General features: G+C 50.9%; 1 protein-coding gene and 1 long non-coding RNA gene across 4 annotated transcripts; both read left to right on the top strand.

Annotated features, from left to right (window-relative positions):
- Positions 1-45,664: 45,664 nt before the first annotated feature.
- Positions 45,665-268,340, top strand: Grik3 (glutamate ionotropic receptor kainate type subunit 3). 2 transcript variants are annotated; one of them, XM_052718078.1, is made up of 16 exons: positions 45,665-45,887; positions 183,204-183,380; positions 191,794-192,051; positions 198,943-199,124; positions 201,707-201,760; positions 208,644-208,817; positions 209,366-209,509; positions 214,228-214,335; positions 217,639-217,752; positions 226,357-226,560; positions 240,506-240,729; positions 245,560-245,678; positions 247,952-248,169; positions 258,899-259,121; positions 259,564-259,814; positions 262,181-268,340. In XM_052718078.1, exons 1-16 carry the CDS (start codon positions 45,773-45,775, stop codon positions 262,373-262,375), a joined length of 2,760 nt encoding a protein of 919 aa, XP_052574038.1. In that variant the 5' UTR covers positions 45,665-45,772; the 3' UTR covers positions 262,376-268,340. The 2 variants fall into 2 exon arrangements, with proteins under 2 accessions (XP_052574038.1, XP_052574039.1); XM_052718079.1 differs by lacking the exon at positions 45,665-45,887 and adding an exon at positions 48,164-48,377.
- LOC128097506 (uncharacterized) lies at positions 55,667-68,647 on the top strand. 2 transcript variants are annotated; one of them, XR_008213880.1, is made up of 3 exons: positions 55,667-58,909; positions 65,640-65,749; positions 68,389-68,647. It is a non-coding gene; the product is annotated as an uncharacterized LOC128097506 (long non-coding RNA). The 2 variants fall into 2 exon arrangements; XR_008213879.1 differs by lacking the exon at positions 55,667-58,909 and having other exon boundaries at positions 64,458-65,749.
- Positions 268,341-286,157: the final 17,817 nt, after the last annotated feature.

Genomic DNA, 286,157 nt, shown 5'->3' with positions numbered 1-286,157 from the left:
AGAAAGGCCCCATCATGTCGCTCTCAGGGGAAACATACCTGCTCCTTCTAAATACATGGTGTCTCCGAGGCACTGGATGCTTTTCATCACCGGCTATCAGCACTCGTTTTTTATTGGCACATAAAAGGGCTTCCTGTAAAACATATTAAAGCTTCCAATTCAGAATGAAAGGTACTTGATGGAAAATCTCTCCACACATAGGAGCCACAGTCAGAGTGGGGTTGCTGGCATGGTCCCCGCACGGAAGGGACAGAGTCCAAGACTGCGTGACCTGAACACCACCCCTCCAATGAATGGGGTTGGGAGAGGCAGAGCGTGACTGGACCCTACAGAACTCTAAACTTCTCCTGGGCCAAGGACAGTGAAGTGGGTTCCCACATCTGCCTGGGGGATCCGGAGTGAGCCCCAGGCAAGCATGCTCCTCAGCTCCCAGGTGCCTGCTTTATTATTTGTTTTGAACAATTGAACTCAGATGATTGAGTAGAAAACTGTTATTATCTTCATGCACAAACAAATGAGGAAATATTAGGGAGTAGAACACAAAGAGTATCAAAGGTGTGTGTTTGAGATGAGAACTCAAGATTTCAGAGACACTGCTTGACGTCTGCTAACAGGCCCCTCTAGCAGAGGCTGTTCGACAGGAGGGTTTGAGCAGCGTGGATGCTGGATCTAAGCCCTAGTTCTCCAGTGAGGCATTCAAAATCCTTTACTACCTGACTACTCCATTTCTAGGGTGAAAAGGCCACCTGCCTGGCATTCGTGCTCCTTGCATACAGACTTGGAGGCTGCTGGCCCCACCGTGGTGCCTCTTGCACCCATACTGAGGGGACTTAGTGCAAAGCAGACCATTAGCAGCGCTCAGTCAAATCAGAGGAGAGTTTGTGAACATCTTGCCTAGCTGTGAGCTCCATGCCGGCCCAGTCCAGGGAAACCTCTTCATACCCTCCCCGTGCTCAACCCTTCACCTCCTTTTCTTCTACTCATTCCTTTAACCGGGAACCAGACACACCTTCTCTGTGAACAGCCTCTCCCAGTTCCCCCAGCAGAATTCATCCCTCCTCTCTGGTGCCTCCACATCTCCATCTCTCCTCCAAGATGGGCCTTCTTTTCTGGCTGCATTTCAGTCTCCTTCATTCAGAAGGGATCTCTCTGAAGCAGGGACCTGACCTGTGTATGTTTGTGTTGTTGGTCCTTAGCACTTAATAGCTGGTTGACTTGGACATGTGAGATGGAGATAGGAAGTAAGAGGAGTTTGAATCCTATCTACCTGTGGCTGTGGCTATAACAAGAGACTAGCGCCTGGGCCATTTAGTCAGTCAGTGTCAACTGGGTTTTGGTTACAGGATGCCAGCGTCTGCTTGGCATCAGGTGAGGGCCTCCTTGTGGTACCATAGCATGGCAGAGTGGAGGACATGAAGAGACAAAACAGGGGAACCAGCTCAGATTTCTTCCATCTTTGGATGAAGCCACTAATGCCAGTTGGGCATGTTAGTAGAATGCTTGCTTGTCTAAGGCCCTGGGTTCAGTCTCCAGGAGAGCATAAACCAGGCACAGTAGTGAACATCTATAATCCCAGTATTTAGAAGGTGGATGTAGGAAGGTCAGAAGTTCAGGCCCAGCCTGGGCTACATGAGACCTTGTCTCAAGGAAGAAAGGAAGGAAAGAAGGTCTAATACTATCATGAAGATCCCCCTCTCATAACTTCATTTTGTCCTAAGTAGCGCCCAGAGGCCCCTGTCTCCAAATACTATTAGCATATGATTCAGGGATTAAGTTTGCAGTGCATGAACTTTGAGGGACCACATACAAACTATGAGAGCTCTGGTCTGCAGCTTAGTGGTACAGTGATAACGACAGAGCTTGGGGATTTGAACCTGAAGCTGCAGAGAGGTACAGGGCAAATATACCACAGGAGCCACCTGGGGGAGGGAGGTTCAAAGCAGGCAGAGTTTTGAATCTCTCTCTCTCTCTCTCTCTCTCTCTCTCTCTCTCTCTCTCTCTCTCTGTGTGTGTGTGTGTGTGTGTGTGTGTGTGTGTGCATACATTCAGGTGCATGCACTCATAAGCACACATGGGGAAGCCAGAAGAGGACATTGGGTGTCTTCCTCTACCAATCTCCACTTATGCCCTTGAGACAGTGTCTCTTAGTGAACCTAGCCTTTATGCCAGTGCTGAGGATTTGAACTTAAGTCCTCATGCCTGTGCCACAAGTGCGGTTACCCACTGAGCCACCTCCCAGCTTGAACCCCTCCCCCCTTTTCATCTTAAAGGTGTACATGCGCTTTGTGTTCTAGCCGTTGACGTTGCTATGCTTGTTTACATGTAACATGACAGCACTTGGTGCGGGTCTGTGATAAAATCCGTGTCTGGAGTCACAAGTGCTGTGTGGTGACAGAGGCTGTCTGGCTTCTAGCTCCCTCTCAGATCACAGATCACTGTCTCCCCACAGATCCTCCCTGCATGCTTTAAGACCCACACCAGCTTGGTCTTCCCTGGGTGGATTCAGCTTGCCGGGAGCCAAGTGCCAGGCCTAGAAGCTTCACAAAGGGCAGACTGCATGACTTTCCATCTCTGTGTCCCTGACCGTGTGAGAGCTGCCACAGCTCACTCGGTGGATTGATCACAGGGGCCATAGTCACAGACTAGAGTGTCTGGGGGTCAGCAGTGGGCAGCTTAAGCAGCAGCATTACCACCAGACACCTCATTGTCCTGCCTACAAGGGCAGCAACACTAAGGCCACTATTCTGGTCTCAGTTCTCTGGTGACCTAGAGGCCACTCTGAGCTTCCATAGGAGAGCGGATATGAGCCAGTGATACATGTGGCTTGGAATGGAGAGTTTCAGGCCCCCAGTCCTCTCCTTTGAGTGTCTGGACTGCTAGGTCCCTGAACATCTTCTCTATTTCCAGCCTGCCCAGAGCATAGCCCCTGAACCAGCAGCCGCAGAGAGGGGTCCCACTCAGACTCACTCATGGCTACCAGATTGCCAGCTGATTCAAAGGTGAGAACCAGCCCTGTGTGCCCGGACCTCAGCTAAGCTCTCCAACAGTGCTGCCTCAGACCTGCTCGGTTCCCTGGGAAGCTCTAGAACAGTGGTTCTCAACTTTGTGGGATGCGATCCTCAAGCCCAATGGAAAACACAGATATTTACATTGTGATTCATAACAGTAACAAAATTATAGTTATGAAGTAGCAATGAAATGATAGTATGGTTGGGGGTCACCACAGCATGAGGAACTGTATTAAAGGGTCAGCACTAGGAAGGTTGAGAACTAGTACCCTAGAGACTGAAGATGACACTCTAAAACCAAAGATCTAACTTTGGCACAGACAGCATGTCCACGGGGTCCCATGTCCATGGGCATGGCCTCCAGGTATACTATGATAGCATAGGACAGTTCACAATTTTCAGGAGGTCTCATTCACGTTGGTCCTGCTCAGAACAGTACCATAAACAGCCTGTGACCTCAGAGAGCACACAGCATGCAGAGGCTCCATCCACAGAAGGTGAGGCTCTGAACACATACACTGCTGGCCTGGCTGCCAGCTGATGAGGCAGACTCTATTCCCAGGAAGGAGAACCCAGTCTCAAAGAAAACTGGCTTTCCCAGCATTACCTGGAGAAAGTAGCAGTAATGTCTAAACTGGAGCCCAGAGCTCCTGTCACAGAGCCCAGTACCCCTCTCTCCCACGCAGTCTGCCTTTGGATGTGGCTGGCCTAACTGGGGACCCTGTGGCAAGGTCCAGCATCATGAAATGTCAAGTGTTAGGGACCCAAGGTGAACTGGTGGCATGGTGCAAGGTTAGGGCTGCAGGAGCTGGACGAGACTTCTGCACTGGAAGACCATGTTCAGGGACAGTGATTTCCACGTTAACCGTATGCCAGGCACTCCTCCAAGAGCTCTGTGTGTCAGTTTATTTGATCCTGGTACCTCATTACTATTATTGTACCCATTTTACAGACAAAGAAACTAAAGCATGGAATAGTTAAGCAACTTGTCTAGGGTCGAACAGCCAGGAAGCATAGGAACTGAGGGTTTAAACATGGGTCTTCTGTCTATAGAACAAGTCTTCACTTCCTTTTGTGTTTGTTAGTGTACACAGGGGTAGTGGTGCATAAGTGTATGCGTGCTCGTGGAGGCTTGGGGTCAATGCTTGGAGTCTTTCTCAATCAGTCTCCACCCTATATTCATTTATTTATTTTGAGGCAGGGTCTCTCGGTCTCTCACTGAACATGTAGTTTACCAATTTGGCTAGACCAGCTGACCAGAGAGCCCTCTTTCTTTGCCTCCCCGGCTCCTCCCCGGCTGTTGTGCCTGGGTTCCAGCCATTGAATTCAGGTCTTCATGCATTTTGTAAGTAGAGGCTTTACTGCTTACAAACTGAGGGTCTCTCCAGTCCCCGGAGCTGCCTCTTTTCTTCATTATATCTGCTTGTGCCTACAGGTCCGAAGCCTCCAGACCACTTAGGAAACAGAACATTCCTCCTCAGGTCCCATTTTAGACATGTAAATCAGAAACTCTGGGGCTGGGGCTCAACAGTCGGTGGTTTTGAGATTCCTCAAGGGGTCATGTGGAATGTTAAAGCTTGAAAACCACCCTATCACCCCGTTAGAAGGATCCATGAAGATGTTTCTGAAAGTCTCAGCACAGCCTTCACAAGATGTTAGCTTTGCTGTGACCAGCCTTCTTCTCAAGAGGGAGAAGGATGCCCACTTCCTTGGTAAAGTGCCCTACTGGCAAAATGATGGTGGTGACGGTGGTGATGATGGTGGTGATGATGGTGATGATGATGGTGATGGTGGTGATGCTGCTGCTGCTGCTGCTGGTGATGATGGTGATGATGATGGTGATGTGGTGATGCTGCTGTGGTGATGCTGCTGGTGGTGGTGGTGGTGGTGGTGGTGGTGATGGTGATGATTATGGTGATGATGTTAAATAAAACCTGACAGGAGAGATCTTAACAAAACCTACCTGATCTTCCTAAGAGAATGTAGCTGCCAGGAAGGGTCATGGTCCATTTCTGCACTGGAATGGCCCTATAGCCTCTTCCATGGCCCCATCATAGAAGGTCCTTATTTTAACTCACTGACCTGATGGCTGGCTTCAGAGCTGGACCTGACCCCACCCTCCTCTCAGATGCCCCTGTCTGCCCACATGGCCTTCTCACCAGCTCTTAGCCTCCAGTGCATGCTCAGGAGTCACCGAAACCTCTCCAGTAGGACTGGCTAGGCCCTCCTGTCACTGCAAGTCACTGTTGGTGGTAAGCAGCCTCCCCTTTCCCTGGGCTGGGTACATAATTGGCCTGGTGTTCCCCAGCAGTCTCTGGGGAATTGCTTCTGTCAGGGGCATAACAAGCTTATCTGTTAGCCTGAGTTATGTCACCGTGTGCTCCGCGTAAATCTGACCGCCTTCCTGACGCGCTGGGCCTGGATGGATTTGTGAATAATTTCACCACCACAATTATTTTACAATTTTGAATCTTCCCTGGCAACTTAATGCATAGTTTGCTGGGAGAAGCTGCATAAATCAGGATTTCAAACAAAGGCTCTTCATCCAGACCAGGGACTCCCTACTCACTCCCAGGAGGAAAGCTGGGGAAATCAGCGAGCAGTGGATGCAGAGTTGGGCTTCTGTCCTCAGCCCCCAGTGCAGGACCTCAGCTCAGGGCTGGCTCCCGCCTGGAGTTTTTTGCAAGACCTTCCCAGGCAGCCTTTTTTCTTTATTTTGGACTTAGAGAGATGGAAGTGAGGGATGGTGGTGATGTCTTCTCCTTTCCTGCCTGTAGAACTACTCTCCTCTACAACTTCCGGAATCCCAGGAAGGCAGAGTCCACCACCGAGGGGCAAAGAAAGGTATGAGACTTCGTCCACCTGTCGATCCAAGCAGCTCTCTCTCTATTTCAAAGGTCCTGCTTCTGCTGGTGTAAAAGGTTGTGCTACTAACGAAATTCTAGAAACCTGGCCTCTTCTAACCCTGTGACTTGGGGCTTAGGCATTTCAAAGTGACTGATGATTGATTGAGGTGCTGAGTCATTTTGCTACAAGCCTGTGAGTTAGAAATGTGGGTTTGGGAGTAGAACCCCCAATCCAGCTTCATTTGTTAGCTGGCTTGTGTGTAACTGTAAGCTAAAGCTACTTAACCCTGTTAAATGGGACCTGTTCTGTGTGGTAAAGGATGTAATACACGAAGTGCCCATCACGGCATCTGGCACATAATATACACTCAGTGTATCGGTGAACTTGAGCTAATGTCATTAACTGCTAAGCCACAGGGATGAACAGGGCGGACCGTCCTGTAACAGACTCTGACTATAGGAAAAAGAGAAACCAAAATGAATGGAACACCCTTTGCCTGCCAGGGCTTTGCCATTTTGCCTTTATAGCACGTGGGGAGGGTGGATGAGGTGTGTGCAGGGACCAGGAAGGGGGGGAGGGGGAGCTTCCAATCTGCCTTGTGCTGGAATGGAAGCTGCAGGAGTGGCAGAGTGAGTGACCTTGAAGCCTCCCATCATGGGCCTGGCCCGCCTTCCCCATATCAGGCACCTGCTGGCAGGAGCCTCCTCAACCATCGTAGCCGAAAGGACTCTGCAGGCTTGCAGGCTCTCAACCCAGCTATTAGCAGCTCTTTAAGCCACGTTATCTGTTTGCTCCCAGAATGTCTCATTAGCAGGCTTTATTTAGGCTTTGCTGGCCTGACCAAGCTTGCATCCACAGCCTTCTACGCCTGTTTATTAGCCATGCCTTTGCCTGCTTGGGTTTTGTTTTGCTTTTGAAGCTTCTGCTAGTGCTGAAAGGTTTCCAAGGCTTCGCAGGGGTAGGCATGGGGAGTCCAGGAGTGGGGGTGGCACTGCTCTCCGCTTTCAGAGTCTAGAAGAAGAAGCCATTCTTCCTTTGGACATGGGAAAGGCATTCATTCATTCATTCATTCATTCCAATACTCATTTATTCTTATTTAATAAGGGTTCTTCAAGGCTCTGTCTACCCAGAAACTACAGTGGCAATAAAGTGGAAAGATTTCTTCCTTCTTGGAGCTCAGAATCCAGCAGGAGAACCCTTGCTTACTGAGCTGTAGGAAAGGTATGGGTACTAGCTACTCATGGGAGCACTTTGCTAGCACCTGATCCAGATCAGGACACAGTCCCTGTGGGGTCTGATGAAGGAGTGTACCTAAGACAGGAACAGGTCCTACATGACTGAAGCCCCTGCTTAGCCCACACTGGCCAGTCCTTTTCACTGCCATGTGGTTTCCAACCCAGCCTGCCCATAGCTACCCCGTACCTCTTCCTCGTTGGTGATACAGACATGGCCAGGTAGGGTACTGGTCCCTTTTGCTGTCACTGAGTGTTATTTGTCCGGGTCAGGTTTTCTTTCCGGGAGTCTATTCAAGACCTGGGACAGAAATGAACAGAGCATAACTTTCCATTTATAATCCACATGTATGTGTGCATATACACACACGCATGTGCAGGTGCCTACTTCACGCGCCTGCACATAGGCTTATGCAAACAGGTAGGCAGGCATGCAGAAAGACATATTTACCCACTAATAGGTGCCTGAAAACACACACACATACACACACACACACACACACACACACACACACACACACACAGAATGAAGTCATAGAGTCAAGACATGGAGGATGGTGGGAGAGTGGAAAGGAGACAAAGTCCCTAAATCATGGAGCTTAGTTCTGAGGAGACAAGGAAGAAATTTAACAACAACAACAAAATAAATACACAGCATCAAACGGAAAGGTTGCATTGTGGGAAATCAACAGGACTCTATGAAAAATAATAGCGGGGCGTATGTACTTGGATGTCAGATGAGGAGGCGAACAGCAGGGACGGTTTCAAGCATGGGGCACAGTCATGCGGAAGCCCAGAGGGGGAAAACATGTGACACATTCAAGGGCTGAAAGATGGAAGCCGGTGTTCCTAGGGAAGACAGCCCCTCCACGGAGGAGACTCAACGCTCACACAAGCGAGCAGGCCAAGCGCACACAGAGGCATGGACTTTCACAGTGCACCTGTGTGAACAGGCACACGCAAGCGCATACATGTGGGGAGAGCAAAGACAAATACACACCTCAGGAGAATACAGTGACGTGGGACCGCTGCCTAGACACACAAATCAGTGTCTGAACACAGACACCCTTTTCCCTCGGGGACACGGATACCACGTAAGTGTACTCTCCCTCTGCATGGATCTGTCCCCCCTCCCCCAGGTGGCATTCACTCGTGTGTACACATGATACATGCAGGGAAAATGAAAGCTTCTGAAAGCTTGAAGATCCCTGAGCTGGAGATCATTGAAGTCAATGGCTGTTAAGTAGCTAATCCCTCATTCAGGTCTCTGAACATTTAGGGGCATAATCCTCGGCCTCCTTCATTGCTGGTGGCTTTCAAAGGATTCCAGAGGGTAAGGACGAACGACAGGAGATTGGAGTCTTGTTAGGGCCCTTGCCAGCATTAAGCCTCCTCTGACAGCGGTTTCTGCTCCCCTGGGCTGCGGGCAGCCGCAGATCTCTGGCTGTGGAGGGATCTTTGCTCCATAATCCGTTTTCTTTTGCTTTTCTTTGGAGATTAGACATGTTTCCCACTGGCCGTTACAGCCTGCCTGAGCTGCCTGGGGCCTGGAGGGCCTGTCCTCAGTCAGAGGGGGATTCTTGAAGAGCTGGGCAGCTGTCTGCACTGGGTGGGCAAGGAACGTCTGGGGACCCCCCACCCCCACCCCTCGCTCTCTAAGGAGATGTGGACTAACCAAAGGGAGGAGAGATTTTGTAAAAGTAAAGAAAGACTTAAAATAGAAACCAAATGAGCATCAGCTGAGCCTCTCACAAAGTTTTGAGATCTATTTTGCCATCTGTAAGATGGGCCTGACGGCACTCTAGCTCTTAATTCCATGGGCAGCTTGGAAGGAAATGAGAAAGCCACTCTCTGGCCTCTTCCTAGGACTACGGAGGCCTCTGGGAGCCCCTTCTACCTGCTTTACCGTCGTTCTTCTCCTTCCCGCCCTCTCTAGCACTAAGGTCCCGTCATCACCAACAATGACAGTACGCCACTCTTTTTTTTGAGGCCCCCACCTTTGCTCTCCAAGGAATGCCCAGCCCATGCTTGCTGGCAGGGAAAACTGCTTCCGGCTTATCACGACCCACCACAAGGTGTTGCCTCCTCCCTGGAGTCCACCGGGATCAGCTCTGGTTACAGGACATTCCCCGCCCCCCCGCCCCTCCCCCCCCCTGTTGTCCTGGCTCCTTGCTGGTGCCCACTGAAACTGCTTCCTCTTCATTGCTAGTGTGCCTACAGCTGCTCCTGCCCCATTTAGAGCCCCTTTGAAGAACAGGAGCTTGAAACCATCCCCCACCACCACCCCACACTCCCCACACCCTCTGTATTCTGAAGAACTCTGAGCAGCAGAGCCTGACAAAGCATGCTGAAGAGGTGAGGCCCTATCCATTCCAAAAACGACAACTTATTTGTTTACAGTACTGGAGACTGAACCCAGGGCCTCTCAGTGGCCAGGCAAGCTCAGTACTGCTGAGCTAAATGACTAACCCTCTTTTTACTTTTTATCTTAAGACACCAAGTTGCTTAGGCTGTCCTTGAACTCACTCTAGCCCAAGCAGGCCTGAACTTGCAATTCTCCTACTATGGTTTTCCCAATGGCTGAAATTACAGACCCACCCCCCAGCAAGCCCAGCTCAGGCAACCTATGTTGAAAGCCAGACATGGAATTTCTCTTTCCAGAAGGGTTCCTTTGTCCAGAGAAGCAGCTTTAAAGGCTTTGAAGCAGAAGGTGATACCTACCGTGGTCCTCCTGGCTCTGTTCATGGTTAGAATAAGCTAGAAGGCCAAAGGAAAAAAATAAAGTGAATTGTTTGTAAAATGGAGTGGAGGGCTTGGTATTTCAGAGTCAGTACTGATTTGATTTTATATCTGTATTAATACATATATAATATGTAATATGTTAATTATTAATACATATAATATACACATATATAATTAATATACATATATAATGTGTATTATACATATGTATGTATAATACATATAATATGTACTATAATATATTAAATATATAGTTTATTTATTGGGAGTAGAGTAAATGTACCTGCGCTGTTGCATATGTGTAGAAGTCAGAGTATAACTTTCAGAGTCTCCCCCTCTATCATGTGTAACCTGGGAATTAAAGTCACATCATCAGGTTTGGTGGCACATTCCCCTCCCTACCCACTGAGCCATCTCTCCAGCCTCGGAAGGGAACCCTCAAGATTACATTTTCCACACTAGCCTCAGCCTGGTGGCCACAAGGCAATGCCTCTCTCAACCCTCGGACTTTGGTAAAGCTGGATTTGTGTGAACTGTCTGGTTGATGACACTTTTGGGAACCAAGAGCAGCAGCATGCAGTGGAGTGAGCTAGGAGGAACAGGTGCAAGTTGCACCCAAGCCCAGCAGGAGGCCGGAAGGGGAGACCTCCAGGAACTGGCAGGAACCCAGGAGCAGGACCTACCCAAGAATCAGCAGGGTGATGGATCACAGCGACATGGTGGGATCCCAGGCCCGCGGTAGGAGTGTGGTAGGAAGATGTGCACGAGAATTTCCTGAGGTCGGACACCACGAGGGATGACCAGTCATATTGACTCTGTAGCTAAGGGGAGGGGGGCACTTCTCAGGAGACTCCTGGCGGATCCCAGAGTGAGACAGTCCACAGGGACTGGTCCATACCTGTTCCCTGGCCAAAGCGGGGCAGAAGCTTCATTGAGGTCGTTCTGACCCCTGTGGGGGGCCACTGCCGCAGCCCCTTTGCCTCAGCCCCTCCTGACTGCTGAGGACCCACAAAGCACACAGGGGGCTCCAAACATGCCTATCACTCCTGCCCCTGGGGAGGCCTCACGGAGTTCACTCCACCGGCAGCCATTCAGCATGTCTATTAAATTAGATTGAGCAATTACCCTGAGTTTCGAGGCAGAATGATGGAGGGGGAGGCAGGCATGGCAGGAAAGAGGGTATAACGGGAGGCTCTAGTCACCACGCAAAGCCTTACACGGCTCACCCTGACAGCAAAGCCATGCCCCCCAACACCGGACTGCCCTGCCTCCCCTGAGTGCTGAGGGAGTGGACTGAACCAAACCTGGGGTTCTGTGCCCCTCAGTGACTCAGGATGAGCTGGGAGAGAGCTCTCAGATGAAGGAGGGTGAGGAAACCCTGAAAGGGCTAGAGCTGGAGGAGTTGGTACTGGCTGGTCTGCAAGGACGGCGGAGAGTGGGCACACCACACGGGAGAGCTTAGGAGTACTCCCCGGAGCCTGCATCCCCAGGGAAGGGAGCAAAACTCATTTCTTCGTTAGTTCAGCAGGTATTTATTAGGAAGCTGCCAGGAGCCAGTGTGCCTGGTCTTCGAGGGAGAGTTCCTGCAGAGCAATTAGGTCGGAAAGCAGATGTCAAGACAAAGCTCAGAGCCCTGAATGTGAACTTGAAGCCCCAAGTTCAAGTGCTTTTATTTCCTCTTAATCAAGAGAAGTCGGAGGAAGCATCCTTGACTTGACAGGAAGGTGGGGACAGGGAGAGGAGCCAAAGGTGGAAATAGGAAATGAACTTGGAAGTGTCAGCAACGGCCTGACTAATGAGTCTTCGGTGCCAACCCAGTGGCTCCGCCTGTGCCTGAGGGCTGGCACCAGCCACCTCTGCAGACAGTGATGGAGGCTTTTTGCACTCCGACCAACTGAGCGGGGCTGTGTGTGTGGTAAGGGTGCTGAGCAAAGACAACTGAAGGGGACTGAGAGGCTGAGGGGCCCGAGTCGTGCCTTGTATGGGGGTTGCCAAATGAAGCCAGGATTTGCATGCAATGGGGGTGGGGGTGGGGTCTGGGCCAGTGTCTGCCAGGCACGCGGGACTAGGGGTGAAGTGGCCTGGAGACTGCTTCTACTGGTCTCCTCTGAGCATTTGGAGGGGCTCCAACATGCAGCATGGAGTTACCAGCTGAGGCCCAGCAGGCAGCACCTTGGATACGTGAGCTTTCCCCTAGCTGAGACTTGGCTCCTCTCTCCTTGCTCCAGGGGCCAGCCTCACTATGGAGCCAGGAGCCAGGTGAGTAAGTGACTAGAAAGGTCAGAGGAAAGCCAGGCTAACCAAGCAGAGACAGGCAGCCAGGGCAGAAAACACAGAGCAGCCTGGGCCTCCCCCAGGACATCCTTCAGAAGGCCCAGGGGCCAGGTACAGCCCTCCCACTGGCTTAGGCTTAGGCTAGTTGTCATGACAACATTCATTTGAGTTTAGGAAAGTGTGGTGGCAGCCAGGGAATATGGGGAGGGGGATAGAAAGGTGCCTTTTGAGGGCAGTCTGTGCTGGAGTCTAGGAACCTGAGCTGGTTCCGGTCAGGAATTCCAGGCCAAGCCAGGCAGTCACTGTTGAGGTGATAGGCAAATGAATCTAAAATGTGAAGGAAATCACAGTTTGGTCCTGGTTTTGTCCATTCAACTGGTAACAATAAAGAATCACAGTGATACCTGTGCAGAAGAGGGTGGGGAGCCAAGGTGGAGGGGACTACAAATTGGCATCACTCCCCCAAAACTCACTTCTTTACTGTCTTATAAAACCAAACAACCCAAATGCCCTGTGCCCTGGTGGCTCCTCTCCCAGATATGGATGCATAGAGACCCTGTCACCTGTGCCCCAGGGGACACATGCTCAGGGACACAGAGCAGCCATGTGCCTCACTGTCAGGGTAAACACATCTGCTCTTCACAAAAATCTGTTCTTAAACATAAAAACACGGACATCTGGAGACAGCCCAAACGGCCAACGCTGGAGGAATGGCTGGGTGAATTGTGGTAAGGCTCCCACAATAGAACCACACAGAGCAATAAAAAATGGAGGCATTGAGACCACACACAATAACCTTCATAAATCCCAGAAACGGGACGGAGCAGAAAGGGAAGTCTCCGAAGACTACAACCAAAATAAGTAATACCTAAAGATGCGCGAGTATGCTCCTGGTAAGGAGGGAGGGAGAAAAAGGAACGAAAGGAAGGGAGAGGAAATGAAGAGGGGAGGGAGGACAGGAGAAAGAAGGGAGGAGGGAGGGAGAGCAGGAGAGGGGAGGGAGGAGGGAGGGCAGGGGAGAGAAGGGAGGAGGGAGGGAGAGCAGGAGAGAGGAGAGGGAGGAGGGAGGGCAGGGGAGAGAAGGGAGGAGGGAGGGAGAGCAGGAGAGGGGAGGGAGGAGGGAAGGCAGGGGAGAGAAGGGAGAAGGGAGGGAGAGCAGGAGAGGGGAGGGAGGAGGGAGGGCAGGGGAGAGAAGGGAGGAGGGAGGGCAGGGGAGAGAGCCAGGAAGAAGAGGAGTAGGGGAGGAAGAAAACCAGGCAAGCTCCACCTAGAAGGGTCTGGAGGGAGGGCCAGTGTAAACCAGAGAGAAGCCCCAGGGGAACACGGGATCTGGCCACGCTCTAACTGGCAGGGTAGAGTCCTGGTTCCCTAGCTGTTTGTTATTAAATCAAAACAAAAATAAATAATTTTTTTAAAAGAGGGCTGTGACTGAAGATTGAACACCCCAAACAAAGCTTTTTACTAATCCAATTCTGTGGTCAGAGGTATTTTTAAAAAAAAAGTCCTTTGGGACCCCCTTAGAGGCCTCTCCGGAGGCCTTCTCCAGCCTGACTCTGTCATGGGGTGTCCTAGGCTCCACACTGCTCCTTTCCTAAAAGTCACCCCCCTCTTTCTCACACTTTCTCAGTAGCATCTATCTGTGCTCAGCTTGGAGGGGCATTTAGCAAGTGTTGACCCTCAGGGCTGGGATGCTGCTCAGTTGGCAGAGCAGTCCTCTGAAGTCACAAAGCCCCAGGTGGCATCCCAACACCACTCAGGCAAGGTGGCACATGCCTGTCATGCCAGCACTTGGGAGGTAGAAGCAGGAAGATCAGAAGTTCAAGGCCATCCTAAGCTACATGTGGCCCTGTCTCAAAATGAAAACAAAGAAACAGAACAATGTAATGGCATGAGAAGAGGGTCCCTGAGCAGAGGAGCCACACTGTCTCCTTCACTGCGGTTAACTTGTCCCCAGGCTCCAGCTCAGGGAGCCGTGGGAGATACTTAGCCCGAAAAGGAGAAGGTTGGCTGTTCCCGCATCTGGGTGTGGCCTCTGCTCCTGAGGTCTCAGCCCCTCCTAGACCCCCCCCCAACTTTCTTCACACAAGAAACTAACACTTAGAGGCTCAGAAATCATGTCAGTGCCCCTCCTACCTCCCCTGGCTGTGTCCGTAGCTCCCTGGCTCTCCACTCTGTCAAGTGTTTTGGCTAAAGAGCTGCCTGTGCCTGGCACTGGTCCAACATTTGGCAAAGGGAACCACACCCTTGTGCTTGGTGGAGAAGAGACAGAGTAAGGAGGCAGACAAGAAATAAAACCAACCTGATAAACCCCAGTGTAGCCTGTGAAGGGTTGTGCAAAAAAAGGGGGTGGCAGGTGGGGGGAGAAAGTCTGTCCAAGAACAGGGGGTGGCAGGTCGGGGGAGAAAGTCTGGGCTCAAAGCAGGTTTAAATAGAGAGGCATCAAGATGAGTCCTTGAAGAGGTAACCTGGAAAGGAGCTGAGGGAGGTGAGAATGAGTATGGGCAGAGGGGACAGCCGTGCCGTGCTGTGGTGTGTGGTGGTTCTTAGGGTTCAGAGAATGGCAAGAGACCCAGGGGAGGAGACTCGAGGACCAGGGAGGAGGAAGACACATCAGACCAGGTTTGTAAAGACCCTGAGTGACACAGGAGTCACGATGTATGCTGGGGGTGTAAGTCCCAAGGATCGAACTCCGTTCCTCAGGCTGGCATCAAGCACGCCTATCCCGAAGGGCATCTTGCTTCACTGTGCTATGGAGGAAGGCAGAGGGTAAGTGGACACGTCTGAGAGAGCAAGTGAGGACCGAGCCTTGGCAGGAGCAAACCCATACCATACCATGATAGCAGCGTGAAACCCACCTACTGCCCTCCTAGAGGTCCCGCCTCTCAATACTGTCACGTCAGGGGTGATGGCTCACTTCCTCCTGGGACTCACATGGTAGAAAGAGAGAGGTTGACTCCCACCAAGTTGTCCTCTGACCACCACATGTGCTGTGACACACATGCACACACATGTACACACACGTACAAACATGCACATACACACACATGTATACACACAATAAATAAATAAATAAATAAAATGTCATAAGAATCTCTAAAGAAACCGAACGATGTCAATCTCTTGTCTCTAGCTGGGGATTCTCAACCAGGGCGCGTGTTTGCTGAGGGGAGCCTGTGGCTTCCCTGTATCGTTCTTTGGACTATAGATGGGGCCATGCACTGTCCTACACTGGGCCTCTGTTTCCCTCTCCTGCAAAACCAGAGGTTGGAAGGATTCCAGGATAGATGAGGACATGGCTAGGCAAAGCCTGCAAAGCCGTGGCTGGTCCCTGCTGTGACGGTCACGGGCCTCCGGGCCTCCGCAGGTAGGTGTTGGCGAGGCTCAGCCAGGTTTGGACCCAGGAGCAGGGAGGGAGGTCACCACCACCCCAGTGCTCCATTGTTGTCGGGTTCCACTCAGCTCTGCCACCACCTTTGGCTCAAACATTTCCCCACAGCTGTGTGCACACTGCTCATCACCCAGCCCCTCCTCTCCTCCCTCTCTCTCTTCCTCCCTGGGCCTCTCACCTGCCTCCCCTCCCCAGACCCTGAGAGAGGTTCGCTTCTGAAGACACAGTTCTGCTTTTTTTTTTTTTTTGGCCCTGGCACCACCAGTCCAAACAAAGGCATTTGCTGCTGGGAAGGCGACAATTGTTTCCGTTCAGCAAGCGCTTGCTGCCAACACCAGTGTTTTCTCTTGGAAGCCAGCGTTTGGTTGAGAAGACAATGCCAAGCTAAATATTTTTCTCTGCATAAAAATCCCTTTAATTTTTTAATCATTTGGCAAACATCGCCTCCTCCCTCCCCTCCCCCTTCTGTTCCTGAGCTCCCTCTTGCTCTCTCTCTGCCTCTGGCTGGGTCTCTGCGACATCCAACATCTGGGCAGGAAAGAAGGTTTGGTGGGTCCTACAGATGTCCCTGGACCCACAGAGACTGGACTATGTACAAAGGAACATGCCATCTGTGTGGTAACACTGGTTTTTTTTTTTTTTTTTTTTTTTTTTTTTTTTTTTTTTTTTTTTTGGTTTTTCGAGACAGGGTTTCTCTGTGTAGCTTTGCGCCTTTCCTGGAACTCACTTGGTAGTCCAGGCTGGCCTCGAACTCACAGAGATCCGCCTGGCTCTGCCTCCCGAGTGCTGGGATTAAAGGCGTGCGCCACCACCGCCCGGCGGTAACACTGTTTTTTAAGATTTCTTATCTGAATATTGGACTGAACGATTGGGACTGTGTCTCACTCCACAGCCCAGGCTGGCCTCTCTTCACTCTCCTGCCTCAGCCTCCTGCATGCTGGGATTACAGGTGTGCATGAATGCATCAGATTTTTATACAGATATGAATTCTGACATAACCTTTCCCAGCTTTTGCCTTCTCTAATCCTCTTCAGGTCCTCTATTAAGCTCTGGTTAAGAGGTCAAGCAGAGCCGGGCAGCGGTGGCACACACCTTTAATCCCAGCACTTGGGAGGCAGAGCCAGGCAGATCTCTGTGAGTTCGAAGCCAGCCTGGTCTACAGAGCGAGATCCAGGACAGGCACCAAAACTGCACAGAGAAACCCTGTCTCCAAAAACAAAACAAAAACAAAAACAACAAAAGAGGTCAAGCAGACCTTGAGGGGACCCTGGACTGCCATCCAGGGACAGTGGACGGCAGCTCTCCATGCTCTATGGTTAATGGAAGCATCTGCCTATTCCTTCTTGACTCTGCCTTTCCTCTGAGGAAGAAGTTACCACCTGCTCCACCCAATGTCTAGAGCCTTAAGTTTCCAAGTCTCGGGCTTCATGGAAGGAGCTCCGAGCCCCGTGCTCTGGACTCCACCTCCAATGGGTCTGTGCTCCTTTCTCTCCCTGCCATTCCCCCCCCCCCCCCCGCCCCGGCTAGGCTGCCTCACTCCCAGATCTCTCTCCTCTTGTACTCTGTGGACACTCACGGCCTCTGGGACTGGTTTATCTGTGCCAAGCCTTTAATTTGTATAACACACAGATCTCCTGAGCAGAAACAAGAACCCCCAAGAGAGGGGCTGCCTGTCTGGTGCGGGACCTGTCGAATGAACTCGAATAAATAACTCAATAAACAGAAGGGAGGGGGTCAGGGAACACGTGAATAAATGGATGAGCCACCAAATGGGTGAGACCAGAAAATGAGCCCGGCCCCGGCCTGTGCCTGAGGACATAGCATTTGCACTGACATTGGAGGTGAGGCCGATAAATGTGAAATTGTGTGGAATGAGTCTCAGTGGAACACTTCACTGCAAAGGGCGGTCGTGTTTGCTCATCCTTAGTGACAGGAGCTCAACCATCCACAGAGTCCCAGTTTTGGGGACCATATAGCTGGGTTTGGCTCCTGCCTTTGTCAGTTAGTTCTTGGCTTATGTCTGAACCAGTGGCTTTGCTCCTCTGAGCCTCAGTTTTTCTGTGAGACGGTGTACACATCCTTCACGGGCATGCGCATCCTTCGTGGGTTTGCATCCTTCACGGGCATGCACACTCTTTGTGGGTTTGCATCCTTCACGGGCATGCGCACCCTTCGTGGGTTTGTAGGGACTGTGGGGAACTGACAAGATGGCACTAGTTTAATATTGGTTCTTAGGTCCATTAAGGAGAATGAGTCTTTAGGCTAGGGGAACCATGGGCTTTGGGGCTGGACAAGGCCTGGCCATGTAGTAGGCAAGGCCATCTTTAGACTCCAGGGACCATCTGTTCTTCCTTTGAGGGGACATGTAGACACTGGGGCCCCTCTAACCTCCCTGGGAACACCAGTATCCCCTGGGGTCCATCACATCCTTGTGTCCTCCATATCTGTCCTAGCTTCTGATGAGTGTCTGGTATCATGTGATCTGGGTCATGTGGGTAGATTTAGAGAAATCCTCCTGACAAGAAGGGCGAAACTTTCCAGGAAGATCCACCAGTGGGATACTGGCACAGGAGACCAATGGACTCAGTGGGTTTCAGGCATGGTGCCAACCACAACCATTGATCACTGAGAACCAGAAATCAGGCCCTACTGCAGGGCCAGGACAAAAGCAGGAAATACCTGCTGGCTGTGACCATGGCCATGTGATTTAACTAGCCTACCTCTGTCTCCCTGTCTATGTGGTCCAGTAACAGCATCTACCTGGAACACATCGAACAGTGCACAAGTGTCAGCTCTCACTGCAGCCTGGATAGCAGTCCCCACTCTCCAATTGCTCCCTTTGCAAGTGAATTTTATGACCTCACCTTATTGACCTTGAGCTTGGCCATATGACTCACTTTGGCTATGGGATATGGGTGAATGGGATAGAAAGGGGCTTTTAAGAACACCTCTGGCTGATTCTCTTCCTCCAGCCTTTAATAGAAAAGCACAGTGTGCTAAGAAATGGTGGCTTCCTCATCCTGCGACCTGGGATGAAAAGATTTGTGAGGTTCAACCACGTGCGGCCAAGTTCAGGTGAGCTGTAGCCCTCACGTCACGAGAGCAAGGGGAGAAATGTTTCTTACCAGAAGCTACACCATCACAGGACTGCTGTTGCAGCAAGCGTGGACTGGTGGACTCATGGTGGTCATTTCTCCATTTCGTAGGTGAGGAGAATGACCCTCTGAATGGCTAATGATTAAGGGGAGGACTCACAAACATCTCCCTCACTCAGCAGCTATTATGGCAGCTACCCTGCGGTGGATGCTGCAAAGGTTGAGAGCCCACTCTCAGGGGTCGTACCTCTGTACAGGAAGGCACAAAGGAAGAATAGACAAGAAAATGCCAGGCAGGCATAGAAAGGATATGAAGCAGGATGATAAGGGCCAGGTATGGAGCTCAGTTAATAGAGTGCTTGCCTAGCATGTGCGGGGCCCTCGGTTCAAACCCCAGCAATGCTTAAATCAGGCATGGTATATCCTGATTTAACAAAAAAAGTGAAGGCAGGGGGTCAGAAGTTCAAGGTCATTCTCAGCTACTTAGCGGGGTTGAGGCTAGCCTGGGCTACATGAGCTCCTGTATTAAAAAAAAAAAAGAAAAAAAGGAGGAGATAGCATGATAAGTTCATAGCTGAGAATGGGTGGAGGGGTGGTTTATAAGGAGAGGGAAAGGGTATCCAAAGATACTACATCATCATAGAGGTATGAAGGGGTGGGCAGCTGTAGGAGTCCCGAGTCCAGGACATTCAAAGGCCCAGAGGCAGGACAGAATGCAGAGACTCCCAAGAGCGTGAAGGAGCTGCATGTGGTTGGGGAGAAGTGAGAGGCAGAAAGAGGGAATGGAGGCGCACCGTGAGAAGGGCGGGGTACCGTGAGCTGTGTCTCATGTGCTCACTGCGGAGTCTGGAGTCAATGCTAAGTTCAGGGGGGAGCCGAAGCACAGGAGAAAATTGGGGCTGGTGTTTTCAAATGGCTGCTATTGTGTATGGAGAAGGGGTACAGGTGGTCAGCTGGGCAAGCTGTGCCAACACATGAGGGAGACAGTGACCCTGAATGGGGTAACCACGGTGGAACCACATACAGTAGGACCAGGGATGAATGCTATAGGCTGCTGGACATAGGGATAAGATAGAGGTAACTTGGGAAGGATGACCTTCTCGTGCCTTGGTGAGGGTACTGCAGGAACTAAGTTGGGGACAGTAGGAGCTGGTGTAAGTCTGGAACGGAGGGAGAAAGCAAGGACTCTGCACAGGACTGACTCCACAGCTTCCCAGGAGAGCTGTGAGCAGGCCATGCAAGATTTCACACCAGAGGCCAGTGAGAGGTCAGGGCTGGAGCGCAGATACTGGCACCATCAAGTAGAAATGAATTAGAAGGATGGGAGGGAGGGAGGCAGAGTAGATTCTCATGAGACTGCACAGCCTCAGGAGGAGCCAGGAGATGCCGCTGTTGAATTCCAGAGATGAAGCTTCTTGTCAAGGAAGCTCCTTTGCTGTCCATACAGCAGTCACCAACCCAGTGTGCCCGGGCACTCAGTGTGCCCGGGCACTCAGACCGAGGCTGGCCTATGCTGAGGTGAGAGGTGGCTGTAAACTTGAACCAGTTTCCAATAATTGATTGTGAAAACCAGTGTGCAAAGTGATCCCACGCACATGCTCACGTTGGTTGCAAATCAAAACAATAAAACTTCAAGTGGGATGAATCAATTTTAGGGGTCAGGCTGATTTGTCTTGTTTCTTCTATTTCTTTTTTATTTAAAAAAATCTTTCTTGAAACATAGAAACTTGTTTTCCATGGTGGTGCCCACCTGTAATTCTAGGAGACTGAGGCAGAGAGATCACTGTGAAGATCTTGTCTCCAAAAAACCCAAAACAACACCACCAAATGCCTTCACTGTCTCTGAGGCCTGAGGTGTGGCTGTGCCAGTTTTCGTGGGCAGGCGTAGGGTGCTCCTCCAAGTACTGTCACTGCTGAAGCAAAAGACAGTCTGCAGCTGTCCTCGAGACCCTCCTTCCTATGCTCCGGGGTTCCCAAGCTTCCCCAGCCAGAAGCGGGTGTCAAATGTATGAAAAGGCAGTGCTGACAGGGCCCATCTCCACCCTGGACTGGATCTGGTTTGGCTCAGAAACCATTTTCATCAGAAACTGCTCAGCCAAAGAGTGCAGGAAGGAGGGAGACATCCCCAGTACCTTGCCATGCCGCTATTCTGTCCTCTGCACCTTCTTCAAACACAAAGGCATTTGTCGCCTGGTCAAAGGAGTCATTTGGGAAGGTGTCCACAGACCACCTCTGGCCTAGTCCTGCATCGAGAGCTGATGGCTTCAACTTCAAGCTCAGAACCTCCCTGTGGGCTCCAACAACAACCACCCCTACCTTGGCAAAGAACTCAGTCCAGGAGGGAGCTCCAGGCAGTTCTTGGAAGGGGCCAACTTCTGCTGGGCCACCCACTGTCCACTGTTTTAGGACACCTAGGGAGGTAGTGCTCCAGGGGAAAGAGCCCAAACAGCCCGTTAAAGAACACAAAAAGGGTTGGTGAGAAAGGGACTCCAAGAAACAGGGTGAGAAGGAGTCCTTCAGGGCTCCCGGGAGCAGACCTAAGGGTCGCTAGGGAACAGAAGGAAGAATAATCCATCTTCGCTCTCTCCAACTTTTCCACCTCCTGGTACTGAGCAAGGAGCCAATAGCATGAGATAGATCTGCCTGCCTCCTGCCTTCTGGGCTTCTGGGCCAGTTAGCAAAATATGAAGCAAATGAACATGTAAGCCTCTATCTAATGAAATCTGACAGGCACTATGAAGGATAGGAACATGGTGGTGTGAGGTTGCCAACAGAGGTGTTGGGATGAATCTGAGAAATGAGGAAAGGCTTCCCTAAGGATGGCATTTGGGGCTGGCATCTGAAGTTCAGTTAATTGCACAGAAAGGAAATTGAATAAGACAAGCAGAATAAACAGCATGTGCAAAGGTCCTGTGGCAGAAGGGATTGATTTGTATCTATGGGCTTTAGTCCAGTCTAAGCCATGCAGAAACAGTTAGGGGGAAACATGGTAGGAGATGTACTTGGGAAGAAAGGAATGGCCAGATCAAATGAATCTGCATAGATCCAGCAAACAGAAGGGGCAGACAGAGATGGAGTTGAGACTTGGAAGCTGCAGGCTGTAAAGAACAGGAGACTAGTCCATCAATAAGGTCAGGAGCTTTGACTCATGGTTAAGGGAGTGATAGAAAATGGTTCTAAACCATCTGGCCGCATCTGGATGTAAGCACACCTGGTTGCTTCTCATCTCTCTATGTCATTTTCTGGTTCACTGAACCTCAGGCTGGGTCTATGACCCCTCTGGGCCTCAATATCCTCATCTATAAAGGAGAGATGAACTTTACCTTGTAAAGGTATTGATTAAGCAAGAGAACACCCAGGAAGGCCTTAGCAGAAGTTACTGTTGTATTATACCATGAAGTAAGGATAGGGACTAAGATGGCAGTGCTACAGCAGAGCTGAGATTTGAAGATCGGGGGCGGAGGGGGGGGCGTGTCTAGATGGTGAGAGGCTAAGCCAGTGTTGGGGAGATGACTGAAACGGGACATATTCAGGCTCCCCACCTGCCACCAAGGTCTGGGGACCTCACTTCCCATGTCTGTGCTCACCTGCTCAGCAAGTGATGGCATTGTGGTTGAGCTGGTGGCTGGTGTCTCCCCGGAGGGAGGTGGAAGCAGGGACATCCTGGGGCTCAGTGCTGGCATGTCTCTCTGTCTCAGCAGGGACCTCAACTCTGGAGCTTAACCGAAAGAAAGAAGAGCCCAGTCCTCAACGGTGTGCTTGGGGCCAGCTTCTGGGGCCTCTCCTGTGGAACCTAGTTGCTCTAGAACCTTCTAGTGGAGACTTCCAGGGAGCTGGGGAGATTGGCTGCTGCTAAGGTAGCATCAAAGGGAGTCAAGAATGAGAACAGGCTTTGTGTGTGCAGGTTCCTCAAAGTCCCAGGCTTTTAGTTTGCCTTTATTTTTTTTTTAATTGAAAAAGTGGGATTTTTGAAAAATTTATTTTATGTGCATTGGTCTGAAGGTGTCAGATCCCCTGGAAGTGGAGTTACAGAAAGTTGTGAGCTGCTATGTGGATGCTGGGAATTGAACCTGGGTCCTCTGGAAGAGCAGCCAGTGCTCTTAACTGCTGAGCCATCTCTGCAGTCCCCTGCCTTTAATTTTAAAATCACACTTATTTGTTTGTGTGTGTGTGTGTGTGTGTGTGTGTGTGTGTGTGTGTGTGTGTGTGTGTGTGTACTTATGCCATGATGCCACGTGTGATGGTCAGAGCACCACTTACAGACTCTATTCTCTCCTTCCACCATGTTGGTCCCAGGGAGTGAACTCAGATGGTCAGGATGTCGGCGAGCACCTTTATCTCCTGAGCCATCTTGCAGGCTTAGTCTCCATTTAAACATTGTTCTCATCAACTCCAAAGGCTTGAGGTTTTTGGTTACATGTGTATAAAGAAACATGAACAAAATCACTTGGGAAATTGGTGAGGTCATTAGTACACATGTAATATTTATTGGCTTTTGCTTAATTATAAAAGTAGCATATGTTCAACCTGGAAACTTGTAAAATTCAGAAAAAAAGCAAATTGAAAAAGACCCAATCATCACAGATTGCCACTGTTAAAATTAATCACGTTTATTGTGTGCTATAATGTGTTTGTGTGTGTGTGTGTGTGTGTGTGTGTGTGTGTGTGTGTGTGTGTGTGTGTGTGTATCTGAACTCTTACTAGAAAAATCTAACCAAACTTGTTGTGGTTTGGTTGTGAGCTGTCTCCCATCGAGTTATATTTTGTGTGACTGTTTCCCCAGCTAGTCTCATTACTTTGGGAACCCATGGAATCCTTAGGAGATAGAGGCCTGGCTGGGGGACACAAGTCATTGAACAGGCGTTGGAAGGCTCTACCTGGTGCCTGGTTCCTGTCTCCCTCCGTCCTGGTCTACGATGGTATGAATAGTCTTCACACCCTCCAGGCTCACCCATACCTTCTCCACCATGATGAAAACCTGAAGCTTCAGTGTTGGTCAGGTCTTATGATTGCAGCAATCCAAAAGGAAAACGCAGTCACTGGATAGGTGAGGTCTTGGGATGAAGGTCTCTCATCTGTAAAATGGGATTGTCCACAGAACTTCCTTACAGGGTTCTCTCTCTCTCTCACACACACACACACACACACACACACACACACACACACACACACACACGAAGGTTCGGGCCACTCTGCTGTCATGTGCACTAGGTGAGCAGAGGCAGAGCCGGTGGCACACCTAAGCCAGCTTGACTCTGAACTCCTTAAAGTCCCTCCCTGCTTCCTGCCCAGGTTCTGTCCGTGCCTCCCGTTTCTCTTTGCGAGTGTGTGCACTTATATTTATACTTATGCTGACGGCATCATCGGGCTGCTGAGCAGCCGGGTTCTGCTTTACTCTGCAGCGTCTCCTGTGTGCGTTGGCTCAAATCAACATACATTCTTCTAGAGCACTATTTTGAATGTCTGCATAGGATTCTGCAGTCTAGACAAGTGGCTGGTAAGCTGCTCTCAGCGTCATCTGGGAACTTGTTGGAATGCAAATTCTCAACCCTCCACTCCTACCCCGATCCTTCTCCCATCAGAGATTCTGAAGAGGGAGTCCAGGAAGCTGGGTCTTAACGAGCCCTTCTAGATGGCTGCATCTTGAGATGTTGTGTGTTCTTCATAGCTAATCTCCTGGACTTGGTGTGGGGAGACTTGTTCGCAGGTCGGGGCCATCAAGCACGAGGTAAACTAATCGTCTTTATCTATTCATATCTGTGAGGTTCCAGAAAAGGTCTTAAAATAAAGCAGGTATGGAAACCCAATCAAAACAAACACAAACATCACCAATGGGATAATTAAAAAGAAAAGCCCAAGAGGTTTTGGTTAGACTAATGGAAGTATTGTCATTCCCAGCCAGTAGGAACAGGGCTGAAGCATTGCAAGTCACCTGTGGAGACAGTTCAGGCACTGTCCTGGGAGGTTCCATGTCTCCAAGCATTTCTGTGAGTGCAGGCCTCGCGTAGCTTGGCGCTAACAGCTGAGATGTTTATTAGTGAGACAGCTGCTGTCCAGGCCCACCCATCAGGGGGAGGCCAGAGGGCTCCGGAACTGCGGAGACGAGATCAGGAGGGCACGTTGGCCACTTGCCTCCCAGCTGGCGGGCCTGCTGCGAGGGCTTGGGCAGCTCCTCATGGCGGCCCTGCCGGGCTGCATTCTCATTAGCCCAAGGCCAGTGCATGTTTTCAAAATCCTCCCAAGCCCTTCCCTGGGGCTCAGAAGACACTCCCCCCGCCCATTTGAGACCTTAAGGAGCTTGTGTCAGCTGGACCCTGCAGGGTCTCTCCTGCCACCAGCCTGTCGTGACTGCCTGCCAGTTTTAACTCACCAGCCAGCTCCCCACCCTGCCTGATGGCAATATCCTCCCCCCTCCCCCCTTTGCCCCAATCTGCCAGCCTGAGAAAAGGCGCCTCACTGAACCCAGAAAAGCACTTCCAGCTTCCGGCACATCTCAGTCTCCTTGCCTGTGAAATGGGACAATGGCCATTGTCCCCTGGAAAAGGGGAACCAACCCAGGTTGTAATGGGTCTGCTTCTATGTTACAGGATTCTAACACCATTGGTGTTTACCTTGGGAGCTGCCACTTCTGATGGACGAGGAAAGTGAAAGCGTGGGTCTTTGGGTACTTGTTAGGACTAGGAGGGTTGAAATCACAGCTCACCACTTACCGCCTGTGCGGCCTTGAACAAGATGTCTTTCTGAGTTTCTACCTGCCCATCACAAAGGACAGGACCTGGTATTTGCTTCACCAGGCCCAACGACCACATGGGCTGATGGGGTGGAACACCCAGGACAGGGAAGAACATGTAGAAGACAGAGGTTTGGTGAGCCCAGGTCTCATCAGGGGAGCTCACATGACTTTCGGGTAGGTGGAGATTCACTCAAGAACTGCCTTGTGACTATGGTGGGTGACCTACTGCTTTGGGTCTTGGCTTTGTTTGCTCAAGTGGGACTCGGGTACTGTAGCTCATCTGTGAAATGGGAGAATGGAAAGCATCTATTTATGTGAGTACAAAATCAAATCATATTCTTAAAATATGATGCTGCCTAAGAATGGTTATAACCATGTTTGCAGACGGGACAAAGGCTGAATGTGTGCTACCAGATATGGAAAAGGAAGACAGCCTGGGAGGGCGGGTGGGGCGGGGTGATGGCCTGGAGCAGGGACAGACTGCCTTTTAGTTTTGATCAGATATTCAGTCAACAGACAGAGACGAAGTACCAACTCAGCAGCTGGTCACTTCTGGCCAGTCCATCAGTCCTTTGGATTTGGGATCTGTGGAGGAGTTTACACTTGGCAGAGGAGCCTCTGTCCTGGCAGGGGAGGGGTGCACAGATTAGGGGATGCCTACAGTGGAGGTGAGAGGGGGTGGGCAACCTTCCCTGCCTTCAGGCCAGAAAGCCAGTTCCTCAGCTAAGTCTCACACCCACGGCTGTACCCGACAGCCCCTTCCCCACAACCTCCAGAAAGATAAGACCTTAAGAAATCCCAGGTTAAAAATCAGCTCCCGGATTCCATTGTAGGTTATTCAAAGGAGCAAAAGAACAAAAATCAATGTGAACCCCGTCTCCTGCTCTGAGGAGCCGTCGTATCTTGTTTGTAACCCAAAGGGATCAATAGGAGATGCTTCTTCTGTGCTGTTTTTTAAGCTCAATACGATGGATGCAATTTGGTTGACAATTATGAACAATCAGTTATCTTGTAGGCTCGCTCCCGCCGCCGCCACCGCCGCTGCCGGCTGCCTGATCGGCAATCATGAGCTATTACGGAGGTGGGGGCGGTGCCGTGGAGGGACTGGCTCCTGCCCCCTCACCAAGGATCTCTCAGAAGTGAACAGAGTTCTCCGATCAATGGAGCCACTGGGATGGAGAAGTTATGAATGCTTCGGTGCAGAGTTCTGACTCTTGGAGTTTTCAGACCCATTAGCCAGGTTGAAGGTTTATATTGATGAAATCATCTATCTCTCTGCCTTTGCAAGTTGCAAGAGGCTGAGACTCTGGGTTAGGGCTGGCAAGATCTCCAAAACCCAGGTGTCCCTGGCTGCCAATGAGACTGTGGAGAGGTGACAGCGTGTGACATAGAGAACTGAGCAGGGAGGCTGAAAAGCAGGCAGGGATTGGGGAGATGGTTCAGTGGGGGAAGAGCTTGCTATGGAAGCTTGAGGACCTGAGTTTGGATCCCCAGAACCCATGTGAAGAATGGACACAGTAGCATGTATCTCTAATCCTATAGCTGGATGGAAGGCCGAAACAGAGGATCCCTGGAAGCACCTGACTCAGCTAGCCAGGCTTTGCAGCAGCAAACAAGAGGCTGGTCTCAGACAGGGTAGAACGTGAAGATGGAGAGCTGAGGTTGTCTTCTGAGCTCCGTATGTTCACCATGGCATGTGTAGCATCTCCTGTCTTGGTCTCTGTCTCTCTCTGTCTCTGTCTCTGTCTCTCTGTCTCTGTCTCTCTCTGTCTCTGTCTCTCTCTCTCTCTCTCTCTTTCTCTCTCTCTCTCTCTCTCTCTCTCTCTCTCTCTCTCTCTCTCTCTCTCTCTGCCTGAGCTTGAGCCTGGACATCTGTTGGTAAGACATAGCACATGTGACCACCTCCTTGGGGGACTAAGCAAGGAGTCTGGCTGAACCTCAGGACCATCTGAGCAACTGGACCTTAACTGTCTTTTGGGGTCTTAGACCATTTTTGAAAAACTGATATAGGCTCAGCATCTCCCTCGAGGGTTTCTCAGGCATCCCAACACCCCAGGCTTGGCATACAATCTTAGGGGGCCTGTGAAAGCTAGGATCACAGTGTCAAGCTAAGGGGTTTGGAATCAGATAACTTTTAGTTAAGCTTTATCGCCTGGAAGCTGCGCCATCCTGGGCAACCTCCCTCAGTTCTCTGAAACTGCATTTCCTTTCTGTAATGTGGATGCGAATTGTATCCACCATTACTGAATTGCAAGATAATCTATGGGGAATGTAATCCATTTGCATAGAGTATAGTAAGTGATTAATAAACATTAGCATCGTTGTTAACATGAATAACAATGATGGGAACTAGCTTTAAGCCATGGAATATCTTTATGCTGCATTGATAAAATGAGAATACTTCTTACCATTTGTACTTACCCATTTGGTTATGCCCTGCTTGTTTACCTGGGTGCATGCTTCACAAGGCTGGGGATCAGCAGGCTGGCTTATTTCACCTCTGATTTCCAGCTCCTATCCTGGTGCTTGTCATGAGGTGGGTTCTCCATGCATATTTATCGGTGAATATCCGGATAAGTGGAAGGATAGAAGAAGAGGTTACAAGGTATTCCAGCTTCATCTCTGTCCTAGTTCCCACCTGTTCTAAAACATTCAGACCAAAACTTATGGGAGAATGGGTTTGTTTCAGCTTATCTGTTCAAGTCCATAACTTAGGAAATTCGGGGCAGGAACTTAAAGCAAACAAAAATCATGAGGAATGCAGTTTGCTTGCTCTCATACTGCCATTCTTATTCACCCCGGGACCATCTGCCCAGGGAATGGTACTGCTCATAGTGGACAGGGCTCTCTTATATCAATTAACAATCAAGAAAATCCCCCACAGACATGCCACAAGACAATCTCATCTACTGATTTCTTCTGTTGAAGTTCTCATGTGATTCTAGGTGATGTCAAATTGACAATTAACTAGGACACAAGGCAAAGTAACAACTTGCTGTGGACAGCTCCTTACAGGTGCTCAAAGGGGCAGTTAAAGGGTGGAAAGGGGGGAAATCTCTGCCTCTTGGGGCGGGGTCTGGGGAGTATCTCATCCCTTAATCAGAATCTAGGTCTCCTCTGTCAGCTCAGGACATTGTTGCTTCTAAGGACAGAATGGAGCCTCGGGTCCTTGGATACAGTCTGACCCTTTCTTTCGAGTCTTTTCAACCCTGCCCTACTTTTCTTCCCACTGAACAGTATGACCGTGTGCCCCATCCAGTCACTCAAAGCCATCTCGAGTTTAGGAAAATATCTGATTCACTCGGATCCCCTGAGATCCCACTGGATTCTATTCTTGAGGTTATTTGCATTTTAATGACCAATGATAAAAGATTTAAGTCCAAGGAGTGATGTAGGGCTGTGGAGACTGCCCCAGCCCTTGCATGGAAGCCCTTTCTGATGTTCAGAGGGAAGACCTCTGGGTAGGAAAGTATTGGGCCCCGGCTGATGTCCTGTGGGACAGGTTTGTGGGTCTTACGACTTTTTTCCCATCTCCATTGCTCACATCCACTGCTCCAAATCGCAGAACAAGACTGAGATCTCAATGTCGGGTATTAGAGAGCATTTCAGAGCCCTTCCTGGCTCTCCTTAACCTTTTCCCGCCCCTGTCCAGGCCAGCCTGGCTGGCAGCCCTGATTCTGTGTCTCTCAGAGGTGTGATAGCTACAAGGGGGAGCAGAGGTGGACCTAGAGCAGGCAGCTAAGCCAGATTGGCCTGCAGACAACCCCGCCCCTCCCTGTAGTTAGGGAGGAGCTGGGAGAGGGAGGGGCACTGAGGGCTTACATACAGTTGGGAAATGCTTTACAATCTCCTTTTAGACAGTCCCAAACCCAGGACCCCACAACTACCAAAGACTCTGAGAACATTGGGAGAGGCAGTAGAGCAGAGGGAGATGGGTCAGGAAAGAAGCCATTTCCTGGGCATCCAAGGCAGGAAATTGATCTCCCAGTGAAAATCCGACATGTTGAGCCAAAGTGGCTTATCTGTGCAGTGCTCACATGGCATGCACGGGGGCTCACATGGCATACACGGGCTAGCGTTAGCTAATGGCATAGCACCACATCTCTGGCCTGAAGACTCAGCATGACCTTTCAGCCCTCTTCTCAGGCCACCCAGTGGCTTTCCATTTGTTGTGAAAAGAGCACAGATTGACAATGGCCGGGTCTGCTGGACAGGACCACACAGACAGACATCTGTTCGTGCCTGCATGCGCAGGCATGGTGGACAGGGTCCAGACCCAATGCCCAAGTAAGACTGAACAGAAAAGGTAGCACCAAACTCAGCTGCAGATTCTTGGTGATCTGTGAGGTGCAGCCCATACCACAAGGTGCTAGAGAGCTAAGTCAGCAGCTGCCTTGGTGGTAAAGTACTTACCTCACATGCACAAGGCCCTGGGTTCAGTTTCCAGCACTTTAGACAACAATAATGAAGCAAGGTCAAGAGGCAGGAGTCAAGTGCAGTTGAGATCGAAGGACTCTTCGTGGTACTATACCTGTACACAGCATGGGCAGAATCCTCTCAAATCTCACAACAAACGCTCAGGACAGTGTTACTAGTCCGTTCTACTGATGAGAAAACTGAGGCTAGATAATTTGTTTAACATCATGTAACTGAAAGGCAAAGCCTGAGTTTAGGGCCAGGTGCAAGATTCCAGCCCAAATATCAGGCGGTACTTCCTGCTGACCTTAGATCTTCAGATGCAAAGTCAGCAACCTCACCTCTCTTTCCTACAGAGTTATTGGAGGAAAGCGGGCTACATGCCTCTCTGTAGATGGACAGACAGACAGATGGACATACAGAACTTTCTAAGCCTTAATTTTTTTTTCCTTTTCAGTCTTCGGATTAGGGATTCAGAATGTGCGAGCTGGCGGAACATTCCAGATAATCTTACCACAAAAATCTGAGCCCGACAACTTGAGAAACTTTCTTTAGCTCATGAGAAAGAGTTGAAAGGATACGTGGAGATGAAGCAGCCTGTGCCAGATTTGGCAAAGTCTAAGAAGATTTGAGGGGCGAGGATCCTGACAGCTTGTACCTTGGCCTCTCTGAGCCCTGCTCTCTCTCCCAGGAAATGAGCCCATAGCCTCTTCTGCACCCGGTCACCCTTTGTCTGGTTGGCTCTGCTCCAAGTCACCTCCCCCAGGGCCTAAACCAACACATTAACTGTGCCTTTCCCTGAGCCAGGGATCACAGAGAAAGCCCCTGAGTAGGTTCTCTGAGGATGGGAGATGATTGCTAGTTGGCTGTTGGCTTTGTATGCCAAAGAACTGGGCACCTGATGGACAGAACCATCAGGTATAGCTTACCTGGGAAGACTGAGGCATCAGACTGGCCATTTGGAATCTGCCTTCTCTCCCTGTCATCCCAGGTAATGGCAAAGCTGCAGCCATCTGCAGAGGCTGGTGGGGCATCTGGCTGGCCAGGCTGCCTCCTGCACTCCAGAACATTCCAGTTGTGGGCTCTCAGAGATGAGCACACTCCTAGTGAGACAGATGTTGAGAAACAGCAATGCAATGAAGTTGACCACTGAAATCTTTGTCCACAGCCAGGAGGCCTCTGTGAGCAGAGTACAGGGCACTGGGGAAGGGCTCAGGCAGGGGCTGGACAGGAGCCATTGGGCAAGGGCTCATCTCCTCGTGCTCAGCCCCACTTTTCCTGAAGAACTTTCTTCTCACCCTTTTTATCTGTTTACATTGTTTTTGAGATACAGTCTCTAGTAGTCCAAGCTGGTCTCCAACTCATTGTATAGCCAAAAACGGCCTTGAATTTCTGGTTCTCCTGCCTCATCTCCCAACTGGCATGCACCCCCAAGGAATTTGTAAGGAGCTAATTATCCAAACTAAGGCTTTGTGCATGTTAGGGTAAACACTCCATCAACTTTACACGCCACCTTTTGTGAGACTCCGCTCTGTCAAATGTGTGAATATATACGTATGCTGATACATGAGTGTGCCTATACTTACATGAGCCCGCTGTACGTCACACATGTATGAGTGCATGCATTTAACACTTGTGCGAGCTCATGTGTTTGTGTAAGTGCGCACTCCTAGGCCTCCTTCTGACTCCCATCCCCACCTGGGCTTCCAGGGTCAATTCTTGGCTCCTTCCCTCCAGAGTCTATGCTCTCCCCCGAGGCTCTCACTTTTGCCCACAGCTCGTCCTTTCTCCTTCAGGAGATGAAACAAACCACCCAATCAAGTATGCGTCTCCAACACAGACTTCTTCCCATGCTCTCACACCCACAGAGGATGGTCTGTACAGGTCTGAAACCTGGGAGCCCAAAACTGTCTCCTTTGGTTTTCCTAAACTCCCTGTGGACCCAATGGTGCCTACGTTGTCGAGGTCGTCGTCATTGTCACCCTTCCTGGTTCCTTCACTTTCTCATCTCCGGGAAAGGCCCGGCTCCTTCTTGTGGTCCTCTCACCAGAACCTCCCTGACTCCTGACCCATCCATTCAGTCGGGGCCAGCAAAATCATTTTTAAAACGACAAGTGTGGAGCCTGATGACACACGCCTGTAATCTCAGCTACTTGGGAGGCTGACACAGGAAAGCGGCACTTCAAGGCCTACCTGGGCAGCTTAGTAAGACATGTCTCAAGACAAGATAGATAGATAGATAGATAGATAGATAGATAGATAGATAGATAAAATAAAAAATAAAAGGAAGGCCAGGGATGTGGCTCAGTGGCATAAGGTCACTGCTTCAATCTCAATTCTAAACAACACCAAAAAAACTGGGTTATCTTATTTCCCATTCCGACCAGTTTCTGGGCTCCTGTGGCTTGCCCCAAATCTCCCTCTCTGCTGCTGGTAACCTGTGGGAGGGAGCATGACTTTCTGGGGAGACCTCCAAGAATGCCCCCGAGTGATGGAAACCCAGCACAACAACGTGGGAAAGTGCCACAAAGTGTCTTATGTAATATATATGCTATGTAAACATGTTTTATATATTGTATAAATATGCATGTGCACTGTATAAAATATGTATTTTCTTAATTTCGGTTCTTTGGTTTGAGAGAGAAGCAGTGTAGCATGTGTGTGAATTGGCGAACGTGTAAGGAAATGAGTTCTGCACGTAACAGCGTGCACAGAAAACCTGCCATTCCACTGTCTTCCACTCCTTCATTCAGCATCTACTGACACCCACTGTGTCCCGTATAGTGGCTCAAATACCGACAAAGATACGAAAGTTCTGGCCTTAAGCATTTGGCATCCAGTATAAACTTCCTCTCAAACTTTAAACCCAGAGAAAAATCCAGTAATTTCTATAGAGTCCCAACCCTCTTCTGAGTTAGAGTTCATGGGGTCATGGGGTTCATGGGGTCATGGGGTAATAGTGTACAAAAGGAAGCCTGGCTGGCCCTGGCCCTTCTCTACAGAGGGAGCTCTCCAGGATTTTTTTTTCTCCCTGGATCACCAGGCTTCACAGTCCTTTGGCAGCCTGGAAGGTTCTATAGTGTGTAAGACCTGGATAGTGCAGGTGGTGGCCCAGGTGAGGGGCAGAGAGAGGACAGAGAGGGCAGAGGGGGTAGAGGGGGTAGAGAAAGGGTCATAAAGTGTAGAGAAAAGAGCAGAGGGGGCAGAGAGAGGGACAGAGGGGACAGAGTGTGGGTGGGCAGAGAGGGGCAGAGAGGACAGAAGGGTGTCTAGGGGAGAAGAGAGGGGCAGAGAGGGGCAGAGAGGGGCAGAGGGGGCAGAGAGGGGTAGAGAAAGGCAGAGGGGCAGAGGGGGCAGAGAGAGGCAGAGGGGGCAGAGAGGGGCAGTGGAGGAGGTCCTTGCATGCAGAACTGGAAAAGCGGACTCTCATCTAGGGTGGGGATGGGAGGTGGAGGTTGATGAGACTCGTCAAACTGAAGTCTCTCCAATTCACTTTCAGGAAGGAGCTCCATTAACAGGAGCGTTTGGGGAAAAAGACAAAAACACTAATCACCATCCGAAATGTACATGCTATTTCCCATCTGGTGTGCGGAATTGGATCGTCTCGGGAGTCTCGGGGAAAATGCGGCAGATGGGCTGGGCTTGGAGCTCCTCTTCCCACAGGCAGTGGGGAAAAGAGGAAGTGGCTTGGCACAGGAAGCTGGCTGGAGTGAGGGGTGGTGGGCCTCTCACAGGGTGCCCATCTACTGTGGCCTGGGGAATCTGCCCCACCCTCTCCTCTGATGCCTGATGCCTGCAGCGGCTGTGCTGGCTGCCCCGTGGATTTGGATCCGATCTGGGAAGTGAGCTCCAGGTTTATGGAATGCAGGCTTAGTCTGCAGTGGTGTTGGGAAAAGATTCACGGGCGTCAAACACGGCTGGTGTGCTTTTCTCGCTGTGCTCCATCACTCACCATGGGTCGTAGGTGTTTGTCAGTCTCAAAGAGGTCCCAATGAGGCCACTGAGAAGTGCTCTGTGCTTGCAGGTCACTTCCTGCCTCAGACACCCTGATGAAGGACATCTTGGCGTTCTCCATAGAGAATGGAGCCTAATGATTGATAGACTCCAGCAGGAAGGAGACTCACTCTAGAGCTCCTAGCCTGCCAGGCCAAATGAAGAGCTGTCCAGGGTCCCCATGCTGTGCCACAGACTTGTGAGTGGTGTGAGGCAGGAGAGCCTCCCTGGCAGCGAGCAAGAGGCCGGACCTCTTCCAGGCAGGTAGAAAGAGAGAGAGTGGGAGGAATGAGGAGGGTGGAAAGTAATGTCTCGAGCAGGAAGGACCAGAGAGAGTGGGGGCTCCTGGGACTGTCTACTGCTAGGGTCCCATCTAGAGAGGAGGTGGCCCCTCCTATGACTCACTGATGACTTCTGTCCTATCAGACAGCAGGACACTACCAACACTCTTCCTCTCTGCTGTGACTTTCACTCTTTCTCCCCTGGGCACCCCTCCTCCAACATCTAATTAAAGGGAGGAAAGTAATTAAGAAAGGGCATGTAACATTCCCTGTAATGCTGAGCCCAGTAACACCCCCGGCCCCTCCTCCACTCCCAATCCATCAATATAACGTGCAGAACAACTCAACCCAGCACCGTGTTGTTTATTGCTTGCTAAGCTGGAAAGCACTTGAATTAACCTCCTGAATAAGTGGAGTTAGGAAAGATCCTGGCGTCTTTAAGTGGAAAGAAGATGAGAGCCAGACAGACTCCTTTAAGGGAACTGAGGATGGGGCCCCATTCACTCATTTACACCAGTGTTTTACCCAATGTCCACTATGGACCAGATCATGTGTTCACACTCAGGATACTGAGGAGATAAATTAGCATGACTTCTACAGCTGAAAACGTGTGATCCTCTGCAGTTTGAAAAATGGCAGCTCAAGCCCTGGGGAGGGAAGGGCCTGCTACATTGGAGAGGAAGAAGACACTTCCTCCATTGGATCTAAAATGAGATGGATGCATAGCCTGCTGCATTACCGCCCCCCCAGCCACACACACACACACACACACACACACACACACACACACACACACACACACACACACACACACCCTGCTCCTGGCTGGACCATGGCTCTTCACCAATCCTATCCTACAGTCCAGGCACTGTGGGGGCTGTGGACACTGGGTGATCATTGTCCTTGATCTTGAGGAGATCATGGTCAAACGGGGGAGCTAGACAGCGGCAAGGCATTCATTGTCATATAAGGAAATCCATTCCTTAATTGAGATGCCTGCAAAGCACAGGGGAAAGGCGGGGACCGACTTTGTCTGGGGAACTTGAAGAAAGGATCACAAAGGCACTGACATTGAAGCTGGAGTTTGAAGCATCAATGGCAATTCCCGGTGGAGGAGAGGGTGCAGGGAAAGCTAGGAGGAAAAGCTTGTGCAAAGGCCCAAAGGCATGAAAGGGTAGGTGGCTTGTTTGAGTAGAAGTGGGGGGGGGACGGCAGGGGGTGAGGGGGGTGGAGGACCAGTGGACACAGAGCCATGAAGATGCAGGGCAGTCTGAAAAGTGATGTGTCTGGGTAAGAGCTGGGATGATCATTGTATCTCTCTGTATTATCCATCACATGAGACTCTCAATAGGACCCACCCCAGAGGAGAATTGTGAGAACTTAAGAACTAATTTATGCTAAATGCTTAGAATTGTATCTGACATGTAGCAAGTACTCCGTGCCTATGATTACCTCTGTGTGTGTGTGTGTGTGTGTGTGTGTGTGTGTGTGTGTGTGTGTGTGTCTTGGTGCCTGACTGCAGGGCCCATGGGTGCAGTGTAAAGAGGCAGAGTAAAGCTTGCTCAACGCTGTCCAGGAATAATTGGAGGGTTAGGAGCAAGAGCACTCATCTCTCTTTCCATTTTAGAAAAGTCCCTCCAACAAGCCTTTCCTGGGCTGATCCTGAGCACGGTAGCCATTGGTGTTTGCTGGGGCCTGTCTCTTCAGCTCCCACAGCACCAGGTTGGGAGTGCTTGGTCCAATACATGGAAGCTCTGTTGCCGGGCCTGGCTCTTCAGGTGTCCTGAGAACTCCTGATGGACAGACACCCAGAGCTGTGCACAGAGTGAGTGGCCACAGAACACATACTGGGTACCCTAGCAGCAGACTGCCCCTCATTTCCCATGTGGGGCACGGACGGCGCTGCCGAAGCTTCACGGGACCCCAGGTTTCTGGACTGTCTGCATCTTCCTAAGAGAAGAAGAGAAGCTTGGTCTGCAGCTCCTACGGTCCACAGCAGCCACCCTTGGCAGGACCATCTCCATCTTCCCTTTCTTCTCCACTCACGCCGGCGTTTCCCTTGCTGGGGGCTGAGACCTGCTTGTGCGGGAGAAGCCTTGCCTCTGATGCCCAGGTCTTGGGCTTCGTTCCCTCTGCTCTTCTCTTGGACACCAAACTCCCACCCGTCTTCCTCCTGCACTGGCCTGGGCTCCAGGGGTTCCTGCTTTGCTTAGGAGCCCTAGGCTTGTCTTCTGTTGTGAGATCTCAAGTCCTCATTTGTCCCCTGCACGCAATGTCTTTGTCCTTTCCTCTGTCCCCAGGAACTCTACCCGCCTCCCTTCTGTGGTTGCCTGTGTACCTTGGCTTGCCCACATTGATCTCTTGATCACCTCAGTGACTCTCCAGTCTTCCTGTCTCCGCTCAGCGCGCCTGAACTGTGCTTTTTCCTGTGATGCTTGGAATACAAACGAATGGGAGAGGGAAGCAGCTGGGCAGGTTTGGGAAGTAAATTGTACTGTGATTGGTGTTAAAGTGCTCTCCCTTGGATGATCTGGAAACTCGCTTCTATTTTTACTCTGTGGCGTGTGTGCCGATGTGGGCATGGCCCCAAGCTTCCCAACATGGGCCTCAGGATTCTTTCTCCTTCACACCTCTGCCTTTCGGTTCCTGCCTCTGGTCAAAAGAGTAAGAATCAGCAAGCCCTTTAGCCAGGGATTCTTGACGCCCTGAGATAGGTGTCCTGAGGCTCTCTCGGGACGTCCAGCAGAAGAATGATGGCAGAAGCCATCCTGGGCCTCTGCTGTGTTCCTCTCCTCCCTGAGGCAGGGAGGGTAAGCGGCCTGATGAAAGCAAACCACTTCAGCAGGGTGGGGCAGTAGACTGTGTCAGAGTTCCCTGGATGCCTGAGGGGTGAAGAAAAGATGTCTGTTCTGTCCTCCGGCCTGGCCCCCACCTGTCCCCAAGCTCTGAGTATCCTGAGCTTAGAGGGAATGTGTGTGCACACACAAGGGGAAAGAGACTAGGCTAGCTGAGTTTACATAATGAAATGGAGCCAAGTCAGAGAAATGAGCCTGTGTACCCAACCGAACCCAGGTGGAGGGTAGATCCTGAGATTAACTGATTGGCAGAGCTCTGTTCGCTGTCACTCTGTCCTCCTGCTGCCTCAGAGATAACGGAGCTGAGCCTGGCTCCAGCAGCCCAGCCTCCTCCATCACAGTCCCAGGTTTGCCCCAGGCTCCTCTCCACTGCCTCTGCAGCTGCTTCCAGTTCTTCGGTCCCTAGAAACACCGAGGGACATCACATTAAGCAGCCTGGCCTTCTGACTGCTGTTTGGGGGATTTCCAGGCCTCCATCCTAGGGACAGGGACTTCTCTTTCTAAATGGCTCTTCTGAAATGTCCCTTCAGCTCAGAAGTCTGGCAGCTTCCCTGGGGAGGAGTAGGTCTTGGGCTGAGACAAATGGAAGGGTCAACAGTATTATGACAAAGGGATCAAGAGGAAGCCCATGTAGGCGGGACCGAAGGCTCCATATAGAGGGAGCCAGAGGAATGTCCAAAGGTGACAACCTGGTGTGGTGGCACTCGCCTTTAATCCTAGTGCTGAGGAGTTTGAGGGCAGTCTGATCTACAAACTGAGCTCCAGCTTAACAAAGGCTGTATCGTGAGACTCTGTCTCACAAACAAAACACAAGCCAGGCGGTGGTGGCGCCCGCCTTTAATCCCAGCACTCGGGAGGCAGAGCCAGGCGGATCTCTGTGAGTTCGAGGCCAGCCTGGTCTACAGGGTGAGATCCAAGACAGGCACCAAAAACCAAAAAAAAAAAAAATGGTGGTAGCAGCTGAAAGGCAAACTTGTGTGTGTGAGTGCATGTGTATGTGGTATATATATATATGTGAAAAGTATGTGTAATGTGTGTGAATGTATAATATATAATGTATGTATACTGTTTATGTAGTGTATATGTATGATATGTGAATATGTATGCATGTGTGTGTAGTGTGTATAGTGTGTGTGGTATGTATAGCATGTGTCTGTATATGTGTGTGTGTGTAGTGTGTATAGTGTGTGTGTGGTGTGGTGTGTACATACATGTAGGAGCACATACAATAATACAATAATACTGCTCTTTTTACTAAAGGTTAGAGAAGAATGCTTCACTATGGACCCTGGAATCCCACAAGTCCAAGCAGCCAGGACAGTTGACTGCCAAGTGCTGCTTGCCTTCAGAGAGTGCCGGACACAGTCCTAAGCACACTGCACATAACAACTCACGTAATCCTCCAAACGGCTCTGCAGGAAAGATCTTATTATTATTCCCGTTTTACAGATAGGAAGCAGAAGCATAGAAAACCCGTCAACAGCTGGGGATGCTCACCTAGGAAGGGACAGGGCTCGTTTGCAGCCATGCTATCGGAGTTTGTGGTTCCTTCTGTCCTGGGTGGGTAGTAGAACTTGGTAGCATGTGTATGGATGCAGTAGCATAGGCATGCATCTGCACCTGTGCGCTGTGCATGGCAAAACACAGCTCTGGGGATGGATTCTCTTTCTCACACAAGTCTGTTAGTTCCCTTTAAAGAAGTCTTGAGGGATTTCCTTCTGCCCCCATCCCCCCAGTGAGACTCGCTTTTCCCTCTCCAGACTGTCTCTACCTCTGGTCAATTCTACAAGGCTCCCTGGCCTCCTAGCAACAAACAAACAAACAAAAAACCAAGGCACATCTGCACGCAGAGGTACTTGTGTGTGGAGTGGGCATGATTCCCATCATCTGCTGTGGCTGAAATTTTGGCTGCCTTCAGTCCTATTCTGGGCACAAACCCCAAGTGTTTTCTACAGCATTCGCCCCTTGCTAGAAATCCCTTCTTTCCTGGAGCAAGGTGGGACAGAGGGTGGATGTATCACTGGGGATCTGCTATCCATGGCAGTGGTGGGGTGCACAGTCAGGCCTGCAGTCGGGCTGCAGCAGCATCTCCCTTAGCCTGCTGCCCCAGCCTCCTCCTTCTGAGTGTCCAGGGCACATGCTTCTCTCCACTGGCAGGCTGGCTGCTTGCCTCCGAGCCTGTCTTGCGGGCAGAGAAGCACCATACCTGTGTGCCAGAGAGGCACAGGTGTGCCCGCGCCACGCACACAGTGTACCACCTGCTGGAATCTTGGCGGAAGGCGAGCTTGGGATGGGATCCACGGGAGAGGCAGTCTGTGGCATAATTAAGAGGGAGCAAAACAGAAAACAAAACAATGTTTTCCTTCCTCTCTCTTTTCTACCACTTGCCCTAATTATTTTCCCACTTTCAAATTCTACATCAACTTTAATTAAGCTGGCCTCGGGCAGGGAAGTCTGGCAAACTTGGAGAAGTTCACTTGTTTATTTTCTTATCACTCGGTGATTGGATTTTCACAGTGCACTCTGTCTCCCGCCCTCTCTCTCTAAGGAGGGGTGGTGGCAGCCTCCTGCCTACAGAGGGGGCGAGGATGGCAGGTGCAGCTGAGAACTGGTTCTGCAGCTTTCCAGGAAGGTGCTTCTCCACCCAGATCTATTGTTGGCTAACTTATGCTTTAGTTCTGCCTCCTGTCCTTCTCCCGCCCCCACCCAGCCTGCCTCTGGCTTTGCCCTGCAAGCCCATGAAGTAATAGAGAATGCAATCTCTAAGCAGCGGAGACAGCACTGGACTCGGGGGTTAGAGACGTAGGTTGGAAATTCTGCTCTGTTACTTACTGGGGTGGGGAGTGGAATGTCATTCATGCACTAGTTCATTCATTTACGTGTTCATCCGTGTACATATCAACTCATTCTTCACGGCTCTCTCCCTGTCACCAGCAAAGGGAATGGCCTGCTTCCCCTCCTCACTGCAAGTTCCAGGACAGAGGTTCCTTGACTCCTCTGGGCCTGTTTCTTTGTCCCTGTGTGCTTAGGTTATTTCAAGGGCAAGAAGAGAGAGCTGCAACTGGAAGCCAGTGTGACTCCTGGCTCCGTATGGTGGCACTACGTGACCTCGCTAATGTTCCATCCATCACCAGGCACAGGCGCTGGGTCTTTCTGGACCTTCCTCATCTTTCTGAGGAGGACAGATGCTGAGACCATTCCCAGGCTAAGATGCAGACTGAATCCTGAAAGTTGCTGAATTCTATAATACAGTGGGAGGCAGGAGGACCAGGGCTCTAAAGGATGCCTTGATGGGGAGCTCAGCACATTTCTGGGGTGTCTTGGGTTGACATGGCGTCTGAGGGTCAGCCCCAAGTGACTGGGATAAGTAGCAGGCAGGTGTCTTTGCTGGGTCTGCTGGGGAAGCAGTGTGAGGGTGACAGAATGAAGGAGTGTGTGAATGGGCGATGGGACAAAGGACTAGTGAATGAGTGTGTGAGTGGACAAGTGAATGAATAAAGGAGCGGATGACTGAGGGAATGTGTGAATGAAGGAACTGGTGCATGTGTGAGAATGAATAAGGAAGCAAGTGAGAGCCCTAGTGAGCAAATAAACAAGCAAAAGCCTCATGTAAGTGGATGTCTAAGTGGATCAATGGGGGGACTGGATGAATTAATTAGGGATTGACTGTATGAATGGGTGAGGGGAGAATTTGGTAAGGGATTTTAAAAAACAATCAATGAGTGAATAACTAAGGGGATAGAAATGAATGGATGGTCTTATGAATTATTGCATGAATTATTGCATAAGTAAATTAATTAGGGACTGTGAATGATTGTTGGAGTAAGCCAACTAGTGGCTATGGTCCCCATTGCTGGAGTCAGGAGGCCAGGAGGTGCTGGTTCCTGTGGGCACTCAGTGCCTTTGCCTCATCTCACAGCAGTGGCGCCCCCTCCCCCCCACGGTGGGGCCTCTTACCCATCAGCAGCTGTTCTGTTATGTACACATATAATAAGGATCTCCGTGTATGGATATATGTGTATCATTTACTTCTCCGCCGGAACTGTGCCCTAACCATTGAAAAGCAGACATCAGTAAAATAATGTATCTCCGGTGGCTTGTCTACCTGTCTCCCTCGCCGCCGAGAAACAACTCTCAGCAGCGGGTTAAGCTGACAATAAACACAGGAATTGACTTCAGTGGGAATGAACTTGCTTGACGGTTGACAAACATCTAAGGTGATGCCCCTTTGCCTGGCTCACCACTTGCTCAGATGGCTGTTGACCAACGCTGCTTTCTCCCTTCTTGGAACAGGGGGAAGGCATAAAGACCCAGGCTGACGTGCCTGTCTCTGAGCCTATAGGTCACAGTGTCTTGCACAGGGCAGAGGAGTCTTGGCTTTTGTGGTGGGCATGCATTTGGCTCACTGAAAGGGTACTGGTAGAGTGAGGACTGGGCTTGGAGGCCTCCATCTCCCTGCCTCCTGCTTGAGTAGTCAGCAGAGATCACTTGTGGGGATGGAGGCGCGGGGGGTAGGGGTGTTGGCAGCCACCTTTTTCCAAGCCTGAACCCCTGGGGCCAGAGGGGAGAGGTATTCCTCCCCCATTCTCACTAAAGCACCGGAAGAGTGGATTGCAGAGCACAACCCCAGGAGACCCTATTCTGAGACATGGAGGGAAGGGTCTGGAGCCCCCACCCCCAGGGCAGGGTTGCGCTGCAGTGTCCAGCCCATTAGCACCTGCCGGCGAAGGAGCTGACAATAAGCAGGCTTCAGCAGAGGGCACTCAAGTCCTAGGAATCTGCACTCCGGAACTGCGCGCTCTGCTCAGTGGCTTCCCGGGGAACCGGAGTCATGAATCTCAGTAACTCGAGCCCAGGGCCTCATCACTCACCGTGATTGTGGAGGGACTGAGAGCTGAGTGGATCAGTCTAAACAAAACACGCACACAGGGGACTCATTCAAAGGAGCTAGCTTGGCCACCCCTGGGGGCTCCCCTACTTAACCACAGAAGTAGGGAGTAGGGGGAGGGACTGGAGGGCTTGGGAGCCCTGAAAGGATCACCCCCTTCTTCCAAGCCTTATCCACACCCCCACCTGTGAGGCAGTGGGAGGCATGAATCTAGCTGGCAGCGGCTTGGGCCAGCTCAGCCGTTTTAGGGGATGTTAATGAAATTCGGGAGCACTTGTCCTTTCAGACAGCAGCCCCTTTTATTTGGGAATGAAAAGCTGCATTAGTCTGAATGAGGTTTGGAGGCCTCATAAATCCAGTGCTGGCTGCCTCATGGGGGAGCGGGGAGCTGAAGCCTGGCTGGTGGATAGACTTGTTTACCAACAATTCCAAAAGCCAGGATTGGCGGCTCCCAGTCTCTAGAGATGGGGCTTGAGATCTTGCCAATCCTGCTATCTGCTGGCTTTGGTGTGGCCCGAAGAGGCACGTGAGGGAGGACTGCAGAGCTCTCTTAAGATGTGGGGAGTAAGAGCGAGCTCTCCAGTTTACTCCAGCTAAGGACTCCATTCCATTCTGCTTTCTGGCCTGCCCTCGGGCAGCCAGAGGCTCCAGGGGCTTCTGCAGGAGTCAAGAGGCTCTGGATGGAGCTATTTCTGCTCAGTCAGTCCAGGTGGTGAAGGGCACCACAGGGGCGATGCTGTCAAGTTAGCAGCCAGCTGGGTCTGTGTTCGAACCCAGGCTGGCAAACAGTGATGCCTAATAAATATTAGTGGAGGAAGGAAGGCGGAAAAGAAAGAAGCGAGGGAGAAGGGAGGAAGCTAGGCGTGTGTGTGTGTGTGTGTGTGTGTGTGTGTGTGTGTGTGCGTGTGTGTGTGTGTGTGTGTGTGTGTGTGTGTGTGTGTGTGTGTTTTGGACTTCTTAACCCCTCTGAGCTTAGGTTCTTCATCTGATGAATGGAAAAATAGCAGAGACTATCAGGGTGCATCCTGGAGAGGACTAGATGAAGTGATAGGTAAGGTTGTGAGTACTTTGCCTGGAATGCAGAGAACATGTAATAAACACAAGAATCATGGCTGTCATCAAGGGTGTTTGTCGTTGTGCCTCGAGTCTCACCCTTCCCCCATGGCAGAAAGGGATCGACGCCGCTATCAGTTTGGAGCTGTTGGATTATTATACAATGACTAGCAGTTGGTGCAAGAACAAGGGTCAGGCCCTGGGCTGGGGAGAGCAACTTCTACCCAAATCTATCCCAGGATTCCAAGGGGGGCCTGTCCAGTCCTGCCTGAGCCTCACAACCTCTGCCGCCAGGAGGCCGGAGACGAGCCTCTATCCTTAGCTAGGAAAAGCCACCTGCTTGGGGAGGCAGCTGGCTGGGCTGCCTGCTTCCTGGGGTGATGACAAGGCTTTGGTGACAGAGCCATACTCTCCCCTTTGGGACAGCTCCGATTTCCTTCTTCATCCATTTACTGTAATGGTGCTACTGCAGCTAGCTTTTAGGGAGCCTGCTCTCCCCCACCCCTTAGCTCTCCCTCCAGCTGGCCTCAGAAGTGTCCCTCCCTCCGGCCACACTTCGACCTTTCTGCTACTTCTGTTTTCCTGCCAAGCCACTTGTCCCAGCCTGCTCAAGTCCGGGGGTTTCTGCCTGCAGAACAGGCAGCCTATAGAATTAGTCAGCCTGGGGTACTGGTTGCTGCACTCCTTTCAGCCCTCTCCCTTTGTCCATCGGGGCACAAAATTATCTTCCAGAAAAAAAAAAAAAAAAAACAGCCAAGTCCTTTTGGTTCCAGGACCAACCAAACCTAGCTGTGGAGTCCGAGCGAGCGCAGGCAATGGGCTGCCTCAGTGTGTCTCCACGAAGAGGCTCCCAACTGTGTCCAGGGGTTCCTCTGCTCCGCTCCTATGCACGCCTCCACGCTGGGTCCTTGGGGCCTATCCTCTGAGATCTCCACTCCCCATGAAGAGGTGACAACTGCGGATTTGTGTTTTCCCCTGCTTCTTTGGGCAGCACTTGTTCAAAACGAGCCATTCTCGATCCAGGGAAGGCCCAAGTATGGCAAATTCGGAGGCCTCCGTATAATAGCTGATCACCTACGATGTCCGCGAACAAGGCACACAGCCTCTCTCTTTTCTTGGGCAGAGCCCAGAAACTCTTTGCTCCCAAGGCCACTGGTGCAAGTTCAGATGAGATGGAGCCTCTTCCTATTTGCCAATTGGCTATACTGCCCCAGTCACCTCCCCACACAATGCCTCGGTCCCCTGCGCCCAGATAGGGCGGGAAAGAAAAGACGGGAAAATTAACAGGCGGGTTTGGAGCGCAACACATTATCTATTTGTAAGAAAATTAAAGATTTGCTCTTCAGATGTGGGGGGCATGCTCTTACCAGACAGCTGGCAAATGGGAGAGATTGGAAGTGATTGAACAGATCAAATTATTTAAATGAGAAAAATAAATTCGCACACAGCCTAGCCGCTGCCCGGTGACAGATCCGTTTATTTATCTACTGTATCGGTACTGCTTTGTCTCTGTCAAAAAGGTCATTAAACTCGCCTAGCTGCGTAATTCGCTGCCTCCTGCTCCTGCCTCGCTCCACAGCCCTTCTCTTCCCTCGACACCCAGCGCCACTTGAAAAAAAAATTATTATTGGTAATAAACAACATTTATTTTTAACCCTTTTAAGGCTTGCTCCCTTGCGGGTCCTACTCTGTCCCAAGGAAAATCAGTTTTTCTGTATGTTTCTCAGGAGGAATCCGGGAGGGGGCTCCAGTTCCTCCCGCATAGTTGCGGAAGAGGACTGAGAAATCAGCCGGCTCCAACTCTAGCGGCCCTCGGAAGCGAAGGCTTTGGCGGTCTTTCTCCGCAGCCCTCCTACTGACGGTGCGTGGTCAAGTCTTACCTTCCACGCAGAGAGTCTGGCCTGGTCTCTCCCTCCGGGTTAGTTCCTGAAGCTCCGCACCCCCTAGCCCAGCACTGACAGTTCTCTGAATTTTATCCCCCGCCCCCCACCCTGCCCCGCAACCTCCAAGCTCAGGGCCAACCCCGCTATCCCGTGGGCTGGAGATCAGGAGGGAAACCAGCTCCGGGTCAGTCTCCTGCCGCTGCCGTCCGGCCAGCTCTGGCCTCGTGGGAGCTGAAAGGCGAGGCTCCGCAGACGGCAGGCTTCGGGTCTCGCCGCTCCCGGCGGGCGCATTTCCTCCAGCTGGTCCAGCCGCTGGGCTGTCGCCGTCTCCCGGCTTGCGGTGCCAGCTCTGCCGCTCCACGCTTGGCTCCCCGGCTCGGATCCTTGCCCTGGGGGCGGCAGGGTAGACGGGGACGTCTGAGCTGCGGAGGAGAGTCTCCATCCTCCGGGCGCCCCCCCTCCCAAACCCAGTCCAGGGTCCCCTTCCCCGCCCCCTGCGCAGGTGTGAGCGCGCGAGTGTGCACCCGGGCGAGTGTGAGTGGGAAGCGTGTGTGCGCGGGGGAGTACGCGGAGGGAGCGCGGGCGGCGGGCGGCGGGCGGCGCGGGAGGCGGGAGGCAGGGCGCGGGGGAGGGGGCTGGGAGGGAGTGTGTGCGCGCGTGCAACTCCACTCCGGGGCTTTGTGCGAGCCGGGGCGATAGCATCGGCGGCGGCTGGAGGAGGAGCGGCCGGAGACGCGTGCAAGCCCGCCCGGCAGCCGGGGCAGGTGGGAAGCCCGCGCGGGAGCCGAGCTGACACGAGCCGGAGACGCCGCAGCCGAGTCCGAGCGGAGCCCGGGCGGAGCCCAGGAGCTCTCGCTCGCGGGCGGCCCGTGGGCGGCAGCCGAGGCGGGGCGGGCGCCGGCGGGGCGGCCCCCCAGTAAGATGTGCGCAGCGCCGCGGGGCGCCCCCTACTCGCAGAGGCGCTCGGGAGCCGGGCGGCTGGGCCAGGCGGCGCCTCGGGGGCTGCTGCGCGCCCGCGCCTAGAGCTGCCGCCCCAGGGAGCCCGCCACGGCCGCGCCCCGGGCACGCTCGGTGGCGCCCAACGATGACCGCTCCCTGGCGGCGCCTCCGGAGTCTGGTTTGGGAATACTGGGCCGGGCTCCTCGTGTGCGCCTTCTGGATCCCAGACTCGCGCGGGATGCCCCACGTCATCCGGATCGGTAAGGGCTCCCCTGGAGCCGGGGGGGGGGGGGGTGTCTCTGCGCGCTCGGGTGGGGACGGGAATTGGGGTGGGGGTGCTCTGAACGTGATCCGCGAGATTGTCCCAACCTCCCTCTGGGCTGCAGGGCTTGGGTATCTGGTGGGAGCTCTTGGCGGGGAGGACAAAGTTCCAAAGCCCGGGTCACCGGCCTTACTTACAGGGAGGAGGCCACCGGGCCGCGGTGGGCGAGGGGCCCTGGGCACGCTCCGGGGAAGGCTACGCGGTGGAGTGTGGCGAAGGTTCCAGCCCCAAACCCCGCGCAACGGGGGAATTTCGTCGCGACTGTCATCACGGATGGCCGCAGACCGAGTTCTGGGACAGGCTTCCGCGCAGAGTGGGAGCCCTGGGGAAGGCGCCAACTTCTCTCCCCTAGTCGCCCCCCATGGGCGCCTTGCTGGAGCTCGGGGACAGGCACGGGTAGGGGGTGCAGGGGATGGAATCGCCGGACGAGGGCAGCTGATCTCCTTGCTCCTGACTGGCCAAGGAGCGGGGCAGGAGAGGGGCAGTCCCCTGTTTGTCGCTCCAGCGGGCCCCCCAGGCCCAGGCCTCTTTCGACCAGGGGGAACCGAGGCTGGGGAATGGGAGCGCAGGAGGCCGCCTAGCGCTGCCAGGGACGGCGCCCGAGGGATGCGAGTGGCTTTTAAAGTTAGCCGAAATCCCTCCGCAGCTGGCGGCGGCTGGCGGTGTACGCGCGGCTTCTGGGGCTCTGGCTTCTCCGCTTCTCTCACCGCCGCAGATTTCTTACTCTGGGTTTTAACTTTGTTGTGGCCACCCGAGGCACCCTGCGCGGTTGCTCTCAGGGCTGGGCTGGAACCGGTGCGTGTCCCTGGCCAGCTGACCCGCTGGGCTGGGCCAGGCTGGGCTACCCAGGAGCCTCTGTTACCGCGGGCCCAGCGCCTGCGCCGGGCCAGAGACCTGGGCAGCCCGGGTTCGCGAGGCACCAACATCTGGTGCGCAGCCAGCCGAGCTCTACCCAGCCAGGGCCACCGTCCTCCTCCTCCTCCTCCTCCCGGGCTCCCCTCCAGGAGCCGACTTTGCTCCTGCAAGAGCGGACTTTGGGGTGACCAACGGTTTGATGAGGATTCAGGAAAACTCGGGCCAGGCTTGGTTTTCTGTACTTGAGGTTTTTACTGAGCTGCAGCCCTCTCGCTCACTCTCCCTAGAGCCACGTCCTCTTGAACTCAGCTTCCGAATGGGGACAGAAAACAGTCAGCTCTGACGACGTTGAGGTCTTCCAGTGCATGCTCAGGACCCAGGACCAAGCTGGGCAGGCATGCACCGGGAGGCAGAGAAGGCCAGGCACCTGAGGAGACTCTAGGGACAACCCTCACAGTCAAGCTTAACCCTTTGAAGTCTAGGTTTCTCTAGGCCAGCCAAAAATGTTTTCTGTCTGTGTTCCTGCCCCAGTACTGGCCTGCTCACCATTCCAGCTAGTCCCTTAGTTGTGGGCAACTGTTTTCTTTATTCCTGCTCTCATTTCTTGTGATTTTAGGGGACCTTCATGGTAGTGTCCTTGAGATAGAAAGGGAATATCAAAAGGGGCGGTGTGCCCCTTTTAGGCTTTGTAGGTCTGCCTTTCTTGGTCTCTTCTCTCTATAGAGCGGGGTAGTTGTGTTTCCAGACCAGTTTCGAGAATGGAAATCTTTGGAGGCCTAGAGAGACAGGCGCAGGTAAGCAGAGCCTCAGAGGTATGGGCTGCAAATGGGCAGGGTATGTGGTCCTCACCAGCCCTTGTCACCATGACAGTACATAGAGCTGTACTGGGGTCTCCACATTGCCCCCAAGGGGAACATATTCCAAACCTGCGGCCCTTTCTTGAGCCACAGTATAATAGCGCAATTAAGGATGGCAGAGCCCCCCCCCCCTTCTAATCTTCTTCATATTAAGCCCCAGGATTAATTAGCGTGTCGGCCCAGGCCATTTATATCCAAGAGCCCTGCCCTATTTGACTCCCAGCCCGAGGACTGGGGTGCTGTACTGATGCCAAACGTGACTACTGGAGCAGGGCCAGCTTTGGGTGGAGGATGGAAAGGCTCTGAGGCCTCTGGGCTTCTTTGGAGCTGTCCTGGGAGCTGAGCTTCTGTCCTTCCGGAGCTTGAGGTTGAACCCCAGCTGGAGTCAGGGCACGGGAGGCTGTGGGGTGGGGGTGGGGGTGGGGGTGGGGGAGGAGAAGGGTAGCGGAGGGCACGCTACAACCCAGAGATATTGCCTTGACTAGACTGGATGCCATCTCTCTTTTTCCTATCTCTGAGATCTGAGACCTCTTGGCTGGAGCTGCAGGGATTGAGGCCCTGGAAATTGGCCTCTGAAGCATGCTGGGTGCTTCTGCCAGAACTGCTGGAGCTTGGAGCCGGAATCCTTTCTCCAGCAGCCAGGCGTCGCTGAGCACACCGGACCAGAGAGGGTTTACCTGCAGGTGCAAGATGGGCTCTCTGGCCTGGGGAGCATGGTACCCGCCCCTTCTCTTTGTGCCTCTTTTGGGGGCTGAAATTCCTTCTTAGACAGGGAGATGGATAGCTCAGCAGTGTGACAGAGTGCTCAAACAATCTGTCTTGAATAGATGAATTGCATTGCTCTGTCTTTTTGTAATTGTGTCTATCAGAGGGAGAGGTCAAGGCATTGATTGCTTGGATGGTTTGCAAGTAACAAAGGAGAGTGGGGGAGAGAGTGAGGGAGAGAGAGTAATTGGATTGTAGTCTGCGGGGGGAAAAATGATCATTGATTATTTTATATGAATATGTGGAAGATGTATTCTGTGTGTGATTATCAAGGGCTGCCATCGAAGCCTTGTGAGGCAGATTGTTCTGCATTGTATTATTATTGTTGTCCTTGTTATTGTTGTCTGAATGGATCCTGATCTTAACTTAGGATAGGCAATTAGATGCAAGGTCTTCTCAGCCAGATGAGCTTTAGCGACCTTCCATGGGGACTTGAATTTGCAGGTTCATAACCTTAAGCTGAAGAGGAGGGGTGACGGACGTAGAAGCCAGTGGCTTGGATTTTCTGTTCTTTTTGCTCTTAGTGAACTGGATCACTGTGATACAACCCTAGTCTTCCCACTCAGGTGCTCAGTTTCCCCAGATGTACACAATTTGATTGACATAAACTGTGATGTCAAGTTCCCTGGAGAACGGGCTGGCAGGAGATGGTTATCGTCCGTGTAGATTTCCTGGTTTATATCTTCCCTAGGACTACGGGTAAACTATAGGATTGAGGGCTGCTTGGAATTTGAGAAAGGACCTAGGCAGTGGTGGCAGCCGCTGGAGAAAACTGGCAAGTCTTCCTTGTGATGAGGAGCCGGGTGACTGGTAGTGAACCCCGGCCAGCCAGTGGGGAAGTTCAAAGCCAAATGACTGCAGAGACATAAAGCAGGTGTAAAGGGGGGGTGGGGTAGGAGGGAAGGGCGCACCCGGCTCTGCATTCTTGGAGTATCCACAGAGTGGGCAGAGCTAAGCAGTTTCTGAACGTGCAGGGATCCAGAAGCCCTTCTCCGGGGAATGAAACCCCCCTCCCTTGTGCCACTCCTCTGTTCAGATCATCCAAATTGTCCTGAACACTCGCCTCTTGAGTTTGAGAGTCACTGCATGTAAAACAATGAGGGATTCTCCCTGACTGGCGATGTACGGAGACATTGTGCCTTGTAGGAACAGACAGCCGCTGAATGAAGATCAATAGGGTTTTCCCCCCAGAAGTAAATAGCTTCAGACAAAACCTGGGAGTGGCCCGAGGGGCCTTAGAAAGCATTAACTTGAGGAATTTCTGCTCACTTTTCAGCCCAGCTGCTCCTGTCAGCTCAGGCTTCCCCCCTTCTCCAGCTGGAGTTTAATTTCTCCTCGATGCTCGCACTGCGCTGAGCAGTCTTTTGACGGCAGGATGACCAGGGTTTTTTAGGGATGGTTTATGTGGGGTGAGCCAGGCCTGGTTAAGCTTTTCCGAGGTCATGGGCATCCCCCTGTGGCTGTGCATGATGGGCTGAGTTTAGAAGTCTTGACCAGTAGTACTGTTTTAAAGAGGTTGATCTCTGCTCTGCACCTCTACAGAAATGCAAGAATGTTTGGCTCCCTTTGGCATCCTTTGTGACCCCTGTGAGCCCCCATATTCACATAGGCACAGTGTTCTAGCACTGGGAAGTAGAGTACCCTGAAGAGACAGAAGGCTCAGGTGAACCTGTAGGCGTTAGAACTAGAACCTGTAGGTATTAGAACTACCCTTCTTCGGGAGGCAAGGCCTATGGAAAGGAAGCTGCAGGCTTCGGGTAGTCTTGGAGAGGGAGATTTGTGCTTTATGACTAGGGCTGTTTCTAATGCACTGAGGCAAGGCCTCCCCTCTCCTCTCATAATCGGCCACCCCTCTCTCCCTGTTACAGCTGCAGCCTGAGCCCTGTCTTCTTTGCTCAGGACCTTCTTCTAGAGGCAAGCGAGATCTGATACTTTACTGGGTCATGCAAAAGCAGGTAGGGGGTGGAGGTCTCCAGGCCCTGCCTGGCAACAGAGAGGACTAACATCCAAGAATAAGGACCCTGGAGTATCCTCCACAGGCTGGAGTGGTGAGGTAGGAGCCCTGGGTCGGTCGAGTCCCCCAGAGGATCAGATGGAGCTGGCGCCTTGGCCTTGGCCTTGTTTCCTGTAGTGCTTTTCTTCCAGGTGCTGATTCCTCAGCAGCAGCACCAGAGGGCAGTGTGTCTGTGCTCAGATGGCCACCAAGCCTCCTGCCTGGGGCCCCACTGAGTCTGGAGCATAATCAAAATAATAAAACAGCAACAATACCATGGCCATAGTTTATTGGGCACTTAATAGCTGCCAGGCTGTTTGGAACGCTCTCCAAACAATGACAAGTAGCAGAGAGATAGTAAGTGCTCAATAAAGGTTGCTGCAGCATTTTCTCCGTTATCTGATGGAGCCTCTACAATGCTGCTGGTGCCCTCCCCATTTTTGCAGACAAAGAAACTCAGCTAGGTGAACTCACTTACTCAGGAGCCTGTGCCTAGCGCTTGCTGGACAAGGGACTTGAACTGCAGTCAGCCTCCAGATCTGGTGCTTGGAGCTGGTTACGTAGTTGGGAGATGGCAGCAGTTTATAAAGGGGTGAAATGCAGGTCTCACGCCCATGGTTCTGGAAGCTGAGCAAGGTCTTGCTGGGTGGTTCTAGGGCTCTCACTGGCCCGGGATGGTTTCTCCACCACGGTTTAGCCCCATCAGTGTTCTCGTGCAGCGTCAGGCTGGCCTTGCTGATGAGCCAAATGCTTCCTTCAGTGAAAAGGGGTGGATATCCAGGGAGACACACACTCTTAGGTTTTCCTCTGCCCCACCTAGCCTTGACTTCTTGACGGTCCAGTGCTTTCATCCAAGCCCCAGGCTGAATTATTCCGTGGGTGAGGCCAGTCTACGCACAGAAATCCCTCTGCTTGGAGTTTTCCAGGACATCCTCAAAGACAAGGAATGTCAAAGCTTTGAGCCCCAAGGGCCCTGTGTGTATCTCACCTCCATCCTCTATCACCCTTGTGCTAGCAAAAGAAGATGTGTGGTGGGTGGGCTTCTCTTTGTTCTTCCTTCCCTGTCTCGCCTCCCTTTTCCTACCCTGGTCTCATTGCCTCTCCGCTCCATCATCCTTTGCGGGCTACTGATAGTTTTTATGTTGTTCTATTTTTAAGCAAGAATCACATGCCTGTCTTCTAAATGGAGCCTATTTGGTTTGGAACCGAGACTGGTGGGCAACGTACAGGGAGGGCATGGCGGTTGCTGTCAGCAACTGCCACCCTGCTAGTAAATGGAGCTGTGTCACCGACTCCCTGCAGCAGTGACACTTTCAGGACTGGCTCGGACAGAGGGGTCGGCATCTCGCATACGGTCCAGTTTCCCTGTCTGCAAAGTGGGGAAACATAAAATGCCTGTCCCCCAGAGTCAGATAGTTGGGATGTCTTTCCAAAAAAGCTTAAGTGGTTCCAAAGATCGACATTAGTTCTTGGCTGTTTTTCTTGTAGTCAGGGACCTGGACTGAGGTGAAACTTCCAGGGTGTCAGGATTTAAGGAAGCTCCCCAAAGATGAGGACCTTGAGCTTGCCTCAATGATGCGACAGTGAGTGCTTCCTTAAATCCTGGCTCTGCCCATCTTCTGGGTGGGCTTCTGGTCTTACAGTTCTTGGATTTAGAGATGCATAGCTGGAGGACACAGCTCTAACCAATGGGGTGTGGAGAGGTGAGACTGGAGGAGGGGCCAGGGAACTGTAGAGGAGGGCAACAGGCCGCTCAATTTTTGTTTTTCTTACTGCAGCCAGGCCTCAGTGCCCTCCGTGCCTGCACCCTTCCCCCAACCGACTTGGCTTTATTTCTTTGGAATTGCCTCCAGAGTCCAGGCTTGCCTCTCCTCTACCTGCCTCCCCTCCGCTGGCATTTTCTTCTCCTCACAGCTCATTTACAGCGCGTTGTTCCTGTGTCTGCTTCCCTTGACCTTTATACCTTGTTTGCTAGTGTTATTGACCTTGACTGTGGTTAGGCTTGGGGATGGATTTGGGCTTTCTCTAACGCTTGTGATCCTGCCACCTGCTTTAGACAAGGATCTGCCCAAGGTTGTCCACAGCCACCTTCGCCACATCGCTACCAAAATGGATGTTTCGTAATGATGTATTCTGTGGATGCTAAGCTGGTTTATTTTTCCTTTATGTTTTCACGTAGAAGCTAGCATGGGCCTCAATATGCCATGTCTGTGTTAACTTAGGGAATTTTTTTTTTTCCTGGCACCTCTAAATAATGATGTGTCTGGGTTTGATGAGATGTAGCTGACAGTCATTTCAGTGTGAGGCTACTCATGTGTGCTTGCTTCGTGGCCTCGGGTGAGTCACTTCCCTTCCGAACCTCCAGTTCTTCTTTGGCTGAGAGAGAAGTATTAACATGCAGGGTGATTCTAGTCTGTTGGTTTTGACCTGCAAACACTTCGTGTGGTTGAGCCTTGTAGGACTGCCTTCACAGGACTGCCTTATGGATTAAAGGAGATAAAGTCTGTGGAGCTCTTTGTACAGTGCCTAACGTTTAATAACTGAGAAGAAGGAAGGGTTCCCCAGGGTGGAGGCCATGTCTCTGCCATCAGACGAAGCTCTGAAGCTTGTGCTCGGAGCTTTGTGTTTACCCTGGTGCTCACACTCCACGAAGCTCCCTGTGTGGCATTGGTTCATTTCACGCGTGCCAGTGTACCCTAAAGTGGAATGGGCAGGTCCAATTACAAGAGCAAGAGAGGTGCCCTTCCTAGGACACTCCTGGACCGTTATTTATCACACACCTGCAGCCTGGGGCGTTGCATTTGCAGCGATTTAATTGAACTGCATTTTAAAAGCATGTGTTCAGAGCCGGAAAGACCCAGGGAATGGTGGTGGGATGCTCTTGGGGGATTAATCTGGGGAATTCTGGTTAACCCACCCTTTTAAAATAGGGTGTTCAATGCTTGTTTCTTGGACAGGTCAGGGGGGATGAGAGATGGTCTGTGGCTAGGTCAGAGGGACAGACATGGCTCTTTGGGGGAAATGCCAGGTAATGAAGGCTCCTGCAAGAGCTGGGGAGAGGAGTCCCCATCCCCGAGGTGATGGAAGGATTGGAGATAATGAACTGGGTGAGAACAGGGGGAGTGTCAAGCCTCTACTGCAGGTCCTTTGGTGCTATGCTGAATGGTGGTTAAGGACTGCAGACGGAGAAAAGGAGCGAAGTAACCAGATTCCTGTTTGCTGTCAAGAGGGTTCCAGTCCATAGGAGACAATTAAGTCTCATGCTATTCAAGAGGCAATACAGACAGGCTGCTGGTGAAAGGGGTTTTATAGAGTTCTCAGAAACGCTGCAGGAACGAGCTCTTTAAATATGGCAACGCCAGGGACCTCTGCAAAGCCCCCCCCCACCGCCTCTGCTTTGCAGAACTGAATGCGCTATTCCAAAGAGCTGCCCAATTGGGCGGAAAAGCGGGAGCGGGAAGCCAAGGACTTCCCAGGGCTCCAAGCATCTCTACAGTGAAGAATCGCAGAATTCAGGCTGCAGAGAACTCCAGGGGTTGTTCTGGGCTTCTGGTTCTCCAATATTAGCGTTCATCAGAATCATGGAGAAACTCCTTCAAACACTGACTGCCAGGACCCCAGCCCCAGAGGGCTGCCACTCAGCCGGTCTAGGGTGAAGCCTTGGGGTTTTTGTTATGGGTTCCCTGATAAAGTGAGTGTTTCTGGCCTGAGATATATTTCCTTCCTTCCTTCTTCCTTCCTTCCTACCTTCTTCCTTCCTTCCTTCCTTCCTTCCTTCCTTCCTTCCTTCCTTCCTTCCTTCCTTCCTTCCTTCCTTCCTTCCTTTCTTCCTAACTCTCTCTCCCCCTCCCTCTTCCTGCCTCTTGTTTGCTTGCTTCTTTTGAGTCAATGTCCTCACTTTGCAGTCCCGGCTTGCCTCAGATTCTCTGCTATCCTTTTGCCTCAGCCTCTGGAGTGCTGGCATGCTAGACCTCCATCATGCCCACCTTGAGTGCCACCCTTTGAGAGACCACTGTTACAACGTGGTGGAGGATCTCCCTGGGGGCCAGTCTCTAGCTGAATCCCTACAGTCTCGGGAGCTTGCAGCTTTTAGCTCCCACCCATCCTTTAGTGCAGCATTGGCTGCAGATGCCCACCTTGGAAGCAGAAATCCGTCTGCTGGCAGTTCTGGGAAGGCAATAGGACTCCTATCTTGGGAACGTGAACTCTAGCATCCAGCTAGCTGGGCTTAAAAACCCTTTCCTTTCTGGCTATGTAAATTTGGATGAATCACTTCTCACAGTTTAGATTCCCTCACCTGTGAAATGGGAACCCGTAGCTTTCTTCTCAAGGGATTTTGTGAGAACCAGCAGGCTTGGCATAAAGCAGAGGAGGGGAGAAATGCAAAGGCTTTTTTCTATTGAGTGCCGTGGATATGTTTACAGGTTCTAGAACCCAACAGACTAACTTTAAAGCCTGTCTTTGTGATTTCCCACCTTTACAATCTTGGGCAAATGGTTACATATTTCAAAATACTACTCACAATGATCATACCTGTCTGCTGGCATTTGGTAAGGATTGGGCTTGTTAATACATAGGAAGTGCTTAGAATTCCTCATGTAGGTACTCAGGGGAGCTGCTGCCCATTGCTCTTGCTGTGAGATCACCCGGACACTGGTTGAGGTGGGCTTCCTATCCTACCGTGACAAATATAAAGGAATCTCTTTGTTCCAAAGATGCCCAGCTCCACCAGCTCCATGCCTTCCGTTATACTGCTTATTTATTGAAACTGGTAAAGTTACCATCTCCCTGGATCTTAGCCTTGGCCTCTAATAATGCGACTCCTGGTTATATCAGACGTTTAAGCGCCCGTTTCTTTTTATTGAGCCGTACCAAGCTTGTGGTCTTCTGAGATAGGAGGTGTGGCTTTTTTGTTGTTTGCTTGCTTGTTTTTGTTTTCTTTTGATACAGTGTATCAAAAGATGTAGCCCTGGCTAGCCTAGAATGTACTATGTAGACCAGGCTGGCCTCTAACTCATGGAGATCCATCTGTCTCTGCCTCCAGAGTGCTGGGATTAAAGGCATTGCGCCAGCACACCCAGCTCCTGAGGTCTTTGCCACAAGATTCATTGCCAGTCTCTGACTTCTCTCATCCTCTTGGTGACAATGATCTTCTAAGCTTTAAGGCAGGACCTGCCATTTATCTCCAGGGAGTTCTGTCATTGAGTCTCCATGTAGTTTTTTTTCTTTCTTTTTTTTTTTTTTTTTTTTTGTTCACTGTTGGTGGACCACCCAGGCCTGTTTCCACAGCCCCATCTCAGAAAGGGGGTATAATGTCACCATCCCCTCCCCCTCTGGCTTCCTTCCTGGGTTCTGTAGAGATGAAATGCCTATGGGCTGGAGCACAGGACCCCTGTGCAGCAGCAAAGCTTTGGGAACCGCCTAGCATGCCTTGTGCCGTCAGAGCCTGGGGTGGACAGGTCTTCCCTACAACCATGTCTGTTTTGCCTCAGGACACGGCTGACATCAGTGTCCTGCTGGATTCGTCATCTGACCTTAGATTCTCCCACCCTAAGTCACCTTAACCAACTGCAAATAAGCACCTTGTTTAGGGCCTTTGTGTTCTCCATGGCAGTGGCCACAGTCTGTGGACTCAGGCTTGGCCCATCCTCACCTCACATCTTCTGTTCCTCTCTACCAAATGTTTAAGGCCTCCCAGAAGGCTCTGCTCCTCCACTCTCACCCCAGACTTCTGCCCTGCTTTCCTATCTGGCCAACTTCTACTCGTACTCAGCTCTCAGCAAACATGTCCTTTCCTCCAGGAAGCCTTTCTTGATCTCCACTGCCTTCTGCAAGTCCCCACAGCCCCCTTCACTGCCCTGGGTGGAATGTTCATTGCAGTGTTCTCGGTCACTGCAGAGATAAGCACAGGGAAGGCTGGAGCACGCTGGGCTTGCCCTCTGCTGGACTCTGTATCCCGCGCAGTTTGTACTTGGCTCGTCATAGACAGTGAGTAAACATTTGTCGATCAAATGAATACATCCGTGACTCTGGTTATGGGGACAGAAGGCCACTTCACTGCCTTGTCGTTCAGTTCAGCACCTTTTCTGCCTCATCCACGAGGACTTTATGAACCTGCATTCTTCTCTGAAGTCAGGGTACTCATGAGGCCTCTGGTGTTCTCCCACCACACAGGTTGGCCTCTTCTTTGCCAAGACCTTTCCCATCTAGTCTACCGGGTTACATTGGAGTGGCTGGGGCGGTGAGCCCTTCCTTTCCAAGCCCAGGATTATTCCGTTCTTTGTCTGCTCCATATCATGATAGCTCTCCTCTTGAGAGAGACACAGCTGTCCGCTCCCTGAAGAGACTGAGAATGCAGTCGTGACCCCTCCCCTTTTCACTTGTTCTTCAGCATCTTTGATGCTCCCTTGGAGATTGGTCCAAGGATATGAACTCGTGCCATCTGGTCCTTAATAGGCTGGTTAATCAGGACGACTGTCAGGCAGAGCTGTGCTTGGGCTGCTTGCAACTCTGTCAGTCATAGATAGGCTACCCCTTCTTCTTCTCTTTGCCACCTGTCGGGAGTCTGCTAGGATGTGTAGACGTAGATTGACAGGACAGCTGAGGTGTAACATGGAGGTCTGCGCATCCCCACTGGGTACTCGTGTGCTATCTACATGCCAGAGATGTCCCACGATGGGGGGGGGGTGCTTCTATAGAGCTAGATTACCAAGTTGGGGCTTTGTAGCTGTTCTTTGTCCGAAGCCCAGTGAGTGACAGCAGTCTTCCCTTTTGGATCGCTGGGGAAACTGAGGACATTGGTGATGGTCTCACTTCCTGAGTGTCTGGATGACCTGTCCACCACTGTGGTATAGCTGAGAGTGATATGAGATCATGATGTAGCCCTTCCCACACCCCTGTGGATATAGCAGAGGGAGGCAACCGCCTACTGAAGCCAGGCACTCCAATTCTCTCATGTCCTTCCGTAGGGAAATAGGTGACACTTCCTGAGCAGCAGGAGCCTGTTGCTGACAAGGCCACTTTTCCTCCAGTTTAATAGAGGTGACAGCCATCTATTTTACTTGTCTCGTAACATCCAATCAGTAAATAAAATATGGGGGAACTCTCAGGTTAAACTGAATTACAGCTGATCCCTGGGGAGTGAGGCTTGGGGGAGACTTTAACAGAAAGATTGAGTCCCTGACTTCTTGTAAGAGAAGTAGAGCCTGGGTATTTCTCCTGAATCCTGGAAGTCTCTTTTCTTGTGGGAAGGGACCAGGTCATAGTGTTCAATGTTGTCAGAGTCCATGGAAGAACCAGAGCACCAGTGGGGGAATGGCCAGTGTTGGGGACCACATGGCCAGTGTTGAGACCACATGGCCAGTGTTGGGGACCACATGACCAGTGTTAGTACCACATGGCCAGTGTTGGGACCACATGGCCAGTGTTGGGACCACATGACCAGTTTTGGGACCACATGGCCAGTGTTGGGACCACATGACCAGTGTTGGGACCACATGGCCAGTGTTGAGACCATGTGGCCAGTGTTGGGATCACATGGCCCATGTTGGGATCACTCTCATTTGTCACTGGACAAGAAAAATGACTGGTTTATGCTTCTTGGTGAGCTGTGGGGGAAAAGTGGGGCTGAAGTGGGGCTAAAGCATGGACTCCTGGTCCTGGCCTCTTAGCACGCACACAGACAGACAGACAGACAGACAGACACACCACTTTGAAGCTTTAACTTCATAGGTTTATTTATTAGTCGAGACAGGATCTCACTTTGTTGCCCAGGCTGGCCTTGAGCTCTTGAGTTCAGGTGATACCCCTGCACCAACGACCTGAGTAGCTCTGGCTACTAGTACAAGCCGCTATGCTCGACTAGACCTGTAGTCTTTAGAGATCTACACAGACTAGAGTTTTCCAGTGTGGGAGGAAAAAACACCTCTGAAATATCTTTCCACAGAGGGAGAATACAGATTGGCTTTGTATGTGTTTATAAAAGCTCCCAGTTAATAGTCCTGCTAGACTTACTCAGAGGCAGGGGGATGGAAGGCTGCCCTGGAGCCGCCGCTGCCTTCAGCACCACGGAGAGCAGCCAGTTTCTGGGCTAGGATGCTTAGCGCTGGATTGCTCCATGGCTCTTCTCTCTAGTCCTGGTGTGGCTACGGGCACACTTAAACAGGTAGTCTGCCTTCCAGCGCAGGTCCCCTAAGGCTCTGGTAGTCACATACAGGACAGCGGGCTCCAAGAAGCCCACAGCTGGAGAGGAAACACCAGGAATTGTGTTAAGTCACACATGGTCAAAGGGAGGTGAAGCCTCTGGGTAGAATTTCTCCTTTTTTCCCCTTCCACGTAAACGGTTCTTAAATCTTCGGTGCCGTGTACGGCTTGTCTGCTAGGGAGCGGTAGCAGATGACAAAATGCATGAGCATCCGCCTGTCAGATAGCACACCTGATAACCACGAGCCGCCGCCTGGCCTGCCGGCGTCATCTTTCACATTGCATTTGGTAAGTGGGCTTCTGTAATGTCGTTTTATCCTGCTAAATGTGATTTCTTAAACGTGTTTTCTGTGTTATTGTTTCCTGAGCTGTGGAGCCCTGCACACCTGTAATAGAACCTTATTTACTGCTAATAAATAAAATTACTATTCATTCAGGTGATGGGAAACCAGTGTGTCACAGCTTCGCGGTGTTCCCTCAAAGAGCCCCAGCTCCAGGTGCATCGTCACCTGGATGTGTCAGAGAAGCCTGGTGACGGGGGTGGGTGTGACAGAGGCGGCTCCTAGACAGGAAGATCCAGCCATGAGAGAGGGTCGCATGTCTCGGAGGATGGGGGAGCTTTTGTCCATCACTAGGGGGCTGAGAATGGGCTGGGAGCACTTGCATCAAAACCCAAAGAGACATAGAAGGCCACACAGGTCAGAACAGCAGAGGAAGTGCCATTTGGACTCTTTGGACTTCAGAGGAAAGATGGCCCCAGAGGCTTACAGCATTAGAAAGACCTAGAACGTGCAGCGGGAGAGTGGGCTGTGGCAGCTGCAATTAGAGCTGCTTTGGGGGCCTTGGCTTGAGAAATGTCAGCATCAAGGGATTGGGGATTTTTTGGTTGTTGTTGCTTCCCTTAAGAAAGCAGAAGAAGGGGGGGAAAGCTGCTTTAGAAATGTGGCTATTTTTATGCTGTTTGTAATTTTGTGTTTATTTCCTGTCTTTTTCACACGGATTCTGGGCTGACTCAGTGATTCACCAAACATTATTGGAGCGCCCACTCTGTGTCGCCGAGTACACAGGACAGGGAACTGCAGGGGTGGGGTGCAGCTGCATCCTGAGCTAGGGAGCATCTCAGGGCCCTCCCTGATAGATCCAGGCAGTGATAACACCAAGGTCCCTCACACTGAGGTGTGTACAGCCCTGTGCTTGGAGCTTCCTTGTTTTCCTGTATCCTGGGGAAGAGTAGCAAGCTCAGAGAGGCTCAGAGCTGAGCTGCATGCGGGGGAAAGCCCATCTTTTTCAGCACCCTTTGCTTCTACCTTCCTAGCTTCCCTTACCTCTTCCCGATCATTGTTTTCAGTTTGTTTTCTGCCAGAAACTATCAGGCCCCACCTTTCCCTCCAGGATTTATTGTGGCCCTACACTTAGACAGAAATCCTTCTAACTTTTCTAGATGGGAAGAGATTAACATTTGTGTGTGTGTGTGTGTGTGTGTGTGTGTGTGTGTGTGTGTGTGTGTGTTGTACTTGAGCGTGTGCAGCTTGGGCTAACCCATGCAAGAGTGCTTGGATGTCTCCTTCAATTACTTCTCCACCTTAGTTTTTGAGATCGTGTCCCTCACTGAACCTGGAGTGCACCATTTTGGCCAGACTGGCCAGCCAGCAAGACCCTGGGGTTTGCTTGTCTCCACCCTCCAGCACTGGAGTTACAGATCTTCACAGCCATTTTACATAGATGCTGGGCTTCTGAACTCAGGTCTTCGTGCTTGTGAAACAGACACTTTACCCACTGAGCCCATCTCCTCAGCCCCCACCATCCACCTTTTGACTGTCTCAGGGATGTGATTCTCCATTATTTCTAGCTAATCCAGATTCTTCCTGTTGCAGGGTAAAGCTCTCTGGTCCAGGGCATGACCTGGCCTTTCCTGAGGGCATAGGAACCTCTGGCTCGAAATGCATTCATTTTCAGGGCTCTTCTTTCTGGAGTTACAGCAAAGAAGCTCTCAGACAATTAAATTGAAATGGCTACACACTTTCCCTCACAGGGCTTTGGACAGATTTATAATATTTTCTTTTTTAAAAAATTGGGCCTTTTTTCATGGAGACAATGATTTATGGAATAATCAATTTCTTTATCTACCTAATACATTGGAGTGATCCGTCAGTTCGGGCATCAATCTCCCTGGGGCTGGGGAGGGCCGACGGTCTAACAGCCTGGCTCATCAGGCAAAGGGCAGGTTTCCCTGTGAGCTGCTTTGCTGCTGAGACTGGACAGAGAGCCTTGGGAGGAAGGCCTAAGCCTCCTGTAGACTCCTCTTCCAGATAACAGGTAGTGCTTTCTTCTCATCAATCTCTGCCACCCCAGGGGAGTGGGTGCAGTGCACACTGTCCCCATTACACAGATTTGGAGACTGAGTACCCGAGGAAAGAGATGCCTCAGCTGGTAAAACGCTTGCCTGGCAAGCATGAGGGCCTGAGCTTGATTCCCAGAACCCATATAAAAATGCCAGGTGTGGTGGTGCACACTGGTAATCCCAGTGCTGAGAAAATGGAGACGGGAGAGTCACTGGCCCACTGGCTAGCCAGCCTATTTTACTTACAGAGTTCCAGGAGAGTGAGAGACCCTGGAGATAAATTGTCTCAAAGGAGGTGGATGCCTTTCCTCAGGATGACACCTGAGATCATTGTTCTCTGATGTTCCATGTACATGCATCTGTGCATGTACACCTGCACATGCATATGTGAGTGTCCAGCTTCGCACACATCAATGAACACACACACACACACACACACACACACACACACACACACACCCACACAGAGGGACACATAGGAAAAGGGCAGGAACTTGAAGACCTGAAGCCAATAGTGACTGTCTATAAACCTCTAGGTTCAGGCTGGTGAGATGGCTCAGCCAGTCTACCTGAGTTCAATCCCCAGGACCCACGTGGTGGTAGGAGAGAACTCCCACATACCGTCTTCTGACCTCCACGTGTGCGTGCGCCCCCCCCCACCAATATAGAAATGAGAATGTAATTTTAAAAAGTCTCTGAGGTCTATAGCAAGAGGGAGGCAAAGCTGGCCTGAGCGGTCCCTGCAGGGTTGAGACCAGTGAGTGCTGGCCAGTACCAGCCACTTTATCTTTCGTGCTATTTGAAGATTCAGTAAACGGTCTCATGGGGGTAGTGGGCTTTCTGTAATGGAGACACTCACAGCTTGGCCGCTGACGTCACAGAGGAGCCCGGGTTCTCTCCCTGTGAAATTCTCAGTCTGCCCAGCTGTATGCCTAAGGCTGCTGAGGACATCCAGGTTTTCTGAGTTCCTGAAAAGGCCAAGGCTATGCCAGCTCCATCTTCTGCTCACCCCATGGAGGCCAAACTCAAGGCGATGTTTGCCGAGAACACTCAGAGCTCAGACTCCATTGCCTCCATGGCTCATCTTGTGGTGATGCCACACACGCACGGGTCAGCGAGGAAACCGGTTGCTGTAGCCTGCTGGAAGCCACAGCAAGCGGCAGCTTGCTTGGTTCCCGTCTCTGATGTATGGAGGTTCCTTCCGCAGGAGTGGAGACTGACATCGGAAACAGAAGGCCTGAGGTCCGGCAGCAAACCGGCAGCGTCGGAGCTTCATTCACAGGATGGTGGCTGACCACAGGTGGTTTCACTGCGTATTCATTGTGGGTCAGTCTAATGCCGGATGTCAAGGTGAGCAAGGCAGGCAGAATCCTTGTCCTTCAGAAGCTCACAATCTGGCAGCAAAGGCAGATATCAAAGCAGGTTCCAGGAGGAAAGTTCGCGCTTAAGAAAGTGCCATGTGACTTCAAAGCAGCAAGGTGAAGGAGAAGAGGGAGGAGTGGGGAAGAGCTCTCAGCAGATGTAATGTGCCCAAATGCCCAAGGGACCGGTAGTGGTGTAAGCTGGACTGTGTGAGACGCCCAGGTTTGTAGGCAAGCACAATCAAATACTAGCAGTTTCACATTGCAAATTAGTGTTGAAGACCTCGAGGAAGTCCAAGTGTCAGCAACACTCATGGACAAGTGGTCCATGTGACCCTCCTGAAGGATGTTTGAGTGACAGTGATGGACAAGTGGTCCATGTGACCCTCCTGAAGGATGTTTGAGTGACAGTGATGGACAAGTGGTCCAGATGACCCTCCTGAAGGATGTTTGAGTGACAGTGATGGACAAGTGGTCCATGTGACCCTCCTGAAGGATGTTTGAGTGACAGTGATGGACAAGTGGTCCATGTGACCCTCCTGAAGGATGTTTGAGTGACAGTGATGGACAAGTGGTCCATGTGACCCTCCTGAAGGATGTTTGAGTGACAGTGATGGACAAGTGGTCCATGTGACCCTCCTGAAGGATGTTTGAGTGATAGTGATGGCAAGTGGTCCATGTGACCCTCCTGAAGGATGTTTGAGTGACAGTGATGAGGCTGGGCCAGATCCTGAGGACACTGTGAGCTACTGAGGACTTTGTGAGGGAGAGGAACAGAACCAAATCGACACCTCTAAGAAGTCATCCTGGTGGCTGAGGGACATAACTTCAGTGGAAGCTGGAGGCCTATTGGATGCTGTTTCAGAGGTCTAGGTGAGAAACGAAATGCCTTTGTGGGTGGCTGGAGGGCTGTTTTAGAGAGCTAGCATCCTGAGTCACTGTTTTGAGTTCTCCCCATAGGCCTGACTGTCCCTTTGCTCTGGGCCTAAGCAGTGGATGCAGGCTGGGTATATATGAGGGGCCTGGACCTCCTAAGAGCTCTATGTCCAGGTCTCTAGGCCTCTTCAATACGTTGTGCAGCATGGATGTCATCGGGTGCAGCTAGGCCTTCAGCCCTATTCACAGGTCTCTCCTCTGAACTGAAGATCTACTTTAAGTTCTGTCCATGGCTGCCCAAGGAGCAAGCCCTGCTCAGATGGCAGACTACCCATCTCACAGCCTCATCTGGGTATCACACAGGGCCTGATGTGTCTGGCCACCATCTGGACCTGCAGTGGATCCCAGGGCCTCCCAATGACCTGGCAGGAAGGTCTGAAAAAGAAAGTGGCAGGGTCTTTGCCCTTACCGTCTTCTTGGGGTCTGGAACCCTTCTGTGTGCTGAGCGTGGACCAATGTTCTCTTTAGCAGATGGAGTGGAGGAGGGAGAGAACAGTCCACAAGGCAAGTGTAGGGCAGTACCAAGGATGCTGGGGCAGGAGCATCAGCTCCATGAGATCTGACTGTGTTGGGCTTTCTTCCCTTCCACTTTTAATTTCCAACCCTCTCTGTGAATACAGTGCCACTTGATGAATCCAGACAACCGTGATCTGTTGACAGACAGCAGTGACCCATTGATAACAGCGACCCATTGACAGCGGCAAGCCATTGTGGACTTAGCACATGCCAGGCACTGGGCTAAGAGTGTTCCAGAATTATGTCATGCATGCAGCACCTCTAAGAGGCAGGATGCATCTCTGCCTCCATGAGGAGCATGTGGACGCAGGCTAACTCATGTAGAGAGGACTCAGTTCATTCAGCGCGCATGGACATTGTATTCTTTATCACCACTGGGGCAGAAGCTTGGTTACTTTTGAGGCAAAGTACTTTTATTTATTTGTTTGTTTCAATGTTGTTTTTAGCTTCTAACAAGAAATCGTGGCTGTCTATATTACACGGGTGGAGACACAGTGCCGTGTTCTGATACATTGTTGCTATTGTTATATCCAATAATAGATGTGGAGATTCACTGCCCTGCTATGCCCTGCTTGTCAGGGGTGCTCAGTGTGTGTGTGCGTGCGTGAGTGAGTGTGTGTGTGTGTGTGTGTGTGTGTGTGTGTGTGTGTGTGTGTGTGTGTGTGTGTGTGTTTTCCTTGGCAGGAAGCTGGCTGAATGGGCCAGTTCAGCACCAGCTAGAGAAAGAGCTCTTCTTGACTCCCCCAGTGCCCTAGTGGTTCCTGCTTTCATTCTTCCTGCTCATCCCTCTCTCCTGGTCCAGCCTGGCCCCTTTCTCAGTTACAGGAGCTGACCCTGGGAGGGCAGATGTTGCAGGATCCTGCTCCTTTGAGATTTCGCTGCAGTCGCCTCACCCCCCCACCCCACCCCCAGCCACAGGTTGCTAAGATCTCCCAGGAACCACTTCACTTCGATGGGGGAAGCTTGGCTCCAGCGCAGAGGTTCCAGCTCTGGTACTGTGCCTTGTGGATGCCCCCACTTGCAATGCCATCCTCTTCCTCCTGTTGAACCACTTTTTTCTCAGACTTCATGCCGAGCAGAAGCCCTAGCACCTGCTCTGGGAAACCCTCAGAGATGTGCATCTCACCCGTAACCCTTAGCCTGTCTGGAGCCTTCCCCCAGCCTTCCCTGGGGCGCCCAGTCCCATTGGTCTTGCTGCACATCCTGGATATCGGGACTCAAAGGCTTGTGGGCCTCATGCTTGCCTCAGACTGTTATCCTTTTAGGCTTTTTTGAGTTAGACTCATATGTTGAAGAGATGTAGCTTTCTTTATTTGGTTTTTGGAGGTCTAGTTTGTTTTTTTTTTTTTTTAACTTCATTTTATGTGCGATGGTGTGAAGGTGTCAGATCCCCTGGAACTGGAGTTACAGACAGTTGTGAGCTGCCATGTGTGTGCTGGGAATTGAACCCTGGTCCCTTGGAAGAGGAGCCATCTCTCTAGCCCTTCCTTTTAGGCTTTTTAAAATGATATTTTTATTAAAACAAAGCAACACACCCACTGTTTGCCGGGTCATGCAAACAATTCTCCGTGTGGACCTAATTTTTTATCTGTTCCCCTTTCATTGATTCAACTTTAGGTTGCATTGGGGTTTTGTTCATTTGTTTGTATGTTTGTTTTCTGAGTCAGCCGACATTCAGACATTGGGACTTGTCTACACAGCTTGGGTGTCCATCTTTTTTCTTCAACCTCTCCAGAATCACAGCCCCCACCCTGCTTTCTGTTTATCCCTTGTGACAGGATGTCCCCTGTCTTGCTCCAAACTGGCTTTGAGTCAAGTTCAGAGAGAAAAGGAATGTTGTGTGGACCTCTGTTTTTATTTCCAGGAGGAAACAAAGGACAGAAGTAGTACTGGTCTCCTACCTGCCATCTCTGGCCTTACCTGCTTCGGTTTGACTGACTCCTGACCTCCCATATGGACAGGGACTTCTCTAAGGTGGGGAGGAACTTGGTCTCAGTCTGTTGTCATTTTCACAGCTAGGGAGCCCCCCAGCTTTTCCAATCTCCTGTAACCCTCATGGTCCCCTCGGGTGAGTGGAATTGTTCCTGTAGGAACAGGAGCCTCAGATAAAGAAAGCCAGTAAGATGCCCAGGCTGGATGTCCCCAAGATATGATTTGTAGCTTGAGTTTTCCTGGCTGGCCCACAGTCAGGACAAATCTCTCTCACCTGCCAGTCCCACAGTCGCTCAGACCCGACCAAGTAAACACAGAGACTTATATTGGTTACAAACTGTATGGCCGTGGCAGGCTTCTTGCTAACTTTTCTTACAGCTTAAATTAATCCATTTCCATTAATCTATACCTTGCCACATGGCTCATGGCTTACCGGCATCTTCACATGCTGTTTGTCATCGTGGCGGCTGGCAGTGTCTCTCTGACTCAGCCTTCCACTTCCCAGCTTTATTCTCCTCCTTGTCCCGCCTACACTTCCTGCCTAGCCAATGGCCAATCAGTATTTTATTTATTGACCAATCAGCAACACATTTGCCATACAGACCATCCTACAGCAACGGTTCCTGGTCTTCCTGGATGCAGTGTTACCCCTTTGTTTGTTCCCAATGGCTGCTCCAGGTCGGTTCCCAATGAGTGATTAATAAGTACTAGTAAGTCAGGTTGAGTGGCAGTCACAAGGGAGATCGACCAGATAGGACCTGCCCCCTCCCTGAGGTAGGAAGCAAGCGGCATGTGTCTGATGATCCCAGCTCTACCTCCCTTCATTGGGAAGTGTTGTGCCTTTATGGTGGTGGTTCCTTAAGTGAACACATGCTGGGTGGAGATATGCTGAGTCCCCCCAAGCACTACCGTGTCTTTGAGGCAGGAGGACATAGTGCAGGTGTCAGACTCGGCAGGAGCATTTTAACAACCTCTGTCCTTGTTCCCTCTCCTTAGTCTTCGAGGTGGCCGCAGGCTCATCACTCTAACACGGTCTTGGCCACTAATTGGGCCCAGATAATAGGCTGTGCACGCACCCTTTCCCATCTCCTTCTGGACTGTAGAGTAGTTTTGCAAAGCACAGCCTTCTGCTTGGACAGGAGTTGAGGAGAACTGTGGCTAGAAGGCAGATGGTCCCTTGTTCCAAGCAGGCAGAGGAAGGCTGCTGGGGACCTCACATGACCCAGTGGATTCTCTGTAACAGGAGTAGCAGTCGTCTGTTGTCAAGAGTGCTCTGTGGACATTGTCAGAAGGTGACTGCTGGAAAGGCTTTCCACGTGCAAGCATCTGTGGATGTGCCCGGTCCTGCCATTATATCATCCCGCTGGCCCTTTGGAGCAGGTGGCATGGGGAAGCTTGGGCAGTGTTTTCCCTGCCCAGCTCTGTGCAAGTGGATTAAGTTCTGGATCAAATAGGGCCTCTCGTTTTCTTGGCGTTCAGGGCTGGCTTAGCTTTTCTGCCTGCTGGGATACATGTTGGATGTGCGGATTATCCCCCGTATCTAAACTTGGGGATCCTGAGCCTCCAACTGTTCCAGTCTGGGATTCTAGACATCTGGCCTTGCTGGCCTAGAAACAAGTCCCACTCTGGGGATAGTGTGTCCTTGGCTGACGGTAGTGGATGTCACGTCAGAGATGTGGAATAAGCATCCTGGTCCTGATGCCACCTAGGAGAGTCCCTTCTGCATGCTGCCTAAGCCCTGTGTTCTTGGTCTGTGCTAGGACCCCACAACCCACCATAGGAAGGGAGGGGTCTTGACTCCAGGGAAGTGACAGTGGCCTATGAGATCAGTGGAGGCTCAACTTCTGGGAAGGTCATCTCAGTGCCTCTCATTGTTCCCAGTGTCTGGGAGTCATGCTGGGGTCACTTACCCACCCAGGAGGCAGTCAATCTATATGGCCTCCACCTCCCAGATGACTTCCCTGGGGCCCGCCCCTTCCTGCTGCCTCAGCAGCCACTGTGGCAGGAGTCACCAAGCCCTTTCCTTGGTCCCCTCTAAGGTTGGAGAGGAAAGGAGCCCACCCAGGTGGGGGTGCCCCCTGGGGTTTCTACTGTAGCACACTGTCCCCAGGGAACTGGGGCCTTTCCTTTGTCTTTCACCCATGGTGACAGAACTACCCACCCTTATTGGCCCAGTCCAGGCTCCAGACCAACACTCCACCCAAGCAAGCCAACAGAAGAGCTGTACTGAAGCCAGCCGTATCTGCCGGAACCACCCATGTCTGCTGAGCGTTTGTGACACACTGGCAGCGTTTCCCCACTTTCCAGTGTGTCCCCCGAATTGGCACACGAGGAAACTGAGGTCCTATGAGATCAAGTCAAAGCTGTGTCAGGAGAACCCTCCGTGTGGGGACCGTCCCTTCACTTGTGATTGCCTTGTCCCTCTGGGAACACAAAGCCAGCCTCATCTGAAAATGCACAAAAGTCTCCAGGTGTCAAAGTGTCACGGGGGGGGGGGGGGGGGGGGAGGGCTTGGCGAAAAGGTGCTTAGTCCATGTACCCCTCTTCCGCTCTGGCCTCGGCCTTGGGGAGTGGGGATGGAGCAGCTTATTTTCCTCCACCCACTCATCTTCCCGGCCTCCACGGGCTCTGGGTTTGCTCTCGTGACCTTGTTTGGGAAACGTCTTGATATTTGTTACCAGGTAGACAACACATCTGGAAGATTGACCCATCTGTTTCCTTCGTCCAAATGTTTTGGTGTCATGAAGATAAAGCCACAGAGATGTAACTGCCAGGGCCCAGTTCCCAGAAGGCCATAAAACACGGGTGATCCTGCTGGGCCCCGAATGCCACAATCCAGCAAAGTGCTCCTCGTATTCAACACATGGTGATTTTTTACAAAATCGCTGAACTAGCCATGTTCTCTGTATTGATCAATAAATTACTTTGATGAAAACTCAATAGGCAAAGGCCCCTGGCACTCATTCCCTCGCCAAGGAAGGGCCTGTAACGCTTTTCCATCTCAAAAACCTTGTGGCTGTTTCCAGACCCATATTTTCTTTTCTGGGTGTCACTCCCAGGGACTGCCGTCTGGGCCAGCACTTACTCAGACAGGACTCTGATGGTTTGGGGGGGTAACAGGTAGGGAGACTCTCTGACCTAGAGCATGGAGGCTTGATGACATGAGAGTTGATCCACCTGTCAGGCCCCCAAAGAACTGCTTTTTATTTTTATTTTTTGCTTTCTGGGACACTGGATACTGCCACTGCTGTGTCTTGGCATTGTGAGACCCGTGTCCTCCTGGGCTCAGTAGGTACCATGTCACTGGAAGAGCCAGGAGTCAGAATGGACTCATGGACCGCATCTAAAGTCACCTCCTCATTCATTGATTCGTATCACATCTTTTGAGCCCCTCAACCTTGCTGGAACTTTTTGTGCATCTTGCTGAATTTGATACCCGAGGTGAACTTTCTACTCCTTGGACACAACAGCCTTCACGGTGTGCATACAAGGCCGGAAACCCTGTGGGTTGGAGGGGGCCACAGAGCCTGGTGGTTAAAACCCTGGTTCACAGCCTGGCTCACAACCTTCCTCAAGTTCTTAACCTTACCAGTTCATCCATCCATGAGTGAGGCTACAGTCTGTGTGTGTGTTGGGGGAGGGGCAGAGTGAGATCCCAGAGTGGGGAGCCCCATGGGAGCTGCGTTGGCCAGTTAGGACCAAATGAACAAATGCACACAGTTCACAGACCAGTCTGTCACCTATAGCTGATGCACAGAAGCCAGCTCCTGCTCATGGAACCTTTATACTGCTACACGGAAGTGCTGTGGGGCTCCCTGATCTGCACATGGGAAAACCGAGGCTCTCTGAGGCCAGGTGGATGGCTCAGATTTCACAGGCCTGCCTTGACCTCTGCTCACAATTTCTTCTGCGTGCTGCTGGGCCTGTCATAGCTCTTCGGAGTTGGAAAGGGGCTGGAGGAGGCTGAGTCAACAGCTTGAACGTGGTACGTCTGCAAACTGACTCCCAGGGAGACTGAGAATGTACAGTCGCTTCAGGGGCTCACGATGCAGTGGGCACATCTGAGTGAGTGGCAGACCGTTTGCCCTGGTGCCCCGGGGAGGTGTGAATAGAGCCCCCTCCGCTCCCGGACATCTTTTTCTTTGTTACAGATGTGTGCCACCGTGCCAGCCAGCATCATCTTTACCCCGCTGTGGCATAGCTGTTAAGAGAATAGGTTCTTGAATCAAAACCACTGGATTGAAATTCTGAACCCCTCATTTCGTGACTCTGTCTGTTTCCCTAGGGCTATAGCAAGGGTCCAGGGGCTACGATCCAAGCAGATAGAAGTGTATGGAAAGTACGCACTGTCTGCTTTTATATATTTACTTATTTACTTTTTATTTATTTATTATACACAGAGTCTTACCATGTAGCTGGGCTCACCTTGAACTCTCGACCATCCCCCCTACCTCAGCCTCCAGCACGCTGGGATTCCAGGCGTCTGTCACTACACTCAGCTTCGTTTATTCTCCCACTAAAATGAAAACAGTAATTGTCCGTTTTTACAGCTCTAAATATATTTCTAGCCCAGTCTGACCCCAGATAACATTGGGAGACGGAAGGGTGGAGCTTAGCTTTCTTGGGGGACTCATTCTAAGTTACACAGATGGCCAGTGAACTAGGCAAGACGGGCTGCCAGCTGTGGGTGTCTTCCTCCTGCACCACATCTATCTGCCATGTCAAAGCCCCGGGCTGCAGGGGAAGCCCAAGCCTCCGCAGACAGCTGGTATCTGCAGCAGAGCTGGCCTGGTCCCGTCTCCAGCCCTTGCCTCGGTAGGGTGACTCTTCCCCTCCACTGCAGTCCCCACATTAGCCACCCTCCTCCCATTAAAGGGACATTAGCTGCCCCACCAGGCCCAACACCCGTGCCCTGCTCTCTCCCGCAACATCCTCAGGACTGTGGCTTTGGGCCAAGGGACATTTTTCCCAATTACCTCGATAGCCTAAGTTCCTGCTGCAGCTGGCCAGGCCCGGCCCCATTTGCATACCATTAGCTATGATGCCATGCATTATGGATTCATATTTAATTTTAGTACTTTTTGGAGGCAACTCTAACCTAATTAAAATCTCCTTCTCCAAGAATCTGACATTTCCCCGAACTCTGGCTCTGCACGAATGGACCACACACACACACACACACACACACACACACACACACACACACACACACTCCCATCTTGGTTTTAGCCATAGATGTTATATTGCTACTTCAGCCCTGGCTCTTTAGGTTCTTTTCTTAAACAAGAAGGAAATAATATTTTCCTCCCAAGGAAATTTGCCAGCCTCAGTTTCCCCTCCTTCTGTAAATAGTAAGAAGACAGCGGTTGTAGCCCACACCATGCTTATATCCTTAGCTCATTTGCACGTGGGAACAATGAATTGAATTACTTTTAAGCTTCTTCCTTCCTCAAATCAAACCTGATAGCTTAATATTTTCTGGTGGATTGCCTCATGTTAATCAGACACTCTCACAACAGTTTGAGGTTAGTATCGCTGGTTGCTACATGCCCATTTTAGAGATGGGAAGACTGAGGCCCAAAGTTGTAAGTTCTTTCCCAGGGCCACTCAGCATTGGTGGAGGCTGGATTTGACCCCACACTGCTTCAGAACTTGAGCCTTAACTAGACTACAGTTTCTCCCTTCCTTTTGAAAGAAAGGAATTGGGATAAAGGGCTGTAATTGTTGTTCTGTTCCCATTCCAAGATGATGACGTCACTGTCCTCAGATGCAGACCAGTGTGTGACTGCCATTCTTCTCCCTGCTGTGTCTCAGCAGTTAGCTGGTCAGGGTCAGCATCTTCTCACCTCAGCATCCTGGAGTAGCAGACCTTGGGCGGCGCCTGGTGAGCTGGACAGACCCCTGGGTGAGGTACAGGACATGCAGCGCTCTCAGAGAGGGGGCTCAGCCCACTGCCCACCTGTGCCCAGTGCTGCCTGCCCATGCTCGAGTCCCCGCTTCTTCATGTGGACAGCAGAAGGCTGTGGAGGGCAGGACCTTCATCTGGGCCTGTATGGAAGGAAGAAAAATAGGGTGTTCATCACCCCCAGTGACTCCAAACAGCCTCTTCAGTCCTTACACGGGCTCGGAGCAGTGTGGCTTCTTGCTCCCATTATACAGAGGAGCAGGTTGGGGCACAGCTGACCAACGGGATTTGTTCAGAGGATGAGATCCACAGGAGCCAGGGCCAGGAGTGGCCCCAGAGCTCTCCACCCTCAAAGCCTCGGTCTTCCCTCTCTCCCATTCTGTTGTCAATGCAGAACACAGTCCCCAGGGCAGGAAAAACCCTTCCTCACATAGACCTCTCCGGGTGCTGGGTGCAGCCTGAGGAAAGATGTGGGGGCTTGTAGTACTCGGTTCAGGGAAAGACGCATGGCTTGGGAGGGCAGGCACACCTCAGCTCGGGCTGGTGGGTTCCCAGAAGTTCACCCCTGCTGCTGCCACGGGGAAGGCCTGGCCTGGGCGGCATTCCAGGTGAGCCCTCCTAAGCCTTCCACGGCTCCCTCTATGTCCACCCAGGACCAAGTCTCTTTGATGCTTCCGGGGTGGCCATTCTTCTGCTGTGAGCTAAATAGGTGGTTGACAGTGCTGAGAAAATGCCTCGGAAGCGCTTCACCCATGGGGCGGGGAGATGGCTCAGTGGGCAAGGTGCTTGCCACACAAGCATGAAGACCCAAGTTCAAATCCCCGATCCGAGTGTGGCAGTGTGTGCCTGTCACCCTACTGCTGGAGCGGGAGGTGGAGGCAGGCAGACCTCAGATGCACACTGGCCCCACCAGTCTAACTGAAACAGCAAGCTCCGGCTTCAGTAAGAGACCCTGTCTCAAAAGTATGTGGTGGGGAATGATAGGGGAAGAGACACCTGAAGTTGACCTGGCTTCCACATGTATGCACACAGGTGAGTGTGCCCGCGCGCACACACACAGGCAAACATCACACATAATAAAGGAAGGAAGGAAGGAGTGAAGGGTGCTTCGCTCAGAGCCCGATGCACAGTAGGTACATTGTGAGTGCTGTCCCTGTGTTATCTCCTAGAGTTTCCCAACAGAATTCTGCCCCGGGCCCCGTGGCTGTGAAATGCCGTCAGGTCTCCAGGCGTCTGTGCGTCTGGTCCTTCTGTGATCAAGGTCAGGCCTTCCCTCCTCCCCTCCTCTTTACCCCAGCGCAGAACCCAGAGGCTAGCAGCGGAACCTGGGTCCCATCTGTGGCCTTCTGTCGGCCTTGAGTGCTGTTTGCTCCGTGCCTCAGTTGCCCCATATGCAAATTAGGGCTGATCTTGTATTCCCACACTGGGGACCGAAGAGCATTGACTTGCCCTGCTCATGTGACACTCTAAGCAGTGATACCTCTTGCTTGCATAGTCTCCTCCCTCTTTGCCTAGAAAGCCTGAGAGACAGGGATGTCCCCTTTGACCGTCTCCTTCGCTGTCTTGGAACCTCATACAACTTGTTGAAGAAATAAACCCACAGGGCAAAACTTCAATGCTTGTAGCTCAGAACCATGGACAGTGTCTTCCCCCTAAGTACTGCTGGGGGTACCGATAGACTTTAGTTAAATCTGGGTGGTCAAACTCTTGGATACTGTTCCTTAACAAGCCCAGGTCTCAGTTTTCCCATCTGTGGAGGGGGCACACCAGTGAGTTTCAGCTAGGATGCTGAGACTAGGCTGTGGCCAGCCCACATCCACTGGCTGAGTGGTTCACTGAAGGCAGGGGCAACCAGCCTTCCCCCTTCCTCTGCCAGGGACTCAGGGAAGGGCCCAGCATCCACATCCCCACAATGCCGTCTGCCTGGTGACCCCCCTTGCCCAGGGGTAGCAGCACCCTGGAGTCCCTCAGGCCTTTGACCATGGAGGACTTTGCCCTGAGACAGTCCTCCTTCCCCAGCTTAGCCGACACCTCCTCTCACAGTGAGGCTTCGCAGAAAAGTGTTTCATGTTTCCACATGTAGAGAAAGATCCGTGGCCCTTTCTGGCCTGGCTGCTGTGATGTTGAAGGCATCAGTCCCTGTGGGATCCACCAGCCTCTGCTCCTGAGTGGCTTCAACTGCACGTGGCCTGGTGCTATATTTAGATCTCGTCAGGCCTTTGAGTCCCTCTGTCCCTCTAAGCATTATTAAGGTCACCAATTCTGTTAAAAAAAAAACTAAGCCTAGAGGGCTGAGGCAAAGCCCTTACCCTAGTGAACATTAGAGGTCTGGGACTCTGAGGGGGACAGGAGAGATAGGATGGGGCCACAGACTCTGATGGACAGCCTTCCATGAGAGAGGGCAGCTTCCAGCCTTGGGCATGCTGTGTCTCCAGGTCACACCCATAGACTTAAGTATAGTCTACCCTGTTTGCTCCTTCCGTCCAGCACTCTTTCTCTTTTTATGCCAGCAAATCCTGACATGGCTCTGTATGCGTCCTACCCTCATTCCAAAATCCTCAAGGGCTCCCTATTACCCATAAATGAAGCTCAGCCTGGCATTTTAGGCTTTCTATGATCCGATCCAACCTATTTCTCCATCTTCAGTAGCAGCCCTAAGCCCCTCCAAGAGTAAACCTTCACAGGGACGTAGGTTTTGTCTGTTTCATCGACCACAGGCTTCCTCAGAGGGTAAATAGAACACCAGTGATCTGTTAATACCTGTTGACCTAATGGATAAAAAAAGTGAAGGGTTGGAGCCCACCGAGGTTTCCTAGTGGCTTTACCCAGCAGGACTGCATAGGAGGATGATTGGGCCACAGGCCTGGGTATTAGGTGTTTGGAAGGATCTACACTTGGTTGTACCTAGCAAGGGGGAAGTCTTTTGCCCCTCCCCTTGGCATTGTTATAAAAAGCCCTTTTGAATAAAGTTCTGGGCCAGTTGGGTTTTGACCCAGGCCCTCCTGAGGCTATCCTGTGTTTTTAATCTTTCCTCTTGTCGTCTAGGTATCACTTTCTATCTAAATATTTCCCATTTCTCCCTGCTCAAAAGTACCGTGGTTGTAAAAGTGGGGGCTGGTCTCCCACAGTGAGGTATGATGTAGTCATCTACAGCTTCCTAGCCCCATATACCATGACCTGCACCCTTCCTGGTCCTCTGTGGTAGCCCAGCTCAATGCCCTCCTTGCTGGGCATTTCTATGGCACAGCTGCTCTATGTATGGCTGACACTCCTTGAGGTCTGTGGAGAGAAGATACCTCAGCCTGTGACCTTTAACTCCTCTGTGGCTTATGGAGGATAGGACAGAACTGGCCCTGGTGGATCAGAGGGGAAGAGATGCCATCCAGGTAGGGGACAGTGCATGATCTGCTCAGGACAGATTGAGGGATTCAGAGAAGTTAGCAGCTGGCATCAGTAGGACCCCAGAAAATAACAGCACGGAGCCTGGAGGTGGTCGAGCTCAGAGATGGAATCATGGGAGTGAGAGGGGATCAGAGGTCCGAGGCGGCAGGTGAATGTAGCTTCTGTCATCATAGAAGCTGTCTTTGGGGGTGGGGAGCAGCCACTAGGCAGGGGTCTAAGGTGAGCTCTGGGACCTGGAAACAGGGCCAGAACTGTGTACCATAGCTGGGGTTAAGGTTAGGCCTCAGCTGGCCATCAGAGGACTTTGATGGTGACTTTCCTCTGTCATTCTGGGGACAACTGATCTGGGTCCTCCTGCTTCAGCTGTGCTTCACCTGCAGGCTGGGCTTGGAGGGTGGTGGGGGGAGTGTTAACAAATACGGTCTGCAGTCACTTAGATCATGGTTGATTCCATCGTTCTCACCATGCCTGAGGCATGCATACCATTTCCCCCACTGGAAGGCATCAGAAGTTGCGTGCGCGTGTGCATGCGCACGCACGCACGCATGCGCACGCACGCACGCACACACGCACGCACACAAACGGGGCGGGGGGTGGGAGATAAGACCAAGGACCCCTCCATGGCCCTGGAGACCTCTTGTTTCAGACTTGGCACCTGCCAATTTGAGGGGCAGGAGGGAAGGGTTGGGAGCCTCATGGTGAGGCCTCCACTCCAGTCATCCACATCCTCTCGGTTCACTTGGCTCTCAGAAGGGACAGTTGCAAAAGCGATACTGTCTGTCCCTCATCCCTCCCCAAGTCTTTTGTGTGCTTTCTCTCTGTGCACCTCTGTGATATCCAGATCACACAGTATTATCGACTGAGCTTTACAGATAAGGAAACGCGCTGGAGAAGGTCCTGTGGCTTGTCAGAGAGAGCGCCGAGGACGAGGATTAGTCTGGAGCAGCTGGCTTCCCTCTATTGATACGTAGTAGTTTTCATATGGCCAAACTGTCCTGAAGTTACAGTATGGCAGACAGGAGCAAGGAGGAGGCAGGGTAGGCCACGCCCTTTCCTCTCCCCTTGCTGTCCCTCTCACGTTGACTTTGGGGTCCTGACAGTCGGCAGGTGCCACTCAGCCCCTCCCTCTTCCTCTCCAGGGGCAGTGTGGGGCAGAAGAGCAGGTTCTGGGGAGCCTGTGGGTGAGGAGGGGTGGCAGGAGGATGAGGGACAGCTATGGTAGTTCCTAGGTACCCAGGTGGCTTGTTGGAGGACTCCGGGTGGAAGTTAGGAAGAGCGTAAGAGGAAGACAGGTCTGTAGGGAATTGCTCAGGAAGCCTCAAAATGTGTGCATGCATGTGTGCGTGTGCATGTGTGTGTGTGCGTGTGCGTGTGCGTGTGTGTGTGTGCGTGTGTGTGTGTGTGCGTGTGCGTGTGTGCGTGTGCGCGTGTGCGTGTGCGTGTGTGTGTGTGTGTGTGCGTGTGTGTGTGTGTGCGTGTGCGTGTGTGTGTGTGTGTGCGCGCGTGTGCGTGTGCGTGTGCGTGTGTGTGTGTGTGTGCGTGTGCGTGTGTGTGTGTGTGTGCGTGCCAGAGGACAACCTCAGGTGTTACACTTCCAGAAAGCCTTGCATCTTATTTTGAGACAGGGTCTTTCATTGGGCCTAGAACTGGCCGGGCATGCTAGGCTGGTAGGCAGCCTCAGGACTCTCCAGTCTTCACCTTGGAGTGCCCGTGCCAACACACTTGGCTCTTAGGTAGGTTCTGGGGGTGGAAACCGTGTCCTTGTGGTCCCACGGCAGGCACTTCAGCTGTCTCTCCCAGGCCACAGACTTAAGTGAACAAATGAAAATGGGAGAGGAGGGCTCCCTCCAGACCGGACACTGAGTCTCCTGAGGGCGCGGCTCAGAAAGCTAAGGCAGATTCGTCCACGTGCCACACTCAGGAACTGACTGGGATACCAGGACGCCGGCCTGGGAGGGCGTCTGTCTCATTTCCTGCCTGTGATTCGGCTAGTGACTGGGCCTGGTTGCTAATTAATGAGTTGGTAACCACTCCATTGCACTCCACAAAAGTAGTATGAAGTTGTTCACAGGAATTACAGTTCATGAGCTATAGGTAACCCATGTGAAGAATTCACTGCCAGGAAAAAAAAAAAATGTTCCTCGGGAATAAAGCCAGATGGCATGTTTTAGTCATGGTGACATGAAGGTGCTGTCACTGGGTCACCAGGACAAGGGAAACATGGTTCCTTAAATTTTATTTCATATTGAAAAAGCCATCTTGTCAGTTCTGCCATTAACCCCTCATTTTAAAGGAAATGTTCACCCTGGTTTTTATGTGGAAGACTCAGAGAGGCAACATTCTTCCAACACATGGCGAGATGTTGTAAGGCACAGTCTGGTCCTGAAGGAGTCAGCTAAGTGAGAGTGTGAAGCTGGGATAGGAACCCTTCTTCCCTCCAGACCTCTGGCTGACACTGGCCAGTTGATGGTTGAGGCTGCCTCTGGCAGACTTGACATCCATGCGACTGTGGGGCCGTTCCCAATCAGTCACCAGCAGTGATTGCCAACTTGCTTGGTGACAGGCCCTGTGAGAGCGGGCTTAACATTCAGTCTGGTAAATATGACATTCTTTATAAGTTACATGCCAATACGGCCAGGTTAATCTACATACTTTACAAATAGTGGTATTGAAATAAGTAATTAAAATTCATGGTATTCAGAGCCAGGTGTGGTGGCTGAAGAAGGAGAATCTTGAGTCTGAAGCCAGCCTGGGCTACACAGTGAGAACCTGTCTCAAAAAGCGCTGAGATGTACATCAGCCCAGGTAGAAGTTACTGGTGAGTTCCTCTCCCATCTTGCTGCATCCAGCCTCTTTGGATCCTTCTAAAGCTTCCCACTGTGACTGCTGAGCACATGCTGTCACTCAGGAGCATCATGCTGGAAGGTTAATGCCTCATCCACTGGCAGGTGGGGACAGCCTTTGCAAGGACTCCTCGAGATTCCCAGGAAATGCACCTTCTCCTGACTGCCCTCCTGTGTCCACCTCACTTCCTCTTGCCTCACCTGTGCATCCTGAAGTCACCTCCCAAGTGAACTACATGATCCCAGTGCTCTTAGCCTCTGAGATAGGGAAGCCCAGCAAGGGTGGCTCTCCTTAGAGGAAAATAAGAAATCCAGTAAGGACATGATCCTCTGACTGACAGAAGAGGGGTTGGCTTTTCTTCCATGGAAAAACCAGTCCTCTGTCTCTTTGCCCCACTGAGAATGGGCAGGCTGTGCTGTGTAGTGACTCTAGCCTGGATGATTTTCTCATGAAAGGTTCTGGGCCCTCATAAGGATCAGGGAGAAACTCCAGGATGGCTGGGGCTGGAGCTGTGTGGCTTCCCACCTGCAGATCTGGGTAGCGTGCCCTGGGAGTAACTGAGTCAAGTTGAAGGCTGAAGGGAGCTTTGTATATAAGCTCATTAAATTTGCAAGGACAGCTGCCAAATGCAATCGATTTTTGCTTTAGGACAATTGATCCCAGCCAATTTTTTCTGACAATAGGCAGATGAAGGGCCACTTGTCTATTGCAGCCATTCTGGGGTTGTGACAATAAAACAGAGGAATCGGCCCAGAAGCTCATCGTTCAGAGTCCTGGGGGCAGTGATACACAAGCATGTACATAGGTGCATACACATAGTCAGAAATAAATACACTCATACACAAGCATGTACACGCAAACACATACATAGGCACATATACACATAAACATATATTACACACAGGCACACAGATGCAATTCACATGTATGTATACACAGACACACATATACCATATACATATACACATACACAATTCACATGCAAACATAGACACATAACCATGCATGCATGGACACATATACATACATACATATGTGCACACACATACAGAGGCACAGCGCACACACATATACACCATACATATACACATATGACATTATATGCATATACACACCTATGCATACATACATGTGCAAACATGCACAACGTGTACACACATAAGCATACACATATATATATGCATACCTTTATGCATACATACATGCATACACAGGCATAGATACCCCAAAGCACAAATACGCACACATACACACTCATGTGCACACACATACACGTACATACATACAGATTTCTCACATTGATCAAATCTGATAACATTTAGTTCTTCAGGTTGTTGCATCAAGATTGCTGACTGGCGATCTCAGGAGCATGGTGGAGAAGTTCCTGGCGGGAACTGGCATGGGAACTGCGGGGCCACCTCTGCGTATCACTACTACCTGCGTCAGTTCTGCTCTGTCTCCCGGACAGGTGTTACATGACTTGGGTGCCATGCGATGCAGCCACTGTCCCTCAGATGTGCTTTTCAGAGCATGGAAACCCTCACAGGCTTTCCACACCATGAAAGGGATTTAGATTTGGCCACACTTTCCAAGGCTCCCCTTCTCCCTAGTGTGACCTCAGGCCCTCGAATGTCACCTCCGATGGGCTCCCGCCGAGCAGCGAGCATAAGGAGGAGACAGAATTTGGATTCGGATGGCTGAGGGTGACTTTTTGGCCCTGCATCCTGCTCGACTTTGAACAGTCATGTGTCTTTGGACTGCAGTTTCTTTTTCTGTAAACTGGAGTTATTGCCTGATAATAAAAAAAGTCGCAGGCATCCGCGGTGAAGCTCATACCAAGCGCTCAGCATGGCGTCAGGCCCAGGGCTGTGTGAGCTCAGATATGCCATTTTGTTTCTCTGAACTTCATTTTCTCCATTAGGCAAACTGGGTTAATAGCTTTCACCTTCTAGGGTGATTGGGAAACATCGGTAATTAGATTACGTATGAGAAACCTTTACTGCAGGACCTGGCATACAGTGAGTGCTTATTACTGCAGAACCTAGCATATAGTAAGTGCTCAATAAAAGCCAGATATTGGTACCAAAATGATTCCCTCATGTATGCAACAGAACGAATAAAAGTAAGTTTTCTCGTCTGTCTTGGCAGTGGGGGTTGAAGTGGGCCAGCATGGGGTGGGTTTGGTGGGTTAAATGACAGAATCTAGAGAGCTCCCTTGGGGACCCTGTGGGTGGGAAGAAGGAGATGGAATCAGGGTGCTTCCCCAGGAGCTGCCCACAGAGTAACCTGGAAAGCCAGGCACCGAGGCCTGAATTCTCCAGCTGTCTTGAGGCTCACCGGGCCACCATACCTGGCTCCTGCAGTGTGGTTTTCTTCCCACTGAGAAGGCAGGGTCTGCCCGAGCTTGGACAGTGTCTGATGTGCTATCCATTCTTCAGGTGCCTCTTCCATTCCCGGTACCTGGGCCCTCCACGACCCCACCTTCCCGACTCCCTGCCTGGATTGTCGGGGCAACAGACTCACCCTGCCTTCCACTTTATGCACTTAGGCCTCCAACCTCGGACCGCTGAGCCTTCTACCTTCCCATGCCCCCCACATTCCCATTAGTCTCTCAGAACCTCTCGTTTCTGCCTTCGGTCCCCAGCTCCTTCTCTCTCTCTCTCTCTCTCTCTCTCTCTGTGTGTGTGTGTGTGTGTGTGTGTGTGTGTGTGTGTGTGTGTGTATGTGTGTGTCTCCAGAAGCTCAGCAGTATAACACAAGGCTAGAGGGAACTGCAAATCCTGCCAGACAGATGTATGAGACTGCAGCTGGAGCCTAGGCTAGACCTTCACTTACCCTGCCCCCCCCCGCCCCCCATTGCCTTGAGATGAAATCCTAGCTGCTGTTCACAGGCTGGGGGAAGGGCTCCCAGACCAGGGCAAGGGGGGCTTCTCTGAGCTTCAAGCTCATTTTCTGTAAAATGGTGACAATATCTCATGTCACAAAGCCATCGGGAATGTTAGGTGAATAAGAACGGTCCCCACAGGCTCATATAGTCAATTGCTTAGTCACCAGGGAGTGGACCTGTGTGAGAAGGATTAGGAGGTGTGGCCTTGTTGGAGTAGGCGTGACCTTGTTGGAGGAAGTATGTCACTGGGTGTGGGCTTTGATGTTTCAAAAGCCCACACCAGACCCAGTCTCCCCACGCCTCTTTCTCTCTCTCTCTGCTTGAGCATGAGGATATAGCTCTCAGCTACTTTTTCAGCACCATGCCTACACTCCGCCATGCTCCCTGCCATGATGATAATGGACTAAGCCTCTGAAACTGTAAGCCAGCCCCAATTAAATACTTTCTTTTGTGAGTTGCCTTGGCCATGGTGTCTCTTCACAGCAACAGAACACTGACTGAGACAGGTGAAGAGTCAGGCAGAGGCTCCCTGACTGGACCCTGACAAGAGCCAGCCATGGAGGCAGAGGAGGCTGCTACTCTAAGCAAACACATCACTCCTTAAGGGTTCCTCACGTCCACGGACACACACTGGTGATCCTCCCTGCGGAGGCCTTGGCTGCTGCTGGAGATGCAATTAGACTGACCTGGGACTGGTTCCTGGGGAGGCTGCTGTCATCTGGAAGCTCGAGGTCCTGTGGTCAGCAATCTGTCAGGGTGATGAGGAGCCCAGGACAGGACAGGGGCAGAGAAGGGGTGTTGTAGATACCTGTTCTACCTACCTACCCTGGGGCTGGTACTTCAAGGTCATAGGTAGGTAGAACATGTATCCACTGCAAAGCGGCCTTATTGGTTCTAATGGAGAACCATTCTTGTTGGGTGAAGTTTCAGAATACCTGGCCAATGGGACACAGCAGCTAGCCCAGCTTGGGCTGTGTCAGATGGACCTGGACTCCACTGCCCCTTCACATTCATTCATTCATTCATTTCTTTATTCAACTAGACCTACCACATGCCCAACATTATCTTCTATTTTGAACTTCATAGCAGGGAACAAAATGTACCCCTGTCCCTGGATTAGCAGAGCTTCAGGTGGAGGGAGAGGTGGCCATTAAAATGGGTTGGTCATTCCTACCTCCTCCAGACCCATTCTGAGACCCAGGCCTGGCTGCCCTTGTCACTGCTATAGTTAAGCCTGATCATTCCTGGTTCGTCTGGGGAGTTGACCAGGCCTGATCATCATGGCATCCCTTATGCAGGTAGGGTCACCCCAGCCCCTCTTAGGCTGAGCCTAGTTGCTCATTTCCTTTACCCTGCCCCAGAGGCAGAGTCTAGCAGCGGTTTTTATCTGAGGCTCCCTGCCTGGGACTCTACGGCCCTGCACAGCTGGAGTCTGAGCCTGGGTTCATCCTTCCAGACCACACTGTCCCCTTCCCAGGGTCCTGGGTGGAGGGGTGGGATGGAGCTCCGCAATGACATCTCCTGCCCTAACATCTGCGTGTGTTCACTGCAGCTTTACTGCCTTAAAAATGTTTTCTAATAATCCCCAGGTGTTTCTCTTGCATACAATAGCCTGGCTTGTTACAGCCCAATTAAATCCTTATTTGAGACGCTTAATTAAAACTCTGAACAGAACAAGCCATAAAGCTTGCTCCTTGCCAGCCTTTCGCCAAAAGTGCCTGTCCCTACCCCCACTGCGGGCTCCTTCTAGGACATGCTGCTGATGCTTCTCTACTTCTAGTTTTGACCTGGAGGGGTGGAGGCATCCAGCTTGTCCCCTGGGGTGGCCCCTGGGGGCTGAGCTCCTGGAACCTGCGAGTTCCTAGCTCCGTTTCTGGGATCCATCTCAGGCAGTCAGAAAACGACCCAGTCTCTGGGACAGTGCCCTTTGGGGCCAGATAATTTCTTGTTGGAGTTGATGTCCTGAACACACCTGGCCTCTCCTATAGAATGCTAGTGGCCTCCTCCCTGCCAGTGGTGACAACCAGAAATGTTTCCAGACATTTGCCAGATGCCTCCCGACAGGTGGGGAGGAGTTCACCCTCTCTAGGGCACTACTGTCCCAAAGGGAGGTACCATCCTTGGCTTTCCCACCAGTATCAACAAATACCTAGCAGAGACAACTTGAAGGAGGAGAGGTCTGTTTTTTCCAAAAGGTTCTGTCCATGCTCACAGGCTTCTTGTGTGGGTGGAATGTCCCTGCAGGGAGCCTATAGCAGAGAGTTTCCTTCACTTCTCAGCACACTGCAGGCTGAGGAAGGGGGCAAAGGTTGGAGCTTGCTTGACTTTCTGTTTCCCGTGATTCTATCCAGACCTCCAGCTCATGGGACAGTTGACACCTACATCCAATTCATCTTTCCTGGAAATGTCCTCACAGACATACCCAGAGGTGCGCCTCACCATCTCCCTGGAGCTGCTAAATCCAGCCAGGGCTGCAGCCTGAGCATCAGGAAGCGACAGTGGAGATTAACCACGGTTCCCACTGTTGGATTGCCTGCAGTCTGGGGGAAGCAACTCCTCGGAAGTGGATTCTTGCTACCTCCCCTGCAAACTGAGAAAATTCTAACAGTTGGGGGCCACAGAGGTCTCTGCCGTACACCAGTAGAGGTTCCCCAGAACCTTGGGAGAAGTACCAGGGTGGGAAAGCTGATGAGCAGGGCAGGAAGGGCACATCCACCTACAGACCCCCTTTTCTGTCCACAACCTTGGCCTTGGTCTGCCTCTATTCCCACCTCTTCTTAGCCCAGGATGAACTGCAGCCAAGTCGCTTTTCCATACCCTCCCGGAAGTAAGGGCCTGGAAATTTGGGATTCTGATCCGGGAGCCTCCCTAGCCATGCCTGACGCGGAGACAATGGACGGTGCTAACCTCAGGTCCAGAGATATAGGAGGAGGGCATGATGGGACAGCTCATACCTCTGGCCCTCAGACAGAAGCATCCCTAGTTGTCCTGGTGACAGTCTGTTTCCCAGAGTGAAGAGGATGTGATGGGAGGAGCCGCCTGCTGCTGGATTCTGACTGACAGGGAGGTGTCTAGTGAAGGGATGTGACTAGAACATGGGAGGGAAGCCACCTTGGTTACTTGTAAGGTCCCTATCTAGGAGGGTGTAACTTGAACATCAGCATGAGACACGAAGGAAGACACATGGCCAGGGGCCTGTGGTCTGGAATGGTGGGGGGCGCTCATTTCTATCAGTGAGCACTCAGCCTTGTGCATCTGAGTTTTAGTGAACCGTGGACCGGAAGTAGTATTTATTTATTATATTTTTAAAAGTGTGTATGTGTGGTTACCCACTGAGGCCAGAACTGGGAGTTGCAGGCGGTTGTAAGCCACCCAGTGTCGGTTAGGGGAACTGGACTCCAGTCTACTGCAAGGGCAGTCTGTGCTTTTAGCTGCTGACTGTCTCTCCGGCACCAGTGGAACAATTTTAAAAATTGAGCCTGTACTGAACCTGCACACATTCCTTTATTATCACCTTATGGTAATCCTTAAACAATATACTTGCCCAGCACATATATTGCCTTGGGTGTTCTGTCATCTGGAGGTGACTTGAAGTAGGGGATATGTGTAGTACCACATAAATATGAATACTATTGCATTTTTGGTAAGGGTCTTGGGCAGTCCTGGATTGTGCTATCCATGGGTATCCTGGGACCAGTACTTTGTTACTTTTCTGTCTCCATGAGGAACTAGCTGACAGAAACATCTTAAAGGAGAAAGGTTTACTTGGCCTCACTGGCACAGAGAGATTCGACCACAGTCCCTCCATGTAACATGAATTGCTAAACGGTCTTATAATAAAAAAACCCAGAGCCAGATATTGGGGTAAAAGGTGAAAGATCAGAGAGGCAGAGCAGCAAGCCACTAGTTCTTACCCCGACGAAATCCTCCCCTGAAAGAGAGCGAGCTCTTCTCTCCACTTCGCCTTGTCACTTCCTCTCTCTGCCCAGCTCTATCACTTCCTGTCTGTCTGTACAGACCTCCAGACCTCTATGGTTAACTAGTGGCTAGCTCCTCCTTCTGATTTTCAGGCAAGCTTTATTTGTTAGAGCACAAATAAAATATCACCACACCTCCATCCCACTAGCTTGAGCGGAATATCATGGCAGTGGGTGTGTGTGGCAGAGGCAGACAGGAAGCAGAGAGTGTGACAGGAAGTGGGTTGGGTAAGGCGTTCTCAAGGACCTGCCCCTCCATCTCAGTGACTTACTCCTTTAGCCAGGCCACAACTCTCAATGTTTCCAGAACCTTGCAGAATAATGCCGCCATCTGGAGACCAGTTAGTTGCTCAGAACTTGAGCCTGTGTGGAATATTTTTTATTCAGGTCATCAGAAAAGCCCTGTGGGTACCTAGGGCCAACTAGTAAATTGATCTAAGAAAATCGGGTTTGAACTGAGTCCTGAGGAACCTGTTTTGGGTTTGTTTGTTTTTTTAATAATATTTTTTTTTCTAGGAAGCTCTAGGGAGGCTGGATCTGTAAACGGTACATTTCAAGGATGGAAAAGAAAGAGGGTTGATCAAAAGGGTATGTGCCTAGTGACATGATTCCTGGCCACACCATTTACCAGGAGAACCTTGAGTCTGTTGCTGGAGAATGTTTTGACACGGTCACCATGAGCTGTTGTGTGTTGAGCACCTACTGTGTGTGGTACTGAATGCTGAATGGATCACAGCTAGCCAGTCTTCACATAGCCCACAAGAAGGAGGAAGTGGGTCTTTTTTAACTCTCCAAGTGACCTGCCCAATGTTACACTCTGGTCAGTGGTAAACATCGTGGGAGTATCTCCGCACTGACTCTGGCTCCCATCATGGTGGGGCCCCTTCCTTCCCTGCTGTTATTGGTCTTTCCTTTCTAGACAGGTGACATTGGAGTCATCTGTGTGATGGGTGCACACAGTGATGCGTGTGCAGCTTGTCCTCAGCCCTTATGGGGTCCCTTTCCTTTTGAAGCCCCATCAGCTAACTGCTCAGGGCAGAGCCATGGATGGGCTGAGGGATGGAAAGAGAATGCAGCAGAACTGGAAGCAGAGATAGTCAAGGGCTTCCCAGTTCCTACAGAGAACAGGCAAGGGGCTTCACGTTGATGGTGACAGGTGCCACTGAGGTACTCCATTCACTCCTGCACTGACCCATGAGGAAAGGATGGGCTGAGCTGGCCCTCAGGAAGAGAAGCAAATCCCAGGTGAGCAAGGTGGGAACCCCTGAGCCTGGGTACCAGCTCATTTTCCTGAGGTTGTTGAGTGATCCGTGACCTCAGAACAGGATGGGGCTTCCTGGAAGCATGAGGATAGGGGGAAAGAATCTTCAACAATCACAGATCAGCAAGGCCAAGTGTAGCTAAAAGTTTTTCTTCTGCCCTGTCCAGTCTGCAGCCACTCAGACCCAAGTAAACACACAGAGGTTTATATTAATTATAACTGCATGGCCATGGCTCAAGCCTTTTGCTAGCTAGCTCATATCTTAAATTAACCCATAACTATTAATCTGTGGATCACCACATGCTCCATGGCTTTATCTGTGTCCCATTACAGCCAAGGTTTGGAGACCCTTAGCCCCATCGACAGAAACACAGCTTTGTTGAAGATCCATCTTACACCACATGCTATGTTAGGTTCACGGCCAAATTCTGCTAGAATAAACTTGCTTTTGGGGGTTTAAGGAGGCTGCTAAACTTTAGGCCAGCAGGTACAGTGTGCCTGGATTCAGAGAGATATTTGGAAAACCTGTCTCTGGGCTCTACTATGCACAAGATAGAGAAATGCCAAGTATCCAGGACTGAGAAGACAGGAGATGTGGTTTGTGTGGTAGAGCACTTGCTTGACATGCACAAGGCCCTGGTTTCCTTCCATGGCATCATGTAAAACTGCACGTGGTGGCATGTGCCTGTGGTTCCAGCATTTGAGACCCGGAGACAGGAGAACTAGATGCCATCCTCCAGTTGATGACTGCATAGGGAGTTCAAGGCCAGCCTGACATAACTCGAGATTCTTCTTAAAGAAAAGGGTCAATGAGATGGATCAGTAGCTGGCCCAACTCTGTCTCCCAAGACAGAGCTGTCAGTTCTGTCTGTGTGTAAAGGAGTCGGAGTGCCACAGGGCTCTGTGAGTTTTAGTTGCTAGAGATAGACTTCCTTTTGTTATCTCCAGAATGAGGGTTTGCAGCTAGACATTTGTGCCTAGCACCCCATGCCAATGTAGGGCTTGGATCTTGGGTAGAATACAGGCTGAAAATTCAGATTGTCCCTGAAGCGCCTACAAACATGGCTGTCTGTCCTGCTTCCTGCCCAAGGCCTTTTTACTTCTCCTCTGCCACTGAGCCTGTACTCATACACTGCACCCTTTTCCTTGCGCCTGCCAATTGGGCCTGGTGTGTCATGGCCTCTCTACCTCTCATGGAATGATCTCCTAGCTCCCTTGGCCAATGGCACCACACTTCAGATTCCAAAGAGAAGGATTTGATGGGACTATCCACTTTTTCCATGGGTCTCGGTCAGCCAATGGATGACAGCCAACCTCAGTAGATCCTGTGAAGCCTGGGCGGATAGGGAGGTTAATAGGAGGCAGAGAAAGGGCACACGAGGACTGTTCTTGGACGGAGCTGCGGCTGGAACATGACCTGTAAACAGTGGTGATAATTAGTGGTTTTGCTTGCAACCTGCTTATTAAATTCACATGTGAGGTAAAATGGTGGGAAATTGCAGTTTCTCTGGATGACAGCAGCTACATGTCCGAGCATCTTGATAGCTCTGGAGTCTGCAGGAAATCACTCTGTCCTGTGCCCAGGCACCTGTGAGGCTCCAGGTTTCCCACTGTTTGCTTGCTTGCTCTCTGGTCCCCTCAGCTTAACGCAGGTCACTGATGGCAACTGTCCATGTTCTGTTTGTGGGGGAGCCCATCCAGGCTGACCACATCATGCCAAGTGATGGTTACAGGTAGAAAATGGTTCCTATTCCAGCAGGAATCAGATGTCTATTGGGAAGATCTCTCTCTCTCTCTCTCTCTCTCTCTCTCTCTCTCTCTCTCTCTCTCTCTCTCTCTCTCTCTCTCTCTCTCTCTGTGTGTGTGTGTTTAGTTTTTGCCAGGAAGTTTAGAATGATGTTCAGTGTGGTATGGCAACTGATAAGAATTATTCTCCAAAAATGCTAGCATTGTTAGAAATAAATAATCTAAAACAGGGGAGGTAATGGTACCCGCATTGCATTAGTCTTGGTACCACCTGATGAAAGGAGAGCTCTGAAGGTGACAGCTGACGTTTATGGAGATCTGTGTTCAGGACACTGTTCCGAGTGTAATATCACACCAACCCTATGCGATGGATGCTATTTTACAGAAAATGAAACTGAAGAAGAGGGAGGCCAAGGAACTTCATTGTACTGGGGTAGGTGGGCCAGGCCCAAGTCCATACAGGGTTGAGTGGTCTCCTGTAGGAGGAGTGTGACTTTGAGGAACCCCAAGACAGTGCTGGGTAAAGGCTGACCCACAGCACCAAGGGTGATCTCCAGGCCATTGTGGTGCCCACCATGCCCCTTGCTGTCTCAGCCTTGGCATCCTCACATGCCTTGTCCAAATGCATCACATCCCCATATAGCAAGGACACCCTGGAGCTCCCGTGAACAGCAAGCCTTGAATTCCTGTTTCGTCTCATGCTCTCCAGGGCCCCTGGGACCTGTGTTTCACTCATGCCCCCCTTTGTGGAAGAGGGGTGCAGATGCGCAAGAGTTTAAAAGGCTAGTTCAAGGACACACATCTAGTAAAACACCACGTGTGAACTCCCAAACCCGGCTCCTGACCTGGCGGCTTGCAGTTCACAGCAAGTCCCCGAGTCCCCTAGGCAGGTGACACCTGGATTTACCATGCTGATCACCTAGCCACGAATGCTCCTCTCCCCTAGTGCCTCACCAAACCCAGGGCCTCATCTCCCTGTCTGTGAAGATGGTTCTAGAACACCTCTTTCCTCCCAGCTCTCCCACCCCGATGTCCCAGGATCACGTTAGACTACATCTCTGGCACTGGTTCATCTGATCTTAGTGTCATAGGAGGTAAAAGTCCTGATTCTAACGCTGGCTCACTGTGCACTAGCTACGTCCTTCGGAGGTACTTCGTCTGTAGCTACGTCCTTAGGAGGTACTTAGTACTTCGTCTGTAGCTACGTCCTTAGGAGGTACTTAGTACTTGTCTGTAGCTACGTCCTTTGGAGGTACTTAGTACTTAGTCTGTAGCTATGTCCTTAGGAGGTACTTAGTACTTAGTCTGTAGCTATGTCCTTAGGAGGTACTTAGTACTTAGTCTGTAGCTATGTTCTTAGGAGGTACTTAGTACTTAGTCTGTAGCTATGTCCTTAGAAGGTATTTAGCTTCTTGTCCTCAGCCTTCTCAGCTGTAAAATGGGGATAGTGATGGTCTGCCTATCCCATAGCGCTGATGGCTTACCTATCCCACACACATGAGCACATGCATACACCTTGCATGTGTGTGTGTGTGTGTGTGTGTGTGTGTGTGTGTGTGTGTGTGTGTCAGTGCGTGCGCACACAGTGCTTAGGACAGGCCTGATTTTTGCCCCCAGTGGTTTTAACAGTCCCAGGCAAAAGCAATCACCAGGTACTCCCTCATCCTATGCTTCCCATGGGACAAGTGCCTCCCCTTAGTCTTCCTGTGTCCTGAGCCTTCATCCTCAGCCTCCCCCATCACCTCATCAGTAATGTCCTCATCCTTCTCTGTTTCCTAGGAGGTTGTTCTATCCACCTTCTGTCAGCTGGCTCACAGAGTTGGGTGGTACCATAGGCATTTCCTTGCGGTCCCCAGGAGGAGGTCCAGCTTGTCCAGACAGACACTGGAGGCCCCCTTCTCCCACCGAACCTTCATTTCAGCCTGCTCTCAGGCCTGAACTCACTGAAGCCCTGGCTTCTTCCTCTGATCCCACTCTGGGGGCTTTCTCATTGATGCTTTTCCACTGTGAAAGTCAACCTTCTTGGCCCACATTCAGCAGGGAGTGGAAGGCAGTTAGCTCCTCCTCAGGCCTGTGCTCCCTTTCCTTAGAGATCTGTAAGCTATGACTCTCCCAGAGGCTCCTGGCACCAGCTAGGCCTGGCCTTGGGCCTGCAGTCAAGTGTCTTTCTTTCTCTGAGACCAGCAGCCTCACCCCAGGGCCACCACCCCAGGCCCTGCAACTCTGGCTGCTACCCCAGGGCCCTGGCTTAGTTCCACTGCTGCCTAGTTGCCTAGGACGTAGGATCAGTACTTTTGATGTGCCCATGCAATGCCTCTTACCCTCCTCCACAATCTCCAGATCCCATAATGCCTCTGTTCCCCTTAGAGATGGAAGGCGTTTTGTTTTCTTCCTTTGTGAGTTGGGTTCCAGCCCAGGCATCTTCCTGGAACTCAAATATGATAAACAGCACATTCACGAGAGCTTGCCTGGGGTGCAGCCCTGGGAGTCCAGATGCTCCTCTGGAACTTCTGGCTGGTCCTCCTACCGCCTTGAGCCAGTCTGGATCTGGCTTCTTCTAGGAACCCTCCTGGACTCTGAGATTTGGGCACATTGCTGGTCCTAATGCAGGGCCACTGGCCCTTCTAGGATGGAAAGGAGGCAAGGGGAGATCTCATGATGGAGGACGAAGGTAGTAGCCCAGGAGTGGTGTACAGTTGGTGCAGGGAAAGCTTCACCCTGGAAGATCCAGCAGGATGACATAAGGATGGATAGGTATGTCATCTTGACATTCCAGGCCTCCTCACCGTCAGAAGCAGGACTCTGAGGGAAGGTGGGGTGGAGAGCTGGGTGAAGTCTTAAGTGCTCATTAGGCAGGTGTAAGGATCTGAGGGGCTGCATCATGAATGACCAGCAGAGCTGAGTTGGGCAGCTTGCTGCCTTACTGGCATCTACCCCTACCCCAACACATACACCTTGACAAGTTACTTGTCTCTCTCGTCTGCAAACTGCATAAAGATCTCAGCATCTGCTCGTGGGTTCTTAGTGAGGTCCCAGGGGCATTGATGATGTCTGCAAGAGCCTTGGGCATGGTGCCCGGATGCCTCATGAAGAAATTGCTCAATAAAGGGGGTATGGTTATTGCTGCCTGTATATGCCTGAGTGAGGAAGACTGAGTTAGACTGCTCTTTCTGGCTGAGCCATGGCAACTCTGGACCCTGCATCCCATGCAGGAAGAAGACCCTGTAGTCCCCAGGTGGCTGAGCTTAGCCAGGCTGGGCTTAGGCCCTTTGTCCCCTGTGCTAGGGGTGTGGCTGGTGGGAGCGGAAGGGGCCTAGCCTCATCTACATGAGGATCCCAGAGATCCAAGCTTGTGATTCACGGGGCCATTTCACTGACAGCGTCTGCCTCACCAGACTCCAAGCAATTAACCAGCCAGGCCCCAGGGAGGGACGTTTGGCGGCAATCAGGGTAACCTTGACCTCCTTTGCGATGTACAGCCGGGCTCCAAGATGCTCAAGTGCTGTTGAAGGGCAGCTCCTTCCAGCACAGAGAACTCCTCCTTCTGGGCCAGTTGGAGCAGAAGCCAGGGTCCGCTGACTCCCTGACTCGGGACGCTGACACACAGGTCTCCCACGGAGACGATTGACCTTATTTGGCCTTTACACAGGATAGAATTTCTCATGGTCCCACACACTTTGCTTCCTTGGAGAAGCACCACCTCCTGAGCTGTGTGTGTGTGTGTGTGTGTGTGTGTGTGTGTGTGTACACATGTGCTAGGCTACAGGATACAGAGAACATGGTGCAACAGGAATGTGAATGGAGATATGGGCGTGTCTTGTGAGAGTAGGAGGCGTGGACTGAGCTTGGGGAGGGGGCTGCCATGTTCACAGAGTAGAGAGCGTAAGAGCGCAAATGAGTGAGGCGGGAGGGGCCGTGGCTGAGGGTGTGGGGAGGCAAGTTTGGGGATGCAATGACAGCCCTCCCCTGCCAGCCCCTCCCCAGTGGCTCAGGCCTGTATGTTTCAAATACTTCATTGTCGGCCCTGGTAAAGCCTTTATTTATAAAGCGCGGGTGTTTCATTCAGCTTAACTGAAAAGGCCTTTAAATCCCCGCAGCTGGGAAGGGCTAATTGCAGTTAGAGTTGTCAAGGAGTCTCTTGTCTGCTTGCGCCATCTGTGACATAGTGAATGCAAAGATCATTTTAAACATAGGCAGTTAATGTAGAGAATAATTTGAGAGCTTTAGATATTTATGGTAAATTATTTAACTTTATAGTTGAGTTTTATTGCCTCATTATTCTATGTGTGAAGAATCTTGGCGTTTCCTGTGACTCTGCACTTTGTGGAGTTTTACTTTGCAATGCTCTGGAGGAAAGTTACCCTGCCCTGCTGAGCTCGGAGCGTATCTCCATACCACCCACGGAGAGGCTATGGGTCATGAACACTGGGCACAGGTCGTAGCTGCTTTTTGCCTTGGGTCGGGGTCATTGGGTGCTCCATAAGGACTTCCCTTTCTCCTGCCCTATAATGGCCCTACCTAACGCCCCTTGGCCATGAGGTACTGGGATCCTGGGGGGACAGTGCCCAGGCCAGGCTTTTCGCTTCATTTCAGCCCTTCGGACCCCAGGTCCACCCTTTCATCCCTGGCCTGAGTTCGAACCATCAGGGCAGGTGTTGGTTATTCGCTTGTGTTGTCTTTTGATCATTGCTCCGAGTTGAGCCTTCCTAATGACCCAGGTTTCTTTTGAATGTCCCCAAATGGAAGACTTCCCTAATCCCGGGTGATAGTCCCTGCCTCCCTGCCACTCTCCCTTCCTGTTGGGGTTCTGGTGACCCTGGCCTGAGTACTATTTCTGTAGCCTGTGGCACTTACATCCCAGCAGGATTTTGCTACAGGCACTTAAGACCCCACTGAGGACCTCTCCTGGCCATCTGGATCCCTGAAGCTGTAGGGGGATGACCCTCAGCCAGAGATGTGCTTGAATGGGAGGACACACACCCTATCCCTTTGCCTTCTGGCAGGGTTAGCTCAGAGTACTGTCAGGGTCAGCGTGTGTGGTAGTTCTGATGGCCCCCAGAGGGAGTGCCACTATTAGGAGTGTGGCCTTGTTAGAGTAGGTGTGGTCTTGTTGGAGTAGGTGTGGTCTTGTTGGAGTAGGTGTGGTCTTGTTGGAGTAGGTGTGGTCTTGTTGGAGTAGGTGTGGTCTTGTTGGAGGAAGTATGTCACTGTGGAAGCAGGCTTTGAGGTCCGATATATGTTCAAGATACCGACCAGTGTTACAGACTACTTCCCGTTCCCTGCAAGATGTAGGACTTTCAGCTACTTCTCCAGCGCCATGTCTGCCTGCACACCATTGAGTCCCACCATGATGATAATGGACTGAATCTCTGAACTGTAAGTGAGCTACCCCATTTAAATGTTTTTCTTTATGAAAGTTGCTGGGGTCATGGTGTCTCTTCACAGCAATAGAAACCCACACTAAGACAGCGTGTCTCCAAGGTTTCCCTACTTAACCAAGCCCACCCTGCCCTTGGCAACGCTCTTCTCCCTTCTCCTCCCTGTCCCGCCTCCCTTTTCTTCTTCGTCAGTATTTCTGGAGAAGCTCTCAAGTAAATGGCTCGGACTCAAACCTTGTCTCAAGCTATGCTTCTAGGTTAGTGGTTCTCAACCTTCCTAATGCTGTGACCCTTTAATACAGTTCCTCATGTTGTGGGGACCCCAACCATAACATTATTTTGTTGCCACTTCATAACTATAATTTTGCTACTGTTATGAATCTTTTGTAAATATCTTTGTTTTCTGATGGGCTTAGGCCACCCCTATGAAAGGGTCATTCAATTCCCAAAGGTGTCACAACCCATAAGTTGAGAACCACTGTTCTAGGGGATTCTTTGCCTAGTGGTTGTGGAATTGAACCACAGTACCGCTTATCCGATGACTTTAGAGTTGGGACATTGAACTCTGACTCTTTAGAAGTGGTAGTCCACTGCGTTGGGCTATGTTCCTGGTGGTTCAGCCTTTGTCAGACTTTCCTTGATAGGGCAAAGGTGTGTCCAGCCGGCCTGAGTTAAGCACAGCCTCCCATATGAACATCCTGGAGTGTCCAGCCGGCCTGAGTTAAGCACAGCCTTCTATATGAACATGCTGGAGTGTCCAGCCGGCCTGAGTTAAGCACAGCCTTCTATATGAACATGCTGGAGTGTCTAGCCGGCCTGAGTTAAGCACAGCCTCCCATATGAACATCCTGGAGTGTCCAGCTGGCCTGAGTTAAGCACAGCCTCCCATATGAACATCCTGAAGTGTCCAGCTGGCCTGAGTTAAGCACAGCCTCCCATATGAACATCCTGGAGTGTCCAGCCGGCCTGAGTTAAGCACAGCCTTCTATATGAACATGTTGGAGTGTCCAGCCGGCCTGAGTTAAGCACAGCCTTCTATATGAACATGCTGGAGTGTCTAGCCGGCCTGAGTTAAGCACAGCCTCCCATATGAACATCCTGGAGTGTCCAGCTGGCCTGAGTTAAGCACAGCCTCCCATATGAACATCCTGGAGTGTCCAGCTGGCCTGAGTTAAGCACAGCCTCCCATATGAACATCCTGGAGTGTCCAGCCGGCCTGAGTTAAGCACAGCCTTCTATATGAACATGTTGGAGTGTCCAGCCGGCCTGAGTTAAGCACAGCCTTCTATATGAACATGCTGGAGTGTCTAGCCGGCCTGAGTTAAGCACAGCCTCCCATATGAACATCCTGGAGTGTCCAGCTGGCCTGAGTTAAGCACAGCCTCCCATATGAACATCCTGGAGTGTCCAGCTGGCCTGAGTTAAGCACAGCCTCCCATATGAACATCCTGGAGTGTCCAGTCGGCCTGAGTTAAGCACAGCCTTCTATATGAACATGCTGGAGTGTCCAGCCGGCCTGAGTTAAGCACAGCCTTCTATATGAACATGCTGGAGTGTCCAGCCGGCCTGAGTTAAGCACAGCCTTCTATATGAACATGCTGGAGTGTCTAGCCGGCCTGAGTTAAGCACAGCCTCCCATATGAACATCCTGGAGTGTCCAGCTGGCCTGAGTTAAGCACAGCCTCCTATATGAACATGCTAGGGTTCTAGGGGAAGGATGTGTCTTCAAGAAGTTTGAGTAATTATTTTCTATGAGGCTCTGTTCCTAGTCCAAGGTCTGAAATGACTGACTGAGGTTTGAACTTAATGTCTGGAGTGGATTTAGTTGGAACGCTAGCGTTATTAGTTGTGGAACTAAGGCTGTCACAGGACACCTCTGAGGTACGTTGGAATGAGCTCTCTCCTATCCCCAGTTTCCACACTGCCACCCATTCTTCAGGACTCAGCTTAAATGTCACTTCCTTTGCCAAACCTTTCTGAAGTGCTCCTTCAGGCTTGGGCAGAAGTGTTTTCACAGCTCTTTGTTCACAGCTTGGTAATTGCACTCCGCACACTGGCTTGTCATTTATCTGTCTCTGGGCCTTCTTCCCGACCATGCTGAGAGCTCCTTGAGGGCAGGAACAGTTTGGATTCCTTTTATTTGCTCTAAGAGCCTAATGCCTGACACAGCCCCAACTCATAGAACGTGTCCTGAATTAACAGATAGGGAAGGGATGGATGGATGGATGGATGGATGGATGGATGGATGGATGGATGGATAGACAGATATGTTTACAGATGGATAGGTGGGTTGTGTTGTTTCACTTCTCTTGCTGTGATAAAATACCCTGACAAAATGCACCTTAGGTAAGAAAATGTTCATTTTATCTCACAATTATCACTGTGGGGACATCACAGTGGCAGAAGCTTGAGTCAGCTGGTCACACATCACACCCATAGTCAAAAATCTGACAGAAATGAATGTATGCATGCTTGCTTGTGCTCGGCTTGAGTTCTTGAGTCTTACTCAGCTCAGATCACAATTCCCTGCCTAGGGAATGGTGCCACCCACAGCGAACTGGGTTTTCCTACCCCAGTTAATTTAATTAAGACAATTCTGCACAGACATAGCTACAGGCCACCCCACTGTAGACAACCCTTCATTGAAACTGTTTCTAGGTGATTCTATGTTGTGTCAAGTGGACAATTAAAACTAACAATAGATACAAAGGTGGGTGGATGAGCAGATGGATAAACAGATGATGTATGAACGGACAAATGGATGGATGAGACACAGGATGATGGGTAGACCGACTGACGTGAGGATGAATGCAGACTGTCATAGGTGCTACAGAATCATGGTATTCTATGCTCATGTCAAGCTTCGGAACCCCAAGCACCAGCTTCCTCCAGTGACTCTCTTCCTGGACAGTGGATGCCTGAGCATTCTCCAGGGAATGAATGTCAGAGATGAGGAAGCAGGAAGTCTGGGTCTCTGGGTATAGGACCCTGGGTAAAAGCTCCTCTAGCCTGAAGGGACCAGCATTCTTCCCCAGCACAGGGGCCCCACACTCTTTACAAAGTTGCTCCAGTGAGGAGGGAAGGGTGTCTGCACACCCTTCATGGCTGGGGGCTACTCTGTAGGAGATCAGACAGAGGACAGCCCCAGGGGCGGTGCATCACACATGGGAGGAACTCAAACACAGTTCTAGCTTTGCAGCAGGAGGCCTGAGAGGTGGCAGAGGCCAACAGCAGCCCCGAGGGGCAGGAAGCGCCAGGGCCTTTGAGGTTTAATAACAACCCCCACCCCAAGCCACTGAAAAGCCTCTTCCCTTTAGCAGTTGTGTGACTTGTAAGTCAGAAAATATGTCCCAGACTTGTCCCTTGTCCCTCAAGGAAAGCTCATGCCGCACCTGATACGGCTCCAGGGACACATGGGGAAGGGACCACTGCCTTTGGTCAGCAGGGAAAAGGAGCAGAATCTTGAGGTATGCACATTCCCTTAGCCACAGGACCTTCCTTAGCCATAGGAATGCTGGGAAGACTCGTTTTGAGACCTCTGTTCTGAACATGGCTATGTGGGGAAGTGGGTGGACTTGACATTGTTGTGGGCTGGCTGGTAGAAAGAGACCCAGCTGCTGGGCAACACCAGGCTTCCTGGGCTTCTGGCAGCATTACTAGGGATGGACAGACAGCTCTGGGGCCTGAGGAGGGCACAAGATAAGCAGAATCACAACAGCCCACCTGCACTCTGCCTCAGTTTCCCCCTTGAAAGCTCTGAAGAGAAAGGTCCTGCTTTGCCATCTCAGATCTGTCCTATGTCCCCAAAGTTGGGAGCCACCCTAGCCTCAGTGGTCCTAAACACCACAGTGGGGTAACTCTTTCAGAGCATGCTGAATGTCAGGGACATTATTTTCTTTTCCCTCCCTCCCTTCTTACCTCCTTCCCTCTTCCCCTCCCTCCTCCCCTCCCTCCCTTCCTTCCTTCCTTCCTTCCTTCCTTCCTTCCTTCCTTCCTTCCTTCCTTCCTCCTCCTCATTCCTCCCCTTCTTTTATGACAAGGTCTCTCTATGTAGCCCTAGATGGTTCAGAACTTGATTTATAGACCAAGCTGACCTTGAACTTAGAGAGTTCCACTTCCTCTGTAGTGCTGAGATTAAAGGTGTGCACTGTCAGACCTGGTCAAGAATGTTCTTTCTCTTCTTGCTACTGATGTGCAGAGCTCTGCCAGCCTGATCCCCTCTAACCCCCTCAGTTGCCCATTCTGCATGTGCCAAGCTCCTCCTGAGCTGTCCCCGAGGCCTGGCTTGTCCTGATTAACCCTCAGCCCTGTGCTTTGCTTGTTCACGACAGCCCTCCTGGCAGGGCTCCATGCTCATAGGCCATATGGTCAGATGATGCTGGTGTGAAGGTGCCCCTTCATCTGGCTGAGGAGGGGGCCTGGAGGGAAGGGTTCAGGCTGTCCCTCAGCAGTAACTTGCTACCTTCTCCCTTCTGTCCTGGTTACTAAACCCCGAGGGTTTATAGCTGCCCTACTCCCTTCCATCCCCACACCCCCTTTTATGCCACAAGTGTGGATGTAGTGTGAAAGTGTGCATAGGTAGTGTCCAGTGGTTGTGTAAATGTGAGTGTGGATGAGAGTTAGCAGCTGTGTGTGAGAGAGCGTGGTGTGTGTGTGTGTGTGTGTGTGTGTGTGTGTGTGTGTGTGTGTGAATATGAGGATCATGAGAGAATGTGGGGGTGTGCAAGCATGTGAGAGTCTGTTATATCCTTACTGTATGTGTGTATAGTTGTACTTGCTCATGTGACAGTCTACCTGTGAGAAGGTGGAGAATGAGGATGGCACGTGGCTTCCGGTCAGTGTGTGAGGCTGGGGACCCAAGGTTCCTCACCTGCATGCTCGTGTGTGCAGAGGTAAGAATATTACAGTGTGGCTGTGTCGTCCATTCATTCATTATCCTGCACTCCAGATTCTTACGTGTGGGAGCTCATGTTAAAGGCAGAGTCCTCACCCCACAGTGGGCAGCAGGAAGAGAGTCAGAGACCAGGGTGTAGCACCCTGGTACCTGGCAGTACTGGCACGCATTAGATGCTCCACGCAGGCGGAAGTGCAGAGGTGATCTGAGACCACGTGTCAGAGGAGCATCACGCAAACCGGAGGGGCAAGAAGAGCCTCTGTTATGAAGGTTGTGTGCTGTGAACATTATACGGCCAAGTGGTAGAGAGCAGCGTTCGAGAGCTTGGATTGTAGGCCCAGCTCTACTGGTTAATAGCTGTGTGACTTGGAGAAAATACCTCCCTACCTGTGTGCCTCCAGATGAGTGGAATGAGAATGGTCATGGCCTTCTCTTCCAGGTCACAGAAGACCTGGAGAGCCCTTAGAGCCGAGTCTGGGACACGGGGAACTCTCACCAAGTGTTCACTGCGGTTATGGCTTCCCTGTGCCTGGTGCTAAGAGAGGTTAGCAGAAGCATTGTGGCAGAGGGTGGGCCGAGTAGGTACTTCATGCATCCCACAGTAGAGTGTGCATGTACACGGGCAAGGCAGGGTGAGGATGTCATGTTTGTGGGGAAGGGTGTGTGCAATATGTGTGTACTCATGAGCACCAGGCCCCAGACAGGTAAAGTCCCAGAGCACAGGTGATTGTAGGGCCCGTGAACAGAGGACTACACGTGAATGCATGCTTGTATGCATAAGGATTACAGTGAACATGTGACTGGCCGGGTGCAACTGTGTACAAGGGCAGGCATGTACCACATGCAGGACTGGAGCAGGCACCTCCACAGAAGCATGCGGGGCAGGGGCTGCTCGGGCCCATTTGGAGACAGTGGCTTGGGACTGTCATGGGAATGGCAGGCCCTGGGGGCTCTTGGTTGTCCCGGGTCCTCTGAGAGTGCCGGGGATTCTTGATCTGCTTATTAGTCAACAGCTGCCCCCTCTCAACCCACTTCCTACCCTCCTCCCTCTTGACCAGCCTCAGATCTGCCTCCCCCAGCTTTCCTTTCCCATCCCCTCCCACGTGGCTTCCTAGGGCTTTGCTCTGCCCTTCACCCTACCTGACCAGTGACTGGCCTGGAAAGGTTAGTGACTGTCCCTCCGTGACTCTGCCTGGACTGGGGGCAGGGCACTGTCTAGTTCCTGCAGGCACCTGGAGGTCCCTGAAATAAATGGCTTCAGGCACTTCTCCACAACTTGATCCCGGAGAACGATCGGTCAGCCTTTCTAACACGACCCTGGGTGCACACTTGGAGGAGTAAGAGCCCAAGGCTTTTGGCTGGGGACTCAGTGGCCTTTCTCAAGGACTGCATCTGTTCCGGCTATCCTTCCTGGGTGGTGGGCTGAGCCCTGTTTCCATGGAAGTCATAGGGGCAGGTGGAGTGTGAGACTGGGTAGAGACTGGAGGATTACACCCAGCACCCCGGTCCAAACCTTGACCCCCTACCCAGTGAAGCAGGGATGAACATGTATAGAAAACGTGGCTTTGGGGTACCGGCACCTGTCCTGTCTGGATTGGGAGAGCTAACAATACCAAGGATTGAGGAGCTAGGGAGAGTGGGGAGGAACTGGAAAATCTGGGGGACAGAGCTTGGCCATTGTCATGTGCTGCTCAAAATACGTCCTGCTGGATTCCTGATTGTCACCAACTCTCTGAACTGGTACTTATTCTCCAGAAGGGACTGTTTAGTGTGGTATTCTCTGTGCTGAGACACCTTGGCACCTAGTGAGCATACAGTAAGTATGAGAAAGAAGGGCATAACCCTCCCCCATCGTGTCTCTCATGTGGTGGCACAGCCAGACAAGCTTGTCAGACAGGAAGCCACAGGGGCAGGTGGAGTTTGAAGCCAGGGCCTGGTCTAGGTCTGGGTCCACTACCTGATTTGACTGAGCCATTCCCCTGACCCCCTTTGTCTTTTTAAGCATCCCTCTGGCTGTTGGGTGGAGAAAAGGCTGGGGGGCCCTAGCATGATTCTTCCCGTCAGTCCAGTAGGAATAAAGTGAGACCCTTGAAGGGAGCTCTGCTGGGAAGCCAGTGAAGAGAGGCTGGGCATGTGAGCGCGTGGAGAGCCGTGTTGGACTTGCTGAGTGGCGGCTCAAGAGGCCTTCCTCTCAAGATGTGTGCAGAGCTGGGCTGAAACTACAAAGCCGCTGGAATCCAGGAGCTCTGGAAAACAGACTTCCTCTCTTCCTCCATTTCTCTCCTCCATACCTCCTCCCTTTGAGCACTGTAGCTTCAGGAACCAGTGTACGTCCTTCTTGTCCTCTCCAGGCCCTGGGCCCCATCACTGCTCTACACAGGTGATACATCTTGCCCTCTGTTGCCCGGCAATGCCTTGTGATCAGCAGCAGCTTCTGCCACCACTGGCCAGCAACTCCTTTCTGTTTCTGAGTTCATAGTCCCAGGAGATGAACTGATTGACTCAAGCATTCTTTGTGAGCCAGGCCACAGGGCATTTGTCTTTGGGTCAAGAACTTGACCTCTTTATTCATCAGCTGAGCCCAGGGAGCATGGGATGCTGAGTGTGGCCGCCAGACAGTAAGTTCCCTTGGAGAGAGGGCACATGCAGCGCAGGCCCAGCACTAGCTCTTATAGACTGTGAGCATTTCTGAACCAGAGCTCTGAACTCTGACTTTTCTTCTACATCTGATGGTTCAGGGGCTTGTTCCAGGAGACCTAAACCAGCCTTTGAGTCTCTAGTGTGTCAGAAGTGGGCCATGACCCCCAGTCATAGTCCTAACCCTGTCCTGTGGGTTCCCTGGCCATGCCGTTGGTCCCAAACAAGGGAGTAAATGCCTCTTCGAGGGCTTACCACAAAGTCAGGGCTCTGTTGTAGCCAAGGCAGGGTGTCTTCATCTCAATGACGGGTGCATTTGACCAGACCTGCGTACCATACTGTGACCATTGGTAACTCATTTCTCTCTGCTGCTTCAGCTGAGTAAGAGGTCATTGGAGACTGGCTGGCACCAGCCTCACTGGGGCTTTGGTTAGGTATGCTCACATATCTCCAGCAAGGGAGTTACAGCAAGATGCAGATCTCCATTCCTCTCTCTGCTCAGGGTCTTTGCATTGTGTCTGAGTGTCTCCTATCAAGAGGAGAAATCTAGTTCCCTCTCCTCCAATAGGGCTGCCCACTAACTATTGGCTGACTTGGCCAACATAACATAACAGAAGGGATATTGTGTCATGTCTAAACCTAGACTTTAAGAATTCCTGCACGAGGGCTGTGGAGAAATGGCTCAGTGGTTAAGAGCACCTGCTGCTTTTGCAAATAACTGGGTTTGATTCCCAACACCCATGTGGTGGCTCACAGCCATCTGTACCTACAGTTCCAGTGGATCTGATGTCTTCTTCTGATCTCCATGGGCTCCAGGCACACATGTGGTGCACATATATAACATGCAGACAAAACAGTCCTACACATAAAATAAATAAATATTTAAGAAGTTAAAAAAAAAATTCCTGCACGCACATGAGCTCTCTTGGAATCCTGCTACTGCCACACAAACCAATATGGTATGTTAGATAATAGGAGACAAAAGGTCAAGTCATCCCCTGTGGTGATACTGTGTTCCCCAATATATCATGCACCCTAATAAATTTATATGGGGCCAGAGAACAGAACAGCCACTAGACAGACATAGAGGCCAGAAAATGGTGGCACTCATACCTTTAATCCTAGCCTCCTGGAGGCAGAGATCCATCCAGATCTCTGTGAGTTCAAAGCCACACTGGAAACAGCCAGGCATGGTGACTCACGCCTTTAATCCCAGGAAGTGATGGCAGAAAGGTATATAAGGTGTGAGGACCAGGAATTAGGTCTGGTTAAACTTTTAGACTTTTGAGCAGCACAGTTCAGCTGAGAGGCATCCAGTCTGAGGAAACAGGATCAGATGAGGAACTGGCAACGTGAGGTGGCTGTGGCTTGTTCTGCTTCTCTGATCTTCCAGCGTTCACCCCAATACCTGGCTTCAGGTTTGATTTTATTGATAAGAGACCTTTTAAGATCCTGCTACAATCCCCCCATCTCTGCTGTGTACCCTTATTGATAGCCAGCCCATGGTTAGGCACTAAATGAGGCCATCCCAAATGTGATAGTGGTCCCTTCAATCCACAGACTAGCAGCCAGGGTATTAAAGAAGTTCCTCTTGAGGAACAGAACTGGTAGAATATAAAAGAGAGGCATTAGATAGGCTCATATGACTCAATCTGGGTAGTCCAATGATGGCTGCACACCAGAGAGGCTGAGCCTGGTAGCTGCTCCATCCACATGCTTCAGCAGTCAAACACAGCGGTCCCCATCTTATGCTGAAGACTCAGGGTTCCTGGAGAGCCACTGGTCTTTGGTCCACACTGGAAACACAAAGAAGTTGGGTTTTGAGATCAGTGAAGGAATGTAACAGCAGTGACAGCAGCAGCAGCAGCAGCAGGGTCAATGAACTCACCAACAAGACACAAAGGCAAGCAGGCAAAAAGAACAAAGCTTTTTTTTCTCCAACCTCCTTTATCTAGGCTGCAACCAGAGGTGCTGCCCACATTTAGATGGGAGTCTTCCTGATTAAGAAAATTCCTCATAGGTCTGCCCAGCAGCTTGCTTCTTAGCTGATTCTTGATCCAATGAAGATGACAACCAAGATTAGCAATCATACTCCTCAGCCTAGGTCTATCTAATCTGGCCCAGATCCTGAGCAATAATGCATGCTTATATCACTGTAAGCTGCTGAGTCATAGAATGTTTGTTATGCAGCAATAGCTAACTGATACACCTCGCCCATCCTGAGGCCTCAGACAATGTGTTAACACTTACATTCTAGCTCAGTTCCTGAGACTAGGGTGGTCTGCTCTGGAAGGCAGGACTGAAAATGTGTTTGGACCCAAGATGCAATGATGACTTGGTATATTGATAGATGCCCTGTAATCTGGGTGCGGAGCGTGCCAGGCAGCTGCACTTCCTGCCACTTACAGAGAATTTGCTGTAATGCATTGTGAGGCATTAGCATAATAATTGCTAAGCATTCGCAAATGAATAGCTCACTGACTGATGGATTTTGTACAGAATCTGTGAAGGTTACATCGAGGGTGAAAACATTTCACTGTGTCAATGAACATACTTAATTTCTCTGGAAGTGCTATTTAAATTGCGGCGTGCTATGACATTAGCATAACAAAGACATAATGCATTCGTTTATGCTGTAGTAGGGAACACTGCCATAATCAGCGGACATGACGGAGGCAGGGTGGAGAGGGGTCTGGGAGCTGCGGAGGGCAGTCCCATTGGGTCTCTTGGCCAGGCAGGGGAGGTGCTGCCCTGCGGGTGCCGCCCTCTGACTCAGCTCCAGATGGGGCTCTGGGGCTCACTTGGTGGGTGGACTCTTGTTTATTGGCTTGTTTCCCTTTCACTGAATTTTCTCTTCCCGCTGCTCTGGCCACCAAGTCCTGCTAATGGGTGGGTGGGTCTTGGCTGTCAGCAGAGAAACCCTCAGGAGAATTAGGAAGCATTCAAATCTGGCAGGATTCATCCGCCCCCTTCAGCAGGGCAGGACGGCCTCCCTGGAATCAGCCAGCTGGTCCAGAGAGCTGTGCCACGGGACCTCCATCTCTCCAGCCCCCCGCTCCTGAGAGTGTCGTCGGAGCTGTCACAAGAAGTCTCACAGGGGATGGCTTTATTACCTCAATTTTCAACATGTTCTGCATATCTGGCTCTTGGAGGGGGAGTGTTGGGGGAAGAGAGTCTGTTAATTGAGCATCTACTGTCTGCCAGGCACTGAGCTATTTTTGTACATACCAGTCAGCTGGCTCCTCAGACAGCTGTGTACAGGATGGGGGCAGATGGGTGAGATCAAGGTCCAGCACTGGCTTCCTTTTAAGCAGAACTTGTCAGAGCCTTTAGTATAATCACGATTTACAGGTCTCCAAGATGCAGGCAGAAGGGGGTTTTGAACCTTGCAAACAGCGGAGCCTGGTGTGGGAGGCGCTAGCATGATTCCATTTGTGACTTGGTTAAAAACTGAATGAGTTAAGGGTTCTTAACCCCATTTCGGAGCTAAGAAAGTGGAGACCCTCGAGGACATTGTTTGCAGAGAGCAGGCCAACGACCCACATGGGATCTGAGTCCTTGTCTACTTGACTTCAGTGGCAGAGCTGGCTTCTGAGGAGAAAGGAGAGTGACAGCCAGCGTTATTGGGCGGGACATCTGGCAGCAGTGGTGGAAGCTGCTGAGCAAGCCTCCTTGGACTATTCATACCTGGTTGGTGAGGGAGACGATTGTAGATGCCGGAGATGGTGCTCAGATGGAGGGGGATGGACTAGTTCATGCTGCCCAGAAATTAGGTCTCTAAGGAAAGGTCACCAAAGGTGCCAGCACTTTAGGACTGGGCTGGTAAGGAATGGAAGGGGTGATAGGCCACTCAGGCTTAGATGTGGGTAATGATTCACACTCCAGGAGGGTGGAGGGAGGAACTAGGAGATCCAAGGACCATGGTAAGGTGATGAGGGTACATTGAGATGCAGCTGGTTTCATACTTTCTGGGTTCCCATCCTCATTAGGGGGTCATGGGATCTGGAGAGTAACTGAATTTGGTGGGTGGGCTCCTCTACCCTCTCTGACCAAGATCCCAGGTCTCAGGAAGAAGGAAGAGTTTGAGGGGTACCCTGTCCACCTGATTTTGACCCACCCTAGCCAGAGATTCTTTCTGTCTGAGAGTGCATCAGGTACTTTTCAGGAAAATGTGCATTCACAGAGTAAGTTCTGTGTAACATGAAAGGTTGAAAATGCCTAGGCGCACAGCCCTGAATGCCCTCTTGATCTGAGACCCTAGCAACAGAGAAAAGGCAGAGAACCCTCTGTTAGTTTATAGAGAGTCACTCAGAAGCATAAGGTGGGCCAGCAAGAACTCATCTTCTCCATGCAGCATCCTTCCCGACCACCTCACCCCGTTCCTCCCATTCCCCACACCTACACCCACCTCTCCCAGCTTTAGCCACACAGTAGAACACCTGGGATGCACCATTGAGCTTTCTGCTTTGTGTCTGGCCTGAGGCACTCGCTGACTTAGCGTCGCTGAAGTAACTCTTGTCTGTCTTGGACTCCCCATTTCCTAGAGGTCTCCATACTCACGCCTCCTTCCTTTGCCTTCAACTGGGCATTTCTTTGTATTTACTGGACATACTCTACTAGTTGAAGTCTGAGACAGGGAGGAACAGACTTGCGGGGTGCTGCTTTCACGGGACCAGTGGGGAAGCAGTCAGGGAAGCATTTGGTATCACTGACACGACCAGAGGCAGGCGAGGGTCTGTGTGCCCACAGGGATGCGGTTTCAGTGTCTGCAGAACAAGGCTTCTCTGATGCTGTTCACCGGGATTCCCACCATCCCGGTTTCCCCTGTATCAGCTTGCCATCTGTATTGTTGTTTACTTCCTGTTGTTTGCCTTTGAATAAGCCTCAAGTAGGCTTGTTGATTTGCTGTGCTTGGCCTAAGCAATACCGCCTGTGAAGTAGTGGGTCTTGGTTTATAATTTTTAAACAGAAACTTAAAGTTTTTCGTTATGGAAAAAAATACATATGACGTGAATTTACTATTTTTAAGTATACAGTTCAGTGGCACTGAGGGTACATTCATGGTGTACAACAGTCACCACTATCCATTTCTAGAACTTTCCCATCATCTCAACCAGAATCATCCACTCTCCTCCCCCTTCTACTCCCCCTTCTTCCCGACACTCAACCCCTGGTAACCTCTGCTCTGCTCCATCTCTGAGTCTATACTAGGTACTTCCTATAAGTAGACTAATACAATACACGTCCTGTGTCTGACTTGCTTTGCTTAAGATGTCTTTGAGTCTAACCTGTGTTATAGTGTATATAGCATGCCATCCTTTTTGCAGGCTTAATAGCATTCCACTGTGTGTCTGGACCACATTGTCTATCCACTGGTCAGGAAGGGATGTTGGGGCTACAATATACACAGTTTGTATTTTAGCCTGTGTTTCCACGACTCGATAACTGTTGGGAGTCCTGCGTGGTTTCCTGTGATCCTTGCTTCTGAAAGCAGAAGTTCAGATGAGGACATGAATGCAGGTAGCTTATTTGGGAAGAAACAGGAGTGGAGGAGTGGAGATGGTGACAGAAGGATCAAAGCTAGTAGCATACTGAGCTGGTTATTGCTGTGGGCAATTGGGGCTCAATCTTAATAAGGTCTGAAGAACCGGGTAGACACACCTCAGACTCATCCCGCTGGAGCACAGGGGGCTGACACTCTTCAGCAGTCCCCAGCCCCCGCTGCGGCACCACCTCCTCCTCCCCAAACTGAGAAAAACAAAAGAGCTGGATGCAGGGAGCTGTCCACTACAGCTGTGCTGAAATCAGGCTGCTGAGTGCAGGCTGCTGCTCACGGCGGCATCGTGAACACCTGCTGTGCTGTCTAAAAAAAAAAAAAAAACGTTTTGACACCTCATCCCAGGTTTGGAGAGGGTTGCTCCTTAAAGTGACAGGCTAATGGCTGAAGACAGAGCAGGGGCTGGCCTGACTGTGAAGGAAGGAGCATCTCAAGCAAAGACCCCAGGACAGACATCGAAAACATGTGCCCTGGATGGGGGACAAGTCCTACAGGGAGGTCCTAGGCTGTCCCCAGAGCTGTTGGAATCCCTGGGAGGATTTTAAACCTAGGAAAGGAACACATATGTGATGTGATCAGTCTTGTAGAGATTGGCCATTCTTCTATTGGCTTGGGGCAGATGCCAGCCTTTTAAGGGGTGCTGATTTTTAACTTGCCTCCCAGGGGACCCCAGTGAGAGTCCCTCTCAGATCTTTGCACTTTGAGGGCTGATGGACATCTGATACTCAGAGTTGACACTGATATTAGTGAGAACCTATCTGGACAAGTTGGACCCTTTGGGGCTCCTCAGCTGAGCTCAAGCCCTCTTTCAGCCCACAGTGTAGAAGTCTCTCATGGAGTGGAGTCCTACCTCTACCATCAGCTAGCTTGAGCAGATCACATTTTTCCTCAGCCTTGATTTCCTGGTCTACTCTATGTGAGTAACAATGCCTAGTTTACATGGTTATTGGACAGACACTACAAGAAAAATCTTACTATGTGCTCAAGATATGGAGCATGTACCTTCTACTATCCCCACTAAACTTGGCTCCCTGAACCTAGGCCTGCCTGCCTGAGGGGAAGTGGAAGGAAGCCCTGGAGGTGGTAGGAGCCTTACTGGGACTGATCCATTTCTCCAGGTCCCGTTCCTCCCCTGACCCTCCCTTCTGCCATGGGATTACCAGGAAAGGCTACTGAATACATGCAATTCTTCATCTAGGAGCTGACTGGGGTAGGATGTACTTGCCACCCCAATAGCATCTGCCTATGTCCAACCTTGTCTGGATCTTGGGGCTTGGGAAGAGTGGAGTCCTTGCAGCCTCCAAAACATTCCAGCACCCATGGAACTCTGTGAGGCAGTCCTTGGGGCTCTTGGGTCTGGTAGGGTTTCTTCTGAACTAGGCTTGTTGAGTGCCAAACATATGGAGGAGCCCCTGATGAAGATGGATCAGGAGCTCTTGAGTGTGCTGTGGTTGGGATGAAGACTGCAACTAAGTAAACTGTCCATGTTTCCTCAAGTCCTCTCCTGCCTGGATCCCTGAGTCATTTCTGTTTAGAGAAGCTTTAGCATGGTGAAGGTGTGTATGTGTGTGTGTGTGTGGGGGGGGGGGTTGGTTCTGATTACAATGGTGCCAGGCCCTGGAAGGGACTCCACTTTGCAGAAAGGTGCCCTGTATTCCCCTACATGCCCCCAACAGTATCTTTAGGTCTCTGTGACTCCCAGCTCCATTTACATAATGAACAGAAGAAAAGGAGGGGGCAGGTGGGTGCTGGAGGCTTGTCGGAGAAGACATGGCAGTACTGTCCTTTGCTCTACTATCCACCTGGAACTCTGGCATGGCGGGGGTCAGAGCTGCTGAGGGTCACCCCAGGAGCCTTCCTAGAATTGAGGTAAGGTTCTTGACCTTCAGGTGTAAACACCCCTAGTGAAAGCAAAGCGGCTTGCTTGTTTCTCACCTCTCCTCGTGGTACAAGTAGAACTCGTACTTTGGTTTTAGAAGCCCAAGTCAAAAACAGCTTAAGTGAAAGGAATTAGCAGGCTGTTACCACTGGACATTCTAGGTGCGGACTGCTTCAAGAATAGCTGGATCTCGGAGGTCAGGCCATAGCATGCTTGACTTTGTTTCTGTGCAGCCCAGATGTAGCCTCCCTCTGCTCTTTCTGTAGCACGGGCTCTCTTCCATTGTAGGAGACTTTCCCTCTGCCAAGCCTCATGTAACACTCTCCACACTGGCCCGGGTTTGGTCACATGCCCATGTCCATCCTGGAGTCCATGTCTGGGCATGCAGGATGACTGCTGACTTGCCAGCTTGGACACATACCCATTCCCATGGCTTGGAGAAAGTGCACCATGATTGACAGCTCCATTGGTATCCCGGGGAAGGGCTGCAGAAGAGCCAGAGTGAGCATGTCCTGGAGGTCCAGAGACGAATCAGCCAAGATCACTCAGCCCATGCTGGTGTACAAATGTTAGGCTTTACCAGGCTACTGGGTTTTGGTTTGTTTGTTTGTTTGTTTGTTTGTTTTTGTGGCTTGGTACTTCTCCCTTGTCACAAGCACCTCACCTCCTTGTGAGTTCCTCCTGTGGCTTTCCCAGTGGTCCAGGGCCACTCCGGAGGAAAGAACAGCATCTTTCTTAGGGCATTTGTGGGCTGCTTGAGGGGAGAAGTCATGAAAAGCCGTCTGTAAGACTAAGATCCTTATAAATGGCACCACAGGGCAGTCTGAAATCAGGCCCGATTTGTCTCCAGTGAGCAGGCAGACCCATTCCCCAGGAACTAAGAGGCATGGGTAATCATTGCAGTGCAGCAGACCTGGGGAGAAAGGATCCCAGGGGAGAAGTGTCAGGAGCCAGTTTGCAAAGAGGAGATGGATTTGGGCAGGAGTGCCAGGCGAGCAGATGGCATGCTGCTGGATTCAGTTGCCTACCCACCTACCCACCGGGTTTATCCATTCACCCTTCTCCATTTATCGACTGTGACTTATGTGTCTAGAATTGAGCTCACCATGGTGAGGAAGGCCATAGAACCTGGGGGACAGATGATGCTCGGAATGAGCCAGCTAGGTGACAGAGTACTCTAGTGAGACAGGCTCTAGGAAGGTGGTTTGGGACAATTTCAGGACATTTACTGCCAGCCTTGAGTGTTTAAAGATCTTGAAAGGGCTCTGAGGCCTGGGAAGTCCCTGATGGTTAAGTTTTAATTGTGTGAACTTGACACAATCTAGACTCATCTGGGAAGACAGTTTCAATTTAATTGAGGGATAGTCTAGATCAGGTTGGCCCATGAGCCTGTCTGGGAGGGATTTTCATGATTGTTAATGGATGGGAGAAGACCCAGCCCACTGTGGGCAGCACCATTCTCTAGGCGTGTAACTGCGTAAGAGAAAAGAAACAGACAGGCAGCATTCATGCTGTTATTTCTCCCTGCTCTTGACTAGATGTGATGTGACTAGCTGCTTCCAGCTCCTGCCATTGTGACGTCTCTGCTGCGGTGGCCTGTAAGCTAAAATTGTAGGACAAACCCTTTTCTCCCCTACATTGCTGTTTTTGTCAGGATTTTTATCACAGTGACAGAAATGAATCTAGAATAGTCCTCCTGGGTCAGACAAGGGAGTAAGAAGCAAAGTCGCAGTTCTATGGTTCTAATCAAAGGGATCTTCAAGATGCAGTAACTGTGTAGTTAGTCTATACAGTCACCTCTGTCCCTGTGTATTCTTACCGCATCTCTAAGCACACTGGTCCTTAGCAAGCAATAGCAGCTGACATGGCCAATGGCTGTCTTGTCTTCCACGTGAAGCATCTCTGTCCATCTTCTCACCCTTCCCTTTCACACTGTCACTGGGGACAAGGTTCCTGGTCATGGTTTGTCTTAGCTGAGTGGTTTTTGCTCACACAATAGAGTTGTATCCGCGTTTTCATGGGTTTCCGTGGATGGCTTTGTGACTGTATTGAGAGTACTGTACTCTAAATGTGTTTGAGAAGACTGAAGCCAGGACTCAAGACTTTAGACACTGAGCGTCCTTGAGAAGTCTGTATGTCTGCATGTCTGTTCCGCTGTCTCTTCTGCAATGAAACCCTTCCTGACATCCTCAGGAAACCATGAGTCTCTCTACCTCCACTCCAGGCACATAGGTCGCCTAATGCAGCCCTCGCCCTGTACTTCCCGGACTTGAGGGGTTCCATTTGTCTACTAGTAAGGCTTAGCAGCACACCTTATCAGCATCAGAATGGCTGATGCCAACAAATGGTGAGTGAGTGTAATGAGGAATGAATGAGGAGACAGGTCTACTGAGGACTATGTGTGGGAGCCTGAGGAGACGGGTCAGTTAGCAAAGTGCTTATTGTACAAGATGAGGACCTGAGCTTGCACCCCAGCACCTGTGGAAAAGGCCGTATGTGAGAGTGTGTATGCATCCCAATCCTGGAGAAGCAGAGATGGGAGGGTCCCTGGGGCTTGGAAGACAGCCAGTGTAGCCAAATTGGTGAGCTCAGGGTTCAGTGAAAAACCCTGTCTCAAACTGTAAGGTAAAGACACTGGATGTTGACCTCTGGCCACTACACTCACACATGCACTAGCACGTGAATATACACCTGTGCGTGTGCACAAATGCCTACACATGTATGTTCACAAAAAAATAAATAGAAACTAAGAAGACTTTATGTAGGGGAGGTTAGCTTGTAATTCTGTAGCCAAAAGCAGAAGATCCCAGACTTGCTCCCCTCTCCTGGTTACCCTGGAGCTGGTCTCAGAGTGTGTAATGGAGTCATCACCACTAGAATAAATCCCCTCTGATAGTTTTTGAGGGGGCACGGTCCCCTGAGTTGTCTGTGTCTGTTTCTCCCTCTTCCCTGTGGCTGCCTTAGCTGGCTCCTTTTTAGACCCCAAGAAGACCCCTGGGAAGAGACCCACCTGTGTGGGTTGAGTGGTTGAACTAGGGCGTTTTTTAGCAAGGTCCTTTTGTCTTGGGAGTCAGAGTCATTTTGGGCAAAAGGGGGTGACATTTGCTGTCATCCCATGACTCTGATCTCCCGAGGGAAGCTGAAGGAGCAGGCTTTGGGAGCTGGCACAGTAGTGGGCACTTTGATGAGGTAGGTACTGACTTAGCTTGTCCCCTGGGAGAGGGCAGGAAAGGCTCTGCTTGGCTTTTGTCTCTGGGATGAGTCACTCTGTTCACTGACACTATGGACTGTCCGCAGCAGGAGGCATGCATTCCAGGTGCAGGTCTCCGTGTTGCCCAGTGGCACATCTGTCCCAGAGGCACCTGGGGTTGGAGAAATGAGCCAGGAAGCTTTCCAGTAAGTAGCCTAGAAGTCTTGACAAGAGCCTCATGAGATCCTGGCTTCAAATGGAGCTGGGGATGGGGATGGGGAGTGGGGTTTGTCCAGGGTGGAAGGAGGATGTGGCTGTAGGGACCACAGGAATACTGACAGTTGGAGGAGTCAGAAGCTGGGCCTTCGGAAGGACAGGGGACAGTTTTATTTGAGCTGCCCACAGTTGACCATAGGAAAAGGTTAAAATGCTTGCTGCTGAGGATGAGTGGTGTTTTTTACCTGGAATGAGGCGACCCAACCAAACCCTTAGCAAGATGGTCCTGACTTGGCTCCCGGTAACATGCACCAACCCTCTAGCAAACAGGTATTCTGTCCTGTGGGTGATGGTGGGGCAGGGGATGCTGGAAATGAAAGGGCAAGGGACAGAAGGCAAGCAGGAGAGTTAGGACACAGTCATAGGGAAGAAGAGGGAGACAGGGAGAGAGGGATGGAAGGAGGAAAAGGGAGGCAGGAGACAGACGGGAGGAAGAGGAACCCGCCATGTCCCATGGTAGGAGTCCACAGGGGTGCTCTCACCTGAGAGATGCTGAAGACCATCTCTGTCAGTGTTGGGCCACCTCCACCATGCACATCTGCTGCTACAGCTGCTGAGCCTCTCAGGCAGCCCGGGCTGACTCTGGCCTCTGCTCCAGGTTCCCGGTCCAGGCAGTTGAGGACAGGCTCCCTGACAGTGAAATTCATTACCACACTTGGGAATCGCATCTGCTGAGAGCTCACGGTGGCTCCCAGGTCTGCCGTCTTGATGTTCTCTAGTCCTTGTTTTCATGATGGAGACGAGGAAGCTGAGCCTTAGAGAGCCTCGGTAACCTGCCCATGAATGGCAAAGCTGGGCTTCTAAAGACGCGCTCCTGGGCGTCTGCTTGACCCTTCTGCCTGTCAGTTCCTAGTATATATATATACTCCACCCTGTTTCCTATATGTCAAGCATCATTCTCCATCATTCTCATGGCCCCCTGTGTTGTCAGCTTTCCAGGCCTGGGGCTGTGGCCTTGCATCCTGGTGCTGATCTCTGCAGCTGACCACAGTTGACCTGCACCTCTTTCTCCCCACTAACAGGGCCCTGGGCTGCAGGAGATAGGAACCCCTGCCAGGCTGCCGCTGGGTCCTGCCGTGCTTGGAGGTGGGAAGATGGCCAGGCCAGAGGACAATGAGTGGGAACTGCTCAGGGCTTTGTGGGGCCCAGGAGGGAGTCCTGGGACTCAGGGGCCACATTCCCTGATCTCTTAGTTGTCTGTGGAACAGGGAGGATAGGAGCTGGTAGTGAGATCTTGGGCAACAACAGAGGTTGATCTGTGTACCCGCTGGCTCCTGCCCTCTGTCATGGTGCTCATCTAACTGAGTCACTGTCATCCAGTGGTTAAGGCAGGCTCTGGGATCAGGATGGCTGGGGCAACATATTAGTGTCCTCTGCTAGCTGGAGTAGGGGGCAGATTCTGATGCCATTTGCTTTATGGGGTGTCTGTCTGTCTGTCTCTGTGTCTCTCTCTGTCCCTTTCTCTCTCTCTCTCTCTCTCTCTCTCTCTCTCTCTCTCTCTCTCTCTCTCTCTCTCTCTCTGTGTTAGCATGCACACAGGTGTCACGGAGGCCAGAGTTGATAGTTACCTTTTTCTGTCACTCCCTACCTTATTTTGGGAGATAGAATATCTCACTAAGCCTATAGCTCAACGATTTGAAGAGACTGGCTGGCCAGTGGGCCCGTGGATCCTCCTGTCTTCACTTCCCCACCTCTGATATTACAGGCACGTGCTTCTACACCTCATCTTTTATGAGCATGTTGGAGACGGAAGTCGGGTCCTCATGCTGGCGTGGCAAGCGCTTTACCAACTGTAAAGCTTGCATGTTGGGCCTTTCAGCGTCTTTAGCCTCAATCCAGAGAGTTAAAGGGGACAGTCTTTTCAGAGGGGCCAAGACCTGACGTTTAGCAAGAAGTCAACAAATATTAGTGACATCCACTTACTTGTTCTCATCTATTCACAAGGCAAGGGTTCTGTTCAAGGTCAAACTTGGTGTGGAGAAAGTGCTGGGGTGGGGACAGGCTGGAAGAAGGTCCTTAGTCGTAAGCTACCGTTGAGTCTTTGAGGGATTCAGTGGTGTCTTAAGACACCTAGCTTCGAGAGGAAGGGGATAGGGTTCTTGGGTGGATGAAGGACCAGCCCTTCTAGAGGTCATCTGCCTTTCTTTCAAGGTAGGGACTTCTCTGGCCTTCACAGCTCAGGTGGGTTGAACTTCTGTGGTGGTCTCTGCCCCTACAGGATTTTAGGAGCTATCCTTGGTGGCTGACCTCCTTGCCCATCTTTGTCCTGGCAGATCCCTAAAGCGGGCTGACCCAGTCCAAGCTGGCTGTTGAACCTTCCCAGGCCCCTGTTGGCTTGGCAGAGTCTTCAGCCTCAGTTGAGGCCAAACCTAGGTCTATGTGTCAGACGCTTGGCTGCTGCCTGTCTGATTCCATCTGCTGCTTGAGATGTCACACGTCCACTCTGAGCCGCCACAGCTCTTGAGGAACTCGGCCTATGGAGAGAGGAACTCGGCCCTGTGGAACAACCGACAAGGTGCACAAACACCGATGCTTAAGTGACTGGGCTTGCATCCCGGGCTGTTCCTCTGGTCTCGTGGGACCTGGGCCATATTTCTCTTCCAGCGCAAAACAGGTGTCACGGGTGTGGCTGAGAAGTGCCGTCTCAGCAGGATGCTTCCCCTGCTAATGTAGCACTGTGCAGGCTCATCCCTGGAAGGACAGATTAATCATTTCCTTCCAGAGTCACCATCCAGGCCAGATTTACAGTGTCGGGAGCACCAGAGCCCCCGGACTTTATGGTCTTGTAAATTACAGGGCTGCTTGTGCAAGAGGCAGGCTGGGCTGTAAATCATGTGTAATTGCTTGTAAATTGGGAAACAAATAGTATTTTTCCTTAAATCACCCTCTTTGTAGTGGTTCTTGGGGGGGAATTGAGGTTGCATAGAGACCTTTTAACCTCCCTGGGGTTGCAATGCCTAATTGCAGAGTCTCCTGGGCCATATCCCAGGATATTTGGAGGCCTTTGGGTCAAATGGAATTGACTGTGACTGTCATAAGTCCCTCTTGTAGGTGGGTTTAAATCACTTTCTCCGAGGACTTCCTCCTCTCTCCCCCTCATCTCAAATTTATCCCAAGGGTCCTGTTTTGCCCCTGGCTATGACCTGCTCTTTCCTAGACTCTGGGGAGACAAACATAGGTACTCTCCATCCAATTTCATTCCTCCTTTTCCCCACGCAAGGGCAGTGACTCACTGTGGACTGGAAAGCTCGGCCTCTGCACCAAGATGCTATTTGCTTGCATTTTCTCATCTTCTCCCATTTTGATAAAATTACATTTATAATCTTTTTTTTTTCCCTGCCGTGGTCAAATTTGAAGAGTCATTAAATTTGCTGATAGTCAGTCTGCTAAACTTTAATTGAATCACGAATCACCAGCTCCTAGAAGGTTCAGCCTACTGGGGACCTTGGGGACCATATAATTCAACTCCTTCATTTGACAGACTAGAAGTCTAGGATGGGTAAGAGACTTGCCCAAGGTCAGTCTCTGAGTGAGAACAGCTCTGGGGTGAGTCTGGGCCTCCCATCCCCGGTATGTCATGCTCGCCCCCACATCCTGGAGGGCCCTTCCACTCAGCTGCCACTTCTGCAGCTCTGCTGTGTGATAAACCTTAACGGGAGCAGCAGGCATTTGTGTTATGACTGGGAGAATCAGCACCACTTCAAATCTTTCTCTTTGTAACTGACTCATTTAATGAGCTCGGTGGAGATGGGGTCCCGGAAGCCATGAGCCTTCCTGGGGACTCTCCAGAGGACTCCTTGAGTCCCTGGAGGATTCCTCTTTTCTTTGTCTCTGTGGGATATGTGTGTGTGGGGGTGTGGTGTGGTGTGTGTGTGTGTGTGTGTGTGTGTGTGTGTGTGTGTGTGTGTGTGTCTCATGTGTGTGAGTGTGAGTGTGGCATGTGCCAGAGGTTGGCATCAGGTGTCATCTGTGATTGCTCTCTACCATATTTTTTGAGGCAGAGTCTCTCGGCTGAATCGGAAGCTCACAGATTGCCCTGACTGTTCAGCCAGTGAGCTCCAGGGATCTGTCTGTCCTTCCCACAATAGGGATGTTGCAAACACGGATACCGCAGTACCCAAGTGCTGGGGCTCTGAACAGAAAACATTTTACCGACTGAACCATCAACCTAGTTTGGGATTACCTTTTTAAGTGATACTTGAGACTCAAGGTTGATGCTGCTGCCGGTGACGGGAGCACAGCATACAGACTGTGGATGCAGCAGGACAAGGAACACACGTGGCGTTGATTCCAGGCTGCTGTGGGTGTGTGTTTGAACAAGATGTCCTTGCCCACCAACTTTCTCATCTGCCAAGGGGCTGCTTTATGGGGGGTGGCTGCGATGGCTGTCAGTGATGGGACATGAGCGAATTGTGAAGTCAGCTCATCATGCCGGTAGCCCTGTCCAGGCTGGATGTCGCAGAAGGCCGGAGATGCCAGCTGAGTCATGTAAGCATTGGGGCTTGTCCCCGGGTGCCATATGAAGAAGAAAACAGAGAGGCAACTATGCTGAGGCCACCTTGGGTCACTTGGAATTGTTGGAGCTGATTCTCTCCCCTCAGTGTCCTCATTAGTCACATCGATATGGCTGTCAGACTCATAGGTACCCCCCAAATCCTGAACCCCCAGATATACCTGCTTAAGACAGAGGGTAGAACCACAGGGGGAGATGGCCAGTCCTGTACGGGCAGCTGAGGCATAGCAACCTCACACACGGCTCCATCCCCGCCGGGCCTCCCCACCCCCCCCCCACCCCCTGCTGCATTCAGCCATTCAGGCAGAGGTACAGGTAGGGGCATAGCAACCTGGATAGCGTGTGAGAGGTTGTATCCCTGGGGATGATTCTAAAGGCCCTGGGCATTCAGAGATGGGGATGTCCCACAGCGAGGCCAGCACCTCCTCACCCTTCCGCAGAGATCACAAGGAATCTAAGATAAAAGCAGAGACTCAAATCTCGTTTCCACCTCTTCCAGCTTTGCAACTTTGGGTGAGTTCCCAAGCCTCTCTGAGCCTTAGATGTTCAAAGGGAATGGCCACTCGTGTACAGCTCAGAGCTCTGGTGTGTAGACTCAGTAAGATAATGCTTGGAAGAGCCCAGCACGGTGCTGGACAGGAAGTTGTCCTTGACCTCCTGGCTAACTCATGAAACTCAGCTACTAAAGGCTTCTTCCAGGCGCACGGGGGGGCCATCAGGAAGCATGACAAGTTTGACTGCTATGATCCACCTGGTGTCCCGAGTGTCCTGGTCTCAGAAGGCTGAGCAGAGGCTGTGTTTATTTCTGGAGCTGTTTTCTCTGCTGCCTGCCTCCTGCCGCCTCCTCCAGACACACGGAAAGAGCCAAGTGGGCAGGAGGCGAGGGCAAGAGCCCTGCCAGCCTGATGGAGTGGAAGGCCGAGATTAGCTCCTGTGGACAGACAGATGGGTGAGGGGGATGCTGGGCATGCAGCCTATCCCCGCCCCAGGTTTCTCGCCCAGGGCCCTGACCCAGGGCTGGCTTGGCCCCAGTTAACATGGTCCCTTCCTTCTCTTTCCTCCCCAAATCCTGCCATCTTTCGTGACACCCTCTGGCTCTGTCCCTTCTCCTTTCTGTCCTTGCCACTGTCCCTTCCCACCCCCAGCTCCCGATCTCCTAGCCGGGTGAGCCTGATGCTTGGTATCCTTTTCCTGCCCTTTCTCCAGAATCTAGAAGCATCATCCCTAAAAAAGGGGGTGGGCTGGGGGGAGTAGGCTAACCTGCTGCACATTCTTGGGGAACATTTAACCCTCTGGAGGAGAAATAAAGGCAGGAGGGAGCTGGAGCCCCTGTGTCATGTGTTCTGTGAGGCTATGATAAACTGGCTATGTGCTCAGGGCAGTGGCCAACAGGAGTGGAGAGAGCCATATTCTGGATCCCGTGACCTTGCCACGGTGTCCAGCATCACCAGGCTCAGACCCCAGCTCCCACTGGGAACTGTCCTTCTCTAGGTCCCTTCTTGGGGCTCCTTGCTTTGAGATATTCCCATGTCTTCTCACCCACAAACCTGGAACAACTGTCCTTTGTCTGAATTCCCACAGTACCCTACTCTGGTCCATAGACCAACTCTTAGTGTGGGAAGTCCCCTGGCCAGGTTTCTCTGCCCTTCTCCAGGTAGTGTGCACCCTGAGCAAGAACTTAGGGCTTCTACCAAGAAGCTGTGTCTGCAAGGGCCTTGCCCAGTGCCTGGAACAGAGGAGCGCTGGACAGGTCCTGGGCTGTTGCCAAAGGGAAGGGGGAACGACGTGGGACTTGTCTTAAGGAAGGCCAAGGAAGCAGCTCGAGGCTGCTGCATCCTTGGCACCTTGGCCCGCCAGCACCTCTCAGGTCTGATGTCTTCAGGCCTATAAGGTAGAGCCAGCAGGACCTTGGAGACCACTCGGCTAGCTTCCTGTTGTGTGAATGGGTCCGGAGGCTCACACGGAGTCCTGGGCTGCTGGAAGGGAGGGGCTTCTTTCTGCCTGGGTCCCTGGGTGTCCCTGTTCATGCTTCTACTGTGGCCTCCTTGGAGGCTTTCATCTCCCAGGGCCTGTTGCTGTCTTTGGCTCTGCCCTGGCTGTCTCTCTCTCTCTCTCTGCCACTTCCTCATCCTGTTTCTTTTCCCCCTTCTCCTCTGATGGGATAATTATGCTAATCAGCCTGTCAGAACAAAGATAATTTGTGGTGGGCTATTTCTGACTTTAGAATTCAGGACGAGGTCCCTTTTCTGCTCGCCTTTGAGTGCCCCTTAGCCCTATCCCAGGTCCTGAGCCAGGCAGGTCTGTTCAGGGAGGGATAATGGGTCCTAGAGGGCAGGTAGGAGGGAGGATGTGTGTGTGTGTGTGTGTGTGTGTGTGTGTGTGTGTGTGTGTGTGTGTAGGAGGGCACATGTGCTCAGGTGCAGAATATTGCCTGAGGTTCGCGTCTGTGTACAGGAGACACCACAGCACCAAATGTCTCCTGAAATCAGTGGAACATGGAGGAGATGACAAGTGAGCTGCTGTCCCTGGAATGTCACTACTAAGGATGGGGCTTCTTCCCGTACCGGCTCCAGCTCTGGAGGGACCACTGACCCCCCAGCAACACAGCAGTGGTGGTGACATGGACGTTGTGGTTCCCTGACAGAGGCCACATCAGTGCCTTTATTCTACAGGGCTGCATTCTGCCCCAGGCCAGACCCCAGCTGGTCCTGATGTAGAAAAGGTCTTGAGTGCTCACTTCCTAGGCCCGGCTGGTTGTTGAAGGGCGAGAGAGGAAGGGTGATACTGTGTAGGCACCAGAGCTAGCTAGAAGGGCAGCTTTGTGCCCAGGAGCTTGCCAAGGGTGAAGAGCATGACTCAGGAGCCAGGCTGAGCCGTAGAGTCCCAGAGATGCTGACTAGAAGGGTCTAAGTGCTGGACAGAGGTTCTCAGCTGCCTCCCTCAGACAGTCAGCTCCCTGAGAGCTGTCTGGGGGAAGTGAGGGAGTGGTTGAAGCTATACACAAACCATGAGTGGTGCCATCTCTAGACAGAGGGGGCAAAGTTTCCAATTTTACTTCAGAAATACCAAGAACAACAACTAAAACAGACCTGATAAAGCCATGTCATCTCCCAGGGCCACCATGCAGTGCTTGGGGACAGCTATGGTTGTCACTTCAACCAGAATGGTTTCCTTTGTCTTGGAAACTCTGCCCTGGGCCTCTCCTGAGGTTGTCTGGCAGGGTTGGCCCCAGGGCCTTTCAGAGCCTTGCTGGGCAGAGGAAGAAAAAAGCCACCAAGGGCAATACGGTCCCCATGGCCGTGAGCAGCCCTTTTCCTGTGCGTCTGCCTGTACCGAGGAAGGGCTTAGCTTGTTCTCCCCGTCATGGGTGTGTTTGGAATGCGGCCTCTGGGCCACCGTTCGAATAAACAGTGGCAGTTGCACTGTCGAGGCTTTGAGTCATTTAAATGGCTGCGGGGAGACATTACATTGACTGATTTAATCTTGCAAAGGAACTCTCTCCTCTTCTGGGCTTCTGCTTACACAGCACCTCAGCCCCTTCAAGCCTGTAGCTGAAGCTCCCGCCCCAGCACACGACGACGGTGCCTCCACCCCTCTTGCTTCTAGGGCTCAGCTCTTCACAGCCTGCCTACTGAGGCAGCCCAGAGGTCTGAAGGAGGAGGTGTCCCAGACGTATGTATGCTCAGTTCTGTCCCTTATCAGCTCCCAGTTCCGAGAATCCTTGTCTAGATGCTGCTGATCCCGCCACGGAAGGCCTTGGCTGCAGGCCACATCCACCCTTTGTGGTCTACCAGGCAGAACTCAGCTCAAGTCTTGTTGGCGGGGAGCGGGAGGGGAGGCAGTGAAGGAACCCTAACTGACAGTGACAGGGCTGAGGCTGTGAGCCAGAAATGGCCGGGCACCGTGGATGTCTGTGTGCACGTGTGTGCGAGTGTGTGTTAGTGCACAGGGCATCTGTGCCTGCGCAGCATGTGTCAGGGTGTTTACCAGCCATCTGTTGTCATGCCGTGCATGTGAGCAAGCCATGTGCTGCTGGAGGGTGTGTGGATCCAAGCACCTCTGGTGTGTGTGTGTGTGTGTGTGTGTGTGTGTGTGTGTGTGTGTGTGTGCGCGCGCGCGCTGTGTCTGGGCTCTGTTGGGCCAGTCAGAACTTGATCCTCTCCATGGTCTTGGGATTGTATTCATGCTAACACTGTCTATCAGTCTCCATGCATCTGTCTATATGTTTGCGTGCATATCCACCATGCCCACACATGCATCGTCCACCTGGGATTGGAGCCCCTTGCCTGTTCCTTCCTGCCCTGCTGACTGGGTTGATGATAGTATCACAGAGCCTTCATTAGCTGTCTATCCCTGGCTGCCATTTTAGGAGGGGAAGCAGCCAGCTAGCCAGCTGGCGTATCCCTGGACCTCAGTGAATGGATGAGTTGGAAGCCCCTTCTGGCCACCTTGTTACTCTGTTTTTAGGGGCTGTTAGTGTTGCTGGGAGCTGAGGCTTAGGTGGGTCAAGCCTGTTACCATCCTGCCTGTCACAGCCTGAGGCACCACCACCCAGGGGAGAGCTGGCTGGGGTTTCCTGCCTGTCCTGGAAGGAATGGGCCACCACCACCTGGGACACCTACAGGCCTATGTGCCCGTATGGCTACACATAGGGATGCCCTTCCATCCACACCTGCAGGTGCCTGTCCATTCTGTACTTTCACTTGTGGGTCAAAGGGCCCCTCTGCTCAGGGTGAGCATGTGTGTCTGTACTTGGGTGTCTCTCTGGGGTGTCTGCACTTCTGTTTGTCACTTTGCCGACAGACATGCACTCATGGGTCTCTGTGCTTCATGTACGGGTATACACTCTTACGCTCTTCGGGTGGGACCACCTGTCCTTGGTCTGTTGTCCTGCCTCTGGCTTCAGCTCTCTCTCCACCTCCGAATACACTACAAGTCTCCATCCACCACTCAAAGCTGCTCCAATGCGACATCCTTCTATGGCTCCCGATTATTTAACTCAGTAAAGGCTACATGCTTGCTGCTGGCCTCCAGGATCCAGGGCTGCTCCAGACTTCACTTGTGCTTCTTTCTCAGAAGAGCCGTCTGGCTTGTTGACCCTTAGCCATCTCTGAAAGGCCAGGAGAGCACAGTGGCAAGACACCAGACCTCGGTTACAGCGAGTGTCACAGACAGTCAAGGTGGGGAGTGCTGAGGGTCAAAGTCCTCTGTCACAAAAACAATGCCCCATCTGCACCTGGGCCAGAGAAGCCCTCCCTGACCTGAGTCCCTTGCCTGGCTCCTCTTCCCAGAACCATCTTTCTGTTCCCTAGCCAAAGCTGACCTCTGTGCAGTCTAAACACTCAACCTTGAGCCCTGGGGGTTCCCTCTTCTGCCCTGGACTGAGTTTGTCCCCAGCAGAGGCTTGGGCCAGCATCCAGTAGAGATGGAGGCCTACGGTAGTCTGATGATGGAGAGAGCCTCTGGGAGACAAGCCTCTTGCATCCTCTCCCCTGGGCTAGCCTGTCCCAGCAGTCTTTTCCTTTCAAGCCATCCCCTCTCAAGTCCCTTTTGTCCTTCCCCTGCAGAGAACTCTTTTAGGCTCTTTTCATTGGCAGGGAAGCTGGGGTGCCCATGCGGATACCTCTTCTCTCGCCCAGAACACAGGTCCTACTGCTTGTCCCACATCTCCACTGGGATATCTCAAAGCCACAGAGTCCCCAGAGATGGCCCCTTTAGGTGCCTAGACCCCAAGCTTGAAACCCACAGGCTCACCGCCGATGCCTTCCTCCCCGCCCCACCTTCCTGTGGCTTTACCTTCTGCTCCCCGCCCCCCCCCCACCTCCTCTGCCCGCCCCTGGCACATCCTGGCCACAGTCACTGCCATCTGAGAAGTTCTTGGGGCCCTAGCCGGCACACCCACCCACCCTGCCCCAAGCACAATCTTTCCTACCTGCAGATTCTGAATATACGATTGGGATGCCCCTCCCCTCCCCAGCTGGTACAATTTATAGCTCACCATTGTTCTTAGGATAAGACTGGAGTCCTCAGCAGGGCTCACAAACTCCCCTGTACCTTAAAGATGTCTCAGCCCAGTGCCTTTTTCGGGGGGTGGGGGGGTCTTGTGACCTTTATGCTTCCTCCTGGCTTTGCTTGGACAAGTCCATGTTCCACTCTGCTCATGCAGGCATGTCGTAGTACCTGCCAGAGCCCAGAGCCCAATGTAGATCATCCGGGCACTGTTTTTGTGGCTTCTGTAAGCTCTGAGAGTCAGTGCCACTGTAAGTGAGGCACACAGTGAGGGCAGAGCTGAGCCCAGTAAACAGGCTGAATGGAGGTGAGGATCTGGGGAAAAACGCACAGGCGTGGGCTCTCTCTCTTCCTTGCCGCCACCTCCTCTTCCAAGCAGTCTTCAGTCTGCAGATCCCCTTTGGAGGACCGAATGTGGACGCTTGAAAGTGACCCACAGTCTTTGCCACCCACCTCACGCTGTGTGGCTCGTGCCCTCCTCTGAGGTGGCTGGGCTTCCCTGTCCTTTGTCAGCTTGAGCTGGTCCACCCTGAAGAGGTCCCCTGTGCTGCACATGAGAACTGCACACTGGGAGTCTTCCATCCCATGCTACGCCTCCCTTTGGATCTTCCGGTAGTTGGACCTTCATTCATCCCATGTTTGTTACTGCCTCTTGTTTCCATCAACCCAATGCCCCAAGCACAGGGGATATGAAGGAAACAGGACTAATGGGGAGGGAGGTGGATGTGGGAAGAGGGATGGGAGCCTAGGGCAGAGGAGGGGGTGGGGGACATATAACTAACACTAGGTATGTTTGAGAAAAATATGGAAACCCATTATTGTATAGGCTTCTCTCTCTCTCTCTCTCTCTCTCTCTCTCTCTCTCTCTCTCTCTCTCTCTCTCACACACACACACACACACACACACACACACACACACACACACACACACACACCTGCTCTTGAAGTAGGGTTTTGAGAGAGCAATAGGGTTGCACTGTTTGGTATTGTACATCAGAAAAACACAGGGCCTGGGTTCCAGCCATCTCTGTTGCCCTGTCCCTCATCCTGCTAAGAAAGTCAGTTTCCCTGGGGGCCTGACTGTGTTCAGGAGCACCGGGTGCTTAGTCCTGCTTTGGCAAGGTAGGGGCTAACGAAGCTCCTTAGCGGGAATGTTCCTCCTACAAGAGAGAGAGGTTACAAAGGCCCTGGAAGGGGGTTTTCCTGACGGGGGTGGGGGGCACTGCTTAAAGCAACCTCCTCTCCCCTCCCCCTCCCGCCTTCTTACATACCCCTTCCCTGCTTCCTCCTTCCCTCTTCCTCTTCTCTGCCTCCTGCCCTCCTTCCCAGTTTCTCTCCTCCCACCTGCCTGAGGAGGAGAACACAAAGGTAGTCAGAGTTAATTTAGGCTCAAGTATCTGGTCACCTGGAAACAGGGCCAGTCCCCCAACGCAGGGCCTCAGCCTGGCCTCATTAATCTGCATGTGGCTGCCATCATGGCACCGACGTAAGTAGGGCAGAGGCGGAACTCTGAGAAGGCTTGGCTCTGGCCACTCGGCCCCCCACAGTCATGACCACTCTCTAAGTGTGTGCTGGGAAGAGAGGGAGAAGGAAAGAGAAGCCAGAGACCCCAAGGTCTGCGGCCCCTTTGTCCACACCCCTCCCTCCAGCCCAAGGTCCCCTCTTTTCTGGAGTGTGTCCCTGGTTAAGGTCTACCCTCCCTCACCCCGAGTTCAGGCTCTGCCGGTTCATCCCTTTGCAGGGTGCTGCAACCTGGTCATCACCTTTGTTGGGCTCAGCTAACAGGTACTGACCCTCAGAGGATGCTGAGATGCAGTCTCCCTGCCCTCAGATTGCACAGGGAGCATGCTGGGTGACCCGGAGCACTCTAGACCCTGGCCCAGGTGGCACTGCCACCTCCTGGTGTTTACTCCCATTCTTACCCTCTCCTCTGCATTCTGGGAACTCTTCCCCTTGGATTTAGGACATTTGTTTTACTCTATCTTGGCTACCGTTTTAGAGACCCTCTGGCTCTACGGTGGAAGCCGTGCCTCACTCCAGACTTCCTGCCCTCCTCCTGTCCAGTTTCAGGCCTCTGGTTGTGATTGGTAGATGGGAACATGGACCATTTGAGATCATCTCCTAGCTCTGACACCCACCCTGCAAAGTGCCATCTCTGCTCTGCCACAGGAACCCGTCAGTCTTGCATGGAAGCCATCCTGAGGATAAATAGACGTGCCTTGATCCAGGCAGACCATGCAACAGCACCTAGGGGCCACCACCCTAGCTGCACTGCCCCTGTTTCTTAAAGCCGCCCAGTGCCCACTCCCACCGCTACCCCTGAAATCTGATTTATCCAGAAGTGTAAGGAAGATGGATCCACACTCGAGCTGTGGCCTGACTGCCAATCTGTTAGGCCCTGTCAAGTAAATTAAGGAGCATGTGCATTTTATTGGAGAATATTACTTTATAAAGAGAGAAGAGTGGAAGGACTTGTGCCCAGACACTAACAGGATTTTGCTGGATGGCGTCGTCACAAGTGTTAATATCTTCCCTTATGGTATTCAGGAGATGTGTGTTTAGTAAGGACCGATTACATTTAAAAATCTGAGTTTGAACGCCAATTCGATGGTGTCTCAGCTGTGCTAACATTGGCAAGCCATCTCTCCTTTCAGAGTTCTGATGTCTGCACCTCTAGGGCTGTAATCATAACTCCGGAAAGCACGCGTGCGCGTGCGTGCGTGCGTGCGTGCGTGCGTGCGTGTGTGTGTGTGTGTGTGTGTGTGTGTGTATGCACATGCGTACATGTGTTCACACACTGAAGCAAGATCTATATACACTTGGATGACTCCAGTGTGAAGGACGCACAGGTACTCTGGAGCCATTGGTGCCTGAGTTCAAACCCTGACCCTGATACCAACTGTGATTTTAGGAAGGTTGCTGGATCATTCTTTTCTTGTATCTTGTCTGTAACATGGAGTTGTGATCAAAAATAAAGAGATTAATATATGTAAAGTATCTAAGATGGTGTCTGTATACATACAGTAAGTGCTCCCCAAAAGCTAACTGATATTTTATTGCTCTTATTACTTTTGATTTGTGTGTCTGTGTCTATATCTGTGTATGTGTATGTGTGAGTCTGTGTCAGTATCTATGGGTATGTATATGTGTGTCTGTATGTGTGTGTGTGTCTGTGTATGTGTGTGTGTGTGCATGTGAGGTACCTGAAGAGGTCAGAACAGGGATTGATCCCTTGGAGCTGGAGTTATAAGCAGTTAGGAGCTACCAACATGGGTGCCGGAATTGAACCCAGGTCCTCTGGAAGAGCAGTAGGTGCTCTTAACCACTGAGCCATCTCTCCAGCCCTCTATTTTCTTTTTGAATACATGGGTGTTGTTTGTTTTTTTGGTCTCTCTTCCCAGGCCATTGATATCCAAGGTCCTGTGATCCTGTGGCTGGCTGTCTATCTGTTTTAGGGTGGAGAGAGTATCAGGCAGGCCTCTAGCTCCTTCAGTCCATGGGTTGGAGGCTACCATAGCATCTGGGGTTCTGCTAACCCTAGTCAGAGGTCAGGTGAGTTAAGGTCACCATTGAGGCCAAGATCAAGACTAAGCTGGAGAAGGACTCCCCTTGCTGTCCGGGGCTGGGCTCATCTTGGTCTCTTGCTTCCCAGTAGGGCCAGGCATGGCCCAGAGTCTGCTTTGCATGGCTGAGCTGTGCACTCAGAATGACTTTTCTCTGGGTCCTTCACTTACCCTTTGTGCAAAGCCACCCTTGGGCCTCCAGCAGACTGTCTGATGCCTTTTTCCCATGCAGTCTTATCCAACCTACAGTGCTGTGAACTCACATTCAGTGGGCTCCAGGAGCTGCCTCTGTGCCCCTGGGCCCTAAATGTCTCCCTTTTCCCAGCTCAGCTCAGCTGGAGGGAGCACCCCCCCCCACACACACACACACACAGCACATGTGTCAAACCTTGGCTGTGTTTAGAACAGCTCCTGGGCATCCACCTGGAGGAGAGTGGGCTGCAGGACTGGAGACAGGCAGGTTGGGCACACCTCCCAAGCACTGACAGGTTGATGGAGGGCCCAGCTGCTCCCTAGAGCCGAGCTGGGTTCCTGCTCTGGGCTGGCTGGTGAGGAGCTGTGTGCACAGATGGCCCTGTGCACACTTGTAATTTGCCAGAATAAATAGTTATTATTAATCTCTCCTGTGCTCCCTTCTTCCCCTTCCTGTGCTGTTTCATGCTGTTGCTGAGGCCTGAAGGTGGAGCACGTTCTTCCTCATCTTGAGGAATGTTCTAGCACACAGTAGGCTTCCTCTCAGCAAAACACTAACTGCCTCTCCACCATAGGAACTCACACAAGCAAGGCCTATATGCAGTGGTCCAGGCTGGTACACAATGGATGCCTCTTCTGTATGGTGCCTGGCACATAGTAGGGGTTCTCTCCGTGTAGAACCGGACCGCAGTGGGTGTTCATCAGGCACAGCATTGGGGCTGGACTCCAGACAAATGTTTGTGGGGTTATGTTTTGATTCATGTCTGCTACTGCGAAGGAATGCTAATCAAACATCTGGTCTGTGGTCTGATTGGTGCCAGGAGCTGTGGAACATGGATAGGTGAGTCAAGTGAGATACAGCCCTTCCGTTCCTGCTTAAGGAGCCCAGAGCCAGGTGCTGAAGTCCAGGCCCTTTAGAAAGCAGGCCATCAGGAAGTACATGGTATGGAGAGCTGGCTGCCTGGAGGAGGTTACCTGGTATGGGTCAAGGTTTCATTTCATCCAAATGCCACAGGCAGAAGCTGTCAGGAGTTAGGTGTGGCAGGATGGCTGGGAAGCACCACCAATTAAGGGAGCGAATAACCCACACTGTACAGGGGAAAATGAACCCACCCCATGGGGAGGTGGGGTAGCTGCATGTGTATCTGGCAAAAATGGCTGCCGGGGCGGTGGGCAGTGGAGAGTTCCGCACTGTGGCTCAGATGTAACCTTGACTGCTTTGGTGCGGTGGGAGGATAGGAGAAGCAACAGTGTGTGAGATGGTGGCTCCTGGGAGTGCCTTGAGGAAAGATGGGGAATGGTGGAAGGCGTGAGCTCTTTGGGAATTCTCTTTCATCGAATGGCCTGAGCCCAGCGTGGAAAACTCAGCAGGGCGGGCAGGTGGAAACTGGATCTCAGAGGGTCTCGGCAGCCAGGGTGAGAATGGGGACTCGGTGCCGTAGGTGGCAGCCAAACCAGGGCTTCTGAACAGTAGAAAGGGTGGGAAGGCAGGCACAGGGAGGAAGAAAAGCCACACTTGTGAGCAGTGCCGAACTGGAGGCTGGGACCAGTGGGGAAGGGCATGCTGGTAGGAGGGAGAAGGATGGGCCTTGTGCTGATGCAATAGGGGAGGGCAAGAGAGGGCAGAGGCCACAGGGTCTGAAGGTGTGCAAGAGTGAACCGAGTTCTGGAGTCAGAAGCATGTACCCCAGAGTGAGTGGGGGAGCAGATGGTTGTTGCCCCCCCCACCCCCACCACAACATGCCCTCCTTGTTCCTCCCTACCCCTCTGTACCTTGAGCAGCCTCTCTCTGCCCTGTGCCCTTCTTCTCCTCCTTCTGCCGCGCCACCGCTCCCAGTCTGAGAAACACCTCTATCCAAATCCCCTTCTTCAGCTATACTTGCCTTGTGTCTTGCTCTGTCCTTTCTCCTTCCTTGGAGGAGATATTGAAAATCAAATTGCCAAGTGAGGTCTCAAGGTCTTCACAGGCTAAGTGACATTCTGATGGGCAGGAGCAGTGCCCGGGGCAGCAAAGTGCCCTGGTTTGGGTTTTAGCTCTGCTACCATAAGCAGCCCAATGTCTGGGGAGATGTTTGATCAACCAGCTATCACACAGTCTTGTGTGAGCACGGTGTGGGGCACAGATGAGGGTCTGTGAGTGGCCATTGCTGATGTTATTGTTAACCCTGGTGTTGCTGGTACAGCCATCAATAAGGCTGTTTGCCCCGATGGGCTTTGTGGACAGCAGAGCCTTACTGTCACTGAAGTGTGTGTATTTCAGAACCAGACTATCTGGAAGTCACTGTTGATGACATCACAGCCAGTATCTAAGAGTCCCACTCAATGTCCCAACAGCCTCTCTGGCCACCGTTTCCACAGTCACAGAAGGGCCAGACCCTCTCTCTCCCTACAGAGACTCAGAGGGTGCTTGCAGACTCTACCACCCGCTGGAACTTCACACTTTGGGTTGCCTCAAGGCAAGGACCCCTTTCTGTGCCTTTCCTGTGTCCCCCAGACCAAGGGCAAATGTCCTAACTGCCTTCTGGGACAGAGCAAGGCTAGTGTCCAGTGTTAGGGTGCACTCTGGCGGGCCCCTAGATGCGGATCTTGCTCTTGCCCCTGGCTGAAGCTTCGCCCTTGGCTGGAGCTGCAGCTTTTATACCACCTAACACCTGTCCTCCTGGCTGACCTCAGGCCCAACCCCCACCCCGGTGGCACTTTCTCTGGTTGCATTTCAGAGCCATAGTTCCCTTCTCACTTCTCTTGGGAAATCTCTACCAGATAGAGACAGGGTCTGGCCTGTGTCATCCTGGGGAATCCAAGGTACCCCTGAAGTTGGGTCTTCCTGGAGTACCAAGGGCTGTGTCCACCCTCTAGAATACATGGAGGATAAGAAATCTTTTGTCATCTAGCATGCAATGGTGGGAAGAGCAAGACATCCAATGCTGTTGTCCATCAGCTGTGTGGCCTTAGATGTCACCTACCTTCTCTGGGCTTCTCTTTTTTGGAACTTTGAAGTACAGGTCATAACTCTACCTTTTCAAGGGAAGGAGTTTATACACACCCAAAGCTCCTCTGGAGCTGTGCATGCTCAGAAATATACCTCCTAACACTTGAGTTGGGAGGCTCAGACTAAGCCCCTGACTTGATGGACAATCTTGAGCCTTCTGGATTCTCTCCTGAATCTCCAGGGTCCTCCAGTCTGTCCTCATGAAGGATCAGTCTAAATGATGTTGCAGGATCAGTGTAAATGATGTCGCAAGTCCCTGCCAGTTTTGAAGGTCTGTGATTGACACTTGGATTTTTCCATTCCCTAGTGGGAGCCCAGATGTCTACGAACCCACCTCTGCCCAAGCAGAAGGTCCAGACCCCAAGACAGGGTCATACTCATCTCCAACAACCCAGTCTCACTCCCCAACACCCTTCTCCATCCCTTCCGCCTTTTCTACCCCAAACTGGCACGTGGTCCAGAAAACTAATAGCTTTGACGCCACTGTTTATTTGGAGACAATACAAGTCGATTGAAACTGCCACATCAGGAAAAATATGTTCCACTTAGGTCTGGAAATTGCTCGGCGCCCGCCTTTGATGAGGCCTGCTTGCGTCCACCTCGTGCTCCTCTCTGTCATTGGCCACTGTGGTCCATTTGCTTAATGAACAGTGTGGCCGGTGGCCAGGGTGTGGGCCAGCTGAGTACACCCACTGCCCACTGGCCAGAGTGGCTGGGCAGCCTGGCAGGGTGCTGCCTAGCCCACCCCAACCCCAGCTCAACAGCTGACCCTTCGGGTCAGAGAGGGCACTGGGGTCAGCCCAGTCCCTGCTAATGGCTTTAATATAAAGGTGGCAGCAGCCACAGTGTACTAGACTCTTCCTGGGTCGTGTGCCAGGCCTGGGCTAAGTGCCCTGCAGACGTCACCTCCTTGAAGATGAGCCACCGTGAGAGGTGAAGGGCACAGCTCTCCCGTTATGCAGATGAAGAAGCAGAGAGGCCCCGTCTCTGAGTCCAGAGCTGGTGTTGCTAGCCACTCCACTTCATGACCTGGAAAGCAACAGGGGAGCAGTTGCGGTGGATGGCTGTGGGGCAAGAGGGGAGGCGGCTTCCCAGCGGGAACGGGAGACTGTAGGCAGCAGCCTTTACTTAACGTCTCCAGGGCCCAGTGCCCCCTTCTGATCTGGTTCTGCTTTAGAACATGAGAGCGAGACCACACACACACACACACACACACACACACACACACACACACACACACACACGTGCACGCACACGCACACACACATGCATGCACACACGTGCACGCACACGCACACATGCATGCACACGCACACACACACACACACTCCTTCCATCTTGTACCCCTAGTCTCCTGCTCCAGCCCCGATCCCAATACAAGGGGACTACAGAAGCCAATGGGAGGTCTGTAAGCCCTCCAGCCTAAGCAAGCCTTCCAGAAAGGGTGCTCCTTGACAGCCCTAATACCTGTCTCCAGGGAACTGCATTCTCTAGTGCTCTGAGTGCATCCTGCCTGTGCCTTCCAGCTGTTCTGTTTACTATCAGAGCAAGCCCTGGGAAAACTGTTTTCCCTTCCCCTCCCACCTCCCTTCTCTAGCTCCTCTCCTCCTGTGCCCTGGGGATTCCTAGGGCTGTGACTGCAGCCCTCTGAGGAGCCCCGCCCCCACCTGCCTATGCCAGCTGTGTGCACCACAGGTGGAAGCTGCCACAACATGGTCCTGTCTTCTTGTTTCTGCTGTCCCGATGCCTCATGTGAGATGCTGGGTGACAGCCTGGAGAGTAGGTATCCAGGGTAGGGGCAGATGTCTCCAGTACTGCTGCATCCAATGAGCCAGGCAGAGATCAGCTTTCACCCTGAGCCAGATCCCTGACAGCTACCTGCAGGGCTAGAAAACACAGGGTAGAGCTGGTACCTGGGGAGATCAGCTTGGGGATGGCCAGCTCAGGCCAGAGAGAGGCTTCCTCAGCATCACTGGTTCCTCCCTAGCCTGCAGACACTCAAGGGTAAGGCACATTCTAAGAAGACGGTTGTACTCAGGATGCCTGGCAAGAGTGGATGATGCATGCCAGTGAATGAATGCAAGATACTATTGTTGATTCAGCGGCTAATCATTCATTTTTCTTTCATTCACTTTGCTCACTTGTTGCCTACTCTTGCCAGGAATTTTCTGGTCGAGATTCTTAATGTGTAATTATCTCCAGGGCCAGGCCAGGGAGGGACTAATGAGATGCCTCGGGCACAAAGTTGAAGGAGCTATTCCCTCTCAGGGTCACATGGGTGATTGGCCAGCTCAGCTGCCTGAGACGGTCTTGCTGGTAGGGATGGAGATTCTCTTGTATGGATGAGGGAAAACAGTGGTGAATGCTTGTTCCCAGATCTGGGTGACTTCTGTGTCTTCCTTTCTGCCTGTGGGTGGTCTTCAGTTGCCCTGCCTCACCCACTTAGGGATGGCAAGGCCCCTGAGCAAGGAAGGCCCTGGCCTAGGGGAATCAGGAAGAGTTACAGTGGCTTGCTGCCTTATATTATACATCTCTCCATTCCATCGCTGGCACTAGGTGCCTGGATTGCACTGTGTTCAGGACCTCATCTTTTCTACTCTGGAAGGACGTGGCCTCCATCAAGTCACTTAAGCTCCCAGTGCTCCAGTGTCCTTCTCAGTAAAATGGAGCACAGGGACCCTCCTTATGTGGTGAGTTTCAGTGAGGACCCCGGGGAAGATGGCAGGTAATGACCCCCCATCAGGACAGTGCCTGCCACACGGTGAACTCCATGGAAACGTTACCTGTGCTAGCCTGGTTATCATGTAGGTGCTCGAGGGGCTGCAGTGAGCCCCAAACCCTTAGCCTCCGAGCCCCCAACATTCAGTCCCCACCTTCCCAGCCATAGAACAGAATCCCATTGCTCAGGACTGGCAATCTCAAGATACCACCTCAGCCCTTCTGGGAGGTGGATAGGGGGTGAGTCTGGGCTCTGACTCCCTTATCCTCTCCAACTGTGGGCAAGGGAGTCTCTCTCTTAGCTCCTTCCTTGCAGCCTGAGCTCTCCTGGAATTCACGGGAGGTTTGGAGAGAGAGAGAGAGAATTCACACTTCAGTGAAAATGTGTTTCAAACAATTAGCAGGTCTTTACCGCGGAGCCTTTGAAGTCGGAGCCCAGACCCATCTCTGTGAAGGATTTCCCCAGTACTGACAGGCTGGCAGACGCTGACACTGCTCCGCGGCCCTTGCTTGAGTGCCAGGGGCTACTGTCTCTGGGCTGGCAGTTCCAGTGAATCCCTCCAGTGGCTCCAGTGTGGTCCTCTCTTGCTGTGTGATGTAGAGGAGTCTACATTACTGAGACCCGAGGTCTTGTAGGGCAGTCAGCCTTCAGGGCAGCCTCTATCAAGAACACAGGATATCCTGTTTTCTGAACCTAACCCTGAGCTAGGCAGCAGAAGCCCTTGACTGTGAACTTGAAACTCCTGCATTCTTCGACGTTGCCTGGCCGTTTATGCTATTAACAGCTGAATAACTTTGATGGATTCCTGGAAGGACACAAACTAGAAACAGATGGGCTCAGAGAGGCCTGGGCTAACGCTCTTAAGGCTCTGAACCAGCCCAGGCTTTCCATGGAAGGACTTGTCTTACAGCAGACTAAGATTGGATCCTAATTCTTCTCTGATTGAGCTGCATGATCTTGGACAAGTCACTTTGCTCATCTCAGTTTCTCCATCTGTGAAATGGAAGAGCAGTCTGTATTTCACAGGGCTATTCTGAGTCATGTGACAGGACCTTAGAAAGTGCCTAGCACCATAAGTGTGTGAGACTAATTTGCAAGCAATGTCTCTGCTGTATCTGACCTCAAACAGAGCCAAATTCTACCAATGGCCATGGTGGGAGGGGCTCTTGGTACAGTATCCTTTCCTGGAGTTCTAGAGTGAGGACACAGAGAGAGGGACATCCAGAAAGGCATTGGAAGTGGTTGCCCTCACCCTCCTGTCCCGGGTAGCGTCTGGCCCAGCCCAAGCCTCTATACTTCTGTTGGATTCCTTTCCCTGACATTTCCATCCATCATCATAATTGCTTCTCCCGAAAAATGAATTTGTAGTTGATTTCTTCAAAAGAGGGAATCAGCCAACAGATAAAAAGGTTGTTTTATTTAATTTGCATGAAGAGGCTGCCTGCTGCCACCCAGCTGTGCCGGCTGGGCTGCAGGGAGGGCCTGAGTCAGCAGTGGGTGAGCCCAGGTAGGTACTGGCTGCTTTCTTATTCTGGGTTCCTACCCAGGTTGCCTAGGTTTGAGTCCCAGCTATAATCCAAGGTGCCCATAGTGATCATTCCACCAGGGAGATCTGCGCCTGTGGTGTACCTATCATTGTCGGGGCAAGTAAGGCTTCTAGCCAAAGAGCTTGGGGCCCAAGAAGTCAGATACTCATGGAGGCAGAAACTCAATAGGCCAGGCCTTTGTCCAATCAGAGACCCAGTGCATATGGTAGCCCTTTAGTGGAGTTTTCTAGGGAGGGACTGTGCCCAGGCATGGTAGTACTTAGGAGGGAGAGGCCAGAGGACTGCTGCAAATCTACCTAGCAAGTTCTAGGCCAGCCAGAGCGATATAGCAATATAATGACAATGACTAGCTTGTGCATTAAGGTCAAGTTACAAACCACAAGCTTCTCTCCAACGAACTTCTCTCTCTTCTTCGTCCAACGCTGTTATCTTGTCTTCCTTCAGATGGAAAACTGATGCTCCCTCTTGCCTAACTGTGACAGGAGCTCCTAACATGGCAGGTGGGATTCATCTTCCTTAGAGATCCTTGGGACAGCAGCATAAAAGGGCAGAAAAGACCAGTTGGGGGTCAGGCAAGTGTAGGGGAAATGAGCGAGAGATAGCTTGCCCTCTGGGAAGCCCCTCTGGAATGGGGTGGCATCTGGGGAGGAGGCCTCCAGGACTTCTGGGCAGAACAAGCACATTTCTAGTATTACGCAATACCAGAGAAGATGCCACACAATATTCAGGCACAAGATGTTCCAGGAACCCAGGGACTTGGGCACCCCATGAATGGGGGCACTATTTAACTTACCCTCTCACCACGAATGCTTCTGTGACCACGGGCTCTGTTAATAATTTCTCGGAGACAGCAGATGTCCACAGCAAAGGTCTCTAGCAATGCAAGCTGTGCTGTTACTCTAACCATCAACCAGAGGCAGCAGAAGTAAAAGCAGAGGAGGCATCCTCCAGGAGTCACCCAAAAGGATGTTGGATGGTTTGGGATCGAGCTGCTGAGCATGCCTGGGGCTTTCGGGGCCTTGGGATGGTGGTGGGGAAACAGCTGGGAAGTAGCAGCTGGGGACCCTGCTGGGTTCGATCTCCTGGGGCTATTGCACCCTGGGTAACTCAGCCACCCTCTCTGGGCCATTTCCTCTGTGAGATGTTGAATAGGAAAAGTGTCTTCTATTTTTATTACAGGCTATAATTGCCTTGTTCCTTTATTTGTTTACTCTTTATTGCCTGTACCCTCGCCTGTCATTTAAGTCTTTGAGGACAGAGGCCTTGTCTGTCACGTTTCCAGCTGTATATCCAGCTCCCCAAACAGTAGCTAAAACAAGCAGACACTTGACAATGGATGCAGACTGGAGGGGTGGCCCTGGGACCTCATTTCCTGATGCTTCTCTAATTTGACAGGGATGACTGTGTCAGGAGGGTCCAGGATGGTGTCAGGGGAGGCAAGTGGACCCGGTCTCCATCTCCCAGGAAGTGGTCCTGCCTCTGCTGTGCTTATCAGCCTCTCAGATTTTAATGAGATTCTTCTACCCACATTCTGTAAGAAAGGCACTCAGACTGAGACCCATGATCTTGGCTGCTATGGTGTTTGTGTGATGGTGTGTGTGTGTGTGTGTGTGTGTGTGTGTGTGTGTGTGTGTGTGGTTTGTTTGATGTGTATGATGTGTGTATGTGTGTTACGTACCTATGCTCATGTGTGTGCTGGTATATGCAGAAGCTAGAAGCCAACATTGGACATCCTCCTGATTCAATAGTGTTATCTTTGAGAGAGGTTTTTTGTTGACATGGACCTCAAAGATTCATCTAAGCTGTCTAGACTGTGAGCTCTAGGGATCCACCTGCCTCCACTTCCCCAATGCTGGGATTATAGACATGTGCTACCGTGCCTGGCTTTTATGTAGGTGCTAAGGATCAAACCCACATCCCCAGGCTTGTTTGACGAGCGCTTTGCCTGCCTATTCCTCTCCCCAGTCCCATGACTGAAGTTATTAAGCTAGGTCTGGAGTGAGTGAAGCAGGACATTCACTGACTATAAACTTTATGACGGTGACAATTGGATTGTGGCAACAATAGAATACCGCTTATAACTTTATTCTAGCAAACTCAGAAAGCGTTGTGGGCACCAGCTAGCTCACTGAGGTGGGTGGCGATAATTCGCTTCTCTGGCTTCTTGCTTGGGTGACTCACATTGTTGCACCATTGGTTTTTTGACCTTGTCCTTCCTAAGAGGCACATCTTCCCCCTTCTCTCCCCTGCCTAGTCCCACCTCATCTCTGAAGGCTTGGTACAGCCAACATCAGTGGTCGCTCAGTCTTAAGAAGGGACTGAGCCTCTGCCCACAAGGCCAAATCCACGGTTCTCTCTCCAGTGTTTCATTTGGGAGGTCCCTTTTGTCCTCTTTGTCACAGCCCTCTGAGAAAGGGCTTCTGCCTTCTCCACAGGCTGTTACCATGCCTGGGGACCAGATCTTCCCCTCAAACTCTCCTTGGGACATATGATCTCGTGACTGCAATCCCAGCACTGGGTGAATGGAAACAGGATCAGCTCTTCATGGTCAACTTCCATAGTGTTGAAAGGATCTTGGATTTGGGGCTGCAAAAAGATTGAAACTGTATTACGAGCTCATGTGTCAGTCAACGTGGGGACTGGTGTATACAGCCACATGAGAGAAGGACAGGGTTGGCCTAGCTTGGGGACAGCTAAAGGCAGCAACTCAAACACTGAATCTTCCATCATCCTCTCTCTGGGGCGGGGGTGGGGGTTGGGAGGGTGGGGGTGTCCTGCTTCTCCATGAGTCAACTTGAATCTCTGAGAGTCAGGGCCTGTGGGAGCTCCAGGTTTTCATCTGTTGTACTTCCATGCCAGAGAGGACGTGTTTGGATGCAGTTGGCTGAACTGGGGTCATCTGTTGACCCCAACCCATTGCTTAAGTCAAGAGCCTTGGGACGCAGTGAGAGGGTATGAGTTCCTGCTCAGAACACAGCCTGAAGCAGGCAACTAAGAGGGCTGCCGTCCTAAAAGAAGAGTGGTCTGGGAGCGACACAGGCCTTGTCGCTTAAGAATGGTGTGAGCTGTAAAAAGTCCTTCCAGGTCATGGACGACATGGGGGGGGGGGGTGCGTTTCATCTCCTGGCCTTTCAGCATGAAAAAAAGAGAACTCTGAGAGTCAGTGTAGGCTGAAAGACCCATTCCCCTAGTGAGCAGAGCCACAGCCCCGTGGTGTTCCTAGCTGATACCCTTGCTCCTTCCTAAGCAGGCAGGGTCAAGGTCTTCCTATTTGATCATTGCAGACATTACAGACTGCAGCATGGCCCAGGATTAACTGCAGTTCCAGGGATGCTGTATTTAGCTGAGAGTACCACTGTGCTCTTCATGAAAAAGGAAATTAGGTGTCTATCCCACCTCATTGCCCATCCAGCATGGCTCCTGTCCCCAGCCTGTCTCTCCACTTGGCTTGGATTAGAGCTACCATGGTGGACCTAGGGATAGTGCCATCATTTTCTCCGCTAGGGACCCCAGCTCCCAACACCAGCTCTTGACCCAGCTCTTGATCCCTTTTCTGTTTGTTGCCTTTTCTACAGCCCCAGATGACACTGAGATGGGGTCTGTTGTTCTGTCTTGGCCCATGAACATCTGAAGAACATGGGTTAACATTTGTCTTTAACTCATGACCCTGGGCTGGGCACACAGCTGTCCTTAAGGGAATGCTTCTTGAGCAGTGTATGCAGGCCGGTGAGGTTAACAAAGCTGGGATGTATGTACGAGGGTCGGCTCAATGCAGCCCAGCCAGCATTCATTGGCAGGCCCTCCAGGCTGATGATGGGGTATCTTCCAGCCACACAAGTTCACGGAGATAGTGGTCTCTCTGTTGTTATGACAGGACATCTCTTCCAACCACATGAATCAATGGAGGTGGTGGTCCCTCTGTTGTTGTGGACTGATGTGGTACTTTATCATTCGTTTATAAATCTGAAGTGTCTCTATCAGAAGGGCTGACTCTAAGAGCTGTTGGCTTTCTTTTGTTCCTTTGTGTCTGACCTGTTTCTTCAATTGGATGGGTGGTCAATTCCGAGAGAGCAGGGACGTGGCCTCGGTCGTCTCTGCTCCGTACCTCTAACCCCTCCCCCAAATTACCCAGGGATGAAGGCTCATCTCTCCCCCACTATTTCCGTTTCTTTGACTCAGGATAGTGATGACCAGGCAAAAGGAAACTTGGAGCGTGTATCGAATTCCTGGTGGACCCAGGCAGGTTCCAACCAACCCTCCCTCTCTCCCTTCTACCCTCCCTTTTTCTTTTTATTGTCCGTTTGTCTTCCCGAGACAAGGCCTCAGTATGTAGGCCAAGCTGTCCTCAGACACTCAATCCTCCTGCCTCGGCTCCCAAGTGCACACAACCACACCCAGTTCACTCCTTTCTAAGGAGCTGAAAGATTCTAGCCTGTCGGGGAATTAACCCACCTCAGCCTTTTCTTAGCTGTCCTCAAATACCTTGCTATCTGTCGACTCTGCCCTTGGACTGTTCTCCCGCCTCCCATTTCCCACCATTTTCCCTCTCCTCAGAGGCTCCCCCATGACAAGGCGTTCCTTCCAGCCGAGGCCTCAGCGAGGCAGGGCCTTGTGTTTTCTTCACCTGCTCAGATTTCCTCATCAAAGCGTGCTTAGTCTCTCCCTGAAAATACATTTCTCTGATTAAGAGTCAAGAAGTTTCTCTTGGCATTGTTTATCACCCCCTCCCCACACACACACACACACACACACACACACACACACACAACCCTGACCAAACTAGTCCCATTCCCTGGCTCTGAAATCTATTTGTAGTTTTCTCCACCACTTCTCCCCTCCCCCCGGAGTTTCAAGTTTTCAGGAGAGGATGTTTAAGAGGGAAAAGGCAAGAAAAATGCACTGTAACAGCACTTTTCCTTTTAAATTTTCGTCCTGCAATCTGGGGGAGTCGGGGGTGGCGAGTCTTCAAGCGCACCATCAATTTGCAGTTAATTGGTTTAGAATTCATTAACCACATTTTCCTGCCTGCCGCTGCCTTGTCTTTGGAACGGTGCTTGAGTTTTCCGATTCTTTGAGTTGCCAAACTAATAATTCACCTACTTTATTTCCTGACTCGCAGTTAGTTTGTTTTAGTCTAAATAATGCATATTCAGCTTCATTAGCATATATTTGGATCATTTCCGACTTGAATGTATTCAATCCCATCAATTTACCATTAGTGAGATCATCCAGGAGGGAAGTTTCCAGATCTTTAATGCTTGTGTCAGTCATTCCCATCTTTCTTGGGTATGGGGGAAGGGCAGGGGGGAGGCGATGAGGAGGGGAGCTTGTTTTCCCTAGACATAGAGATGGTACAGGGACCCCAGTACTCCAGTCTCAGAAGAGCCCTCCTCCGCCTGCGTGGAACAGACCTATGTGAATGCTGAGGCTGGGGATTCCAGAGACTGACGATCGCACAGCGAGGCTGGGCGGTCAGGAGCTGTGTAGCCGGAAGTGGTGATCTTCTGACCGGGCCCGGGCACCCAGCATTGCACTTGTAGGGGCTTTAGACATTCCGGCTGAAATTAAAAACACGTTCCCTTAGAGAAACATGTCCCCTGGCTGTGCACGGTGCCAGATATCCAGTGGCGACCAAAGCGTCGATGAGGTTCTAAACGTGGAATGCACCAAGAAAACTGAGAACGTTTAGCAAAATAAATGCCCGTAATAAAATTCAAGTCAAGTTATTGGTAACCTTCATGCACCTTTCTGTCTTGCCTTTGAAGATTGGGCAGTGGAGAGGAAGAGACTGAAGGAGTGAAGAGAGCTGAATCACTCCACATACAATGGGGGATTACAGACGTAAAAGGGAAGGTCCCAGATTGGAGGAGAAGGCTGCCTCTGAGCTTGGGACTCTGGGGAAAGAGGGAGATGGCAGAGGAATTTAGGGTGCTTTTGCTGGGGGATGTGTACAGGCCCACTGTACCATCTTTGCCTGTTGAGTATCTGTGTCTTCCTTTGGGAGGGAGAGTCTGGTGAGGCAGAATCAAGGTGGCCCCGGGAGAGATCTGTCACCTTCATATCTTCCAAATATAATTACAATTTGTACTAAGTGTGATGGAGGAAAAGAACAAGGGCTGGGAGGTCAGGGAAAGCTGAGCTGAAGATGTGACATTCAGGTTGAGGCCTGAAGGTGAGAGCAAGTCCAAAAGAATGAGTAGGACGTCCCAGCCACAAGCCCAACACTGTGGGATTCCTGAGTTGGGGAAAAGCCCATCTTCTTCAAGATCAGGGTGTCCTGGGAAAAAAGAAGCTGTGGGTTTGGCATCTGAATGAAGGTGAGATTCAGAGACACGTGTAGGTAACCAGGAAAAGAGAGCCTCATCACTGGAATCTGCCAGCAGGCAAGTGGGGTGAGCAGAGAAGCCTTGAGATATCAGCATGGACTGTGTGCCAGGGAAGGGCACAGAGACCCAGGGCAGCTGCAGAGGTTTCTCAGGGGCAATCATACAGACTTTTGCCCAGAAAGTCCAGGATGTGAGAACCTTGCTTTCCCACTACCCTACGTCACTGATGCTACCAGGTTCCCAAGGCAGAACTGCTGTCCCCATTCGTCCATGCGCTCACAGATAGAGGCTCTGAGGCAAGAGAGCGGGGGGAGCGAGGGGCTCTGGGAGCAACAGTCCTCAGGTCATGGCTGGTGAGGCATGTATCCCTGTAAGTATGGTCCAGTGGACTCTGCATATTCAGATGAATGATCTCTCATTCTGTGGGGGGAGGCATGAAGATGGGTCATAGGAAGGAGAAGCTCCTTGGAGAAGCAGAATTATACAGGGAGGGTTGAGGTACCCCCCCCCACTTCCTGAACACTGAAGACCATTCCCTCTCATCAATGGAAGACACAAACCCTTTTCACATGTAACCTCTCTATCACCATCTCAAGCTAGAAGTTCTAACATTCAGGTACACACACCTTCATGTAGAACTCACAGTTGCCCCCAAGGAATGTTGGGAAAAGGCATGTGAGGCGCATGAGTGCCTCAAGTCAGCCAAAGTAGCTAGACATATTGTACTGTACCTCTGATTTCAGTATAGACACCCAGTTACCATGAGTGATTAATAGGCCTACAGATAAACCGTGAAAAACAAATAAAAATAAAGGAACTCACAAGCAGGGCAGAAGGTGTGTGTGTGTGTGTGTGTGTGTGTGTGTGTGTGTGTGTGTGTGTGTGCATGACTGGTTCTTGTCAGTGGTCACATCTTTATCTCAGGTTAACACTGTTTGGAACTAAATAGAACCTGTTATTAGATCCACATCATGCCCTTCCTTTCATCAGTCAGCTGAGGCAGCACACATGGCTGAGAGGGAGCACGTGGGTGGAAATACCTTCCTAAGTGGCTTGGCTGTAACTTATGTGACCTGAGAGCTGACATTGAAAGCCAAGTGCAGTCACCCAGCCCAGAGGTGGTATAGGGCCGGGAAAGGTGGGTCTGAAGCTGCTGGACCTAGTCATATCGGCTCACATGGGCTGCCAGAATATTAGGAAACAAAGAGCTTAGCTTGCTGAATGACAAGCCCTGTTAGTGTAAGCTTTGTTCTCTCTTCATAGAAAAAAGGAAAAAAGGATGCTATCTCAGATGGAAGCTGACCGTAACAGACTGCAGAGTGAATGGGAAATGCAGTTCCACATATCCGTGCTTTGGCATGCTTGGTTATTAGTGTGAGCAGTGATCTGGGGTTTTCCATGACTCCCCCTCACCATTATCTGAGCACGTGCATTCACAGTAAATTTGTGGGCGAGACGCTGTGCCGGAGAGTCTATGGTGGGTAGCTGGACCCTGCCTCACATCCCCACGGCTGGAGAGACCGCTTATCAGTTAAGAGCGTATTCTGTTCTTCCAGAGGACTCAAGTTTCTCAGTGCCCACACCAGGTAACTCACACCCATCTGTAACTCCGGGTTCCAGAGGGATCTAACTTCTCTGGAGTCTATGGACACCTGTACACACACACACACACACACACACACACACACACACACACACACACACACACACACACACACACATACACACACACACACACACACACACACTAATAATAATAATAATAATAATAATAATAAATATTTTAAATAAAAACTAAGACTGGCTAAATTGGAGTTTAGAACCATCAGCAGAAACAATTAGCCAAGGCTTGAGAACAAAGGAGCAAACCGAGAGGCCAGAAGACCTGAAGGTTTTGATCATCTGGGAAACCTAAGGAAGAACAAGATAACTCAGGAACGGGGAGGTGCTAAGTCCAAGTTGTCATAGCAATTATCGAGATCAGCAAAGGATCATGAATCAGGGGACTGGATAGGATGGGGCGGGGGGGACAGAGGATCAGACAGAAAGGTTGAGGCAGAACAGAGTACCCAGGAAGACCCACCTACGGCCAGGTTGGACAATGATGCAATGAGTAATCCACACCTGAGAAGTAGGGCTAGCAAGGGGCAGGTTGGAGGTCAGTGCCAGCCAGCCAGCTGGGAAGCAGACAGGGCTCCATGCCAGATGCCTGAGACATAGCAGCTGAGAACCAGACAGAGGGGACACTTGGGGCAGCCGATGGAGCAGGTTGGGGAAGGGCTCACTGAGTGTAGTGCTGAGTTAGGAAGATGGACTCTCCCAGAAAGGTCTCAGCTCTCCAGCACTATGGCCAGGGTTAGAGATGCTCCTGCCTAGACAAGGACAGCCTGTTTACTGAGTGCTACCACCATATGAACACAGGAACGGAGAGGAGGATGAAACAGTCATTGTGGGACTGGGACATAGCTCCGTGCTAGAGTGCTTGCCCCCCATCTCTGGCCCTGCAAAATCAACAACAGCAAAATAGTCACTGTTCATTCCCATCCTGATGAAGCACGCAGTCTTTTAAGGGAGGGGGTAGTAAGCAGGTCAATAAATGCATGTCGAAATGCAAAGAATCTTCCGTGGTAGGAATGGAACAAGTCAGATCACGGTGAAGAACAGAATGAGGAGACCACAGAGAAGATGCCTAGAGGAGTGAAGCCAGAGGCTTAAGTTGAAAGGCCCAGCAGCCCTCTCCCCAGGGGACAGCAGACTGAGATGGAGTTACCCTGAAGAAGGAGCTTCGGTTGTTATGCAGTTCCCCACCTTCTGAGTTCCCCTGTTGCTTCTGCATTTATCAGGTGTCATCTCACACCTGCCAAGATAGCTTGACAAATTTACTTTGAGGAGATAGAGCATGTCGCTACAAAACTCGGGATGCATTGAGTTCCGACAATCCAGAGGGAAAGGGAGACTCCGCTAAAATAGGCCCGTGGTGACAAGACTCATCCTGGACCAGGGCTAAGATGGACAGAGTTCCTAGGAATGGGCTGTGTCCATTCAGGCCAACCCAGAGACACAGTTCCTAAGAAGGAGCTGTGTCCATTCAGGTCAACCCAGAGACACAGTTCCTAAGAAGGAGCTGTGTCCATTCAGGCCAACCCAGAGACACAGTTCCTATGAATGAGCTGTGTCCATTCAGGCCAACCCAGAGACACAGTTCCTATGAATGAGCTGTATCCATTCAGGCCAACCCAGGACTAGCAGGGTCAGCAGACCTCTCAGGTGTGCAGGCTTTTCTTTCCTAGCTCAGAGCAGCAGATTCTGTGACCCATGTAGCTGCTACAGCTCATACAAGGAGAGGCAGGTGGGTCGCAAAGGGCCATTCTGAAAGAGAAAGCTCCTGGCTCCTAACATTCCTTTGGATGGTGATGGCAGAGTCACCCAGGAGAAAGGAACAATTCAATGACTGCGTGCAGTCATTCATTCATCCAAGTGATTACTAGTTAGCATTGGCTGGAAAAAATGGCTGCCAAAGAGAGAACAGGAGACTGGACTCTAGTCTCTGTCACTGAAAATGAGGTATTTGAGAAAAATCCATGTATATATCGTCACTTTCCCATACAATAAGATGTCTGTGACCACATAGACAAAGCTGTGAGTCCTGCCCTCAGCAGCAACAACTCTAATAAGAGGACTGGAGAGATGGGTCGGTGGTTAAGAGCACTTTCTACCCCTGCAGAGATCCGGGTTTAGTTCCCAGCACCTACATGGTAGCTCCCGATGGGCCGTAATTCCTAGGGTTTCCAGCACCCTCTTCTGACCACCACTGGTGTGGCATGCATGTAGTGGATATTCAGCCAAACGTTCATACACACAAAATAAAAATCTTTTAGGGAAGTAATATTCTATCCAGACTAGAGGGTATGCTAGTTGAGCTTATTTTAGTTGTGAATAATAGAAATCCATTTTAGCTATCTTTATAAAGAAAATGAGAAGGGTGGGCTGGGGCTGTAGTTGTAGTTGGCAGAGTGCTTGCCTAGCATGCATGAAGTCCTGAGAGCTACCCCCCCCCCCCCGGCATTGCATAAACCGGGAAATCGGAGGATCAAGAGTTCAGAGGCCGCCAAGGGCCTGTTCCATAAAATCTTTGTCCTACTCTACCAGCACAACAGATCCACTCCTCCCGTGCCTGATCTGGAGCCTGGCTTGTCCTTGGCCCTGTGTGGTCAGATCTGCAGGTGGTTTTGGGGTTGACAGAGGATGAAGTTGGAAGAGGTAGATTTTGAGGAGCGTTATTTTGGCTGGGGTGACTTCTGGGCTGGATTCCTGGGTAGTGAGCAGCCACGAAGGCTTTTGTGAACAGATAGAGCCGTGCTCAGGTCTAGTGCAGCCTTGTATGGCTGGGATGTGCCAAGTCACATGTGCACACACCAAGCCTAGTGCTGCTCCTAGCCCTGTGTGACAGGTAGTCAGCAGGGGCCCGAATCCAAAGCCAAGGACTCCAGAGCATCTGCCTCTGTGACATTGTTCTTCTGTCCATACAAACCTGTCACACTGCCTCATGCTCATTTTTGTTTACCAAGATGACCTGTGGAGAAAGGTATGAATGGTGATATTGAGTCTGCCTCGGTCCTGAGGCTAGATCTCCAGGCAGCTGTTGGAACCCCTCTGACTACAGCTGCTGTGCACACCCAGGACGGCAGAGGCCAGCCGAGAAATTCCTGAGAGTCTGCCTCCACAGCTCTGGCCTCCATTGGCCTCTTCGCTCCTCCACCCACCACTCAGTGAGGGGGCCATTCTGCTTTCTTCACTGAGGCACAACCTTGAAAGAGCCCTGTGGATGGCCCCGTGGCCTTCCCAGCTCTCCAAGGTAGGTCCCTTCTGGAAGGCTAAATGGAAGACACCCCAACTCCCTCCCAACCCTTTTCTTTACACATCACAAAAGAGCTCATACCAGCAGATCTGAAGGAAGCCAGGCAGAAATTCAGACCACCTGTTTCTTCTTGCATCTGTGAAATCGGGAATCGGAGGGCAAAGTGGGGCTTGGGGGTCTCCAATTATCTCTCTCCCCCTGCCTATCAGGGGCTTCACACTCCCCCACAGCTCAGCACAGTCAACAGCTCTTGGAACCTGTTGAAATCCATTACCGACCTTTGGTCTCAGCCACCACAAAGGAGCTTTGCACAGTGCACAGGCGGATTAAACAGAAATGAATTGGCCAGGGGAGGCTTTGCGACCCTCTGTGTTCCTGCCTGCCTCTTCCCCTTCCACTCCTTCTATTTCACTTTTATTATTATTTTGTGTGTGTGTGTGGGAAGCCAGCTGGGCAGAGCCAAGATAAGGCTGAAACGGTCCCGGAGGTCACAATCATCTGAGCCGGATTCACTTTGTTCCTTTCGCAAAGTAGGGCACGGTGGTGCTCTGCACGGGGCCTGTTAGTGTGGAATTCATCGCATCTAGCAAAAGTGAAAATAAAACAAAATGAAAAGCCCATAAAGTTGAACCGTTAAATATTTAGGGCTCGTGATGAACGGTGTGTCATAATATTTGTTGAATTGCATTTGCTATTCAATGCATCTTTACCACTTAAAGCCCCAGTTTTCGGAGGTAGACCGAGGAAGCGACAAGAATTAGGCTGAGTCAAAAATGAAACTCGGGCTTTAATTTAACCTCAAAAGATGAATCTGGCTGTCTGTACGCCCTGGGCTGCATAGCTGTTAGCGTTCTCGGGCAGGGGTCTTTGCCTCCCCTGGAGTCTGTTTCAGTGTTCATATGCTGCTCCCTCCGTGTGTAATTAAGCAGGTGCCCTTCGACGCTGGATTTAAATTATCAAATGTCAAGACACAACACTTTATTTGTGTATGTTTTCCTTGCTTAGCAATTCAGGCGGTATCTAGGGAACAGGGATGTGTCTACTGGGCTCCCAGGAGGAGTTTCCTCCTGTGACTCAGTAAGGGCTACAATTCCTCTCTTAGGAGGGGTCACTTGTACTTCTTCATGCCACCCTCCCTCCCCAGGAGAACCTGCAGAGCCTCCTAGACCTGCCTGATCAGGAGGGCCAGGTTCTTTCCTTGAGATCAAAAAAAAAAAGGGGGCGTGAGTATAAAATCCTGGAAGTCTGAGCTTGAGCTGTGTTCGTGGCCCCAGAGACAGTGTGTGTGGCACCAGGGGGGAGGGGGGGAGGGGGGGGGGGGGGAGGGAGGGGAGGGGGGGAGTGAGAGAAGAGGTGATGAGGAAGAGAAGAAGAGGAAGGAGGAGAATGGAGGGAGGGAGCGAAGAAGGGAGAGAGAGGGATGAAGGAGAAAGCCTGGTGTGTGTACACGTTGTGAGGGCTGCCACGGTCTTCCAGGCCCTGAAGCCTGGGTCCTCTCCTTGCCAATCACCTCTTCCCTGTGCCTTTTCCCATCTCTGTCTGATCTGTGATGCTGACCAGAGGATCACAAAGTTTGCTCTGAGGGGAGGTTTGCTGCCTTGTCAAGATCACCAAGTAGGGGGCGAAGGGCAGAAGGCAGGGAGAGCCTCGTAAAAGGAGAAGTGGGGTCCCAGGAATCTGAGAGTCACTGTGACCTTAGAGGTCATCTAAGAATGGTCTTGAGGATTTCTAGCCGATGACTTCTGAGATCCACATGCCATGTCTTAGGGTGTCAGAGGGCAGTGACCTTGAAAACTTAATGCAGCTCATCTGGGTAGAGCGTTAACCTTAAGTGACCTTGGGAACTAGGAGACAGTGACCTTGAAAAGCAGTGCAGCGGTGGACCTGTAAGTGAGACTCCTAAGGGTGGGGGGTTCAGTACTGGCTGGGAGGCTACAGGCCTGGCACAGATACGTAAGTGGCCAGGCCACTGGGGGCTGAGAAAGCGGAGTGTTGCTCGGGAGTCCTCCACCAGATGCACACCTCAGCACTGAACTCGCACTTCCTCGGGGCTGCCAGGACCCAAGTCTTCCAGAGAGCCTTGATCCCAGGTCCCAGAGTTGAACCCTCCCTTGGCTGTACTTGGCTTATGACAGCGCCACCCTGCCTGCGTTGTGGCAGCGTGTCCCCAGCCTTGAAAGGGCCACTCTGTGGGGCCAAGATGGAGCCAAGTTCTCTTTTAGCAGGCTTGTTTGTTTCCTCACAACATCTGGGGCTTCCTGCCACCATCTGGACCTGCTCCCCATTGACATCTCCCTCTCCATGGTTGCCAGGAGCTGTCATAGACGTCAGCTAAGGTAGTCTGACCAGAGGCTAGGTAGCTTACAGAAAGGCTCTAAGGACATGTTTGGGAGACTGGACAGAGGGCCCAGGTGCTGGGAGGGAGAGCTAGGGAGCAGTCTGCTACGGGCTTGTTGTGCAAGGATATGAACATGTGCCTCTATGAGAACATGTCAATGGATTCACATGTGTGTGAGTCTAAGTCTGTGCTTGTAAACGTCGGCGTCCCTGTGTCTGTGAGTGAGCAGATGTGTGTCGGTGTGCTCGTGGAGAGGATTCCGACACGTAGTGACTGCTTCATATGTAAGACAGCGTGCGAGTGTGTGTCCACTTACTTGCGTGTCCATGGCACTTGTGCCCCGCCCCCCCGGGTTCTGTGTAGCTGACTAGTAAGTCTGCATAGCCTGAGGCTCTGTGCTGGCATGCATGCCCCCTGTGAATAGGTGTGTGCGTGTGCACTGGAGAGCCAGGCGTCTGCTAAATATTTGCTTTGCTGGGCCCTGGGGAGCCCAGTTGGTAGAGCTGCCAGCCCTGCGTGCTGTGTTTCTGACAGCTCGAGCACGGCCTCCGAATGTGTGAACTTTCTCAGGGTAAACAGCTAATGACACTGCCTCACCGCTGCCGCTGGCCTGCACTGACCCCCTAGCAGGCCTCCTTGCAGGCTGGGCGTTGTTAGGCGGCTCTCAGCTGGCGCCTCCCTCCCTGTTCTCTCACTGGAAACCCCAGGCCAGAAAGGCCTGGGATAGGGTCGTGGGACTCAACATTCCCTCCCCTCCTCTTCTCCCAGCAAGCCAACTTAGTAGTAGAGGCAGAAAAAGAGCTTTTCTTGGCCAATCCCTCCTTGCCCTCAGACACCAGCATCTCCACCTACTCTTGGGGTAGGGCAGATGCTACCAGAGCAGCCGGGCATCTGCCCCTGCATTAGCACCCAGCGTGGGCAGGTCCTCTGGGCCTTGTGGGACTCCAGCCACTGCGGGTCTCTGGATCAAGGAAAGCCTTGGTTAGGATACGAATGCCTGGCTAATGAATGCAAAAATCTCACTCTTGCTGGAATTGGGTCACAGCTTCCCGGAGCTCCTGAAACCCTGGCGTAGAACTGATCTTACCGAGGAGAAAACTGGCCCTTAGTCCATCGTGCCCGCAGCATCCTCCCTGTGCCCCTCAGCCCTAGCACTGTCTCTGAAGGGCCCCCACCTGAGCGTGCCATCCTCTTGTCCTCACACAATGGGGCATCATCTTTGTACTCAGCTATGTGGGACTCTGAGATGTGTGTCTGGATACAGGCTTGCTTGTTTTCATACGTGTGCCTGGAAGAATCAGTCAGAGCATAGGAATGTGTATTCAACCAACTGCTAGACTCACATGTGTGTTTTCTTGTGCCTGTGTTAACACGGAGGCTTCCTCAAAGCCATACAAGGGCAGAAGATATCTGGGTACACACATCTCCCAAGGGGCTCAGCCGCCACTAGGTTATCCACTGAGGGTAAGGACAGAGCGAACACTGGGTTCTGGCCTAGAAGCTACACGAGACAGCGAGAGTTGGAAGAGGACATTCAAGATGATCACACTCTCTTTCCCTTTTTGCAGATAAGGAAACTGAGGCCCGCTGAGGCAGCTGGTTTATATAAAGTCACCAGGGACGCACCAGGCCTCAGTCTATCATGGCTCTCTGCAGGCACCCTTCTGTACCTGATCCAGGCCCACTGCTTTGAGCCCCCTCTAGGCCTCAAGCAAAGCAAGAAGCCTTGAGCGGCTCTCCATCAGGCTCAAAGAAGCTCTTGGGTCTCTCTTCCCTGCCCTGCCCAGAACCAGTCTAGCAGAGGTCCCTTTAACAGACGGATCCGGCCTCCTGCCCCCAACCCCCTGCCGCTGAGCTAACTTTTCCAGACAGCCCCTGTCTGTGTCTCATTACAGAGAAACAGCCATATTCCATTAATTCCTCATTTGCTGTGGGCAAAACGCTGATATGTACGTTTTTACCTGGGGTGGTTTTAATCAGTTAATTTAACCAGAAACATTAATAATGTATTTCTTTGCCACCCGACTGCCCATCTGTTGAACAACTTACCTGTTGGAGAGCAATGTCACCTCCTGTGACTCAGAGCCCTCGGCTGCCCAGGAACAAGATGAGATGTTGCATAGTTAATGGTTTCTCGGAGCAAGGGTGAGGGCCAGGGTGCCACGTGGGCTCCCAGGCTGCCGTTCCGAAGCATGGCTTCTCTCCACCCTGGGGCTCGGACGAATGCCGCCTCCCACCTGTGCCTTTGATATCTGCTTTGTTGAGGGTTGTGGCTTCTGAGAAAAGCTGGAAGACTGTTCACAGCTCAAGGAGGGGAAGAGGCTGGGGGAGGAGCTAGTTGCTAGGGTGGATCCGAGCACTAGCATTTTATGTTGCTGGTCCTTGGTCACATAGCTCACCTGAATCATCATCGGCCTCTTGACGTACCGGGAAGGTCCAGGGAGAAAGACCATTGGTTTGCTTGTTCTAGGAAGGGTTCCTTCCTTGGTCCCACATCTTTGAGATCCATCCTAGGAGGGCTGCAAGTCTGAGTGAGCTTGGTGAACCAAGGGTCATACTCAGTACATGTTAACTACCAGTTTGGAGGGTAGGAGCCTCAGGTAGCCCACACTCTACTCACATGGCCTGGCACACTCGCCATCTAGTTGCTGGGTCAAGGGTGTTCGGGGGAGGGGATTCATCAAGAGGGGGTTGAAACAGCTCTGGCAACAGAGAAGTTTTGGGGGGCCGTTAGAAAGCTGCTTGGTTAAGGAGCGGAAGGCATCCCCAACCCCCTTTACCTCTTCTCTCCTGGGGTATTCATAGCCTGCCTTCCCCAGAAACCATGACGCAACAGAGCGCTGGGGGTCTTTGGGGAGCCCCTTCCACCGCCAAACCCGCTTTCCCACGAAAGGGCCGGGGGCTGCTGGGATGGGCCTCAGCCCACGTGGCACTGCCATATTCTACAATCTGGTTCTATGGCCATGTGGCCCAGGAGAGATGTGTGAATGGAAAGCAAGCTTCTCTCTGAAGGCTCCCAGTGTCCCTGCCGAAGTAAGTGGAGGACTTGTCCCGGACAAGGTCCGTGGTGGGTACAATGTACGCAGGACACAACAGGTCAGGTCCTCTGTGGAGTGCCTCCTCCTCCTGGGGCTGGTTCGGTTTCCTAAAGCCTGAGACACTGTCAACTGTAAGCACAGACTTTCATGTACTTCCCTAAGGGGAAAAAAAAAATGCCACCAATTAAACTATGACACGGTACCTTCTTATCATCTATTGCAAGACCCATCTCGATTTCAGGGATGTTAAAGTGAAAACAGAAGTGTGATGCGGGATCAGTGGAATACGGAAATGAAAATAATGTTGCTGCAGTTTATCTAGGGTTCTGTGTGCTGGGGACTCTGCTGATGGCAGCAGCTCATTAGGTCCTCGTGGAACCCTGTGGCTGGAGATAGAGCTCCGAGAGGTTAAGCGGTGGTGGAGAGGTCACACAGATGATCCTCCGAGAGCTCTCGAGTATGATCGTGGACTCTCAAGATCGCTTCCGCCGTCTTCAGTTAAGGATGATGAGGCTCACATAGCTCGCAGGTGGCAGAGGACTCCTCCTTGGTTGGCCACTCCACTGTCCTGTGATAGGCTAGCAGGGACAGAGCTGGGCTTCCAAACCTGCCCCATTTATCTCTAGCCTGTGCTCTAAAGAAAGCAAGGGCAGCAGATGAAGTGGATTCTGTCTCTGGATTCCCCCCCATGATGGACCGCTCATCTCTCAGGCCCCTCCATTCCTCTCCAGGCTGCCCCCAGCCCAGCCCAGCCCACCTCTAAACAAGAATCACTTTCCCTGCCAACTGCCTGGTGGAGGGTGATCCCCACCTCTGCTACCTCCTTCTGATTCCTAACAGCCAGGATATGTGAGCAGAGCAGCAGGCAGGCAAGGACGAAGCAGAAACTGAGAGCGAGAGCCGCTGCTGAAAATTCACAAATTGGTCCCAGAGAGCAATGGAGCCTCTGTTTTTGCCCATCAGCTCACTTCCCCAACCATTACCAGGCAGCTAGCATGAGGCCGGTGGCTGGAGCAAAAGCCAGGCGTGGGCAGGCATGGGGAATGGTACGGGGTAGAGTGGCTGATTTCCAGAGGAACACAGAGACCTGGGGCTGCAGCCTAGCTCAGCATCGTCCAGTAAGAACTGGGGCTGGAACAGGGGAGCTGGTGTGCTAGGGAGACAGCTGTACCAAGATATACTTCAGCTAAGTCTGGGTGGACAGAGGAGGTCAGGACCTACCTGATGTCTAACCAGGGGCAGGTGGTGCCTCTGGCATCAGACACGGACAGAAGATAAGAGTTGAATTCAGGACTTGCAGATTCAGAGACCAGCCTTATTGTGTAGAGTGGTATGGAATAAGAGCCTGTAGCTGGCAAGGTGCAGCCATTCTAAGCCAGGCACAAGGACGTCTTCTTTTACCCTGCCCAGCAGTCTTGGAAGGTGAATTCATCGTTTCACAAATGTAAAAATTAACTTGCAGAGGGGATAAGTAACAGCTGGAGAGTAGCTGAGGTGTAAACTACACCAAACCAGCCAAGTGCCAGGCCACTGTGTTCTGGTCCTTCTGGGGAAAATGAGGCATGAAACAGGGACGCCAGGCAGGGTGAGCTTGTGGAGGATGCCCAAAGAGAAGGTCGGCCTCAAAGATGTGTCTGTTGTAGTTACTTGGACCCATGAAGAGCCTGGGATGGAACATACCTTACTGTTGAACTGGGAGCCGTGTGTCACCCACTCAGCATTGGTGGCTGCAGTCTGCTGTCCAGCCAGGAGGGATGTCACATCATTTCTCCTCTACCGTGTGCTCTTCTGAAGACCTTCAGATGCCCTGGCTGTGGGAAGGTCTGCGAGGCCACAAATCTCTTTGAAATACTCCTCTTGTGCTCACGTGCAGAGCCAGCGCTGCTTAGAGAAGAGGTACCATTGCTGTGAGCTGCCCCCCCCCCCCCCCCGACAGCATGGCCACACTGTGGAAGGGAGCTGAGGTTCCCGAGGCAGAAGAGGATTTGCCCAAGGAGAGATGGCTAGGCAGGACGTGACTTTCACACCCAGCTACACTGCGCTCTCTCTCTTTGTTCCTGCTGCCCACTGGGCAGTTTCTCTCCTGCTCTGTCCACTTCTCACCCTTAAAAGGCCTTGCCTACATCCTGTCCTCTGAGGAAACTCTTGGACCCTCCCCTCCACCCTCCGTCCTCCGAGTACTGCGTCCACAGCAGAGGGCCGTCCTGGTGGTGGTGACAGCTTTATTTCACTCTTTCCCCCATTAGGCTATGAGCAGAGTGGTTGAAGGCAGACACGTCCCCATTCGCCTTCTGTCTTCAGTGCCGAGGGACTGGATGTGTTTGCTGTGTCACAGCTCTCTTGCCTCTCTCCAGAGCCTCGCCTTGCATACTCTCCTCTCAGTTCTTGGCACAGGAAAATGCCCTCTTGAAAGCATCGGCTCAGCTCGCTTAGCTCCATGTTACATTTCCCAGGCTTAGAACAGTGTGGCAGAGCAGGCGTTTGGTGAATTCTCTGTTATCAATAAGGTGAGTCGCACAGGGCCCGAGAAGAGGTGAGTCGCACAGGGCCCGAGATGGGAGCTTTGTTCACATGGGTTCTGTGTACCCGCTCCTGTGTCTGGAATGAGCGGCTCATTCCTGGAGGGTTTTACTGTCTAGTTTGGGGGTTGACAGGGGCAGAGTCATGGGGCAAATACACAAGGTCATTAATTACAGTCAGTGGTGTCTAGGGGAAGGAGACACTTGGCACATCTGGCTTCTAGGTGTGAGCCATGAGCGAGTTATAGCTTCGTTGGAATCTCAGCTTCTTCTTCCATGTCAGTGAGTGCCTAACACTTAGAGACACATAGCCCAGATGAAACAAGACGGTGCGTGTGAGGAGGCATCTGGCATGATATCCGATATGTGAAAAGCGCTCCAATACGTTGTCACTACGAATAAACAAAAGCGAGGTCGGGAGGAAGCGGCAGCCCTTAGCCTGACTGAGCAGAACTCTGGTGTGACTAAATGGCACATTGCACGAGGAGGCTGAGGTGGAGGAAGGCAGAGCAGGGCTGGCAGCTAGATTCATGAAGGACACCACCCCCCTCACCCACACACACACCCTGGTCCTCTGGGAAGAGGAGGGAGAGGGAGAGAGCACGAGGAAGCAGGGCAGATCCCAAAGCAAGGGGTGGATGGTACCCTGCTTTCCAGCTGAAACATGAAAGGCCATCCATGTCCTCAGATGGAAGGCCCAAGTAGGTCTGGGAAGCAGGTCCTGCATCTGATTGTAGAAATGGGTTGGTGACACGGTGGAGGACCTGAATGTACACAGTAGTCCAGAGACCCTGACCTTGTTAGAGCCTGTCCCTCAGCCACAGCCCAGAGGTCACAGCCTCCCGTGGAAGGCCATACGTGTGTGGGAGAGGAGGAGCTGGACCCGTGACCACACAAACATGGAAAAGTCCTGTTCTGCAGGAGGCTATCACCCAGCCTGTCCTTTTGGGGAAAGGCCTGCCTCTGTTTTAGTCTCACGGCTCAATTGCCTGGACTTGGAGGTAAGGTTTATCTGCTGTTAATTAGAACCTTGTGGGGCAATGAAAGAATTCATTGGGAATGACCGGAGTGAGGGCCACACGCCGTGTACAAGGAGAAACTTGAGACAGCCTCTGGCAAAGAACCTGAAGTTCTAAGGACCGTGTGCTGCAGGGCCGACTTCCAGGGGACAGCCTTCCTTGGGTAGGGCTTAGGAAAAGCTCACCTGGGCTCTGGGTAGTCCTTTCATCCCCATGGTTCTGCAGAACCCATGGGAGTCCGTGCAGACTGCTGGCTTCGCTGAGCCTTCCTCTCCTCTTCTTCAAGCAGGGAGACATGGTAGAACCCAGCACACAGGGTTGGCATAAGGATTAAATGAAATCACGATGGCCAAGATTCAGAAGGCAGGCTCAATGGGCGCTACTGATGATTCTGTTTGTCTGGCTCCAGCGTTGCCTTGGTTCTCCCTGCTCAACCTCTGCTAGGTGGAGATGTAGGAATTTCAGTCTTTGCATTTGTTCAATGTGCAGGTTTTAGGGGGCTGCCCCCTGTAAACCTCAATTTTAAAAAATCGAGACTACTTATTTTCTATGTTGCTGCTGACAGTCTATGTAAATTTGGAGATTGTCATTTAGCTCCAGCCCTGCAGACAGATGCCCCTGCTGCCCTCCCTGTCTTAAATGCCTTGGGCTCTCTGAGTGGCTATGAGCTAAAGGAGTTTTGTACTTTGGGCTAAAGGAATTCAGCTTTCTGATCTCGATGCTTCTGTGAGGGGTCCCCATATCCCACCCCCCCTCCCATTGCCTAAAGGCCTGGGTTATATTCTTACCTTTGTACAGGGTCCCCTTCTGCCAGCCTGAGGCAGAAGCTCTGGTTCAGAACTGCTGCCCATTTCTTACCTTTTTGGAGTTTTGCTGGCTAGCCATGGCATGCCTACCTATACAAATCCATATATGCCGTGCATATTCATTTATATCTAAGAAGTGTTTATGGAATGACTCCTCTGTTGTCGATAGACCAGACGCATAGACTGACAGAGTTTGTATCCTATTGCGCAAGGTAGAGGACAGACAGAACAAAGTAAGAGCAGATCTTTTATATTGTCATGAACTGGGGCTGGGAGGACAACGAAGCAGGTTAAGGCACTTGTCACAAGGCTTGGGGACCTGAGTTCGATCCCTGTGACACACGCTGTGGAAGGGCAGAACTGACCCCCACAAGCTGTCCTCTGGCCTCTACACGTGTGTGATGGTGCACGCACACAGTCGAGTACGTAATGTAATAGAAATTTTTAAGAGCGATCACCTGTGAAATGCATTGTAGATTAGAGGAATAAAAGCCAGACGAGTGGAGTAGAGGTCTCCTCGCCATTTTAGCAGCTTGTGGGTCAGGTGCCTGATACACGGCATTGGCTTAGCTGAGCGTTCAGTGAGGGGAGAGCCGAATGGCTGAACGTCTCCATCACTGGTGTTAGTGGACGACAAGGTCGCTGGGGATTCCTTTGAACAGCCGCAAGCTTGTGAAGACTCAAGCAGCCTCATTTGCTAATGATCATAATTAAGTCAGAATCTCTTATTTCAGCCAAGGGCCCTGGGGAGAAAGGCACAAAGCGGGAGGCTGATGAATTGCCTCCCCGTGCTCTCCTCCCTGCTGGGCTTACACCTCGGCAAGATGTGTGCCCACACCTGCCCAGGTGTGCACACACATCGGCACACTAATGAGAGCCAAGTGAGTAATCATTCCTCGAAGGCTGTATTTAAAGCAGCCAGCCTCCTGGCTCTGGGAATTAGCCCAGGAGAGAGAGGGACCTGTCTCTCAGAACCCCCTGGGGACAAATAGACCCCTTGCTTCATCTTTCCTGCATTCTTTCATGTTCCTCTCTAGTGCCCAGGGGCTGGGCACCGGGTGTGTGGAGCAGACTGAGACATGGAGAATATAACCTTAGACTTCCAAGTGTCACGTGCCTCAGAAGCACGGGGAAGGAAAACTTTTGCCCAAATCACTGGAACACAGCGGTTCCCAAAGCGCGTTTCCGGGGAAATGATCTGCCAGAAAAGGTTTCCGCGGTTGTCAAGTCGGTGTGGCAGGGTTGCGGACCCCCATCTTAGAGGTTCACTGCCTAGTGAGCGGAGCAAAGGCCCTGAAGAGCCCTGCTCATCTTTCCCCCGCCCTTGCCTGTCATGGTTGGGGTTGCAGTTCCATCTGGAAGCCAGAGTCGCTCAATCTCTGCCCCCACCCCAGGGGTCACCAGGTGGAGTCAGAGCCTGGGGTGGGATGGGAAGAGAAAGCCAAAGGACCTTGACGTCTCCCCAGCAGGACAGAAGAGAGGATGTGCCCCGTGTGCCTCACAGGTTGAGTGTCCATTATCCAAGATGCTTGGGACAAGCAGTGTGTCAGAGCTCTTCATGATTTCGAAATCTTTGCCTGAATTGTCATAGAGCATCCCTAAGTGCGAGATATGGATGGCTTCAAACTCTGAGATTCTTGGAGCATCACAGCACAACTTGAAGAGTTTCACATTTGTGGATGTTTGTTTTTTAACTCCCTCATAAAGGACCGGAAGCTCCCGCCCCTGCCCAAGCAACACTGAGTTCCATTGGCCTCTCAGGCAAGCCCCTCCCACACGGGAAGGCGAAGCCTGAAGGATGCTGGGCAGAGGACAAGGAATGTTGGTAGACCCTGGCTCCAGACAGCCGCACTGAGGTTTGTAGCATCATACAGTCCCGCCTTTGAGGGCGCCTGTATGGGAGCAGTTTGCAGGAGATCCCTGCCTGGGGCCGGGCCTCCTCCCCGTCAGGAACCCTGTTGGAGGAGGGAACCATGTTTGGATATCATCAAGTAGTAAAAACAACATGTGTTTTTCCGTTCCCCCAGGCCCGTTTCTGTCGCTCCAGCAGCATTGTCAGAAAAGAACAAAATAAAACAGAGAGTGGAAGTTGATTCTATAATTAGTGTAGTTTCTTCACTGTTCATTCTCCATCTCCAGAGATCAATTAGCTTGCTTTTAAGCTAAAAGGCATCTGAATAAGTATTTAACCTGCATAGCAATTGATATTTAAAACAGACGAGTGATAACACCCAACACTGTTCTCTCCACTGATCACCCCCACCTCACCTCTGCCCACTCCTGTTTCCTAGTGGCCACTGGGGTAGCACTCTTTCCCCAGGGCTGGCCCCTCTCTCCAGCAGGTGCCTGTTTGGAGTAGAGATCTCTGTTACTTGGGTTATAGAACAACTCCATCGACCACCAGGGACTAGCAGGGCCTCTCTGCAGCCACCTGCCCACACGTCAGTCACTGGCATTCTCTCCCGAGCACAGGTTGGTCAGGGCGTCTTTCCAAAGCATCTTATCCTTAGTTTCCTCATGTAGTAATGACTAATCAGTCCTAGGCAGGGGTGAGGGACTGCAGGCACCCGGATCCTCCTGGCTGGGCGTCTTCATTGCAGATGGCCCTAAGGGTATTTATATGTTGTCTGATTTGTCATGTAAATATCAAAGTCTGAATTGGAATTAGCTTCTTAAAGCAAACAGTGTGTGTGTGTGTGTGTGTGTGTGTGTGTGTGTGTGTGTGTGTGTGTGTGTAAGCATTTACTTAGCAATGTGCCTTGACAGCCTTTCTACTGTTGTGTTAGACCCTGGGAAAGATGGGAGGTACTTGAATGCCAGAGGTGCAGGCCCCACCCTGCAGATAACAGATAACCACAGAGTAAATAGGGAGGGAGTGGAGTGGGACACACGCCCTGTCTCCACAGAGTGTCACCACATGGAGAAGACACCCTCAGAGCTCAGGAAAGGTGATGTGGTTGTGTGTGTGTGGGGGGGGGGGACACGGGGATGGGGACAGACCGTATGTAATTCAGACAAGAGCAAGGGTGTGAAAGGTTATCTGGGGAATGGCCAGAACCGGAAAGAAAGAACACCAGGACTGCTCATAAGCTGTGGAACTGCACTAGGGACACCTGCTGCTTTGAGTACCATCTTGCCGGAACCTCTGAACAACTGGGTGGACTGTGTGTGCTCAGTACAGAGTTCCCTGGGGACTAGGAACTGCGTGGCGGTTGACAACTTCCTCCTCCTGGCTGAAGCTGCTCCTGGGCTGGTCACTGGCTGGCACTTGTAGCCTGTCCCCTCACTGGCTTAGAGGATGCCAAGAGTTGGAGAATGCTAAGGGCTGCAGGTTTGATGTCTGTAGATGGCCTCTGGGTAGGACCAAAGGAAGGCAGTGACTGCCATCCAGGCTCAGAACAGAAGCAGGAGCTGGAGTAGGGAGGGTGAACTGGGAGGCTGGGGAAAGTCAAGAGTAAAGGGCAGTTGGGGGTGGGGGTAGTGGCGACGATTGTGAGAGAGGATGGTCTGTGCTGTACTCAAGGCCTGGGGCTAGAGAGGGGGCGGTCCAAGCCATTTATGAGAGGCTTAGCCTTTCAGCTCCTTGCAAGCCTGCAGGAGGGTGGGCTGTGGGGCTGTCCTGCATTCTGTGGAGGAGGCAGATACCCTGCTTGTCTCCATGCCGTAGCTCTAGATCTCTGATCTTGCTGCCTTCTGGCAAGGACATTCCACTGCTCCCCAGGTCCCTCCACAGCACCTTGCACAGCCCTCTCCCCAGCAGCCAGACTCTGGCTCCTCCGCCTGATGACAGCCCATCCCTCATCAGGGTCTCTGGGCAGCTCAGGAGCCTGCAGCCATCCTCCTGACACAGTCGATGTCGCAGTATTTGACTTGCATGTCCCCGAGTGGTCATGACAAAGCTCCACATATAACCAGATCAATTAAAACAACTACCACGAGGCCCCAGGACTCAATCCGGAGATCCCCCTGGGACCTCAGGGGTGGGCCACAGACCCTCCTCAGAACTGAACTGCCGCTGTTCTCCATAACTGCATCTCAGGTAAAGGCCTGAAGCTTTCATATCACCCCATAACTGTAACCGCCCCTTACTGAGACCTGACCAAGCCTGTTTGCTGATGTATGCTGCTAAAGCTTCAGGGTACCGTGTGTGGTAAGCACCGCCAGTGTCCCCATTTCTGACAAATCAACAGAAGCATGGGGCCACAGAGAAAATTGATCAAGATCATGTGGGTAGAGAAGTGCAAGGTGAGATAACTGTGCAGTGCCCTTGCTTAAGCCTGGGGGTCTTCTTCCATGCATTCGCTTCCCCTTCTCAGAGCTCACTCAGCTCACCACTGGCCAACCTTAGAATAGCAATTCCTGTAGCACACACCTCCATCCTCCTTCCTTCTCTCCCTACTGGCCCTGCCCAAGCACAAGTCCTTGTCATCATGACAGACCAAGGCCAGTCTCGTGCCCCTGGCTGTCATGCTTCTCCCACATCTAGGCTCAGGGCAGGTCACAGGTTAACTCCCCTGTAATGTCCACGGCCCTGTCCCTCCTGGGTCTCTTGCTATTTCAAGTGATCTCATCACAGAAGAGTTGGAACTCTTACAGTGTTTTGTTTTATTTTTTTTTTAACAGCTCACAGTCATTTCCTGCCAGAGCCCTGAGCTCCTGCAGGGCCAGGAGGCTTTTATGGCTCATACTCACCTGGTACCTGCACTATGCCCTCCTGCTCATAGTTGTGGTCAGTAATTGGCTGTGTAATGAATGAGTATGCAAATGAATCAATGAGTGAGTAAATGAATGAAAAGAGAGACACGCATCTCCTGTCTCCTTTTCCAGAATAGCAGAAAGCCCATCCCTGGACCTCTCTGCTGGGTGCTGTTCAGCCTTTCTAGGCTGTATACGGATGCCCCTCTACTTCCAACGGGTCATGTCCTTCTTCTGAACTCATCATAAGTTGAAAATGCATCTCGCACATGCAGCCTCCTGCACTGAATTGAAGCTGAGCACACAGGGCACTGGTATATCAATCATTTCCCTCTTGCCAGTGGGTGCAGCTGACTGAGAACTGCCACTCATTGCTTCCAGCATCACAAGAATGTGATCCATGTACCACTATGCCAGGACAAGGTCAGAATTCCAAGACAGTGACTACTTAATATGTCTTGCTCTCATACCATCATAAACTTGACAAACTATTGTAAGTCAGGATCATCTGTGTTGTGTCCAGCAGGGAAAGCTAGTCACCATATCTTTCTACCTGCTACCTTCCTCCCACAAAGGTCAGGGCGCAGAGAAGCTCAAGAAGCAAGTTCAGAGGTACACACCCCCTTACCCCCACTCCGTGTGCGCATAAAGGGTTGCCTGAGTGAGATCAGAGCCAGATTCTCCCAGGCCATGGTGGTTTGAGGAGCTGTGGGAGCTCTGGCAGGGAGAAGGGGAGAGGAAGGGTCTGAAAAAGAAGAGTTAGCAAAAATCTCACAGATCAGCAACATCTCAGTTCATCTCTAGGACACGTGAGAAACTTCAGAAAGAGAACAAAGTAGACTGGATAGAAAGAGCAGGGCTGTCGCCTGAGGACAGGCCAATCCCAGGGCGGGTACTAGAAACATGAGCGTCTCTCCTGGGCCCGGCTGCCAGACAACTCGCTGCAGGCCGCGCCTGCATCTCTCAGGCTCACTGTGTTCAGGGACCCGTTGGCTCAGCTGCTTCTGCAAGGACCAAATTAAAGAGAAACCTCAGCAAGGAGGCCAGCTTTTTGTCCCACCTGCCTAGAGACTCTCTGGTGCCATCTTGATTCCAAAGAGTTGGAGATATGGGATAGTGGTCCTCCTCTTGGGCCGTAGTCTTGATGATAAAGTGTGCAGAGCCAACAACAATCTTCCGTGGTGGTGTTTACAGTTATAGCCAACTTGACTGTGCTATCATAACATCTTCATTTGGAAGACAGATTCTACCACATGGGTATGTGCCTAGGGGTTTCAAAAGCAGTCTTGAAAATCTAGGAACTGGGCTGGGGCGAGAGCTAGTCAGTAAAAAGCTTGCAACACAAACCTGAGGAACTGAATGTAATCCTGCAGAACCCATGTGAAAAGGCCAGCCTGGTGGCATGTACTTACAGTCCGTAATGGGGAGGCAGAGACCAGCAGATCCCTGAAACTGGCTGGCTAGCTGAGCCTTCTTGGTGAACTCCGGGTCAATGGGAGAGCCTGTCTCAAAATAAGGTGAACCGTATTCCTGAGAAAGACACCTGAGGTTACCCTCTGGCCTTCACATGCACCCACATGCATATGCACACAGACCCACAAACATGCCCACACAAGCCTAACCCACGACGTTTCTGAAAACACACTCTCACATACTGAAGGAGAAAGGAACAAAATGGAGGTCTGTCCAGGAACTCAGTGAGTTCTGTGCCTCCTTCCCCTCCTGCCCTGGATCAGGTGTGGAAGAGAAGCAGCGCTTTGCAGGCCTGCAGGGCGGAGCCCCCACAGCTGCAGAGCTCCTCGGAGGCTGTGCCTTCTCAGAGCCCGGGCAATGGAACACATTTGAACAGCGTCCTGCTGATATAAAGCGCTGTCCACAGAGCAAGCCCCTTTGGTCGTTTCTGCTGATTTCTGTGGTGTCAGTTCTCTGGCTATGGCCGCCTTCACCAGCATAAGCTCTGGCTTCAAAAGACCCTGAAGATTTAACTCCTGACTCAAAAGCTGGCAGGACCCAGCCCTGCAACATCTCTCTGCCTTTGGTGGCGGGAGAGAATTTACCGCTTAGCCATACTCACAATGTACTTAGCGATCGTGGGCCTCTCTCCTCTTGTGTAAAATGGGGCAACAGTAGTTTCTGTCTCTCGGGCTGTAGAGGTTGTCAGGAGGGTTGGGACTCAGGGTCTTCCTCTTGAACACCAAGTTTCTGTCAGGTCTGTCATTTGTCTTACACACTAGGCTCTCAGGAAAGGGTTTGTTTGAAGGGAGCGTTCCAGCTGTGGCCCAAGCCACCGGTGCTCACATCTTCTGGGACACCCCACACACAGACACACACACCCCCTATCCCGTTTTCTCGGCGGCCCTGGTGTCCTTGCTCCGTTTTTTATTAAAGCCGAAAACAGTGACAATTATTTTCATAATGAACTGGCTCTTCAAATTAATGCCAATTACACTATGCAATCATGATTAAGATTGTGCATTAATCAACGGTGCCAACCTACTTATTAGCCTCTTTAAATACTGTTCATGAGGAATGTATGGGAAGGGAGAGAGTGGAGATGAGCCAGGGGAATTGAGGAGCTGCCTCCACGTGGGGCAGGAGCGTTCTCCAGAAGTCAAAGCCCAAAGGAGCACGTGCTCCACAGGGGCGCGGCTTTGCTCCACAGGGGCGGGGCTTTGCTCCACAGGGGCGGGGTTTGTGCTCCACAGGGGCGGAGCTTGTGCTCCACAGGGGCGGGGTTTGTGCTCCACAGGGGCGGAGCTTGCGCTCCACAGGGGCGGGGTTTGTGCGCCACAGGGACACTGCTTGGATCAGAACCCAGGCCGTGGGACACCTGGGCTTCTGAAACTGAGGACTGTGCAAGGTGGGAAGACCAGGGAGGGAGAGAGTAGAGAGGGACCCTTGACTGTGTGTCACTGAATAGGATGAGAGCCCTTTCTCCTCCCCCAACTAATGAGAAAAGTGCGCTTGGCACCTCCCCTTAAGGTATCACTGGTGTCGTAGGTCAGATCCCATGGATGCAGGTCTGTGGTGTTTCTAGAGAAATGGGGTGAGCAAGGTTGGTTAGAGAAGGAGGCAGGGCTGGAGCGGGGGGGGGGGGGATGATGTAATCTCAGCTAAGGATTTTTGTCAGATGCCAGGTGGGAGTGGAGGGGGACCTCTGGGAGGTGTGCCGTGCCACAGGGCTATTCCACCATGAGCAAGGGGGCCACAATTCAGAGCATGAGTATCTACCAGGTGTTGACTGAGAGCTGGCACTGCCACCCTGGTGAGTGGCCTCAATTTCCAGGCAACGGGGCTGTCCTCTGAGTTCTGTTATTCCAGGAATTTCCCAGAATTCCCTTCCCAGACCTATTGAGTGAATTCTCTAGAGGAGGGCCAGTTTTCAAGTGAGTTCTGCCTACACCCAGAACCTATTCTGTGAACCTTTGGGACTGGGAGACAGGCAAACTTTGGGGGTCACCTTGCCCTTACATGTTCACTCACAATGTCCTTCAGCCTTGCATTGTGTTCTAGAATTCTCTACAGCAGTGGTTCTCAACCTTCCTAATGCTGCAACCCTTTAATACAGTTCCTCATGTTGTGGGGACCCCCAACCATAAAATTATTTCATTGCTACTTCGTAACAGTAATATTGTCAATATTATGAATCATAACATAAATATCTGATGTGCAGGATATCTGATGTGTGACCCCTGTAAAAGGTGAAGACCCACAGGTTGAGAACCGCTGCTCTAGAGCATCCAATGTCTGCTGATCACCTCTTTCTCTGCTGGGTTTCTGTTTCCCTGCCCCCATCCCTGCTGCCCGGGTCCTTTTTCTGTCCTGATTCACCAATGCTGTATGTTGCCATTTTCTCCAAAAGAGCATGAGCTGCTGTCTGTTTGCTGTGGCCAACATTTCTAATTGTAGGGCTCAGGAAGGGAGAATGGCAAAGCACCAGCTCCACTGTCTCAAAAGCACCAGACCTCATGCTGCCTCAACGGCTTCCCCTTGACTTCGCCTCCTAGAGCCCTGGCTTCCAGTTCCCTCCTTTCTCCCTCTTAGGCCCACTTCAAGCCCCTTCACTTCTCTTGGGCTGTCTCCATCTCTCTCATGCCTCACTGCCTTAAACTCAGTATACCCCCTGTTTCTTTGGTACAACAATATGTTACCTGCTGATTTAACTGCCGCCCCAGTAGTGCTTTTCTTAAGGAAATAATCTCTACAAGACGAAGGCCACCCTTCCTGAAAATCGGGATATAGACCACAGCCCAATGGTGAATCTGCCGTACTGTTTTTGTCAATAAAGTTTTATTGAAACTTCCATTGATTTATATGTTATCTGTGGGTGTCTTCATGTTATAGTGGCAGAATTGAGTCACTGCAACAAAGATTAGCTGGCCCAGGAGGGCAGAAATGTTTACTCTCTAGATATCTACAAGAAAAGGCTGTCAGCAGTTGCCCTGGGATATGGAGGCGCAAATTAATTCCATTTTCCTAAATCACACCGTTTCCTCCTGTAATGGCTGCCTTTTGAGACCTCAGCATGTCAACACACTCAGCTTTGCTAGTGTAGTTCTTCCTCAGAGCCGTCCACCTTTGGCTGTTTACCCCACTCTGAGCATGAACAAACAAGTCTTGGAAACCTGGAGGAGCTTCCTCTGGTGGAGATGGCTGGGTCTGAACCAAGGCATGCTGTCGCTGAAGCCTGATGGGGACTCTTTCTATGGTTGTGTGTAAGGATGGAGCCACACACTTGCTGGCACCTGTTAGTCTTGGTCAGCCAGCCTGCTGGACTGAGCACTGTTGGAAAACAGGACTTGTACTGATGCGGGTCCAGTGGCAGGTTGGCACAGGGCAGTGGGTTTGCATGGCACTGAATGATGTAGGCTAAGTTTCAGCCCGGGTGGAGTTCTATGAAAAGGGCTGTGTCCCATAGCCTTGGGATGCACAGGGAGAGTTTTCTTCAGATATGAAGCAACCAGACTCCAGGAGCTCTTGGTTTTATTTTGTTTTCTTTTTTTCTTTTTCTTTTTTTTTTTTGGTCTTTTTAATTTGCTTTAAAATTTTTATTTGGCGTTTATCCATTTCTTTGCTTTTGTATTTAGCATAGATGTGCATGTGTGTGCAGAGGCTGGAAGAGGACTTCCTGTGTTCTGCTGTCAGTCCCTGCCTCTTTCCCCTGATACAGGGGCTCTCACTGAGCCTGGAGCAAGCTCTCTGCAGCCCCCAACCCCCACAGCACTGGTGCTACAGGCACAATGACTCCTAGCTTTTTACATAGATTCTAGAACTCAGATTCCAGCCTTCATGCCCACACAGCAAGTGCTCTTACCCATGGAGCTGCCACACACACATGCACACACGTTTTTAAAAAATTATTTTGAAGCAACAGTACATATTTGCTATAAATAATTTGGAAAACTCAAGAAAACATGAAGATCAAAATAATCCATTAACCTCTTCTACCCAGACTTAGTCTATAGAAACATTTGGATACAAATCTTTCCAAGTTTTTTTTTTTCTTTTTCTGTAGCTATAATATTTTAAACCCACTTGATAAACAAGGATCGTGTGATATTATTTGCAGGTTTTTAAGGGAAGAAGATGGCTGCTTTCTATGCTACTAAATATTCTTTAAGAGCATTTTAAAACTTCCCTCACTTTCCAAGCCTTTCCTCCATGTGGAAAGCTTGCCAAACAACAGCCAAAGCACACGCTCCATTATGCTTTGACTTTCTAGAAAGTATCACTGTTAACATTTTGGTGTGTGTCCTTCTGGTGTGTCCTTTTTGATTTTAATTGGAATTGCATTAAATGTATAAATTAATTTGAGGAGAGCTGACATCTTTATAATATTGAGCCAACCCTTCTGGGAGTAAGTTATGTCTCCCCATTCATTCAAGTCTTCTTTTATGTCCCCCAGTAAAGTTTTGTACTTGGCTTGATGGAGGAATTGCACGTTTATTGTAAAGCATTTTATTGTTATTATTATTATTTTGCTGTGGCTTTTGCAAGTAGGGTCTCTTTTATTCCTTTCAATTCCTTACTGTTTATGGCTGATACGTAGGAAGGCTATATGTTTTGGGTTATTCGTGTGCTGGCCCTGAAGTGAGCGTTTGACTTAGTTGCTTCCATTTTAATCTGATTCCCTTGAGTTTTAAAGGGAACATTAATAAGCATCATCTACAAGCAGTGTGTGTGCATGTGTGTGTGTGTGTGTGTGTGTGTGTGTGTGTGTTAGAGATATGCATGAGTGTGCACATGTGTGTACATTAGTGCATGGAGGCCAAAGTAGGTTGTTGAGTGTCTCTCACCAAACCTGGAACTCAGAGAGGTTTTTTTTTACTTTTTTGGCTAGCAAGCCCGAGCAATCCTACCGTCTCCCTGCCTGCTTCCCTTCACCTCTGCTCCAGTGATGGGGTTACAGGCTGTGGTAGTTTGAATGTAACTGGCCCCCATAAGCTCATAGGGAGTGGCACTATTAGGAAGTGTGGCTTTGTTGGAGGAAGTATGTCATTGTAGGGGTGGGATTTGAGGTCTCATATATGCCTGAGCCACACTCAGTGTCTCAGTCTACTTCCTGCATATCAACATGGAGCAGCTCCTTCTCCAGCACCATATCTGCCTGCGCACCACCACATCCCACCATATTGATAATGGACTGACCCTCTGAACTGTAAACAAGCCACCACAGTGAAATGTTTTCCTTTCTAAGAGTTGCTGTGGTTATGATTTCCCTTCACAGCAATAGAAACCCTAACTAAGACACAGGTGAACAAAGCCATGCCTGGCTCTTACTGTTTTTTAATTAAAGACAAGTGCTTGGAATCTGCACTCAGGTCCTCAATGCTTGCCCAGCAAGTGCTGTCCCCACTGAGCCTTCTCCTTGGCCTCTACAAACAATGTTCATTATGTCTTTTCTGGTGGCGACTCCATGTGTCTTTTGCATCTTGTCCATACCACGATCATCCCAAAAAGAGCTTTGTTGTGAAGACTGTATCACGATTCTAGGGAGATCCATCAGCTACATCTGCATGTGCCCCTCCTGTGGCCTGCCTCTCTGGACCCACGGTCCCTCCTATCCTATGCACACCCCTTCACTTCAGCTCTTCCTGTATTTTAAAGCAAATCCACTGTATTTCATCATTCCTTATCGTCATTGTTATGCTCAGGACCTGTCCTACTGTGCAGGTGAGTTTTAATATATTGAGCAATCCCTTGCTTTGGGACACTGAGGAGATTGTATTTTTTTAAATATTGCTTGAAGATATCCTTACATATAAATGCGTTTAGACATGGAATTATCATGTCATATGGTATTTTGATCATTTATTTCCCATTAAGCACATAAACACGGTGGTATGATGACTCTTCTCATTAGAAATGGTGCCCATGCTCAGTGCAGAATTTTCTGGAGAACACAGAGAAGGAAATGAGTCATCCAGAGATGACCACTCAGAGACAATGACTCTTCACCATCTGACACATTCTTCTCATCTTTTTTACGCTTGTTTGAGAAGGTTTATGCACACCCACACAAGATCACAAGCATGTGAACTCAGGTGTTACAACTAGGCTAAGGTCCTCTGGGAAGGGATGGATTTGCTTTTTACTTTTTAACATGTTCACTGTTCCCCCTGATTTCCCTTTATCTTGGATTATTTTTATTTATTTTAACCTGTTTATGTTGGGGTGTGTGTGTGCCCCTGTGCTCACTCACACAAGCACATGTTCATGTACATGCATATGCACGTGCTTGTATGTATATGTGGAGGTCAGAGGACAAACTCAGGTGTTGTTCCTCAGAGGCTATCCACCTCTTTTTGACAAGGTTTCTCACAGGCCTGGAACTCACCTAGTAGGCTGAGCTGGCTTGCCATGGAGCCCCATGGATCCTCCTCTCTCAGCCTGTCCGAGACTGGGGTTATAAGCACACACCATCATGACTTTAGTTTGGGAATGTAATTTTTGTTGTTTGTTACATTTTACTGGCTGAACTATCCCTCCACCTCTTTGGTTTTGTTTTTTGTTTTTTGGTTTTTTTTTTGGTTTTTCGAGACAGGGTTTCTCTGTGTAGCTTTGCGCCTTTCCTGGAACTCGCTTTGGAGACCAGGCTGGCCTCGAACTCACAGAGATCCGCCTGCCTCTGCCTCCCGAGTGCTGGGATTAAAGGTGTGCGTCACCACCGCCAGGTGCGTTTCTCTTGTCAATAGCCTTAATTTGAGGGAGGCAGTTTTAGGCTGCAGCAAAAAGGAGCAGAAGGCACGGAGATTTCCCACACGCCCTGCTCTTACATACGTTTATAACCTCCTCCATGGCCATTGCCAGGCACTGGAGGGAGTGGCACGTTCCTTACAGGTGCTGAACTTGCATCGACACACTGTCTCCCAGCGTGTGATTTAGGGTAAGCTTCACTCTCAGTATTGAACATTCTATATCTTTGACAAATCCGTGGTGACTGGAGTTCACCATTGCAGTGTTATGCAGAGTGATCTCACTGCCCTAAAATACCTCTGTGTTTCCACCTACACAGCTCTCTCATCCCCAACCCCTTGGGACCACTGATCATTTTACTGTCTCCATATTGTCCCTTCCCAGAATACTGCTAGAATATCTGGTTTGTGGCCTTTTCAGGCTGGCCTCTGTCTCTGTGTAAGATGTACCTAAGTTTCCTCTGTATCTTTTCAATCTTTCCATAGTCTGATGTCTCATTCATGTAAGCATGGGCTAGTATCTCACTGTATGGATGTACTGGGTTGTTTGTCCATTCACCTAGTGAAGAGCATCATGGTTGCCTCCCAGTTTGAGCAATCTTAAATAAACCTGAAGTAAACACCTTTGTCCCGGCTTCTAAGTGAACTTAAGTCAACAGTGGCTTTAGGTAAATTCCAAAGAGCATTGCCGCTGGAGTAAATGACAAGGACATGTTTGGTTTTCTTAGGAGGCTAAGGCAGGAGGGTTGGGTTGTTATGAGTTTGAGGCCAGCCTGGGATACATATTGTGTTCCAGGCCAATCTGGGCCATGGAGTGAGACCTTGACAGAAAAAAAAAAAAAAAAAAAAAAAAAGACAATGAGTTTTATAAGAATCCGAATCGGGCTGGAATCCCAGTTCTGCATTCCCACCAGCGGTGACTGTTTCTGCTGCACGCCTCATCTTCACCGGCATTTGCTGCGGTCAGCATGTTAGTTCCCTTTTGCATCGCTGTGACCAGACACCTGCCAGGAAGCAGCTTAAGGGAGGAAGGGCTTATCTTGGCTTGTGATTTGAGGAGATCCAGTCCACGACAGCAGGAAAGATATGGCAGGGGCGTGAGATGGGTGGTTATACCGCACCCACGATCGGGAAGCAGAGAGGTAAATGTCAGGGCTCAGCTCACTTCTGTCATTTTCTCTTTTGATTCTGTCTGGGACTTCAGCCTAAAGGTGGTGTCACCCACATCCAGGGCTGGTCTTTTCTTCTTAATGCCCTCTGGAAACACTGTCACAGACACATCCAGAGGTGTGTCTCCTCGGTGATTCTAAGTCCAGTCCAGCTGACAGTGCAGATGAGCCATCCCTATCGGTGTTGTGGATTGGGGCTATTCCAATGGACATGGCATTGTTTCAGTTTACAAGGATACTATAGGACATGGAGCATCTTTTTGTTTGCTTGCTTATCTCCTGTGTGTCTTCTGTGATGAGCTACTTGTTAATGTCTTTGGCCCACTCTCATGTTTCTTCTTTTCTTACGTTAAGTGTGTTTGGGATAACTGTCCTTTACAAAAGCATCCCAGCCCATAGCTTGTCTTCTCATTCTTCTAAGCATCTTTGCAACACAAACATTTTAATTTTTACCAAGTCCAGCATATCAAGTCTTTGTTTCCTGGAGCATGCCTTTGATACTATACTAAAAAGTCACTGCCAAAGCCAAGGTCCAAACTTTGTTCTTATGACCTTCTAGGGTGTCATAGTCTACAGGATTCATCTTATTTTGTGAAAGATGTGAGACCCATATCCAGATCTTTTTCTTTTGCATGTTGATACCCAGTTCTTCTGCCCCCATCTGTTAGAAAAGCCCATGTCTTCTCCATCACCTTTGCTCCTGTGGCAAAGATCAGCTGGTTATACTCGATGCTCATGGACTTCGAGCTTCCCTGTGCCTTCTGAACTGTTTATCCTCCTGCCAATACTGAGCTGTCTTGATTATTGTCGCTTTATTGTGATCTCTCTCTCTCTCTCTCTCTCTCTCTCTCTCTCTCTCTCTCTCTCTCTCTGTGTGTGTGTGTGCGTGTGTGTGTGTGTGTGTGTGTGTGTGTGTGTGCGTGTGTGTGTGTGTGTGTGCATATTCATGTGTGTGACTGCAAGTGTTCGTGTGCCACAGTGCACATGTAGAGGTCAGAGAAGAACTGTGGATGCCAGTTCTCACCATCCAACTTGTTTGAGACAGGGTATCTTTGATGCTTTCCCACTCTCTATGCCAGATTAGCTGACCCGGAAGCTTCGGCGGGTTCTCAGTCTCAGCCTCTCGTGTCCCCATAGGGGTGCTGGGATAACAGATGTTCATACTCTGCCTCTAGGGTTCTCGAGATTCAAACTCAGCTCCTCATGCTTGCTCAGCAAGCACCTTTATCCACGGAGCCGTCTCCTCAGCTCCCCATCGTCAGTCTTGAAGTGGAGTGGTGTCAGTCCTACGACTCTGCCCACTTTCAGTTTGGGCTAGCCCCATGACCCCTGCTACACAGTGTTGTATACCATGGCTGTGCACCGTTAAGAAGAGTACCTCTGGTCTCTCGGTGCACAGTGTGGACGCGTTCTGCTAACAGCCACAAAATAACTTGCTGTGGGATTTTGATTGAGACTGCATTGAACGTATAGATTAAGTCAGAAGCGCAGTAACAACATTGACTCTTTCTATCCGGGATCACGGGATAGTTCTCCGTTTTTATAAATTACTCCTTTGATTTCTTTATCAGAGTTTTGTCATCTTCTTCAAATAGATCCAATACAACTATTTCTAGATTTATTAACTATTCCTTTTCTCTGATTGCCAATGCGGGGAGTAAGTATTATGGGGTTGCTGGTTTTTTCTTTTTCTTTTTTTAATTTTTTTCAAATTGTCCTTGTTATTTACTGGCCTGTTGGAAAGCTTTCGATAGTGTTTGACTTTGTGGGCTAATATCACTTAGCATGATGTCCTCGTTGTCCATCCATGTCATAGCAGATGTCAGGATTTATTCCCTTTTTGTAACTGAATAATATTCGCTTGCATGTATGTGCCACATTTTGCTTAACGTCTCATCTTCTGATGTACACCTTGGCTTGTCCGTGTGTTTTTTCTGTTGTGAGTAAAACAGCTATTCACATGGGTGTGCACATACCTGCTTGCATCCCTGCTCTCTGTTCTTTTAGTATATTCCCATATACATTATACAATATTGCATACTTTATAATATATATCCCATATAGGTATTCAATATAATAATTCTGTTTCTGCTATACTGTTCTACAGAGTAACGAGATCATTTTATATCTCCACCAAGAGAGTACATTTTCCAAACCTCCATCTAAATTTTGTATTTATTTTATTTTATTGTTTTTTAATTACATTTAGATATGTATTGCCTGTGTGTGTGTGTGTGTGTGTGTGTGTGTGTGTGTGTGTGTGTGTGTGTGTGTGTGCCACAGCGCACACACATAGACATCAGAGGACAACTTGTGGGAGTCAATTCTTCATTCCACAGTGTGGCTCCTGAGGACTGAACTCAAGTCATCAGACTTGGTGGCAAGTGTGGTTGCCAGCTGAGCCCTTTCACCAGGTCACTCAGCAACCTTTTTCACGGTGTCTGTTACGGGGTGCCAGGCAGTTCTGTCACTGTGGTTTCCATTTGTATTTCCCTAATGATGAGTGATGTTGTGCATCTTTCAGGTACTCGTTGGCCATCTCTGTATCTTCTTTGGAAAACAAAGTGCCTACTAAAGCTTTTATCTACTGTATTGGTCGGGTTTTCTGTCCTTATTTATTCATAGATTTTTTTTTTTTTGCTTTTTGAACATTTATTTTTATTTTATGTGTGTCTTAATTGGAGTTTCTGTTGCTGTGATAAAGCACCATGACCAAAAGCAACTTGAGGAGGAAAGGGCTTATTTATAAGTCACAGCCCACTGAGAGAAACCAAGGCAGAAACTCAAACAGGGCAGGGTTGTGGATATAGAAGCCATGGAGGAGTGCTGCTTAATGGCTTGCTCCTTGTGGCTTGCTCAACCTGCTTTCTCTTAGAACCCAGAACCATCAACCCAAAGAGGCATTACTCACAATGGGCTAGGCCCTCCCCCATCAATCACTCATTAAGAAAATGTCCTCCAGGTCTGCCTACAGCCTGATCTTTTTTTTTTTTTTTTTTTTTTTTTTTTTTTTTTTTTTTTTTTTTTTTTTTTTTCGTTTTTCGAGACAGGGTTTCTCTGTGTAGCTTTGCGCCTTTCCTGGGACTCGCTTGGTAGCCCAGGCTGGCCTCGAACTCACAGAGATCCACCTGGCTCTGCCTCCCGGGCCTGATCTTATGGAGGCATTTTCTCAGGTGAAGTTTCCTCCTCTCAGACGACTATGACTTGTGTCAAGCTGACATAAAACTAGCCAGGACAATGTGTATGGGTGTTCTGCCTAGCTGTGTATCTACACACTATGTGCATGCAGGGCCCATGGAGTACAGAAGAAGGCATTGACGCCCTAGGACTGGAGTTACAGATGGTTGTGAGCTGCCATGTGGGTGCTGGAAACCCAACCCAGATCCTTCAGAAGAGCAGCCAGTGCTCTTAATCATGGAGCCATCTCTCTGGCCTCCTCCTGTCCTTCTTAAATGCCTAAGGAAAACACCTTCAAGAAGGAAGAGCTGTCTCGGCTCCAAATATTAGAGGTGTCAGTCCATGGTTGGTGGGTTCTGCTCTGTGGACTTGAGGTGACACTGAACAGCTGGTGATAGAGCAAAGCAGCTCACTTCCTGGCTGACAGGAAGCAGAAAGAGGGGCCAGGAAATGACAAAGGCAAGGTAAAGCCCAAGGAGTCATCCCAGTGACATTCATTCTCCAGCAAGGCCACACCCCCTCAAGTTTTCAGCCAGATTAGTATTACCAGCTGGAGATTAGGCTTCACCAGGTAAACCTGATGAGGAGGGCAGTGGGGGGAGTGTGTAATATTAAAATCACAACATCAGGTTTGGTTTGGTTTGGTTCTTTTGGTTTTAGGAGGGTTTCTTTGTTTCTTTGTTTTTGTTTGGTTTTTGAAGACAGGGTTTCTCTGTGTAGCCCTGGCTGTCCTAGAACTCGCTCTGTAGAACAGGCTGACCTCGAACTCACAGAGATCTGCCTGCCTCTGCCTTCTGAGTGCTGGGATTAAAGGCGTGTACCACCACAGCCAGGCTAACATCCAGGTTTTTTTAAAAAATGATTTATTTATTTTATTTTGCATATGAGTGTTTTGCCTGCAAGCTTCTATGCACACCATTTGTGTGCCTGGTGCCCCTGGAGGCTGGAAGAGGGCATCTGATTCCCCGCTGGAACTAAAGTTACAGATAGTTGTGAACTGCCTTGTGGGTACTGGGAATTGAACTCAGGTCCTTAACCACTGAGCCATCTCCCAACACTATAACACCCACTTTTAAATTAGATTTTTGTTATTGAGTTTTAGAAGTTCTCTGTACATCCTAGATATTAATCTTTTGTCAGTTAGGGCCAGTAAATACTCGCCATGCTCCAGGTTGTCTTTTTTTACTCTTTTTTTTTGTTTTGTTTTTTTGGTTTTTCGAGACAGGGTTTCTCTGTGTTCTCTGTGTAGCTTTGCGCCTTTCCTGGAACTCGCTTTGGAGACCAGGCTGGCCTCGAACTCACAGAGATCCGCCTGGCTCTGCCTCCCGAGTGCTGGGATTAAAGGCGTGCGCCACCACCGCCCCGGCTTTTTTTACTCTTTTAATTGTGACTTTGGATGCACATTTAATTTTTTTTTTTTCCCGTGAAGCCCAGGTTGTCTGGTTTTTTTCTCTTGCCAGCGCTTTTGACGTTTGAATCCAAGAAAACCACTGCCAAGTCCCCTGTCATAATGCTCCTGCTTCTGCCCTATTTCCTTCTATGAGTCTGTAGTTTTAGACATTATATTTAGTAAGTAGAAAGTTTGAAATTAGGAACTTAGAGCTTTCTAAATTTGTTCCTTTTCAAGATTGTTTTGGTTATTCGAAGTTCAGTGAGCGTCTGTGTTGATTTTAGGATGGAGTTTTCTGTTTTATATATATTAAAAAAAAGCATCAGGATTTTTTACTAGATTACATTAACTCTGTAGATTGTTTGGAGCAATATTGATACCTTGATATCATGTTGTCCTACCCATACCCATAGGATGTGTTTCTATTTATTTATATTTTCTTTTTTTTTTAAGACTTATAAAATCTATCAGTGCTCTATCTGCATGTACGACTTTATGCCAGAAGATGGCATCGGATCCCACTATTGATGGTTGTGGACCACCAAGTGTTTGCTGGGAATTGAACTCAGGACCTCTGGAAGAGCAACCAGTGCTCTTAACTGCTGAGCCATCTCTCTAGCCCCTGTTTACATTTTCTTTAACTTTGTCCAGCAATATTTTGTAGTTTTCATCATGCAAGTCTTTTATCTCCTTGGCTAAGTTAAATTTTAAGTATTACACTGTTTAAAAATTATTACTATTGGGACTGGAGAGATGGCTCGGCGCATACAACTCTTGCAGGGGGCTGGAGTTCGGTTCCTACATCCATATGAGGTGTCTCATAATCTCCTGTAACTCCAGCTCCAGGGTATCTGACAACCTCTTCTGGATTCTGCAGCCATCAGAGAGTGCGCGCGCGCGCGCGCGCGCACACACACACACACACACACACACACACACACACACACACCCCACATGCATATACACATAATTAAAAACTTTTAAATCTTAATGATACATTTTCATTCTTTTTGATGTTGTTATAAGTGGAGTTGTTTTTTATAATTTTCTTCTAGATCATTCATTATTAATGTATAGAAATGCAACTGTATCATTTTGACTTTGTACTCTGCTTTACAAAACTTGCTAGTTCTAAGGGTTTTTATGAAGTATTCAGAATTTCCTTCATACAAAATCATATCTGTGAATAGAGATAATCTTATTTTTTCTTTTCTAGTTCAGGTGTCTATTTCTTTTTCTTGCCTAGTTGCTTTGGACAGAACTGTCACTAATACGTTCAATACTAGAGGCAAGAGTAGGTATCTGTATTAGGTTATTTTATAACTGACAAAATACCTGGGAGAAGTGAGTTAAAAGTAGGTAGATTTATTTGGTTTGCAGTTGTAAGGAATTTCAAGTCCTCTATGACAACGACGATTCTGTGGCTGCAGTAGATCATGGTCCTGACTAGGAAGAAGATGCAGGGCCAAAGCAGGATACAACCCCTCAAATGCCTGCTCACATTCGCCTACCTTCACCAGCCGTGTGTCCCAACCCCAAAGGTCCCACAGCCTCCCAAACAGCAGATGTTCAAACACACAAGCTGATGATGTGTATCGCATATTCAGTCCACAATGGCACCCTTTTCTTGTTCCATTCTTTCACACTGACTGTGTTTGCTGTGGGTTTTTCAGATACGACTTTTACTCAATTCATAGTTTCTCAAGTGTTTTTATCCAAAAAAAAGAGATGAATTTTTCAAAATCTTTCTCTTCAAGCCTTGATAATCATATGAGGTTCTCTGCTTCATTTGGTATGACCTTGATCAAGTTTTGTGTTTTGAACTATCCTAGCATTCCAACAATAAATTTCACTGACCATCAATCCGTTCACTCTTACTCTGCTTGCTTTTACTTCAAGTACTTTCTTGAAGACAATCAGCAGCTGGGTCTTATTTTCTTTTATTCAATGACTTTTGTAGATGCATTTGAGCCATTGATGTTTAGAGCCAAAGTTGCTATCGTTAGGTTAATACATCCATGTTTCTCACCGCTTTCTGCCCTTGTTGTAGTATTTTAGTTTTCTACTCTGTCTCTGCCTTTTGCTTTAGTCAAACAGATTTTATGGTTCCAGTACCTTCCATCTTTTAGAGTGTCAAGTGTACTTCTCTCTCTTTCCTAGTTGCCCACAGTTTATAAAGTACATTTACAACTAACCCAAGCCCTCTCCCGAGTAACATCCCATCTCTCACAAAGCAAGTGCCAACCTTGCATTGGTGAGGTCACTGATTTGGCTTATGATGAATAAGTGTGTGTGTAATTTTAACTAGTATTTCAAACAAGCAGCTATTTGTTAAATCCATTCTGAATAACAAACACATTGTTTTGCCTTCACTTAATTTCTTTCTAGTGTTTTTCACTCTCTGTTTTGGTCCCCATTTCTGAGCAACATCATTTTCCTTCTCTCTAAATGTCTTTTTACATTTCCTAAAGTACAAGTCCACTGTAAATAAATTCCTTCCACTTTTGTTGTTATTTCTCTCCACATTTGAAGGATAATTTCTCCAGGTAAAGAACTCTAGGTTGGCGTGTTTCCCACTGCACTTTAAATACTGCATTCCACTCTCTTCTTAACAAGGTGGTCTCCCGGAGAAGTCAGATATAACTCCCGTCTTCTCTCGTCTGTGGGGAAGGTGTGTTTTGCCTGTCTTCTGACAGGATTCTTTTTAATCTTTCACTTTCTGCTACTGGAAAATGTTATGCTTAGATGCGACTGGGGCAGGTAGTCTACGTGGTGCTTTCCAAGCATCCTAAACCTGCAGTGCAGTGTTTGACATTAATTTGGGAAACATTTTCAGCAGTTAACTGTTTCCGTTATTTCTTCTTTTCACAACTCTCTTCTGCTATTTCCACTTTGTTTTTAATTAGAAACAACCTGCAGCTCTCGGATATTGACGTTGTGTCCTGTTGCTTTCTCCTCCCCATCCCCCACCCATCCCGCTTCAGTTTTTGGTTTTGGAGATTTCTGTTGAGATTTCCTCAAGCTCATGGTCCACCTGCTAGGAGTCCATCACTGGCGTTCTTCATTTCTGTTACAGTGCTGTGCTCTCTAGCATTTCTTTTGTCTCTCTCAGAAGTTCATGGTCTTCTATATTGCCGACTTTACCACCAGAGCTCTTAGCATACTGACACAGTTTTTTAAATTCCTAGTGGGACAATCCAACATATTTAATATCTCTGTGTCTGAGTCTGCTATCTGTCTAGATGTTTTTGCTAGTATGTGTGTATGAGAGAGAGAGAGAGAGAGAGACAGACAGACAGACAAAGAAAGTACTAGATAAAGGAACTGATGTATATTATGTATATGTGTGTGGTGTGTGTGTGTGTGTGTGTGTGTGTGTGTGTGTGTGTGTGTGTGGTGTGTAATGTTCTCTAGTCCTGTGATTAGGATCTTTTCTTTTTCTTCTTTTGTTTTTGGGGGGAGTGCTCATGTACCTTCCACATATATGCACACACATGTGGAGACCTGAGGCTGATGCTCAGTCTTTCTCAAGCACTCATCTTATTCCCTGAGGCAGATTTCTTTAGTTGAATCCGGAGCTCGCTGGCTCTGGCTACCCAGCTTATTCCAGGGGTCTCTGTCTCTGCCTTCTAAGTGCTGGAATTACAGGTGCCTGCCCTTCCTACCTGGCTTTTATGTGGGTGCTGGGGAATGGCTGAGCCTGAATCTCCTCTCTCTCGGGTCCGTTAGGGTCTGATCAAGGCTCTAGTCAACTAATTTCACTTGAGACAGACCTTGTGAAGAAGAAGAAAAATCTTTTTTTTTTTTTTTTTTTTTGGGTTTTTCGAGACAGGGTTTCTCTGTGTACTTTTGGTGCCTGTTCTGGAACTCGCTTTGGAGACCAGGCTGGCCTCGAACTCACAGAGATCCGCCTGGCTCTGCCTCCCGAGTGCTGGGATTAAAGGCGTGCGCCACCACCGCCCGGCTAAGAAAAATCTTTTAACATGTTTTAAAATCAGTTCTGTTCCCTTCAACTGTTGAATACACATGGGGAACTCTCCACCCCAGGATTCACTGTAAGAATCTAGAAGGGCTCAGAGAGTGAAACCCAGAAATGTGGGAACCTGATAAATGGTACTCCCTGGAGATTTTGTCCCTCAGGCTTATCTACAGTGAGTCTCCAGCAACTTGTCAATTGCAATTTGGGTTTTCCTACTGGATCCCATGATGGTTTCCTGCTGCCAGGTCTCTGCTTCTGCAGACTTTCCTCACAGATAGAACAAAACACCCAACAGAAGCAACGTAGTGGAAGAAGGCTTTATTTTTGGTTTACAGTTTCATGGTGGGTGAGGTTCAGCATCTGGGACTCCATCTGCAGCAGCAAGAACTGGTAGATGGCTTGTTATGTCTTAGGTCGGGAACCTGGAAGCTAAGACCTCCACCTGAAATTGGGACCAGCTATATAACCTTCCAGCCCATCCTTATGGTTTTATGCCTGATAGCTAGACCCTATGTCCAAAAGATTCCACAGCCTCCCAAAACAGCGCCCCCAACTGGGGACCAAGTATTCAAGCACATAAGCCTGCACTTCCCATTATACTGGGATTCTTCTGTTCTCCAGTCGTTCTGGCCAGTTTGGGGGGAAATGATTGCTCTATGACTTCATGCTTACAGACTCAAGAAAAGTTGATATTTCAGTTGCTTCTTAGGTGGAGTGATGGCTTACTTCCAAGTTTTTCATACGGCAGACCAGAAACTAGAAGCCATTTTTTTTTCTTTTCATTTCCCCAAATAATGAAAACACTCCAAACGCCCCTCGACTGGCATATGGATAAACGAAATGCGGCATGCCTATGCACAGTAATGACAGTTAACAATAAAACCGAACAAAGTACTCCGACATGCTACACATCGCTAAACCTCAAACCTGCTGAGCACAAGAAGCCAGACCCAGAAGAACACCCAGGATGGGATTCTATTTGTATGAAATGTTCAGGGGAGAAAAAAAAAAATCTTTGGAGACAAAAAGCAAATTAGTGGTTCCCTGGGGCTGCTGGCGCAAACAGTGAAATAGTCGCAGGGGGGATTATTGGAAGATGGAGAAGTTCTAAAATTAGGTTATGGCATGCTCACATGAATTCCTCACTTCCTCAGAACCACCATATATACAAAACAGGTCAGTTTGGAGGAGTACAGATAATATCTCAAGAAAGCTCATGACTGAAAAGTATGAAGGTTTATCTAGAAACGCGCGACAGTATTAAATAAGCAATGGTTCCCTGACCCCAGTTCCTCAAGCCTACCCCCACCCCATCTCACCCTTCTTTCCCTCCTGCATTTCCTCAGTGACAGCAAACACAGCGCGTCATGGACATCTCCCATATCATTGCAGTTCTTGAAAATAGCCACACATGGTGGCGCACGCCTTTGGTCCCAGCACTTGGGAGGCAGAGGTGGTGGATCTCTGAGTTCAAGGCCAGCCTAGTCTACAGAGTGTGTTCCAGGACAGCCAGGACTACACAGAGAAACTCTATCTCAATAAGGGGGGGGCGGTGAAATGTAATATAATTACATCATTTCCCCCTTCTCTTGCCTCCCTTCACCCCCTCCCCATGTACTTCCTTTGCTCTCGCTCAAATTCATGGTCTCTTTTTCTTTCATTGTTGTTATACACACACACACACACACACACACATACACGCACACACACACACGCACACACACACATACACACACACACACACACACACACACACACACACACACACCCCTAAATATAGAAATATAACCTGCTCCGTCTGTGTAATACATGTATATGTCTCCAGGGCTGGCCATTTGATATAGGATAACCAACCTGTGTACCCGTCCCTGGGGAAGACTGTTTCTCCTGTTACCAGCATCCTTAGGTACCTGTGGTTCTTGTCTATGGGTTGAGGCCTGGTGAACTTTCCCTCTTCCCTGTTAGCATATCTGACAAGGTGGCATCCTTGTTCAGGTCTTGTTTAGCAGCCCTGTTGGTGAGACTTCCTGGATATAGCTTCTCTGACATTTCTAGGAGACACAAGCTCACAGCAAACCTCCTGGTCCTCTGGCTCTTTCTGCCCCCTCTGCAATGCTTTAGGTACAGGAGTTGTGGTGAGGTGGTGTCCACTGGGACTGAGCTCCACAACTCTACATTTTGATTGGTTGTGGTTTTCTGTAATGGTCTCCATCTGTCCTGGCTGATTTTATGTGTCAACTTGACACAGCTAGAGTCATCAGAGGAAGGAGCCTCAGTTGAGGAAATCCCTTGATGAGATCCAACGGTAAGGCATTTTCTCATTTAGTGATCAATGGGGGAAGACCCAGCTCATGGTGGATGGGGCCATCCCTGGGCTGGTGGTGTTGTGCCCGGGTAAGACCCCCAAGCAAGACCACCACAAAGCCATTATCCCATGCAAGCACACAGAGGTTTTTATTAACAAAACAAGCTTAGTCCACCATCCAACCTCTGACACAGCAGGTGGAGGAGAATGGACCCAGCACTCACTTTAAGGGGTTTATATAGGAAAAGTTTACATGCAGCTTGGGAGTGGACGAGGGGGCTAGGGGTGAGGCAGTTCTTTGAAGTTACTGGCTGAACTATAAGCCTGAGGTTACTGATGGCTTATAGTTAACAGGATTCAGGGTATCTATAGAGACATAAATTTTTACTCCCTCTGTCCTGCTTTTGTTAAACCCGGGATATACATTCAGATTTATTGTTGCAGTCCTGCTCTCCTGTAAGGTCAACTTCTGGTCAGTTGAGTCCATTACTCCCCATATCTTGTTTTGCCAAGTCCAGGATACATAGATTTATTGTTCCAGCCTTAAGTTCAACTTCTGATCACTTCTAAAACTGCTGGTCAGCAATTTTAGGAGGAGAGGGGGAAGCGTCTCTCAAGATGGCTACTGATTATTCCCTTTCAGTGGTACTGGGTTCTATTTAAAAAAAAAAAAAAGGCAGGTTGAGCAGGCCACAGGAAGCAAGGCACCAAGCGGCCCCCCTCCATGACCTCTGCATCAGCTCCTGCCTCCAGGTTCCTGCCCTGCTTGAGTTCCTGTCCTGACTTCCTCCAATGATGAACTATGATCTGAAATTGTAGGCAAAGAACACCCCTCTCAGCACCCCACCCACCCCACCCCCCGCCCCGCAACTTGCTTTTTGATCATAGTGTTTTGTTGCAGCAACAGAAACCCTGACTAAGACACCATCTGTTACAAAGAGAAGTTTCTCTAATGAGGAGTCATACCATGAAATTTTTACAGTTCCATGGCTGTTCACGGCTTTCCGTCCCCTGGTTGGGTGTGTCTAGATCTTCTCCATACATGGCCATTAGGAAAAGCAGTGTGAGAGGACCCCATGCCACCAGGACGCATGGAGAGGTGTGGAGAGGCAGGAAAGAAGGAGAAGCAGAGCGTTCTTCTTGTTGTTGTTGTTGTTTTGTGTGTTTTTTGTTGTTTGTTTACTTGCTTGCTTACTTTGCTTTGTTTTCTTTTGTTGGGGGGAGCTGCAGGGGTGAGGGGAGGATATGGGGGTACCAGGAGGTGAGTGGAATTGAGGTGCAGGATGTGAAACTCTCAAAGAGCCAATAAAGAAGTTAAATTAAAAAGAAAGGAAAGGGCCGGGCGGTGGTGGCGCACGCCTTTAATCCCAGCACTCGGGAGGCAGAGCCAGGCGGATCTCTGTGAGTTCGAGGCCAGCCTGGGCTACCAAGTGAGTTCCAGGAAAGGCGCAAAGCTACACAGAGAAACCCTGTCTCGAAAAAACCAAAAAAAAAAAAAAAAAAAAAAAAAAAGAAAGAAAGGAAAGGAAAAGCATTGTGTGCCATTTCCCCATCTGCCAACAATGAAGCAGGGGCCCCTGAGTTAGGATCTGCCTTCTCCTACGCCTGTCAGATGAGCTAAACCAGCATCTCATTGTTGATTTCAGTTGAGTATTTCGTCACCAGGAAAGGTGACACCTCTCTCCACCCCTGACAGCTTGTTTCCATTTTGTTGTTGTTAATGGAGTGCCCATACTTTTCCTTTGCACCTGCTCACACTGGCGTATCTGTCTCTTTTGCTCTGAACCTCAGTGCTTTTCATAACATTAACTTTTATGCTGCTGTCTGTGGTGCAGATATTTCAAGTTAGCCTCTCGCCATTCAGTGTTGTCCGTGGTGATTTTGGTGCTTAGAAATCACTTGCTTAGCAGTCTTTCTCCCACATTTTCTGATTTCATTGAAGTACTTAGACAGGCTTTTTCTAGCCCAATATTATATACTGTTCGCCCCTATTTTCTATTTTTGGCAATTTTATAGTGTTCTTTTTCCCCTTTCTCTTATTTTCTTGCTAATCTTTAATTCATCTGGAAATTGTTTTGATATGTGGAGATAAGATTGGAATCTGGAGAGCCAGGCATGTGTCTCAGTGGTAGTGTGCTTGCCTAGCATGTATGAAATCCTCGACTCAATCCTCGTGTCAAAAATTTAAAAACCCCTGAAATCCCAAATAATAGAATAATTGTCAGGACACAATTAATGAATAATTCATTCTTTTGCCACTGCTGCGAAACATCTTCCCATTCATGTTTTAGATACTTGTCTCTGCTTGAGCCTCTTTCTAAGGCTTTTTATCTCATTCTCTTGATCTCCTGTGTTTTCAGACGCTATTACAACATGGTTTTAATTATTTTGGCTTAATGATATATTTTAAAATCTGATAATACAAGTCACCTTTCATCATTCCTGCAAAGACTTTTTTCCGTCATTATCTTATGTTTAGCTTTCACGTTTTAGAGTCATTTTGTCTAAGTGAAAGAGAAGTCTTTTGTGGTTGTGACTGGAGTTGAATTAAACTGAAAAATGACTTTGGAGAAAACTGAGACCTGAAATTTTACTTTTCCAAGGAACAACAGCATTGGAGCTATGTGTGCATGCCTCTCCGTCTCTGTCTCACTGCCTCCCACCAGGATCTCACTCTGTAGCCCTGGCATGTCTCTGAAACACAGAGATCCACCGGTCCCTGCCTCCTGAGTGCTGGGATTAAAGCCATGTGCTGCCACTTCTGGCTTGTTATCTCTCTTGCTTAAGATGTTTAATTTGTTTGCACCGTAAGCTATTAGAATTGCATCTTTGTATTTGGGTTATTATTTGTTGTTTACTATGTGTGCTGATGTTGTTAAGGGGGACCTTTTGCTGTTGGGTGTCCTTGTGAGTCCTCACTGACATAAAGAGGCACTGTTAATATGTGCTGACTAGTTATTATCCTCTCCCTCACCATTCTCACCTGTCTTCATGGCTGGGGGTTGATTTTTTTTCCATTGCACCCACAGATGCAATAGTAGCATTGATGTTCCAGGCATAGCCAGCCAATTCCTGATTGGATCTGAGGCCTGCTCCATGGAAAAGAATCTGTGCCTTATCCTATAATCTTGCTCCAAAACCTGTAGCTAGGCATATACCGGGCCTTACAGAAAAAAAAATCTACTACTAATGATTTGATAAATTCTCATGCAGTTAAGCTGCCTTCTAATTTTTTCTGTTTATATCCATAGATTAGGGCAACCTTGGTCAGAAAAGCCTCTGTGGGCTCTATGCAGTGGTCAGAGCAGAGATTCATACTTGGTCAAAGTGCTAAGAATAAGTGTGTGTTGCATATTCAGCCCTAAGCAGGACATCCACATTAGCCCTGTGAGGCCCAGGGAACGTTGCAGAAAAGGGGGTGGAAAGACAGGAAGAGCCCGAGGCTAGGGAGGAGCGCCGGGAAATGCTGGCTTATGGGTGTGGCATGGTCACTGCAGTCCTGATCTGCAGCAACCACGACCGTCTACACAAGACTGGTATATACGTGAGAAAAGAAAAGGTCACAATAGAGACAGTAGAGGGGGAGGGAGATAAGAGACGTATGGGAGTGAATACAATCACAATATATTAATATTTACACCTTGTGCAAATAGGAATTTGCACCTTTGCAGAAGTCATGCCTCTCAATTCACTTTCTGTCTCGTTTTACGGGTTAGTGGCGTAGTGTGAATCTTTACCAACACTTTTTTTTTTAATTCGTCCTTTGACAAGAACGCCTCTAGTGTTTCATTAGATATTAGTTACTGCAATATTAAGGCTGATGTGAGCTAAAGTTGCTCGAAGGAAGAGTCTTTCCCGCTGCTGTCTTATTAAACATTCTTTATGGCAGTAGACACTGGATTTCATCAGATGCCTTCCTGAATTTTGAGAGTTGATCATATTTTTAATCTCCTTCGAACTATTGATGTGGTGGAATGGTATTCACAGATTCCTTTATATTGAACTGGTCTTGCATTCCTGAAATAAAACTATGTGGTCATGGTATGTTAGCCTTGTAATATTCTGGTAGATTCTACTTGCCAGAACTCTATTAAGAATTTTCATAGCAGTATTAAGTTGGTAATCTTATTTTGGCCTGTCAGATTTTGTTAGCAGGAATTTGCTAGTTGGGTAAAATGTATAATTTTTGAACATGGAAATTATCTAGGATCTTATTGAACACTGGGGTGGGAAGACTTTGTCTATATAACCTGAATGGAGCATCCTTGCTCCAGCCCCATCCTTCCTTCCCACACACAGCTCTGTCATCTCTCACAGGAGGAATCTTTGAGTATGCGGACGGCCCCAACGCCCAGGTCATGAACGCCGAGGAGCATGCCTTTCGATTTTCTGCCAACATCATCAACAGGAACAGGACTCTGCTGCCCAACACAACCTTGACTTACGACATTCAAAGGATTCATTTCCACGACAGCTTTGAGGCAACCAAGAAAGGTGAGCATGCAGATCCTCACTGTGCACTTCAAAATTGGGGAGGGGGGGGGTTGAAGCCTTTCCTGCTTGGTTTGGGGGCCTGATGCTTTCTCTTGCCTAGGGCACCCTATACTAATCCCCCAGGAGCAGGGGTGGGGGCTGCGAGGAAGTCCTAGGCTAGCCAGGCATAGTGCTGTAGCCTATAATGCCAGCAGCCAGGAAGCCAAGGGAAGATCATGAGCTCCAGGCCAGTCTGGGCTATACAGCAAGTTCGAGGTCAGCCTGAACTACACAGCAGGACCCTGGAAGGCTATGAAGGGTGATTGACAAGTGCAGGAAAGGTAGGCAGGGGCTGGGATTGCCTGAAAGGAAGCCAGCCAAGGTCTCCAGGACCTTTAAACCAACATGAACATTTTCAAACTTGAGTTTTCTTTTCTATTAGTTTTATTTTTAATGGACAAATATAATTATTTATGATATAGAATGTGCTGTTTGGATACATGTGTACCTTACATATTGCTCAAATCAGAGGACCTCACACACCCACCACATCTAACATTCATAATTTCTTTATGGTAAGAACAATGCAAATCCTCTCTTTTAGCTATTTCAAAATATGCAATACATTATTATTAACCATAGTCACCTTGCTACGGAACTTACTTTATCTTTCATTGGTATCCTACTCAAGTAGCAATAGGTAACAAACATATAAAACAGATACAGTATTAGCCGGAGAGCACACCATCTGCCTGCCATAAAAAGACCTCATGAACATGGCACACTGCTCAGGGCCTGTAGCAGCTTGACCCCAGAGGCTACAGATGAGCCCTGAGTCTGACCCTGGTCCCGTATTCAGTGTGTGTGTGTAGTTTCTGTTGTATTCAGTGTGTGTGTAGTTTCTGTTGTATTCAGTGTTGTCTGTAGTTTCTGTTGTATTCAGTGCGTGTGTAGTTTCTGTTGTATTCAGTGTGTGTGTAGTTTCTGTTGTATTCAGTGCGTGTGTAGTTTCTGTTGTATTCAGTGTTGTCTGTAGTTTCTGTTGTATTCAGTGCGTGTGTAGTTTCTGTTGTATTCAGTGTTGTCTGTAGTTTCTGTTGTATTCAGTGTGTGTGTAGTTTCTGTTGTATTCAGTGTGTGTGTAGTTTCTGTTGTATTCAGTGTTGTGTGTAGTTTCTGTTGTATTCAGTGTGTGTCTGTAGTTTCTGTTGCCGACATCATCACTAGAAAGTCTTGGCTCGCAATAGCAAGTTGTGGTGAGTCTAGTTCAAGTTGTCCCACACCTGAATTCTTAAAGTAAGGTAAAAACAGATTAAAAGAGAGTGAAATACCACTGTCCAGAGGTACACACACACACACACACACACACACACACACACACACACACACACCGGTAACTAACTTCTCAGTTCCTGGGTGAATAGCCAGTTGCCAGTGTGCTACACAGCACACCCAAGTGCACAGTGGGTTGTTTTGTTTGTTTGTTTTGTTACTACGTTCTTTAAAGATTTATTTACTTTTGTTTTATGTGTATGAGTGTTTACCTTCGCGTGTGTGGGCACCACATATGTGCAGTGCCTGCAGAAGCCAGGAGAGGGTGTCAGATCCCCATGGAAATGGGGTTTGATTATGAGCTGCTGTGTGGGTGCTGGGAACTGAACTTGGGTCCTCTGCTAGAGCAACCAGTGCTCTTAACCACTGAGCCATCTCTCTAGCCCCATTTTAATGTCTTTTAAAAGACAGCTCATATACATAATCTCATGTATGTGTGCCAGCCCTCCAGGCCCATAGGCTCTACGTCTATGATTTCAACAAACCATGAACCAAAAACGCCAAGAGGAAAAAAAAGAATTTCTTCTGTACTAAACATATATAGACTTTTCTGTGTCATTTTCCCTAAACAATAAGCACAGCGCCTATTTACATAGCATTTGCATTGCATTGTGGGATGAGGCGTCTTGAGACGATAGAGCATAAGGCGTAGTGTGTGGAAGATATATGCAAATACCAAGCCCCTCTGCGCCAGGGACCCAGCATCTGCGAGTCTGATATCTGCAGGGGGTCCTGGAACCAATTCCCTGCGGATCCCGAGGGAGACTGCATATCTGAACTATATTTTTACATATATATTTAATTCAAATTCAACTTAAAGGCTTAGATAACTGGAAATAGCTTCCATAGAACCTTAGATTTCCATGTAACCATTTAAAGATCTCAAGCCTAAGGAATCTCATTTCCAAAATGACTAGGTCATCCTTTCCGAAATATGATATCATAACCCATCAAAGCTCATATCACAATTTTTAGTTAAATCATTGGGTTTTTAATGTACTTTATCTTCTCCCTCAGATGACTGAAGGGAAGACTCTCTTGATATTTGCTCCATTTCTGGGGCACCTGAAGGATAAGGAACTGTACTAACTGCTCAGTGAAGTAATTGTTGAACGTATCAGTGAATGAAGAGAACCTAAGAGTCACTCTCTAGGACCCCTATAAATTGAGGCGAGGGGTTAGCATCATCCATGGCAGGCTGAGACTCGCCCACAGGCTAGCCTTGTCTCTCTAAGGAGTTCCTGGTTTCTAATTCGCTTGATCTCCCGGGCTGCCAGGAGCAGAGCCGCCAGGATGTTACCTGCCAGTGGCTCTGTTTTCTGAAGTCCCACTGTGGGTTAGCTTCTGAGCTCACTGAGTCTGCAGAGGATGGACGCTGACATCCCTACAACTCTGACCTCAGCTGTGTTGGACAGAGTGCCTCTATTAAGTGCTTAGGACTGTGTCTGACACTCTAATAATAAACAGGACTTTGCTGTGGGTGCACTCAGCTCCCTGGCCCTCCACATACTCGGCCATCAAGGCCAGGCCTGACTCCCACAAGGGCTTTCCCTCTTCTCCAGTGTGTACCTAAGGTCAGAGGCTCCATGAGGTTGAGCTCTCATGTCTGACGTTCATGAGCATCACTCCACGCTCCCTGGCTTAGTCCTGAACCCTGCCTCCCTGAACTAGTCTTCTTGATTGTTCCCAGCATACCCTGCGGCCAGCACCAGGAAGCAAACAATCCATCTCCCTGCCATGCTGACACCCATGTGTTAATGACTGCACCGGATCAGACCTAGCCACAGAAATTTCAGGTCTCAGCAAACGCCTGGAGTCAGATCAGAGGCCCTCATGGGTTCAGCGAGCTCGGAGGCTATGCTGTCGCTGTCTGGCTAGTGATGTTTTGTGATCCAGCATAGGCACCTTCCCCAGCCTGGTGGCAGCAGAGCACAGTTTGGGAGCCTTCCCAGGGCACTTCCTCCCAGCACTTACACTTCCTATGCATTACTGCCAGGTGTCCACAGAGACCAGAGGCAGAACCATCCACTCCCAGAAGCCAGCCAGAGGCAGAACCATCCGTATCAGACCACACAGCTTACTCCCCTAGAGCCTTAGATAGTGTGCCCCATCCTCAGGGCATCAGTAGATCCTGGCCAATGTAGCCCCAGCTTGACCTTCCTGCTATATCTGGGCACCCAGTCCCTTAGACTGAGTTATGCATTCTAGCTCTATCTCCCTCCTCGGGGCTTTTGTACATCCTGTTCCCCTTGCTTCAAATACGCCCACCCTACCTGCACCCAGCCTTGCTGGTGTTGAACTAACTCATTCTTCTCCTTATATTCTTGATAAGATAAGGCCAGGCCTCCTCACCTCCATCTTTATAACCCTAGACTTTTTTTTTGCAATCTCAACTCCTAGGTGTGTCTCTCTGTCTCTGTCTATCTGTCTGTCTGTCTCTGTCTCTGTGTGTGTGTGTGTGTGTGTCTTTCTCTTCCACCAGACTACAGTCCCTATTAAAGTCCCTATTACTGTACTATGTAACCTAGTTTGCTTCACGTTGCTATGATAAAACACGGACCAAATCCAATTTGGAGGAAAGCCAAGGCAGAGACTGGAGGCAGGAGCTGAAGCAGAGACCATGCTCACTGCTTCTCTTCCCCTGCTTGTGCTCACCTGCTTTCTCATAAGACCCAGGACCACCTGCCGGGGTGGCACCACCCACAGTAGGCTGGGCCCTCTTGCATCATCAATCAAGGCAATAGCCCACAGACATGCCCACAGGCCAGTCTGATGGGAGCAATTCCTTAGTTGCAATCCCCTCCTCCCAAGTGTCTCCAGTTTGTGTCAAGTTGACAAAACTAACCAGCTCACCTATCATGGACCCGTACCCAGAGTGCACAAAGTCATCAGTGAGGGTCTGACCTGATATACAAGTGAGAGACAGGATGAACAAATTCCCGGTATGTTGAAGTCACTTTAAATTTCTCCTGATAATCCCAGAGGGAGACAAAGCTTCGCCCCTGTACAGGTCACAGCCAAGATATTAGGAAGTTGGGTCATAGGACCAACAGCCACGACAGCCAGAGAATGGTCATGATCCACCACAAGTGCTGGCACAAGCAGGAGGGCTTCCTGGAGTAAGGGGGTATCTCAGCTGTGTTCTGAAGGATATGGGAAACAGTAAGGACAAGGGTGACATGGACAGCAGGATGGATTTGCAGGAAGACAGGAGTCCCTGGTGAGCATTTGCTGTGTGGCAGAAGTTAGGGGTCACAAGGTGAGAAAGGAGGAGATGGCCAGTCCCCTGCCATTGCAGAACTTCCGGTTCTCGTGGCTGGGAAGATGGAGCCAGGCCTGGGGACCACAGAGAATGATGCAGGAGAAAAGAGTCCAGCCTGGGCTTGGCCAGGGAGTACTCAGAGAGAAACAAACCTGTCTAAGTCAGTTCAGGACAGCATCCCTAGCGCCCAGATGAAGCCAGCGAGCAGGCGAGCCCCTTCGAGGGCCTCTGGGAACCCCTGTGACTGTGCTGTCTGCTTATGGCTGCCGTCACTCCGTGCTGCTGACATGCACTGCTTCGACCTGGCCTCAGAGGTCCTAAGGTTAGGCTAGAGTCACTCAGCATCTCCTTTATGAGCTTTGCTTATTGGGTCCCACGACCCATCACCTGCAGTGTCGAACCCGGCAGTACTCATGGCCCTTTGAAAAATGCCATCTCACTCTCCACAAGCCCTAGAGTTGCTCAGTGTTTCTGTGAACGGCTGTGTGCTTGTCTTCAGGGGGCACAGGTACCCAGTTTTGTTGAGTGTGTTTTTAGGAGTTGAAGCACGGGGTCACGTGTTCAGCCAAACAGTTTCATAGGTGGTTGCACAAATTTGCACTCCCACGGCCACGCACAAGGCTGACAGGTGTCCTCCACCTATGCTAACATGCAGGAAGGTCAGTTAGACTTTTTAAGATTTTTTTTTAAAGATTTTAAGCCATTATGTTGATTTGTTAAGTGGTTGTCTTATTGTGGTTTTCTTTTATATTTATCAGATGATTAGACAATGGAAGTCCCTTTTAATGGGGAAAGGCCTCGTAGGGCTCAGTGCAGGAGGAAGGACTAATTCAGCCAGAGCCGGTCGGGTAGGTGGTGCCAGGTTTTGTGCTTCTGTGTCCCATTGCCCCATAAGACCTACCATGCCCCACTGTGCTAATTTGAATATTGAATAGGTCATTTGAATATTCTTTTTCTCCTTTTTTTGGAGTGCTTTTTTTGAACCTTTCAATGACCTTTTAAAAAATTGCGCTGCTTGTTATTTCCTTGTTGACTTAAAGGAGTTTTTTATATATTCTGGAAGAGTCATTTTGGGTGTGTGTGACTTTATGCATTTCTATATGTATTATATCCATTATATGTGGGATTGCCTTTAGTGCTCTCTTAGTATTCGTATCTCATGAGAAGCAAAGCTTTTCGTTGTCACAAGTCTGATTTATTAATAATTCCCATTGTGTGTTCTGGTTAAGAAGTCTTTCTTCGTCTGTCCCAAAGACAGTCTCCCCCCGTTTGCTTCTGGGAGTCCTGTGGTTGTGTCTTTCATGGCTGGCTCACTGATTTGTCTCTGTGTGTGGTGAGACGTGACTGCTGAGATTTGTTTCTTGTACACAAGGCTGGTAGGATGGATTCAGCTTCACCACAGCATTGTTTGCGTGTATTTATGTGTCTTAGTTAGGATTTCTGTTGCTGTGAAGAGACACCATGACCACGGCAACTCTTATAAAGAAAACATTTAATTGGGGCTGGCCTTACAGTTTCAGAGGTTTAGCTCATTATCTTTATGGTGGGACATGGCGATGTGCAGGGAGACAGGGTGCTGGAGGGAGCAGCTGAGAGTTCTACATCTTGATCTGCAGGCAATAGGAAGTGAACTGTGTTCCACACTGGGTATAGCTTGAACATAGGAGAACTCAAGGCCCACTCCCACAGTGACACACTTCCTCCAACAAGGCCACACCTACTCCAACCAGGCCATACTTCCTAAAGTGCTGCTCTCTGTGGGGGCCGGTTTCTTTCAAACCACCACACTATTCATCTACCAAACCTTTTGCACAGAAAGATACTTCTATCTAGTCATTTTTCTGTTAACAACCATAAGCCAGAAAATGGATGAAAGGACCATCTATAAGAGAACAGACAGATTGGCACATAATTAAACAATAGAATTTTAATCAGCCACAAAGGTATACACTCAAGTAGGAGTGTGGTCCAGTGGTAGAGCGCTCATCTGGCATATGCCTTGGATTCTATTGCCAGCACATGCACACACAGACGTAGGCAGGGGGGGTTAGTGTATGGCACTGTATCTCAGGTTTTCAAATCTGGCAGGTAGCCTCCCTCTTCCATAGATGGAAGCAATGCTGTCTGATCCTCCAGGCTTTCTTCTGCTGGGCTAGATCCCACGGAACATTCCCATCTTCCCCAGGAGCTGCACACTCTTCTGGTCTGTACTCCTTTTCATCTTTGATTTTCAGGTTGCATTCCTTAGGAGCTTTGTTAGGACCCTTCCAACAAGAAGCGCTTAGGCCCAATTCTGAAGAATCCAGTGATAAGTAATTGTTTCTAGATGATGTTACCACCACCACCACCACCACCACCACTACCACCACCCCCAAGCTGGATCCAACCACCTTAGGTCACGTGGGGCAAAGGGACACAGAAACACAAAACCTGGCACCATCTACCCCACCAGCTCCGGCTGAATTCGTCCTTCCTCCTGCTGGAGGCCCAGGAGGCCTTTCCCTATTAAAAGGGACTTTCACTATTGCCTTTATTTTGAAGTGTTTTGTGGAAAATTAAAAGAAGAATGTCTGCCAAGCAGGATCTGAGCCAGCAGCTCAGAAAGCACTGTGTTTTCTTCCAAGCCTGGCCAGAGCAGGCTGGAATCGACCCAGCACTCCCCAGGCTCCTCTGCCTGCACTTATTCTCTGGGTGGCTCAATTCCTTTTAAGACACAAATTGATTGGGATAATTTCAGCTATAACTACAATTGCCGTGGAAGGGAGGGTGTATTCAGGCTGGGGACTCCTACAATGACTGTGAACCATCGAGTTACTGTAAAATGACCAGAAAATGGATTCAAAATTGAAGCCACAAATAATGTAATTACTGCAGTGTATGCACAGGACTGCCAGGACAAGGTTGGCTGCTGCCCTGGAAACATCTGGAAGGAAGCAAGGCTGCTGTTGTTGTTGCTGCTACTGCTCTGACAACCTCTGTCCTGGGCCTTGTTGGTAGCAGAGTTCTTCCATCCTGGAAGATTCTTAGAGGTGGAAGAAACATGGAAGGACTAGAAAACAGATGTAGAGAGGGGACGAGGAGAAAAAGGAAGTGGAAGTCAGGAAGGAGGCCAAGTAGGCCTAGACTCTGCACCTGTGGGAGAATGGAGTCTAGTGTGGGCGCTGCTGTCATCTATCACCACCGCAAACGTCAGAACCACAATTCTCGTCATCCCTACCCATGCTGTCACCTCCATCCCTACCTCTACCACCATCATCTCCATTGTTGCTATGACAACATGGTCATCACCACCAGTCTTGTCAACACCAGCAGCATCATCCCTCCTTCTGTCAACACCATCATTTCCCTGACGGCATCTTTATCAGCAGCACCATCTCACTGACACAATGGTCCACAGAAGCCCCGTTTTTATCTCCTTTTCTCTCTCCACTCACGTCTCTTGCCATCCCTGCTGGCTTCCTCTCCATGACTGCGATGCCACAGACTTTATCTTTATCACCAGCCGTGCCCTCCACACCAACATGAGCATCTCAACACTGTCTGGAAGCTGGGAGGCCACCTACAAAAACATCACGGTTGTATAGCGTGCTTATAGAGCCAGTGTCCTCCACAGCTGGGCTTATAATTGTTTCTTCTTACCTCTCTGGTGTCAGATGAAGGAGAGACTGTGACAGCCCTGTTGCTCAGATGAGAAAACTGAGACTTCATGAGTTGTTCTCACACACCCCAGCTTCCCTCTGGACTTTTCCCTGTGTGTTTATGGGATTGTCAACATCACTGCCCACTCCCGGTGTGCATAGCACCCCACTGACCCCTGTGTTCCCCTCCACTCTGTTGCAGCCTGTGACCAGTTGGCACTGGGTGTGGTAGCCATCTTCGGACCATCACAGGGTTCCTGCACCAATGCTGTCCAGTCCATCTGCAACGCCTTGGAGGTGCCCCACATCCAACTTCGCTGGAAGCACCACCCCCTGGACAACAAAGACACCTTCTATGTGAACCTCTACCCCGACTACGCCTCTCTCAGCCATGCCATCCTCGACTTGGTCCAGTCCCTCAAGTGGCGGTCAGCAACCGTGGTCTATGATGACAGTACAGGTGGGTGGCTAGACCTGCCGAGTCTGGGGAAGGGGTGAGGGAGCAGCGCGCCAAGATTAGGGTTGTCTGCCTGCCTAGCAGAGCTGCCTCTGAGGAGAAGGTCACGTCTGACACCAGACACCAGCAAGCAGCCAGTTACACTGACACTTGCCCCCAGGGTCTCTCGCACCCGTGCACACCAGTCACACACATACCTTATTCAACCCCAGCCTGGCTCACACGGGGCTCTCCCCTCCCCAGCATGCTTGCATCATCTTCTGCAGCGGAGTACTGAGATCTGCAATTGGCACCTGCCAAGCATTGGCCTGTGCTGGCACTTCCATAGCCACCTGCCGCCGGTGGCCCGCACTCCTACACCTGTACCCTCCCGTGTGCAGGAGGCATGTCCGTATTCTCCACACCCATTCACAGTTTACTCATTGTGTGGCCTGGTGTAGTGTGTTTGTGCTGGGTGTAAATCCCTGCTCTCCCGCCTGTGGGCTGGCCTGCTACTCCGTTCCTTCATCTCCTTCCTCATGGGGAGGCTCCGGAATAAAGAGGGAAGAGTATATACAGAAACCTGGCTCGAAGTGCAGGGGAGGTTAGTTCCAGATCCTCGGGACACCTGCACACAGCACCCTTCCCCCATTGCGTTGCCTCCCCTCAGGCACCCCTGTTCATGCCTCTCTGCGCTCAGATACCAGCTTCCTTCCTACTTACATGATTGCCGGCCCCAGCCAGGGCCAGGGCCATAGAAATGAGCTCTGGGCTTGGGTCACATGCTCTAGCGAGGAAGAAGGAAAAGCCTGGGCTGGACCCCCTGGTGCAGAGGTGCCCATCCTCTACTAATGCCTTGCCCGACTGGGATCATATCAGCATCCATTCTTCTGCACAGGGCCTGCTTTAGTCCATTCCTGCCTAGCCATGCTAATCTATCATGGTACTCACCTTCCAGAACCCTCTTAGTATAGCGTGTTACCCTTTACTTCCCAAGTCCTGGGCCCCTTGGTGTAGGCCTGGAGCAGATAGCCACTACAGACAGGCTCCATCAAATGTTCTGGGCCTTACCTTTGGACCTTGTGGTCAGGAGAGGGGAGTGACCGCCAGACCCTGCCTTCGCCTCAGCTGCCCTCAGGAGGTTCACTCTCTGGAGACAGAGCAGGCATTCCTCCTCCGGGTGGGTGTATGGGAGAGACTGCTCAGTGTACCAGGAGTCAAGCAGTGCCAGGACAGTCTCTTTTAATTCCACAAGTCTCTCAGTGACTCTATGGGGTGGTAAATCAGAAAGGAGGGAAGGAAGATTCCGCAAGGTAACAGACCCCGCCCACTGTCCGCAGATGGTATCACAACCCACACCATCCGGCAGGCCTGTCTGAGCCCAAGGCCCCTACTGTTAGCCAGCACGAAGCTGGTTCCTCTTTCTTTCCCAAGACTTGAATCTCAAGACAATTCTTAGCCCAGCCTCTTCAACAACAGTGACCTTGGCAAGTCACTTAACCCGCCTGACCTGGCTCTCCCTACGTGTCTCGAGAGGTAGCACATGCAGCCTTGAAAAGCCCTCCAGCTCTCAGCTACCTGGGCTCCGTGTCAGCTCTTGATTACCTCCTAATGGGGGTCGAGAATAGCAGGATGCAAGCCCACAGACAAGATGAGTCAGGATGCTGCGAACAGCTACGGAGCTCCATGTTACTGGCAGTCCTCAAATGGCAGCCCATTCCCCTGCGATCCCAGCAGGAGGCTCTGTCACCATGGGGCACTCCAGGGTGCCCAATCCTCTCTAGTGTCTCTGCAACTTGGTGGTCTTACCTTTCTCAACCAGTGGTTCTCAACCTTTCTAATGCTGTGACCCTTTAATCAGGTCCTCATGTTGTGGTGACCCCTCCAAGCATAAAATTATTTTCGTTGCTACTTCATAACTGTAATTTTGCTACTGTTATGAATTGCAATTAAATATCTGGTATTTAGAATATCTGATAGAGGACCCCTGCAGGGGTTGTGGCCCACAGGTTGAGAACTGCTGAAAAAAAACCAAAACGTTTATGAGCCCATTTCTGCTTCCAGATCATAGGTTCTCTGTGCCTCTAGGAGTCAGCACAAGCTTGGTACAATGTGGACATTTTTAAAGCATTGGTTGAACTGACTTGGGGTGAGTTGAAAATCATGTTGAATTAAACTCTAAGTCTTGCAGGAAAAGGGTGCAGAAATGAAGATACCCCTACCCTATTTTTTTGAGGAGTTACATCATATTCTAGGAGACAGGTGATTCACTATAGGGCAGTGGTAATTCTTGGCCATCAGAGCTAAGAATCAAATGGCAAGGACAAGTAGTCAGAGGTCCAGGCACCTGGGTGCAAGAGAGCTCTGTGGCTTTGGCCAGTGTGTGCTGGTTACCGGAAGAGGAGAGAGTTTTGCCCTGGGCCTTGAAGATAAAGGGACAGAAGGACAGAATTGGGCCTGTTGTGGGCATAGCAGATGAAAGGAACAATGTGAGCCGAGGAGAGGAGGTGGGGCAGGGTGGGGCAGTGTTCTGGAGATGCCAGCCTGGCTGGGGAGAGGATTGAGTATGGAGTGTGAGCAGGGAAAGGGAGACAGATGGGATTCGGCTGGCTGTGCAGGGCTGACATCCAGCCGCAGGCTTCAGACTTTACGTTGTGTGTACCGGAGCACCACTGAGTGCTGTCAAGCGTAACCTTGGAATAATGAAAGCCGAGTTTCAGTAGACACCCGGGAGAGCCGAGTGTGAGAAGGGTTGGAATGAGAGCAAAAAGCTGGGGGGACTGAATGGTCCCCACAGGAACAAAGGAAGCCAGACTTCACCTCAAGGAGTTGCCTGGAAGAGAACTTGGGAGCAGAATGGAAGAGAAGAAACAGATACAGTCAGGATGACTGTAGTGTCACAAGTAAGTGGGCAGAGCAGATTCTAGCTTGAACCATTGCCCAGGGGTGTAGGGCCTCCAGGCGGGGTAGGGGGTGGGGGAGACACAAGGCTTTGCAAGGACATCTGCCAGCATGACAGGCACCATGCTAGTGGCACCACTCAGAGCTGATGCTGAAGTCTGCAGCTTCCTGTCTTTGAGCCCTAGGTCTACCCACAAATCCATGTTGCTTGGTCCTCAGCTCTGATGGCCTGGAATTGCCAGTGACCTCCGGATAGTACCATTCCCTCGACTCTTTTTTTTATACAAGATGCTAGAAATCAAATTCAGGGCCTTGTGCATATTGGGCCGGCATCTTACCACTGAGATACACTCCCAGCACCCTGACTGTCCTATACTCTGATTAACCATTCAAAAAATATAGGATAACCATGCCTTAATTTCTTCACCTTCCCAGTGCTTAATATACTCTTTCTTGAAATATTTCATTAGCGTTTAATTCAGTTTGATTTTCAATTTGTCTCAGTTTAGTTTAGTTTAAAAGGTACTTATAGTGGAGGCAATGAGAGATGGGGTTGGGTCAAGAAAACATTGGGCTCTAGGATTCAGACTTGCATTAAACAGTAACATAGCATTGAAAACAGGTAGTGGGAAGCAGAAGCCATACTCCTCTGACCGAGACATTTCACCAGGCTGGACCACCACCAGGTGGGAAACACAGTGTCTTTAGCAGGCTCTGGCTATGTGTGGCAGGGCTACGTCCAGTTGCACGTTTTAGCTGATGGGCCAACCCAATTCAAATCAACTCAAGCAATCGCCACTTAGTTTTCTTGTGGATAGAGGTTATGGGCCGGGCCTTTCTCAGGCTCGTTTAGCAGCTCGCCTAGGTCAGAGTGCCGTGTGGGTATCGTGACACCCTCTTGACCTTCACTTCCTGGGCACAGTAGTGTTGCTGCAGCTCCAGACAACACCAGATGCTGACTCCCCAAGCAGGAAGGAGACAAACGGATTTGTCTTAATGTGACCCACACCCCTTATCAACAAGAAAGGTCTGTCTGTGAACCTTCTAGAAGACAGTCTTCTACAGTTCATGGAACCCATGCCTACTACTCCTCGGCACTGTCAAATGGGAGTAAGATTGACACTGCCTGGCTCCTAACCGTCACAAGGACTGGCACATTGCCACCCTCCTTTTGGCATGCCAGCCAAGGATGCATCTGTTAGCTCTTTCTATAATAAGCTGTGTAACAAACCACCCCCCGAAATCCAGTGGCCTAAAACAATAAACATTGCTTTAGCTCCTGAGTCTACCAGGTCAGCGGCTTACTGGGCCTGGCCAGCTGCTTCTTTGGTTTCAGCTGGCTTACTTGCCTGCCTGCTGGTAGCTCTAGGCTGCCCTTGGCTCTCTTCCACGTGTGTCTGTTCTCCAGCAGACTAACCCAGGCATTGTTGTCCTAACCATGGCCAAGGAGCAAGAGAATCAGCCAGTGTGGAGTTCCATCATGCTTGTTAATGTCCCACTGAACAAACCAAATGACAATGTGGAGCCTGGTGGGTGGGCACTGCCCAGCTCCATGCAAATGGGGTATGGATCTAGGGAGGGGTGAGGAGTTCGGCTCATCCTTTTCACAGTGGTAGCCTCAAGGAGAGCGGCTGCGGAGGAGGTGACCTTTGGGCTGTGCCATGTTTCCACCTTCCTAATCCAATCTGTGCACAAACTCCCGCCAGGGCTGAAAGGAAAAGGTTTAGGGAGGGGGAAAGCCCTAGGGTGGAGAAAAGGTCTCTGCCTAGAAGGCAGAATACTGCTTCTCAAAACCTGATCCTAGGTGTGGCGTGGTTCGGAATTAAGGGCGGTCCCTTAACCTCTCTGGCCCTCCGATTCCTTATCTACTCCCCCAGCATGAAGGTTCCTGTCCTGCGTGCCTCCCAGGATCCGGAGATGGCTAAATGGGGCTACGAGCACAGAAGTGCTTCATAAGTGAAAAATGCCATTCCAACAACTGTGATTCAGTGCGGATATTCTTGGGAGGGATTGATTAAGGAGGCAGGCAGAGGAAAGCTCGGTCGCAGGCAAACACAGACAGCCTGGTCCTCTGGAGGTGGGCCAGAAGGAGCCTCAGTCTCCTTGGGGACTCCACTGATGGGAAGGAAGTCTGACATTTGCTGCTGGAGAATGTGGGTCGTTATGCATTACACAGGGTGATGTGCTTGGCTGACAAGACGGCCCTGGTGGCCTCCACTCCAGCATCCAGTCTGTCCCTGTCCTCACGATCTGGGTCTCCAGAGCCCACAGGCCGGCTAATGCTGAACAAGAGTCAGAAAAATGAGTGGGCAGAAGTGAAGTGGGCATGGAGGGCCTCCAGGGAACGGATGGGAAAGGCCAGCAGTAGCCGAGGAAGAACCCAGAACTACTGGAGAAGTAGAGGTTCTGGGTATGACGGGGATAGCTTGTGGCCCCTCCCTTGCTGAAGTCTGCTGCCCCCCTCCCCTCCCTCATCGCCTCTGGTGGCAGGATTCCGAGGCCCGTTTGAAGCAGAGTTCTTCCACCTGTGCATCCAGAACCCATGGAAGTTTTGGAGCTCTTTGGGAGATTGGGTTACAGCCTCCCTGGCACAAGAGGCTGGTGGAAGCAACCCCCAGGAATGGGAGAGCTAGATAGCCTTACGCTGGGTATGAGGGATTGCTTTGGAAACTGGGGTTCCATTGGAAGGGTCCTAGAGTTCAACGAGAGAGTAGGGAGATGGTGTCCAGATAGGAAGCATTGTAATAGGTGACTACGAAGTTAATTCAGTGCACGTTAGCTTAAGAAACACATGTATGAGTGTGCGTGGGTGGTTCTTTAGAAACAATATTTTGTTGTTGTTGTTTGTTTTTTTCAAAATAGGATTTCTCTGTGCAGCTCTGGCTGTGCTAAAACTCTCTCCGTAGACCAGGCTGGCCTCGAACTCACAGAGATCCACCTTCCTCTGCCTCCAGAGTGCTAGGATTAAAGGCGTGTGCCACCACCGCCCAGACTCTTGTGCGTGTGGTTCTTATTGGTAGCCTTTACTAAGACATTGGAGGACAGCATCAGTTTACAGTACTGTTTGACCCAGGGGTTCAAATGGTGTCATTAGGACATGCTTCCCTCACCCCGCCCCCAATCTTCTCTGACATCTGCCCTGATGGATCCTACCTCCAGTTGTATGTGTTGACCCCAGACTTCCATCCTCCTTGCTTGCATAAAACGGGCTGTTTCTTACCTGCCACTAGCTAATCACAGAATCCCTGTGTTCCTATTCCCAGGGAATATGCGGATTGGTCAGGTCAGGGCCATGTACTTTGTTCCCTGAGCTGGGATGGATCCTTCTTGAGTATATAAACTCGGAGTGGGCAAGAGGTGCTCCCCCCAGGAAAGTTGGGATAAGTGAGTGGGGGATGGAACATGGGTGTGTGAACCATGTACAGCTGCTGAGCCTGTGCTGAGGGCACAATGCAGGGAGGGAGGGGACACCTGCTGGCTCAGCCGTCCTTCGGTGGGCCTGGGTAGGGGCAATGGAGAGCAGCAAGCAGCCTCCCTCCCAGAATCCACAGAGGAGTCAGCAAGAACAGAGCTCGAAATAGGGAAGGAAATGAACTTAATTAGACCTAAGCAAGCCATTTGTCTCCAGGAAGTGACATTCCGTTTTCCCTGGAAGTCCCCAGATTAAGTGGTTTTTACAAAATGCCAAGGTGGAGGATAGATTTTTTCAGTGCGGGGCGAAGCAAACAGTAAGTCAATCCAATTACAGAAATGTTGTTTGAGTACTCCCTAAGTGTCAAGGCCCTGGGGCAGGTGCTATGGGGCGCCAGTCACGGCAGAATGAGGAGGCAATAGGGGGCTGAGGGAAGAGCCCTCGAAACTGGCGTGGATATTGGGGGACGTTTGAGGGTAGGGAATCGTTTCTGAACACAGAAAATAAGGAATGCTTCGTGGAGGTATCTGAGTAGATGCCTGAGATGTTTTCTGCGTGCATGCACATGTGTGTCTTCTGTGTCCTGCCCCCCCCCCCCCCAGGTCTCATCCGGCTGCAGGAGCTCATCATGGCCCCATCCAGGTACAACATTCGCCTGAAGATCCGCCAGCTCCCCATCGACTCGGATGACTCACGGCCCTTGCTCAAGGAGATGAAGCGGGGCCGGGAGTTCCGCATCATCTTTGATTGCAGCCACACCATGGCAGCCCAGATCCTCAAGCAGGTGGGGTGAACACTGTCCAAGCTGAGGGGTTAGGGTTGGGGCCCGCCATGGCTCTACCTCCTCTTTTCCAGGTACAGAGCTTGACCTCAGTAAGCATCCCAGCTGTCTCTCTGGTGGCCGTATGACCTTGGGGGCCACTATGACTCTGTGCCTCAGTAGCACCAGCAGTATAATGATGGTTCTTTTACTCCCATTGTGTTGAAGATGTACGATCTTCCCCCATGTCGTGTCCTAGTATTCAGAGCGCCCCAGTAAACACTGCCTCCTAGCCCACCTCCACCAGGCTGGCAAGAGGCATGAGAACATCCCTGGTGGAGTGTAGGGGATGCAAGGCGGGCCTCAGCGTCTCTGTACAGTCCCCAGATGCCTCGCTGCCTCTCCCAGTGACTAATTCCCCACAGCACCTGCCTATGACTGGGAGATTGCTCTCTAGACAATCTGCTGAGCTTTGCAATTATGGCAGAAGAAGAGCATGGTTCTCCAGCCTGGATGGTCCTCCGTTCCCAAACAGGACTCATGCTGGCAACGGAAGCCAAGCTCTGCCAGCCACTTAAAAAAGTAACAGCAGCCAGGCATGGTGGCACACGCCTTTAATCCCAGCATTTGGGAGGCAGAGGCAGAGGGAATCTCTGAGTCTTGAGGCCAGCCTGGTCTATAACGTGAGTTCCAGGATAGCCTGGGCTACAGAGAGAAATTGTCTCAGGAAGGAAGGAAAGAAAGCAAGCAAGCACAAAAGGACCTACAACCTACTCCAGGCCACCATAGTGAAACCCCAGCCATTGGATCGAGCTTGTGCTCTATGTAAAAGGCCATTTGTTATCCCTGAAAGTATTCCAGGTGACTGGAGGGACTTGGACACATGAGCAAGAGAAACCACAAGAATCAAAGACACAAGGTGGTGCAGGTCTTTCAAGAAGAGGGTTGCCAAGCAGGGACTGGGACATTTTCAAAGTCCTGAGGGGCTCAAGTACCACCCTTCACTTGGAGTAGCCATCCCGACTGGTAGCCTCCATATCTGTACCCTGCAAAGGAAGTGGAGGCAAGAGGATCATGGTTCAAGGCCAGCCTGGGCTATATAGTGATGTTTGGTGTTACGAGACAAAGAGAAACCTGAGTTCTGGGGATATCGCTCAATTGGTAGAGTACCTACTTAGAATGCACAAGGCCCCAAATCCAATCCCCTGTACCACATAAGCCACGGGTGGTGGTGCATGCCTGTAGTCTCAGCAGTTAGGAGGTAGAGGCAGAGCATCAGAAATTCAATGTCATCTTCAGCCATCCTTCAAGATCAAGGCCAGCTTGGGGTACATGCGGCCCTGCCTAAGAGGGAAAAAAAATTATTGTCTTGCCCCTCCCCTTCCATGTTCCATCATGGAGTCACCACCACCACCACCTCCTCTGTGGGCTGAGTTCATCCATAATCCCTCCTCAAACAGCTCTGGGGGTGTCAATGAGATGGGACAGCAGAGAGGGGGGTTCTGATGTGGGGCCTGCAGAGGCCCTAGGGTCCCTGTGGGGACATCTATGCAGAAGCCCTGTAACCTTCACTGTCCTGGGGCTTCCCCTCTCTTCCCTGCATGTGTGACAGAATGGCAGTCATAGCACTGGTTACCAAAGAGTTACTCGGCAGGTATCTGTCCCTCCTCGTTGACCTGGGAAGTAGAGGTTAATTACTACAGCCAACTGACCGGTGAAGAGACCAAGGTCAAAGAGAAAGCAGCAGGCCTGAGGTCATCCAGCTAGGAGTTCAGATTAGTCCCAGGTCTGCAAAACATCGAGAGTTACAGATGAAGACCCCGGGCTGAGCTCAAAGTGGTTTAAAGGGGGTTGAGGCCTTCCCCGGCTGCTGGCCTCTTCCCAGCCCTCCCAGCATAGATGAGGGTGACAGAGGACACACAGCAGTTCAAGGTCTATTTGACCCTGTGACATTTTCCTCCAGAACCCTTGGTGGGCGCTGCTTTCTGAGGAACTCTGTAGAAAATGCATTAATAGTCATTAGTGTTATAGATTACAGACCTTTAATAAAACACACAAGATACATCACACAGAGAGACCTCGTACTGCTGTGCAAGAACAATCCCAGAGGGGCATGTGGTATGTTGTGTGGCCTGTTGGGATCAGGGAAGCATGGAGGTTTCGTCGCTCCTGGGAGACACTCATGCTAAGGACGTCCCCCTCGAGCCTGGTCCCCCAAGAGCCCCACCATGTAGAGCCAGGCTCTTGAGGCGCCTCAATCTTCTGTCAGCATGTCTGAGTGACAGGCCCAGAGACACAGACTGAAAATCCAGACAGCTGGACATCTCCCTGCTGCCCCACAGAACTGGGGACTTTGAGAGAATGTGACCCCCAAACCCCCACACTGGAGACTCCCCCAGATGCTTTTGCTATAGACTGGAGTGGGAACCCACTGTTGTCTACCAGCCAGTCCGTGTCTTAATCCCAAGGTCTCAGTGGACACCCTAGGTCTGAGCAGACAGCTTCACACAGCGTCCCGTCCCCCAGCTCCCCTGCCCCGGATGAATGGAGGGTGAATGGATGCCGGAGTGTCCCATGCCCCCAGCTAACACTCTGCTTCCCCACAGGCCATGGCTATGGGCATGATGACCGAGTACTACCACTTCATCTTTACCACTCTGGTAACGTACCGCCGGGTCCTGTGAGGAAGGGTGGGACCTCTGTTCGTGAAGGTTACTTGAGATGGGCCTGGGCCAGCCTGCTGGGGACAGCGCTAGAGCTGGAGCAGACCCAAGCCTTCTTAAGGTTGTGGCTGTTGCTCCAGGTGAGACGACAGTGATATCGCTGTGAACTGCCCGCTTTTGAAAAGTCCCGGGCCTGGTCTCTGGAGCCAGAGTGGAGAAGAACAGCTTCTCTGCTGACTAGTATGGGAACCCTGAGTAAGTCACCAGACCTCCCATGCCTCCGTTTCTTCCTCTGCAAAATGGGCGTCTACCTCCTTGGGAGGCCTAGTAATCTGGTCAGGCCTGGGGGTGAGAGCAGAGCTTGGTTGGTTTAGAGCCGGAGAGAGTGGCTATTAGTACTCTGTAGACTGCCCTCCCACCCACACCTGTCAAAGGCCTCCCAGCACACCTGGAATGGCCACCTTGGATCCTGCACCATCCGTTCTGAAGTCAGCCCCTTGTCGTCACTGGGGACAGCCCACCTGCTGGCTCCAGATGGGTCCTGTCCAAACCCTGAGGACATTTAGGGCCATTTAAACCCATTAGAATAATTAGCTGTGATCTGAGATCAGCAGAATCATGGCGTCCTGTGCCAAAGAAGGCACCACTGCTGAGCTGCCTGGCCCTGGAGCCAGCCGAACCCTCCCTCCCTCCCTGCCCTCCCCGCTTCAGGGACCTGTAGTCCCACCCTGCAGCCCCACAATCCTCTAGATGATTTCTTCATTTATAGAGCACCAGTCACAAAGCTTCACCCAGCATCTGGGCTAAGCTGGCAATTTCAAGATGGTAGGACTGAGGCCTTCCAGTCCGTCTCCCTCTACATATCTGGCTCTGATCCAGCTGACCTTTGACCTCAGGCAGACCGCCATAGGGCACCGCACAAGGAGATGCTAGGGGTTATAGGGCTGGTAGCAGGTGGGAAGTTTGAGGCAGGCTTTCTAGAAAAAGCGGGTGTTTGAGCTAGGCTTTGAAGGACCAATAGGCGCTCACTAACAGGTGGGGGAGAGAGGAAGGGTATTCTGCACAGAAGGAACAGTGTGAGCAAAGGCAAGGAGGCAGGCCAGCCCTTTAGTGATGCGTTGGAGTTGGAGAATCAGCCATGTTCTCACAGCTCCATGCCGTATTCACAGCTTGCACTCAGCCACGTGAGCACTTCTACCACAGCAGTAGGCCACTGCTGCCAGCAAGGGTTTCTCTCCGGCACAGAGTAGTCACCAGCACACCCTGATTGTCACACAGCCTCCGTTCACAGCACCCTGTGCCCAGGCAGCTCTCAGGGCCCATTCTGCTGCTTGTAAATCAGACCTGGGCACCTGATGAAAATACCGTGGGGAAACAGGGTCCCTGAGAACTGGGGACTGAGACCGGGCACCTTCTCCCTAAGGGCTCACCTCACCCTAGTCTTTATCTGTCATTCTGTGTCCTAGCTGGTCACCAGGAGCTTAGGGCAAGGTGCTCGATCCCTGGCAGCATTCCAGACCAAGACTAGAGATGACAGCCCCTTGGCTCCGGTGTCTTCTGCAGTGACGCCATTTTCCGTGGCGGTCGAGATCAAAGGTCTCAGAAACAGCATCCCAGCACCCCAGCCCTCCCCTCCAGCCTCACGCACCCCTCCAGCCTCACGCAGCGCCCATTTACCCTAGGCCTTGCTTCCTTGATGCGGCTATTCCTCTTCCCACTTACCCATCCACTGGTAAGCTGAGGTCCCCAGCTCTGAGCCGGGAGGATGAACAGAGGTGGACCCAACACAAAACTACTCACACACAAGCTCCAAAACTTCCTTCTGTGAGCAAGGCTGTCTGTCTGTAGTGCCCACGGAGGGCCTGGCCCGCAGCAGGTGCTCTGTGACGCCTGAGTGGGAGATGAGTGGATGAAGGACCACCGTGCACATTAGATTGTAATCAGCACGATCAGTACTCATCATCTCTTGCAGGCAGTTCAGACCATGGGCTCCGGTGTGTCTGACTGGGATTAAGATACTTCATTGTTTGGAGGTGGGGGTGAGGTGGGAGACGGCTCAGGGGTTAAGAGCACTTATAGCTCAAGCATGGGAACTGAGTTCAAATCCCCAGGACCCACATAAAAAACTGGGTGTGGCTGCACACACTTACAACCTCAGCAGCGGCTGTGGCGTGTGGGGACAGAAGGTCCCTGGGGCTTTCTAGCCTCCAGCCTGGCTCCAAGTTCAGTGAGAGGTCCTGTCTCAAGGGGGTAAGGTGGAGAGTGATAGAGCGGATCACCCAACGTCTTCCTCTGGTCTCTGCACAGACGTGTGTACACACCACTCACACACACCACCACCACCACCACAAAAAAAAGATAACTCACCTCCTTAGGCAAGGTGCTGCCTTCTCTTTGCCTCATGTCTGTGTCTGTAAAACAGGGACAATAGCAGTGTTGCTTGAGAGGGTCAGTGTTAAAAGCATGGACAGTGGAAAGGTGCTTAGAACAACATTGGAACTTACTACCATGTAAGTGTCAAATAAACTCATTAAGCACCTCCTGCTTTTGCGTCCTGTGTGTCCTCATCCCTCAAAATGAACATCATGGGAGCTGTGACTCTCCCGTTTCCCCCCAGAAATGGAAACTGAGGCTCAGAGAGGTGATTCAGCAACAAACAGACAACAGGGATTTCCCACACAAGCTTTCCAGCTGCCAAACCCTCTGCCGCCAACTGCCACTACAGGGCCCCCAGCCTCCTCCAGCAGGTAGACTCTTCATGATGCCTGGCCATAATGGTCCAGCATGGTGATTGACAGTAATGGGGTAAACAGAGCCTTCGTGAATTCTCAGTGACGCCCACACTTATGTCCTTTGCCTACATCCTCTAATTTTCCCTTCGAGGCCACAACGGGAGAGTGTGCTTTCTACTCCACACCAAGAGAGATCGCATGACTCTCCCAGAGTCTCACAACAGATCAATGATCCTGGCTTAGGCTCTCACTGGGGCTCTTGCCCATGGCTGCTTCAGGGCACTGTTCTCCCTCAATCCCCCTTTCTGAGGCATAGGAGACCAGGCTCTTCCAGGAAGATGTGGCCTCCATAATGCAGACAGCTTTATGGTGGAGTGTGTATTGGCAATCCCAGTAGCCCCCGCATGTCACGGCATCCTCTGTGTTCCCCTCAGTCCTCTTCGCTGGTCACAGCCTGTTGCCAGCTTCAGGATCTTCTTCCAGCCCCGTTGGCTCGGGGCTCTACCTCGTGACTCCCCCTTTTCATGCCCATTGGTCAGTGGTGGCTGTATTGGGAAGGGGAATGGTATTTGGCATTTATCTTAGGAAATGCACATCATCAACCCTTCCCCTCAAAAAATGTCTCCAAAGTCGCTTCTCCCATGCAGAAGACATTTTAATTACCCCAGCTGCCATTATCGGTATCAGCCAGCTTTGAGCCATTCCCAGATAACCCTGTGCTAATCAGCCCCAGCTGAGCCCCTGGTGCATGTCATGTGTAGGTAAGAGCCTGGAGGTGAAAAAAAAAAGAATTATAATAAATTAATAGATAAGCAATCACAATTAATGCCACTTCCCGGCAATAACAGTTACATCATGGGAAAGATATTTTCATCTGTCGTTCCTTGAGGCCATGTTTTCCGAGCATCGGCTTCTTCCCATTCAGACCCATGGGGTGCTAATGAATTAGTCTATTATGTTATGCTGAATGTTTCTAAAAGGTCCCCAGTCGACACTGAATTCAGTGTGTCAACATTTGGCATCGGAAATGCAACTTTTTGCCAAGCTGCAAAGTTGCCCACAGTTCACCGTGTTGAGCACTTAGGGTCTTGGCCCAGGGCAGTTTGAACAAAAAAACAGTAGCAGGAGCTAGACAAAGAAGCCTCTTCACCAGCTCCTCACTGTCACTGCCCTCATGTCACAGAGATGGGGGTGCTCAGCGTCACTAGCCCCTAGGAAACTCTGTAGGAAAGGCCAGACCAGAGAATGATATGAAGGGAAGTGACTCCAACCTTACCACTCATTAGAACCTGTTATGAATTCAATCTAGAATGTCCCCTGACTAGCTCAGCTCCGGCTTTGGATACTTGTTCCATAGCTGGGGACGGTATTTTTTGGAGGCTGTAGGACCCTTTTTAGGAGGTAGGGCCAGCTGCTAGACATAGGTACTTCAAGGTCATACCCAGCCCTTGGTTCCTGCCATCCTTTCTGCTTCCAGGTCTAGCATGGTGTGAACAGTTGTTGGAAAACGCTCCCATCTTTGTGGTGTCAACTGCTTTTCCATCCGTTCCCCTGACTGTGGATCTGTTGCTGTGATGAAACACCCTGACCAAAGCAGCTTTGGGAGGAAAGGGTTTGCTTTCACTTCCACTTCCACCTCCAGTCCATCATGGAAAGAAGTCAGGGCAAGAACTCAAGCAGGGCAGGAACCTCCTGGAGGCAGGGGCTGATGCAGAGGGGATAAAGGAGTGCTGCTTACTGGCTAGTTCTCTTGTGACTTGCTCAGCCTGCTTTCTTGTAGAACCCAGGAACACCTGCCAAAGGGTGGCCCCACCCACTGTGGGCTGGGCCCTCCCACATCAATCATTAATCCCGACAATATCCCATAGAGTTGCTTACAGGCCAATCTTATGGGAGCATTTTCTCAATTATGGTTCTTGCTTCTCAGATGTTTCTAGCTTGTGTCAAGTTGACATAAAACTAGCCAGCACAATGCTCAAGTCTCTTGTATACAATTGCATCGTATTTACATATTATTAATACATGCTCTTATCTCCCTTAAGTCAACTCTAGATAACTTACAGTGCTCAATACAATGAAAATGCTGTGTAATTCATGACATTGTTAGGGAATTGGGGAGAGAAAGAAAGTCTGCATGTTCAATATAGATGGGCAATTAAATTATATATACACACACACATGCATACATACACGGTTGATTGAGTTCATACATGCACAGACTTGGAAGGCTGGTTGTATTTGTTTGAGTGGTTTAAGATGAGACTTTCTTGCCTGGGCTCCAAGCCCTCCTCTTCTCTGCAAAGGGGACATGAATGCACACAGTTGTAGCTAGAGTTTTCCTGCCTGGCCCACAGTCAGGACAAATCTCTCTCACCCGCCACTCCCACAGCCTCTCAGACCCGACCAAGTAAACACAGAGACTTATATTGGTTACAAACTGTATGGCCATGGCAGGCTTCTTGCTAACTGTTCTTATAGCTTAAATTAATCCATTTCCATTAATCTATACCTTGCCACGTGGCTCATGGCTTACCGGCATCTCCACATGCTGTTTTTCATCATGGCAGCTGGCAGTGTCTCTCTGACTCAGCCTTCCACTTCCCAGCTTTATTCTCCTCCTTGTCCCGCCTACACTTCCTGCCTAGCCAATGGCCAATCAGTGTTTTATTTATTGACCAATCAGCAACACATCTGACATACAGACCATCCCACAGCACTTCAAGAAAGGGTCCATCCTGGAATGCAGACCAGGAGTTTAGCACCAAGAAGGAGCGTCTCGGAGACCACAGGACCCCCAAGCGTTGTGCGAGATCTGCTCTATGGGCTCCAGCCTGTGTCCCTTTTGATTACCTGAGGTTGGCACTAGGCTAAGGGTAGAGGTGGGGGTGGGCTTCAGGTTCAAGATGGAAGGCAGCTCCGTGAAGGGAAGTGGGAAAGTATGGACAAGGGACCTGATTTCCCCAGTCCCAGCTGGCAAACAGTCTACATTGCCCAAGATATTAATTTTTGAAAATCAAAACATCAGTCTGAAGTAAGTGTAGATTTGGACACGTTTCTAAGTCTGGAGGGAACAGTCCGCTGGTGAAGCAGAGCATTTGAGGAAGAGGGTGAGTAGCAGGGTTTTGAGGGGGGAAGGGACATAGAGTAGAACAGTTACACACAAAATAGATTAATCTCCTGCGAAGCAATAAAACCGCCGCCTTAGGGATGACCTTTTGTGCCAGACACAAATCTCATGTTAAGCAGAAGCTTGGGCTTTACCCAGCGTTAACAGCAGTTCCTAACCCAGCGGAGTTAGGAAGCCCCTAGAGATCTGTAAGCAGCCATCCCGCGTTTTGAAAGCACATGACGCTTCTCTTGTGGCTCCTTGAGTTTGGAGGCATTTTGAGCCTGTGGTGCTCTGCTTGGCTCCTGTGAAGGCTAACGGCCCCTCCACACGCTGTCTTCTCTGCTGAGGGACAGCTGGCCATGTCCACTGCTTCTCCTCTTGACACGCTGTCTTCTCTGCTGAGGGACAGCTGGCCATGTCCACTGCTTCTCCTCTTGACTCCTCGCCTCAGCAGCCCATTGACCTGATCTGGGGCTGCAGGAGAGGCCAGGGCTGGTTGGCCTTTAAGACCCTGTTCTCCTGGGCTGTCAGCCAAGGCTTGCCCATCTACCAGGCTGCGTGGGACCTGACCATGGAGAGTCCTCTAGACAGATGTTCCTAGGAGGCAGGGCAAAAAGGCCCTGCCTGTGACTTCCAGAAGAGTAAGGGGATTTCTTTGGTCCTCATTTGGCCCTCTCTGTGAAGGGGGAAAAAGGTACTCTGGCTTTTCTGCCTCCTTCAATATCACTTGGAGATGCCCAGGCCCAGTACCCTTTGTCCTCCCAAAGTGAGAGGGGTCTTCTGGGTTCTGTAAAGGGGAGAAATCCCCATTTTACAGATGAAGAAACAGGATGATGGCCCCCATGGTCAGCATGTGAGGTCAGTATCAGGAGATCCAAGTGATGGACTCTGCATTCCGTCCTCCTGTGGGCACTCCAGGCACCTTTCGTGCCCAGGACTCTGCAGGGAGCCACAGCTCAGGCCCAGGGGTGCCCAGGTCTGGAGGGTGAGGGAGGCAAACTGGACCAGCCCTTAACCACATCAAGCTCTCTTTCTTCAGGATCTCTACGCACTAGACCTGGAACCCTACCGCTACTCAGGGGTGAACCTGACTGGGTTCCGCATACTCAACGTGGACAACCCCCATGTCTCAGCCATTGTGGAGAAGTGGTCCATGGAGCGGCTCCAGGCAGCTCCCCGGGCGGAGTCTGGCCTGTTGGATGGAGTGATGATGGTACAGTGGGCAGATGGATAGATAGTCCTCAGGGGCTCCCCTCCCTCCCTCCTTCCTTCCTTCTTTCTTGTCCATCTCCTCATACAACACTTCATTTTGTAAAATCTGTCATATATCAGCCAGAGCCCTAGGGACAACAGTCCCACCCTAAGGGCCGCCTCTGATGGAGCCATAGGATGGTTAAAAATGGATTACATTAAAAAACAAAAACAAAAACAAAAAAACTAAAGACCATGGGGACTTAAGCTGTGACTGGCAGGTATGAGGCTAAGGAGGCAAGAAAGGAGTAAAAAGTGGGTGAGATTAGGCAATGGGTTGGGCGGGAGGTCTGGAAAGAGAGAGACCCTGAGCTACAGAAAAGATGGTAGCACTGAGGTATCCGTAGACTCATAGGGCCACACCGAGGCTGGCCTCTCTTCAGGTAAAAGGACAGGGCTCCCTCTGGGACTAAGGGCCTGTTCCCCCCTCAGGACACCATGAGCTTGTAGTGGGGGTGGGGCAGGAGCTGGGGATGCCACAGCCCTCAGGCAGGCCTGTGCCCTCTGCAGACTGACGCAGCCCTGCTCTACGATGCCGTCCACATCGTGTCTGTGTGCTACCAGCGAGCACCGCAGATGACCGTGAACTCCTTGCAATGCCATCGGCACAAGGCCTGGCGCTTTGGTGGCCGCTTCATGAACTTCATCAAGGAGGTGAGTCCAGGCCCCTCCGAGGATGCCCCCTGCAGCAGAGAGTTGGAGTGCTCAGGTGTGGGAGCCAGAAAAGTGGTTACTGTTACGTACACACTTGGGCAGGTCACCTCTCTGAGCTTCAGTTTCCCCAGTCTCAAAGGGGATTGAGAAGCCCGGGTGGTCAAAGGATTCTCTCTGTGTCACTGTCCTCGCTGCTGTCACTCTGGATGCAGGGTTTATGGCTCCTATCTACAGACACACTCACTCAGTCGGGGCCTCACTTGCCAGTGCGTTGCCCCTGGCTAAGTGGCTTGGTGAGATGACCGCCTCTCTGATCCTCAGTTCAGAATTGTGGAAGACAGAGTAAAACCCGGGGTCAGACCAGCATCTACTCTCAGTTACTAGCAAGAAGAAAAGGCTATAAAGGACGAGGTCTAGGCAGGGCTGTCCTGGGCTAAAGTGAGTGGAAAGTAGACCATGACCAACACCAAGGGGCTCAGGTGAAGCCCTCTAAGAAGGTCCAGACTCTCTCTCTGTTCTGTGTGCGTGCGTGCGTGCGTGTGTGTGTGTGTGTTTTCAGAGACTAGAATAGAAGCAAGCGGTCTTGGAGTTCTTTCATCTATGACAGCCATTGGCTGAGGGTTGGTCTCAGAGCTGTCCCACCCCCACCCCCCCGGCACAGCAGGTGTGACAACCCTGATTTTTTAGTCACCATCATCTGGAGTTACTCTAACTTCCTTTTGGGTAGTGGGTTCCAGCCATAGGGCCTGCAGCCCACCCTGCTTCAAGGACCCTACATCTTCACCCCTTGCCCCTTGGAAAGCATGAGGCCCAGCCATGAATGCCCGAGGGGAGTAGATTCCCCACTGCCCAGCCCATTCCCACTCCTGGAACTCTCCTACCCATACTGGAACGGACACTCCCCATCCCTTGCAGAACTCCTTCTGTTCTTAGGGCCATGGGGGCCAGGCAGGAGTAGCTACAAAATGCTCATGGTCCATAACTGGCCACTTGGAGAACCCAGGTACCCTGCAGAGTCCCTTTGTCCGTTTCCAAGTTGCCCATCTCCGTCTGACTGCGTGACAGTAAATCATTTTAAAGACTTGGCATTTCCGAGAGGAGCTGGAAAATACCAGGCCGGAGTTCAGAGCGTGTGAAGCATCTTTCATTTAGCGAGTCCTGAGCTGCGGCTAGAGGGGGCGGGTGGGCTGGGAAATGTCACGGGGAGGAGCTGCCCGTGGCTCCCTGCCCTGCCCCTGCCCACCCGCCCACATACAGGCCGCACCTGCTGGCATTTAATTCCTCTGGCACTGACAGGGAGGAAAGCCTCCTCTGTAGGAGCAAGGCAGCAGAAGACACCTGCTGAGATTTCCCTGGGGGCCCCACAGATAGCCGGAGGGTGTGGGCTGCAGCAGAGAGATGGAAGCCAGAGGGGTGGGGGAGCCAGCCTGAGGGAAGCGGGCCTCCCTGTGAAGTCATAAACAGGGCCGTTTCACCTTCTCTGATGTGGCTTTTAATCTCTGTCCCCTTGGCTCCGTGTGTGTGTGTGTGTGTGTGTGTGTGTGTGTGTGTGTGTGTGTGTGTGTGTGTGTGTGTATGTGTGTGTGTGTGTCTGCAGGTGTACATTCATGTGGAGACCAGAGACATCTTCCATTATATCTCTCTGCCTCGGTTTTTTGGAGCCTGGCTCTCTCACTGAACCTGGCATTCACCAATTAGGTGTGCTAGAGGGAGAGGATCCACTCACCCCCACCCCACCCACACCCTGATGCCTGCAGCCACACCTGACATTTTTATGTGAGCACCAGGGATCCAACTCAGGACCTCACGCCTCCGTGACAGGCATTTTAACTAACTCAACTATCTCCTCAGTACCTCAGTCCATCTTTGAACCTCAGTATTCACATCTGGGAAATGGAGGCAATGATGAGTCCCACTTCGCAGGGTCACAATGGAAGTTCAGTGGGCTCCCAAAGGGTGGAATTGTAACTCTCTGCTGTAAGTTTCCTCCTTGAGCCTGGCCTTGTCCAAAGTCCTTCTCTTCCTCCATTGAGGACCACCTCCATTTCCAGGAGCCCCTGGGGCTCCAGAACCTACAAAGGAAACATGATAATCCATAGCACTCATCGTGATCATACACACAGGCATGGTACTGGGCACTTTACCCGCCTCACTAAGGGCCTGCACACCAGTGGGTTGTTAGATAGACTGAGTCTCTTTTGTTCTCTGGCCCTCCAGGGCTCCAGGATGTTGCCTCTGAGTGAGGACACCTTTTGTCTATCTACTTTTTTGGGGGGGGGCGGGGGCGGAGCAAAGGAGGGCTTGAGACAGAACCTCGGTAAGCAGCCCAGACTGCCTAGAATTACAATCCTCCTGCCTCTCACCCAGCTATCAGCTACCATCATCTGTGAGCTGCCCAGGAGCAGGGAGACCCTCCAGGTCTTTAGATGGGATCCAAAGACAAGCTTCTGGGGACCAGGAATTTGAGAAGTAGTGACCATGTGATGGGTGCTGATGCTCATCCCAGGGAGAGGCCAGGAGCCTTGCTCACAATATAGGGTGAGGAGGGACCTGTTAAGCCCAAACCAGAATTAGCCCCCCTGCTGTCCACACCTCTCCTCTGGATACCTCATTCATCCCCCTCCACTCACCAACCTGGCTGGGGACCCCCCCAATGGCTGTTTCCCTCCTATTTCCCAGGACCCCAGGATGGACGATGGGTCATCTTCTCCCAGATGCAGAAATCTAACTGCAAAATACCCACCAGCATCAGCCCCAAGGAGAAAGAAGAGGGAAAGGGCCCAAACCGAGTGGTGAGGCCCTGGGACCAGGGGTCTAGCTTGGCTCTGCCTATTGTGTAGGGGAAGCTTTGGGGCTCCCAAGACCCTCTCCCTCCAGGCCTGTTTCCCCATCTGTAACATGGAATCATGATCCTCACTGGGCCAGCCCTCAAGGCTGCTGGGGAAGTTGAGTGACATCACCTGTGGGGTCGTGTCTTATGGAACCACCTCTCTGGCTAGCGCCATGACTCCACTAGTGATGGGCCCGCTACTCCAGCATGAGAATCGAAGTTCGAGTCCCCAGCACCCACATATAAAGCTGGGAGCAGTGTAGCTCTGTAACGCCAGTGCTGGGAAGGCAGGCAGATGGGTCCGTAGAACTCCCCGGCCTGCCATCCTAGCTCAATCAGTGAGCTTCAGATTCAGTGCAAGATACTCTCTTGAAAATATAAGATGGAAGGGCTGGAGAGGTGGCAGGTAAGAGCTCTTTCTGTGCAATGCTAAGGACCTGAGTTCAAATCCAGCACTCACATAAACGCTAGGTGTGGCTGCACTTGTCTGTAGCTCAGGCGTTGAGGAGCAGACAGGTAGTTCCCAGGAGCTTGTTCATCAGCTACCCTAGACAAGAGGGCAAGCTTCAGGTTCAGTGAGAAACCCTGTCTGAAGAGAATATGGTGGAGAGCAATAGAGGAAGAGAACTCTCGTTTCCGCATGGCCATGGGCACCCGCACATGTATATGCAATACACATGTTTATATTATTATCGCTACTTTTATTTTAAATAAGATGGAGAGTGACTGAGGGGAACATCCAACATTGACCTCACACATCTGCATACACATGCACACATTTCTCCAGGCACACATGTACAAACCCACAGGAAAGGTAGACCACACACCCTGGTGTGCACAAAGAATGACTGCTCTGGACCCCCAGAAAAGAGACAGTCTATAATATCTAACACTGGCAAATCGGAAGGTAGCAGGACTCCACAATAGATGGGTAGGAATGGCTGTGGACTCATCCAAGCACAGGCCGTGGCCAGACTGGCCCACCCTGGCCTAGAAAACAGTCTGTAGCCGGGTGGTGGTGGTGGTGCACCATCTAGCACTCGGGAGGCAGAGGCAGGCAGATCTCTGTGAGTTCGAGGCCAGCCTGGGCTACAGCATGAGATCCAGGACAGGCACCAAAATTACACAGAGAAACACTGTCTCGAAAAAAAAAATAGTCTGCATTAAGTCATACCTGCCTCTGTCTGTGTTAATGACAACAGAATGACAGAAGTTGCCATTTACCCAGGGCCTGCATTAGCCCAGGCTCTTCTCTTTGTTTTCCCTGGCTTATTTCACTCTCACATTTTGGAAATATGAATACCTTGACTAGTTCCATTTTATAGCCAAGGAAACTGAGGCAGAGAGTACTCTAGGTCACAGAGCTAGTGGAGTTGAACCCAGCGTTTGGACCCCAGAGTTCTCAGCTGTGGCGTGGAGCTGCAGCAGCAGGTTGAGGGACTTTGTGCCTCTCTCTCCCTCTGTGGGGGTAATGCTCCAAGGATATGGCTCTGTAAACAGAGCCTACTGGGCCTGTAGGCATTTCTATCTCTTTGTGGGTCTCATGTGCTCCAGCTCTGCTCACCTGCCTCCCTGGCCCTCTCCAGGGATCTGACACGGGCTCCCCCTTCCCAGGGCTTCGAGGCGGGGGCTCGTTTGAGCGCATCCAAGATCGATGTTGTACACGAGAAGGTGCAGATGTAGAGCTGGCTAAAGAGCGTAATAGAATTTATGGAAATCGCTGGCTCGCACCACAGCCCGAGCAATGATGGAGGTGATTATTAATTAATCATGGTCTTGGGGGAACAGTATCAGTGCAAGGAGTAATTAAAATGAAGCATTGTACAGTTGTACCGAATGATGATTTATGAGCCCGAGGAATTGCCGCTCTGCCCTCTCCACTCCGCAGGCTCAATGGGAAGGATTAACTGGACGGATTGTTTTCAACAAAACCAGTGGTTTGCGGACTGATTTTGATCTGGACATCATCAGCCTGAAGGAAGATGGCCTGGAGAAGGTGCGTAGGCTCCGGAGAAGGCTCCGCAGAGGACCAGGGATATTGGAAGTGCCTTCCACAAGCTCCGGGCAGAAGGGAAGGTCCACTGCAGGCATCCCCTGGAGACGGAACCGACCCAGCATGCCCTCTGCAGAGCTGTGGGCTCTAGGAGACCCTAGGGTCCTGTTACACCTGAAGGTGCCAGGTTGAGTGGTCTAGCTAGAGCAGACGCCTACGCCATCACTTGTGAGCTAGGCCAGTCAGGGAAACACAGTCAAGGCATGTGGCACAAACCGACTGTCTCTAAGATCCTGCAGGGCTGGCTCAGGGATAAGGACATATGTGTTCTTAAGTTAAACTTTCTAGCCTCCACAGATTGCCTGACTTGGGGTAGTAAACTCATGGTCCCTGGAGACATTCAAGCAAGTATGGAGAGATTGCTTGTCTGGGACACTAAAAAAAATCCTTACCCCAAAGAGATTTTTAAATTTTGGGACTCTGGGCTCCCCGACAATTCCAGCTTCTCAGACCACTGATTCCAACATTTGGTCCAAGAAAGCAGTCCTTTCTAGACTTAGGGCCTCTCATCTGGCCAACATGGAAATGTTCTAATGAGGCCTTCTCTGGTCTCCAGGAACCTTCAGCGTGTGCTATTAAAGTCAGGCTGCTATGCCAAGAAGGGGCTTTAACCTGAGGCCCCAGTTTTCAGCATCTGGAGGAGCCGGCAGCTCAGCCACACCCATCCCACTGCATCTGGTCCCTGGGAGCCATCTGAGTTCCCCTCCAGCCCTGAGATACAGCATGTATAAGATACGGAGAGCAGTGACCAGGAGACTAGAGGGTCCTTCAGGGTAGACTCCTATCCTCCCTCACTGTATGCACGGTTCAGCCCCTACTGAGGCCTCTTCTAACACTCTTCCCTGCTTTCTGCCTCCCTCATCCATCCTGAGTGTACACACCGACGGAGCATCACCAAGCCCAGCTCTGCCCTGCCCATGGCTCCCCAGTTCCAAGTCAGTATGCTGCAGCCCTTCATTGGGGCCTTTGAGACTGAGAGTGTCCTCAGCTGGCCTCCCCACCCAGCCCAGTCTCTTCTGCTCCCTGAAATGCCCCGCAGTTGACTCATGTTCCGGCCCTCCAACACTTCTGAGTGTGATCCCACCCTGGTGCCCTTGCTGTGAAAGTGACATCTGTCCTCCCAGACAAGGACCAGGCTCTGTTGGCCTCAAGTACTGGCCTCCATATACCTATGGCCATGGCTCCCGGATTCTCTCCTGTGTCCTCCCATTCACTGTATAGAGAGGGGTGGCCAGGAATCCTCATGATTCATCCACAACTACTTCATGCCATGGGTGGCATTAATTCCCAAGGACAGGGGCTGAGACCTCGTTTCTAAAATCACCGAGGCCACTCTTTCAGCCCCAGGCACACACTCCGCGAGTTCCATCAGTCTTTGTTTAAGTTCCCCAGTGATGGAGAGCAGCCCCCGTCCTGGGTGGTGGCACAGCTGTCATGGTGCTCACAGGTGGCTGTCCTGCTAGTTTTGCCCTCTCAGCCACTCATCTCTAGGGACAACGTCAAATTCTAGGGATAGTAGATATATGGCACACATGCCTTCGCTTTCCGCTCCTGTGCCCGTGGCAGGCATCAGTAATTGATCACTGGAGCACTCTTTCATCTGAGCCCACCCTGCAGCATCTATCTCCCAGCAGCCCTCCAGGCAGCTGGTACAAATTGACCGTAGCTAATACTCAAGGAAAACTCTATTATCCCTGGATGGAGGTTGGCCTGCAGGGTGCCCACCAGAGGCTCCCGGTCATGGCCACCTGGGCCTGTGAGCAGACAGCCTCTTCACTCCAGTTCTTCCATTCCCATCATGCCCGGCATCTATCAGGGCTTAGAAGAGCTTGCCGGCCTGAAGCTCCCTGCTGTTCACACACCTCTGGACAGATGTTTGCTGAGTGCCTCCTGCACCTAGCCCTCTTGCTCAGCACCCAGCCCTCTGCTCAGCATCCCTGCACTGAGCTTGGCCCACTTGAAAGAAGAGCCTCTCCAGTCCCATTTGCCCATCTCCTCTCCTCGTGGCCCCAGTGGTCCACACAGGCAGAGAGCGCGCTGAACCCCCCACCACAGCCACGGCCTCTCATTGCCTTGTTCTGTTTGCTAAGCTGGGTCAGAGCTGATCCAGCTAGCTCCAGCCGGTGGCTTTGGGAGGATTAAGGCAGAATTACCCAAGCATAATTACGTATCTTCCTGCTATCAGTTGTGCACAGCTCTCTGAGTGGGCTGTTTGCTCTTGGCCTCTCTGTTTAATTGATTAGGTTTTCTGAGTACCCCCAACTGGGCCAAGGACAGAGTGGGCGTGCTGATGCCTTCCCTGAGAGAAGAGCCAAGATGAGGCCCAGCTGGGCGGTTTGCTCAGAATGCACCTGCAAGAGGCCCCGGGGCTTTAGAATGACTTATAAAAAATTGATTGCATTTATTTATTCATCGTGTGTGCATGTATGGAATCACGCCACTGTACACCTGTGAGGACCAGAGGACAACTTTCAGGAGTCACTTCTCTCCTCCTACCACGTAGGTCCTAGGGACCATACTCAGGTCATCAGACTTGGCAGCATGGGCCTTTACCTGCTGAGGCGTCTCATTGCCCTGGGATGACTTTTAAACCTTACCTCTCCTTCCTTGACTTTAGCCTCTGACTTGATATTGGCAAGGATGCTGTGAGGAGGCCAGGCGTATACGCCCATTTTAGAGGGGAAACCGCAAAGCCAACTGCCTTCGACCTTAGTGCAGCTCACAGGACTTCCATTATCACCCAAAACAGCTTCCCAGGCTGGCCTGCTGCCTGTTCACCCAAAGCTCCCTCTTCCCTAAATCCACAGACGTGGAGCACTTCTCCCTCTTCCCAATGGGGGCATCGCCTGCATTCCAGGGTGAGCGGGCCTTTGCAGGTGTCTGGCCTGGAAGGGACCCATTGAGTAAGCAGCTGTGTGCCCAGTGTCTTGTCAGGAGGAGGCCCTGGCCTAGCCTGGGACCCCTTGGCCCTTCTGTCCCTGCTGGGTATCCACTCTGTCTCCCAGCTCCCTGCAGCTCCTCTGCATTTCTCCTTCAGCTGAGCCTTTATCAGCAAGAGGAAAAGGAAAGATTCGCACCTGGAAGTCTCCTCGGAGGAGGGAGGGCAGCGGGTTGTCATCAGAATCGTTCACTCAAAACACATCCTTACGGTGACAACAGCGATGGCCGTGATGATTGGAAGCAGATGGCCTTGTTGGTGTGGAGAAAGGAAGGACTCAGTACCTGTTTTTTTGTCTGTCCATCCAGGTTGGGGTGTGGAGTCCAGCTGACGGTCTCAACATCACTGAGGTTGCCAAAGGCCGAGGTCCTAATGTCACCGACTCTCTGACCAACAGGTCGCTCATTGTCACCACTGTGCTGGTAAGAGCCTCAGGCCCTGCTAGAAAGGCTGTCTGACCTAGACATGGACTGGCCTGGCCATCTGACCTAAGAAACCCCTCCATCCCCTACCTGTTACATCTTGGGTACCCCTTAGGAGGCTCCCAGGAGAAAGTAGCAAAGTGGATCACAAGAAAGTAGAAATTTCCAGGAAGGTTCAGAAAGCTCCTAGAGGGAGGTTGGAACCTGGGACCTCTCCCCGTCCCCCGAGAGAAACCTGTGTTTGCTGTCTCACTTACCTGCACATCAGAGTCCCTGCATTCTCAGTAGGACCACAGAAGAGTGACTGCTCGTCACAGCTAGGGGACTGCTCTCCCACCTCAAGTCCCTGGGCCAAGGCCCTTCGCGTGAGCCCCTCCAGCTGAGTCGGGTGCTGTGGCCACACCAGAGAGCCCCAGGAGACGGTACACATGCCACAGTGCACAGGGCTTATAAATCCCGAGAGCCGGAAGCTGCAACCCCTCCCCTTGGATAGAGCCACACCCCATCTTCTTTTTGTGATGAGTCAGTGGGTCTCATCTTTCCGGGGTACTTAGATGTGGGCAGCTCCCGCCTGCCTCCCCAGCTGAGGCAGTTTAGCCAGGGTTCTCCACGCCGCTGTCCATTCTCCTCCTGCCCTTGTTCTCCCGACGACTCCAACCAGGGAGCGGCTCATGGACTCTCCCAGGCTCCCTGCACCTTGCAGCCTGCAGCCACTGCCCTCCCCTTACTGACCGGTGCTGTACCCATTCTTCGGTGTGCACCCGCCTCCTGGGAGACTACCATGTCACAACACTGCTCTTAGGGACAATTCCCTACTTCCCCCAGGGCTACCCTTGGAGAAAGGAGCCTCACCACAGCCAAGCAGAAGCTGACCCCTTTGAGAACAGTTCTGGCCCAAGTCAACCTTTTAGAATATAGCAACTAAATCTGTAAGACCCATACCTGGAGACCTGGGCTTGTTCCTCTACACAAAAGCCATGTTGCTGCATTAGGATTAAGGAAGCCTTCCATGGATGAGGCCTGGAACCAACCAATGGGAGCTTCCCATGGTGTTTGGATGGAGGTGGCTTCCCCTCCGTCCCCTCCTGAGGCAGTTCAGCCAGGCCAAACTAGACCAGCCTCCCCTCTACTGTCATGGTGCCCACCAGGCATAGATTCAATGGCTGGGTGGTGGGCACCATGAAACAGTGAAGCAATTATAAAATACCCCCCATTCTTCCAGGAATCTCAAAGACTCTGCAGTACTATACATGTTGAGGGGAATTTTAAACAATTGGTCTCATCTGCAGCCCCCAGGTTCATGGTCGCTGAGAAATCCCATTAAAGCCCAAAGAGATTGAATGAGTGTTGTGGACAGACCGCTGACAGAGCCACACAGGAAGAGAGCCAGGGAGGGGTCATCCCGCCTTTAGGGGGCAGGGCAGTGAGAACCCCAGGGGTCTTCCAAATAATCATATAACCTTCTAGTCTTTAGGGATCCACTTTTTATTAAGGAGGCAAATACTAAAGCCGTAAGTCAAAAAGAGATCAACAGGAACAGGAGAAAAACTAACGTAAAAGATAAATGGTAAAAATAAGCAAAAAGCACCCAGGGACTTACGGGAGACTGATGAGCAATTAAAGGAATGTGGATGTGGATAAAAATAGGAAAGATAAAGGGCAGAAAGAGGGGAGCTAAGTAGAAAGGTGGAGGGGGGAATAATGAAGGTAAGGAGAGAGATAAAAAGGAAAGATATTAAGAAAAATTAAATAATTTACAGTGCTGGCTAGACAAGGTAAAAAATGTTCAAGCAAAAAAAATGTCAGAAAGCAAAGGGATGAAAGTGTGACAACGCTAAAATATAAAAGGGTAAAAATAAAATAATAAAAAGGTGGTAAAAGATTAAAAGCAGAATTGCATGAAATGTGAGATATAAATAAAACACTTTTTGCAAGGCAAGATTAAAACGAGGTGAGAGAAATATGATTTAAGAGATGAGGAGGAGAGATGATTACAGGAGCTGAGGGGAGGCCGCCACCAAACAAGACTCCAAAGGGAGCATGCGCTAAGGACTCCCCAACAGGATGCGAAACCCAGCTGCCCTGGAAGGCCACTGGGTCACTTTTCACTGAAATGGCAGCCGCTCTGTTTCAAGGGTGTGGAACTGGCTTGGTGGTGAATGCCTCTCAGGAGGCAGAGGCAGGTGTATCTCTGTGAGTTCAAGGCCACCACCCTGGCTACATAGTGAGTTCCAGGATAGCTGTCCACCCCACCCCACCCAACCCCACCCCACACACAAAGAGCATATTCTGAAGAGGCACAAGGTCTTTTTCTTTTCTTTTCTTTTCTTTTTTTTTTAAGAGCTGAGTCGGAGCCGGGCGGTGGTAGCGCACGCCTTTAATCCCAGCACTTGGGAGGCAGAGCCAGGCGAATCTCTGTGAGTTCGAGGCCAGCCTGGACTACCAAGTGAGTTCCAGGAAAGGCGCAAAGCTACACAGAGAAACCCTGTCTCGAAAAACCAAAAAAAAAAAAAAAAAAACCAAAAAAAAAAAAAAAAAACAAAGAGCTGAGTCGGGCAAACAACCTATGCTCTTGACCTGTCAATCTTCACCATAGTAGCATTGGTCCTCAACTTGCTGGGCTCACTCCATCACCAGAGGTCCCATCTCCAGAACTGGCTGGCTTCCAGGAACCCCAGGAGGACATGGGGGGAGATAAGCCCTCTTGAGTCTTGGCTCCTAGCCTGGACACAGTTCCATCTGTCCCACTGCCCCTCAGCCTCAAGTCAGCTGGGTAGAAATGGCCCAACAGCTCTTGGGCACCTGTAGGAACAGGGCATGAGCAATAGCTAAGAGCAGAGACTTTGGAGTTGAGTCCTGGCTTCTCTGTTGACATAGTATGTGGGCCTGGGACTCAGCTTTCTTGCTCTGTGCCTGTGGCCTAGCTGATAAGGAAGACATGGAAGTGATCACACCTACTTCCTGGAGTGGAGAGGGTGGATGTTGACAAACTCATTGCGGGGTGAGTGCAGTTATTGTAATGATTGCTGTTGATCCAAGACCCGGTGAACTCAGGTTGACTACAACACACCAACCATGTATGGCCACAGACCGAGCCCTGAACTTCACCAAAGGCAGCACAGTCAGAGCGGCGATTCCTGGCAGCAGGGCACATTGTGTTATGAACTTTCAGTTGGCACTGGAACATTTTTCAAGCCCAGTGAGCTCTCCTGTGTAGACGAATTTCTAAACGGTCTTATTAATAGAAAACACCAAGCCAGATATAGGGGTGAAAACCTGAGAGAGATCAGGGAAACAGTGAAAGCCACAGCTAACCACACCTCACCAACTTTGGAAGCTGAGGAGGTTAGGAAATAGGTTTCCCTATTTCCCTGATCTCTCAGGTTTTCACTCCTATATCTGACTCCGTGCTTTCTATTAATAAGACTGTTTAGAAATTCGTCTACACTCCTGGGCCTACCCGCCATCCCCCACCCCACCCCCATTGCTCCAGGTTTACACTCTGCTGTATAGTTTTAAGACTTACCACTTCCACCCAGGACCTTCTCAGAGCTCTAGCCTCTCAGACACAATGCCCCAGCTCAGCCTCTGTGTCCTCCCCTCCCTTGGCCACAGTCTGAGCTCCTGGCCCTAGGATCAGGCTAATTACCTCTCCCTGGGACAGCCACACACATCCTAGGGAGTGACTCAGCCTGGCGCTGGCTGAACTGTCCTGGTTGAAAACTTAGCCCCTTGCTTGGCTTGCCTATATGCGGGGCCAGCACCTCCTGCTGAGAGCACAGGCCCCTGCCTGTCTTGCCTTGGTGTTGTCAAGGCAACCACACTTTGAGTGACAGGCAGGTACCACGGCACAGGATCAGAACATCAAACTGTTCTGCCCCCAGGGGACCGGGACCTGGAGGTGAGAACCCTGATGAGAAGGGCACCTGTCTTCCTGGGATGTGGCAGGCCACAGCAGCCTGTGTGGGCTCACCAACCCCATCTCCTGCTCTCACTGTTCTTAACCTCCGGGGTTAGGTACTCAGGGTGCCTTGCCCTGAACAGACAGACAGACAGGTTCCTGACTGTGCCCTCTGGCCACTCAGAGCACGGGGCAGATCCCCATTCCAAAGCTGGAAGGCTACCCCACCACCCTCCCTGCAGGCCCAGCCTCTCTTCTGCCTCTGCGCTTCACAGTCTCATGAAAAATGCATGCACCCAAACCTCAGCTCACACCGAGAAAGCTCACGCAACGTGCTCCTGGGGCCCTGCTTTTGAAGGTTCAAGGTACTTTCGGCTGTAGATGTGAGTGGTAATCGGGGTGCATGTGGGTGGGTGTGAATTCTTGGGATGGGCCACGAATGGCCTCTGGGTACACACCAGTGCAGTGTACACATTGTGACCCACATAGACTCAACTGCCAGGCAAGCTGGGCCCCAGCACCCAGGGCCCGGAGAAGGAGAAAGCCAAAGCCAGAATGAGGACCAGGAAGACCAAGCCAGGCCAGGGGCCGGTCTGGATCCTCCCACTAGAGAAACGTGACTCTGAATGCCCTGTCTTTTCTCTGCTGCAGCAGCCAAGCCATCAGGTCTAGGTTCTTGGTCTGTGTCTAAGCAGGGTCAGATAGGCAGCACACAGAAGAAGCACATGGGCCATATTGCCAGTGTGCACACATGTGCACGTGTGCATGACCGTGGGGAGACCTGGCCTAAGTCGGGGCACTCGGGCCCAGCTATTGGGTGGCTAATCCCTGAACCCTTCTCCTCTGGGGGTTGCCCCCTCTCTGCCTCCTCTTGCAACCTTCTGGCCCTGTAACTAGGAGAAGCTTAGCTCCAGGCCTGGCTTCTCTATTGCTAAGTGATTGTAGCGAGCCCAGATGGAGAGCCTTGTGACAGAAAGTGGGGAAAGGTTATTTTTCTGGACCCCTGTTTTCGGTGACTTGCTGAGGAGAAATATTACCCCTGGTCCCACGGCTCTTCTCCCGGAGCAATAGGAGAGCGTGAAGTTATGAAATTGAGGGCACCTTCACTGAGCAATCGATTAGCAGCTGAGGAGCCGGTGAACTGGCTGTCTGGACATTTCCAGTAATAAATTGTGAAATAGTCCATGAATAAGTAGTCTCGGAGTTGAGAATTACCCCCTAGGAAATGTTGCTGGGCTGGAGACGCATTACTAAGGCGAGCACCATTTTAATGCCCTGGGCTTCAGCTGTTAAATATGTATGCCATCCGCAAAGCACTTCCCGAAATTAATGGCATTTTGCAGCTGCTCCGAAGGCAGCGTATTTAGATGGAGATGTGTAGATTCTGGGGCTGTGGCGGCTTCACAAATGAAGTGCTAATTTTAGAGGCTAAGGCCAAGGAGAGGCGTGGAGGGGGCAGGTCAGGAAGGGAGCAGTCTTAGGGGCTTTTCCCAAATGATTCCCTCCACTCCCCCTGGTAGCCATGATTGTTACTGTTTGATGACACAGGGTGTGGTCTCTGAGAGGGACTGGTCACTGAAGTGACAGGCCAGTCACTACACAGGAAGAAGGCACGAGTGTGAATAGTAATAATAAGAACAATAATAATAATATTGGCAGCTGGCATGTGCCAGGCACTAAGGGCTTCTCCCAGGTGGGTTCATCTTATCCTTATTCCTGTTAGGATAGGTTCTGTCAAAATCTCCATTCTACATAAGAGGGGCGGGCATCTCTCCCCATCCGGGCAATTTCCCTGGGAAAGATGATACCTTCTCTCTAATTCTTTGCCTAATTTAAATAAGGTCAGGGCCGGCAGGTCCTGTGGTGCAGCTTGTCCACTGCACAAGAGCACCCATCGAAGGAGTAGGTGGACTGACAGCCCACCCAAGCCCCGTGCCCAGGGTGTGGGGGGCACAATTACCTGGGGAAGGGTCAATGTTCCCTTGCCTCCATTCAGCCTGAGCCCCTGACCCAGGCCCACATGGGCTTCCCTCCCCGGTGTGGAGCTGCTTGTCTGGCTCCTAGCTGCGGGTAGCACCAGAGGCCCTGAGGTCTAGGATAGGGCTAACCCAAAGGTCCATGTTTCTGTGTAATTAGACCAGAAAGCATTGTAATCAGGCTCCCTGGATGGTCAGAAGCCCCTTCAAGATGCAGACTCTCTCTCTGGCTCTTTCTCAGAAGCCCCTGTAGGACTCCTGAAAGCTTGAGTAGACGGGTCATAAGGTAGGGTGGTACAATGGCAAAGACCAGGGCAGAAGGACAGCCCACCTGCCACAGCAGGAGCCTGGATTAAGGCAATGATGGACATCCAACCACAGTCACCAGAGCCTTCCACTTCCCACCCTATCCCAGGGGCTCATGGGGGCAAGAAAAGTGCCCGGTCAGTGGGGAGAACAATGAGACACCTCTCTAAGTATGTACTGTGTTATTGTGGGTGTGTGTTCCATCAGTGAATGGCTCTTGGCTAGGGGTAGGGGAGTTTAGACAAGAGCAGGGTGCCACAGTGGGTGTGGGGGAAGGTGGCTCACAGGCCAGGGCAGAGGATGGGTCAGGACTGAGGTCCAAGAGATCAAAGTAGGCAAATGGATGGCAGCTCTCAGCCTGAGTTCAGGACCTGCAAAAGCTCAGGAGAGTCTGAGCCTAGGGGGCAGAAAGGAAAGGAGCTCGGAGGAGTGCTGATTGGTTGGGTAGGTCGGAAACTGAACTATTTATTGTCAACTGCTGTGTGGCTTTGGGTAATATGGTGACCCTCTCTGAGTCTTTCTCTTCCCGTATCAAATGGGGATAAGAACATCTATTTTGCATGCTAATAAGACTTAAACAAAACGAAATTACGAAAGTTGAAAATGGTGCATGGTACACAGTAGTAATTCAACAGATGTGGAGTTTGCAGGTGGCGGGGGAGGCGGTGGTGGGGGATTCAGATCAGCCATCCCCAGACTTCACCGTAGGGAGCTACAGGTGGGGTGGGTGCTTGAGGCCCACAGAATCCTGGACTTGCATTTTTTCCTGGGTTCTGGGGCATCTGGATCTTGCCACATCTGAGCATCTCCAACTGGATTCTGTCGGTTCGGTCCTCCCCCTGGGCTTCCCGCCTCTTCCCCTAGTTTTTTGTTTGTGGTGCAGCCAGGACTGTGTTCCTCAGGAGTCAGACAGTGCTAAGCCTTACTCTACGCCTCGCAGAGGCCTCCCAGCACCTGACACAGGACAGGCATCTCTGGACCCACAAACTGCCTTCTTGAGGACCAGCTGACCCCTGGGAGAGGCCCTGCCACATTCAGAGGGAGCTACTGCTGGAGTCAGTGTTGGTTCACGGCCAGGTCCTGACTTGGGGCACTGATGGGACCTTGAGGACAGAGCAGTGTCAGGAGCAGTGTCTGATCCGCAACAAGTCGGGAAGGCGCCATATCTGCTGAAGGGCTTTGGCTGTGCCGCCCTCCAACTTGAGTGGACACTAGGCTCGCCACAGCTCCTGCCTCAGTGGGTCTAGTGTGAAGCCCAAGAGTGATTTCCTAACAGGTTCTAAAGTCAGGCTGATGCTGGCCTGGGACACTGAATCAGGTAGTTCCTGCCCCACCACTTGATAGCTCTGGTTTCATTGGCACTTAAGTTAGTCAGCACCAGCAGAGCCCTGTCCCCTCGTGCTGGGACCATCCCTGCAGGTGCCATTGCAGGGCACCAGAGTTGGTTTTCAGAAAACGGACTTGCCCTCTCCTTGCTTCCGGGATGTTGATTCAAGCAAGCCATTTGAAATGTTTTCAGAAACAAGACTCCAGGGCCTGAGGAGATGGATGGCTGTTGGTAAAGTGCTTTGTGGTGTAAGCAGGAGGCCGGAGTTTGAGCCTTAGAACCACATAAAAAGCCAGGTGTCGTGGCTTATGCTTGAAATCCCAGTGCTGGGGAGGCAGAGGCGGGAGGGCCCTGGGGTGCTGCGGCTAGCCAGTCTAGCTTACTCAGCAGGCTCCAGGCCAGTGATAGACCCTCCACCCTCCACCCCCGCATCACAAAAACAGGGTGCATGATGGTATGTGATAGCCACTCCATCCCACTGAAGCAAAGTGGACGTCAAGGGTTTAACTCCGATTACATGAATATGTGTAACTTTCTTTTTACAGGGATTTTTCTTTTTTTGTTAGGGTCTCACTATTATCACCCTGCCTGACCTGGAACTCTATGTAGACTAAGCTGGCTTCAGACTGACAGAGATCCTCCTGCCTCTGCCTCCAGAGTGCTAGAATTAAAGGCACAAACCACCATGTCTGGCTAGGAGAACATTAAAAATATTTTCTACATTTAATGCTTGTTAGTTTTTTTTTGTTATTATTAAAGTGGAAGTAATAAAAAAAAAGTTGATGATACTTGAACAATGACACCCAAGTTTGGCCTCTGTCCTCCACACGTCCTTGCACACATATGCACATGGACCCATTCACACACGTACCCACTGAACGTGTGTGTGTGTGTGTGTGTGTGTGTACACAAGAGCCTAGACCAGGTGTGGGGCACATGCCTGTAATTCCAGCATTTGGGACGTGGAGGCAGGAAGATTAGGGGTTCTAGGTCACCCTTAACTACTTAGAGTCCTCGAGGTCAGCCTGAACTACAGAGCTTACCCCCACCCCAGCCACTCTGCCTAGCACCCTCTCTCCCTTCTGTCCCCACAGGAGGAGCCCTTTGTCATGTTCCGCAAGTCCGATAGGACCCTTTACGGCAATGACCGCTTTGAGGGCTACTGCATCGACTTGCTCAAGGAGCTGGCGCACATCCTGGGCTTCTCCTATGAGATCCGGCTGGTGGAAGATGGCAAGTACGGGGCCCAGGACGACAAGGGCCAGTGGAACGGCATGGTCAAGGAGCTCATTGACCACGTAAGCTGGGGCTCGGGCCTGGAGGCTGGGGTAAGGACAGGGTGGGACGTTCTAGCGAAGTGCCATTTGAACATCTGGGCACCCCAGCAGGTGAAGATCTAAGGGCTGGGACGATGGGGGTGAAGGGTGTGTTCTTGGGGACCGCTCAAGGTCTTGCCTAGCCTGGGCTGTCCACCTCCCAACATCCCCACTGCATACACAGGTTGGGCCCTCTGATGATGGGCCTTCCCCAGGCATCTTTGGTGAGGTTGCTGTGGAGAGAATTCCTGCATCTTCTCAGCCTTTTGCTCCTTGAAGGATGTCCCAGCCCTGGGATTGAGGAACCTCAACAAACATACTATCCAGCTCAAGGACATGAAAACAGATCTGTCACGTCTTCTGGTCACTGTGGGTCCATTGGTGACACAGATGACTCAAGGCGTGGGCTTAGGACTGGCCTGAAGGGGTTAGTAAGACTACACTGGGCAGCACCAAGAAAGAGCCTGTCACTGTGCCTGGGACAGGGGAGACCTGGGGAGTAAGGAGCCATGCAGGCAGAGTGAAGGGGGAGAAGCCCATGGGAGGAGCCTGGGTTTGCTGAACATGAGGGAAAAGATGAGGAATTCATAGGCCAAGAGAGGAATTGGGGCCCTCAGCTGTGGGTACAGGCACGTCACCTAGCCTCTGAGCACCTTCCTCCTCAGCGAAATGTGCAGGTCACTGCAACCCCCCCTCACCCCCACCAGGAGTGCTGGGACAGTGGTGCAGGGCCACAAGTACCTGTGTTTACGAACAGCAAACATACCCTCCCTCTTGAAGTCCAGGCTCAGGACCAGCAGATCTGAGGTTTGAAAACTAGCTTTTAGGGTTAGCATGTGTATAACCTAGGAAGTTCTTCAGTACACACACACACACACACACACACACACACACACACACACACACACACACACACACCAGCTCCATGTCTTCCTTTTGCCTACAGGAGTAGTTAGTAGTTGCCAAGGCCACTAAGGAAGGTGTGGGAATATAACCAGGTACTGTGTGCCAGGCTCACGGGGCACAGATGAAAGATTCCCCACCTTCCGTCTCAGGGTCCTTAGCAGTACAGAAGCAATAGCTCTCTGGAAGAGAGCCTGCCTGCAGTTAAAGGAAGCGAGGACCAGGTCTGCCCTGGATGCTCTAGACCTGCTCTCCCCCCCATCCTTAGAACAGCCCACTGAGGCAGTTAGAGAGACTGAGGCAGAGGCAGCAGAGAGATAGGATCCAGGCCTCAGATACCCGGGTGTGGACTGGATTCAAAGCAAGAGAGTCTTAAAGGCGATGTGCCTAAGTGGTCCTGGACTTTGATCTCTCTAGAGAGACCACACTGGCCCAGAGCCAGGACAGAGGTGCACTCATGGCTGGCACAGGCTCCAATGCCCTGTAGGGTCCCTGGCCTGGCAAACACGGTCTGTATGGAAGCCTGGTGGGAGGGAGCGACGCTGAAGAGCCCATACTGACGCTGCCACGTGGTAGTTATGTGTCCCTGGACGGTCTGAATGTGTCTGTCCCCTTACCTGTAAAGGGGGATGACACGCACAGAACTTGCCTCCCAAGGGTACTGTGAGGACTCGGTTAGCAGGTGTGCCTGGTGTAGCTGGCAGAGCATCCGTCCTCGATGCCACTGTTTTCATTTTTATCCTCACAGTTGTTCCTTGGAGACCCAAGGAGGGAGTTGTTCGGGACTCCTTTTGTGTCCCCAAGCTCCAGTTTCCTGCCTCCACAGTGAGAAAGATGATAACTGTCTCCACTTTTCCCTGCCCACTGTGAGGCTAGAAAGAGACAATGGATGGGAAGGGGGTTCTGAGCTACAGGCTTCCATGTAAATGGGGAACCGTGTTGTCATTGTTATTAGTAATAACTGTAATTATTATGGAAATGAGCCAGCAGGAACCGGACGCACCTTCTCCTACCCGCTCCTCCAAGCCTTGTGGTGGGACTCTGGAGCCTGGCATTTGCAGAGGGAATATGAATGGAGAGGACAGAGCTTCTGGAAGAGGGATAGCTAAGACCACATGTAGAAGGGGCTGAACAGTCAGTCCTGCCACCACTGCGCCTTGGTGGCCCACAAACTTTGAAGAGCCGACTTTTTAAAGGGACGTGATGAGAAAGGCCAGCAGCAACCAGACCCTCAGTGCCCCTCAACTGGGGAACCACTGGGAACCTCATCCACAGCCTCCGTCCTGCTGGGCAGTGCTTTGGAGGTCCAGTACCCATCAAGGCCAGGAGCCTGAATGGGACATGCAGGAGACCTTGTTAAACCCAATTCCCTACAATTGATGGGCCTGTTAATCCTAGCTTGGTGCCATTTTTAATAACATCATAACCATTTATTAGTGTCGTCAGATAATTAGTCTTCTCACTAGCTCATAGAGAGCGTGGTAAAGACTTGGCAATATTATTACTTCCTTATTAGGGATCCGAATGGCAGTGTAAAGATGATGGATTCTCACCTCTGGAAATATCTGCCCTCCGAGGTCCATTTGGAGGTCCTGGACAGACCCTCCAACCAACAGAACTTAAAACATCCTTCCCTGACACTCTGCTAGCCTCTGGTCCCTGCCACATGGCTATTCAAGGAGCTAGCACTATGGGAGGTGGGCACCAGGAGCATGCAAACCCCTCCTGCAGACACACTCCCCTCCCCTGAGTTTCTGTTAACCACACAGCAGCAAATGCTATTCAGTCCCAATCTCCTCTTGACCTCTCCATCACCGCCCCCTGCTCCCTCTCATCCCCTCCCAGGTGTCTCTGCTTGCCTCCCTGCCTGCCGTCCTCCCATGACAACTCTAGAATCCGATGGAAATAGATTCAGATTCCAGGCTGGGAATTTCAGCTCACACGAGAAGAGTCCTTCAACCTGTCTGGCTTCCATTCCCCACCGCCCCCCGACGGCAAATGATAACAGAGCCTCAGTCTTGGTTCATGCTCAGTGAGCGTTCACATGTGAGAGGCGTCCTACTCAGTCCTAGCTGTACCAAGTGCAGCCTCCCCATCTAATGTGTCTGTGCTCAAACATGGTGGCAGTGGGAGAAGTAGCCCGTTAGCCATAGTCATCCTGCTAGACAAGATGTAACCAAGCCCGACTAGGACCTCAACCCTTCCCACCTGACTCTAAACAGGAAGTCCTGGAAGCTGACTGACATCCATCCAACTCATAGGGAACTGAGGCACACAGTAAAGTACCACTGCTTGGAATATTGATGTTTTCTTCCACCAGGAACCCCCACCTGCCATCTAGAGCTTCCATGGCCTGCTACAGGTACCCAGGAGCCTACTTGGGAGGTGTGAAGGAAAACCCCAAGAAGGGAGAGCCCGAAGCCAATGGAGGGCCACAGATGAAGAGAAAGATGAGATATTATTAGCCTTGAGAACTGAGTTGTTTAATGTTTTTCCCATTCTGGGGATGGATCCTGGTCCCTTACACATGCTAGGCAATTATTCTATCACTGAGCTACATACCCAGCCAAGTTACTTGACTTTGAGGGCTACAGAGCACCAGTAGAGGATGTGGAGCCAGAGGGTAACATCAGCCTGTCTCTAGAGAAACAGTTCTCCACTCTTGAGTCAAGCTGGAGCCGGCCTGGGCGTGTGGCTGAGGCCTGGATGAGAGGGGAGGGTGCAGGGGAAGGAGGAGCTGGAGGCCCATTGAGGAGCCATGAAGGCTGCAGGCTGAGAACTGGTGAATAGAGGGGTCGGGGACGGGTGGTGGTGAAGGACCAGGCAGTGGATTCTAGCCTGGACCTCTGGGGAGACACTGGTTCTTTCTCCAAGTTCCAGGCCTCCTAGAGAAGTCACTTGATGCATGTTAGGACCCTATTCTAAGCAGGTGGCTAGCCATAGGCTATGAGGAGGGAGCCAGATCATAGTGAAGGGGGAGACTGCCGAGGATGCCTAGCCTGGCAAGGAGGAGAACCAGGAGAGTGTGGGTAGGGAGGTCACTGAGACCAGGCTCTCGCCTGAGATGTATGGCATAGAGTTTTCCCCGGTTTGTGGATAAGCTTACACCAAGACAGGGGACAAAGAATGATCATGGGTGACCTTGATACCATTCCTTTGTGAAGAAATAGCCATGCCCAGACGTCCCCTCTACCCACCTATCGCAGAGTATAGCCAGGGAAAGTAACACAGCCAGGAGGGTCAGGGTCCTCTGCTGGACTCTTCAGACAGAAGTCCCTGATGCACTCAGCTTGGCTAGTGCCCAGCACTGGGATGCAAAGCAGGCACTGGTGAATGAAAGACTCAGAAGTGGGCATGGACTGCTCGCCCTGCCCAGACACATAGCTGTGGGTCATGACTCAGCTTCACATCCAAAATGTACGTGAGGAAGGTCTGGTGTCAAAGCTGTGACCTCATCACCTAATGGGTCCATTGTTTTCCAACTAGGGTTGGACCCAAGCCCTTTTCTTGTGTCCAGAAGAAGCTCTGCCCAACCTCCCTCATTCAGGCTGGGCAGATGCACTTGAATACAAGGCATGCTGGGAGCTCTCCTGGGGCAGGTCAGAATGCTTTGGGGACAGGGCGGTTAGGGTAGGGGAAGCCAATGGCAAAAGTGGACTGTTGTCATGGCAGCAGATTGCCCAGAGCTAGACCTAAAGAGTGTTGGAGAAGTTCAAGAGGTTGTCAGAGTAAATATGGGGAGAACCGGGGGGGGGGGGGGGGGGGGGGGGGAGGCGGGTCGGGAGGCAGGAAGGATGTAGTATCCCGCTGAGATTTCCCATATAACTGTCAGCTCTAGAACTCAGCCTAGGAAGAGGCCTGCAAAAGGGTCAGATGAACAGGTGCCAAGGAGGACCAGGCACAGGACAGCTTCATAGACAGAGGGAAATAGGTCCAGTGGCTGAGACAGGAAAGGTCCCCTGCAGGGGATCATGGGCCTGTTCATCCAGCCAAAAGATCTTCAGTGCCACTGTCACCTTGGGCTTGTAGAGTGCAGAGCCGCACAAACGCCTGCCGTTACTTATCTAGGGAGGGAGACGCCGAAGAAGATGGAGTCAGGCAAGAGAAGCTCCAACTGTGAGGCTGCGTTAGTTATTTTTCTCGTCGCTGTGACGAAATACCTGACCTTTTGGGCTCATAGGTCGAAGGTGTCCACCATGGCAGGAAAGACATGGCATCGGGAGCTCGGGGAGTCACACAGCTATCCCAGGCATAGGAGAGACCACTGCCAGGCATTCGCTGCCTAGGAGGCCTGTGTATGTCCCACAGATGGAGGGCTTGACAGTTGACATTTGGGAATTTTCCAGAACCTGTCCCCCATCTAGTTAGATTTATGTGAACTGTTCAGAATGCCAGTTCTGGGGTTACTGGTGGGCACAGTGCTCACTGTCAACATTGGCGGCTGGCTCAGGGTGTCACAGCAGACACCATCCACGACTCAGTGCACTTCTGAGAGCATCATCGTGTTGCATCTCAGGAGGGGCTTGCTGAGTGGCTTTTTTGAAGCCTTCCAGTGTTCACAGTGGTCAAGCCATTTGGTAAATATCACCTGAAGCCTCCTGCTAGATGCTGTGGATACAGGAGTAAACACAGGCAAGGTCCCCCACCCTCCAGCCTCAGGATCTTGCATTCTAGCCTGGGAAATGGGTAGTCGACTATGAACAGATAACTGGATGTGTGTCTCCAGCCACAGGAAGTGTTCATCTCTAAGCAGGAGGTGGGGTTGAGTGTCCAGCCAGGCTGATGCTGCAGATGCGAAGGCAGCTGATCAGGAGAGCTTCTCTGGCTCCCAGACGGGTTCTGTGGACTGAAAGAGTGGGGAGTTGCTGTGACCCATCCCAGAAAGCCCTAGAGCTGTGTTTCTCAACCTTCCTAATGCTGCAACCCTTTAATATAATTCCTTATGTTGTGGTGACCCCCAACCATAAAATTATTTGTGTTGCTACTTCATAACTGTCATTTTGCTACTGTTATGAATCATAATGTAAATATTTTTGGTGATAGAGGTTTGCCAGTAGGGTTGCAGCCCACAGGTGAGAATCGCTGCCCTAGAGGAAGGTCCAAGAGACTCAGGCAAGGCAGAAGGAGGTCATTGCTGCCCTCTTGACCAGCAGTAGTTAGAGTAACACAAGGAAGACATGAGGTCATTTCTGGTCCCTGGTGCACAGACTGTGGTAAAATGAATAAGGTGAAGGAACACAGGACTTGGGAGGCAATACTCTGCAGAAGTCATGGCCACAAGGCTGTGAGCTTTGCTCTCCCAGCCTCCAGGTGTGAAAGGAGTAGCAGCTGACAGAGACACACTCTCACTGCCTGGGTTATATGCTGTCCCTTACCTCCCCAGAACCAGACCTTGCTTCTGGCCCATGTGCCTGAGTCCCAAGCCCTGTTTGCGAGGCCAGGGAGGGCTCCACCCAAGCCTGTCCCTAGCCCTGAACCAGCACACCTCAAAGCAAGTCATGGTGCACTCTCACCTAGAGGTGGGTCAGGCAGGTGGGAGCAGTAAAAACAGACAGCACTGGACAGCATTGCAGATGAAGATTGTCTGTGGTGGGATCCATTGCGTGGTCAGGGGAGAGGAACCAAGTGCAGGGTAGCCCATCAGGGCCAGCACAGAGGCAAGAGTTCCCACTCGGGGAAGATGCAGCAAATGTTCAGAGTCAATTTGACATCAGGAGAAGTATGCATGCTGAGTGGGGAAACAGAGACCAGGATCAATCCATTAGACTGGGGGGAAGGGCGAAGTAGGACCTTTGGCAGGTAGATCTTTCATTATTTTGTTTACAATGAGAGAGAGAGAGAGAGAGAGAGAGAGAGAGAGAGAGAGAGAAGGGGGAGGATTGAGTGTCTGGATGTGTGTGTATGTGTCCATGCACACGCTCATGCGTGTGCGCACAGTGTGTATGTGGTGGTGGTGGTGGGGTGTCCTGGGGATCAAACTCAATTGGGTGCATATTCTAATGTTCGTTTTTCCTGGAGATTCCACCTTATATTGGGCTTTACACTAATCCTGAGAGGTACATCAGGGAGGGGGACAAGCTTAATCCTTGCCCTCCTGGAGTTTGTATACTGACGGAAACCAGAGATTAAACAATAGCTTGCAAAGAAAAATTCTGTTGTGATCAGAGCGGCAAGGAGCAAGTAGGAAGGAGAGCTGTGGGATGTATAATGGGAACCCGACTTACTTCAAAGACAGGGGGCGGGGGGTCACAGCTCCATCCCCCTTGGGCTCTGCTAGGGCAGGTCCCACCCTGTCTGGGTTGATACCACTATCAGGACTTGTGGAGTTTGGGGAGAGGACTTCAAGTGACAGAAGATGGGTCATCTATCCCAGGCTCTAGTGACTGTGAGGGAGGCTGGACCTGCCATTCTTCCTGATAGACATTGGCACAGGATGGAGCCCACGGGGCAGCAGGAATGGGGCCTCCCGGGCCTTGGAATGGTATACACATCATTGCTCAGTCAGTCATCAAGGCTGCCGTCAGTTCTGAAAGTGGACAGGTGGATCACGGACCCTGGCAGCTCTCCGGGTCTGTAGAGATATGCAGGGACTCAGAAGATGTTTTGTCAGGTTGCTATCCATGCTCTTCGAGAGGTACCTTGTTTTCCTCAGCCTGGATGGAAAGTGTCTAGTTAGGGAAACAGCACTTGAGAGACAGTGCAGTAGCTGAATTCTGAGAATGCCCTGTGTGAATCAAGTTCTTCATCGTGGTGATAAACAGAGAAGCACATTTCTTTAAAAATCTGTATTGTGTGGATGTGTGTTCATGTATGGCTGCTGGTACTCTCAAGCTATCGGTGTGCATGTGGAAGACAGAGGACAACCCTGGATGCTGGTCCCACCTTCCACTTCGTTTGAGACAGTCTCTTGTTCACTGCTGAATACACTAAGCTGGCCCATGAATTTCCCAGGATTCTCCTATCTCTCCTTTCCATCCCACGGGAGGAATACAGGGATTGTAGATGTGTGCTACCATACCTGGCTTCCTGTGGGCTCTGAGGCTTCAAACTCAAGCCCTGGTGCTTGCATGGCAAGTACTTGAAGGAAACACTTTAGTGGGGGATTACAGCTTCAGAAATTTCAGCAGCTTGGTCAGCTTGGCCCACTGCTGTTTGTCTGTGGTGAGGCAGGACATCTTGGCCGCAAAAGCATGGAGCAGAGGCTCCTGCTAAACAGAAAGCAGAGACAAAACGCCCTTCGTAGGCACACCCCCAGAGACCTACTTCCCTCAAGGCCTCCCTTTCTAATAACTCTATTAAAGTGTGACTCTGTCAATGGATTGGTCCATTGATATGTTCAAGGCACTCATTATCCAGTAATGAGGATCTCGATGACTAGACCCACCAACTGGGGACAAGCTTTCAACATATGGACCTTTTGGGGGATGCTTCATATCCAAGCCGGAACCCCCAATACCAGAGACATGGGAGGGAGGGAGCAGACAGAGCTCCCGGGACCAGTCAAGTCCCTTCATGGTTATCAGAAAGGGCTTGTCATGGGTGGTTTTCTTGGGAACTGTAGAGGCAGAAAAGGGATCTGGAAGGCTTTAGGACTCCAAACCCCATCAAGTGCTACAAAAGGAATCCCAGCGAAGCCCCAATGACAGGCGTAGTCAGAGGCCAAAGTAAAATCCAGGTATCTAGGAATGCAGCGTGGAGCTTAGGACAGGACCCACTGAGCACAGGCAGCAGGGCTGAGAGCAGGCAATGGAAGGAGCACAGTCTCCACACAGTCTCCACACAGTCTCTCAGTGACGGCTGTATTAGTTTTCGTGCTATAACAAATGATAGCCAGGTGCCGTAAAAACACAGAAATTTATCCTCCTGTGGGAGAGAAATGAGAAACAGGGTGTCAATAAAGACTCTGAAGGTGAATGGGCTCCATGCTCCTAGGTTCTGATGTGGCCAGCTGCCCTTGGTGCTCCTTGACTTGTGTCTGGGCTGTCCCCACCTCTCTATCCATTGTCACACTCCTCCCTGTGTGTATCTGTGTCTCCTCTTAGAAGGGCACCAGTTGTTGGGAGGAGGCCATCCTAATTCAGTATGATGCCGTCTTAACTTGGTGACTTTGTTCTGCAAGAATATTATCTGCAAGACCTTATTCCAAATTAGCTCACAGTCACAGAATTGGAATGTAATTAAGGCTATATGCCACTGCCGCATCACCCCGCTATACTTGGCTTGTACAACCGTGTGGTAAAACGTTGGGTTTTAAAGTCATAATGAATCGGGTCCTAGAACTGGCTCAGTCACTCACCAGCTAGAACAAGCGTCCTGCCTGCTCTAGCCACCAAATCAGTCATCTAAAATGTGGTGATGCCTGCTGCCTCCTGGGGCTCTCAGGAGGAATTCATGAGGCACTTGATGACGCTTGGCCTGAAGGCAGCATCCTGTGATGATGGCAGCTCTTAATACTTTAATATAACAATTGACTGTCTGGGCAGGCAGGCAGGCACACTGAGAGAGCATAGGGTATGGAATCCAGTGGTGACTGTACTGGAGAATCCAACAGGAAGTGCCAACAGAACACCAAACCCAGGGAGTGAGCAGGGGCTCTGGGGACTAGACCTTAGTCTCCAAAGAAGACTTCTTATCCTAAGGAAAGGCCAGTTGGTGGCACAGTACCAGCACTAAGACCATGACATCTATCCCATTCTTAGCCTGATGGGAGGTGGCCCAGGTTTTATTATAGGAACAAGTTCAGGGTCCAGACTGAAGTCAGGAGTACTGAATATCAAGGGCCAAAATACAGAGCTGGAGTTGGGTAATCATGTCATCCATGTAGGATCTGGGGCTAGAACCAAGTAGACAAGACCAAATGGCTTCATGCGTGGAGGGGAGGTTGAGCAGGACTGGATTGGGTGCCTCTCAACAGAACTTTGGCAAGTGGAAAGCTACCTATAGGGATAAAACCACGTCTTTGGAAGGCATCCTGCCTGGCCTAGATGTTTAGAAGATATACAGAAAGGAAGTTAGTAAGACAGGAGACGAACAATATCACCTGTAAGACGTTGAAGGTATCAAAGTTTGGTTTGGTTTGGTTCAAGGTCATGATTTTTGTAACATGAGAGGAACGAACAAACTTCTCCAAGCCTCAGTTTCCCTCTGTAATAAAATGTGGGGTTGGAGCAGATGTTCCTGAAGGTCTCTCGTCCAGCTCTGACAGCCTGTGATTTCATGAATCACGCTGGAAGAAGTATGCATGAGTGGGAAGAGCCGCCAAGACTGGGCCTTTCATTCTGAGTAATGAACCGAAACCGCGAAGGCTTGACATCTGTTCCAATCTTTCAAGGGAAGTTGGACAAAATAATGCCTTTTTCAGGGAAATCGTTACCAACAGTGAAATATAGTATTTTCTGCCTAAGCCAAAAATGAAGTGGAGAATGCCAGCTTTCTTGAAGCCCAAGGGAGAACACTCATCTGAACTCCCAGAGAAGGTCACGTTGGCCAATTACCTTGCTGCCGTAGGCACAGAATGCCATGGACGTCTCTGCTGCCCAACCCCATTAGAGCCAGAAAGCAGGAAGAGTGGAAGGGAGATGCTGAAGGCCCTGAGAAAGACCGCTCCGGGGTCTGTGGCTGACTTCTTCCCCAGCCCCTGGGACATTCTTGCAAAATAAGCATTGTGCACAAACACCTTGATCTCATGCATCTTGCTGTCAGAAGTCCAAGGAGGATCCTCCACCACTGACTTAGAGGTTCTGTCTAAGAAGTCACTGCAAACCCAGAGGCCATTCTCAGAGACCAGCCAGAGACCAAGGCATTCTACCTTTGGAGTCAAACAGAGCCTACCAATACAGCGTCCTCTAAAGGGACTAGGCTAGGGGAGGCAGGAATCTAGACTCAAATACCACTAGATCCCTCTTACACCATCATTGTAGACAATCCAAGAATTTCAGGACTGTAGGAGGACTGTGCTCACCTCAACTCATGTGCTACCCAGGAATCATGTCTCTATCTAAAACAAGAACTCACTGTACCAGGTCTCTGGTTCATTCTTGTATCCCAGCTAGGCCAGTGTCTGAGCATAGTATGTCTTGATCAAGTATGTACTAGACAGTCTAATTAGAATGTCCCTGAGCATTCTTCCCCCGTCCATCTGTTCATGCCCTGAACTGAGAGGGGTCCAGTAGCTAAGGTAGCTGCCTTGTCCCTCTTTCTGTGCCTATAAAGCCAGGCAAGTTCTAACTCACACACTCAAAAATCTATAAAGTATAGGCTTCAATGTAATGGATCTTTTCCATAGCTTCACCTCTCTCTATCCCCTGGGGTTGATTTGTTTCACACTTATTTGTCTGTTTGTCTATTGCATCTGTGCATGTGGGTACATGCTCATGTATACATGTCATGTCTCACGTTTGGAGATTAAAAAACAACTTTTGGGACTTGGTTCTTTCCTTCCGCCATATAGGTTCTAGGGATCCAACTCGGGTCATCATTAATCTTCCTGGCAGGTGCCTTGTACTCCATGGGCTATCTTTCCTGGATTTTGAAGTTTACCAAATCCTTGGGCCCCGAGTATCCCTATTGGGGAGCAGAGGTGGCATTAGAAGGAGAAACACTGGGGATCCCAGTATCAGAGTATCTTCTAGTTCCTCCAAGCCTGGGGTACTCACAGAGTGGTCTAGACTAGGATTTCACACATATTAGCCTTCTCTCCTGGTGGGATTTCTATTGAAATACTTGTTCCAATCTGAGATAAGTGGAGTCTGAGTTAGTGCTGATATGATAAACGATTTAATTGATACCCATGTTCCCTACTAGAACTTAAGAGCCACGAGAACAGAAACTGTGCCTGTGACAGCTCTGTCTCTCTAGTTCCTGATGGATCTCATAAAATAGTGGGTGGGTGGAAAGATGGGTGGGATGGTGGATGGATGGACAGCTGATTGGTGTCTAGGTTGGTAGATATATGGATAAACAGATAGATGATGGATAGATAAATGGATAAGTGGGTGATGGGTGGTCAAGTAGGTGGGTAGACAGAAGAATGGATAGAGGGATAATGGATGGATGGATAAATAGATGGGTCGGTGGGTGGATGGATGGGTCAGTCCAGCAAGTGGCTGCCTTAGAGACATTGCCTTGGCAGAGTCTTTCAGAAGCATGCTCCTTCCTGGCTAAGGGTCTTCAGTGCTGGCCTTAGCATCCCTCTTCACCTCAGTTGTGCCCATGTATGGAAGGGAAGTGATACCTTGATTCATAATTGAGACACAAATACCCACAGGAGCCTAAGAGGCAGCCTTTTCCAGGGAAGCACTGCTAAATATTGCAGAGTCTAAGGAGGGGCTTTGAGATGAGGAGAGAACAGTGGGTCGGCCACAACTCTAGCATGCGAGGAACCCTGTGAGTATGTGTATAAGCAGATGCATGCTTGCTGACATGCAGCCATGCACACCGAGCAGTGCAGACCTTCCCTTGGGAAAGAACGAGCTTTGTGAGAATCAAGAATTTAAGACTGCCAGGGAGGGATCTCAAAGAGGCAGCATGTGTGAAATAATATGAACAATAGGAAGAATTAGACAAGGAGAGGGGATTGTGGGCCAACCGCGGAGGCAAAGAAAGGGGCATAGGAACAGGACAGTGTTTAATGGGCCCTTGTGTTATGAGAACCACAGATAAGATGCAGAGGGAGGATTTTTTAATTTTTAATCAGGAAAGCCTCAGACCAAATTTCAGAACACCCCTCCTTAAATTTGCGATGCAATGTCCTGTATTAACATATCATATCTCTAGCCTTCCCTCTCCTGCCTTCATGTAAACCCCTGCTAGTGAGGCCTTGGACTTGCTCATTCGGTTTCTTGTCCACCCACACCCTCTAAGGAGGGTGCTTTTGTTTGTTTTGTGTGTGTTCTGTGTAGTGGATGTGTGTACATGCTTGTGTGTGTGTGTGAGTGTGTGTGTGTGTGTGTGTGTGTGTGTGTGTGTGTGTGTGTGTGTGTGTACATGTGTATCAATATAGCGGTTGTCTTCTTCAATAACACTCCACTTTATTTTATGAGACGGGATCTCTCTTTGAACCTGGAGCTGACCAATCAGCTAGACTAACTGGCCAGTGAGCTCTGGGGCCTGATTATGGACTCTCTTGGTGACCAGCTTTTTACAGGAGTGTTGGGGATTCAAACTCAGGTCCTCATGCTGGCACAACAAGCATTTGGCTGACTGAGCCATCTCCCCGGTTCCCACGGAGACCATTATCTTTGCCTAAGTAGCTTTGGAGCAGGTTTTAGGATCCCGGGACCATCCTGGGTGGGCTAAAGTGGTCAGGAAGTGATTGGGAGGGAGAAGCTGCGTTCATTCGACACAGTGCCATCTTGAGAAGGGGCCTCATAGGTATTCATTCTCTCTATGCTTTTGTCCCGGTCCTCTCCTTCATACATCAGCTCTTGAACAGCAAAGCTTAAGTTGTCCTGTATTACTGTATGTGCATCCTTGTCTCCCCCACACCCTGGACACGGCCCAGCCACGGGAGTCAAGTCAGTGTTGAAACTGAGCTGTGAATAAGTGGGCTGCAGAGAAGTTTCAGTCAAGGGCCTGTGTTCTGTCCCCAGAACCCATGTGGGGGAAAGGGCCAGGTGTGGGGGCAGTGCCAGGGAGGCAGAAACAGGCAGATCCCTGGGGTTTGATTGCCAGCCAGCAGTACCCTACTGGGGGAGTTCCAGGCCAGTGAGAGAGTCTGCCTTAGAAAATAAGGTCAGGGCTGGGGAGATAACTCAACTGTTAAAGGTTACGGCTCACAATCAAAAAATCGGGTCAGCTGAAACTGAGAAATGACACTAAGGTTGTCCTCTGGCCTCCACACTTACACACACATACACACGTGTGCATGAGCGTGCACTCACACGCACACTGGACATACACAGCAGTGGTTAAGTCACCATGGACGACTGGCACCCCTTCCATCCGCAATCCATGAGGGGGGGTTCTCCATCACCTCTAGCCCAAGGTTTTGCTCATTGTCTGTCTGCCTGTGGTCTTGTTACAGAAAGCAGACCTGGCCGTGGCTCCCCTAACCATCACCCATGTCCGAGAGAAGGCCATCGACTTCTCTAAGCCTTTCATGACCCTCGGAGTGAGCATCTTATATCGCAAGCCCAACGGCACCAACCCCAGTGTCTTCTCCTTCCTCAACCCTCTTTCCCCGGACATCTGGATGTACGTGCTCCTCGCCTACCTGGGTGTCAGCTGTGTTCTCTTTGTTATCGCCAGGTAAGGCTGTGCCTTGGCCGAAGCTCTGGGCCAAGCTGGAAAGCACAGGAAGCTAAGCGAGTGACACCCCCCCACCCCCCCACCCCCCCCGGCTCAGAAGGCCCAAGGTCTGGATGACTGTGGCACCTGACATTCTCTTCCTCCCTGTCGCTCTGATCCTTTATGCCTTCAGGGGATGTTCCATGACTCCCTGGGCGTGAATCATCCAATCGTCCCTCTGGTCCATGTCCATGACTCAGTTATGGTCATTGCACCCACCCTGGTGCCCAGAACAGGCTGGGAGAAGCCTGACCGTTGCCCAGGATAGCGCCACCTGAGCTAGGCACCTTAGGATGGCAGACCAGACCCAAGGGCACTGTATGGCCTATTGAGTGGCTTAAAACATGGAAAAACAAATTGTACCTAAGCCGTCCACACAGCAGGAGAACCAGTCGCCACCAGCTATGCGCATGCCACATGCAGAAACATGGCACACACGCATGCACGCCCGGGATCCATGCTTATGCACCGCCTCATTCACATGTGTGCCTCATGTGTGAGAATCCACGCTTGTACCGAGGCTACGCTTGTTGTGTTGTTCATTGGAAACGGATGAAGTACACCCTTGCTGGTGGTTATTGGAAATGGGTCACGAGGGAAGCAGATTTAGCCCATGTTTATCAAATGCTCAGTGTTGGCCAAGCACCCTGTTCTGCACCTCGCCATCTTTCCATTTTCTCTGGCAGCCTCCCTTAAAGACACCCAAGACCCACTGAGGCCATACAAGCGAAAAGTGACACATCCAGGATGCGAACTTAGTGTCACTGAGGGTTTGTCTGTGATGCATGCCTCTGGCCACTGCTTGGCCTCCCGCCTCAAGCTCCCCAGCCCCTCACAGATGAGCTCTCTGCCCCTCCCTCCAGGCCCCATCCTTGCCTCTGCCCTGGGTCCTTTTTTCTCTAAAGCCTGACATGGTGTAAAGAGAAACTTCTCTGGAGAGGCAATTTGAGATCCAAGGACCTGGTGTTTCGCCTTTTTCCTCTCGAGCTTCCTTTGAAAGCCCCCCTTTCCCTCTGCACCCTCCACTCTCTGCCCCCTCCCACCCAGAGAGAGACCAAAGGGAAAATGTGAGAGGCGAAATCACCCAGCCTCCCGAGCCTTTTGCTGCAGAGCTGAGTGCTGCAGCAGCCGCCCTGCCTCCTCAGCCTGGCCAACAGCGAGCCGGCACAGAGAGACCTTCATCACGCCTCTCGTCACTAATGGTCTAACAAGCCTTTGAAAGCAGCGCTGCTCTCTTGTGCTCTCAACGTAATTTTCTCGAAGCTCCAGTGGCCTCTCAGCCACCCATCCCTCCGAGACAGGAGCATTTCCAGCATTAGTTCTGTCTGTTTGATGTGTCTCTTCCCCCCTCGGATATGAGCCGTCTATCCGTTGCAGGCAGCGGGGGTGTATATGTCCAGCCTCTCCCTCCTGGCTAGAAAGACAGGAGGAGAGCCCCGCCCCCCCTCCCCAAACACACACACACACCAACTCTAGTCTGGGATGCTTAGGAAAACTGAGGTTTTCTACAGTGGCCAGGATGCCATGAGAGTACCCTCAGAGGAAGGAGAGGGATGAAATTCTGGGCCGTAGAGCTGACAAAAGGCATCTAAGTGCACTGGTCACCCCCATGGAACACTCGCACAGCGTGACTCACAACCATCATGTCTGCCCTTCACAGTCGTCCTGTGAGGTGGGGAGAACCATCCCCATGTTACAGAAGCAGAAACTGAGGCTCAGAGAGGTTAAGTCAATATCCAAAGTCACAAAGCTTTGCTTGACAGGGTCCTGATTTAAATCAAGCTCAGGATTGGGCGTTAGGGAGCCCCAAACTGCAGTGCACACAGACGGTTTAGGGGGTGCCACTGAGCACCTAACCGCATATGGCACCCTTGCCCAGCGGTCATCCATTCCCTCTTGTCTTCTGCACCGTAAGAAGTTCCAGTCCCCTCCTACACTGTAAAATGGGCGCCTGGTACTGTGAACCTTTCTTTGGTTGGGGAACCTCAGCCTTTGAAAACATTTCGTTACCAAAAGGCCCCTTCTGGAATCAGCTACATTTATCAGAATAAGCAGTTCTGTCTCTGGGAACTTGTCTTATTAAAACTTCACCATTGAGTGACACTTTGGAACCTAAAATGCCTTACGGCAGAGCTCAGAGGACCCAGCTACTCTTTGATGTCAGTGACCACAGAGGTGTGCCCAGGTTGTTTTGGTTTTGGGGCTTTTTCTCCCAGTGGCGGGAACTGGGTCAGCTTCAGTGCCCACCAGTAGGGAGGTGTTAAGACACATGTGAGTAGTTGGAGGGCACAGGCTGATTCAGAGGGGCTGATCTGGAAAGGGGTAACGTAACAGCTTTCTACATAGAAATTTCTATGACAGGGTCTTGGGGTGATGTGGCATTTTTTATGTTAAAAATTGTTTTTTTTGTGTGTGTCTGTGTGTATGTGTGTTTGTGTGTATGTCTGTCTGTCTTGTCTATCTGTGTCTGTGTGTTACATTAGGAGTAAGACCTAGGGCCAACGAGCTGACTCAACTGGTCAAGGCACGCTTGGTACCAAACCTGAAGCCCTGAATTCTATTCCAGGGTCTGACATGGTAGAAGGAGAGAACTGACCCCTGCCAGTTTTCCTCTGACCCCTACATGCATGCCGTGGCACACACGCCCACATACATACCATAAACAAACAAATGTAATACAGATCTTAATACTATAAATAAAGAGCTGAACCCCTGAGCACTGCTCAGAATTCATCTTTCCTCTGATCCCAGCCCTCCAGCCAGGAGAGGTCCCGGAGAAGCCTGGTCTCTTGGTCCCCAGTGTAAACCATCACAGGCCGTGGCCTTTAGTTCCTTGTCCTGTCAGTCCTAGGTGTCCCTGAGCCACACAGCTTGTTTCTATCTAGAAGCTGAAGGCTGAGGTTCCATAGACTTTGTGAGATTCCTGCCTTAGCTCCTTTTTAATTTCTCCATTAGCCCCAAACTGGGCCTCCCAGGGCCGTGCCTCCTTAGGTAGTCCCTTCCTCCCTCTGCTCTGGGTTTCCAGTGGCTTATGGCCTCTACTTACTGAAGTCCATTGCTTTCCTAATAAGGAGCCAAGGCAGACCTGGACTAAATTCCAATCTGTGTGTGCTCAGTGGGGAGGCATTGTGTAGCCAGTACCCCTAGATCAGTGGACTCTGGGCCTGGAGCAGGGACCTACAACACAAGCACCTACCAGGCCCTGCCCTCCAGACAACTCAGGTTTGTCTGCTGTGCCACAAAAATGCACACAACACCCGTTCTGGGCACCCAGCTCTCCAAAGGTTTTCTCTTACATCCCCTCCCCCAATGTCTCTCGGCCCTCTCCCTGAACCTCAGCCTCTTCCTTGGGGATTGTCGAGCCTCTAACCAGCTTCTGCTCATCCCCTTTGACAATCCTCCACTCGGTTTGAAATCTCACGTGGAAATTTCCTGTCTGAGGGAACTGTCCTCACCTGAGCCCTGGGAGTAGTGGGTTGTAGATGACACTCCTGCTTTGAGAAGGGACCTCGAAAAGGCATGACACAAGGTGCCATAAAGGGCTTCACACTAAAAATTGAAACAAAATCTGGCTTTGTTTTAAGAAAAGAAAGAAAGAAAGAAAGAAAGAAAGAAAGAAAGAAAGAAAGAAAGAAAGAAAGAAAGAAAGAAAGAAAGAAAGAAAGAAAAAGACTGTCTGTCTTTGCTTCCTGCATCCTACCCCATCCCATCCCCAATACACACATACAGCTGCCCCGATCCAGAAACTGCTCAGTCTCTCCATCTCTCTGCATCTCCAAACTGACTCAATTGTAAGTAGAATTCAGCCAGTCAGCCAGGCTTCCTTCCCTCAGTTGGGAATCCTCTTCCTTAGAAGGGGGTGGTGTGGAATAGGGGCTTTCAACAACTTTTTCCTTTAGACATCTGTTCCTATACTCAAACACAAAACTCTGAAATGAAATCGCACATTGTTCTCCCCATGGGGTAGGATTCTGGGGCATTTGTGCCTTCTCATCCTATTCTTGTATACTATTTGAATATTTTATAATGAATGTCTTTTCACTTTTTTATTATACAAGAAATTCAAATGCATTTTCTCATTTTCAAAAAATTCATGTAGGCAACAGGTTTGGCTAAAATTCCTTTTGCCCTTCTTAACCCCCTCCCCAGAGGCACACACTGATATTATAGATGGAAACTTTCAGACCTCTTAGTATACATTCACATACACATTTACCTATGGAGCTGTATGGCTGTCTTAAGAAATCTGTAGAAATGTGACGGTACTGTTTTTTACTTTTGATCACTTTTCATCTGCTAGTCTGGGATGAAGATCATTCCCTGTTGAGGGACACCTGGAAGCATGCTGTTCTCTTTAATAGCTGTGTGATAGTTCGGTGTGGTTGTGGCATGGCGTGTTTAATCATTCCTCTACTGAAGGACATTGAGGTGATTTTCTGTTTTTGTCATTGCAAACAACACTTTGATAAACATCCTTGAGGACTTCCCTTTATGTGCCTGTAGGAGTGTTTTCCCTACATAGATAATGACTTGCAGCTTCCCGAGGTAGAAGGGTGTCCGTGCTTTTCATTTGAAAAGGTGCTTTGGAAGTACTTTATAACCAGAAAAGGGTTACTCTTCTGCACTGGCATTAAAGGACGGGAAGAAACCCGGTCCCAACTGGCCCTGGCCTATCACTCCAGCCAGACAGTAAGGAAAGGGCCCCTGGAGTGCTTGGCAGTCCACGCTGGTGCTTGGTACTCCCTGGCAGCCTCCTGCAGCGTGGACTCTTCGCTTCCCTCTGCCCTGCAGATTCAGCCCTTACGAGTGGTATGATGCCCACCCTTGCAACCCCGGCTCCGAGGTGGTGGAGAATAACTTCACACTGCTCAACAGCTTCTGGTTTGGAATGGGCTCCCTCATGCAACAAGGTGAGTGTCTGCCCTCTCCGGGCCTTCTTGTCTGAGGAAGGTAGCTTTCCTCCCCAGTGGGTCCTTTGGCCTCTCTGGGGTCAGCTGCCCTCAAGAGGCAGCCTCAGGCCTCAATAAGCTGTCAGAAGGTTACAGACACTGAGGATACCCTGGTGTGTGCCTTCACCCCAGATTCACACCCTGCTCCACTGCTCTGGCTCAAAGCCAGCTCAGGATGTAAAGAAGGTCAGCCACCCCAGCCTGTGTCGTGTGAGATGCATTCCCAGTACCTTCTACAGTTGTTGGGATGGACCAGAACATGCTGCCTGCTGGATTGACCCTGGTGACTTCTCCCCAGCTGAGCAAAGCTGATCCAAGCAAGCTGGGGGCTGGGACCACAGAGGCAGAGGGTGGGCAGGAGGCTGCAGAATAGTGCTGTGACGGTAAATGGCTGGGGAGACTAAGAGAACTCCAGTAGTTAGGTCAGGGCTAGGTGAGGTTGACTGAGGTTGGGACTTCTGCCTGAGTACATCAGAGACAGGGTCCATGGCAGAAGACTGTCATCCATCTTGGAGAGAGGGCCCCAAGATGACTGGCCCTGAGCATGGATTCAGCTCTTTGGAGATGTCTGGAGATGCTTAAATATCTAGGAAACAGCCGAGTATGGTAGCGCGCATCTGTGATTCCAACATTTGGTTGACTGGGACTGGAGGATTACTGTGAGTTCAAGACAAGCAAGGCCCTGTCTCAGAAGGTGGGAAGGTGTAGCACGGTGACTCAGTGGGTGAAGGCACTTGCTGCCAAGCCTGATGCCCCAATGGGAAGCTGCACATCGCCTGCTCTGACTACAAGGCCCTTGACCTTCACACTCTTATGTGGAGCCTCAAGACCCAGCACAAACCCTGGTCTTCAGAAGACATGATGAAGATGCCAGATGAATGAGGGAGAGAAGGAAGGGAGGAAGGAAGAAAGGAAGGAAGGAAGGGAGGAAGGAAGGAAAGAAGGAAGGAAGGAAGGAAGGAAAGGAAGGAAAGGAGGGAAAGGAGGGAGGGAGGAAGGGCATTCTCCTTAGTGCCCATCACACAGCCGTTCACTGTGCTGGGAGCACTGTGGAGCCGTGAGTGTAGCAGAAGAGGAAAAAGACCTGTTTCTCCGCCCGTCAGTGGGCTCCAGCATCGGAAGTGACAGGCACCTTTCATGGCAAGTGCCTCCGCCTGTCCCTGCTATTAACAAGCGTCCTGAAGCCTCACCTTCCTTCTTTGCCCGTCGTCTTTGTTCGGTGACAGTTGAGAAAGACCTGGAAGCCCCTTCGCTGCAGTAATAACTTCTCCGCTGCTGCCTGCTGCTACTCAAGTCCAGGCCCCCCAACGCATTCCCCCGCATGGTTTTGATTAGGAGGGGAAAAAAAAACTAGGTATGTATTTGAAAAACTCTCCCTTGAGTGACTTCTTTGAGACAGGGAAAAAAAATCATCCATATCAAAGCAGACGCTTTCAGATTGCGAGTCCAAATATTCCAGAAAGTTCGGGGGTCACTCACTATTTAAATCTCTTGAAAGCCGTCTAGTTAATTACTTCAGTTAGAAGGGTTCATCTGAATGGTGCTCTGCACCCAAGGTCGGGGAGGAAGAGTGATATATTTCAGCAAAGAGCTTCCAAAAATGTTGATTTTTCTTCTCCTTCCAAGTGCCTCACAGCAATCTCATCTTTGTATACTGCTCGTATTTCTGACGCATCTCTCTTCAAATTATACCATTGCGGCATCGCAGTATTTCCGGGAGGCTGGGGCAGAGGAAGGACAATTCTTCATCCTTTGCAGAGTCCAGAACAAGAGAATTGTCTGGCCTAAGATCACCCAGAGAACTGGGAACAGGATTTTCTTTTAGAACCCGTGGTTTCGACCCTTATACTGTGGTCCATGGATAGGCATCGGAGGGTCTGAGGAACCTCTGAAATGGAGTGCGTGCATGTGTGTGTGTGTGTGTGTGTGTGTGTGTGTGTGTGTGTGTGTGTGTGTGTGTGTGTGTATGTGTGTGTGTGTGTGTGTTGAGAATGTAAATTATTAAATATCAGCCTGAATCAGACTCACTTGAAGTCTGAGTGCACACCCTGCTCATCCCTCCCCCTCCCCTCCCTCCAGTTATTGACTCTTGAGGTGAATCAAAGAATCTGCCTTTCAGTCAAGTTTCCAGTGGGGCTGATCTGCTAGTCTCAAGAAAAGGTCTCCGCGCCTGTGTGAGTATCCAGGTCATGTCATGGTCTACACATTGTAAGGCCTCTCCTCCCTTCTCCCAGGCTCTGAACTGATGCCCAAAGCTCTGTCTACCCGAATCATTGGTGGCATCTGGTGGTTCTTCACACTCATTATCATTTCGTCCTACACGGCCAACCTGGCTGCCTTCCTGACCGTGGAGCGCATGGAATCGCCTATCGACTCTGCTGATGACCTGGCCAAGCAGACCAAAATTGAATATGGTGCTGTCAAGGATGGGGCCACCATGACCTTCTTCAAGGTGAGATTCTCTTCTTCCGTGCGTCACCTGGAGCTCACTTGCCTGGACTCTTTACTGAGTAGAAAAGTGGAGCTCTGCCCATCCCTCCATCCCTCCCTCCCTCCCTCCATCCCTCCCTCCCTCCCTAACTACTCCGAATCCAGGGGCCTGAAACCACAGGTCTCAGCCCCTCCCTGTTGAAACCAGTTATGTCTAAGGAGCTGTGATGATGAGCCACATAGATTGGTCTCAAGTTCTGAAAGTTTCTGGGGCAAGCCATGTGAATCACTGGAGGAAGATAAACAGAAATGATTGGATGGCCCAGTCCCAGACAGTTCTGGGACCATTGGTACCCTGCTCTTGGCTTGGGGTCTCAATCCATCCATCTCTAAGAGGCTGACTTGGGGTGGATAAGCTGCCCATTTCCAATAGCAAAAGGCACATTTCCTCCTCTTAGAAAGCCAGTGTCTTCAGAGAAAGTCCCTGTCACTTGCCCATGTGACAGCTTTCACAGGAGCCATGGCTTTGTTGCTCCCCCAGCTTTGAAAGCGTTGGCTCAGTTCCACTGTTTACCCCTTCTGTCTTCCCAGTTGAGGTCAAGGGGACTCTGCCTGACCCCGAGAAGCAGTGGGTTCAGTGTGCTTCTAGATAAGTAACAATAGCTGTAGCCCTGAGCACTCACAGTGGGCCAGACTCTGCTCCTTGCTTGGTCTCTATTAACCTTCTCAACCCCTGTGAGATGAACACCATAATTATTCCCAATCCACGTGTGGCAACTGAGCCCCCGACAGATCAATGGCTTGTCTGAGGATTCACATCTGAAGGAACTGGGCCCCTCATCTGCTTCTCTCCAAAACTTAGCTGCTAAACCAGTGGTGGTGGGGCTTGAATGTGTGTCTGAATGGCACGGAGTCTGTGTCATCAGAAAGGACTGAGCATCGGTACACACACACACACACACACACACACACACACACACACACACACACACGTACGTGTCTGACTCAGGAGGCCTAGGGTGGACTCATAATGAGTCTTCTGGGCTGAGGCTATGTCTAATTTGGCAGAGTGCTTGCCTATTGTGCAAAAAGCTCTAGGTTCAATCCCAGTGGAGCAAAAGCAGCATAGTGGTACACACCTGTAATCTGGGCTCTAGGGAGGTAGGAGCAGAAGGGTCAGCGGCTCAAGGTTATCCTCGGCTACACAGGAGCCATCCTGGACCACATGAGGCCCTGGACAGACAGACAGAGAGAGAGAGAGAGAGAGAGAGAGAGAGAGAGAGAGAGAATATTCTAAGGAGTTCCCAGCTGCTGCTGGAGCTGCGGTTGGGGATGTTTTGAGAAGTGGTCCTCTAATTACCCCTTGGAAGCATCAGGCTTTGGGATGGGAACTGTGCGGTGCATCCATCGGCTTATTCATCAGCTGCCCTCTGCCAGTCTGGAAGTCTGTGTATCTCCCTTTACCCTGGGCTCTGGTTCTTCATCCCTGAGCCCTTGCCTCTTTGGAGACTTCAAGAAAAGGAATGAGCCCCAGCGGGGGGTTGAGGAAATAAAGGAAGAAGTTAGAGTGTAAAATGCCTCCATCCCATGGGTGCTCAAACCCCAGCACTTTCTGCCAGCTCCCCGTGTCTCTCCTGAGGCTGGGGGCAGCTACTTAGTGAAGAGGGGGGAGGGAGGGAAAGAAGCTTACCCTTGCCCACGGCTACTGCCACCGGAAGCCGGCCACACCATCTGCTGGGGAGGGCTCAGTGTGCATTGAGGTCAAGGGGAAGTAAAAGGTCACGTTAGGCACTTGTTGAAACTCCATGAGTGTGAGCAAGGCTGACAGTATGTACATACATGTATGACTGTGCATAGAGTAGATGACACATGTAAATGAGCATTTTGCTCATGCACACGTGACATGCATGAGCGTCTGCCTGTATGTACACAGGCAGATCTGTGCTTAGACATGAGTGTTTGCATCTGTGTGTGTATGTGTGCTAATGAACAAATTGCATGATCACCATCTAGGAACACAGATATGCATCTGTGAGTACACACAAGTACATGCCAGAGTATCTGTGTGTATGTGTAGACAGAATATCGTATACTTCAATGTTCCTGTGTGTGTGTGTGTGTGTGTGTGTGTGTGTGTGTGTGTGTGTATGTGTGTGTGTGATGACCTATGTACACACATAGGCTTCTGTCTGTATATGTGTGCCTGCGCATGAACCTGCCTGCTCACACTCCCTGTCCTCAGGCCACAGCCCAGCCCTTTGACTACCAGAGTTTCTCATGAATTAGGCATGAGCCCATCTCTAAGCAGGGCTCCCGATCAAAGCGAAGAGGCATAAATAAGCCCAGTGCAGGCTCATCTCGGCTGATTGGAGGCCCCCGCCTCCCTCCATGCAGAGATGCTCAGATTGCCTTTTCAGAGCCCAGTCCCAGCTCCCCACCGAGCCTCAGCCCTCAGCATCAAGCAGCCACTGCACCCTCACCCTCCTCTCCTGCAGACAGCCCAGAGAGGAGGGCAGGGGAAGGACACAGAACCTGCTCCCCAGCCAGGACTCTGGGGCTCCAGGTCCCATCAGCCAGAAGCAGCAGCTGAGTGTCCCCAGGCAAAACCAGCCCCACATCCATGCTCTCCTGACATCACTTAATCCTTCTCTGCAACCAGTCACGTGGTCCTAGGTGTGTGTCCACACTTCACCTCTTTCTCTGTTGTCCTCCTGACAACCCTATAAGACAGACGAGTATCATCCCCTCCATGTTACACACAGTGGAAGCAAGGCTCAGAGAGGCTAACTGACTTGCCTAACGACACACAGCAAGAAAACTGCAGAGCTGGGATTTGAACCACACCTGACTGTAAAGCCTGTGTTCTTTGTCCTTTCATCCGGTTTTTCTCAGGATCCCACCACAGTCCTCAGCAGTCTCCCTTGGGGAAGAACAAAGCCATGGTGGGTTGGGCCATGCCCAGCACAGTCTTGACACATTGTAGTGGCTCAGCGGATTAATAAAGTTGGGTGTTTGGTGCTGTAAAAGGGTTGGCCTTGAAAGGTAGCAAATCCAAGAGAAGCCAGTGCAAGAGGCAGTGGTGAGCACAGGCACCAGGCAGGCGGCACCCCCCCCCCCCCGCCCCGCCCCACCCCGCCCCGCCTCCAGATATCCCAAGTTTAAAACAAGTTAACTTTATTTCTGTGGTTTGCATACTCCTGGTTAGGCAGGACTCAGGGGCTGAGAGACGGCTCAGTCAGTAAAGAGCTTGCCGTGTAAACCTGAGGACCTGGGTTCATATCCCCAGCATCTGTATAAAAGCTAGGCATGGGGCTGGAGGGGTGGCTAGGCGGTTAAGAGCACTGGCTGCTCTTCCAGAGGACCTGGGTTCAATTCCCAGCACCCACACGGCAGCTCACAACTGTCTGTAACTCAAGTTCCAGTGGATCTGACTCCCTTACAAAGACATGCAGGTCAAACACCAGTGCATATAAAAAAAAATTTTTTAATTAAAAAAAAAAAAAGCTAGGCCTGTTGGAACTGACCTGTAACCAAGCATTGGGTGTGGGGTAGATATCAAAGGACCCCTGTACCTCGGTGGCCAGACTGCCTAGGTGAATCAGTAAAGCTTCATGTTCAATGAGAGACCTTGCCTCAAGAAATAAAGAACAACCGAGAAATATACCCGATATTGGCCTCCAGCTTTCACAAGCATGCATATATGCGTGGCATGTGCGCTTGCGCACATGGCACACACACACACACACAGAGATACACACACACACACACACACACACACACAGAGATACACACACACGAGCATGTAGATGAACCCCAAAACAAATAAGTAAATAAAACTCCCATGGCAAAGAGAAGAACCCAAGAGAGGGAGCCGCAGGAAGCAGGACATCCAGCTCTTGGGCCCCAGGTCCCTTGAGCTCAGCCAGCTTTCGCAGGAAGCTGCGTGGCTAGAGTCTGCCCCTTGGCTCCGAAGGAGGTTTGCTGGGAGAATTGTCAGGGAGCAGCAGACATCACAAACACCGTCTCCTGTGCTGTCCTCCCTCCGTCTTGGAAGATAAAAATTAATTAGGAGATGAAAAAGGAGGCCTTTGAAAGCACTGTTTGGCTGTAAAAATATGTAGGCAAAAAATGTAAAGGAGGCTGTGGGGGAGGTGAGCTGCTTGCAGGGGAGCTGGGCGGCTTTGAAGGGAGAAGATGCTGGAAGAGATTCTGCAGGGATTGTGGCCTCTTTGAGTGGAAGAGCTGGGAGCTCAGCACAGTGGGGCTGCTGAGGGAAAGCATGGGAATCCGGAGCCTCAAAAGCCGGGCTCCCCAGCCCTGGGTATGGCTGAGCCCTCCCCCCTCATGCAGCCTCAACTGCAGCGTCCTACCTGGAAGGGGCTTGGCGGGGCTGTCCTGCATCCCTAGGCGCCAACTGAACAGTGATGCTTCCCCAAGCTGGAGGGCTCAGGAAGCTACCCAGTTATCTCCAGCCCCTCCCTGTGCTGCCCTCCTTCACAGCCCTCGACCCAGCTTGCAGCAGAAGCAGGGTGGGAGGACCAGGCAGCAGCCAGTCTGGTCCAGCCTGGTGCAATCAAACACCAGGCTTTAAAATCAGACCCACCGAGATGTGTCCTGGGTCACATTTTTGTCACCTCATTGCTCCAAGCCCCAGCTTGCTCACCTGGACACTGATTCCTACCTATGACTGTTCCCTAGAGGATTCAGTGAGCTCCTAGACCTTCAGTGTTCATCAGGGAGATCTTGTCCCAAAGCCCACCCCCCTCCCCCCACCCCACCCCCGCAGGCAGGCTACTCAAGCAGAAAGCACCTCTGACACCTGGAGACTCCCCTTTCTCCAGGTCCTCGGGACTGGGCTTTGGGGTAGATTTCAGTGCCTCTTATCATGACCTGCGCTTTTGCACAGAGAACAGAGAAAACTGGGAGTCAGCTCCTGAAACCGAAGGATTCCATCCCTGGGGAGGCAGAGACAGGCAGATCTCTGTAAGTTCGGGGTTAGCCTGGTCTACATGATGAGTTTGAGGCCAGCAAGGGCTACATTGTGAGACCCTGTATCCAAAACAAAAAGAAGGGATCCTAGAAGGACTTTGCAGAAAGACAGCAGCAGGTACGGGCAAGGTTCAGGGTGATAGATAGGGAAGTCACTGAAGACGCCTAAGCTTCCGAAGAACTCCCTGGGCCTCAGTTTTCCCTTCTGTGAACTGGGTGTGATATTGTCCTCAACGTTACAGAGTTACTGAGATGATTAACTAGGGGGATTCTGTTCTACGGGAGACGTCCCATGATGCTGAGTAGCCTTATTTACTAATGCAAACTGGTGTCACAGGCCTGTCTGCCCTATAGACATGATTCCAGGGCCGTCCGTTGCTTGCTTTGACGCAGAAATATTTTTTTTAAGCTGGTTGTCGGCATTTTGAAATCTTCACAACTCCAGTCTCTTGGAAATGTGAACGATCTGGCATCTCCAGGCCGGCGCTCCGGCAGAGCAGCTCCTGGAGCACAGAGGCAATGGCTGGCTAAGCTTCCAGTCTCTAGCCTCGTGCCATTTCCCATGCTAGGGTTGACCCTGTCAGCACTTGAGTTTCGTGTGTGTGTGTGTGTGTGTGTGTGTGTGTGTGTGTGTGTGTGTGTGTGTGTGGGGACCTGAGTGCATGTGCACATATGTTCGCGTGTATGTGTGTGCAGGCACACCTCAGGCAGATTCTTCCTAAGGCTCCACCCATTTCATTTTGAGACAGGGTCTCTTGCTGGCCTGGAACTTGCCAAATAGGCTAGGCTGAGACCAGTGAGCCCCAGGATCACCCATCTCTGTTTCCCTAGTGCTGAGATTATAATAAGCCGCATGCTGCCATGCCTGACTTTTTTTTTCTTTTTTTTTTAAAAAACAAACATGGGCTCTGGACGTCAAACTTGGGTCCTTGTGTTTGCAAGGTGAGCACTTTCCCAACTAAGCCAACCCCCGTAGTCATTTCCCCTCCGTTTTGTGTCATTTCTTTTCTGTAACTGCCCTGCACTATGAAGATTACTTCCTCTTTCTAAGTGGGAAAACTAGGCTTTACAGGGAATTGAGGATCGGTGCAGGCCACATAGAGAGCCTTCGGGTCAGGCTCCTATGTTCGTTAGTGCCCCCATGCCTTTCCTCTGCTGACTTTGATGGTAGCCAGGTGCAGTAGGCATCCTCAAAGGCCCCATTTGACAGACATGGAAGGTGAGGCTGGGAGGTGTGATGTGATGGGAGGAGCTGTCATTTGAGCACAGGCTGGTGTGACTTCAGGGTCCATGCAGAGGAGCTGACCCCTCTGTGGTCTCCCATCTCCACCTGCTGCCCTCCTCCCTAGACTCCCTCTGAAAGGAAAGCTGCAGGCTCTCTTGGGACTGTGATAACAGAGGCTGGGCACTCAGAGGACCTCCTGGTGCCCACAGAAATAAACCAGGAGGTGTGATTAACTGCTCCAGGACATGGTTCTGATGGGGCCAAAGACGCCTCCCCCTCCCCTCCATCCCGGGATAGGCAAGCTAATTAATCTGGGAAAAGGTCTCTCCTCCAGAATGGAAAATAACCGAAGTCTCACATGGAGCCACACCACAGCTGCCTCTCTGCACACTTTCCTTGAGATTTAGTTGCATTCAAAGCTGATAGATATGTGTTTATATATGCATATATAGCCCCATATACATTCTCTTGTACAGAAATGTTAAATTCTCAAGATTAAGTGTCTTCGGTTGGGGAAAATCAATTCACTTCTTTGAGGAGGCTGAAATGGAGAGTCGTGAGCCTGGAACTCCCTTTCTTGCCAATTTTTCCTGATATAAAAAGCATCTTCATCCTGGCAGACCGCCCTGTGTTGGCTGCTCCAAACGATTCCATTAATTGATTTAGGTGACTGGCTTTGCAGTAACCCTTATTAAGGTTCCCACCAGAGCCAGGACAGCAGATGACTCCGGAGCCATCGGTATGCGGGACTCCACTCCCAAGGGAGGTGACTACAGCTCGGGCAGGTAGTGGGAACTTGGGCCTCTGGTGAGGAGGGCTTTGCTTCTTTCTATGGTGGATGTGTCAGAGGTTGGGGGCTGTGCTCCAGAATCTCTGAACTGTTCAAGGATAAAACATAATGGGGAGAGATGGTGAGCAGGTGTATTTGACAATGGGGCCCAAGGTCTGGGTCAAGGACGGTGGGGGACATCCAAGGGAAGCAGGTTGTGTACTCACGTGACAACAAGCCAAAAGACACTGAGTTTGGAGCCCTGGACCTGGAAGGTGGAACTCTGGAAAGGCATGTGACAGCGGCTTCTGCTTTGTGTCCTCTCCCATCTTAACTTGTCTGTACTCTCTGGTACCCTTCCTTGTCCCTTCACCCACCGGTGAGCTCTGTGTGTCCCCTCAGAGCCTGTCTCCCTCAGTCCACCCTCCAGGCTCAACTGAATCCCTGCCTTAGACTAGGATCCAGGAAAAGCATCTCTGTTGGCATCAGGCAGAGGCCTGTGGATAGGAGGAATGGGAGGGTAGAGGGTGCAAGGTGGAGCTGAGACAGAAAGGTATCAGGCACGGGGAGGAGGGGAGGCTGACAGAAAGGTTCACTGGTCATTCTTGCCAAGACCAAGAAGCTATAGATGACTAGTTGCATGGGAGAGTAAGTGGATATGATGGGCGAGAGGGAAAGAGCGGCTGGGTGCTAATGGATAGATAGGGAGGAGGAAGGATAGATGGACATATGTAAAAAAGAAAACGAATAAAGTGGTTACAGGGCGGATGAGGAGGATGGTAGTGTGGGGTAGGGAAAATGAGCAGATGGTCAATGAGAAGAGGAAAGGGGTGGATACATGCATGAGTGGATTAATGGAGTAGATAGATAGATGGACTGCTAGGTGGCTGGGCTAAAGGGTACGTGCATGCATGGGTGGGTGCATGGATAGATTGTTGGGTGAATGGATGTATGCATGGATTGACAGTGAACTCATAGGTAGTGCATCAGGAGGTAAAAGAGAGTCTCGGTGCCTCATCCAACCCTGGCTCCCACCTCTGTAGAAAACAGAATTTGGGAAGCAGGAGGCAGGATTGTAATTCAGCTCGAGTCTTGGGAGGGAGAACAGCAGTTAGATCAGAATGCCATCGAGTCTGGGGAGCAGCAGGTCTGGCTGGTGAAGGTGGTTGGACTTGGATGACGTGATCACAGGAAGAACTGGAGTTCATGATTGTCTGTACAAGCAGCTGGATCGGGAACAGTACAGCTCTCGGGAGCACGTGTGTGAGAGTGTGTTAGTTATCCACTGCTTGACAAATTACCCCAAACTTCGTGTCTTAAAACAAAATCTGTTGCTTGGTGGCTTGTGGTCAGGAACCCAGTGGGGCTTTGAGAGTCCTCTGGTTCTAAGCTCCCAGAGGGCTGTGATCCAGCTATCACCCAAGACTACAGTCACTCTGAGGCATGGCTTCTAAGCTCAAGGCATGTGCTCATGCTCAGTTCCTCTTGTCGGACTGAGCTAGAGAAGTACTGTTTTGCTAAGAGTTGGCCAGATGCTGTCCTCTGCCCTTGCCGTGGGGATCTCTTCTTAAAGTAATTCATAGTAAGACAGTACTAACACCACCACCTGGGAGAAGAGCTGAGGAACGCGTGGGGGAGATGAAGACAAAGTCATTCACTCAGGCGTGGCATTCCAGCCCTTCCAGAGAGCGATACAAAAGCAAGCCGAGAGGGCTAGTCCACACTTAGGAGGAGGAGACAGAACTAAGGTGTGCCTGCCAGGAAATGGGAATCGTTAGAAACTGTGCAGCGCCCAGGGAAGAGGTGTGCAGAGCAGGAAGAGGGGCCAAGAGAGGCTGACAGAGGAGAATCTGCATATCAGAAATTATCTGGAAAATAAGAAACATCTGGAGCACAGCAAAGCCAGCGAAGAGAATCATCGTGGAGGGAAGAGGTGTTAGCGGGTTAGCGGGGGAGCACTTGGGGATGAGCTGAGGTGGAAAGACGACTGGAAGGCGGCAAGCTGCAGAGGGGGGCAGAAGGCAAAGGTTTTGGAGGGGGAGCCGCTGAGAGCAGGGATGGCTGCAGGCAAGAGCAGTGGGGTGAAGCCCGGAGAGTCAGTTCGTCAGAACCCTGTGTGCGTTGGCTTTGAGGCAAGTGAGTTTGCAGGCAAGGGAACGACTACTCTGTGAAGAGATTCATGCCCTGTAGCACTCAGTTGACTCCATCCAAGATGGAGTCCAAAGGCTCCTGCCTACTGCTCCGATGCCCTCTCCTGTGCCATGGCCTCCTCCCCTGGGGCGTGCCGTGGACTTCGGCAGCCAGTTTCAGAGGGCCCATCCCTTGGCCAGAGCCAAGAAGCACCCAGAGAGAAGAAAGTAGACATTCCTCTCGGGCTCCCTGCCCGCTTGTGGCAGGCATGGCCTGATTCCCTGCCCTTCCCCCCCAAGCCTGTGCCAGCCTGTGGGAGTGCACCCATGTTGTCACGTGCACCAGAGCTGGGCTGGGTGCCAATCAGACAGGCTGACATCACAGAAAGCCACAGCCAGACTTGGAAACAGCCGATACAATGGGGTTCTTAGAGCCATCTCTCCCCCTGGGACCGAGGCGGGGCTGGTCTCTGTTGCGACCAGGCAGCTGGCACACATTAAGTTCCCAGGAAGGTTCGTGAACACCTAGCATGCCCAGACAACAGGGGACACTCAGGCTCAGCCCTCTCTCCTCTCTCCTGGTCCCAAGGACCCCTTGAATCTCCGGGACAGACACAGCAGCCCAGCCACCAGCCTGCCCATCCTGCGCAATGCCTTTGGTCTCAGGCATGGAGCAGTCATAGGGACCTGCAGACCACTTCTTCCGGAACCTCACCTTTCTCTCTACCTGCAATTCCCACTGCGCCTCTCTCAGTACTGAGAAGAGCAGACCAGAACCATGCTCAAGTCCTCCCCTGACACCGAATATGAAAAGGGGGGCATCTTTGCCTGAAGTGAAAGTGGGGAGTCGAAAGTCCGCTGAGCTTTTCCCTTCATGTGTGCCCCCTAGTGGTTCCTGGGATACAATGCAGCTGTATGGGTAGGCACATGGATCGTCTCCGGAGGGTCTGGATGGGAAGCCTGCCTGGCTCTGCCATCTAGTCTCTGGACAGCCTTGGGTGAATTACTTAGCAGTGCCTCAGCGTCCCCATCTGCAAAATGGGACTAGTTAACACCTACTTGCTGTGATTTCAGTGAGGGACCCATGAGTGAATACAGATAGGGCCCTTAGAACAAGACCTCTACTTGTTAATTGCCTAACAAACGCTGGGGAAAACTCCTCTTGAAGAAGTCAGTCCTAGAGCTGGGACGGCAGCTAGGTCGGTAGAGTGCCTGCCTCATATCCATGGAGCCTCTTCCACCCCCAGCACCACAGAAACCAGATGCAGTGGCACACACCTGTAATCCCAGCACTTGGAAAGCCGAGGCAGGAGGATCAGAAGGTTCACGTCATCCTCGGCTAACATGTGGAAAAATTAATTCATTCTAAAGATGGTTTGTGCTCTGGCTAAAATGCAGGGTTACCAGGAAGTGGGCCAGAGTCTGAGCCGCAGCTTTAGTACCTTCCAACTGTGCACTTCCGCACCTCGCCTCCCAGGGCCTCAGTCTCTATACCCGTCCAATGGGTGGTGCTCCCTGGCCCTGCAAAGTATACCCGAGTTGGGTAACTAGAGTCATGCTGAGTGAGCAAAGGGAGCGGAGCACTCGGGGGAGGGGCCCCGTAACTTTGGTGTCAACATTCCCATCCCTTGCCACCCAGAAATCCAAGATCTCTACCTTCGAGAAGATGTGGGCCTTCATGAGCAGCAAGCCCTCGGCACTGGTAAAAAACAATGAGGAGGGGATCCAGCGGACGCTCACAGCTGACTACGCTCTGCTCATGGAGTCCACTACCATAGAGTACATCACACAGAGGAACTGCAACCTCACCCAGATCGGTGGCCTCATTGACTCCAAGGGCTATGGCATCGGCACACCCATGGGTGAGCGGGGCCCAGGGAGAGGGGTGTGGCGCAGACAGAGGTCCTCAAGCCCCTCCCCCCTCCTGTTAACACACACACACACACACACACACACACACACAGTCCTGAGGATCATTCCACCAAGCCTGGGAAGGTGGTGTTCCCTCAGCCAGGAGCAGAGGGATGAAGCCACACCCGTGGCTTGGTTAGCCCTATCCTTGAGCAGTGAGAGCTGGGACAGCCTCCCCTTGCCCTGTCCCTGTTGATACACCCACATACTCAGGGCCTCCTGGGGCCAGAGGACCCATATCCAGTGAGCAAGGCCTCCTAACCAAGATACCTTACCTGGTCTTGGAGGCGGGCCTCAGTGAGAGGAACCCTTGTTTTAAGTTGGCAGAGGCATAGTCATGGTGACTGGCTCTGGTAAGCAGCCCTCACTGACAAACCCCCGCTCCCTCCACAGGCTCCCCCTACCGGGACAAAATCACCATCGCCATTCTGCAGCTGCAGGAAGAGGACAAGCTTCACATCATGAAGGAGAAGTGGTGGCGAGGCAGTGGGTGTCCTGAGGAGGAGAACAAGGAGGCCAGCGCACTGGGCATCCAGAAGATCGGCGGCATCTTCATCGTCCTGGCTGCCGGCTTAGTCCTGTCCGTGTTGGTGGCAGTGGGCGAGTTTATATATAAACTCCGCAAGACAGCGGAGCGGGAGCAGGTGAGGCCCTGGCGGAGGCTACGTTGGACAGGGAAGGAAGGCAAGGGCAAGATTAAACTGGTTTCTCCCTCCTAAGGGCATGCGCTGTCTCATCTCACCGTCCTGACCACCATCACAATCCAGCCATGTTTTCCCATCAACCCCTGCTCCACTTCATCCCCAGCCAGTGTGCTGTCAAAGCAGCCTCCACACTGATGCCCCAGCCCCCATACCTTCCCTTTTCCCTGGCCTGGAAGCCTCCTTGCCTCTCATCTACCTGGCTTCTCCATGTTAGCCTGCCCTCCAGGCTGGCTTTCCAACCTCCAGTGTTTCCTGCCCACCACATTTCTCCACCGCCCTCTACAAGCTCCCTGGCAGCCCGTGAGTGCCCTGTTTCAAACTTAATTCAAACCATGTCAGCTTCCTAAACCCCCAGGGTAATTGTTGAAGCTGGGTGACAGAGGCACGGGGATTCATTATATTGTACCCTCAACTTTCGCATATATTGGGAAATTTCCATAATGAAAAGTTTAAAAAAGAAAAGTTCTGAGGGATGGCCCGAGTGTGCAAATAGTGTAGCTAGTCTTCCCCTGCCTGATTAATTCAAGCGTGGTCGGGGCAGGAGCCCTGGGTCCCGTGGCAAATTAGAAGCATGGAGAGAGAGTTTCAAGTGCTAATACCCTGGCCTCACTCCCAGAGACTCTGTTTAATTGGCCCATGGTAGAGCCCAGCTCTAGAGTCTGCAGAAGGCCCACGGGGTGATTTAAGCGTGCACCTGAGCCAAGAGCTTCGGGGCTGGGGAATCGCCTCTCCGGTGGAAGTTCAAAAGCATCCAAGCCCAGTGTGGCTGACAGGAGCCTGCCGCTGGGTCACATGTGGAGGACCCATTACAATCAGTGTCTGATAGATCCATCAAAATGAACTAGAGTTGTTTAACAATCAGCAAGCCTAAATCAACTGAGAGAAGGGAGAGACAGCCCTGGCTGTGTGAGTTAACCACGGCCTTAGAGAAGCCTGAAAAGGTAGCATCCCAGATGACCGCCCCACTGGAAATCAGCTGTGCAATTGACTAGTTGTTGTCTGCCATGGTCAAGAATATGGATTGTTTTACTCACAAGGATATTTATCTAAGTGTGAGCCACACAAAAAACACTGAGGAAATACCTAAATGTTTAACAGGGAACGGTTAAACATTATATTTCAAAAAAGAACACCTGCCGGGTTTTTAAGTGTTCCTGTTAAGAATGAAGTAAATTCTGAATTTCACTAAAAAACATACAGGACCTGGCCCTGGCTCACCTCTCAGACCTGCTCCTTCCCACCCCTGTCCTTTACTTTCCTTCACGCATGACTCCTTTTAAGTCTACCACACACCCAACATGTTTCTGCCTCAGGACCTTTGCACATGTCCACCTACCTGGAGGGCACTGCCTGAAATACTTGGGCTTCATCTGGCCATTAGATTTTAACTTGTCACCTCCTTAAATAGCCTTCCCTAGTTTCCACGCCCCACACTTCCCTCTTCCACATCACCGGCTTTAGCCTCTTCAGAGCGGGCATGACTGGCTGGAGGATTTCCTTGTTCACATGCTTGTTGTCTGTTCCCATCCCATTGCTAGACCGCGGCTCCCTGGTCAAGTTCTCACTGGCTTTACCACTGTTCTGTGCTAACTCCCAGACTCCCAGCATGCGGCCTTGTGTGTAGGAAACACTTGCGGGATGCAGGAAGACCGGCTGAAGAGAACAATGTTCTACATAGAGCAGGAAAGGTGGGGGACCTCCCCGGTGCCACAGCCCGTGTGCATCCTCCTGGTGCTGAGGCTCCATAGCCTTGCTGTCTGAGTTGGGCCATCAGCCTGCCCCACTGTGCACCATCAAAGTCCAGGGCCACCTCCAGTAGTTGGTTTCAGAAGCCACTGCCACTAGATATCTGTGGGAGTGCCACACTCCTGCTGTCCCTCTGGCTAGCTGCAGGGACCATGTTCAGAAGGCCCTTAAAGGGACCTATTCACTGAGGACCCACTTTAGACACAGGCCGGACTCCTGAGCAGGAGGCAGCAGTTGGAAGACCCATCAAGATGGGTTCCCATGTGTGTCTCAAGGGTTTCTGCAGCCCTAACTCCAGGCTAGGCCTACTGTTGGATTCATGGGAACAAAACCTTAGAGTCCCAACAGGTTCTTAAAAGCCCCTTAAGTTCTGTGCATATGGCATTTGGGGTGCTGTGGGCTCCTCTGTGAAACAGAGAGGTGATAACCACCTGCGCCTCCCCCTTTGTCTCCCGAGAACTTTTCCAGGCATCTTTCTGGGGCTCAAGAGGTTGGTAACCTCAGTGCAGGGTCAGAAGGAGGAGAGGATCTGTCTCACTCTGCCCCTTGTCCCTCCCCAGCGCTCCTTCTGCAGCACAGTAGCCGATGAGATCCGCTTCTCCCTCACCTGCCAGCGCCGTCTCAAGCACAAGCCGCAGCCTCCTATGATGGTCAAGACGGATGCGGTCATCAACATGCACACGTTTAATGACCGCAGACTTCCAGGCAAGGATAGCATGAGCTGCAGCACTTCGCTAGCCCCTGTCTTCCCCTAGACGTGGGTGCGGCGGGGACGTCAGGCCTGGTCCACGCAGAGGAAAGCAAAGGAGACCGGAAGGGACATCCTCATCTCATGCTGGCCTTGGGAATGGAGCTGCTGCCTGCATCCAGCTGTGTGTGGACCATCAGCTCTTACCTACCAGGAAACCAGTGGGCCCTAGGCCAGCTGCTTGGGCTTCATCTCCTCTTGTCTTTTCTGTGGCTTTCTAAAGCTGTGAAGGCCAGCGGAAGCACATGCCTCTCAGGCTCCACTCGCCACCCCTCTCTTCTCCATAGCCAGGTATTTCTGCCATGGCTCTGCGAGGCCTCAGAAGATAGCTCTTATACTCTCTTCCTTTCCCTCAAGCCTGGGACCTTCTAGCACGCAGCCATGAGAGCAGAGACTCCAACTTTGAACACCTTAAGGATGTTCTAATGAGGCTGCCAGTGGGAGCCCAAAGGCAGCCATCCATCCATACATGAACAGAAGCAAGGCTTCAGCTTTTAAGGGCTGTTCACCTGGGTCTGGTCTTCTCAACCTGGCTTCACCCACAGCAGCCGCTTGGCAACATGGAAAGCAGTGTGGAAAGGAGGAGTTTGGTATAGGAGAAGGAGAGCGCACAGACGGAGGCTGCAGTCTCAGATGCTTAAGTCCAGTGTCCCAAGGCACGGGTGTTTAGGAAGTCTCCGAGAATGGGAATGAGGTAGCAACCACAGCAAATTCTTCTCCACTTCTGAAAGAGAGAAGAGAAGACACCCTCTCTCATAAGGAGTGTCCAAAGACTCAATTGGAAGGTCAGCCGAAGAAAAACGGATACTATGAAAATCCCAAAGGCCCTTGATCTAATAGACCGACTTGGCGGGTAAACAAGCCAGCATTCAGGAACCCTGGGTTTTCCACCGTCTGTTCATTGGCCAGTCCCTGTCCCGCCCATTTGAATTTGGCCTCCCTCTGTCATCCCGAAAAGAGAAGAGCAGCCTCAACTGACAAGAGGGGTTGGTGTCCCCCTGCGCAGACAAACTTTGGGGTAGGTGGGAGGAGCCAGAGGGGACCTAAAGAACCTTCTGGGCATGCCCAATCTAAAGCGCCCCCTAGAGAAAGAAAGCTTTCAGGGGTGGAATATGAGACCTCCAGAGGCCCCCAGGCTGGGGAGGGAGAAGCTGCCTCCTGGAAAATTAACCAAAGACCCAACACAGAGATTCAAGGCCATCCTGGCCCCTAGTCTCTTTTCTGGAGCAGCTATGGTCTGAGGGGATTTGGGGGAGAAGAGAAGAAGCAGAGGAGAAGCCAGGGAGGGGACAGCCAAAGGGGTGAGTAGATGACCTGTGGTTCCCACTCTGGAGGTTTGAAACTATAAAAGTCTTAGGAAAGATTCAGCTGTGAGGGGTTAGGCAAAAAGTGTCCTTACAGAGAGCATGACAGGGCCATCAGGGCCCCCACAGCTAAGGGTGGAAGTTGATCTCTGATGAGGGACCAGGGTGGGCAACATGGGCTGAGAACTGGGGGACTCTAGTCCCACACTCCCCCACTTTCCTGGTGCTGCCAGGCCTGGATGAGCTACAGCTAGATCTCAAGAGCCCTCTCAGCAGAGGTGAAGGAACCCCTTCAGCCAAGCACCCTTCCTCACTGGCATGGGTGATTAATCCCATCATGCTGGTTCTCGGGAGCTCTGGCTGTTTGTCTGCACGGGAGGGTGGGAGGAGAGACTTGCAGCCAAGCCCAGTGCATGAAATGATAGGAAAAGCCGTGCCGGCAGGAGGGAGGAGCGTGCACATGTCTGTGTGTTTAACTTTGTATGTATGAGTTTCGGGGGCTGATGATGAAGGACAGACATGATGGATATATAACATAGTCCATAGCAGGCAATAATAGGGGCCTCCTTTGGGACGTGTGTGTGTGTGTGTGTACGTGAGTGAAATGGGGAGGAAGGAGCCCAATCAGGACCAGCAACGGAGCCTCATCTATGTAAAAACAGGAGAAGCCATGTTGAGATGGGGTTCTGATGAATATATGGATGGATGCAAGTGTGCATGAATTTGTGTGTGTGTGTGTGTGCATGTACAGTCGCGCGCACACACACACATATGCACACATCTGTGTACTGAATGACAGAGGATGGGGAGCAGGATACATACAACCTGCAGCATAGCCAAATATATGTAAAAGGAGAAGCCATGTCATCAGAGGTCCTTGTATGAGTGTGCACACACACACACACACACACACACACACAGGTGTGTGGGCTTGTGTGCCCTGAAGACAGCAGGGGAGGTCAAACGAGACTGCTGTGCCCTGTGGATATGTGCTGTGCAGGAGGAGTCGTGTGAAAATGGAGTGTGTGTGTGTGTGTGTGTATGTGTGTGTGTGTGTGTGTGTGTGCTTGCTCATACCCATGCATGTGCAGAGGTGTACCTAAATTCCAGTTCACATCATGAGTTGAGGCAGCAGAGCAATCAGTAAGGCAGGACACCAGGGTTTGTTTGCATGTCTATTGTAGGAGGGATCATTTGCCACAGCTTTCCTGAGCCTCCGTGGGAAAGTGTGCAGGGACTTTCGGGGCTCACAGCTGGTGACTCCTTTGCTGTTGGTGGTATCCTGTTGGAAGGGAAAACATTCCCTTTTTCTTTTCTTTCTTTCTTTCTTCCTTTCTTTTTTTTTTTTTAAACCAACCCTGCTGTCAGGATTCTAATGAAACCATTCTCCAGTCTGTTCTCATCCACTGTGTTCATTAACCCCTGTCTTATGTTGTCCGATACAGTTTTATAACACACACCCACATCCGTGTTCATATCACACATGTGCTTTTGTGCATGACACGGCAGATGTGTCATGTTCTTCTGAGGCTATGCACATACGTAGACTGTGATGGGAAAAGGAACGGGACACGGTGGGAAGGATGTTCATGAAGGTAATGAAGCGTGAGGGTGATGGCACTGGGTTGGTTTATAGACTCCTAGGAGTAAGAGGGGCGGCAGGCTGCAGGATCTCCCCTTCCGCTCGAGCCTTACGTCCAGAAGTGTGGCTAACGCCTGCCCTCTGGCTGAAGCCCTGTGTTTGTCCTAGAGACCAGCCCAGTGCCAAGCACCCTGGAGACCACTCTGCCCAGCTGAGCTGTGTCTCTCTCAGGGTAGGGATGGAAGTCAAGAAGGAGGCAGATCAAGTGGAAACCTGTCCCAACCCCCTAAGGGGTGCACAGAGCTGGGGCTGGAGCACACAGAGGCACTAAAGAACTATGGGAAACACCAAAACCGGTTTGGATGGAGCAAATGGGGTATACCTAAGCAGGTGCCGGCTGGTTGTCTCTGTCTGAACCTACAGTCCAGCCCTGAATGGAAGAGCACCTCATGCCACCATGTCTGGGCCTGAGCTCCATCTGTTTGTTCTAGCCCAGTGGAGAGGCAGCACCTACCTTGTCCAGGCCGTGGGGGCTATTATACAGTGAGCCTCCTTCTGCAGGTACCATGACCTACATCCAGTTTCTCTGCTATGGACAGATGATGAAACCTGAGCACTCTGGGTGCTCAGGTGGCTCCCGTCTGGAGGCATCTTTCGAGAGGGGAAAATGAGGTGTTGGCCAGTGTGCTACACTTAGAGTCCCTGAGGTAGGAGATTGTCCCTACCCATCCTGGACTGCATCTCAGCAGGAAGAGCACTTCCTGGGTCCTGCCCTTGTAGCATGCAATGGGGGAGGGGTGAACAGATTAAATATATCCATGGGGGAGCAGAAGTCAGACTGGGCCCACAGTCCCCAAGTATCGTCTGTCCCTCCCTACCTTTCTTTCTGGTCCAGGGAGGGCTGAAGGTGGGATGCAGCTGCGGCTGCTTCATGCTGCATGAGGTCATGCCACACACACACTCCAGAGACATTCCCTACTGTAGGCACCAGCATCTGAACATGACAGCTCCATGGTCCACCTCTGGAATTGCCCTGCGTATATGCCCATCTGGAAGGGCCCTCATGTCATGGACAAAGAACTGTATGGCATTAACAACTGGAACCCACCCAGCCCAGTGGACAGATTCGAGAATTGGGCCCAGCCCTGTGGGCAGGTCTTTAAGTAAGATATATCTGGACATCCCAGGTTGTTGGGGCAGGGTGCACATCTGGAATAGGCCTAGCCACTTGCCGCAGTGGAAGGGGCCTTGCCCTCTGTCTCCATGTTCTGGAGTTGAAATTTTAGAGCTGAGGTATATGTGAAGTCACAGAACTGTTTTAGGTAGAAGGCTAATGTTCTGTACAATATATATATGAATGTAAAATATATATATATGCTTATATATATATGCACAGTGTATATATGACCCACAACCCCTGTGTATACAACCCTTCCCTGCACGTCTGCACACAGTGTACAGAACCCAGCCAGTATGGGTGGGGACCCAGTGAGAGATGGGGGCTGCAGCAGAAAAGTCAGGTCTACTTATACAGCCCTCTGGAACAGGCCTTGCCAGCATCAGTATTATAGACCATGGCAAAGAGGGCAGACTAGTGTGGAGCTGGCAGGTGAATTGGGGAAGGGGCAGCCATGGGTGAGAGTCTCCACCTGGGAGTCTCTAAGGCAGGGCAGTGGGCATGTCTGGGGAACATGGGCCTTGGGCCTTTGGGTCCTTGATCCTGAGCCAGCATCACAGTCGAGCCTCAGTATCTAGTGCTAGGGAGAAGGGTGAGGAAAGAGGGGTCCGTGCCCCAGGCCTACCCTTACACCTGCCTACAGAACGGCCTGGAAGGTGTCAGGCTGCATCTGAAACATCCTAGGTGTCAGAGGACCCTGGGTGGCCGAGGCCTCATGTATGCAAGTTACCCACAGCTCACGGCTAGAGTGAGTCTCTTTTGAAGAGAAAGGCCCGAGGGCACTGCTGACATGCCCATTCAGCACCCTGATAACCCAGTTATGGATCTGGCTCTCATTCTCCTGCCTTCTAGAATAACGGTCCTCAAATCACCCCATAGTTTTCTGTTTTAGTTTTCTAGACCAAAATTCTGAGGCCTCCCAGTGGAAGGAAGAACTGTAGATTCAGTAGTTAGAGGGTAGCCAAGAGGCTGCCCCCTTCATTCTGACACAGTACCAGATGTGAGGGAATTATCAAGGAACCAGAGAGACGGGAGATGAGAGATTCAAGAAGGCGACGCCTGACCTTGCACAGCCCCTTACTGTCTGCCGGTCCTTCTCTCTGTTGCTTCTTCCAAAAGAGGGCAGCTGGCAGCGAGCCCTTGACAGGCAGGCCACAGACCTCTGTCCCTGCCTCACCTGGATCTGTCTATTGCCAGTAATTTGAGGCCTTCAGCCCCTTCCTGGGTCCAAGCATCGGCGCTAGAGTGTGCTGGGGAGAGGAGACCTGGGTTTTGCTTCTGTGTGGTCTGCAGCCTGCCCTCTGCTTCAGCCCCAGCCCTCAGGCCACCTGCACTTAAAGGCCAGGCCCGCTCCTGCAGCCATGGCCAAGCGCATCTAAATCCAGCCGCTGAGGAGGGTCCTGACCTGGCTCCATAGAGACCAGAGGCTCCAGGAGCCCTCACGCCACTGTGCTCTGAAACCCCAGCCCATTCCTGCCTGGGCTGACTTCCTGGCTGGGCCTCCGTGGTGGGGACCTCAGCTCCCAACTCCTGGGCTGAGCCCCTAGACAGCACCATGGGACTCCAAGAGCCCTGGCCTGTCCCACTACCCAGACCAGAGTGCCTGGACGCCCCCACCCCCACCTCCCACTCAACAAGGTTCCCACACACTGGTCTCTGGGCCATTCAGGGGGTGCCCTTTGTGGACATGCAGAATTTCTATGAATATAGTTTTTTGTAAACATTTTGTAACAATTTGGGTTTCATAGTAACTGTGTTACTTGCCAATCATTCTAAGCTGATGTAAATAAATTTCCAAACAAATCTGATTATTTTCCTTTTTAAGACACTGTGATATATCAAAAGTGCACAGTTTGCTGTATGAAGTAATATGGTTTTAAATTTTAAATAAATGTTTTTAGAAAATGGGTTCCTTCTGAGGTATGTTTTCTGTTCTTCATCTCCCTTCAGAACCAGAGGTCACAGGCAGTTCATGCTGGCCATCTTCCTCCCAGGAATGACAGTTTCCAGGGAAGGAGATCCTGTGCTGAGCAGGTAGCTACTTCCAGCCCAGGCTCCTGGTTCCATTTCAGACATCAAGGCCACAAAGTCACCTGGCTGATCTCTGTCTTCCCCCTTCTTGGGCGTGTGCCTCTACAGCTCACCATTGCCATAGGTTCTGAAGGAGCTATTGTATCCCGAGGTGACCCTCTCCCTTTGGTCATAGTTAATGAGGTCAGATGAACATGTAACAAGAGGTTTGCTAGTCAGATCTCACCCGAGCTATTCTCCCCTGGGAGGGAGAAGACCCTGTAGGTTACTCTCTGGGGATGGAAATGTGATGTACAAGTTCAGAGTGATTGTTTTAAGCAGGAAGAATTGGATGTCAGAGGAAGAGATGAGAAGCAAGGCCAGCAGGGGCCCCCAGGAATGGTTCCCAAGACAGTACAGAGCTGGTCCAGGTGGAGAGCCATCTCCTTCCTCTAAGCCTGGCACAAGAGCTTGGAGGGAGAGACACAGGAGTCACAATCCAGTCTTCTAGAAGTCTCAATTAAAAAGATGCTACCATCACAACCCTGTTATAATTGCATCTCACTGTCCAGGAAGCTGGAGGTGAGTAGTGGATGGATGCTGCTAACACTCTCCGGTTCTCAGGACAACACATTCCAGATGGGAGCGAGAAGGGAATATCTGCACCCCCTCTGCAGTGAGAAGGAGGTGTCTGCACCCCCTCTGCCTCTCAGACTCACACAGATAGATTCACTTAGAGACTGAGTTCCCTCAGAACCCTCCATGTTGCTCTATGACGTGATCAGAAAACAGCCAATGTGTGCTGAGGGTTTCTCACTGGGCAGGCCTGCCCTAAACTCTCCGAATGGGCAGGCGTGTGTTAAGCAATCAAGCCTGTGTAATTGTAATTCCCAGGAGAGTGGCTATGATTGAAGCAGTTGGCTTAGGTGGCCACTTGTGGTCCCAGCATCTGTGCCCTAAGGAAAGAGAGAAGTCACTAAGTATAGTTATGAGACATAGGCTCATAATTTTAGAGGAACTGGAAGATCTGGAGAATTCCAGAGGCTGTGTGGTCTGGCAGCTTCCTGAAAAATTGGCCCTCCTGTCCCATGACCGGGCAAGGGTCAGGCAAAACCCCAACAATCTCAGTGGAAGGAGAAACACCCGTTACCCTATGGACTACAGTGCCAGAGAACTCTTGTTAAACCTGGAGCTACAGCCAGGCAAGGAGGTACAGAAGGATGTCTGTCCATCATCGGGAGAAGCCTGGGGGTGAGCACACCAGGATTCAGGGAGGACTCCAGGTCCAGCAGAGAGTGAGGAGAAAGGAGTCCATGGTAGGGGTAAGGGAGAGCAGTGACTACTCATCCATCCATTCCTTCACTGAAGACTTTAACATTCCATGCAAGAGTTCTGGTCCTACTGCAGGTGTGACCTTGAACAAACAGCTGAGTACCCTCAGTTCAGTTTCCTCATCTGTGAAACGCATGATTATAAGGACTGTCCACTCAGAGTGACGGTGTAAATTGCTTGTCACAGGCCCATCCTGCCAGAAGTCAACAATATATGAACCTTCTTCTCTTCGACCATCTCCCAAGACAGCCAGGACAGATGACATGGACTCGGAGTGGGGTATGAGTCTCAAATCCTCCCGCCCCTGCCTTGATTTTCACAGGTGACTGCACAACTCACAGCTTTGGGGTGGTTCTCCTGGGGAATGTCCACTTTGCTGCCTTGGGGAGCTCACGCTGACAGGAAACAACAGATTCAAAAGCGGAGTTGAGAGTGAGATGTGAGAGGGGCTGTTCTCACGGGGCCTTTCTGACCCTCAGCCAGGCCCCGGTTCCTTGCTTCTGTCCCCTGTGAATGCCCAGGAGCAAGCCAAGGAGAGGAAGTCAAGGCTGGGCCACTGGGACTACAAGCTGGCCTGGATCCTGCCCACAGGGCCTTAATGGTTCTTCCTCGGAAAACAGAGGCTGAGTATTTAAGAAGCATCTGTCATTATGGAAACAAAGTTGCCAGGCCATTTTTTTCTTTTCCTATTTTTACTGCGGGTTCATTATCTTATGCAAATGAGGCCGCTGATGAGGCCTTTCTGCTGGGTGGCCCATGCTGGGACCAGCTCCACCAAGGGGATTTATTGTCTGCCTCAACTCCAGACACAGGATCCAGGATGTGAAGACCCACAGAGATGGCTTCCGGAGCAGCAACCCCAACCTGAAAGAAGCCTTCCTCTGTACCCAAAGCAAGGCCCTGGACAGTCCCTGGCATGTCGAGATCCTTAACCTACAAAGGCCCAGCTGTCAGTCCCACAGGACTCTGAGCTAGCTCAGACTCGATGATATCCAGAGCCTAGCAGACTGAGTGGTCATCCCCAACACAATAGAAGGAAGACAAAAGACCACGAGAAAGGTGCAGTGTGAGCCTGTCTCTGGGACAAGGCCTTGGGCAGCCAGCATAGACCATGTAAGAGTTCCCAACTCGAGGGCAAGAGAGCTGGGGTGTGCAGCCACTAAGGACCTTACCGTCTTTGGCTGGCCCCCAGAGCCCACCAATCCCAAATACTTGTGGCATACCATTAGGTGGCAAGGGAACACCCTGAACCAGGACAACACCTCAGGCAGGGCATGGCTGCAGGAATTGTAAGCACAGGAGATGTGTGCTGACGGCTCTGCTGTGGGGTCATTATATTGATGAAGAAACTGAGGCTCGGAGAGACCAGTAACTTGCCCGAGTCCGGGGAACAGGGTCAGAGACTAACTCAGGACTCTCCGCCTCTCCAAATCGAATGGCCCACAGCACCTCACCCCCTTTTAGCCTCCCTGCTGCTCACAGCTCAAGCATCAGGTCGCTTGCCTAGCCCTCCCCAACTCCTGCAGTGGCTGGCTCTAGGCTGTCTCCCGGGCCATCTTTTCAGTGATAAACTTGTTGACAAAGCACACATTCTCCCCAGGGAGCCCAGCAGCTTCCACGTGCAGAGAACATTTTCTTCCAGAGACTGTGAGCCTCTCTTGGCCCCAAGCCTCCAGCCCTGACTCTCACTTCCTTGTGAGGACCCAGCTTCCTCTGTGTATCAATGATGTTTCTACACCTTATAACACAGCTGAGTCAGGCTAAGTTTATAATGAAAAGAGGCTTATTGGTCTCACAGTTTGGAAGTTTAGAGGCATGGTGGCTGTACAGGTGCCTCACCCAGCTTCGGTGAGGGCCGTTCAGCTACATGACGTCATGGCCAATGGCATCGGCAGGAATGGGGGTGGGGCAGCAAGGAGTCACACTGAGCACCAAGGCACGGAGCTCTTACAACAGTCCACCCATAGGAACTTCCCAGGGGTACACCCCCAACTGACCTACAACTTAGCTTTTAAAGGCTCCACCCCCAACATAGCCACCAAAACCCTGACTCCCAACACACGACCCTCTTAAAACACATTCAAGCCATAGCACCCTTCTTTGCTACAACTCAGTCTCTAAACCGATAACTCACGTCCTGGAACAGGAACACAGGCAAGTATTTCCCAAGAGCCTTCTAAGCACTGCACCCTGGGTGGACACATTCCTCTGGCTGCAGCTCAGACCCTCACCACATTTCCCAGAGGCTGGCAATGATGAAATGAAAGATAGGAAAAAACAGAAGTTCCCCGATCCTCCAGCTGAGGGTGGAGGAGGAGATTACAGCAGTCTCAAGACCCAATGTCACCAGCTTTGTGCCCTCTGCATGACCTAGACATCTAGCCCTGAGGTCCAGGGACACTCAGAATCCCCTCCTGTCTGATGGTAGATCTAAGAGCTCTTATGCTTGGCACTATAGCAGGAGGACTTGTCACAGATGACAATAATAAATTAATTTTGTGGCCACTAGTTGAGGCCCTTGCATGCCACCACTCACGAGATTTTCACATCACTCTGAGCTTTGGGATCCCATCCCCATACTGCAGATGTACAAAGTGCGAGAGAAGAATCTCCCACAATAAGAAGGGGACCTCCAGTCCGAGGCCTCTATTTTGTAGATGTGACGAAGGAGAAGCTAAATGAACAAAGGAATGAATTGGAAAGCAGTCCACAGCAAGGCTGTTTAGATACCATACAGAGGAGGGGGGAATAAAATCCAAACTTGATTAGGCCCAAAAATGCGAATTACTAATTACAGTCACTCACAGGAACGACCTACCATTTATGCCTAATTGCAGTGCAACCCAATAACAATTATGCACATCAATAAATGTGTCAGATTAACTTGGTTGCAAGTTTTATTTGATCACTGACACTAAACCCCATTTACTGGTTGTTACAACTTGGGTGGCTGTGGCCACCCTGCCTGGTCCTGCTGGTCATGTCCAGCTCACCGAGAAGGACATTGAGGCTGGAAAGGAAGCAGAAGGTGAAAGAGGGAAGGAAATGGCTCCTTCTTTCTCTACCGAAGCCGGTTGGGTCTGGCAAGCTCTGAGAGAGCGGTTCAGCAGGGGGTCTTCGCAGGGTGTGCAGACCGCATCCCAGGCCTCCCCTCCCTTCCTCGATGCCAAAGGCAGCTTCCTAATTAGAACATCCATAACCCTCAGCATCTGCTCCAAGAGAATTCAGCTGCTGCTCCGAGACGGAGAAGTCCATTAACTTTATTGCACAGAACGTCAGACGTGCTTCTAGACAGAGCATCACTGCCAAGTGAGATAAACTACCCGGACTTGCCAGAGGGATGGGCCTCAGCTGGGTCCTCGGGACTCTCCTTTCACTGTCCAATGCCCTAGGTAGTCATATCATGCTACCCTGGGAGGAGGGAGCCAGGAAAATGGTGGCTTCCAAACACAGGTGCAGCCCAAGCACCCAGCCATCACTGCGCAAACCCGCAGTCTGCTGGATGTCAGCCCCAGACAGACTCCCAGAATGCACCGGGCTGCCACCCAGAGCCAGGCAGCTCGTTCTACCTCAGCAGACATTGGAAGAGCCCTTGTCACCAGAAGCAGAAGAGCACGGCGGCTCAGAGTGGCACTTGGAAGCAGAAACCCCTGTGACTATGCAAAATTGAGGATCATCCTGAGCCTGGCCCATTAAACGGGCCAGCGCCCACCTCTAAAACGAGGGATGCCTGAAACTTTTAGTGCAATGTCTGGCGCATGCGGAGTGGAGCTCTTTAAATGAGAGCAGTTCCTTCCCTGTCCCCGTGTGTTAACCGAAAGGAGAGACAGCCACTTATAGGGACGAAGCAAGCGCCACTGTAGAGTCAGCCAGCCTCGCTTACAATCCCAGCTCTACCATGTGACTTCATCCCCTAGGTCTTCAGCTTCCTCATCTGTAAAATGGAGTTGGTATCCCCTGGCCGCTCTTCCTCACAGGCAAATCAAGAAGATGGAGAAATGCTTGGAGACCACCCAAGGGGTCCTCTGGCGAGAAACCTTCCTGCTCCAGTTACTAAGGCTGGCATTCCTAATGTCTAATATTCCCCGGGATGTGCCAGGCCGTTAGTTGGGCCATTCCCAGCTCTCCAGCCTGGAATCCATCTCTCTGTGAACACCCCACAATTGGGCCTCCCACCTCCTCCTGGGTGGCCCAGATCCTGGCAGGAAGCAGCCACCAACTCCTAGTCCTGATAGATGACTCCCCCAGTGGGCCTCCCAGCCTCCCTTCTCAGACTCAGATTCCTTCTTAATATGAATAATTAGCAGAAACACTCAGAGGGGGAGACAGCAGCCATAGCAATCGACCCCAGTGATTTCCGAGCCTCGGGGAGAGCCCAATTTTGCTCCAATCCGGGTGCTGTAAATTCCCATCAAGCTAAGAAAATATAGTGCAATTTAGAAACACTGATACGGCAATAAAACACAGATCTCCAGCAAATGGAATTCGGCAACATCTAAAAATGGAGCCATACATTACTGGGCCTGTGACTCCCTCCGGGGACGTGGTGCTGGGAGAGGCTGGGGGAACTTCATGCTCAAGTGGATCTTTCTTTTCTGGATGAAGGCAGGGCCACCCACAGATGGCCCCTGCTTCCCCTCAGGCAGGACCTCTGTCTGGATTCAGCAATGGGTCCCAGAAGGGTCTCCTCAGAGGGAGAGGACCTAAGGCTCCTCCTGTCTCCAGTGGCTGTTGCAGGAGCATTCACAGAGTGAGCCGGCTGGGAGAACTCACCAGGAGTCCTCACAAGTGGCTTTCCAGGGAAATGTGATTGTTTCATTTATCAAATGAAGACACACAGCCAAGACTTACTCAAGGTCACCGTGGGAGAACTGGCTAAATCTGGAATTGAACATGTTTCTGTCTGCCTATCTTACCCAACTTGGGACCCAGGCCTTGGATTAGCAAAAATCAAAACCAAGGCCAGAAGCGCCGCTGTGTTCTGGGCCAGCAGTAGTCCTGGGGGTGTAGCAAGTACCACAGTGGATGGGGTCCTGCTGAACTGTGGGGAGGGAGAGGCTTTGGAATGGATGAGGAAGACCAGCCATGCTCGACACCTCCACTTCCCCCTGGTTGGGGGAAGTATTTGCACTCTCTCTCTGGTCCTCTCCTCCCCCTTATCATCTTCTGTTTCCTCGTGTGCCCTCTCTGCACCATCCTTTCACACACATGCACATTTGTGCCCACACATACCTGTGCCATGCGGTCCCGGCTTCACACCTATGCCCCGCTGTGTCCTCCACCCGCGTGACAACTCCACAGAGCAGCGACTCATCACGTGCCTGAAGCCCTTGATTCTCTCTTCCTCCTTGAACTAAACACAGCTCAAGGACTCTACTCGGGTTTGGAACACTTATGGACAGCTTCCATGTACTCATGGATACCTGGAGCCTAGTGGGGCAGAAAAGCCAACAGACTGGAATTGGTGCAATTAGCAGTGACTGTTCTGGAGTCCAGCTGACCTGGGCTTCAGTTCCAGCTCTACTACTGACTGGTTGTGTGACAACTTGTGGAAGCTTGCTCCAAGGACTTGAGAGATGGTGTGTGATGAGCATTTAAGCACAATATAGTCATTCCTGGGGTCCATGGCTATTGCTTCCAGAACTTTTCCAGTACAGCCTGCAGATGCCCAAGTCCCTCATGTGAAGTGGCAGAGCATCTGTACAGAATTGGCACAAACCCTCTCTTGGCTTTAATTCATCTTGACAAAACTTATAATATCTAATACATTATGCAAATTCTGTGTCAATAATCATGATATTATATTGCCTGGGGAACCACCTACATGTTAGGTTCAGACACTATTGTTTTCTAATTTTTCAATCTGTAATTGGGTAAACCCATGGGTGGGGAGAGTTGGCTGAACCTGGCACATGATAGGTGATTAATAAATAGTAATTGCATTAATTGGGATAGGGTAGGCTGTGCTGAGACCACCGGTCCCTCTAGTGGTTTAACGTAGACATCTTTATTTCTCGCATGGATTTACCCCTCTGTGCTCTGTTGTGAAGAGCAGCCACGGCAGGTTTGGAGAGCTCAGGCAAGCTTGTGTCACTACCATCTCGACGGGGAGTCTTCTTCATCATTGCCCAACTAGAGCGGGAGTAAATGTGCTGAAGAGCCATGCTTCTTTCTGCCTCTGCCTAGCAGAGACAGCCCTTCCACCTAGGCCTCAGAGACAAGAGCTGTCTATACCGGCAGGTGGCACCAGGAAAGTATCTCCCACACATCCAGGAGGGCTAAGAGGCTGGCCACAGATGGGCCTCGCTGGACTCTCCCTGCGTGCTCGCTGGCATAGGCCCGTTCACGCACCTCTCTGAGATCCACAGCCAGCTCTCAGCCTGACTCAGGTTCCTTCACTCCTCCCTTTCCTTCTGTCCTGTGTTCTCCCAGAGCGCAGCAGAGAAAATAACCTATGCTGTCCTCCGAGAGATGCTGCATTCAGCGGGGAGCTATTCCCGAAGCCTTCCCTTTGGCTCCTGTCCTGTGACTGAAGGGACTGTCATCAATTTGGTGACACCCCAGCATGTAGGCCTCCAGTATCTGACTGTAGTATAGCCTATGAGAGTTGGGGACAAATATCTGTCATCACCAGAAGGATGCACATGGAGGAGGTGTTGGCCGAGACCTCAGAGGATGTAGATCTCTCCCCCTTGAGATGCCCCCATGAACTTCAGTTTGGGTAGTTGATGCTCCTGGTGGCTGTATAAAGACTCAATGGGTACAGGGTGGACCAGAAACCAAGAAGGAGGGGCTTCCTGTGAGGAGGGTGTGTGCCATGGAAGCTCAGCCCACAGGTGAGCCAGCATCTGGCAGTTAAGAGCTGTGCACTCTTGGACCAACAGCACAATCTCTCTGAGATCCTTTCATGAAGAAGTCTTGTGAGCTGGTGATGTGTACACCCATCTTTGGTGGTGTACAACTACTTTGACTCGCAGTTCATTAGCCTGGGGAAGAGGAGGGAGAATACCATTCCAGAGATGCAGAACCACCACAGTAGGCCAGGGTGCCCCCTTCCCCAACCTGATTCCTTCAACAGCACACTTACCCCTCTACTGCTCTGGAGTGTGGGCTAGCCAGGATTCCCAGAAGTCCCCTCACAGGCACATTTGTCCCCATGAGATTTGACTTCCCTTTCACCTGCATTGTTGAAGGAGGCTCAGGCAGTGGCTTAGGAGGAAGCCTTAGGAAGGCTCCTGTTTCCTGAGATGAGATGCTGTTGGGCTCTTCATTCTAGAGCAGTGGTTCCCAGCCTTCCTAATGCTGCGACCCTTTAATACAGTTCCTTGTGTTATGGTGACCCCCCCCCCCAACCACAAACTTCATAGCTGTTGCTACTTCATACCTGTCATTTTGCTATTGTTGTGAATCATAATGTAAACATTCCTGTTTTCCAGTGGTTTTAGGCCGCCCCATTAAAGAGTTATTCTACCCCTCCCCCCGAAGGGTCACAACCCACAGGTTGAGAACCACTGTTCTAGAGCCTGTTGAGTGGAGTCAGTCTGTAGCTACTCCTGCTGTAACTTGTGCCTTGCCTAGCTTCTGAATCAGCCTCTTGGGGTTTCCCCCAACCTCTTCTTCCTGAGAGCCCTCCCCCAAGCACGACATCTACCCTGCCCCATCTCAGGCTCATCATCTGGCATCTAGAGAATAGAATGGGGCTCCAAGAATGGGGTACAGAGGCTCACAGGTGACCCTAAATTCCAGTCATGACTCAAGGCTGGACTTGTTGAGCAACAGATAGGCTTAATGCCCAGATGCTGAGGCCTGTGGTGACCCCTGACCCCTGACTGAGGGACTTGCCCCAGCTGCTGTGACTTGGAGCTTCCAGGGGAGAGAGGGGGAAAGAGAGAGGAAGAGGAAGCGCACAACTCCCCAACTCTTCTATTTATTGCTTTATTCATGGAAGGCTTATCCCCATGTACTTAAACAGGATTTGAGGGGCTTAAAACTAAACACATTTAAAAGGAAACGATTGTGAAAGCAAAATAGCACGGAACCGTGTCGAAGGAGCGCAGTGTTTTATTTCCTGGGAGGCCTGCAGAGATAACGAAGCCAGAACCTCTTACCCAGGCCATCAGGAGAGCAGACCACAGGGAATGGGTTTCTGAAGAGTCAACAGACCACCCCCCCACTCCCGCCGGGTTCCCTGGGAATTCCATGTTGGTCTCCATCTAGAGACTACCATCCTGAGCATTTTCACATCCCGGAGCCCATGAGGTACCTCTGATTAGAAGGCAGCCCCCAGTGCTGAGAGCGAGCATCCTGCTACCATGCTGGTGCAGGGAAAACATGGATGCCTGTGCCACTTAAAAGGCATTTTTGAGAAATGCTGGGGCAGGATTAGTGGGTGGTGCCTGTTCCCGCTGGTGTCCAGCTCTCCGAGCTCTCGGACAAATGGCATCTCCTGAAGAGTACTGGGAGAATGTTCCAGATGTTGCTGCACCCTGGGGGTGGTAAGTCTCAGTGGAATCCAAGGCAGCTGGTACTCATTCAGGCTGGCATCAGAAGCTTCAAGAATAGTGTTTGTATACCCTGGCATTTCCAGAGCCCCAGAGAAATCCTGCAGCTCTGACCCGTGGGTGATGGTGCTGCTGCTCATTACTACCCTCCCACAGCTGGGTAAAGGAAGGCTTGAAGGAAGCAAAGGCATAAAGAATACTGTCAAGAAGGTGGTGGCTCACGCCTTTAATCCCAGCACTCAGGAGGCAGAGGCAGGCAGATCTCTGTGAGTTCGAGGCCAGCCTGGACTACAGAGCGAGTTCCAGGACAGGCACCAAAACTACACAGAGAAACCCTGTCTCGAAAAACCAAAAAAGAAGGTGGGTGCTGCTGTGCGTGATGCTCACATCTGTAATCCCAGCACTGGGGAGACTGAGGCAGGAGGACTGAGAATTTTGAAGCCAACCTGAGCTATCTACTGAGATCCTATTTCCAACAGAAGAAAATCGAGGAGAAGAAAGGGAGGAGGAGAGGTACTGGACCACCATCAGGGTCAAGTCATAGCTTTGCCCTCTTCCCTGTCGACTCCCGTGGTTTCCGTGACCCCGTTCTCTCTCCTGTGATCCAAGAGAAATAAACTGGGCGTGCTGGTGCACACCTACAATTTCAGCACTCAGGAGACTGAGGCAGGGGCATCCTCATGAGTTTGAGACAAATCTAGACTACACAGTGCATTCCCGGCCAGCTTGAACAGCCTGTCTAAAAAGTGGGGATGAGATAGAGAACAAATGAGAGGAGGGTGGAGTTCTCCGGGGAGAGCTGTGTGAACTAGATGGGAAATACTGCTGCAGTTCAGACACTGGGTGCTCAGCCGACAGTGAGTGGCTTTGATTATTGGTGAATTGTTCAGGTCAGCTCAGTTCAGTATTAACTGACCACTCGGTGGAGTCATTAGGGAACCTGGTCAAAGAGCCCATTCTCCGCTCCTGGGCATGATAATGGCAGGCTTTTCCCAGGGCCAGTTGCTCTAGTAGAAGGTGTAAAGGGTACACAACTTTGGGATCTTATAACACCTGGGAAATCAGAGTCCATCATTCTGCCCCCACTGGCTTCAGAATGTCTGCAAAGGGCCTGGGGAACAGAGGGAAAAAAAAACGAGTAGGAAAAAAACATCAGGATCCCGAGGTGACCGTGGCAGGTTGGGATTCTGAACCCCAAGAGGTAAGAAATGGAGCTGAGTTTTAGAGGTACCAAGTCAAGACTCAAGGGGTGAAGTCTAAAGAGAGAGCTTCGATGTGCCCCCACAAGGTCCACTACTGCAGGTCAGAGCCAGTCAGAGCCAGGCTAGCGCTGGATAATGGGGGGCTGGACCCATCTTAGGAAGTGTGGCAGCTTCTTACTGCTGTAGTGAATTACCACAGATGTACTAACTTTAAAACAATTTCCCTCCCTTTGGGTCTGGCACCAGAGATTGAACCCAGGGCCTTGTGCATGCTAGGCAAGTGTTCTACCACTGAGCTCTACATATTCCCAGCCCTATTTTGCTTTTTAAAAAATATTAGCACCGTCTCACTAAGAAGCCCAGGCAGGCCTTGAATTTGCAACCCTCCGACCTCAGCCCCACACACCAGGCTCCACAAAACAATGCAAATTCTAATGATTTGGGGGCTGTTCCTTTCTTTAAACATGTACACATGTACACACACCTGCTCCCATTGTGTCTTATAGTTCTAGAAGCCAAAAGTCCCAGGTTAGCTTCACAAGACCAAAGTTGAGGTATCAGGCACTCTGTAGTTATTTCTGTCTCTCCCCACCCTGCCTCATCCCTCCCACCCCTCCCTTCTCTTCCCTTACCCCTACCCCTAACTCCACCCATCCCAGCTGCCCCGTCTTCCTCTTCTTAGGTGGGACTGACATGGCCTGGTATCTGCAGCTCCTGGGCAGCAGGCAGGCGGAGATTCTTGGCTTTGAAGCAGTCCTGTCATCAGAAAAATAAATTGCAAGGGACATTTCCTGCCACCTGTTATTCATAAATTCCAGACAGTTTTACTGAGTGTTGAGCTCTGAGCTGGGTACAAGGACCCAACAGCAAGTCCGACTGAGCAGGTCTTGTGGGTGGCTCCCAAACCCCCTCTGTGGACTACAGGATCAGGCACACACTGCCCCATGGGAGTCCATCACTCATCTTCCAAGGATTTTCAGGCCAGCTGTTGAATGCACCCATGACTAGAAATCCAATTATATTAACTTACAGTTAAATAAATTGTATCAGGAACAAAGGTAAGGGAAAAAGCACAAATCCACGGCGATGTCTTGGTTGTGTTGCTGTGCCGTCGTCCTGTGACCCGGGCCCTGGAGGTTCTGTGGAATCTGGAGGCTGGAAATAGCATGGCACCTGTGCAGCGTTTCGTCTCTTCCCGACTCTGTGCTCAGTGGCATCACCACTGCTACTTTGAAATTGCAAGTGTTTACTGTCTAGAGCCTGGCAGACACCACACATCAGCCTTTGCTTGGAGAGCCCGTTACTAAACATTTACAGCGCGCTGCCACCTGTTCCCACTGCAGAGCCCAGCCCGTCTTAGACCATCCTCCTCAAACTGGAAGCTGTGAGGCGGGTGGGTGTGTCCTCCTTACTCCCCCTAGTTACTCTCTGAGTCCTCAGTTCTCCATCTCCCCTCGAGGGCTGCTCGGTCTCACCTCCCCCAAGGAGGAGCCAAGGCTTGCTGCTCCATCAGCTAACAGCTGTTCCCCCAAAGCTTGCAGGCCTTAATTCCGATTACAGACACAGCTGGACCACAGCTCCCAGGCCGACATGTAACTAACTTTCACTTTACTCACATTCTCAGGAAAATTGACGATGTTCTGCCGTTTTATTACACACGACGATAATTTAAAAGACAGGTTAGTGTACCCATAAAACCGACTTTGCAACAAGCTTGTGGTGGTAGAAAAATACATTTGGCCAAGACTTATTGTTTGCAGTCATAAAACAGAGGCCAGGGCCTTCCTCCCACTCCAGTCATCCCCCAACCCATCATGTTCCTGGCAAGTGGAGGGCTGGGTCTTTCTCTGCTGTCCCCATCTCAGGAGACTGAGCATAATGACGTGGACCCCATTCCTGAGGATGCCCGTGGACCGGGGCGGCTGGGAAAGTCCCCAGAGTCCTGGGGCCTGAGGGCCAGGATGCGCCACCGAAGGTCTCCAAGGGCAAAGCTGGCTTCCAAAAGGGAGTTTATAGCCGGCTAATCAAAGCTTAATTACAGCGGCTCAGCAGGATCCAGCAGGAACTCGGGCCATGGTGGTTTTGCTCAGAAACTTTTTACAAGCTTAAGCAGAAGCAGCAAATTAGCAGGAAGGAAAGGAAAATCATCCTGCCTTCACGGTGTTCCCGGAGCTGGAAATCTGCATTCACCCTGCAGAACAAGGCTCTGGTGCAGTGGGGAGGTGTCAAGGTCAGCTTCTGGAAGGTTCCCTATGGTTGGTGGGCTGCTCTGTAAGACCTGCGTCTGTCCCGCCAGCTGGGGACAGCCTGATACCTTCTCCCCTCTCAGTGGTCACTGGTCAAGATTACACTCCATGTAGTGTGTGTGGGGGGGAGGGGGTCTGTCCCACTCCTGAGCGTCTCAGTACACCCCTAGATTCTGGGCTCCTCTAGGCTTCTGATGAACAAGCTCCTACCCCTCCCCTGCACGCTGCGGAATTCCTCTGTTCTGTGTAAAGCCCAGCTCCCAGCTCCACTCCTCAGGTGGGCCTCCAGATTCCCCCTCCACACCAGGCAGCTGAATGTTCTAGAATGCACTTCCTTTCAACCTCCCACACTTCTCAGAGAAGCTAGTCTGTGGCCCTTTAGAATCACACAAATCTGGGTTTGAATCCCGTCACTGCCCCTTAACTAAAATGTGGTAAGCAAGTGGTTCAGCCTCACTGGACCTCAGTGCCTCAGTCTGGAAAATGGGAACAATGAAATCCATAGTAGGAAGAGGCTGGGAGGCATTCCATTAGGTGACCTGTGGGCAGGTAAATGCCACAACCTGCCCAGTGGCTTTAAAACAAAAAGGAGAGGTCCCGGGCTGACAGAGCTCAGTGGTGGAGCACTTGCCTAGCATGTAGAAGAGCTTAGATGACCTTCTCAGCATATAAAAAAGAGAGGAAGAGACAAAGGAAGAGAGAAGAGGAGAGGTGTGTGTGGGGGGGGGAGATGGCTCATTCTGTAAAGTGCTTCATGTACTAACTTGGGGATCTGAGTTTGGATCCCAACCCCCATGTAAAAAGTCAAGTATAGTGGTGCATGGCTGCATTCCGCTGGGGAGACAGAAACAGCCAGCCTAGCTGAACCAGAGAGCCCCAGGTCCTAGTGAGAGACCCTGTCTCAAACACCAAAGCTGCAAGTTCCTGAGAAATGCACCCAAGATTGGTCTCTGGCTTCCACATGCACCTGTACACATGGACGTATGTACCTGTACACAGACACACCTGTACACATGTACATATGTACCTGTACATATACATACATGAAGTGGAAGAGGAGGAAAGTGAGGCCGAAAAGGGGGAAATAAAAACACTTAAAATCCACAGAGATCTCACTTGCCCCCTGAAAAGAAGACCCGAGGTTCTAGAAACAAGTAGAAGAGCTCCCCACCTTGCGTTGTCAACAGTCATAACAAAAATCCCCCAGCCTGGAGGCAGATTGAGAAGAGAGTCTCCCAAAGAGGGTGTGGGTGGGAATCAGCATGGAAAAGAGCAGCCGCAATCTGGGGGCAGGAACAAAAGACCGCAGGTCCTTGTCTGCTGTAGAGGCCCCAGGGCAGGGGATTCCTGCTGAGGATGAGGAGGGATGGCAGAAAGCAACACCCCCCCCCCCCCGGGGCCCAAGGCAGGGGGAGGGACGAGGAGGACTGGTTTCAGTTGCCAGTTCAAGTAGGGCCTCTGCAATTCATCATTTTATTGGTGAGTTACAGACTGAATGCTGCTTTGTGCTATCGCAGCCCACGGAGATGCTCCCTTTCAACTTTATGAACTTCGCTGACAATGAATAAAAGCGCTCTGGCATGACAGGCGCCTGCATTATTCTGTGCGATTCCTGGTTCCTAATGTCATCAATTACAATAATCAGATCACCATAACACAAGGCTGGAGCGGGGAGACCACAGCGGGGCAGGCGTGCGCGACCACGGCTGTTCCAAACGGCTCACTCGTGTTTCCAAAACGTCGTAGATGGCTGGGAAATGTGATTGCCCTTAAGTTTCAAATTACCTGCAATCATTAAAATAATCTAGTTCATATTCATAAAGCCGTGATTATATTTCGCATTCCCAGTAAACACTTTATGAGAAAAACCCACAATTCTGCAGCGAAATAAAGAGGCGAGATCTGGCCGTGTCAAAATGGTAAATCGTGTTGGCGTGAAATGTGTTACAAACACGGAGCAGGGACTTGAATGCTGTCCACGGAGCACATTCCAGGCCATGGTGGTGGGTGGTAGGGTGCGTTTTTTGCATGCAGAGCAAGCAGGAAAAGGAAGGAGAGGAGGAGGAGGAGGCAGCCATATCCAGGACTCCTGGTTTTCCTCAGCCTGTGCTCTGTTAGATGGCCACTTAATCCACATGACACATGCAGGCAGAGGTCACCACCCACCCAATGGCAGTCTCAGCATTCTGAGGTTCATGTGACCTTCCTAGAAACTGAACTATTGCTACACTTACCTGATGGATGGGCAACATTGATGGCTGAGGCTCAGAGACGTTCAGTGACTTTCCTAAGATCACACAGCAAGAAAAGCAGGCTCAACCTCAAGAATGGGATTCCCAAGTGCACCCCATACTTGCTGCAGTGCCTGGTCTGAGGTCACGTGGCAGTGAATGTCACACTGGCGTCCTGCTAGCTAGGAGACATGTTTGACCTTGTTACCTAACCACATCCAGATTCGAGGACTTTTTTTTTTTTTTAGCCCAGTCACCTCGTGATACAATCTGGTCATTGTCAGCCTTGACCGGCTATCTGACACTGAATGGGAAGCCAAACATTTTGCAAAAATCCCTCATTTGAAAACATAGCTCTTTATTTTTTAATGAAATGCTTTTTAATGCCAGTGTGTGTCATATATATGTGAGGATGAGGCTGTATGTGTATAAGTTGGGTACACATATGAGCACATGCATGTAGAGACCCAAGGTCAAGTCTGGATGCCTTCCTTGGTTGCCCTCCACCTTATTTTCTGAGGCAGGATCTCTTGCTGAACCTGGAACTTATTTGCTAGACTGCCTGGCCAGTGAACTCCAGGGGTCCTCCTGTCTCTGCTCCCCCAGCACTGGGCTGCAGATACATCCGGTCATGCCCAACTTTTATGAGGGTTTAGGGATTGAATTCAGGTAGGTCCTCATGCTTGCACATGGGTTGTCTCCCCGTCCCCTAACACCAATGTTCATAACACACACACACACACACACACATGCACACAATAGATGATAGATAGATAGATAGATAATAGATAGATAGATAGATAGATAGATAGATAGATAGATAGATAGATAGATAGATAGACAGATAGATAAAAACATCCATTTCTTCCAACTAGGAGCACATCAAATGAAAATTCCCACTTTAGTGAAAGGTGACTACAACCCAGGAGTAAGAGGCTCCTATCTTTAAGATGAGCCCCACTGAAACCAACCTGCTTCCTGAAAACGCAGCCCCACCACCCTTGGGCAGGCCACACCCCCAAAGGAAGGAGAAAAGATGGCAGCAGGCTGGTGGAGCCCAGAGGGGTGGGACCTGAGCTGAGCATGCCCAGTGCTTTCTCCCAAGCCCACCAATCAAAGAAGTACCTGCTCTTCCCAAGATGATTAGAAGGTGAAGGAATGCAGATCCGGGTCCACCCACGCAGCTCTTGCTATGCAAAGATTCTCCCTGGAAACCAGTGGCGTGCACAATGGCCCCTCCCACCCCACAAACTGAAGAAAAGCTGAGATTGAGAGAATAAGAGGGGGAGGGAACCGTTTCTAAACCCTTGGCTCCCCAGTGTTCACCTAGTACACCCCCACTTGGCCCCTCTGTGTATTTTAGATGATGATACAGCCAGTGGTCACGTTCATGGCCTTCAAGGTCAGCTGCCATGGGGCTTTTTAGGCTGGCCCAGAAGCCATCCTGAGCGTATCCATCGCTGGTAAAAACTCCATGGCACAGAAGCTCTTCCATGACATGCCCTTCACTTCTTGACAACAGCAAGCTTATGGCGATATTTCAATTGTGCTGAAATGTGATTTTATTTGTATGTTAATAAATAAAGTTTGCCTGGAGATCAGAGGTCTTTAGCGAGCCAGGAACAGAATTCAAGTGGTGGTAGGCCACACCCTTAATACGATTACATGGAAGGTAGAGTCTCTCCGTGGTCAAGGACACAGCCAAGCGTGGTGGCTCTTGAGCCTTTAATCCCAGTACCAACCATAGAGACCAGGAGGTCTGTATAGACAGGCAGTGACAAGGAAGTCATGTGACTGGGCTTAGAGCCAATGAGAAGGCAGAACACGAAAGCAATAAAATGCAAGACACACAGGAAGAAGGTCTCTCTCTGAGGGGAAGGACAGCAACGAGTGGTAAGACAAGGTGGTCTTGGCTCTTCGCTAGTGCTCAGCTCTCTTGGGCTTTTAACTCTGTATTTGGCTCTGTGTTTCTTATTTAATAAGACCATTTTTAATTTAGAAATTCATCTACACAGCTCTTTCAGAAGAAGTGGTTATGGAGAGCTCGGTGGCCATCACTGGAATCCCCAGCAGTTAGGAGCTCACCCACCCTGGCCTCAGTTTATCCTTCCCAGGTGCACTCTGTACCCAGCTTTGCACCTGGTCTGAGGATAACTTTGGCTGGGAAATAACCAAGATTCTGGGGAAGTCTGAGGGGCAGAGGT

Source organism: Peromyscus californicus, unplaced genomic scaffold, assembly GCF_007827085.1.
Source record: "Peromyscus californicus insignis strain IS unplaced genomic scaffold, ASM782708v3 Scaffold_5__1_contigs__length_169319896, whole genome shotgun sequence".
In the NCBI taxonomy this organism is placed as follows: domain Eukaryota; kingdom Metazoa; phylum Chordata; class Mammalia; order Rodentia; family Cricetidae; genus Peromyscus; species Peromyscus californicus.
The sequence above is the reverse complement of the archived record's forward strand: the minus strand, read 5'-3'. Positions and strand labels throughout refer to the sequence as shown.

Excerpts from the sequence above, each read along its gene's own strand:
- Grik3 (XM_052718078.1), top strand. The coding sequence starts at position 45,773 with ATGACCGCTCCCTGGCGGCGCCTCCGGAGTCTGGTTTGGGAATACTGG. Across the intron at positions 183,381-191,793 it reads CTTTGAGGCAACCAAGAAAG|CCTGTGACCAGTTGGCACTG; the intron begins GTGAGCATGCAG and ends ACTCTGTTGCAG. Across the intron at positions 259,815-262,180 it reads AGACAGCGGAGCGGGAGCAG|CGCTCCTTCTGCAGCACAGT; the intron begins GTGAGGCCCTGG and ends GTCCCTCCCCAG.